Genomic DNA, 243,793 nt, shown 5'->3' on the forward strand with positions numbered 1-243,793 from the left:
AGCCGTAAGTAAAAGCTGTGAGAACAGTGATGCTGTTGAGCTTACAAGATAATGCGATGTAACTCCATTATGTGGGTGCTGTTGTAGTTGTAACTTGTTTTCTGAAGGGTTAAGTTAGGTTGTGGGAAAGCTGAAATGGGGGCTTGGGGTGAATTAAGTTTGTGTCTTCTATTCTTAGCTTCTTGACCACAACACTCAGGAACTAAAGGGAGAACTGACAAGGACATTAAGAAAGGATCTCCCTATTATATAGAATTTTCTGATTACAATATTAATACATCCTCAGTACAAAAAGTCAAACATTACAGAGGTCTGTGAGGTAGAAACTCACTGGAAATATATATAGGCATGCACAGATGTTCATTGTCACATAGTTTATATGGGCAAAAAACTCAGGAAGCCAGCTTGCCATCCACAGGGAGGCAGATGAACAACATATGTTATAGTTACAGGGAGGAATAATTCAATGCATGTGCTAGTTACAGGAATTAGCTAGAGCTGTATGAATAATGGGCCTGAAAAACAATGAATGTTTCAAGGGGGGGGGGGAATGAAACTAATTAAAACTACCCCAAACTTTACATTGAATGTGAATAGACCTATCTCCATATAAAATGTATAAAAATGTACAGGAAGGAAAAAGCTCATTGGTGTGAGGGCGGTGAGTGCCAGGGGTGAGGGGGTCGGGTGGTGGCGGGGAGGGGTGCCGCATAGGGAATTTGCTGGCAGGCAGTGACCGTAGGGAACTTTGGCTTTCTTTACATATTTTGTTTCTTTTTTTTTTTTTTTTTTTATTAAAAAAATTTTTTTTAACCTTTTATTTTTGAGACAGAGAGAGACAGAGCATGAATGGGGGAGGGGCAGAGAGAGAGGGAGACACAGAATCGGAAGCAGGCTCCAGGCTCTGAGCCATCAGCCCAGAGCCCGACGCAGGGCTGGAACCCACAGACCGCGAGATCGTAACCTGGGCTGAAGTCGGACGCTTAACCGACTGAGCCACCCAGGCGCCCCGCATATTTTGTTTCTTTAAAAGTAAGTAACCTGTAAGCAAACATAAAAAGAAAAAAGAAAGTGACAGGCCTCTGATTATCTCATACCTGCAGATAATCACTGCTAACAGGTAGAATATATACAGAATAGGAATTTGATTTTCCTTGTTTTCCTTGGGAGATTCTTACATAATGAGCTAAAACCTGTGTTGGGGTAGGCAGTGGTTTGAAGCGGCTTTTATGCTGAATGAATCAAGTGAAATATCTCCACAGTGATCATACTGGTTTTATTGCTTGTGTAGGAGTTTTACGATCTTTTGTAGAAATAATAGATTCAGGCAACCCAGAGAATTAGAGGATTTTACCAGACCTACCTAGATTCTTCTGCTTTTAACAACAGTTCTGTTATGAATGAATACAAATGCTTCTCATTACCTCCTGCCTCCCCAGAATCTGTGGGAACACACTGAGTTACAGGTGACTGGGCTCCAAGAAAGTTTATGGTATTGAGGTCAAGTTGAAAGGACAGGTATGTGTGTTGTGGACATGTGTACGTTTCCCCTGATTGAATAATCATGGTTACTGATCACTTAGGATCTTTCGGGCCCTGTGCTGAGGACACGTAACTACGTGTTCGCCTTTCATCCCTCTGGCAACTGTACGAACCAGGTATCGTAGTACCTCATCTTGCAGATGAGGAAACTGAGACTCAGGGAGGTCGTGTTCACATTAAGTAGTAAGTATGAAACCAAGGTCCAACTCTGACATGCATGCCCTTAGCCACATGCTGTGCTGCCTCGTGACCAGGCCCTGTGGTCAAACAAGGATGTAGATATTCACATCTTTGTAATATCTTGACTTGGAATATTTGAAATTAGGAGGGAGGTGCCGTGTTTGTGTTCACATGTGTATACCCAGCACCTAGCACCGAGATCAGAATATAATTGCTGCTCAGTAAATATTTATTGAAGGCATGAATGGTTGCCATTTATGAAACTGTGCTTATAATTTCGTGTTCCAGGAGCAAGGAATGGAAATGCGGTATTTCCACTTAGGAGGGGTATTTTCAGAGCATTTGGGAGTTAATGTGAATAAGAATGTGGAGACATGCAGGGAGTGCTAAAATTGTCCAACAAGGGAAGTGATTGCAGCAAGATAGGGGTTTGCCAAATCATAAGCCCAAAGAATATCAACAAGTTGAAACCATGCCTGCATGGCAGACAGTCCATAGTAGAACCAAGCCTCCCATTGTGGAAGTGGTGAAAAAAAATCCAGGAACGCATAAGGAAAGACCCTGGGAGGGGCGCCTGGGTGGCTCAGTCGGTTAAGCATCTGACTTCGGTTCAGGTCATGATCTCACGATTTGTGAGTTTGAGCCCCACATCAGGCTCTGTGTTGACAGCTCAGAGCCTGGAGCCTGATTCAGATTCTGTGTCTCCCTCTTTCTCTCTCCCTTCCTCACTCTCTCTCTGTCTCTCTCAAAAATAAACATTAAAAAAAAAATTAAAAAAAAAAAAGAAAGACCCTGGGAGTTGAGGAGGGGAGGAGAGGGCTGGGATCAGGAGCCAGAATGTCTCCAGCAAGTCTAAGGGAGGTCGCTGCCCTTGACCTTAATTCTAAATTGACCCTGAGGTTTCTAGAGGATTATGTGGAGAAACGTGAATGTGTGTGGCATTCAGTGTTTGTCTTGAACTTATTTTCTCAGGATCTTGTAATAGAAAAGATAGCATCTGCTCTCTATCGGACACGAGTTACCTAACTGCCACTGAAAAGCAAATGCCAGCACGAGTCTCCCCAAGACAGAGAACCACCCCATCTGCTCCCTCACCCTTGGGGAAAGTAACATATTCCAGGGATGCAGATTTCCCAGGTCACAGACCCCCAGTTCTTTCATCCATCAAAGCATCCTGTCTCCTTAAACTGGAGCTACTGAACACCATTTAACCTCTTGCCGGAGACTTTGGGCAGATTATGACTGTCCACTGCCATGGGGTGGAGGTGGCTTTGAAAGAGTGCTCTGTCTTCACCTTGGTTAAGCCTCTTCCCTGGGGTCCCACCTCTGCTGTCCCTGCCCCAACTTCTAGGCACTCACCACACCACCCAAGTTTCTGGATGCGGCCAAGGATCGTGTAATCCTCTAACTCAGCAGTTTTGGCGTCTGTACAGTAATCTGTCCCAAGTTCACAAAGGTACACGTCCAAGGATGTCTGCTGCAGCAGCATCGTTGGGAATAGTGGAAACTGGCCTGAAAGTGCACGCGTAGGAAATGGTTATGTAAACTGTGGAGGAATGCTGTGTTGCTTAAAATAATGGAGCCATCTGGTTGTGGAGTAATGTGAGAAAAGCAAGTTAAGAAATGGAGAGCCGATGATCTCCACACAGCATGGAGGCTCGCACGTGTGTCCTGTACTCTCTGCACCCCTAACACCAGCACAGCCGCCTGCACACGGCAGGGGTGGGATCCAGAGCCCCCTCTGCTGTCCTGCCCCCTCACTCTGCAGCCAGGGGGCCCTTTTGGTTCCTCCTATCCCCAAGCTCTTCCGTCAGGCGCCCCCCTCAGGTGCCATCTGACTTCCCGGTCCGTTCCTCACTGTCGCCCGTTTGTTTCTGCTTCTCGCTTTGTATGTGGGCTTGTAGATGGTGTCTCTCCTCCACAGGACTTTTTAGCTCAAGGAGCCAGGATGCTTTTTCACTCAGTGCTCAGCATGGTGATGGCACTCTGTCAAAACTTTCGACTGCGTGGGGCGCCTGGGTGGCTCAGTCCGTTGAGTGCCCGACTTTGGCTCAGGTCATGATCTCGCCGTTCCTGAGTTTGAGCCCGGCACCAGGCTCTGTGCTGACAGCTCAGAGCCTGGAACCTGTTTCAGATTCTATGTCTCCCTCTCTGTCTGTGCCCCTCCCCCACTCATGCTCTGTCTCTCTCCCTCAAAAAAAAAAAAAAAAAACATTAAAAAAAAAAAGTTAAAAAAAAAAAAGCCCGGATTCATCCGGTGCTCATCCTGACCCTGCTCTTGACCACAAGGTTGGGCCAGACCTCCCTGGAGCCTGCTGGTCCTGAAATCTCTGGCCCTGGCACGAACCAGACTCCACGCTTTGCTTAGTGGCCTGGTCTCGTTTGTGGTCCTGGACTGTGGCCCAGAGTAACTGGAGATGACTCCCCAGGGTCCTAAGCCAGGCCATTTTGGGATGCTGGGGCCAAGGAGAGCCCTTGAGGAAGGAAGGCACAGTGGCTTTGGACTGACGGTCACCCTGAGTGTGACATTTACGCAGTCCTGGGAAAGTGACAAAATACCCCCTCCCCTCACCAGACCAGTTTCCCCAGCCTGCAGGAGAACAACAGCTTGCTGGCAGATTTCTTCCCTTTTATCCCATGAAGCCATCAGCTGGCTCCTAGAAGCAGAGAGAAAATTCTGGCACTTAATTAAGCAGCTTTGGGCAAGGGTCCTTTCTCTGAGTGAATGGAGAGGCTTCCATCTCCCTGCCATTGACTTCATAAAACCATGTGGTCTTTCTCCACTTGGTTGCTGTTAGACCTCCCAACGGCGAAAACAGAAAACAGCGGTTGCTGCCAGGCTGCTGCCAGGTGCTGAACTGAGGGCTTCGCAGGACCCACACTCCTTCTCTGACCCCATCTCCTAGCACTTCTTCTTGGTTCGCCAGTAACTCTGGCCACTTTTGTTTTTTCTCAAAGGCACCAGACTTATTCTTACCCCAGGGCCTTTGCACTTGCAGTTCCTGCTGCCTGGACTGCTTATCCTCCCATTCTTCCTGCCGCTGCCTCCTTTTCATCAGTCAGGGCTCCAGTGAAATATCTGCTCCTTAGACCCACCCGACCATCCCAGCCGAAGTTCCCTATCTTCCCCGACTTCAGGACCCTCTCTGTATCCTCATTTTCTCCTGTGCACCTACCACTGCAATCTGAGGTTGCCTTGTGTATCTGATTGCTTCTCTACTGTCTGTGCCCACCAGAACACCAGCTCCCGTGAGAGAGAGGTCCTTACTGGGTTGGGTTTCCACTGTGTCCTCAGCCTTAGAGCAGGGCCCGTTGTTGGTGTTCACTAAATATTTACTGAATAACAGCCCTGTGCCGTAGTGTGGTAGAGGAAACATGGTTGCAAATGCTTTGCTGCTCCTCTCAAGGTGAAGGCTCCTTCCCCTCCCCAAGGTCCGGACTGGGCCTGTGACTCACACTGCCCAGTGGAGTTTGGTGGCAGAAACGAGGCCTTGTGAGCGCAGAGCCCTCCTGCACACCCAGTCCCGGGTACCTTTGCCCTGCAAGCCCCTATGTGAGCCCAGCTGAGCCCTGTGCAGCTGAGCTCAGTCAGTGGGCATGACTGTAAGAAAGTAACAAGTCGTGTGAGCCACTTGAGTTGTGAGATGTGACCCAACAATGGAGACAGATAACTGATAAGGTAGGAGTGCATTCCCTTCATTTCCCAGATCAGGGAAACCAAGGCCAAGAACTCACCCCAAGTCCCTTGGCAGAGTGGGCATTCCAACTTGGTGGTCCCCAAGGCTGGGCTTTAAACCTCACGCCACATCACTCTGAGAGGCTAATTCAGGTTTGTTCTGATGGTTTTGCTTTTTTAAAATTGCTGGTTCTCAGCACTGGGTTGAGAGCTGGTCCTGAGAACTTTCTTCCTTCTCTCTGTAGATCTTCATAAACAATGAGTGGCACGATGCTGTCAGCAGGAAAACATTCCCCACCGTCAATCCATCCACTGGAGAAGTCATCTGTCAGGTAGCTGAAGGAGACAAGGTGAGAATTGGTGACTTACCCTCAGGGCATGGGTGGGCAAGGATGGCTTATTATTTTTAAGTTAGACAGCAAGGAAACAGGGTCAAGGAGCAGAGGCAGAGAGAGAGAGAGAGAGAGAGAGAGAGAGAGAGAGAGTCTCAAGCAGGCTCCACACTCAGTGCAGAGCTCAACGCAGGGCTCAATCCCATAACCCTGGGATCATTACCCGAGCCAAAACCAAGAGCTGGACGCTCAACCAACTGAGCCACCCAGGCATCCCTAAGTATGTTTAATATTAATGAAAACCATGCTCCCAGCCTCCTGATATACATTTCCCTATATGAAAAATGCTAGCTGTGTTATTTTACAGCTTCCCCAAGAAGGGGGAAGCTGGTTAAACCTTCACTTGGGGAACATTGCAGTCATCTCAGAAGGGATGGTTATTGGCTGCGCTTGCTTTCTTTTTTTTTTCTTTTTTTTCAACGTTTTTTTTTTTTTTTTTTTTTTGGGACAGAGAGAGACAGAGCATGAACGGGGGAGGGGCAGAGAGAGCGGGAGACACAGAATCGGAAACAGGCTCCAGGCTCTGAGCCATCAGCCCAGAGCCCGACGCGGGGCTCGAACTCACGGACCGCGAGATCGTGACCTGGCTGAAGTCGGATGCTTAACCGACTGCGCCACCCAGGCGCCCCTGGCTGCACTTGCTTTCTTAGCAGGAGGGGGGAAATGATCAAATTCTAAGCACTGGCCCCTGAATGACTCTCTCCAGAACACTTTTGGGGACTCTGAAATGAAAATACAGAAACAGTTGGGATGCCTGGGTGGCTCAGTCAGTTAAGCATATGACTCTTGGTTTTGGCTCAAGTCACGATCTCACGGTTTGTGAGTTTGAGTCCCACATTGGGCTCTGTGCTGATAGCACGGAGCCTGCTTGGGATGCTCTCTCTCCCTCTCTCTCTGCCTTTCTCCCACTCTCAAGGTAAAAAACATTAAAAAAAATGAAGATGCAGATCTAAAATATTCATATACTCTCTTAAAAAAATAAAAAAAGAAAATACAGAAACGGAAACTGTCAGGGTCCTCATTTCCTCCATGACTCTGGAAGGGAGAGTCTGAAGCTTGTCAGGCAGAGAGCCCTCTGTGGTGGGGAGGGACTGTTTGGGGCAGGTTTCCACACAGGCATTGACTGAAGCCCCCTGGGTGTTGCTTGGCAGCAGGGCGCGTGGTAATTGGAGGCAGTTTTCACCGAGAAGGCCTGAGCTGCCCTGGTGGGTGTTTTCCAGGAAGATGTGGACAAGGCAGTAAAGGCTGCCCGGGACGCCTTCCAGTGGGGCTCACCCTGGCGCCGCATGGACGCATCCGATAGGGGCCGCCTGCTGAACCGCCTGGCTGATCTGATTGAGCGGGACCGGACCTACCTGGCAGTGAGTTCTCAGCTCCCTCCTCTCTCATCCCACATGGTGAATGGGCTTCTCACGGACAGCTGGGAAGGGGGTTGCATTGCTGACATGTAACTGGTCAGAATGGCATAGGCTGGACACCTTTGGGATACACCCCTGTACCACCCCTGTACCAACCAGCCTCTCAGTGTCTCCTATGATGGCTAAGAAAGGAGGAGACTGGGAGAGGGAGAGGGGAGCCACAGGGGAGCCTTCCCAGAGACCCCCAGGGATGGACACTGTTCTCACAGCCGCTCCGTATGGCAGGCCTTCTTTCTGGCTGCCAGAGCAGAAGAAACCAGGAGGCAACATCCTTGCCTCTCCCCAGTCCAATCTGCAAAGAGCAGCCAAAGTGAACCTTCTAGAAAGTAAATTATACCATGGTCTCAAGCCTTCCATGGCATCCTCTATATCCTTAGGATAAACTCCTGTTCTCTCAACATGGTCTACAAGGCCCTGCTGGGTCTGACTCCGTCTCCCAACTCATGCCGGACTATGGGCACCGCCACCCCCCCCCCCCCCCCCCCCCCCGCCCCGCACAGCTCAGCTCACCAGCCTGCCCTCAACTTCCCGACTGCTAGGCTTCTTTGAGGCATCAGGGCCTTTGCACATGCTGTTCCTTCTGCTTGGGGTGCTCTTCCCTTTGTCATCAGTTGTACCTTTCCCGTTGCCTAGTTACCTCCTACATGTCCTTCCAGTTTCACCCTAAAGGGTGCTTCTCAGACTGGGCTGGGCATCCTGATTTCCCCTTTCTAGCTCGTGATTGATGATTCGCACCATTACCCACTGGCACTTTGCTCTCTCCGCTCCCATGTGGGTCTCTTATTCCCAGCAAGGGCTCAGGTGTGGCTTACAGCAGAACCTGGAAACGTGTGCTTGTTGGTGCACCATTCCCTCCCCACCCCTCACTTTCCTGTCTTTGGAGAGGGAGAGGCGATGGGCCAGAAATGCCACGGCATTCCATGGCACAAAGCGGCCGTCAGCCCTGATCCATGCTGAGCTTCAGTGCCGGTCGTCCCCTACTGCGAGTGCTGTAAGGCAGTCCTGTGCCTGCAGTTCTGTGCTCATCGTTCTCTCTTCTCAGGCCTTGGAGACGCTGGATAACGGCAAGCCCTACGTCATCTCCTACCTGGTGGATTTGGACATGGTCCTTAAATGCCTCCGGTATGGGCTCCGGCTTCCTGTTCTTTGCTCTGGCTGTGCCCCAGGGGAGCAAGTCTTGTGGGGGGAGAAAAAATAGTAACGTGTAAAAGGATCACAGGAGTTGGAGAAACATGTTCTATGAGACTCTGTCTTATGAGAAAATCCCTCGATTTCAAAACTGTAATTTACTCATAAGCATTTTCTCTTCCTTCTTGAGGCAGTTTTGGTAATTTGTACGTTAGTTGGAATTTGCCCATTTTATGTAGGTTATCTTGTTTGTTGGCTACAATTGTTCACATTCTCTTACACATTCTCTTATCTTACGATGTCCCTGCTTTCATTTGTGATTTCAGTTGTTTGTGTCTTCTACCTTTTTTTCTTAGTCTAGCAAATGCTTTGTCAGTTTGGTGACTTCTGGAAAGAACCCACTTTTGGTTTTGTTGATTTCCTCTGTTGTTTTCCTGTTCTCGATTTCATCTGTCTCTGTTCTGGTCTTTATTATTTCCTTCTTGCTGGCTTTGGGTTTAGTTTAATCACACATCCTAATGACCAAGAAATGCAGGCTGAGGAATAAGAGCTTTGTGAGGGTCCTTTGGGTTGTAGCTTAACAAGTAGACTCAGCCTACCTTGGGCACTGTGGAGAGTTGGGGGTCTTGAATCCAGAAGGTCGCTGAGCATCACCACGGCGCATCTTGGCCCTCTTGCTTCATCCTTCTCTCGATTACCTCTCGCCTCCTTCAGGGCCAGTCTGTGTGCTGGAGGCCGGCTTTCCGCACCTGGGCTTGCTTCCGTATGCGTGATCCTACCAGACTACACTGCAATCCCTTAGTCCAAATGCCGAATTCCTGCCAAGTGCCAAAGTCTAATGCCAGACTCAGGGGCCAGATGCCACCCTGATTGGCTGGCCTTGAATCTGATCAGTTGTGGTCCGGGTGGACAGATCATTGTGCACGGGGGGACTACTCCCCCTATGACGCTGGGGACAAAGAGGGGAAGAAGCAGTGCCAGAAAAGTGGGGGTTGTACAACATGATGGGTTCTCAACCAGGGTAGTCACATCTCCCAGGTGACAGCTGGCAATGTCTGGAGACATTTTTGGTTGTCACAGCATGGGGGGAAGGGTGCTACTGGCATCTAGCGCGCAGCGGCCAGGGATGCTGCTAAAAATCCTACAGTGCACAGCACAGCCTGCACATCAAAGAATTTTCCAGTCCCAAATGACAGGAGTGGCAAGATTAGAACACTCTGCAAGGGTGTCCCAGAGAGAGCAGCCTGCTGAAGCTTGGGCAGAGTCCCATGCCTTCCTGATTTTAGGGATATGCCTTTGTGCTGATTAAGTAACCGTTCTGAGGCCTGAAAACCCATGTAATACAGGCTAGTGGGAAGGGAGCGGCCGTGCCTTCCCTTGTATAGATTGGTAACTCCCTGGCTGCGTTTCTCCCCAGGTTCACAGACCTGTGTTCAAAGCCAGGTCAGCCTGGGGCTCAGATTCTCCCTGGCAGTCACATTTATTTCAAAACTCTTCCTGTTACCGCACATTCCATCTTTCCCCTTCTCTCGTTTTTCCTACTGCCCTGAAAACTTAATCATTATGTACTGGAAACACACTGCTCCTTTCTCCCCCACTCTAATCTGCTGGGCTTTTCTGTCCCCTGTGTCCCTGTGCATCTAGGTGGTAAACTTTCCAAGAGGTTGGGCCAGTTGAGGATTTGTTTCTGGTGGCTGTTCCCCCAGCCTTAGTTTGGGGCTCTGCACACAGGAAGTACCAGCTGTTGGATAGGTTTGCACTTCTCTACCAGATTCAGTCCATGGCTCTCATGCTAATCTGTGGTGCTGGGCTGGTTTATTTCTTAAAAATACAGATTCCTGGGACTCCCCAGCACTCCAGATTGAGTAGGTTGGAAGTGGGTGCCGGGAATGTGGTGTTTTTTACAAGCAACCTAGGTGATTCTGAGGTTTAGAGGTTAGTTACCCAGAGTGGATTACTGTGCCCCTTGAAGCTATTTAAGTGTTTCTGGAAATAAGCCAAGAGTAAGAGCAATTACCAGAAAGACTTAATTGGGTCTGAATCTTCTCTTTCTGCCAGGGTTCACAGGGGTCCCTGACTGTCATTGATTAAGCTTGGATTTTTCTTTTTTTTTAAGTTATTATGCTGGCTGGGCTGATAAGTACCATGGGAAAACCATTCCCATCGATGGGGACTTCTTCAGTTATACCCGCCATGAACCTGTCGGGGTGTGCGGGCAGATCATTCCGGTGAGTGCCAGCTTCATAATAAACAAATGAAGGTTTATCAGGAATGCCTTGAGATGCAGCGATCCCAACAGGCTAATTACAAAGGCGGGGTGTCTGCGGGGTGATGTCAGAGGGTGGCCTGGGTGGTGGCTAAGAACACAGGCTTTAAAAAGCCAACCAGCACTGCCATCCGTGGCAAATCCTTTATCCCAAGACTCGGTTTCCTTACCTGAAAAGCGGAAGGGACACTGGGGACATGATACAACAACTCAGCACAGAGCCTAGTATGGAGAAAGCTCTAATGAGCATGAGTCACTGTGTTCTGGTCCACCTGCTGTGTCCATCCATCTGAAACTCACAGTTGGGTCGTGGGGGTAGCACCAGGGGCTCAGAGATGCCAGTGCTGCTTCCATGACCTGGGCTACCGCTTTCACGGGCGGCTGCAGCCCTCAGCTGAGGTTCCAGGAGCGGCTGTTTTTTCTTGCAGTGGAACTTCCCGCTCCTGATGCAAGCCTGGAAACTGGGCCCAGCCCTGGCGACCGGAAACGTGGTTGTGATGAAGGTGGCTGAGCAGACTCCACTCACCGCCCTCTACGTGGCCAACCTCATTAAGGAGGTGTGTGGTTTATGTCTGTCTTGACCTCTGAATGCCCTTGTACAGACTTGCTCCTGCGGGGGGAGCTTAGGAGGGCGGGTATTTGTAGAGCAGGGACCAAGCCCTCCCCAACCCCCACACCTCATCACAGATCAGCCAAAATGGCCCCTGTCACCTTATATCTATGGTACAGTTTCACTGCCAGACCCCTTTGAAGAATGAAAATTTTTCTAAGTGAATGCCACTGAGAAGAGGCAACAGCCACAGGGAACCCCCAATAGCAGGTTCTCTGCCGTGCCATTTGGAATTCCTGAGCAGTACCCCACAAGACTGGCATCTGCTTACTCGGGTACCAGGCAGGCTGCTTTAGTCTCTCTGGGAGGGGTGTGTGTCCTTCTGTCCAAACCCTTTGGAGCAGGAGAATGATTCCAAGTGTCCCTGGCTGTTTGCATACAGGCTGGCTTTCCCCCTGGTGTGGTCAATATTATCCCTGGATTTGGCCCCACAGCTGGGGCTGCCATCGCCTCCCATCAGGATGTGGACAAAGTAGCCTTCACGGGCTCCACTGAGGTAAGACATCACCAGGATCTCAAGCATGTGGTACATTTGGCCCAAGTTCCCACTGTCCTCAAGGATGCAGCATTGAAGATTAGCCTCTGGGTGATGCATGGTGGGGGGTCCCCCAAGACTGCCTCTGAGTAGCTTGAGCGAGGGCAGTGACTGTCAGAGTGGAGCCCTTCGTGGGTTGGTTGACGCTCTGGATGGTGTTTCAGGGCCAGCATCATGCATGGAATAAAGACACCGAGACCGTCTAGACTTCGTGACTGCCTGCCCAGCCCCTCAGCTGTGTCAGGCTCCTTGACCAGCACTGCCCTGACAGTTACAGAGCATGGGCTTCAGAAAGACAGGAGTTCCAATCCCAGCCTCACCATTGTGACATGGGGTGATTCACTGAATGTCTTTGGGGCTCCGTTTGTTGTCTTTAAAATGAGGATGGCAATATCTAGGCGGTAGAGGCGGTTTGTATGGTGTAGTGGGGAAGATAATGTGCTTCGGAGTCTTACTGTTCCAGTAGCACTTGCCAGCTGTGTGATCATCGGCAAGTCACTTAGTCTCCCACGGCCTCTGCCTCATCTGTAAAATGGGGGGGAGAATGGCACCCATCTCCTAGGATGGGAACCAGTAAGATGAACTTTATCAAGTGCTGGGCAAAGGTCTGGCTCAGAGCAAGTGCTCAATAAGTGAATGAATGAATGAATGAATGAGCAAGGGGATTATGCTGCTCTGTGCCAGGCCCTGGAGAAGCAGGGTGTCTGGGGATTCCCTACACATCGTCTCCTTCGAAGCAGGGACCGAATTCCTTCTAAAGAGGAACTTTTTCCTCTCCTTGAATTCTTGGGAGGGTTCAGTGCATGACTTCAGAGAAGGCACACTGAATAATGTAATGAACATGCTCTTCAGACAGTTCCCCCTGAGAAAAAGACACCTTCAAATATTCAATCTGTACGCAGTGATGGCAATGCCAGGAGGGCAGAAATGATGCCGAGGTAATATGGTCCCGGTTCTTTGTTTGCTTTGTTAGTGCCTACATTTATGCCTCAATCTTGAGAATCTTGCAGAGGGGACGGTTTCCTGACAGAGATGCATGTGTTCATTCAGATAGGTTCAGGGCGGCTTTGTGCCAGGCTCTGGGAATAAGGAGGTGAGAAGTATCCCACCCTTGCCCTCACCGAGTGTGCCATGGGCTGGGGGACCACCCTCGCAACACTGTGGGAAGGAGACAGGATAATGGTTCGAACTGGTGATGGATTCACGCTGCCCAAGTGTGAGTTCTAATGCCACTTTTACCACTTTGGGCAAGTGACTTGACCACTCTGAGCCGTAGCGCCCACATTTCTAAATCAAGGAAAAGAGTCCTGTCTATCTTTGAGGTCACTGCGAGGATTGAACTTACAAACACAAAGCACTCAGCACAGTGTCTGGTTTGTAGGCAGTGCTCAGCATGTAGAAGCCACACAGTAGTGACTCTGCTCATGCGGTCATAGTCACTGTCATCTTAGGAGCTCAGAGGCATGGGGCAGCAGGGGTAAGTGAATAGATTTGGTGAAATTCTCCTGGTCTCTTGTAATCCAGCTGCTCCCTCAAGTTGTGGGATCCTTCGGCCTGTGTCCAGGAGAGCATGTGGTTCTTTTTTTCCTGCTATCAAGAGCTTGTCTGGGTCTCTGCTTCCGCACAGGTTGGCCACCTGATCCAGATTGCTGCAGGGAGCAGTAACCTCAAGAGAGTGACCCTGGAGCTGGGGGGAAAGAGCCCCAATATCATTATGTCAGATGCAGACAGTAAGTCTTCTGGGAGGAGTAGGTGTGGGGTGAAGGCAGCCGCTGGCTGTCCATACTGTGGTTCCAGTCACTTCTATGAGCGTCAGCACCCACTGGACTCGGTTTCTGGCCCCCGGGCCTCAGAATCAAAGTCAGAGTCTACAGTGTGGCCCTCCAGCCCGCATGACCCGGTTTCTCCCTGGCTCCTCCCCTCTTTGCTCCGTCACCCAGCCGAGCTGGGCTGCTCCGTTTCCAACCCTACTGCACACTTTCTCTTGGGCCAGACTGCTCTTCCTCCATTTCCTCCCTTTTCCTGGTCCTGCCTGGTGCCCCGATTTGCCTTCCCCGAGTGCTGTAGGCTGGCTGGGTCAGTCCTCCCACCGCCCTCGTCTGTTACCACGGAGGGCTGTGACTGCCACTCTTTCTGTGACTGTGTGCTGGGTGTCCACACCCCAAGAAGGGAGAGATCAGGTCTGTCTTGTGGGCACAGGGTCCAATTGGTGGCATGAACGGGTTAAGGGGGTAGGCAGCCCCTGGGGCAAGGTTTGTCCTCTGTCTCTTCTCATGGTTGCCTTTCTGCCCCCCCAGTGAACTGGGCCGTGGAGCAGGCCCACTTTGCCCTGTTCTTCAACCAGGGCCAGTGCTGCTGTGCGGGCTCCCGGACCTTTGTGCAAGAAGATGTTTATGCTGAGTTTGTGGAGCGGAGTGTCGCCCGGGCCAAGTCTCGTGTAGTTGGGAACCCCTTTGACAGCCAGACGGAGCAGGGGCCACAGGTGAGCCCAGCTGCTACAGGTGGGTCAGGGTGTCCAGAGTTAGCATGGAGAAGCAGCAAAGGTCTCAAATTCAGAGGCAGGCAGCCCTGGCTTCAAGTCTCAGTTCTGCCATGTACCAGCTGTGTGTCCCTGGGAAGCCACATACCCTCTGAGCCACTGTTTGCTCATCCATAACGACCACCTTTCCTGACTCACAGGCTGGCTTTGAAGTGGAAATCAGTAATAGAAAGCAATATGTAAATTTCTTACACATAATAAGTACCAGAAATGTCTATGTAAAAAGGAATGCGTGTTGGGGTGCCTGGGTGGCTCAGTTGATTAGGCATCTTACTGTTTATTTCGGCTCAGGTCATGATCTCACGGGTTCATTAGATCGAGCCCCGCATCGGGCTCAGTGCTGACAGCATGGAGCCTGTTTGGGATTCTTAGTCTCCCTGTGTCTCTGTCCCTCCCCTGCTCTCATTTTCTCTCTCTCAAAAAAAGACCTTGGCCATCCATAAAAATGCATCTACTAAAAGGACACACAGGTATCTGTTAACCATGGTTATCTTTGGGGAGTGGGACAGAGGGCCATGGCATGGGTAGCAGAGGGACTTTATTTCACTTTATACTCTTCTGAGCTATTTGGTTTAAACAAACATGTGTATGTGTGTGTGTGTGTGTATATATATATATATTTTTTTTTTTTTTTAACCAGGAACATGTATTCATTTTAACCAATAAAACTATAGTCAATAATAATTACAACAAAAAAATTATAGTGCCTCTGCCCACCATTTCCTCTCATATCCTGGGCCTTTTTCCAGCATTATCCTTAGACCCAGCCTGTCCCGGGCTCTCTCTCCACAGGGTCATGCACTGGCCTCCCCCAGAAGTGAGGAGTCCACAGGGTCAGGGGTGCTCCTGGCTCCCACAGGTCCCTGCGCCCACTTCTGGGGTCCACGCGTGCCTTTCTGCAGGCCCCATCCCCCTGAAGGTGTGTGCTGCTGGTGTCCACTCACCAGGTTCCAGGGCTGGCCAAGGCAGTCTTTTTTTCCTCCTTTAATTAACAGACAATTTTTTAGAGCCATTTAGGGTTATAGAAACATGAGCAGAAAGTACGGCGTTCTCATATACCTCTTAACTCCCCCAGCCCACGCCCCTGGTTTCCCTGATTCTTGACCTTGACCTCTTGCACTCGTGTGGTACATTTGTTGTAGCTGATGAGCCAACGTGATATATTATTGTTAACTAAAGAACGTAGTTTACCTTTGGGTTCACTCTTGGTGTTGCATTCTGTGGGTGTGGACAAAGGTATAAAGACTGTATCCACCAGCCCAGTATCATACAGAATAGTTCCAATGCCCTAAAATTCCCCTGTGCTCCACCTATTCATACCTTCTGTACCCGCAACCCTAGGCAACTACCGATCTTTTTACTGTCTCTGTTTTGCCTTTTCCAGAATGTTCTACAGCTGGAATCATAAAGTATATAACCTTTACAGGTTGGCTTCTTTTACTTAACAGTGTGCATTTAGCTTTCCTCCATGTCTTTTTGTGACTTGATAGCTTATTCCCTTTTATGGCTGAATAATATACCATTGTATAGACATACCGCATTTTCTTTATCTAGTCATCTGCTGATGGGTACTTGGGTTGTTTCTACTTTTCAGCTATTGTGAATAGTGCTGCTATGAATCCCAACATCTCTTTTTGTTTCTCGTTTTTCTTTGTAGTTTGTGGCTATCTAATTAGTAGGGAGGGTAATACAAACTTGTATAGAAATTTTAATAAGTGTTTAAAGGAAAAAATAAGACCCCCGTGGCCCCCTTCCATGTCCTTTCCCCATAGATAACCCCCCTGTTACATTTTTGTATGTTTAACAAAAATAGGATTGTATTTATTGTTGATGTATTTATTGTTCCAGTTTTAGTCTACGTGCTGCCAAAGCAAGCACATGTATTTTTCTTACTATTCTAAATTCTTAGTAACCTCAGAGTTGGAAAATAAACGATGGGTTGGTTTGATATGCATTTCTTTGAGGGCTTAATGAGGCTGGTTGAACCTTTTCTTATGTTTTTTGGCCCTTTGTAGTTCCTCCCTGTGCCTTGCTTATTCCTAAGCTTGGCCCATTGTCCCACTGCCTGTGCACTTAGAAGCCTGAAGTAGGAGAGGTCTGGCCCTAGCGTCTCTGAAATTTGGGTCTTCTTCCCGCGCCCCCCCCCGCCCCCGCCCCTGCAGGTGGACAAAACTCAGTTTCAGAAGGTCCTCGGTTATATCAAATCTGGGAAGGAGGAGGGGGCGAAGCTGCTGTGTGGTGGAGGGGCGGCTGCTGACCGTGGCTACTTCATCCAGCCCACTGTGTTCGGAGATGTGCAAGACGGCATGACCATCGCCAAGGAGGAGGTTAGCATGGGGCCAGCACTCTGGGGAATGTTTTTAGGAGAAATAGACATTTAAGTCTGGTATCTTCATACCATGATCCTTCTGCTGGCTTTGGGCCAAATCCTGGCTCTGTGCCTAAGACAAATTATTTACAACTCCATCTGATCTGGTCACTCTCCTCTTCCACCTCCACCCACTGTTGGGGAGAACTTCCAAATTTCCTTGCATGGCCTCCAGGCCCTTTGTGTTCTGCTCCCTGTGAGCCAGGAGTCAAGGAATGATTTTGCTCAGCCCTTTTATGATCTTCATATAAGCAGGACAGTGGGCTAGACCAAAGGGCTGTGACTTCCTCACACGGCAAGATTCCCGATGATCTCCCCCTCGGCACTCATTTTGAGCACAGGGCAGCAGCTCTGTCTCATTCATTCATTCGCTTCACAAGTATTTATTGAATGCCTACTCTGTGCCAGGCTCTTTACAGACCCTGGAGATCCAGAGGTATTCCAAGACGTGTTCCCTGCCCTCATACGGTTCACACGTGCTCCGCTTCCCTCGGATTAAGCCTCTGAGCAGCTTTATGCAGGGAAAGTATTTCCCCTTTCATATATAATTCAAAATAAAATAATATTAAAATGCAAAATCAGGGTAAGAAAGTCCAACAGAGTTCTGCCTCTTTTTCCATCATGACTACTTTGATGCCTTTTCTGAAATCTCAAATATCAATTTTCCAGAAGGGTTGGGGGGTGCCTCTCCTTTGCCAGTTCCACGATGCCCCATCTCACAGCCCTGCTCCAACCATGATGAGCTCCTGGCACTCTTCTCCCACCCGTCTTGACACTCACCAGGCAGTCCTGGAATCAGCCATTTCTTCAAGAAGTCCTGCTTCCTATTGGAAAGTGGGATTTCACGAGGATGGGCGCTGGGTGTGCTTATGCCTGGAACTCCATTTCCCTCCTCCCTGCTCCCCACCTGCACGCTGGTTGGGCCAGTTTCTGTTCCTGTTGTATCACAGCTTGGCTGTCACTTCTGGGAAGCCTCCCCTGATACCCCTCCTCTGCACTCAGTCAGGCTGGGAGCTCCTGTGGGTTCCCATCACACTGCCGGTTAATGGTTGCCTTCAAACCATCGATTACATCAGGATCGCTTCTAGTCCCCTCCTTCCAGTGCCCTGCCCTGATAGGGCTGACAGTGGCCACACCTGGACAACAGCAAGCACACCTGGCCCCCATGTCTTGGTTTTTGAATCTCATTCTCCACTAAAGAGAACCGGGATTCCTTGAAGAAATGGTTTATGCCAGGAACAGGTCAGGGAAAGTACAAGATGAACCTGGATGTCTTGAGAGCACAGACACTGTTCTGTTCACAGTTACTTCTTCAGCTTCTGGCGTGTGCCTTGCTGAACAACTGATACAAATTCTTTGAAACTAAATCTACATATAACATGCCAGGAACCCCTGCCTTCCAGGATTGTTTAGAAATAAGATAGGCTATGTTAAGCACGTGGTGTATAGAAGGTAACCGATCCCCATTAGCTTTCCTACATTTGTGTTTCACTGAGCTTGGGAACTGTTGTCTCCCTGTGGAACTGTTGGGGTATCTCTGGGGGCTTGAGCAATCATCTGCTCAGCACTGGAAAGCTGCATAGCTGGTTTCCATGTCTGCCCTACCCTTCCGCTGTCCACTCTTGTACTACAGATCTTTGGGCCAGTGATGCAGATCCTGAAGTTCAAGACCATAGAGGAAGTCATTGGGAGAGCCAACAATTCCAAGTATGGGCTGGCTGCAGCTGTCTTCACCAAGGACTTGGACAAGGCCAATTATCTGTCCCAAGCCCTCCAGGCTGGCACTGTGTGGTAAGAGCCTCCTAGCAGCCCCTTACAGCCCAGGCAGGGATCCCCAAGCCAGAGTTTTTTGGAATTTAGTGCTCACATCCCAGAATTTGGGATGCTGGGCTCAGTTCCTCCTGGGTCGGGGTGTGGTATAGCAGACAGAGATTTCCCATCCCCTCTCCTCTAGGAGATTAAACTTCCCTCCAGTACATAGGCCCATGCAGCTTTGTTCTTGGGCAAGCAGATGGATGACTGGGGGCTCCTTACTAAGCTGAACAAGAGTAGGAGATCAGAGCTGAGTATCTACACCTATGTAATAGTGGTCTTAAGAGCTAAGCACCTACTTCACACCCACTAGGATGGCTGTTATTTAAAAAAAAAACAAAACAGTGTTAACGAGGATGTAGAGAAATTTGAACCTTCGCATATTGCTGGTGGGAATGTAAAATGTTGCCGCCATTATGGAAGACAGTCTGGCAGCTCCTCAGTGAGTTAGATGTAGAATTACCATAGGACCCAGCAATTCTACTCCTAGGCATATACCCAAGAGAAAGAAAAGCATACATCCACACAAGAAAGTGTATCCGAATGTTCATACCAAATTACTGACAATATCCAAAAGGTGGAAACAACCTAGATGTCCATCACCTGATGAGTGGATATATAAAATGTCTAGCCACACAATGAAGTATCATTGAGGCATAAAAAGGAATAAAGTGCTGATACTACCACCACTGATGAAGTGGTTCATCTATTCGATAAACATAGATGAACCTTGAAAATGTGATACTAAGTGAAAGAAGCCAGACACAAAAGGCCACATGTTGTGTGAATCCATTTATATGAAATGTCCAGAAGAGACACATCCATAGAGACAGAAAGTAGATTAGGACTTCCAGGGGCTGGAGAGCAGGGGAATGGGGAATAACTGCTCATTGGGTAAAGGGTTCTTTTTGGGGTGATAGAAGTGTTCTGGAATTAGATAGAGGTGATGGTTACACAACACTGAATCTGCTATAATCCACTGAATTGTGTAAAGTGGTGACTTTAAATTCAATTAAAATTTAATTTTTAAGAACTGCAAAAAGAGCTTAGCATCTAATTAGCAAAAATTACTCATTAAAATGGGAGGCTATCATGTGGTGCTCCCTGTTCCTGACATTCATCTGTGACCACATCACAAAGGATGACAACTTATGGCTTTATTTCATGTGGTTTGCTGTTGGCTCCTACACGGCTGGTTATTACTATGGTTCTACCCGTCCATTTTCCCTCAATAACATTTTAGGGAAATTCAGGAGGTCTGAGGGGTATGACACATATCTCCCAACAGTTACTTCTGAAATTCTGTTTCAAATTATAGGGTCAACTGCTATGATGTGTTTGGGGCCCAGTCACCGTTCGGAGGCTACAAGATGTCCGGGAATGGCCGGGAGCTAGGAGAGTATGGGCTGCAGGCATACACTGAAGTGAAAACGGTGAGTATGGGTGCCTTCTCAGCTCTCCCTCACGCTAGACTCCATCACTACTTGTTACTAGTTTCTGGTTTTAAGCCACAGAAGAGGGTGAAGACCCAGTGTTTGCTGTGTCTTGTGAGAAATAACTTGGGACTCGGCCACCACTACGCCTACATAGTCCTTTGCTAGGCTTTGTTATACGTCAAGTTCTGCAAGACTTGAAAGGAAGGAAAGATCCTGTGGTCCAAAGCAGTGGGGAAAGACTTCTAATGAGAATCAGGCTGTGAGGCATTAGACACCAAGGGCCATAAATATTACCAATATCCTTTGATTTCATAATGTCAATGATAGGAATAGAGCCGGAGGAGCTAATCAGAAGTACAAGGAAAGTATTAATCCTTAAATATTCATCACCGCATTAGCTCTCAAAGATGAAAAAGTCAGATGTGACTAAATGCCCAATAAATTATGGAACACCCAAATCATGGTGTACTAAGTAGCCGGTAAAAATATTTTTGTAGGATATCAGACATGGGAAATCATCATCCTTTAAAATGAAAAGGCAGGATACAAAGTAATACGTGCAATATAAGCCCAGTTTAAAGGCTATATATAATTTAAAGGTACTCGCGTACCTCTATTTACTATGGAAAAGACTGGAAAAAAAGGCACCAAAGTGAAAATAATTTTCTCTACGGTGGACATTAATTACAGTTTAACCAGGAAACAAACTCACAAGTAATATTTAAAGAAAAGAGAAATGGGCTGAGTAGGGCCTTCCCAGGATTGGGAAAGAGAAGGTTCAGGGCAAGCAAACCAGCCAGGGGGAGCAGAGTGAGAAGGGCAGACAGCGGTCTCAGTACTCAGTTTAGTAAGCCACAACTTGTGTTCTCAAAGCTCACTGGAATAAAATCAACACGTTTCCTTGTTTATTTAAAATTGTCCCATATACACAAGAGGTGAGACCCAGGTTTGAACCTACAGACGTTGGTCTATAACTGTTCCTCAAAATGATGATGGGATTATTTAGGTGTGGTGTAGGGGGTGCTAGGACTGAGACCCGGGAGCTGCAGTATCTAAGGACTGACTGGAGGTTGGGGGGAGAGCCCAAGAAGAGGCTTGAGTTGAGGTGGTTCATGCTGGAATCCAAGTGTAAGCCGCTGACACAGGAGGCCTAGGGCGCTGGGGTGTTGGAGAGAATGGGAAGTAGCAGGACTTGATGGCTGGAGGGTTAGCGGCTGCAGGTGAAGGCGGCAAAGCTGGTTCAGCCAGTGCCGGGCCCTAGCCTTTGTGCTCATGATAAAGATCCCTGTACTTTGAGCTTTGGGAACTCAAGCGATGCTCCTAACAAGATTAGGCTCAAAAACGTTTCAGAAGTCTGAGGTTGCCTGGGGGACTGCCAAGAAAATGTCTTCTTTTGAACTCGTATTTACTGAGTGATTACTTGGTGCCAGAATCTGCTAGACTTCCTTATGCACATTATCTCATTCAGTGCTCCCAACAACCCCATGAAAGAGAACCGATATCCCATCTTACAGATTAGGAAGCAGGGCACACAGAGGTGAAGTGCTTGCCCAGGAGGGGATAAAGCTGGGATTTGACCCCCAATCCATCTGAATCTGGAATCTTTCCACTTGACACATTGAGGCACCTGCGAGCTTCAGCATGTTATATTTTTCCTTACTTTGATTCTTTTTGAGGAAAACATGGATCTAGATCAAGGTCTCTCAACCCCAGCACTACCGACATTTGGGGTCGGGTCATTGTTTGTTGTGGGGCATCCTGTGCAGGGTAGGATGTTCATTGAGCATTCCTGACTTCCACCTACTAGATGCCACAGTAGCTCCACCCTCTTCTGCCCCACGACCATCAAAAATGAGTGGGTGAAGGGGAGGCAGGGAGTGATGTCACACAGAACATAGCCCTGGCTGTGTTCCTGGGACAGGCCAGTTGGCCATCAAGATGTCAGAGTGAAGAAAGCCCTTGTGCTCATCCTTGGCCACACCCTGCTGAGAGCGCCTATAGATCAGAGGGAAGCATGAAGATTTAACAGCTGCTCTGCACCCCTCTTACAGGTCACGATCAAAGTGCCTCAGAAGAACTCCTGAAGAACTGTGCCAACTTCCCCACTCGTCCAGCAGTGGAGAGATCAAGGACATCGGCAGCAAAACCAAGAAAATGACCTTGCACGCTAAAAGTCTCAAAAAAGAAATTCTCCCACAAAATCTCTTGACCAAGAAAGTCCCAGAATTTGAATTGATAAATGGGGTGGGTGTGAGGCAAAGAGTATGTGGGAAGCCCTTTAAACTGCAACAATACTGCTAGCTTTCAGGCTGATTTTTCCAAACTAGATTCGAGTGTCTCATCCTGGCCATCTGATACACTTCTGTAACTCGCCTTTAACGGGGGCACAAAAAGCCATTGTTGACACTTGTACTAACAAGTCAGAGCAACAGCTAGCATCTTGCTTTGCATTCTGGCCTCAAATTCATTAAAAACAATGCTGCTGTTCACTTTTTGGTTAGTTAGTTCTGTGTCCATCTCAGTAACCCAAGGAAATACTACCACATAGGGATGCTGTCCCCTCCTTGTGTGTGTCACACCGTATACGACTACCGCCCTTCCCTGACTGTGGGTAAATAGCTTTTGTTTCCATCCTGTCAGCCTGTGGCAGCCCCTGTGCTAGGCACTAGGGAAGTCACCTAAACAGGACTCCCAGCCCCTGTCCTCAGCGAGGGGACAGTAAACCAGGAAAGAGACACTTGACATCCAGGATTAGTTCTCTGTATTTTAAGTTAAAAAACTTGGTCACATTAAATGAGACAGATTCATGCTGACAAATTTCATGAGATTAATTTGGAAATGAGATGTCTATTTATTTATCTTAGGTGAAGTCTGTATGTCTGGTAACCGGACCCCGTGGATCTCCTGTCCAGAACACTGCCTTGCTTTATTCACGGGACCTGGCAAATTAGTAATTAGTAAATTAGGAATCTGAATATTTCCTGATGAACAATGGAGTGGGAGCAAAAAGCTGAATAAGTTGTAGTAGTTTGTGAAGTTTGTGATCATGGTTGGGGTCACAGATTACTTTAATAATCTGAGGAAAATCTGATTATCTCCTAAGGAAAAGACACCTTCTATATAATTTTTGCAGACCGTGTCAGGAATGGTGGAGCACACTGACTGACCCCTCTCTTATTTCACTCAGGCTAAGCCACATCTTAGGAAACGATCCCTATTCACTAAAGACTAAGTTGACTTATTTGAAGAGTGCTTCATCATTTTTATCATATATGCATACACCTGTATCATGTATGTTTTTCTTTAAACTGACTTTTATTTAGATAAAAACATTTAAACACCTTATTTCCAAAAAAAAAAAACACCTTATTTCCATACATAAAAAAAAAGCTGCTTTTAACTGCTGTGATTCAAAGGCATTATAAAAAAAGATGAAAGCAAAACAACGTCCCTAAATTGAAAATAAGAAAATACAAGTAAACTTACACACACACACACACACACACACACACACACACACACAAATCTAATTCCACAATTGTCCATACCTGAAATAAGTGTGCCATGAGGAGAAGACTTAAGATTTTATGACCGTCAGCAGTAACACTCCACTTCTTGGTGCTTCAAGATGACGTGGGGTTCACTGTCAATAAAATGATTCTGCATTTTAGCTTTGATGCTAACCAGCAACAACGGTGTCATGACACAGGAACCTAGAGGTGAAGGGCGAAGCTCGGACCCCTCCCCGTTCTCCCATCCTGCTCTTCGGCCTCCCAGGCTGAGGACTGCGTGCGGTGCGTCGGGATAGGCTGGTCAGCGGAAGCATCTGTCCCTGCCCTCACGGCACATGTGCTCCATCTACCCCGGGACGGTGGCATTAAACATAGGGACACGGTAGGAAGAGGGTGTTCTCAGAGTGTGAACAGGGGGATGGTTGGCCTACGCTGGGCCTGGTGGAGGAAAAGGTCCAGCCCCTTCACACTACACGTTTGTCCGTTATAAACATTTATCACGGACTGCTAACTGCTGCTGGTGACGCACACAGCACGGTGTGTGAGACACACTTCTACTTCCACGGGATCTGGTGACGAAAGACTCTGAAGAGATGATGAGAATACAGTACGGGTACCGGTGCAACCACCGTGATAAGGTAATGACTCGAGGAAGGACAGGAAGGGCCCCTGCTGACTGCAGGCAATGGAGAACGCTGCCTAGAGGCTGCTCACACTGTATTTTTTATGTGTATTCCAGGCTTCTTGCCAGAGATCCAGTTCCTGAAGGGTTGAGCCTGGGTTATTTCCCTGTCATTTACGTGCCTTCTTGAAGTGGGAGTACCACTCCCTTCTGATCAATATTTACCCTAAGCTATAATAAAGGCATGTGAAAGTCTGATTTTCAAAGGTGAAAACATGACTCCTGAACAAATATAAAATGAACACAGGTCAGAACTTTACTCATTAATTAGTGAGGGAACCAGTAAGATGAAGGAGGTTCAAAACTCACATTGAACTGGCTGTTGGTGGGCCTTTTAGTAAAGGGATATGAGAGCAAGGTTGCTGGGTTAGATACAAAACTGGGTCATGTTTTCCAGAGGAAGAAAGAAGTAAACATGAGCATTTTGTTTTGACCAGCTAGAAATCGTCCGCATAAATCTACAGGCCGCTTCATGGAGTGTGAGTTCTCAATTATTAAAGAGCAAGTTCAAAGAGTGCTATAATCTCCTAGGGCAGAGGTAGCAAGCTTTTTTTCTGTAAGAGGACCAGATAAACATATGCTAGACCTTGAAGGCTAGACCTATCTCTGTCACATATTCTTTTGGTGGTGGTGCTGTATTTCTGTTCTTCACGAGCCTTTAAAAATGGAAAAAAAACCCCACAACATTGTTACCTTGAGGGCAGGGGGCCATAAGGTCTGGATTTGGCCCCTGGCCATAGTTTGCTGACCTTTGTCCTAGAGAACAGAAGATCATCGGGTGGGGCTGTTAAACCTGGTTTTGGCAGGATGTTGAAAGGATATATTGATCTTCCTGCCAAATTTGCAAGTTTTGGATAATTTACAAGCATGTAATCATTAAAGTTTGCCCGTGTACCAACTGAAATCATCCTCGTAACACCACTGCTGGGCAAAGCTCATTTCGGGAAACAGGATTACTGCTCCCACCAGCTCCAAGGCTGTCCCTCCAGAAATTCAGATTGAACAAATTCCTAACCTTTGGTTCACTGCTTCTTAGGTATAACTAAAATAAGGTTTGAGAACTGCCTAAGCCAAGCTGGGCAAGTGCATGAGGAGCCTTGAGATTGCCATCCGCTTAACAGCAACACTTTCACAAAGTATGCTGGCTGGTGTGGGAACAAAGGCAGAAGGAAATGGCAGGTTTAGAATTAAATTTCATTATAACCTGCAGCCCATTGACAAATACTTGAGGCAGGCAGAGCAAAAGGTTTCTCCAGGAACTCTCTACTGTCTTACTGCTAATGCTTTGCTAGAGGGAAAAACAGCCTTAACTTGCCAATAGCTAGGCCTCCAGGATCCTGTGAGTCTAATTTAGCATATGAAAATCTCATTGGAAACTTCCCCTGGACTTTACCTCCCCCAACTCCATAGTATATAACCAGTCTCTCCTCACAGTCCTGGGGCAGCTCTTCCTGCCCACGGGTCCTGTTCCCGTGCTTTAATAAAATCACCTTTTTGCACCGAAGATGTCTCAAGAATTCTTTCTTGGCTATCGGCTCTGGACCCCACAAACCCCCCATCATCCTAAAATGTCATCACTGGCCATTTGTTAAAATCTTTTAAAGTTTACTTTTTTCCATTCATCCCTTCCTTGTTTTAGTAAGTCATTAGGAGCACGTTTCCTAGGCCAGGTAGTGTGCGAGGCAACTGCTTCTGCAGTGAGCAAGCTGGGCACGTTACCAGCCCCCAGTGCTTCCAGTCCAGTGATAATGAAATAAGTGAGTACAATAAAGTGAAGTGTCACAATAGGATGACAGACATCCCCAGATCATGGGATTATACTGTTGGGGCTTGCATTGCTCTCCACAGACTAAACACACTTTGAATGTTCGTTTTTACAGGTTAGAAGGAACAATGATTAGGAACTGTGGAAGCAAAGCTAAGGTTTATTTAGCTACTTTGGTGTCTCTTTCACTGAGTTACAAGGTTCTGACTCTTCTGAAACTCCTTGATTTGTTCCCAGTCCACATGTGGGTTAGGCAAAAATAGTTAAAACAAGGATAAAAGTTAATTTTTCCCTCGGGTAAGAAAAAGTCCAGAGGTAGGCAGTGAAGGGCTGGTAAAATGAACCCACAAAGTCTTTAAGGGACCTGGGCTCTTACTATTGTAATGTTCCATCATCCCTATGGTATGGTATGGTATGGCCCTCATCCTCAAGGATGAGGATGTGGCTGCTTACATTCCAGCCATCACATCAACATTCCAGGTAGCAGGATGGTTAAAAGGATAAAGAAAGGTGGTACCCTACTCCCTATAAGGAGACATCCCAGGGGTTGCACACAATACTTCCATGTATATCTCTTTGGACAAAATTTAGACACATGGCCACATCTAGCAGCAAAGAAGGATGAGGCACATTGTCTTTTAACTGGGTATTGGTGTGCCTAGCTAAAACTGAAGTTTTTAATTCTAAAGAAGAAAAGGAAAATGGATTTGGGGCAAATAGCAATCCCTACCATGATGTGAAACACAACCCTGTGATTTGACAGTCACCAAGACAATGCCTTCTTTTCAATATTCTCTAAGCTAAAGGAAATTCCTCTTTACTCAAGATTTAGAGTGATGCCTTTCCTGTGCCTAACCTTGGACCAGCCTACTCCAAATCTCATGATGTAGCGTGAGATTACTTCTGGGAAGGTTTTCTATACAATGTACCGGTTAACAATATTTTAGTTACAAGTGTCAGGAAACCAAATTCCAACCAGTGTGGAAAAAGATGGCTCCCATATTCCAAAATGCCGGTATCATGGTTTTGCCATGGCTTGATACAGAAGTTTGAAAAGTTTTCATCTCTTGGCTCTACCTCTGCCACATGGGCTTTATTTTCAGCCCATTCCTGTTTTAGTTCTGGTGAGTCTGGATCCTTAGAAGAGCCAAGTGCCCTCAAGAACTCTAGCCAGGCTCAAACCCACTGGCTAGGAGAAAGCCCCCTTTTGAAGGCCTCCTGCAAGGACCCTGAGGTTCATGCTGATCGGTTCCATTGATGTGACACCCCACACCTCCCCTGACCAATCACAGTAGCCAGAGGGGTGAAACGTGGTGATTCACTTAGACCTGAGTCATAATGGTCCACCCTTGTAGCCAGGAGTGGAACCTATCTAGTCCACCTGGGCTAAGAATGAGAGAGGAGTAGATCCCCAAAAGAAAACTGGGGAAGTCTCTTCCAGAGACTGGAAAGTTCTCTTGGAGTTATCATCAGTCTTTTAGTACTTCAAACAATGTTGCCAAGAACGGTTTGAAGAATGCATTGAAAAAAAAAGAGAGAAATACAAAGTTTCTTGCCCCTGGAGTCCTGTGAATCAAACTCACTGCAATTTTAAGAGAATCCTCTCTTTAAACCAATGAAAAACAAGGAAATGCTAGCTATGAAGACATGTCTATAATGTTGATGCTGACATCCTAGACACTTAATTATCTCTTTGTGTTTTTACTGACAGGAACCAATTAGAACCATAAGTAGATGTCTGAACAAAAAACAAAGTTCTCAGGTTAGAAACAACCTGATCTCTTTGGGTATTTGGATATGGATCAGTCACAGGAGTATTGGGTATAAAGCTGCTGCTCCTGCCTTTAGTCTTGCCAAGTGCCCAAGAGGAAATGCTCCACCTCTGGGTGAATAAAGTACATAAACTTGAACTTTTCCCATAGCCTGGAGAACTGGGCTGACGAGGTGGGTTTTTGTTTTTGTTTTTGTTTTTCTTAAGTACAGGCGCCACCTGGTGGGTAATAAGTACAACTACACTGCCATCCTCTCCAAGAGCTGACAGACCTACCTGCCAAGGTCCTTCAAAGAAGGTGTTACAACTGTACACGGCCTACATCTGGCAGGCAATGCAATGAGGGAATCAAGAGGCCAGGGTCACATACTCCAAATAATTGAAAACACGGACTCCAGCAAAAACTTATACATTAATGTTGACAAAGGTACTATTCATAGCAGCCAAAAGGTGGAAATGATGTAAATGCCCATCAACAGATAAAAGGATAAACAAAATGTGGTCTATACACGTAATGGAATGTATTCAATCATGAAAATAAACAAAGCACCGACACATGCTGCAATGTGGATGAACCTCAAAAACATGATGCTGACAGAAAGAAGCCAGACACTGAAGGCCACACAGTGGAAGATTCCATATACATGACATGCCCAGAATGGGCAAGTCCATAGAGAAAGAAAGTAGACTAGTGGATGCCGAGGGCTGGGAATTGGGGAATGACTACTTAATGGGTATGGGGCTTCCTTTTGGGGAGACAAAGATGGGAACTGGACAGTGATGATTGATAGCTGCACATCACTGTGAACATAAGAAACGCCACAGAATTGTTTACCTTAAAATGGCCCACTTTATGCTATGTGACTTTCGCTTCAATTAAGAAAATAAACCAGCCTAAATAAACAAATACATAAAGCAGCCAGAGTGTCAGAGCTGTTTGGGGTAACTCAGGCAAGCCACATACCCTCTGGGCCTCCACTTCTCATAACCCTGGTGGTTCCTTCCAGCCCTCGGGCAGCAATTCTGTGAGGGGTAAAAGGGAACTGATATTTACTTATTCACATTGATTTTCTTATCCTTTTTTGAAAAGGAAATACACATGGTAAAAAAAAATCAGTGAGGAGCTCCTGGGTGGCTCAGTCAATTAAGCGTCTGACCCTTGATTTCAGCTCAGGTCTTGATCTCAGGGTTGTGAGTTCAAGCCCCTTGTTGGCTCCACGCTGGGTGTGGCACCTACTTAAAAAACCAATCAATCAATCAATCAATCAGTGAAATATAAATCTGGCTCCCAATATTGTGGTCCCAAGAAGAAATATTTAAGTGCCAGGTGATGCTGATGCTGTTGGTCTGGGGGTCACACTTAATAAGAGAGGGACCAGAACTTCCTTCAGAAAGATTTGTGTTTGTTTGCTTTTTATTTTGAAGTTGTTTCAAACTTACAGAAGCTTTAGGAATAGTACAACAAGGGGCGCCTGGGTGGCTTAGGAAGTTGAGCGTCCGACTTCAGCTCAGGTCATGATCTCACGGTTCGTGGGTTCAAGCCCCGCATCTGGCTCTGTGGTGACAGCTCAGAGCCTGGAGCTTGCTTCAGTTTCTGTGCCTCCTTCTCTCTCTGCCCCTCCCCAACTCACGCACTGTCTCACTCTGTCTCTCCAAAACAAATGTAAAAAATAATAAATGTAAAAAAAATTGTTTTAATAAAAAATTTAAAAAATAGTACAACAAGCTCTCATATACTTAAAAAAATTTTTTTTAATGTTTACTTATTTTTGAGAGAGAGACAGACAGAGTGTGAGGAGGGAAGGGCAGAGTGAGAGGGAGACACAGGATCCAAAGTAGGTTCCAGGCCCTGAGCTGTCAGCATAGAGCGTGATGTGGGGCTCAAACTCAAAAACCACGAGTTCATGACCTCAGCCAAAGCAGACATTTAACCGACTGAGCCAGCCAGGCATGCGCCCCAGCTCCCATATATTTTTTTACCCAGATTCAACCACATTTAGCATTTTCCCCATTTGGCTGTCACTCCTCCCCCCACTTCTCACCTCCTATATAGATTTCCTTTGTGACTGGACCTTCTATGAGTAGGTTGCAGGCAGCATGCCCATTTGTCTCTTACTACTTTATTGCATTTGAATTTTTACCTTGCATATGGTCTTCCATAACCACGGTTCAGTTATGTACTATTTGGGAAATTCAATTGGATACACATTGATACAATGCTTGTGGGAGCTTTTGACAACACCGGCAACATCTGAGGGACAGGATTATCCTGGGGGAGGCGGGTGACATTTCCTGGACCTACTCTGCCTAATTGGAGACTCTCACACACTACTATGGAACAAGAGGGCCCTCACCCAACCATGATGGCCCCCTGATCTCAGACTTCCAGTCTCCAGAACCGAGAGAAATATATTTCCACTGTTTGTAAGCCACTTCGTCTGTGGCATTTTATTATTTTATTACAGCAGCCAGAACAGACCAAGACAGGACCAGACCTTTATTCATTTCTGATTCCTACTGACTCCTCTCTTCAGTGCCATTGCTAGGGGTGGGGGTAAGCATAGCAGTTCTGTTTATTACCTAGGGATGATATGATGATGATGATGATGATGATGATGACAAAAACGGAAAGCTTAACAGTTCATATACCTATAAGGGTCATATACCTCTACATTTGAGGCAATCCCTGTCTCATTTCTCAGCTGGAAAGTGGGAATCATAGCTGTCGAGGGAGATGCTACAATTCTTTAGGAAGTGTGCCTTATCAGAATCCCATTCAGAATTCCATTTGGGCTTCATACCAACTGAAGTTGCTGTTTAATGAGTGTAGTTTCCGTTTTGCAAGATGAAAAAGTTGTGGAGATGGACTCTACGGCAATGCAAATATACTTAAACGTACTAAGCTACACACTTAGAAATGGTTAAGATGGTAAATTTTATGTTAGACCTTTTTTTTACCACAGTAAGAAAATGGTTTTTTAAAATTTGTTTTAATGTTTATTTATTCTTGAGAGACAGACAGAGTTCGAGGTGGGGGAGGGACAGAGAGAGAGGGAGGCACAGAATCCAAAGCAGGCTCCGGGCTCTGAGCTGTCAGCACAGAGCCCGATGCAGGGCTCGAACCCACAAACCGTGAGATCATGACCTGAGCTGAGGTCAGACGCTCAACCGACTGAGCCACCCAGGCACCCCAGAAAATAGTTTTTTAAAAAGGCCACCAAGTGAGACATCTGAAAAGCTGTCCTAGGAGAGAGATGATGTTTCTGTGGCTCCCAAAGGAGAGCACGATGCCATCAGCAAACAGAGAAGGAGGCCAGTGGGAGTCCTCTCACAATGGGCACGAAGGACTGCACGAGGGACAGTTCAGGCTGGGTCAGGGGAAGTGTCCCAGCAAGGCCTGAGGAGCCCCAGCAGGGATGCTGTGGAAATGCAGGGCAGGACTGTGGGCACAGGGTTGGCCTTGATTGCTAGGGTCCCTTCCAACTCTGAGAGGCTGAAGGATTTCAGCTGAGTCAAGTTCAGCAAATGCTAGAATTTTCCATTCACAGACTGTAAAATTTTATTATGATGTATTTGAAGTTTAGGTAAACACACACACACACACACACACACACACACACACACACACACAAACCAGTGTGTGCTTTCACACTTGTAGGAGAATATAACTTGGTACGACCTTGTTGATAGAAATCCACTGCTAAAATGTATCAAGAATATAACTGGACAAGTGTGAAAAGCATGCTATTACTATTTGTAACAGCAGAAAACATCAAGCTTAAGTGTCCATTAAAAAAAAATAGTGTCTTGGGGGCATCTGGGTGGCTTAGTCGGTTAGGTCCCCATATTCGGCACAGGTCATGATCTCGCTGCCCAGTCTGAGCCCTGCATCCAGCTCTGCGCTGACAGCTCAGATCCTAGAGCCTCCTTCGGATTCTGTGTCTCCATCTCTCTCTGCCCCTCCCTAGCTTGTGTTCTCTCTCTCTCTCTCTCTCTCTCTCAAAAATAAGTAAACATTAAAAAAAAAATGATTCCAAAACCAGGCAAACACCCCACTAAACTACAGACCAATTTCCCTGATGAACATGGATGCAAAAATCCTCAACAAGATAATAGCCAACCAGATCCAGCAAAAGAATTAAAAGAATTATTCACCATGACCAAATGGGATTTATACCTGGGATGCAGAGCTGGTTCAATATCTGCAAAACAGTGTGATTCATCACATCAATAAAAGAAAGGACAAGGGCCACATGATCCTCTCAATAGATGCAGAGAAAGCATTTGACAAAATACAGCATCCTTTCTTGATAAAAACCTTCAAGAAATTAGGGATAGAAAGATATATCTTAAGACCATAAAAGCTATATATGAAAGACCCACCGCTAATATCATCCTCAATGGGGAAAAACAGAGCTTTCCTCCTAAGGACAGGAACATGACAGGGATTTCCACTCTCACCACTGTTATTCAACACAGTACTGGAAGTCCTAGCCTCAGCAATCAGACACAAAAAGGAATAAAAGGCATCCAAATCTGCCAGGAGGAAGTCAAACTTACACTCTTCTCAGGTGACTCTATATGGAAATACTCTATATGGAAAGCCCAAAAGAGTCTACCAAAAAACTGCTAGAACTGGTCCATGAATTCAGCAAAGTCGTAGGATATAAAATCAATGTACAGAAGTCGGTTGCATCTCTGTACACCAATAATGAAGCAACAGAAAGAGAAATTAAGGAATCGATCCCATTCATAATTGCACCAAAACCCATAAAATACCTAGGAATAAATCTAACCAAAGATTTGAAAATTTTATACATTGAAAACTATAGAAAGCTTATGAAAGAAATTGAAGACACCACAAAAAGGAAAAATATTCCATGCTCCTGGATAGGAAAACAAATATTGTTAAAATGTCAATACTGCCCAAAGCAATCTACATATTCAATGCAATCCCTATCAAAATAATACTAGCATTCTTCACAGAGCTATAACAAACAATCCTAAAATTTGTATGGAACCAGAAAAGAACCGAATAGCTAAAACAATCCTGGAAAAGAAAACCAAAGCTGGAGGCATCACAATCCCAGACTTTAAGATGTATTACAAAGCTAAAATCATCAAGACAGTATGGTACTGGCACAAAAACAGACATATAGATCAATGGAACAGAATAGAGAACCCAGAAATGGACCCATAAACGTATGGCCAGCTAATCTTTGACAAAGCAGGAAAGAATATCCAATGGAATAAAGACAGTCTCTTCAGCAAATGGTGCTGGGAAAACTGGACAGCGACATGCAGAAGAACGAACCTGGACCACTTTCTTACACCATACACAAAAATAAACTCAAAATGGATGAAAGACCTCAATGTAAGACAGGAAGCCATCAAAATCCTAGAAGAGAAAGCAGGCAAAAAGCTCTTTGACCTCAGTGCAGCAACTTCTTATTCAACACGTCTCCAGAGGTAAGGGAAACAAAAGCAAAATGAATTATTGGGACCTCATCAAGATAAAATGCTTCTGCACAGCAAAGGAAACAAAGAGCAAAACTAAAAGGCAACCGACGGAATGGGAGAAGATATTTGCAAACGACATATCAGATAAAGGGTTAGCATCCAAAATCTATAAAGAACTTATCAAACTCAACACCGAAAAAACACATAGTCCAGTGAAGAAATGGACAGAAGACATGAATAGAGCTTTTCCAAAGAAGACATCCAGCTGGCTAAGAGACACATGAAAAAATGCTCCACATCACTCATCATCAGGGAAATACAAATCAAAACCACAATGAGATACCACCCCACACCTGTCAGAATGGCTAAAATGAACAACCCAGGCAACAACAGATGTTGGTGAGGATGTGGAGAAAGAGAATCTCTTTTGCACTGCTGGTGGGAATGCAAACTGGTGCAGCCACTCTGGAAAACAATATGGAGTTTCCTCAAAAAGTTAAAAATAGAACTACCCTATGACCCAGCAATTGCACTACTAGGTATTTATCCAAGGGATACAGGTGTGTTGTTTTGAAGACACACATGCTCCCCAATGTTTATAGCAGCACTGTCGACAAGAGCCAAAGTGTGCAAAGAGCCCCAATGTCCATCGATGGATGGATGGAAAAAGAAGATGTGGCATACACCCCCCCCCCCCACACACACACACTGGAATATTACTCGGCAATCAAAAGGAATGAAATCTTGCCGTTTGCAACAACATGGATAGAACTAGATGGTATTATGCTAAGCGAAATTGGTCGGAGAAAGACAAATATATGACTCCACTCACACGTGGAATTTAAGATACAAAACAGATGAACGTACGAGAAGGGAAGCAAAAATAATATAAAATCAGGGAGGGGGACAAAACATAAGAGACTCTTAAATATAAAAAAACAACTGAGCGTTGCTGGAGGGGTTGTGGGTTGGGGAATGGGTTGTTAAGGGGCACTAAGGAAGACACTTGCTGGGATAAGCACTGGGTGTTTAACACAGGGGATGAATCGCTGGAATCTACTCCTGAAATCATTATTGCAGTATATGCTAACTAACTTGGATGTAAATTTAAAAAAATTAATAAACAAAACAAAACAGTGACTGAGCCTGGGTGGCTCAGTCAGTTGAATCTCCAACTCTTGATTTCGGCTCAAGTCATGATCCCTGGATCGTGGGATTGAGCCCGCATTTGGGCTTCCTCCTGAGCGTGGAGCCTGCTTACAAGTCAGTCAGTCAGTCTCTCTCTCTCTTTCCCCCTTTGCCCTTCTCCCCCACTCATGCTCTCTCTAAAAAACAAACCAACCAACAAACAAACAAAAACACAAACACCAGTGACCACTTGGTGGCATTCTGAGACACCACTCTAAGCAAAAGGGAGATGTTTGGGGAAGGATATGGGACAGGAAGTGTAGTGAGACAGGAATACTGCTCCTTTCTGCTTCTCTCCACAGTCGTCTCCTCTCTCTGCAGGCTGGCTTTCCCCACTTTAATATTGACAGACAATGTCTGAGACAGACAATGACTGCCTCAGACTGGACAACATAACCCATGACTGGCTTAACGTTCCAGTCTCAATTCCCAGGAGCCTCCGCTGGGCCCAATTTGGGTCAGATGTCCATTCCTGAGCCAGTTGGCTGTGGCCGGGGGATGGGGTCACATGGCACTCGCTTGTAGTTAGGTCCATCACTTAGGCAGGGGCTGTTGAGTGATGGGTGCCCTGGAGGTGTCTATACCCACTCATCAGTGAGATCTACAACCGGCTGGAAGCAACTGCATCACCAGGCAGCTTCTAAGCAATGCAGAATCCCAGGTTCCACCCCACACCTAATAAATCAGAATCTGTATTGTAACAAGGTCCTCAGTGGTCAGTATGTCCATTCAATTTGACAGACATTGGTTTATCACAAGAAAGGAAGGTTGGCTCCCATTTCCTTCCTTCCTTCCTTCCTTCCTTCCTTCCTTCCTTCCTTCCTTCCTTCCCTCCCTCCCTCCATCCCTCCCACCTTTCCTCCCTTCCTTATTGAAACAGTTTTATCACTGTATATCACACATACCATACAATTCACCTATTTAAAGTGCATACCTCACATTTGTTAGTATGTTCAGAGAACTGTGCATCTATCACCACAGCTGACTGTAGGACATTTTCATTGTCCTAAAAAGAAACCCATACCCCTTGGCTTTCATCTCCCAATCCCTTCCCACCACCCTCTTCCTCCCCAGCAATCACTAATCTACTTTGTCTCTAGAGATTTGCCTGTTCTGGGCATTTCATATAAATGGAGTCATATGGTATGGGGCCTCTTCTGTCTGACTTCTTTCACTTTAGTGTAATGTTTTCAAGATTTATGCACAGTGTAGCATGTGTCAGTACCTCAGGCCTTTGTATTGCTGAATACTATCCCAGCATAGGGACAGATCACATTTTGTTTATCCATTAACCTGCTGTGTCTACTTTTTGGCTATTATAAATCATGCTGCTAAGAACATTCATGCACAAGCTTTTGAGTGGATGTGTTTTCATTCTCTTGGGTTAGATTTCCATTTTTGTAGAAAAAAAATTGCATAACAAACTCAGATGTGGCTGGGCCATGCTGGGCAACTTCTGATATTGCCCAGCGCTAGTCTTGAAACAGGACTCAGAATTGCGTAGATCTTCTCCAAAGCAAATACATGCCTGCAAGCAAACTTTACTGAAGCTTTTTGGAGGCACAAGGAGGAGTGACACATCACACAGGGTTCGAACTATCAGTCCAGTCCTTTCCCACCCTCATCATGCATCCTCTCCTGGAGATCATCCCCTTTCCCTAGCCCAGGACTTTCCTTTTTTTCTCTTGTTCTTTTTTTTAAAATTTTTTTTCAATGTTTATTTATTTTTGGGACAGAGAGAGACACAGCATGAATGGGGGAGGGGCAGAGAGAGAGGGAGACACAGAATCGGAAACAGGCTCCAGGCTCTGAGCCATCAGCCCAGAGCCTGACGCGGGGCTCGAACTCACGGACCGCGAGATCGTGACCTGGCTGAAGTCGGACGCTTAACCGACTGCGCCACCCAGGCACCCCTTTTTTTTCTCTTGTTCTTAACCCTCCATGACCCCTCTCTCCCTCCCTCCCTGCACTCCGCTGCCTCATCCTTTTCTAACACACAGCAAAGCATCTGGGTACAATCTGCACCCTCTCACCCACCCTCCACCCTGGTCAGCAAATCAAGGACCTTCCTTGGAGAGCAGCGGTGGTTGTAAATGATAAGTCATCTTCCTGCCAAAAAATTGTAGCTCCTGCTGGTCTGCACGTGCCTGATCATCTCATAACAAACACACATTTACAAGTGCATATAAAAATATGCGAAGAACACAAAATTGTGTGTCAATGATAAACCTTTACTTTCTGTTATGCAATCCTTCATTAATTATTAATTAAGAGAAGAATTTCCTTTATCCGGAATGTGTGGTATCTTACTATTTTTTACTTGTTCTACTACAAGCATCTTTCATTTCAGTGCATATAACAGGCGTTTTGTTCTTTTCAACAGCTACACTATTACTTAAGATATATATATATATTTATATATATATATATATGCAATTGAATAAGCCTCTATTAATGGATATTCAGGTAATATTGCTTTTATAACCACTACACAAAATAGGGAGAATTTAATTTTGAGAATCATAGTTAAAAAAAGAAGACACCAGGGCGCCTGGGTGGCTCAGTGAGTTAGGCGTCAGCTTAGGTCGTGATCTCACGGTTTGTGGGTTCGAGCCCCATGTCAGGCGCTCTGCACATTCCATGTGTGCGCGTGCGCTCTCTCTCTCTCTCAAAAATAAACATTAAAAAATTATACACATATATATAATTATATATAAAACATATATATATATATATATATATATATATATATATATATATATATAATTATACATGTAAAAGACACCACCGCAACAGAAAACCAGTGTCCCCGTGGGTTTCTCCTGCCCATCATCAGTTTACTACAACTTTCATGTAACCTGGAGGAAGAGCCCCCCTGGAGTGTGAGGATTAGTAGGCCTCTGGGCATTAGTCATTTCCATAAAAGGGAGCAAAGCATTTGTGTTCTGATGATGAGTCGTCCACCAGTCTCTAACCGCCCAGAGGGATTTCATGACTTGTCCAAACTAGGGCAGAGCTTGATCACAGCGGAGGGCCGGCTATCCTGTGGATCGGATAACCCCACAACTCTCCTGAGCGCTCAATCCTGCAGCTTCTTGTTCATTTTACTTGCTCCAGCAAACATGTTGTCGGACCCGTTACTCACCACAATGTCTTGTATCATCAATGCTAGTCCCTAGCTCATGGCTCCTCTGGAATGGTACTCAGAGCTCATTTCCATCAGGACCCTGTTATTCTCCTCCTAGCCCCATGTGCACGGCTTCCTCCTTTTAACGACCTTGTACTTAGCCCAGACCTCTATATATTGCCTACATGACGCTGTACTTGATCTGTTTCCCTCTGTTTAGACTGTGAACCCTCCAATAGTAGAGACCAATGTATCTAGAATAGGTGCTCAATGAATGTGTGTTACACGGCCTGAAGTGACATATAACACATTGTATGGGGGTGCCACTGAAGGACTGCATTATTCTAAAGTCAGGAACATGGGCCTGGGACATGGAGACATGGAAAATGGCCTCTCAAGATTGAAGAGGGACATTCGAACCCTGCTAGTCAACGGTTGGGTCTTAAACCAGCAGCATCGACCTCATTCGGGTACTTGTTAGAAATACAGAATCTCAAGCCCCAGCTCAGCCAGAGTGAACTCGAATGTGCAGTTGAATAAGATCCCCAGGGGATTTGTCTGCACCTTAAGGTTTTAGAAGTACAGAACCAGAAGAGGTGCTGCCAGGCCTTCAGACCAACTGACTTATTCTCGTCCTGAGTAGGTGACGAGGCTCTTGAAGAAGGCACAGTAAGCAGCACACTGTAGCAACCCTTGCCTCAGCCATGTCAATAGGAGCTTGGGCGGGAAGTGGGGCTATGGACAGAATCGGGTTGGTCCTCAGTTCCAGGGATGAGCTGCCACTTCACCGGGTGGATGATCCAGCCCACTGCTGGGCACACAGTAGGTCCTCAAGAAATATTTTACGTATGAATTACTGAAGATGGATTAAGCCTAGTTAACCTCTCTTAGTCTGTTTCCTCATCAGTAAAATGGGAACGATAATAATCACCATGCCCACCTCTAAGGGCTGTTAGGAGGTTAAATGAGATAAGGTAGGTGAAGGTTACCATAAAGGTGTTAGTTCCTATCACAGAATAAAGTGTGGGTATCTGAAGAGTTTGGAAAGGAGGTAAGCTGTGTTTCACCCAATGCCAGGTGCCATTACAGGTGCCATGCTGGGGGCAGGTAAACACAAACTTGGTTTCAGAGAAGGGCAGCAGGAAAGAATTAACAAAGGCTTCCTCTGTTAGTGAGTTCGTAGGGAATTTCCACTTTCTGCATTAACCCCCAAACTGTTCAACTCTTAAAAACTAATGACATACACAGTGCTTCTGAAATGGGAAAATAAACTCCACTAGAGGGAAAAGATAGGGGAGAGGGAGAAAGGCTGTATGGTTTCCAACTACTTTTTGGTCTCAAATCTTCACAGGCTCCACTTGGAATGAGAGCTATACCAAGCCACCAGGGGAAAAGAAAGCAAACACACTTCCCTGGCAATTGCTCAAGCAGACTATCCAGTAAGTCAGATGACTATAAACCTTTCAGACTCAGAAGTCCACCACCCTTGTTCTAAGCACTTAGGAAATTCATGTAGCGGCCTGGGTCTGTTAATACTTTAAGTGGACTAAAAAAATTTTTTAATGTTTATTTTTGAGATAGAGACAGAGCATGAGTGGTGGAGGGGCAGAGAGAGAGAGAGAAAGAGAGAGAGAGAGAGAATCTGAGCTCTGAGGTGTCAGCTCAGAGCCTGATACAGGGCTCAAACTCACAGACCACAAGAGCATGACCTGAGCCGAAGATGGACATTTAGCTGACTGAGCCACCCAGGTGCCCCATAAGAGGACCTTTAAAAAAAAAGTTTTTAAAATTTAAGTGATCTCTATACCCGACGTGGGGCTTGAACTCATGACTCTGAGATCAAGAGTTGCATGCTCTTCTGACTGAGCCAGCTAGGCGCCCCTTTAAGTGGACTTCTAAGTGTGTTAAGAAATAATACAGTTTAGGGGCGCCTGGGTGGCTCAGTTGGTTGAGCTTCCGACTTCGGCTCAGGTCCTGATCTCCCAGTCGGTGAGTTCGAGCCCCGAGTCGGGCTCTGTGCTGACAGACAGCTCAGAGCCTGGAGCCTGCTTTGGATTCTGTGTCTCCCTCTCCTCTGACCCTCCCCCATTCATGCTCTGTCTCTCTCTGTCTCAAAAATAAATAAACATTAAAAAAATTAAAAAATAAATTAAAAAAAGAAATAATTCAGTTTAAAAAGGAAAGATCCTTTTGAGAGTAATGGGGTGGTTGTATTGTTTTTTGTTTTTGTTTTTTTTTAATAGGGTCAAATTTACATAACATAAAATTGACCACTGATCATTTTAAACTGCAATTTGGTGGCATTTAGCACATTCTCAATGCTGTGCAACCACCACCTCTATCTAATTTTAAAACATTTTCACTACCCCAAAAGGGAATTCTGTATCAAGGAAGCAGTTACTCTCAATTCCCTTCTCCACCCGGCCCCTGGCAACCACTGTCCACTTTTTGTCTCTATGTATTTGCCTATTCTGGAAATTTCATATGAATGAAATCACACAGAATGTGACTTTTTGTTCTGGCTTCTTTCATTCGGGATCACGTCTTCGAGGTTTACCCACACCGTAGCATGAATCAGTGCTTCATTCCTTTTTCTGACGGAATAATATTCATTATATAGATATATATCACATTTCGTTCATCCACTCATCTGTTAATGGACACCCGGATGTTTCCATCTTTGGCCACTGTGAATACCGTTGCTATGAACATTCATTTACAAAGATTTGTTTGCATACCTATTTTTGATTCTTTGGGGTATACATCTAGGAAAGAATTGCTGGAGCAGATGGTAATTCTATGTTTAGCTTTCGGAGGAGCGGCCGAACTGTTCTCCACAGTAGCTGTAAATCATCTTATGCTCTCGCCAGTATAAAATGTTTGAGAACATACAAGCGTTCCAGTTTTGCCACATCCCCACCAACCCTTGCCAAGCAGGGTTACTCTTCTGAAACTGCTGATTAAGGGCACTTGTGCATCAGAGAAAATGACATGTGGTGACAGGTTGACTGCAGGTTCTCATCCATCCACCCCTACATTTCAGTCATTGAGCCCCTACCAGTAAGTACCCTTTAACCCCTTTCCTCCCAGTGTGCTCAGTCCTAGTAAATCACCCCTGCCCCCTGGGTTGCTTGTGCCCTTGGATAACCTGGGTATTACCCTTTCCACTGCCTGCCCCTGCATCCCCCACATCCAATCCATCACTGACTCCTGCTGATTCCACATGGAAAATACATCTCAGATCTGTTCGCTTCTCCCTGCTGTCTGCTGTCATCATCCCAGTCCAGGCTACCATGACCTCTGACCTGCATGTCTCTTCTTTTTAACCACCTGTTATCAGTTACTTATTGCTACATAACAGATTACTACAAATGTAGAAGCTTAAAACAACCCATATTTTTTTAAAGTAATCTTTACACCTTAATGGGGAGCTCAGACTCAACCTCACAACAATCAAGGTGCTGGCTGGGGTTGTAGTTATCTCATGGTTCAACTGGGGGAGGATCCACTTCCCAGTTACTTATTCACATGGCTCTTGGCAGGGCTCAGGGCCTGTGGGCTGTGGGCTGTGGGCTGTTGGCCAGAGACATCAGCCAACATGGTTCTTTGCTATGTGGACTACTCTATAAGGTAGCACACAACACGGCAGCTGACTTCCTTCAGAGCAAATGAGCAAAAGAGTGAGAGGGAGTCCCAGACAGAAGGCACAGTGTCTTTGTAACCTAATCCTAGAAGGGATATTGCATCACTTTGCTATATTCTGTTAATGAAAAGCAATCACTGGTTCTAGGCCACCTTTAAGAGGTGGGGGCTGTTGCACAAAGGTATCACGAGGCCCCGTGTTAGAGGCTACCCACTACAAGCTGCCATCTGGAAGCCAGTGATTCATGTCCTTCCCACATGCAAAATGTACTCTCTCCCTTTGAAGGGTTTCAAAACCCTCATCCCACTACAGCATCAGCAGGAAGTCCACAATTTCAAAACTAAATCAAGTCTAGGTGACATCCCGTAAGTATAGTTTCTGAAGTACATTTCTTCAAGCACAGATCCTTTCGATCTGTCGACTTATGAAAATTAAGGAGACAAATTATTTGCCTCCCCTGCCCCCCCAACACTCAACATACTATGGTGGGACCAGGCTAGGACGACAGCGATGGACATTCTTGTTCAAGGGTGGGGAAGTGAGAGGCACAAAGGAGTCACTGGTCCATAGTACGTCTGAATCTAGCTGGGCAAATGTTGGAAACTCCCTGATGAGTTCTCAGAGCCTGAGAATAATTATCCATGGCTCTTGGCTCCACTCTGAGTCATCCTATTTCATAAGAAGTAGCACATATGTGGAGCTGAGCAGCTCTCTCAGTCTGCTTCCTGCCAGAATTCTGGAGGTCTGAAGGCCTCTTTTCATCCTGTACTGTTTCTCCTTCAGTCCAAGGGTCCAAATACAACTCATTCAAGAACTTGGTGGGATTCCTGGGAACCTTATAGGTAGTTCACACCATTAGACCACAGCCACACCCGCAAATCTCCCTGAAAAAAGTCCTCTACCTTCAACTCCTGCTGTGAGTGCTGCGGAACAATGACCTTAAGCTTCCTAGAGGCCTTAGGTTTGACTGAGAGGATCTGAGAGATGCATCCTGAATATCTATAAAGGATCTTTTCCAGAAGATTGAATAGGCTTCTGAGATACCATCTTTAATGGTCTGAGGTCTTAACAAATTATATAGTCACATCTCCTACTTTACCTTTAGGCCATGTTACGGTCCCTACCAAATTTATATGTTGAAGCTCCAACTCCCACTGCGATATTTGGAGGTGGGGCCTTTGGGTAGTTATTAGGTTTAGATGAGGTCAAGAGGGGGCACCTGGGTGGCTCAGTTGGTTAAGTGTCTGACTTTGGCTCAGGTCAAGATTTCATGGTTCATGAGTTCAAGCCCCACGTCCGGCTCTGTGCTGACAGCTCAGAGCCTGGTGCCTGCTTTGGATTCTGTGTCTCCCTCTCTCTCTGCCCCTCACCCACTCGTTCTCTCTCTCTCTCTCTCTCTCTCTCTCTTAAAAATAAACATTTAAGGGGCGCCTGGGTGGCGCAGTCGGTTAAGCGTCCGACTTCAGCCAGGTCACGATCTCGCGGTCTGTGAGTTCGAGCCCCGCGTCGGGCTCTGGGCTGATGGCTCAGAGCCTGGAGCCTGTTTCCGATTCTGTGTCTCCCTCTCTCTCTGCCCCTCCCCCATTCATGCTCTGTCTCTCTCTGTCCCAAAAATAAATAAAAAACGTTGAAAAAAATTTAAAAAAAAATTAAAAAATAAACATTTAAAAATGTTTTACAAATTAGATGAGGTCATGAAAAGGGGGTGCCATGATGGGATTAGTATCCTTATAAGAAAAGGAAGAGACTAGAGGTTCCTCTCTCTCTACCACACATCAAGAGGGTGGTCACCTGCAAGCCAGGAAGAGGGCCTCACCAGGAACTAAATCTGCCAGCACCTTGATCTTGGACTTCCTAGCCTCCAGAACTGTGAGGAATGTCTGTCTGTTTTTAAGATGCCCAGTCTACGGTATTTTGTTATAGCAGATTTTGGTACTGAGAAGTAAGGCTGCTGCTGTAACAAATCCCTAAAAACATGGAAGTGGCTTTGAAACTGGGTGGGTGGGTAATGGGTAGAAGCCAGAAGAGTTTGGGGGTACATGCTGGAGATGTGGGTGGAAAGGTCCATTTTGGTGGGGCATTAAAGGAAATGGGGAACATGTTGTTGGACAATGGAGAAAAAAAAAGGTGGTCCTTGTTGCAAAGTGGCAAAGAACGTGGCCAAACTATGTCCTAGTGCTTTTGGAAGACAGAACTCGTGAGCAATGAAACCGGATATTTAGCAGAAATTTCTAAGCAGCATTTGAAGAGCAGCTTGGTTCCTTCTGACTGCATATGATAAAATGTAAGAGGAAAAAGATGAACCTAAGAAGGAATTGTTAAACAAAAACGGACCAGAACTTTTTAAAAATTTGGAAAATTCTCAGCCTGTCCATATTGCAAAAATTTAGAAAGTGTGTTTGGAAGAGAACACTGAAGGATGTGGTTGGACTATCACGTGACAGACATTATTGGATTACAGGAGGAGAAACACTGCCTGCTTGAACTGAAGGGAACCGAGACAGGAAGAAACGAAGGAAGGCTTCTGGACTTCTTAGATTCTACCAAAGAGGGCAAAAGAGCTAACTTGCTGTGAATGTGCACTATTCTTCGAGAGGATGATTCCAGAGGTAATTCAGAAATCATCAGGGCCGATGGCTTGGTTCCAACAGGCTAGAGAGGCTTCATCTGGGGTTTGGTGGCAGGGCTACAACCCCAGTGGGTCCAGAGGAGAGTGTATCAAACCAAAGAAGATTATTTTCCAGCCTTAAAATCTACTGGTATTTGCGTTGTCAGGTTTTGGACCTGCTTGCGACCCAGCACCCCTTTCCTCCTTCTGATTTCTCCCTTTTGGAATGGGAACGGCTATCCTACACATGTGCTACCGCTGTATTTTGGAAGCACGTAACTAACTTATTTGATTTCACAGGTCCACAGCTAAAGAGGAATTTTGTTTCAAGATGCATCACACCTATAGTCTCATCCACATCTGATTTAGATATTTACATCCTTTGGACATTGGAGCTGATGTAGGAGGCTTAATTTTTGAGGCTGTTGAAATGGAATGAATGTATTTTGCCTGCAAGGAATTGAATTTGGTGGGGGCAGGTATTTTGTTACAGCAACCTGAACTAAGACAGACCACATTTTCCTTACAGTGCTCTGGATTTGATCCTTGCTTCACAGCCACTGCTAAATTTTAGCACTGGCTGCCATCTAGAGAGACTAAAAATTTCAAAACAAGCAAGTCCTGGCTCCTTCCTGTTTAATAATCTGCTTCTCTTCTCATGTTTTACTACAAGGAGCAAGAAGAAACCAGGCAGCATCTCCTGCTTGGAAACTGCCTTACGAGATCACCAACTTCATTGGGAACATTAGTTCTTTCCACACAATTGCCGATGGCAGTGTTGCCAAACCTTGTGCTACTTCAAAACCAGGATCCTCTTTCCTCCAGTTTCCAAAAACGTTCCTTACTTCCTTTTCAGCTCTCATTCATAGCATCTTCAAAGTTCAGATTTCAGATAGTTCATCTCGAAGTTCAGTTTGTTCAAGATAATTTAAGCTTTCTCTAACTCACTCCTCAAAATCCTTCCAGCCTCTGTGCACTGTCTGGTTCTCAGCGACTCCCACATTATAGGCAGTTGTCATGGCAGCCTCCCACTTCCAGGCACCAAAATCCGTATTAGTTATCTACGCTGCATGACAAATCACCCCCAAACTTAGTGCCCTAAAAACCTTTTTTATCTTAGTTTCTGTGGGTCAGGAATTTGGACACAGCTTAGCTGGGTGCCTCTTCCTGGCACAGAAGGCTGCAATCATCTCAAGGCTCAAATGAGGAAGGATCCATTCTAAGGTCATTTATGTGGTCTTTGGCAGGCCTTGCGTTCTCACTGGCAGTTGGCAAAAGACATTAGTTCCTGGATATGTAGACTCCTATACTGGGCAACTATCGTGGGCTGATTAGTATCCTCCCCTCCAAATTCATGTTTACATGGAACCTCAGAATCTTGACCTCTTTGTAGATGTAATTAAGATAAAAACTATACTGGATTAAGGTGGGCCCTAAATCCAATGACTAGTGTCCTCCTAAGAGGACAGGACACAGAGAAGAATATGTGAAGACAGAGGCAGATACTGGAGTAATACATTCCCTATTGGCCAAGGAATGTCAAGGACTGCCGGGAGCCACCAGAAGGTAGAAGAGGTAAAGGATTGAACCTTAGAGCCTTTAGAGGGGGCATGGTCCTCCCAACATATGGATTTCAGACATTTGGCATCTAGAATTGTGAGAAAATAAATGTGTTTGTTTTAGACCACCCAGTTTGTGGTAACTTATTATGAAAGCCCCAGGAAATGAATAAAGTAACTCACATTTGAGCTGGCATCCTTCAGAGCAAATGAAGAAGAGAGTAAGAGAGTGCCCAAGAGAGAAGCCAAAGTCTTTCTGTAACGTAATCTCGGACATGACATCCCATTATTAGAAGCAAGTCATTAGATCCTTCAAGCAGGGTGAGGGGATTACACAAGACCATGAATACCAAGGGGTAGGCATCACTGATGACTACCTTAGAGGCTTACTACCACAGCCATTTTCCCAGCAAAAAAATGGAGGAAACCTCTCCTTTGGGCTCTGCCTTCTCCATTCATCGATTCCTTCAGCAAATATTTATTAAATATCTGCAGTGGGCTGAGTATTGAGGATGTGGTCAATAATACAAATAAGATTCTGTTCCTTGAGATTATTTACAGTCTAGTTGGAGAGAGACCACTAAAGAATAAGAAACAATAAATATATAAATAAAAACTATGAGATAAGTATAAGGAAGTAAGTTATGAGACAATAGGAATATCTGATTTAGACTGGGGACAAGACTTAATCCTGTCTTCCTGATAAAGTGGTATTTAGCATGTGGTTGAAGAGGGGCACCTAGGTGGGTCAGTCGGTTAAACCAGCTGACTTTGGCCCAGGTCATGATCTCATGGTTCGTGAGTTTGAGCCACATGTTGGGCTTTGTGCTGACAGCTCAGAGCCTAGTTTGCTTCAGATCCTGTGTCTCTCTCTCTCTGTCTCTCTAAAATAAATAAACATTAAAAAAAAAAAGAAGAATGTGGTCGAAGAATATGTAAGAAAAAAAAAGAACTTGTACAAATTAGGCTCTGTGTGTGTGTGTGTGTGTGTGTGTGTGTGTGTGTGTTGGGAGGGGAGAGGGAAAGCACATGTAGGTAATGGTCAAGAAGTTAAGCTGCCAGACTCAGTGTTTGAGGCTACGGACCTCTCTTCTTCATCTCTGCATCTTTATTATGTAGCACAGTGCCTGGCACAGAGAGGCACCCGATAAATTACTACTCAATCAATGAATGAATAAAACCAAGGCATCTTTGATTTCCTGTTATGGATAATATCAATTCATTTAGAAATTTCCTCCCAATGTTCACTGATGGATCACCGTTCTTAATTGGATTACAGGCAGCACAGGCAAAGTTGCTATTACAAAAAGACTCGAATACATGAAAGCTCAAAACAATAAAGGTTTATTTCTGTTTCTCATAGAACAGTCCTGGGTGGACATATAGGTCAATGGGGGCAAATGTTCTCCACTTAGGAATCTTCCATCTTGAGGCTGTGCCTTCTCCAGAACCAGAATCGTCCAGCTGGCAGGGTAAGTAGGAGCACCTGTTGACGAAGTTTCTGGGCCAAGCCTGGAAACTGGGCACATCTCTTCTGTACACTTTCCGTTGGGGAGAGCACAGGCACGTGGCCACACCTACTTTAGGGGGCTGAGGAATGTACAGTAGGCATACGGCCAATAAAGATGACAACCAGGTCTGCACCACAACTTGACTTATCCTCTGGGATAGCGCACAAAACCCTCAAATTAACCTCGACAGAAAAAAACCTGTGGATTCCCCACCCTCAGCCTCATCAAACCTTTCATTCACTGAATGGCACCATCATCCATCTGGTTGCTGAAGACAGACTCCTGGAAGTTATTCTTGATTCATTTCTTATTCTTACTTTCTACGTTGAATCCTTCAGGAAATACCGGCAACTGTACTCCCAAAACATACCGTAAATCCATCTACCTGATCTTTGCTGCTACCTTCTTAGTTCGAGCATCAAATAATCTCTCATCTGGATTGTTCCAATCACCTCTTAATAGCTCTCCATGTCTCCACTCTTGCTTGCCCATAGTTCTCTATCTAGCAGAGTGATCTTTCGAAACATAACTTTGATCACATCACTCTTCAGTTTGAAATCTTCCAGTGACATAGAATAAAATTCAAAGTCATTACTATGAACCTCAAGGTGTATGATACAGCCCTGTCCACCTCTCCAGCCTCATCCTTTGTCGTTCTGTCCTTTTACTCCCTCTGCTCCAGCTACAACGAACTTTTTGCTGCTCCTCGAACATTATTTAGCTTATTTCCGCCTTAAGATTTTTGCACTTGCTGTTCCAAATGCCCAGAAATCTCCTCCTCAGATTTCCGACAGACAGCTCCTTCTCATTCCTCAGAGGTCTCAGCTTCAATGTTACCTCATGGGAGACCTTCCCTGATCATCTACTAGGAAAAGTCCCCACGACCAGTTATTCTCTTACCTCAGCATCCTGTTCACTTTCTTCTTAGCATCTACAAACTCAGTGCTGTCCCCTGTTCATTTGCTGCTTAGCTCTCCTGAAAGTGAGATCCACTGAGCAAGGACGGGCTCTTGATCCTATTGCTTCCCAAGTGTTGAGTAGGCCTGGTACAGATGCCGCTCACTATCTAAGTGAACGAATGAAGAACCACCAAGCGGTGATCAGCCAAAAGCTCCTACAAGGCCCTCCGGTAGGTTGCTGGTGTAGCGGAAGGAGCACAAACTTGGCGTCCAATTCTGACCTGACCACGTCTCAGCTATGCAAGTGAGTTCGGTTCTCTGAGACTTAGTTACCTAATCTGCAAACGGGGGATGAGAACATACTTACCTCGCAGCGTCAAATGCTTACTTCGTAAAGAAGAAAGAAACTGATGGAGAAAAAGAGCTTTACGTAAAGTTAACCCTCCGAATATACAACTCTTATTGCTGTTATTACACACAACTCTGTTCTCTTACCTCTGGACCTGCCGGGGACCTCTGTTTCCTCTTGCTCATCACGAGCCCAAACTCCCGGCTCCTTCGCGCGGGCCGTTACTGGCGGGACGAACCTTCTGGCCCGCGCCGGGAGCGGAGAGAGAGAACCCGAACGCCGCTCGAATCAGGTGGTGTACACCAATGGCCCCGCCCCGTCGGGGCCCCCGACCCATCACGTCATCAGCACGGCGCCAGCGTTGCGGAGGGCCCGGGGGCCTGTCCCGAGTGTGGCGCTGCTTGGGGAGGCCCTGGCGGACGCCTGCGAATCAGCTGCGTGGTTTGGGGGCGCTCGGAAACCCCAGCGGACGTCGGCGAGGGGTGCGTGGAGCCGTGGGGGCACGGAGTCGGGCGGCCGGAGGGGCGGCCCGGAGCTCAGGCGGGGCACAGCGCCGGCGAGCGGGCGGCCGGCGGGGCTGCCCGGCGCGGGTGTCCCGGCGATGTGTGGCGCTGAAGCGGCAGCGGCAGCGGGAGCGGCAGCGGCGGCGGCGGCGGCGGCGGCGGGCTCGGCCTTGGCTTCGCGGAGGTGCCGGCGGCGGAGACGGAGGCGCAGGTTCCTCATTAGGACCTGGCGAGCCCGGGCCTAATCGGCGGCCCCGCGAGGCCTCTGCGCAGCGCCCCGGACGGGGACTCTCCCCGCCTCGCCCTGCCCCGGGAGCCTGCCTCCCCGGCTGGGGATGAAGCCGGGAGGCGTCCGCGCGGGGCCCAGCACAAAGGCTTGTCCCCGGGGGCCGCCGCCGCCAGCCTAGAGCCGCCCGCCGAAGCCGAGCCGGCGCCAGGGCCCTCATCCCCTCCGGTCCCTGGGGGCGGCGGCTGCCGGTCTCCCCGAGGCCCAGGGGCCCTAGCGCCGAGCTCCTCGCACCCTCGGCTGCGGTGGGACCCGGCACTTGCGCAGCCTCCGCCGCTCCCGGCCGTAGAGACCCCACGGAGCATGTCCGAGGAGAACGACATGGAGAAAGCCATCAAGGTAAGGGGGAGATGCCCCCTTCCTCCCCGCTCTGTCCCTGTGGCATTCATCTGGGCTCAGCCTCAGAAAGCGGAGAGAACTTGAAGCGAGAGATTCCAGCGACTGTCGGGTTTCGATTTTCCCGGATTCCGTGGACTGCGTTTTACAGCCCTGGGGCGAATGGTTTGTGTATGTATAGGGAGGGATGTCCGATCCCTCTGACTTTTCTGGTTAAAGCAGGGATGTGATTTGTGCTCAGCTAAAACGGAAGGTGAGTGGCGTGGAGATACTTGATATGAGTGGGACGGAGGGGGCCCTACTACACTTTCGATCACCCCCCCAAGTGCCGCCAGTATTTGTTTCCGGATGATCTGCTACAGTACTTGGAGAGTTGGACTTTACCCATCGCTCTCGAATTGTTTGAAACCAGCCTCCTGGAAACCTGCAGGTTCAGAAGGAGGTGGTCCGCCTTCTTACAAAATCCGTCTTTTGGCAAATACTTGTTCTTTTGCGTTTGTTGCCTCTCTTTTTCCTCTTCCCTCTCCTCCTAGGCAGTGTTTAATTTATTGAAGAAGCGCTAATGGTGTCCCGTGACTTACTGCTCTGTTAACAACAACAACAAAACAAATATGTGTGTTCTAAAATGACCCAAATAAAATGAAAAGTTTTTTAAAAATCTGTTTTTTACTCTTTGTTTTTGTAAAAACCACAAAACAAACAGGCAAACTTAGAGGTACTAATAGTTAGAAAGTTATTATCTAGCTGTAGCTTGGAAATTAGTCTTGTGTAAGTTGAACACTGAAGCTTAAAGTTTGATATGCATTATTTATATTGCAGTATTAAGTCAGAGCATTTACGAGTTTTCATTTTCTGTGGTGCCTGGCTGGCTCAGTTGGAAGAGCGTGCAACTCTTGGTCTTGGGGTTGTGAGTTCACGCCCCACCTTGGGTGTAGAGATTACTAAAAAATAAACCTTAAAAAAAAAAAAAGAATTTCATTTTCCCTTGAAGGACAGGCATCCATTGGCAACTTGGGAGTTATTTTCCCCTTCAGAACACACTTATAAAGTTACACTTCTAACAGTTTTTGTTTTGTTTTGTTTGGTGTAGTAAAGTTTATAGAAATCAGTCATTCCAAAGAAACTTAACCTTTTAAAGGAGGCATGAAAATATACACATTAAGGAAGATCAAATTTTACCACAAAAAATGTTCTAAAACACTGCATTTTTGTGGGAGGGGGTTGGATTTTATTAGCACAGGGTCAGGAATGGTTACCTCAAGTTTTATGACTGCATATGTGGCAGATTTTTAAATTCAAGTCTTGTCTGTTTTGTGCCAGGTGCTGTCTTAGGCACTAGTGGTACAAAGCCAAACTTCTAAATGTCCCTGCCTCTCATGCAGTTTATAGTCTAGATGGTGGAGTTAGGTAAAAAAAACAAAAACAAAAACAAACAAAAAAACACAACACACTGCAGGTGGTTAGAATTAAGTATAAAAAGGGTGGGGAGTACTATATTAGGAAAAGTAGTCAGGAGAGGCCTCTCTGAGGAAGTGATATTTGTGTGGAGCTCTGAAAGCAATGAGGGAGCAAACCTCCACTGTCTTGGGGAAGAATATTCCAGGCAGTGGGAACAGCAGATAAAAAGGCTCTGAGGTACGTTCAAGTCTTGTGTGATCCAGGAAAAGCAAGGTGAATGCATTGGGTCAACATACATTATGTTTTATTTATTATTTTTTTAAATGTTTACTTATTTTTGAGATGGAGACAGGGGGGAGGGGCAGAAAGAGAGGGAGACACAGAATCTGAAACAGGCTCCAGGCTCTGAGCTGTCAGCGCAGAGCCAGATGCAGGGCTTGAACCTACGAACCGAACCGTGAGATCATGACCTGAGGCGAAGTTGAACGCTTAACTGACTGAGCCACCCAGGCACCCCAGCATAGATTACGTTTTAGAGAGGTGATGGGAAGCTAGAGCTCAGAGGGACTTGTAGACCATTGTAAGCACTTTGGCTTTGACCTTGAATAGAAGAGGACCTCTGTGGAGTTTCTAACAGAAGAGGGACTTCTAGTGGGTAAATATATAAATGGGAGGCAACGTTACATAGTGGTTACAATAGTTTATGTAGACTAATGGATTAAAACATCAGCCTTAGGTGCCTCCTTAGCACAGTAGGTAGCACGTCAGTCTTATAAAACCTCAGCCTTGCCATTCATTAGCTCTGTCCTTGAGTAAATCCTTTTACTTCTCTGTCCCTGAGTTTGCTCATTCCTAGAAATGAGATAAAAACACTCCATAGGGTTTGTGAGGATTTGATGAGCAAATATTTCTAAATGTGCTTAAAATAATAACTAACATTTAGTAAGAACTTGATGAATGTTGGCTCATAGCAACTAAACAGTCGTTTTAGAAAGTCACCATTTCTTGGTCACTATTGCCCAAGTTAATTTTCTTAAAATATTTTAGCTTTTCTTCATGTACTTGATAGGTCATTGATGAGTCTTCCTACTAATTTGTGTCCAACCAGTACAAATAAGTGGAGTTGAAAATATCTGATCTGACTTCCAGTACTGAGTAGGGTATACTCCCTTGGAAGCAAGCCAGCATCACAATAAATAAAACTTCTGGTCTGTAACATTGTGCTGTATTCATTATTTTGCTTTCTTGAGGATGTCCCTCATTGGTGAGGACTGAGACCTCTAGAGTTCAGCTGGAAAAGCTGTTGTCCCGGACTCTTAAACTTCTGCCTGACTACCTAAGAGCGGTCCAATTAGACTTTAACATCTCATCTTATTACTCTTCAGAATAATTAGGATATGGCCAAGGCAACAACCATAGCCTCTGTCTTCTCATTTCTGTCTCTTCTGCCATAGCCCTATGGCTTCACTATTCCTAAGGCACTTAACTAAACCTGGAGAGTGAGCATTTGGGGGTTAGATACTGTCTTGCATATATGTCTTTTATTGTATATGGAAGAGTTCTTAATATTTGGTGAACTAGTGAAAATTCATTTCCTTAGTTTTAAAAATGTTTTTTTTAATTTCAGTATAATTTACATACCATAAAATTAACTCAGTGTAAGTGTATACTTGAAGAATTGTTAATAAACTTACAGAGTTGTGCAACTGTCATCACAATCCAGTTTTAGAGTATTTCTATCCCCCCCTAGAAAGTTCTTTTTGCCTCTCTGTAGTCCTACTCTACTCCCACTTGCCACTCCAGATGATCATTGATCTGTTTTCTGTCACTTGTTTTGTCTTGAGAAATTCCAAATTAATGAAATTGTATATAATATGTAGTGTTATGTGTTTGGCTTCTTAAAATACTTGTCAGTTTCATCCATGTTAGTGCATGCGTTGAGTTTATTTCTTTTTACTTGTTGAGTAGTCTTTATTGTTTATTCATCCCCAGTTGATGGGCATTTAGGTTGTTTTTGAATTTTAGCTATTATGAACAAAATGATAAATACAACTTGCCCACGCAAGTTTTTGTGTAAACATTTGTTTTAATTCCTTCTGGGTAAATACCTTGGTATGGAATTACTAGGTAATTTTACATATGGTAAGTTTATGTTTAACTTTTTAAGAAATTGCAAAACTTTTCCAAAGTAGCTTTACCAATATTCATTCCCACCGGTAGTATTTGAGTGGTTTGGGCCGTTTTTGTTTGTTTTTACCCTCCTCACAAATATTTGGTATTGTCAGTCTTTCTTTTTTTTTTTTTTTTTTTTTAATTTTTTTTTAATTTTTTTTTCAACGTTTATTTATTTTTGGGACAGAGGGAGACAGAGCATGAACGGGGGAGGGGCAGAGAGACAGGGAGACACAGAATCGGAAACAGGCTCCAGGCTCTGAGCCATCAGCCCAGAGCCCGACGTGGGGCTCGAACTCATGGACCGCGAGATCGTGACCTGGCTGAAGTCGGACGCTTAACCGACTGCGCCACCCAGGCGCCCCGTCAGTCTTTCTATCTTAGCTATTCTAATGGTTGTGTAGTAGTATCTGATTGTGGTTTTAATGTGCATTTCCCTAATGACTCATATTGTTGAACAACTTTTCACGTGTTTATTTGCCATTTGTGTATCTTTTCTGGTGAAATGTCTATTCAAATCATTTGCCCATTTTTAAATTGGGTTATTTGTCTTATTATTGAGTTGCAAGGTTCTTCATATACTCTGAATAAAACCTAATTCTAATGCTGTTGAGTATCTTTTCACGTGTTTGCCATTCGTGTATTTTTTTTTCCTATTTAACTATTAAAATCTTTTGCCCATTTTTATTTTATTTTTAATTTTTTAAAATGTTTATTTTTGAGGGAGAGAGAGTGAGAGCACACAAGCAGGGGAGGAATAGAGGGAGGGAGACAGAGGATCTGAAGTGGGCTCTGTGCTGACAGCAGAGAGCCTGATGTGGGGCTTGAACTCATGGGCTGTGAGATCATGACCTGAGCTGAATTCAGATGCTTAACTTGAACCACCCAAGAGCCCCTTGCCCATTTTTAAATTGTCTTATTACTGAGTTGTAAGAGTTCTTTATAAACTCTGAATAAAAGTGATTTATCAGACATAGATCTGCAAATATTTTTTCCCAGTATATGTCTTGGCTTTTCACTTTTTAATGGTTTTAACTTTGATGAAGTCCAGTGTATCTTTTTTGTTTTTCTTTTTCTTTTCTTTGATGGATTGTGCTTATGGTGTCATAGCTAAGAAATCTTTGCCTAGTCTCAGGTTATAAGATTTTTTCAACTATATTTCCTTCTAGAAGTTTTATAGTTTTTAGTTAGTTATTTAGATCTGATATCCACTTGGAGTTAACTTTTGTCTTTGGTGTTACATAAGGGTCTAAGGTTTTGTTTGTTTGTCTTTAACATGGATATCCAGTTGTTCCAGGACAGTTTGTTCAAAACACTGTCTTTTGCTTATTGAATTACTTTGGTACTTTTTTTGAGAATCAGTTGATCATAGTGTGTGAGTTTTTTCTGGATTTTCTGTTTTGTTCTATTGATCAATATGACTGTCCTCATACCAGTATCATCTTTATTACTGAAACTTTATAGTAAATTTCCAAAATTGGGTAGTGTGAGAGCCAATTTGATTTTTCTTTTTCAAAATTAAGTTGGCTATTCAAATTCTTTGTATTTCCAAATAAATTTTAGAATCAGCTTGTTTATTTCTACAAAAACGTGTGCTGGGATTTTGATAGAGGTTCCACTGAATCTATAGGTCAATTTGGGGACAGTTGCTATCTTAACAATATTGTCTTCTAATCCATGAACATGGTATAGCTCTCCATTTCATTAGGGCTTCTCCCATTTTTCTTGGTGATGTATTTGTAGTTTTCAGTGTATAAATCGTACACTTTTTAACAAATTTATTCCTAAATATTTTATTCTTTATGATGCTGTTAAGAATTGTTAAATTTTATTTTTTGGATTGTTTGTCATTAGTGTAGAGAAAGGCAATTTATTTCTGTATTTTGATACTGTGTTTTGCATCTTTACCACATTTGCTAAGTTCTAGATTTTTTTTGTGTGTGTAGGTTCTTTAGGATTTTCCACATATAAAAATCATGTCTTCAGCAAATAAATACCATTTTACTTCTTCCTTTACAGGATGCATGCTCTTAATTTTGTTTTCTTGCCTTATTCTGTGGGTAGAACCTCAGGTACAGTGTTGAATGAAAGTGGCAAAAGTGGACATCTTGCCTTGTTCCTGATCTCAGGGGGAAAGCATTAAAGACTTATTGCTAAGTAAGTGGTTTTGTAGACATCCTTTGTCCAATTGAGTTTTCTTCTATTCCTTGTTTGCCGAGAATTTTTATCAGGATTAGGTGTTGAATTTTTGTTAAGTTCTTTTTCTTCACCTATTGAGTTGATTATATAGTTTTTGTTCTTTATTCTTACTATGGTGTATTAATTGAGTAACATTAATTGAGTTTCAGATATTAAACCAATTTTGCATTCTTGGTATAAACCTCACCTAGTCTGATGTAAAGTTATTCTTACATGTTTCTGTATTCACTTTGCTAATTTTGCTGAGGATTTTTGCATTTTTATTCATGAGAGATAAAGGCCTATAGTTTTCTTGTGATGCCTTTGTCTAGCTTTGGTATGAGGGAAATACTTGCTTCCGAATGAGTTTGGGAAGTTATATCCTCCTCTGTTTTCTGGAAGAGTTTGTGCAGAGGCTTGATATCATTTCATTAAGTAGGGGGGAGTTTTTGCCTCTTGTGAGGCATTTGGCAGTGTCTGGAGACATTACAGTTGTTCAGTGTGGGTAGGGGATGCTGGTAGTATCTAGCAGGTAGAGGCCAGGAATGCTCCTGAACATCTTAGCAATGCACAGGACAATCTCACAACAAAGAACTATTGGTTCATAATGTCAGTGATGCTGAGGTTGAGAAACCATGCTTTAAATGATTTGGTAGAATTTACCACTGAAGCTATGTGGGCCTAGCCTTTACTTTGTGGGAAGACTTTTTTGTTTTGTTTTGTTTTGTTTTGTTTTGTTTTTGTTTTGTTTTGTTTTGTTTTGTTATTAATTCAGTTTCTTGTTATAGTTTTATTCAGATTTTCTATCTCCTCTTGAGTAAGTTTTGGTAATTTATGTCTTTCTAGGAATTTGCCCATTTCATCTAGTGGTCTGATTTGCTGGCATAAAGTTGTTTATGGTGATCCTTTATAATGCTTTGATTCCTGTAAGGTTGATTGTGATGTCTCCTATTTCTTTTTTTTTTTTTTATTTTTAATATTTTTTTAAATGTTTATTTTTGAGAGAGATACAGAGCATGAGCAGGGGAGGGGCAGAGAGAGAGGGAGACACAGAATCCGAAGCAGGCTCTGAGCTGTCAGCACAGAGCCCGACGTGGGGATCGAACGCTCAACCCACTGAGCCACCCAGGCACCCCCTCCTCTTTCATTTCTAATATTAATCATTTGTGGGTTTTTTTTTTCTTCTCAGTCTAACTAAAGTTTTGTTAATTTTGATATCTTGAGGAATTAACTATTGGTTTTCATTGATTTTTCTCTATTTTCTGTCTTCTGTTTTATTGATTTCTGCTCTAATTTTTATTATTTCTTTCTGCTTGCTTTGACTATATATATAAGTTTATTTATTTTGAGAGAGGGTGAAAAAGTGTGTGTGTGGGGAGGGGCAGAGAGAGAAAGGAAGAAATGGAATCCCAAGCAGGCTCCACTCAGTGCAGAGCCCAACGGGGCTTGATTCCATGACTGTGAGATCACAACCTGAGCCTATATCGAGTCAGATGTTCAACAGACTGAGCCATCCAGGTACCCCAAGTATATATTTTTTTCCTGCTAGTTTTTCAAAATAGAAGCTTAGGTTATTGATTTGTGATCTTTCTTATGTAGAGATTTATAGCTATAAATTTCCATCTAAACACCACTTTAGCTGCACATAATAAATTTTAGCATACATACAGCCCCCTCACAGCCACGGTTTTGCTTTCCATAGTTTCAGTTATCTGTGGCCAACCATGGTCGGGAAGCAGACAATCCTTTTGAATCATCAGAAGGTCAGTAGTAGCCTAATGCTTTGTCACAATGCTTCCCGTCATTCATCTCACTTCATCTCATCATACAGGCACTTTATCATCTCACATCATCACAACAAGAGGAAGGGTGAGTATGGTAGAATATGATATTTTCTGAAAGAGAGAGAGAGAGAGAGCACGTTAACATGACTTTTATTACAGTATATTGTTATAATTGTTTTATTTGATTATTATTGTTAGTCTCTTACTGTGCCTAATTTATAAATTATAATGTATAATGTTAAGCTATATACATTATAACTAAATTATTAAATTTTATCATAGGTATGTAGAGGAAAAACATTAGGATTTGGTACTGTCCTGTGGTTTCAGGTATCCCCTGGGAGTCTTGGAATGTATCCTCCACAGACAAGGGAAGACTACTGTATTGTTTTTATTTTCATTCAGATCAAAATATTTTTAAAAAAATTTTTCTAATTTTTCTTGTTTCTTCTTTGACCCATTGATTATTTAGAAGTGTTATGTAAATTTTGAACTTTTTTGAATTTTGAATTTTTTTTTGAATTTTTGAAATTTCCCAAATTTCCTTGTTGATTTATAGCTTAATTCCATTGTGGTTGAAGAACTTTATATATTCAGTTTAAAAAAATTTATGGAGACTTATGATCTAGCATATGGTTTATCCTGAAGAATAGGATGCTGTGTTCTGTAGATGTCAGGTCAAATTGGTTGACAGTGTTATCTTCTACTACAAGTTTTTCTTGCTGATTTTCTGTCTAGCTTTTCGGTTATTGAGAGTGGCAGTATTAGAATCTCCAACTATTATTTTGAATTGTCTATTTTCCTCTTATATTCTGTCAAATTGTGCTTCATGTATTTTTGGATTCTACTGTTAGGTGCCTGCATATATGTTTATAATCATCCTATCTGAATTGACCTTTTCATCATTATAAAAAGTGCTTCTCTTTCTTTATTAACATCTTTTTATCTATCTATCTATCTATCTATCTAAATTAAAGTTGGTTAACATACAGAGTAGTATTGGTTTTAGGAGTAGAACCCAGTGATTCATCACTTACATATAACACCCAACAAGTGCCCTCCTTAATGCCCATTACCCATTTATCTCATCCCCCACCCACCATCCCTCTAACAACCCTCAGTTTGATCTCTGTACTTAAGAGTCTCTTATGGTTTGCCTCCTTCTCTGTTTTTATCTTATTTTTCCTCCCCTTCCCCTGTGTTTTATCTGTTGTGTTTCCTAAATTCCACATATGAGTGAAATCATGAGAATTTGTCTCTCTCTGCCTAACTTATTTCACTTAGCAAATGTATTCTAGTTCCAATCATACTGTCACAACATCTTTTGTTTTAAAGTCTATTTTGTCTATTGTCTGTATAGCTACTTCAGCTCTCCTGTAGTTACTCATGGTATATCTTTTTCCATCCTTTTACTTTTTTCCCCATTTAAAAAATTGTGATAAAATTAGACATAAAATTTACCATCTTAACCATTTTTAAGGTGCACTTCACTGGCATTAAATACAGTTCTAGGGGCGCCTGGGTGGCGCAGTCGGTTAAGCGTCCGACTTCAGCCAGGTCACGATCTCGCGGTCCGGGAGTTCGAGCCCCGCGTCAGGCTCTGGGCTGATGATGGCTCAGAGCCTGGAGCCTGTTTCCGATTCTGTGTCTCCCTCTCTCTCTGCCCCTCCCCCGTTCATGCTCTGTCTCTCTCTGTCCCAAAAATAAATAAACGTTGAAAAAAAAATTAAAAAAAAATACAGTTCTAATGTGCAGCTATCATCACCATCCATCCCCATAATTCTTTTGCTCTTGTAAAACTGAAACTGTCTCCTTCCCCCCCAGACTCTACCAACTATCCATCTACTTTCTGTCTATAATATTGACTACTCTGAGCACCTCAGAAAAATGGAATCATAAAGTATTTGTCTTTTTGTGACTGACTTATTTCTCTTAGCATAATATTTTCAAGGTTTATCATATTGTAGCATATTACTGACTTTCTTTTCTTTTACTTTTTAAGGCTGAATGATATTCCATTGTATGTATATGGACATTTAGGTCCCTTACATATTTTAGCTATTGTGACTAGTACTGTTATAAACATAGATGTACAAATACCTCTTGAAGATCTTGTTTTCATTTCTTTTGAGTATATACCCAGAAGTTGACTTGCTGGATCATATGGGAATTCTAGTTTTAATTTTTTTGAGGAGCTACCATACTGTTTTCCACAGTAGTTGTACCATTGTACATTCCCATCAGTAGTGCATAAGGGTTCCAGTTTCTCCATATCTTTGCCAATACTTGTTATTTTCTGTTTTTCTGTTTTGTTTTGTTTTTTGCCTTTTTTTTCTTTTTGATAGTAGCTATCCTAATGGGTGTGAGGTTGTATCTGATTGAATTTTGATTTGCGTTTTCTTCATGATTAGTGATGCTGAGCATCTTTTCATGTGTTTATTGGCTGTTTTTATATCTTTGGGAAAATGTCTATTCAAATTCTTTGCCCATTTTTTGAATCAGGTTGTTTGTTTTTTTTTGTTGAGTTTTAGGTGTTCTCTATATTCTGGATAGTAATCCCTTATCACACACTTGATCTGCAAATATTTTCTCCTATTATGTGGGTTGCCTTTTTACTCTATTAATAGTGTTTTTTGATACACAAAATTTTTCAATTTTCATAGTCATCTTGTCTAGTTTTTCTTTTGTTGCCTGTTCCTTTGATGTCCTATCCAAGGAATCATTGCCAAAGACAGTGTTACGAAACTCGTGTCCTAAGAGTTTTATTGTCTTAGGTCTTACATTAAGCTCTTTGATCTATTTTGAGTTTTGGTATAGGGGGTTAAGGGTCCAACTTTGTTCTTTTGCACGTGGATACCCAGTTTTCCCAGCACAATTTGTTGAAGAGCCTAAATGTCCCATCAACTGACGAATGGATAAAGAAGATGTGGTTTATATACACAATGGAATACTACTTGGCAATGAGAAAGAATGAAATCTGGCCATTTGCAGCAACGTGAATGGAACTGGAGGGTATTAGGCTAAGTGAAATAAGTCAGTCAGAGAAAGATAGATACCATATGTTTTCACTCATATATAGATCTTCAGAAACTTAACAGAAGACCATGAGGGAGGGGAAGGGGGAAAAAATTTACAGAGAGGGAGGGAGGCAAACCATAAGAGACTCTTGGATACTGAGAACAGAGGGTTGGTGGGGGCTGTGGGGAGAAGGGAAAGTGGGTGATGGGCATTGAGGAGGGCACTTGTTGGGATGAGTACTGGGTGTTGTATGGAAACCAGCTTGACAATAAATTATATTATAAAAAATTTAAAAAAATAAAAGTTTTACTTCACTAGTAATCAAAAAAAAAAAAAGTCTGAGCAGAAAAAAAAAAAAAAACGGCCGCAAAGACGTGTGGAGGTGATGGCTATTCTAATCTTATTTTATATGCTTGCATATTAATTGGGCAGAAGCTCTATTTTCATCTCTGAACTTAGCCTAATGTCTGGCACAGATCAACTGCTCAATGAATGTGTGTTACATGGACAGATATTCTGTTCCCATATACTGGGAATTGGGAGTCTGTTAGATTTTCATTGCAACAAAACAATTTGAATGTCTCATGAGTTTTAGCCCAATTTCTCAAGGTCTGAATTTGGTTTCCTTTTCTTCCCTTGGAACCCTAAAAAATGAATTTTAGCCTACCACAACTTTAATATGTGGCTTTCTTGCCTGAGCATATGGCAATAGAAGCTTAACATATAATGATTAGACAGGAATTCCATAAAAACTATAGAGGCTATGTCTGGAACCACTGAAAACTATTAAAAGTATAATAAAACAAGTGAAAACTATAAAAAAATATAGTTACCCAATGAATATGACAATATCTTTATATTCAAAATGATGCCATTGAAAATTAGATCAATTTACTACTCACTACTACCTTATTTGAACTTTTAAGTCTCAATTTATTCAATAGATAACAATTTACTGTTATTCCAACAATTTGACCAACTTGTTCAAGAGTATAGGCCACTGGTCATGGAAGCATATATCAGACCAGTCTTTCTGGAACCTCAGGAAAGGTACCTGACCATTTTAGCAAGTGATATTTAGTAGTGAAGTATTTTGAAAGAATGTCTTCCTTTCACACCCCCCCCAAAAAACATTGAGTATCTACTCAAATGGACCTTGTAGATGAGCTGAAGAATTTCTTCTCCTCCTAATGTGTTTGCTTTCTCTTTTGCTGGAAAACAGTGCCTAACTTAGTCATTTAGACAAAATACCTAATTATAAAACCAAAAGAATGCAAAGCTCTGCTTATCGGTTTCTCTTAGAAGGTGAGGTGTTGAGTGATAAGGTTTTCTGTTGTCCACCCTGCTTAATTTTCAGCTTTTTAATTGGAGAATCACTTTCTGCCCCCACCCTTTTCTATTTTAATAGGAAACCTCCATTTTAGAGGAATACAATATCAATTGGACTCAGAAGCTGGGAGCTGGAATTAGTGGTCCAGTTAGGTAAGAGACCCACATGCAAACTATGGCAAAGTTGCTCTGAAGAAGGCCATTTGACCTACATTGGCCATTAGAAACAGCAAGTGTGCCACATTTGTGAAATAACTTTAACAAGTGGAGGTATTTATGTTAGGCTTTTTCTCATCCATTTAGAAATCTAATTGAGCCACATGGTCTGTAATGTAGAATCATTTAAGATACTGAGGTTGCGGAGCTACTCTTGAGAGTCGCCTATAGCCAGCAGAGGCCATTATTCCTTCCTTGGCCATCCTCAGGCTGCTTTCACATGGCGTGGGAGCTGAGGCTTGTGCAGGGTGGGTGAGATGGCTTTTCTGCCTCTCCACCTGCTAGCCCTAGGGGCAAGTTTATTTGGATGCATCTGGATATATTCTTGATTAGAAGTACAATTCTAAGGGGGCACCCAAGTGGCTCAGTCAGTTAGGTGTCTGACTCTTGATTTCGGCTCAGGTCATGATCTTATGTTTTGTGAGATTGAGCCCTGTGTTGGGCTCTGTGCTGGCAGCGTGGAGCCTGCTTGGGATTCTCTTTCTCCCTCTCTCTCTGCCTGTCCCCTGCTCGTGCTCTCTTTCTCTCAAGATAAATAAGTAAACATTAAAAAAAAAAGTACAGTTCTAAAAGAACTTGTTAAATTAGTTTTCACTGTTAATAGATGATTTCTGATTGAATTTTTTTCCTCCAAATCTAGAGTCTGTGTGAAGAAATCTACTCAAGAACGGTTTGCACTGAAAATTCTTTTTGATCGTCCAAAAGCTAGAAATGAGGTATGGCCCTTTGTTGCCTTGATTTGCCTAAGTATTGGAAGTGCCTAAGAATTATTCTTTTTACAAGTAAGGCAGAGAATACAGAGATGCACAAAGAATTTTATATCCATATTTACCCCTTGTCCCTATTCATGTTATCATTTTAAAGTGGTCCCATATCTATCAGTGCCAAAGGCTGATAGAATCTTATTTCCTTTCAACTCCCTCTTGTTCTTTTTCAGTTAATGTAGTTCTTGTGCCCTGAACTGTTCAGGTTTACCTCAGCTTATACTTATTGGACAAGGTCCCTGAAGAGTGGAGAATGGTGAATAGTGTCTTGTAAGTGCTGTAGGAGTGCTGTGACGATGTGTTTCTAGTTTTAAAAAAAACACCTTTGTTTTAAATCACCCAGATGTTGTGATGACATGTTAGGAATATGTACAATGGAGGACATACTCTTTTGCTTAGAGATGTATGAATAATTTCTGAAACAAAATGAGTTATTTGCCAGATTTTTCATTTGCTAATAGATGGGGCAGCAGAAAGTAAATTTGTTGGTGAGGTGAATCTCTGTTCTCTTTAAGGTACGTCTGCACATGATGTGTGCCACACACCCAAATATAGTTCAAATTATTGAAGTGTTTGCTAACAGTGTACAGTTTCCTCATGAGTCCAGCCCCAGGTAAGACTACATAGGGGTCATCTCCTCATATCCACCTCTCCACATGTAGGCCAAGGTGTAGTGGGGTTTTCCTCTCTTTTGTGCTCTCTCTCCCCCTCCCCCTTTCTCTCCATCCCTCCTTCCTTCCTTCCTTCCTTCCTTCCTTCCTTCCTTCCCTCCCTCCCTCCTTCCCTCCTTCCCTCCCTCTTTCCTCCTTTTAGTTTGGAAAATTTCAAACATTTGTAAAAGCAGACAGAATTATTCAGTGAATCCCCAGGTACGCATCATGCAAACTCAACAGTTACCAACTCATTGCCCGTCTTGTTTTATCTATGCCCCACCTACTCTCTGGGGCCCCCTGATTATTGTGATTACTTTCTCTTTAAAAAAAAAAAAAAGTATGTAATGTGGAATTAAAACATTCTATTTCAAATTAGTGAAAGAGGACCAAATATTACTAGGCACTGTCTTTGAAGTTGATATGGCAAAAAGCCCTTATTGCTTAGTCTGACATTGCTTTTAAAGGAAGAAATCAACATTATTCTTTTAGCTGCCAAATATTTGGCAAGCCCATTGAGTGGCATTCCAGGTGTCTTCCAGGGAATTCAAAGTTAAATAAGGTATGGTTTCTACTGGGGGTACTGAGATGTAAACCTGTCATCATAGCAATGTGATAGGCACCAAGGAGAGGCATCCATAAAATACTTTGAGCTTATAAAGGAGAGGAGAGCTGCTAACTGTAGGCTAGGGAGACAAGGTGTCTCACACAGTGGTTATGTCGGGGCTAGGACTTGAAGAGGATGGGTAGGAGTCTTCTGGGTGGACAAAGAAGATGGATTTGTAAAAACAAATGGGAAATCAAATGATTGTTTCTTACAACTGTGCTCTGTTGGTGAAAGCATTTGGATGGAAACTGGAAGCATGTACATCAAAGAATGGTAACCAGAATTCTGATTTTTTTTCTTTTTGACACCATAAGAATTTTTGCTTTTTTTTTTTTAGTAGCTGTGTAGCCTTGTCCAGCTGTCCTGCTGGGTATGCTGTGGGTCACATGGAAAACTAGTGTAGTGGGGACAGGAGTGGAGAGAGAGAGACACGGATATAGATACAGACACAGACAGACACAGAATGAGAGTGAATTACCAGAGTGGCCCAACAGCAGCCAAGTGACTTGAAATTCATGTTCTACACAAAGTCATACTCTGTTTTCGATACATTTTCCATCTATCTGCCCTAAATATGATACAAAACATGTCACTTAATATATCACCCCCCCTTTAACATCTAGTAATAACAAGTACAGTATCTTCAAAAGGATCATTGTCTTCAAAACTTAATTATTTTACTCCCATTTTAGCTTAGAAAATTTTAGGTGTGGGCTATTTCTTATTCATAGTGTCTAGTTGGTAGTGACAAGGGTCCACGTAGAGGGGTGTGGGCGGGTCAGACTTAGGAAGCAGTTATTACACATTTGGTACATGAGGCATCTTTAGGTTAGCTACTTGATGTTTCAGGTTTTTTTTTTTTTTTTTTAACTTAACAAAATCAAATGCTTTCAAACAGGGCTCGACTCTTAATTGTAATGGAGATGATGGAAGGGGGAGAGCTATTTCACAGAATCAGCCAGCACCGGCACTTTACAGAGAAGCAAGCCAGCCAAGTAACAAAGCAGGCAAGTTAACCCCGGGTACCAATCAAACTGCCAACAATGTTGGTTAACAAGCACAATTTCATTGGGGGGAATAAAAGAAAGCTTGAAGAAAAGCTCTATTTGATCTCTCATTGCCTGCTTTGTTATGTAATCAGAAAAGATGCTTTGACAGGAGAAATGTGACCCCTTTTATGCTTTGGTGGGGAGCACTGTATTTTTAAGTGGTTGTCAATTGCTTGTCTATTATAAGATTTAAATACACTCTGGAAGGAAGGTAATTTTTTAATTCCTTTTTAGACTGTAGCTATTAAACATGTAGTGTCTAAGCACTATTGTTGGACTTGGAGATAAATTGCTACTGATAACACCTGAAAGATTGTATGGTATAAAAATATGTTCTAAGATGATTGTATACAAGACACTTTGCTTTTGAGTCACCTTATCAGATTTTCATAGAATTCTAAGGTCTTTCTAATTCTGGGTTATTCCTGATTATAGTCTATTTTGACATCATGTTTTATTGCTACAGAAATGATTTATGTCACAAACAATACTAGGAATCTAACTGAAATTACCTCTTGAAGAGGTGAAAAGCTAGACTCTCAAGGCTTATCTTCAGGCCAAGCAAGCAAGGCAAAAAGCAGGAAGCACAGCCTAATTGGTTCTTAATAAAAAAATTATTCCAAATTTTCCATGAGCCTCAAGCATTTTTTTTTTTTTCACTTGTAGCAAGAATTACTATCAAACTCTACTTACTGGGCCAGAGACCCTTGCGGTGTTAGCGGAAGACTTGACCCTCTTATAGCACACTACCTATGCTTGTGAGTGCAAACCACAGCCAGCAGCCTCAAATCCAAGCTCTACCAATGTGAAGGAGCCTCACGCATTATTAGAAGCCTCCTTTCTGGTAGGGAGGAACTGATATTTGGAATGCCAAGGACAATTCCATACTGAGAACTAAAAAACAGGTAGAATTTGTTCTCTCTATTTAATTTTAAAAAATATACCTCGTATTTTTCAAATATTTTAAATCTTAGGATGTGCTCTGATAATCTTCTGTAAAACAAAAACCCTTCAAACCCACTTAAATAGGTGACATTTCATTTCAACAAATGGGATGAGCAAATTGGAACATCTGGTGGAAAAATCCAGTTAGCTGCTTTCTATTTTTCTCGAAGGCAGAGCTTGGAGTTGAGCCCCCTGGAGAGTGCAGTTCCCTTCTGAGCCAGGTGTTAGTGGCCACTGCCCTGCTGGGCAACACCCAACCTTACGAAGGCTGCCTGGCACAGTGCTTACTCTGCAGCCCCGTTGCATCTCAGATGAGTGGAATTGGAAGCATTTCATTCTTCCCGTTTCATACAGGATTTAACCATCAGTTTACTTTGACAAAAGAAGTGTGTTACTGTTGTATTTTCCTCTTTGTTTAATAAAATACAGGTTGCACTTAAACTAAGTTTAATTCATTTCTATTCCTTGGTACCCAAAGTCTTACTTAATTTCTGCTTTAAAACTGAAAACTGACCGCAGTTGTAATTGACTTAATTAAGGATCTTTTTTTTTTTTTTTTTTTTTTAACATCCTGAGTTCTCTAAACCAGGAGCATTAAAGAGCTGTCTTTTCTAAGATGTGGTTGCTCCACTGTCCTTTTCCAGATAGCTTTGGCTCTACAGCACTGTCACCTGTTAAACATTGCTCACAGAGACCTCAAGCCTGAAAATCTGCTCTTCAAGGATAACTCTTTGGTGAGATGACTTGTTTTGCTGCATTTTAGTGCTGCCATGCTCAGCATAGTTCAGGAATGGGTGTGTAGGTGTGTATGTGTTTGGAGTGCTCTGAATCCATGGTGAGGAGGCTTTAAGCTGAAGTGCTTCAGGCAGCCTACTTTCCCCACTTGTTTCCTTGCTAGAGGCTCAGAGAAATTCTACTGTACCCCTGGCATTGATAATTTTGGATGGTACTGATAATGCATTTGTAAGACTTAAGATTTTGGATATTATTTGGAGGTACTTTGGGAAGGGGCAGTAATCTATATGCTGTTAAAAATTACCTTCAGGCGTAATGGTTATATTTGCTGTTAATTTTGATCAGGTGTTTTTTCCTCTCCCGTCTCACCCCTTGCCCTATGTACCATGTCCCACCAAATAAGTTGCTCTGGCTATCTTGAAGCTGATGGTAAAAGTGAAATCGCACCCTGGATCGAAAAGAGATGACGGGCCAGTAGATAGAGTCAGGGGGCACTTGGCTAAGATTTTTTTTTTTTCTTTTGGCTAAAATCTTGATTTTAGTACTGCAAATTACCAGTCATGAAACAAGGCCAACTGTGAGTGGGCAGAAATTCTTTACCTCTGTATTACTAAGAAAGATTCTTCAGTATGAATCATTGTCTTCAGATGTGAGGACATGCTATTCATAGGCTCAGGTGTTAGTCAGAAACCCATGAGTGAGAGCTCAAGGTAATATGTCTTCCACTTGGATTTTCCTTTAGTGTTTACTGAGAACTCTGGAGCAGTGACTTCCATTTGCTTTATTTTAGGATGCCCCAGTGAAGTTGTGTGACTTTGGGTTTGCCAAAATTGACCAAGGTGACTTGATGACACCCCAATTCACCCCTTATTATGTAGCACCTCAGGTAAGTGTTTGCTGTTTCTGCCACAGGATGTATCACCATGCTGTCTATAGACTCACATTTCTTCTCTTCTGCAGCACAAGTAGGTGTATATTACAAATGGTAAAGGGAGGGCTCAGCTTCAGAAACCTACAGTCTGCTTAATTAGGTGCAGGCATTTTATTCTCTTAAAATCAACTTCTTGGGGCGCCTGGGTGGCTCAGTTGGCTAAGTGTCTGACTTTGGCTCAGGTCATGATCTCATGGTTTGTGAGTTCAAACCCCACATCGGGCTCTGTGCTGACAGCTCGGAGCCTGGAGCCTGCTTTGGATTCTGTGTTTCCCTCTCTCTCTGCCCTTCCCCGACTCGTGCTCTGTCTCTCTCTCAAAAATAAATAAACATTAAAAACAATTTAAAAATTTTTTAAATTAAGAAATAAAATCAATAAAATTTTAAATTAAAAAATAAATTCAACTTCTTTTAAAATCATGGTTTGATGTACAATTAAAAAAACTCCTACTTTAAGTGTAGTTTGATGAGCTTTGACACAGATACTCCTGCATAATTACTACCACAATCAAGATATAAAATATTTCCATCACTTCAGAAGCTCTTGTGAACCTTTGTAGTCAGTCTGCTCCCAGCTTAACCCCTGGCTCCAGGAAAGCACTGATCTGCTTTCTGTCATCATGGGTTAGTTTTGCCGGTTATAGAAATTCATATGAATGGAACTCGTGTATCTGTTGTATTTCACTTCTTTTGCTTAGCGTGTGTTTGAAATTCATCCATGTTGCTGCACGTAGCATCAGTTCCTTTTTCTTGTTAAGTAGTATTCTATAATAGGACTAAGCCATGTTTTGTTTATCCATTCTCTGACTGATGGCTATTTTGGATTGTTTCCTTTTTGGACTATAATGAAGAAAGCTGCTGGGAACATTCATTTACAAATTTGGGGGGACATCTTTTCCAAAATGGTTGTACCATTTTACATATTCACCAGTTAAAGAGTTTCGGTTGCTTCATGTTCTTACCAACTTATGTTACACTTTATAATTTCAGTCTTTCTGGTAGGTCCACAGTATTATTTCATTATGAATTTGATTAAAGCATTTTCTTAATGGCTACTGTTGAGTGCTTTTTCATGTGTTGGACATTCTATTGTGAAATATGTGTACACCATTCTCTTGTAAAGTATGTGTACAAATCTCTTGCCCTTTTTTGGTTGTTGGTTTTATAATTGAGGTATAGAAAGTTCATACTATTTTCTGGATACAAGTTTTTTGTTGTATATGTATATTACTTTTTATTGCTACCATGACAAATTGCCACAAACTTAGTGGCTTGAAACAACACATTTATTATCTCAAAGTTTTGGAGGTTAGAAGTCTGAAATGGTTCATGGTGTTGGCAGGACTGTGTTCCTTCTGGAATCTCTAGGGGAGAATTCATTCCCTTGCCTTTTCCAGCTTTGTGAGGTGCCTTGCATTCTTTGGCTGGTAGCCTCTTCTTCCGTTTTCAAAGCCAGTAGTATGGCATCTTCCAGTTTCTCTGATTCTGACACTCTTGCTTCCCATTTATAATTGTGATTACATTAGACACACCCAAATAATCCAGGATAGTCTCCCATCTTAACATCCTTCATTTAAATATATATATTTTTTAACGTTTATTTATTTTTGAGACAGAGAAAGACAGAGCATGAACAGGGGAGGGTCAGAGAGAGGGAGACACAGAATCTGAAGCAGGCTCCAGGCTCTGAGCTGTCCGCACAGAGGCCAACGCGGGGCTCAAACTCACAGACCATGAGATCATGACCAGAGCTGAAGTCAGATGCTTAACTGACTGAGCCTCCCAGGCATCCCACAACATCCTTCATTTAATAAAATCTGCAAAGTCCCTTTGCTCTGTAGGGTAACATATTCACAGGCTTCAGGGATTAGGACATGGAAATCTTTGGGGAGCTATTATTCTGCCTACCACATATATATTATAAATATTTCTCTCAGACTGTGGCTTGCATTTCAGTTTTCTTAATGGTCTTTTGAAGAGCAGCAGTTTTTTGTTCTTATTTAAAAAATTTTTTAAATTTGTTGGGTGAAACCATTTCCACCTCTCCCACATGCATGCGTGCATATGCACACATGTGCACCACACTGTTCCACCCCAGTAAGCTAAGCAGCCACCTAGTGGAGAATGGAGCCATTACACTAAGTCCTGCCTAAGTGCGCCCTCCAAGCATATCCCCTAGAAAAACAGCATTAGGCATTCCACCTGCTTAGTGTATGGACTATGGAAGGCTTCATAGTTTCAGTTCTGGGGTAAACTGGATGTAACTTCATTCGGGTTTCATTCTGTTCGCTGGTTCATTTATTTGTTCATTTTATTTGCTTCTGTTTTTGCTTAAATGTTTCCTTTTTTCTTTTTCCTTTTCTTCCTCATTCTTGAATACAGAAAGAAAATTTTATTTTTTATTTTTATTCCTTTATTTTTTATTTAAAAAGTTTTTTTTATTTCTCTTTCATTTTATTTCATTTTATTTTATTTTATTACATTAAGTTTTTTTAATTTTTAAATTTTTTCTTATCTTTTTTTTCTTTTTTTTTTTTTTTTTAAATTTTTTTTTCAACGTTTATTTTTTGGGGGACAGAGAGAGACAGAGCATGAATGGGGGAGGGGCAGAGAGAGAGGGAGACACAGAATCGGAAACAGGCTCCAGGCTCTGAGCCATCAGCCCAGAGCCCGATGCGGGGCTCGAACTCACGGACCGCGAGATCGTGACCTGGCTGAAGTCGGACGCTTAACCGACTGCGCCACCCAGGCGCCCCTCTTTTTTTTCTTTTATCCTTTCCTTTTTTTTCTCTGTTCTATCAAGCTTCTGTCAACAAGCAGACCAAAACACACTTAGGATCTAGCTTCATTTATTTGATTTTTGTTTTGTTTTAAAATTTTTACTTTTCATCTTTTACTTTATTAATTTTTTTCTTCCTCCAAAATGACAAAACGAAGGAATTCACCCCAAAAGAAAGAAGAGGAAGAAATGACAGCCAGGGGCTTAATCAACACAGATATAAGCAAGATGTCTGAACTAGAATTTAGAACCACGATAATAAGAATACCAACTGGGGTTGAAAACGTCATAGAATCCTTTTCTGTGGATATAAAAAAATAAAATCTAGTCAGGAAGAAATTAAAATGTGATAACTGAGACGCAATCTTGAATGGATGCCATAACGGCAAGGATGGATGAAGTAGAGCAACGAATCAGCGATTTAGATGACCAGATTATAGACTAATGAAGCAGACCAGATTATAGACTAATGAAGCAGAAAAAAAGAGGGAAACAAAGGCAAAGGAGCATGATACAAGGCTTAGAGAACTCAGTGACTTATTAAAAAGGAATAACATCTAAATCATAGGAGTCCCAGAAGATGAAGAGAGAAAAAGGGGCAGGAGTTTTATGTGAGCAAATTATGGTGGAAGACTTTCCTAATCTGGGAAGGACACAGACATCAAAATCCAAGAAGCACAGGAACTCCCATTAGATTCAACAAAACCCGACCATCACCAAGGCGTATCATAATCAAATTCACAAAATACACAGACAAGAAAGAATTATGAAAGCAGCAAAGAAAAAAAAAGTCCTTAACTATAAGGGAAGACAAATCAGGTTTGCAGCAGACCTATCCACAGAAACTTGGCAGGCCAGAAAAGAGTGGCAGGTATATTCAATATGCTGATTTGGAAAAATATGTAGCCAAGATTTCTTTATCCAGCAAAGCTGTCATTTAGAATAGAAGGAGAGATAAAGTGTTTCCCAGACAAAAACTAAAGGAGTTTGTGACCACTAAACCAGCCCTGCAAGAAATTGTAAGGGGGACTTTTGTGTGGAGAAAAGACAAAACAGAAAAGACCAAAAGCAACAAAGACTAGAAAGGACTAGAGAGCATCATCAGAAATACCAACTCAATAGGCAACTTAACGGTGCTAAATTCGTATCTTTCAGTACACTAAATGCTCCAATCAAAAGATACAGGGTATCAGAATGAATAAGAAAACAAGACCCATCTGTATGCTGCTTATAAGAGACTCATTTTGGACCTAAAGACACCTGTAGATTGAAAGTAAGGGGATGGAGAATGATCTGTCATGCTAATGGTTCTCAAAAGAAAGCTGGTGTAGCCATACTTATATCAGACAAACTAGATTTTAAAATAAAGACTGTAGAAAGAGATGAAGAAGGGCATTATATCATAATTAAGAGATAGACATCCACCAAGAAGATCTAACAATGGTAAATACTTATACACCCAATATGGAAGCACCCAAATATATAAATCAATTAATCACAAACATAAACTCATTGATAATAATACCGTAACAGTAGGAGACTTCAACACTCCACTTACAGCAATGGGCAGATCATCTAAGCAGAAAATCAACAAGGAAACAATGGCACTGAATGACACACTGGACCAGATGGACTTAACAGATATATTCAGAACATTTCATCCTAAAGCAGCAGAATACAGGCATTCTTCTTGAGTGCACATGGAACATTCTCCAAATAGATCACACACTGGGTCACAAACCAGCCCTCAATAAGTACAAAAAGATAGAGATCATACCTTGCATATTTTCAGATCACAGCACTATGAAACTCGAAATCAACCACAAGAAAAAATTTGGAAAGAACACGAATACTTAGAGATTAAAGAACATCCTACTCAATAATGAATGCGTTAACCAAGAAATTAAAAATACATAGAAGCCAATGAAAATGAAAACACGACAACCCACAACCTCTGGGATGTAGCAAAGGCAGTCATAAGAGGGAGGTGTGTAGGAATCCAGGCCTTCCTAAAGGAGGAAGAAAGGTCTCAATTATACAACCTAACCATACACCTAAAAGAGCTGGAAAAAGAACAGCAAATAAAGCCCAAAACCAGCAGAAGAAGGGAAATAATAAAAATTAGGGTAGAAATAAGTTATATCAAAATCAGAAAAATGGTAGAACAGATCGATGAAACCAGGAGCTCTTTTTAAACAATTAACAAAATTGATAATCCCCTAGCCAGACTGGTTAAAAAGAAAAAGGAAAGGACCCAAATAAACAAAATCATGAATGAAAGAGGAGAGATCACAACCAACACTGCAGAAATACAAATGATAATAAGAATATTATGAGCAATCATATGCCAACAAATTGGGCAATTTGAAAGAAATGGACAAATTTCTAGAAACATATAAATGCCAAAACTGAAATAGGAAGAAATAGAAAATTTGAACAGACCCATAACCAGTAAAGAAATGGAATCAGTAATCAAAAATCTCTCAACAAACAAGAGTCCAGGGCCAGATGGCTTTCCAGGGGAATTCTACCAAACATTTAAAGAAGAGTTAACACCTATTCTTTTGAAGCTGTTCCAAAAAATAGAAATGGAAGGAAAACTTCCAAACTCATTCTGTGAGGCCAGCATTACCTTGATTCCAAAACCAGACAAAGACCCCAATTAAAGGAGATCTATAGACCAATTTCCCTGATGAACATGGATGTAAAAATTCTCAACAATATACTAGCCAACTGGATCCAACAATGCATTAAAGAATTATACTCACCATGATCAAGTGGGATTTATTCCTGGGATGCAGGAATAAATTTGTGCAATATCTACATATCAATCAATGTGATACATCATATTAATAAAAGAAAGGACAAAAACCACATGATCCTCTCCATAGATGCTGAAAAACATTTGACAAAATATGGCACTGTTTCTTGATAAAAACCCTCAAAAAGGTAGGGATAGACAGATCATACCTCCAGGTCATAAAGGCCACATACGAAAGACCCACTGCTAATATCATCCTCAATGAGATAAAACTGAGAGCGTTCCTCTAAGGACAGGAGCACGACAGGGATGTCCACTCTCACCACTGTAAATCAACATAGTGTTGGAAGTCCTAGCCTCAGCAATCAGACAACAGAAAGAAATAAAAGGCATAAATCGGCAAAGAGGAAGACAAACTTTCACTCTTTGCAGACAACACGATACTCTAAGTAGAAAGCCCAAAGGACTCCACCAAAAAAACTGCTAGAACTGATTCATGAGTTCATCAAAGTCGCAGGATATAAAATCAATGTACAGGTTGGTTGCATTTCTATACACCAATAATGAAGCAGCAGAAGGAGAAATCAAGGAATTGATCCTATTCACAGTTGTACCAAAAACCGTAAAATACCTTGGAATAAACCTAACCAAAAAGGTGAAAAATCTATACACTGAAAACTATAGAAAGCTTATGAAAGAAATTGAAGACGACACACAAGAAAATGGAAAAATATTCCACGCTCAATGAATTGGAAGAACAAATACTGTTAAAATGTCGATACTATGAAAGCAATCTACATATTCAATGCAATCCCTATCAGAATAACACCAGCATTCTTCACAGAGCTAGAACAAACAATCCTAAAATTTGTATGGAACAGAAAAGACCCTGAATAGCCAAAGCAATCCTGAGAAAGAAAACCAAAGCTGGAGGCATCACAATTCCGGACGTCAAGTTGTATTACAAAGCTGTAATCATCAGGACAGTATGGTACTGGCCCCCAAACACTCAGATCAATGGAACAGAATAGAGAACCCAGAAATAGACCCACAAATGTATGGCCAACTAATCTTTGACAAAGCAAGAAAGAATATCCAATGGAAAAAAAGACAGTCTCTTTGGCAAATGGTTTTGGGAAAACTGGACAGCGACATGCAGAAGAACGAACCTGGACCACTTTCTTACACCATACACAAAAATAAACCTAAAATGGATGAAAGACCTAAATGTAAGACAGGAAGCCATCAAAATCCTAGAAGAGAAAGCAGGCAAAAAGCTCTTTGACCTCGGCTGCAGCAACTTCTTACTCAACACATCTTCAGAGGCAAGGGAAACAAAAGCAAAAATGAACTATTGGGACCTCATCAAGATAAAAAGCTTCTGCACAGCGAAGGAAACAATCAGTAAAACTAAAAGACAACCAATGGAATGGGAGAAGATATTTGCAAATGACATATCAGATAAAGGATTAATATCCCAAACATATCAAGAACTTATCAAACTCAACACCCAAAAAAATAAATAATCCAGTGAAGAAATGGGCAAAAGACATGAATAGACACTTCTTCAAAGAAAACATCCAGATGGCCAACCAACACGTGAAAAAATGCTCAACATCTGTCATCATCAGGGAAGTACAAATCAAAACCACAATGAGATACCACCTCACACCTGTCAGAATGGCTAACATTAACAATTCAGGCAACGACAGATGTTGGCGAGGATGCAGAGAAAGAGGATCTCTTCTGCATCATTGGTGGCAATGCAAGCTGGTCCAGCCACTCTGGAAAACAGTATGGGGGTTCCTCAAAAAATTAAAAACAGAACTACCCTACGACCCAGCAATTGCACTACTAGGTATTTATCCAAGGGATGCAGGTATGCTGTTTTGAAGGGGCACATGCACCCCAATGTTTATATTGACAATAGCCAAAGTGTGGAAAGAGCCCAAATGTCCATTGATGGATGAATGGATAAAGATATATACACAACACATACATATATATAATGGAGTATTACTAGGCAATCAAAAAGAATGAAATCTTGCCATTTGCAGCTATGTGAATGGAACTAGAGGGTATTATGCTAAGCGAAATTAGTCAGTCAGAGGAAGACAAGTATCATATGACTTCAAGTATCATCAAACAGATGAACATAGGGGAAGGGAAGCAAAAATAATATAAAAACAGGGAGGGGGACAAAATGTAAGAGACTCTTAAATATAGAGAAAAAAACAGGGTTGCTGGAGGGGTTATGGGAGGGGGGATGGGCTAAATGGGTAAGGGGCATTAAGGAATCTACTCCTGAAATCATTGTTGCACTAACAATGCAACTAAATATGCTAACTAACTTGGATGTAAATTAAAAAATAAATAGGTAGATAGATACGTATTTTAGAGTTTTCATTGTAGAAAATGTTTAATGATTCAGTCAGTTTAAAAATACAGATCTATTTATTGAAGTTTTGTATATATTTTTAAATCTTTTAAAATGTTTATTTACTTTTGAGAGAGAGAAAGAATGCGAGCGGGGAGGGGCAGAGAGTAAGGGAGACACAGGATCTGAGGCAGGCTCCAGGCTTCGAGCTGTCAGCACAAAGCCTGATGCGGGGCTTGAACCCATGAACCTGAGCCAAAGTCAAACACTTAACCACTGCCACCCAGGCGCCTCATGTTTATTTATTTTTAATGTTACTTCTCCACCATTAGCTTTGGCCTTGCCTATGCACTGTGTGCCTCAGAGGGGCTCTCAATTCACAGTCTTCTCCTCTACCACTAGATTGTGCTTGCCAGCCTGGTGGAGGGTGTTGGCAGCAACAGGTATCTTTTTCTGAACCAGCCTCAGTCTTGTGCAGGTCCTGTTGAGTATCTGGTGGAAGTCTGTGCAGAAGCGTCTGTGAGTGGTGCAAACTCCCCTTGTTTCTATGGTTCCTACAGGGTCTTCTAGCCCTCATGCTAGCCCACACTTTGCCTTTAGCAATTTGCTAAAAATTTAGCTGAATTCTTTTTACTCATATGGCATGCTATAATGCTCCCTCCTGGCTTGTCATAGGTGAGCCAGTTTTCACATCTTGCTTCTTACTGGAAGGGCCTTTCTTTAGAATGCATAATATTTCATTGTCTTGAGACCTCTGATCTCTAATAGGTTCAAGAAAAGTGATGATTTTGTAGTTTAGCTTTTCCTTGCTGTTAGGATGGGAGTAACACTCCAGCTTTCTACTTCCTAGATCCTAATCAGGTCTCAGAAATTTGACTGTGGTGTAGGTGTTTGTTTGTTTGTTTGTTTCCTACTAGGGGTTTATTGAGTTCCTTGGATCCGTCAGTTTATGGTGTTTATCAGTTTAGGACAATTTTCAGACATTTCTTCAAATATTTTTCTGCTTGTCCTCTCTCTGCCTTTTTCCAAAGACTCCAGTTACATGTAGGTTAGATCACACACAGAGCATTAAAGGTTCTGTTTTGTTTTGTTTTTTTTTTAAGATTTTATTTTTAAGTAATCTCTACACCCAAGGTAGGGCTTGAATTCCCAACCCCGAGATCAAGAGTTTCATGGTCCATCCATCGACTGAGCCAGCCAGACACTCCGTGATCTTTTTGTTTTTTTTCATCTTTTTTTCTCTCTCTTTCACTTTGGCCAAATTCTGTTACTATGATTAGAATTTCACTACTCTTTTCTTCTGCATTGTCTAATCTGTGAATTTCTTCATTTCTGATTTACTTAATGTTTATTTATTTATTTTGAGAGAGAGTGAGTGAGCAGGGAAGGGGCAGAGAGAGCAAGAGTGAGAGAATCTCAAGCAGGCTCTACACTGCCAGTGCAGAGCTCAATGCAGGGCTCAAACCCACGAATGGTGAGATCATGAGCTGAGCCGAAACCAAAAGTTGGATGTAATAAACCAACTGAGCCACCCAGGTGCCCCACATTTCTGACTTACATCATCTGTTTCTTTTCTTATTTCATGTTTATGTTTACCTTTAAGTACCTCAACATACGTAATAAAATCTTTGCTGATTGCACCACCCTTGTCATTTCTGAATCTGCTTTTATGACTGACTTTTTTCCTTGGTTACAGATCACATTTCCTGGTTATGGATTACATTTTCCTGCTTCTTTGCATGTTGAAGAAATTTTTATTGGGTGCTGGATGTTATAATATTATGTTGGTGAATGTCTGGGTTTTGTTGTCATTTAAAAATATTTACAAACAGGGATGCCTGGATGGCTTAGATGGTTAAGCGTCTGACTTCGGCTCGGGTCATGATCTCACGGTTCATGAGTTTGAGCCCTGTGTCAGGCTCTGTGCTGACAGCTCAGAGCCTGGGGCCTGCTTCAGATTCTGTGTCTCCCTCTCCCTCTACTCCTCTCCCACTCGCATTCTGTGCCTCTTTCAAAAATAAACGTTAAAAAAATTTTTTTTTAAAAGAAAAGTATATAAAAAGATTGTTTTGGTGAGTGGTAAGTTACATGCAGGTCCACTTGGTTGTCTTGAAACTTGCTTTGCAATTCTTCCAGGGTGAGTCTAGATGAGGCTTTATTCTCGGGTTACCTCAGCCCTGCTACCTAGAGGAAAACTTCTGGTCCTCTGTTGATGCCCCAGATGATCAATAAGTCTCTTTACCTTGGCTAGTTGGACCTCAGGCATCTCCTAGACTTCTGCAACATCTGGGAATTATTCAGCTTATAGATCCCGAGTAGTTGTTCTAGTACCTCGTTGCTTCTCTCGTCTCACAGAGTCTTGCTGTACCATCCCAAAGATCAAAGGGATCCTCATGCAGGTTTTTGCGTACCTTCCCCACAGTTGGTAGTCTGCTCCACAAATTTTGGCCACACTACTGAACTCCTGTGAGCCCTCTGTACCCTGCTTAGGATCTCTCCCTGCACTGCATTCCAGAAAATGCTTCTTGACAGATCATATGGATTACCACATTTGCTTGCTATCTGTCAGGGTTTGCTGACCTGTGTTGTATATTATTCAGTGTCAGAAAACAGTTTTCTCTCATATCTTTTTTGTTAAGATAAGAAGGAATCTTTTAATTTTTTTATCTTTTCTTAGAGAGAGAGAGAGAGCGAGCATGAGCAGTGGGGAGAGGGACAAAGGGAGAGAGAGAATCTCAAGCAGGCTTCATGCCTTGACACAGGGCTCCATCCTATGACCCAGGGATCATGAGCTGAGCCAAAATCTACAGTTGGATGCTTAGCTGACTGAACCACCCAGATGCCCCACTTTCTCTTATATCTTGTCCAATGTTCAAGTTGTGTGTGGTGGGAAAGAAAGTTGTACTGGTTAATCCATCATGGTCAGAGTGTTGTATTTTTTTTACATAGCTGATACTTCTTCTTTTCAAGGTTTATTTTACCAAAGAAGCCCTCTTTAAGGGAAAAAAAAATTATTGAAATATAATTGATACATGATAAACTATACATATTTAAATTACATAATTTGTAAGTTTTAATATATATATTTATATAATCTCATTAAACCATCACCACAATCAAGGTAGTGAACATATCCATCACCCTCAAAAGTTTTAGTGTACTCCTTCGTAATCTTTCCCTGCCTCTCTTCTTGTCCTCTCATTCCCAGGCAACCAGTGATCTGCTTTCTGTCATTATAGATTATTTGCATTTTCTGCAGATTTATGTGTAAAGTAGCACATCATCCAGTATTTTCAGTTTTGGGTGTTTTCTTTCACTCAGTGTAATTACATGTTGTTACATGTATCAGTAAATAGTTTAGTTGTTTTTACTGCTAATAAGTATTCCATTATGTTGGTGTATCTTGATTTGTTTGTCCATTCATCTATTGGTGGATATGTGGTTGTTTCAGTTTTGGGCTATTACAAATAAAGCTCTTATAAACATTTGTGTACAAGTTTTTGTACAAAATTATTTCCTTTTCTCTTGGATAAATACCTAGAAGTGGAATAGCTAGATCATTATTTACAACCTGACTGTGTTCCAGAGTGGTTATACGATTTTACATCCACATCAGCAGTGTCTGAGAGTGTAAGGTGTCCACACTCTTACCAGCATTTGGTATGGGCAGTCTTTTATTATTATTTTTAAGTTAACTTATTTATTGAGGAGGTGGGGGAGAGGGCAACGAGAGAGGGAGAGAGAGAATCCCAAGCAGGCTCCACCCTCGAACCCATTAACCTGTGAAATTGTGATCTGAGCCAAAATCAAGAGTCAGATGCTTAATCAACTGAGCCAATCAGGCGCCCTGGGCAGTCTTTTTTAGTGGGCATGCAGTGGTATTTCATTGTGCTTTTAATTTGCATATACCTAGTGACTAAATGATGTTGAGCATCTTTTCATGGTGCGTCTTTGCCTTTTGTATATTTTCTTTGGTGAAGCATCTGTTCAAATCTTTTTCCCATTTTAATTTTAATTTAATTTAATTATTTTTATTTATTTATTTAATTTTGAGAGAGAGAGAGAGAGAGAGAGAGTGTGAGTGGGGAGGGGCAGAGAGAGGGGGAAGAGTGAGAATCCCAAACAGGCTCCACGCTGTCGGCACAGAACCCAACATGGTGGGGCTCAAACCCACAGACCATGAGATTATGACCTAAACTGAAATCAAGAGTTGGTCGCTCAACTAACTGAGCCACCCAGGTGCCCCACCCCATTTTTAAAATTGTGTTGTTTTCTTATTGCCGAATTTGAGAATTCTTTATGTATTCTGGATAAAAGTCCTTTATCAGATATATGCTTTGGAAAGATTTTCTTCCAGTCTGTGGCTTTTCATTCTCTTAACAGTGTCTTTTGAAGAGCAAAAGATTTTAATTTTGGTGAAAGCCAATTTATCAATTTTTAAAAATGTTTCATGGACTCAGCTTTTGGTCTCCTATGTAAGAAATCTTTGTCTAACCCAAGATCACCCAAGATCTCCTCATACAAGTTTTATAGTTTCAGGCTTTACATTTAGGTGTGTGATCCATTTTGATATAATTTTTGTGTAATGCATGAGTATGGATCCACATTAATTTTTTAGCATTTGTGTATCCAGTTCTGGTGCCATTTGTTGAAAAGGCTATCTTTTCTTCGTTGCCTTGCTTTTGAGCCTTTGTCAATGATCAGTTGAATGTACATGTGTGGGTTTAATTTTGGATTATCTGTTCTGTTCCAGTGATCTGCTTGTCTTTAACAAGTACTGTACTGTCTTGATTACTGTGACTTTATAATAATTATATAATTATTTTATAATAATATAAAATAAGGTAGTGTTAGCCAACTTTGTTCTTTGTCATAGTTGTTTTAGCTATTTTAATTTCTTTACATTTCCATATGAACTTAGAGTCAGCTGTTAAATTCTACAAAAAAGTATGTTGGAATTTTGACTAGGGTTCTTTTAGAAGTATGGTTCAATGTAGGGGCACTGACACCCAAACAATACCGAACCTTCCGATCCATAAGCAGGCTGTATTGCTCCATTTTTTTTTTTTTGCCTTTAGTTTTTCTTAACAACATTTGTGTAGTTTTCAGTGTATAGGTCTTTCCCATCTTTGTTAGATTTATCCTTACTGTTTTTTGTGCTATTATAAACAGTATTTTCTTTTTCAGGTTTAATTAATTCGCTTTATTTCTCTTGTGTAAGAACACTGTGTGGTGACCATAGCTGGAGCCTGAGTTCTCTGCATGGAGACTCTCTGATGTGGTCAAGATGGTCAGTGAATTCCTGACAGGGAGCCTTGGTGAACACAGTCTCTTTCCAGAGTGTCAGGGGGAAGGCAGCTATAGATCTTGGAGATGACATCGAAGATTGCTTTGGCCAAGTTGCCCCAGGTGACATTGCAGCCCCTGGCCAAGGTGTGGCAGCTGTCATCAACATCTGCCATCAGCAGCTTCATGGGCATGGGGGTCTGGGTGTGCAAGGGAAGCAGACCAGCACAGAGTTGCATCATCCTGTCACTTTCAAATAATCTGTGGGGTGTGCCAGTATTGTTCCCCCAGGGGTCTCCCTGCCCAGGACAATGGAGAGCTTGGCCAGGATGATGGCCCCATGGTTACCTCTTTGGAACACTTAACACCCAGACCTACATGACTGCTATAGTCCTTGATGGCAACAAGTACCTCAAACCTGATCCACTGGCCAGCGCTGGTCTGCTTTTATACAGGCATAAGGGAATGTCTGTGTCTCCAGGAAAAATACATGATCTCAGATGCCTTGATGGGCAGGAAGAAGAGTTCAGTCTCTTTTAAGGACTTGATCTTCATGTCCTTGACCTAGGCAAATACTGATAAATTGTCGGTTGTAAGAGGGGTAAAAGGTTTTTGACAGTTTGTGTTTTACAGAAGTTGTTGTTGTTGTTGTTGTTGTTGTTGTTGTTGTTGTTTTTAATTATTGACCGCCAGTGTCTACCCTCTTCAGCCTTCCAGCATTCTTTCTCAAGTTGTAGGTCGTTGCTGTGGTTTTCAATAAATTGTCCCCTTTGGTCTGACTCTGACAGGTACTGGAGGCGCAGAGAAGGCATCAGAAGGAGAAATCTGGCATCATACCTACCTCACCAACACCCTACACTTACAACAAGGTAGGGGAAGAGATACTTGCCTTCACCCCTCAGGTGTAGCCCCTCTTCTGTGAGGTGTTTGTGGCTCTTTGGGAATGTGGCTAATTCCATTCTTATCCCTTAATAATATTCCTGCCCAAAAAGCTGGCAGCACCCACACATGCAGAAGAGTACTTGGAATTCAAGTTTTTGTCTGATGAAATATGAAATAAGGTTCTTAGCAATTGAGGTTTTGCAGCAGGAACCAAGGGCGATGGTTGCCTGTAGGTTATTTATTTGGGTAACTGTATTGTCCACTGACCACATTTAAAAGACATGGTTGTCTTGCTTTTTTGAGGTGGAGGCTGTTTCTGAGGATGTTCTATGGCCATTCTTTCTTACCCCAAAATACTGAACTTAGAACAGTGTCTGTGACACACAGCATGTGTTCCTGGTACTATCACAGTTCTCAGTATGTAGTCTAGGCATCAGGATCTCTGCTCTAAAGCACAAGAATATTAGGGCCTTTTAAAACAGGTCCTGGAGTCACTGAGTAGATCAGAAAAAAAAATGATGCTGCTTGGGGACTCATGGCTGAATGTAGATGACAGAGAAGGACTTGGGTGTGGTAAAAAGGCAGTAGGCCAGCTCTTCTTGAGTCCCACACCTTAGAGGGTGCCACGTATTCCTATAGTGTCTGCACACATGTACACATAGACATACTTATGAAAGAACACACAGGGACCTCTGCCACTCATGACCCTGTGCTTCGCACTGTCACTGGCACAGTGTAACCAGAACCCTGAACATCTACTTTCATGATTAACACTCGTCAGTCCCCAAGTAATTACTGCTCCACATCTTGGTCTTACAGACTCAAAACCACAGGCAGCTCTGCTCTTATGGGGTGACGGTTTGAGGGCTGTGCTGATTACGGCATCAGACTCAGAAACTGCTTCCTGCTTCTTAATGCAGGCAGGAAGTGAGGGGTAGAAGCACTCAGATGACATTGATCCACTTGCTAAAATCTCGGCATGAATGCAGTGAATTCTTGTGTGATATATTATTTTCTGGTGCTATTTTTTTCTTCTTTTCCTGTTCCATTTTGTAAACCCTGTGGTGCTCATGAATTAGCATGGGATTCATAAAAATGATGCACTGTACATGAGTAGCATGTTGAAATAATAAACAGCTTTTGAATAATAGACATTGCTTTTGAACGTGTATATAAGTTCGTCTAGAGATAATCTTTATATTGGCAACTAAATGAACACTGAATGCTACATTTGCAAATAATATTTTCACAAAAATATATAATAAGATACAATTAAATTTTTAGAAGTTAAACATATCAACCTCAATTTTATTTTATTTTATTTTTTTTAACGTTTATTTATTTTTGAGACAGAGAGAGACAGAGCATGAACGGGGGTGGGGCAGAGAGAGAGGGAGACACAGAATGGGAAGCAGGCTCCAGGCTCTGAGCCATCAGCCCAGAGCCCGACGTGGTGCTCGAACTCACGGACCATGAGATCGTGACCTGAGCTGAAGTCGGACGCTTAACCAACTGAGCCACCCAGGCGCCCTATCAACCTCAATTTTAAAAAGTAGTATCAGTTTCCTCATGTGGAAAGGGAGGGATTTGAATTATTTTTAAGATTCCTTTCACTTCTATAATTTTTTAATTATGTTCTATAGCATGGGTCATGCCATCTACGAATACCCATTAGTATGATGCCAAAACATGGGTGGGAGTACCTGAGACACCCCATTTTCCAAGCTTTTCTCAGCAGGACGCAGCTGTGGTATGGCGAGAGCATGTGGCCTCAGTGGCAGGCTCCCTGGGCTGCCTCTCTCAGGCAGACACTGCTTTTGTCCTGCAATTCAAGACAGGCTTGAATTGGAGCCTCTGAGGAGCCAGGTTCTGAGGCAGGTAGAGCTGCATTTAACTAAATTAGGAGTGTTTTATTAATGATCATGTTGTGACTATTGCCCATGAAGGCACCTTAACACCTACAGACAAAGTAGTTCGTGGCAATTTTCTTTCTTTCCAAAGATCTTCCCCAAGAATGGTGTATGGTCTGGCGCATGGGTGCAATGAGTCATCAAAGGAATGCTTTTAGACCTCCTGTTCTTCCTCTACTGTCTCTTTCTGATCTGTGTCAAACTGCTTTGGGTTTTGATGAAATGACTTGTGCTATATTATATGGTCAACCTGCCTGTGTCCTAGCTACTTGGTTCCTGTACCCTCAACCTTGCCCAGGTTGACCTAGCACATGTTTCCCAACCAGCTGGTTTATATCTGTTACGTCTGTAGCTGGAGATGAAGTGTCGTACACCTGTACCCAAGGCTCAGCTAGTAGCTTGGGCCTGAGCAATGAGAATAAAATTGACTGTTTATTTCACCCTAGACTGGCCTTGTGTGCTGGTGTGTATATATGTAGCAGTGGTGGCATATAAAACATATGGAGAGAAAGGTTAGTTCCCTTAAGACTTCCTGAAACTTTTCCATTCTCTGTTAAGTGATTTTTGGAGATAGCAGCCTGTGTATTTTAGGGGCTGTCTCTGGGCTGGTCCTGGGGGCTTTATTTTGGGGCTGTACCTCTGCTCATAAGTGACTATTTTCTTTTTCCTTTCAGAGCTGTGACCTGTGGTCCCTAGGGGTGATTATCTACGTGATGTTATGTGGATACCCTCCTTTTTACTCCAAACACCACAGCCGGACTATCCCAAAGGATATGCGGAGAAAGATCATGACAGGCAGTTTTGAGTTCCCAGAAGAAGAGTGGAGCCAGATCTCGGAGATGGCCAAAGATGTTGTGAGGAAGTGAGTCCCCATGCTGCAGGGTGGGGAGGCCAAGGAGGCCTAAGGTGGTGGAGCACAAGGGAAAAGTCATTGGTTTCCCAGGCATGTTCCTTCCTGTTTGCACATCATAGAATTCTCATCCCTGCGGTCTGAGATGAGAGCTCTGCATTTCCACCTTGATGAAAATGGAGCTTTGCTCCCACCTGCTGCGTTCTTAGAATTTGTCCTCAGGGATGTGAATCCAGGTCCCTCGGTAGCTACTGTCTCTGTGAACATTAATTTAGGACCTTAAGTGGTAAGCCCTGTGGTGTGCCCTTCCTGCATGTTAGCCAGTCACGTGGAAAAGACGTGGCATCAGGAACTGAACTCAGGGGCTAAGATGACAATGACACTTTGGCTTTTCATTCTTTGGCTGCTGGGGGTATGCGGCTGATTGTGTAGGCCTCTAGACTCCCCACTGCTGAGATAGATTTAGAAGATTTAGTCCTAGTGAGTGGGTGAGGGAGAGTTGACAGAGTCCTTTGGTAGCTGAAGGACTAGGTAAGAAGTCAGACCTAAATTTGAGGTGTATTTGCCTTTCCTGCCCGCCTGTGTGGGAGGCCCAGTTGCCTGGGATTTGGGCACTCTTCCAGCATTCCTACTGCTTTGTGTTCACTGAGCAATTTTCCCTCTTTTGGTTTCAGTTTCTTCATCTGTAATGCGATGAAGATAGGCATTAACGGGGCAGTCCCCAGGAGCTGTCTCCTGACACCACAGCCATTTCTCTGTGGAGATTACTCCCTTTCAAAAGTGAGCTTATCCCACTGGTTAAGGATCTATGTATATAAAGAGGGACTAGTTTCTAAAATCTGTAAGTAAAACTTCTTAGGAGGGCGGAGGGCAGAGGCAATGTTTACAGCATCATTTGTCTTCCCATGCTGTTTCCACACTGTATTCTCAGCTCCTTAACCAAAACATCAGTATCCTCTAAGTGGTTCTTTGTCAGTTCTGTAGAATATATTTCCTGTCCCTAGAGTGACATTGATTATCTTCTTTCAGCTTCGGGATTCTTTTCTTCCTTTTTCTTTTCTTTTCTTTTCTTTTCTTTTCTTTTCTTTTCTTTTCTTTTCTTTTCTTTCTTTTCCCTATGTTTGTTTGTTTTTTTTTGAGGCGGGGGAAGGGGCGGAGTAAGGGGGAGAGAAAAATCCCTAGCAGGCTCCGCACTGTCAATGCAGAGCCTGATGCGGGGCTCACACCCACAAACCGTGAGATCATACATGACCTGAGCTGAAATTAAGAGTCGGATGCTTAACTGACTGAGCCACCCAGGTGCCCCTTGGATTCTTTTCTAAATAATCCTTTCTTTAGAATCTGAAGCTGTTTGTTCAGAATGACCCAGAGGTTGCAGAGAACCTGAAAGAGCAAGTGCACGTGTTGTCCTGACTCTGACATTTATAGTGGGAGGATATGTAGTTGGAAGGAGGGGCTGTAAAAAGCCTAGGACACATGCTGAAGTGAGCTAAGAATTGCATCAGCATGAACAGACAAGATGTAAAGAAGTACGATCAAAATGCAGATGGTACATAGCAATACATTCAGCTTAGGAGGAAATGCCTTCCCCTCTCAGAAACTCTAAATTTTTAGCTTTTGAATGTTTTTGGAATAAAGGGTTCATATGGTTACATCTGTCAGTTTTATCACAAGTAGCAACCTGGATTTTCATTACTGAATGACCCTCTTTGTAGCCACTATCAGCCAAAAGAGCACTTTGAGTCCCATTTGGAAATTGGAGCCTGCTGTCCTAAAAAACATGAACGTGGAGATTCAAGTCTCAGGAACTATAAGCTGTATGTGGGCTTATTGAACCTAGAACTCAGTCTGAAGTATCACTGGATTAAGCCTTTTCCTGTCTTTTTTATCTCACTCTGTCTAGTATAGAAAGGACTAGCAAAGGACAACAGTGTCCTCACAACTAGTGGCTAGGGACTAGAACCCCACCCCTTCCTGCAGATGGAAAGCCTAAGCTTGTAGGAGTTTGTAGAAAGTCAGAAGCTGGGGGCGCCTGGGTGGCTCAGTCAGTTAAGCGTCCGACTTCAGCTCAGGTCACGATCTCGCGGTCCGTGAGTTCGAGCCCCGCGTTGGGCTCTGGGCTGATGGCTCAGAGCCTGGAGCCTGCTTCCAATTCTGTGTCTCCCTCTCTCTCTGCCCCTCCCCCGTTCATGCTCTGTCTGTCTCTGTCTCTCTCTGTCTCAAAAAAAAAAAAAAAAAAAAAAAAGTCAGAAGCTGGAGCTGGTAAGAACCAGACCCAGGAACTTCCTGGCCTTCTGGAAGCAACTATGCACAGCACCCTGTTGGCCTTTTCTCCACAGGCTCTTAAAGGTCAAACCAGAGGAAAGACTCACCATCGAGGGCGTGTTGGACCACCCATGGCTCAACTCGACAGAGGCCTTGGATAATGTGCTACCCTCTGCTCAACTGATGATGGATAAGGTTTTGAATGATGCTTACTTTGTTCACCAAAAAGGCTTTGTTGAGAAGGAATGCTGGGACAAAGTTCAGCGAGGGCTCAAAGCAGAACAATACAGAGAACTCAGTCTTTACCAGAGAGGTGTCCCTGCTTTCCTCAAAGTCAGGATCTGAAATAAAAGCTTCTTTGCATAAAAGACCAGATCAGGGCCCAGTGAATACACACCAAAGGAAAACCCAAATCCTTCATATTTGTGCTGTGGGGTTGAGGGGCACATAGTACTGTGAGACACCCTCCCTTCCCCTGAGGGGTTTAAACAAGACTGGTTGGAAAGACCAATTTACCTGAAACAGGGAGGGAACATTTCAGACATCAGAGCTTTGCATGCTACATTTTCTGTGAATGCTGTGGGAATTCAGAAAAAGAGAACATCTTTGAAGGGGTGTAACTAGGGAAGAGTTCCCAAAGAGAAGGCAACCCTCCCATATTTTAATTACTGCATGGCAGTTTTTAACCGGTTCATGGGTTTAGCCATGAGCTGCCTCAAAGAATATGAGCAGATAGCATAAGTGCCCAAGTGTGGGGAACACCAGGAGCAAACAATTACAGACCGAAGTGCCTGAGTGGGAAAAATCACCTAGCTTATTAATGGGAAGTCCGGGAGACATCTGTGGGAGGGCCAGGCTTTGAAAGTACACAGAGGAGCTTAAGTCTTAGTAGCGCATAACTGAGGGGCCTTTGTAAATTTGGGGGAAGATATTTGCCACAGGGAAGGTATTTAGGGATGGTCAGCCAGACTTGCAGACTTGCCAACCTAAGACTTCTGCAGTCATCTGCAAGCTGAGGGGCAACTCTAGGAGCAGAGAAGTAGAGACATATGAATAGACTCAGTATTTTCTAAGACAAATTTCTATAGTTTTTGATGACTTAGTAGCTATTAAGGGGACAATGGATGTCATATCTAGTGATACCATTGACAAATAGAGGGAAATCAGGAACAAAGCTGGTTTAGGTCAAGGCAAGTCTCTTAGATTTTAGATACTGTTTAGACGGACATGTAAATGAATGAGATGTGTTGTGTGGGACTATAGTGTAGTTGAGAGGTAAAGGCAGTGATGCAGACGGGAGTTTTACCCACTTAGAAGGCACGGGGTTGAAGTATGAGAAAGGGTAAGGGAATAATAGGAAAAACATTTTCAGTCTTCCCTTAGTTTTGGTGGAGTATGGGAAAGAAAGGGCTGGAAAGAACAGAGTTCTTTGCCATATCTGATTTTGTGTCGTTGTCCTCCTGGTTTAAATATGCCCAGTAGTCCAGAATTGGTTTGATCAGTCCAAAATCCTGAGATAATTTAAATTGGCACATGGGGGTTATAGTGTGACTTTCCTCAAGATCTTGGGATTGAAGAAATAAGATTGCTTTCTGGAGTTACTTTAGACTTAGTGTATAATGAAGCCAAATACGGATATGCAGAATCTTCTTAATGAGAAAGAGTGGCCCCTAGGCCTCTAAGATGGAACTGCAAGGTGACAGACCATATATTCCCATTTTTGAAGAAATAATGGGGTCATGATGTAGGTTGGCTAACTCTGAAGTGCAGAAAAATGGCCACATATATAGATGTTGGATAGTGTCCATCTAAGCCCTGCCTAGGAGATGGAGTCTGAGCTGACAACCTTGAGCTATTCTCATCTTTTTGATTGGGCCATCACTGATAAGGGTGATGGGAGGATCCAGTGGAGTTTAGCCAAGGCCAGCTATTATAGTTCCCTTAAATGAGTTCAAACTCTGCCTGATATAATTGCATGCTTAACAGGGAACTACTTTTTAAAACTATCAAATTTTATTGTTGAAATTCAAATAGTAAATATAAAATAAAAAGCATAAATTCCTTTTCATTCCCCTGGCCTCAGTCTCACCCTTCAGAGATGAGGTAATCTATGGCTTAATGTATCCTTACTGATCTTATTTTGTGGAGACACGCACACACTCACAGTTTGGCCTGTTTAAAAATATAAACATGGGATCATCTTGTTCTTAGAAAGCTTTCTGCTGATTATTTATCTTCCTTAATTGGTCTGCCCATAGTAGGAGCCGGCACTGGTCACAAAGACACAGACTTCAAAAGTTCTAGACTCCATTGACAGTTATTTCTCATTGTAAACTAATTGACTGGCTTATAGATCAGTTTCTGATGATCTACCATGCTTATCGTATGAAGTAGTTGGGGTTCTGAGCCATCAGGGCTGAAATGATTGTCTACACTGTGGGGGCAGTGAATACATGCCACTACAGGAGACTTCTCAGGCAGCAGCTTACCAGCCTTTCCCCTGATGGCCACGAATGCCTCTCTTTACACTTGCTCTTGCCAGTGACTGTGACATAAGTCTTGTTAGCACTTCTTCCTTGCATTTCTGTCCACACGCAGGGAAGAAGAGCTAGCTGTTGTATGGCCCTTGGTTTGCCTGGTATTCCCTGGGCTTGCCAATCCGTGGGGAAGAATGCTCTGGCTTATCAAAATTTGTATCCTGCCAGCATAACAGTGAAACTACCTTCTTAGTTCTTTGAGCTTCTCCTTCCTACTCTCTTAGATTGGCTCTTTAGGTGCCCTGAAGTGAGTGTGAAAACTGATGACAGTGTTTACATTCAGGCGGTGGTTGCAGGAATCCAGCAGGCTCATGCAGAACAGTTGGCCAACATGAGAATCCAGGATCTGAAAGTCAGCCTCAAACCCCTGCACTCTGTGAACAACCCCATTCTGAGAAAAAGGAAATTACTCGGGTAACTAAGCTTATTTTGTGGATTCTCCATGGTTGGTGTGCCTGAGTGCAGGATTGGGAGAGGTCAGCCAGGGGTCTGCCCTTTTTCTACCTCTTAAGAGGGTGGAAAGGATGGCTTGTTAAATAGCATGCGGAGGTGGAGACACTCTATAGTTAATCATTTATCTGAAAAATGTGCTGCCTTATCTTTAGAGTAAACAGCTGTGGAGAGTTGGTTTTTGAGGTTTCACCTTGTTATTACCTCTCTCCCAAACTTTTAAAGCACCAAGCCAAAGGACGGTGTTTATATCCACGACCGTGAAAATGGAGCCGAGGATTCAAATGTTGCCTTGGAAAAGCTCCGAGATGTGATTGCTCAGTGTATTCTCCCCCAGGCTGGTAAAGGTCACGCCATTTACCAATGTTCCGTGTGTGTGAGTGTGAGTGTGTGTGTGTGCACGTGCTCACATGCACATGACAGAAGGAGTGGTTTAATTTGAGGCTGTCTGTTTCATCTTTGTGTTGTAAGAAAATAATTATATAAATTATTTAAATTATAAATTTATATAAATTATTATGTAATTTTATATATGTATAAATCTGTGCCCACTAAAAAGAGAAGGCAGTGGGAACTCAGAAAGGTGGTAAGTTTCGTCCCTCTTTTGGTTTTCTGTGAAACTGCTAGTTGACGTATAATTGCCCGCGTCTGGTGCAGCATGCAGTTTTGTGTGTTCTTAGTTTGTTAACGAGGGCACAGGATAGAAGATGGAGAACGGAAAATGGGGACAGGGTCAGGATCAGCTTGTGAAGGTCAGGAACGTTTCCGGAGCCTTTAGAGTACAAGGCCGTCATTAACTTGTGGATATAAAGAGAATACCTCCCAAGTTCAGAAGTGACCCCTGCTGCTACTTGTATCATGGGCAGAGTGTGACTCGTGCATGTCTCCTTTTGAGTGACAGCTTTCTTTTAATACACTCACTGGGGTGTCATGGACTCTCCTCAGCAGATGAATGAGAGGCTTCAAGTAGTAGACCAGAAAACCATCTAGATTTCTTGGGTTCTAAGAGAACTCCCAGGGTGTACCGCGGCTTCCAAAGTAAGAAATGAGCCTAGGACAAAGAGGTGGTCCCCTCAGCCTTGCTCTCCCTTCGTCGTTTGGTCTCTTAGGTTAACCAGGTATTCTTGCTCAGCAGCAGAGTCTGACTCTGCCTGTTTCCCATACCCCAGTGCTAAGACCCTGGGGCCACGAGAGGAGTTGTGTGAGGCTGTCAGAATAAGAGTTCAGAGCCCAGAAGTGGCCTCCATATGAGGTAGGGACTAGTAGTAACAACAGTGTCTGTGAAAGTTTGCCCCTTAACTTTAACTCACCACTTCTCAACAAGCTGGACATCATGTCCTTCCGTCTCTGACACTTCACATCCCGTGATGCCACAGGAAAACGCAACTTCTTCTTCATCTTTATTAATAGGAGAGAATGAAGATGAAAAGCTGAATGAAGTAATGCAGGAGGCTTGGAAGTATAACCGGGAATGCAAACTCCTAAGAGAGACTCTGCAAAGCTTCAGTTGGAATGGTAGGAAACTTACTTCTCCCTTTCTCCATGAACGCGGAGAAGTCATTACGTGTGAAACATGGAGGATGTCTGGGGGCTGAGCTGGGGCTGTTTTGAGGGGAAGTGAGGCTGGAAAGTGAGTGGAGTACTCTGGGATGGGGTTAGTCCTGCTTAACTGCAGGCATGGACGTCCAGCCCTCTCACTTGCTTTCCAGAGTTCAGATGAACTTTGTGCTGCAGATTCCACACTGCAGAGCCCCAGTCTCACACCCCTTGGGTACCTTACTGGATCCCTGTTAACAATCTCACTCCAAACATTTGGAGACTGACCTTTTTTTTTTTGTGCATTTCAGGTCGTGGATTCACAGATAAAGTGGATCGACTAAAACTGGCAGAAATTGTGAAGCAAGTGATAGAAGAACAAACCATGTCCCATGAATCCCAATAATGACGGCTTCAGACTTTTTTTTTTAACAATTTGAAAAATTATTCTTTAATGTATAAAGTAATTTTTATGTAAATTAATAAATCATAATTTCATTTCCACATTACTTAAAGACGCTGTATAGATTTAAATACAGAACTTACTCATAGTATAGTTCATTTGTTTGTAAGAAAAGCTCAGTTCCTAGAGATATACTATTACTCTAGGACTGTTTTCTCATATGTTTGTAAGATGATAGATGGTATTGTCAACAAGATTGTTTTATTTGTAATAAAGTATACAAAAACCACTTGTCAGTGATAGACAAAGGGCCGACGATACTGACCTGTCTGTTCAGTAAACATTTGAATCAAGTACTGTGGAATCTGGTCTCACTCACCCTGTGTATTTGCTTTCTGCACCATCGGTAGATTAGCTCTGGTGCCAAACAAATTTTTGTGGATCCATATTGCAGACTGCCTGCTGGAACCCACAGGATGCCAACTCCCATGATAGAAGAGGCAAGGAGCTGAGGCCTCATTTCTCTTGTCCCTAATTCCTTAGAGAAAAGTGGTAACATTTCTCTCTTTTTGGGGGTCAGGTCTTTTCAAAGGTATGGGAGGTTTCTTACGTCTAACAAGATTTCGAGTTTATTCTTTTCATGTAGAACCAGAGCTTCATTCTGGTCCTGCTCAGTCCTCTTCCCTTCCCCACAGGCCTCACCAAGCTCTGTTGCTGCTGCTTCCGTTTTTCTGTTCTCCTGGCCCTTTTTATCAGATAATTTTTCTGAGAAAGTTACATATCATGTAAACTAGACTACTGGATTAGCATCTAAAATGGTCCAGTTTTTTCTTCTAAAGCTGCCCTTTTACTCTCTGATATTTCAGCCTGCGCTTCGTGTTGGCATCCCCAGGCTACGTCTTATTTCGTTCAAGTGCCCTTCATTTTCAGGAAGGGTGGTTTTCGGCCAGAGATCAACTGTTTGAATGGAAAACAAGGCTGGATGCTTTTTTAGTTTTCTGTTGTGCACACGAGCTTCCATAACAAACCGTTATTTGTTTGTGTGTTTGGCAGTTTTTGGCGGGTGCCTGTGTTGGTAAATAGAAGGGCTAACAGGCAAACTCCAATTCATAGAGCAGAGGAAGATGGTCGCAGGTGCAATTCTTCACTTATGTCCTGTCACATTCTCTTTGATCAAAATTGACCTCACAGAGCTCACTTCTTTTCTTATGATTTGTCCACTTTGCTGAGCATGTCCTCAGGATGACATTTGGTTAGTATGCATCACATGTATGGGACTGACTGGAAATACATGATAAAAACACAAAGCATCTTATAAGGATTACCTTGTCATATTGGGTAATAGATACTTTTAACGGTAAGGCTCCCTAATCTTAGGTGACTAATAACTGTTGTAAATGGATACCCTGTAAGGAGAATTCAGTGCTTTTAAATACGGCAAGATCGAAGAGTTAGCAGAGAAAAACAAAATGTTTTCTTATTTATTGACCAGAAGATTTAGCTGAGAGTTGAATGAAGGGTTGAATTAAGTTACTGTTTTTTTAGTGAAATGCAGTCTTACAAATCGCTTACTGCAATCAGGAAAAATGCTGCACTTACTTCTAGAAGAACAGAATGAATGTTCACCTGTTGTTTTTCTCAGGGCAGAGGTATTGGTTGGAGGAAGGATGGCCATAGTTAACTTTGTTACTCTTTTTTTTCAGAGTAAATACTGGTATGCCCAGTCTACCATTAATTTCTCGATTTGTTATTAGGGTACCTTCCAAAGGCTCTGGATGATTTTTTTTTTCCTTTAGCATGTGGTGAATTTTAGGCATGATCTAAAAGGACATCCACAATAGTGCTTCCTTTTACTCTAAGTAACAGTTGCCCACATTTTAGTCACACCGGGCCGAATTAATCTGGCCCCCAAAAGAAGCGCTGCGTCCACATATGCCCACATGAGAGCGCTCCATGCTGGAAGCTGGTGAATACCCTGGAGGACAGTCTAGCTGTTGTAATGCAAAAGTGGGTCTTATTTTGGACTCCTGACAGAACAGTAGTTCCCAAAGGACGCAGCACTGTTTGTGGTCTTCAAAGTGGAATTTCGTTTGTGGGGTTTGTAGGCCAGTAACAAATTCTGTTTTGGTATATGCCAGTCAGATTTCCTAATAAAGCAAATTTCACATGTAACTGGATGTGAAACAAAATCAGCTTCGTCTCTTCCTACCTCTAAATGCCTCTACCTGCAGGCAGTTCACATTGTAAGAACAGTTCTTGTAGGCAGGAGGTTAGAGTCTCCAGTTGTCCCACATGATTTGCTAACCCTCTGTTTAACCAAAACCATTACTTACCACTCAAATGCCTATAGACTTTAACATAGTTATAAATCTGCTTGATGTAAAACAATTTGTGTTATCTTTCCAGTTAAGTGTATAAGCATAGGAAAATACCTGTCAGATACCTGTCTGAAACATAGGAGGATAGCTTTTTAGCTTTTTAAAGCTAGAAATAGGTACGCTTTTTAGGGGCACCTGGCTGGCTCATCAGTGGAGTGTGCCACTCTTGATCTTGTGTGATGAGTTCAAGCCCCACATTGGGCATAGAGCCTACTTAACAAGTGAAAAAAATTTTTTCTCTAGATAACTTTTTAAGAAGAGTTTGTTGTATTCATGTGAGAAAGAACAAATTGAAGGGATTATTGGTTAAAGAACTCAAATGATCTAAATCAGACCTTGTTTGTGAACACGTATATGTGTATGTATTAAAGAAAATGTGTTTCAATTTAAAAACTGAAAACTTGGATACAGTTAGCTCTAATTATATTTCTATTTAAAAAGTAGTAGTGTTCTTTTATTATTAATTTGGTTCTTTTATCCCACAAAATGACTCAATTTGTCCTACATGTTTGGTTAAAATACAGGGAAATACCTTAAGTTTGTATTAATTTCCAAATTATATAATTTGAAGAGGCTTTCTTCTCTTATATAAAATAAAAGAAGAAATCTAGCTAAAAATCATCTTACCTTATTTGCTATAAATTTCTTAATATTTGCTAGATGCTAATGATGCCAGATGCTAATGATAAATTTTATCATCTGTATTAGGAATTAAATACAATTGAGGTGACCTGCTCTCCTGCTCACATCTGAGATCTTGTGGTACCGAACCATTCCTTTTTGAACTAGATAGGGCATATCTCCATTGTTGAGTGTTAGTTGTAGTCATAACCCTTACTTCAAAGGTTTTATATTGTAAACGTTTGACTTGATATAAAATTATTTCTATGCAAGATAAAATATGTATGGTCTTATTTTAGTTCATCTTAGAATGCACAGGAGAATAACTATGCAAAGAATGTGGATAGATAGTGCTTTTTCTCCCTTTTGATTTTGTACTGCAAAATACCCCAGGAAATGGACACAAAACCAAATCCAAAGACTTACACAGACAGTACAGTTCAATTTTAGTGAAAAGAGTGAAGAAATCTTCAAAAAAATTCTTACAGACTCCAGTTTTTATTGGTGAAATGGTAACTAGATACCTACTTAGTTTCTTTTTGTGTTGGGTCTGTTGGGAGGAACTGAATGTTGATCCTCCTCACTTACATATTTCCATGGTAAAACTGAGTTCATTTCATTTGTCACTTAATATGTGCATTAGGAAAACTTCATAGCAGAAAAAATATGTTTATATGCAGATATAAAATGTCTAAACTGAATGTGTAATGAACAAAGGCTGACAAAGGAGGCTTGGGCTGCGAAACAGTATCCTGAATGCTACAGAAATGGGGACGGGAGGCATGGGCAACAGAGAACTTTGTCCTGTTCAGAGATCCCCAAAGGATCCCTGTCCCCTCCCCCCAACCTCCTGCCAGAATGTTGGATTTCAAAGAATGAACAGATTAACGGATATCAGGAGTAGTGTGGCCTGGGTTGAGAATAAGGATAATTTGCCTGAGTTATAGTACTGGCTGGATCATTACAGTCTGCTCACATGGCATCTCTCTGTGAGGACAAAGGGAACTTACCCAAGGAACATTAAAGCTACTGCTGTTGGAAGGAAGTCATATGGTAAGGGAACTAGAAAAGGCCAAGAGCAAGTAGAAATACAGTCCCTAAGTCTGTAACCCAAGAGCTGGACAGCAGCCATCCCTAAGGGAGCCAGCCCAGATCTGGGGCTGATACTTGAGTCTCTGAGGCTCAACATGCTAGGCAGAGCTGCTGCTGTAGGACGGAAGCCCTGCAGTGCCAACTGATTCACAATGGCTGTTTCAGTGGCAGCCTCTTTGAGACATCCTGCCTCTATACTGTCATCATGGAAAAACCAAGGAGCCTCGAAAGAGGGTAAGGTAAAGTTTCAGATTTGGGCTCAGCAGAAGAGGAAATTGAGGCTGGGGCAAGTGCCAGAACCCTCGTGTGTCAGATTGGGGATTGTGCTGCTGTTGGTGATTTTCCTGCCAAGCATGTACTGTGACCTGGGATCTGTATATTACACGTCCTACAAAATAGTCATCCCCAGGCAGCTGACTGTTCAGGAAAGGAACACCCCAGTGAAAGACACATCCTATATGCTCTTAATGCAGGGCCAGAAATGGATGATTCACCTGAAGGCGAAGAGAGACTGTTTTGTGAAGGACTTCCCAGTCTTCAGCTACCACGGTGGCATCCTGGGGCAAGAAATGCCTTTCATCTCACATGACTGTCACTATGAAGGCTACATAGAAGGAGTCCCGGGTTCTTTTGTTTCTCTCAACACCTGTTCAGGCCTCAGGGGCATCCTGATTAAGGAGGGGAAACCCTATGGCATTAAGCCCAAGGACACTTCGAAACGCTCTGAACATGTGTTGTACACGATGGCACACCAAGCTCGAGTCTCCTGTGGGGTCACTTCCAAAGGCAGCCAAGTGGCGCCTGCCAGCCGGCAGCAGGGGAGCAGGAAGCCTCACAGTCCACAGGCACCGTCCTCCTTTTGGTCACACACCAAGTACGTGGAGATGTTTGTCGTGGTCAACAACCAGCGGTTCCAAATGTGGGGCAGTGACGTCAGTGAGACAGTCCAGAGGGTCATGGACATCACCGCTCTGGCCAACAGCTTCACCAGGGGGATAAACACAGAGGTGGTGCTGGCGGGAATGGAGATTTGGACTGAGGGGGACCTCATAGAAGTCCCGGCGGACTTGCAAGTTACACTCGGGAATTTCAACAGCTGGAGACAGGAGAAGCTCTCCCGTCGTGTGAAGCACGATGTTGCCCACATGATCGTCGGACATCGTCCTGAAGGAGACGTGGGACAGGCATTTCTCAGTGGTGCCTGTTCAAGTGGCTTTGCGGCAGCCGTTGAGTCCTTCCATCATGAAGACGTCCTCCTGTTTGCAGCGCTCATGGCCCATGAGCTTGGGCACAACTTGGGTATTCGGCACGACCACTCGGCCTGCGCTTGTAGAGATAAACGCTTGTGCCTCATGCGTGAAAATATCACCAAAGAAGGTGGCTTCAGCAACTGCAGCTCTGATTACTTCTACCAGTTCCTCCGGGAACACAAAGGGGGCTGCCTATTTAACAAGCCTCGGCCCCAACATCGCCTGCGTAGGAATGCAGAGTGTGGCAATGGTGTGTTGGAGGACAATGAGGAGTGTGACTGCGGACCTGACTGTGGTGATCACCGGTGCTGTGACCAAACATGTAGGCTGAAGGAGCATGCACAGTGTAGTGATGGACTATGCTGTTCTGAATGCCAGTTGAGACGTAAGGGATTCATGTGTCGTCCTGCTCTTGGAGAGTGTGACCTCCCTGAATATTGTGGTGGTACCTCCGGAGAATGCCCCATAGACCGCTATAAGCAAGATGGCACATTGTGTGACAGAATTCACTATTGTTTTGGCGGCCGGTGTAAGAACCCTGATAATCAATGTGTGGATATATATGGGTCCCCTGCAAGGTCTGCCCCAGAACACTGTTATATCTCCATGAACACCAAAGGAGACCGGTTCGGGAACTGTGGCTTGTGGGCCTCGTCTAGGACAAAGTATGTTAGTTGCTCTGATGATCATATATTTTGTGGGAAACTTATATGTACAAATATTAGACGGATACCAGCAATCAAACCCCACCATACTCTGATCCAGGTACCTCACAAAGATGACTGGTGCTGGAGCATGGATGCCTATAACATGACTGACATCCCCGATGATGGAGAGGTGCACAACGGCACTCTTTGTGCCCCACACAAAGTCTGCATGAATTACTCCTGCATTGATCATGCCGTGCTCCATTACGACTGTGAACCTAATGAAATGTGTAATGGGAGAGGAGTCTGCAACAATTTAAGGCACTGTCATTGTGAGGCTGGCTATGCACCCCCTGACTGCAAAGCTGCAGGAAATGGGGGTAGCGTGGACAGTGGTCCCCCCGGACAATCCACTGATGAAAATCTAAGTGCAGGAGGAAGTGGCAGTCCTACTAAACGTAAGACTCAAATGAGGGCTCTTGGCAGCATAATTTTCATACTCCCCGGATTTCTTCTAGTATTACTGTTCATTTTAATACTTTTCATTACCCTTAGGGCTAGAACTGAGTCACTAGAGATGACAGGAGGCTCCTCAGAGGAGATCTCAGAGATCACAGAGACTACTGTGGACAAAGAGATAACACAGCCCTTACAAAAGCAACCCACAAATACTGAAGAGAAGGGTCCAGAGGAGGCTCCACGGGAAGACCCCCCACTAGAGAAGGCTTCCCCACCAGAGGAGACCCCCCAACCACAGGAAGTCCCACCGCCAGAGGCCCCACATCCGGAGCTTCCACCACCAGAAGCCCCAGGAGAGCCTGCACCATAAGAGGTAGCAGGTGAAGGACAGGAATAACCAAAGGCAGAATAGTGGAGGAAGAAGTCAAATACATCAAATACCTCAAGCACTGAGTGGGAATGAGAGGCTCAGAGAGACAAAGATGAAGTGAGAATTGAGAGCTCCAGTGGCTCTAACTGGACTACAGGGTCTAGAGAAACAGTAACCTGGGAGGAGGGAACCCAGATTTCAATACTGCTTGTAGTACTTTGGTTACACGTTGATATAAGAACTCATATACAAAATATCCTGCAGTTTTGCTTCTTCTCATTTCACGAAACAATTTTACTTAAGCTCTTCTCATGGATCATTGGTATCAATGTCATGTATTGTGTTTGGGTCAATATCTGAACTAAAGTTATTTCTCAGGGCAATACCATCTTCCATCTACATTGTTTGACACAGTGTATTATCAGTACCTATGTCATGACTGTCCCTGGATTATTCACCCAGTCACATCAATGCATTATTTAGGAACATTATCTTTTGAGTACTCTTATTGCCATGAAGTTTCTATTCATGAAATAGAGGTAATTTAAAATAAATAAATGGCAATTTTTGGATGAAGCATCGCTTCAGACTCCATGCACCCTAGTAATGGGCTTTTTTATATTAAGGCTCTCTGGTGGGGCTGCATCTGATTCAAGGGTCTGGGTGAATGGGGCAGGAATAGGCAACTGAGGCCAGGGGACATGTGCACAGTGGTGTGGAATTCACATTTGAATATTTGTTAATATTCCGGATTTATTAATTTCTATAAGGCTGATATTTTATCTACAAATCTTCAAAATACCTGTAACAACACATTAATTTGGTAGATATTTGTAGAGAGAGCACAAAGCACATAACAATAATACTACTGTGCGAGACACTGTGTGAAACACTTAACATTCGTTGCCTTAATTTTATCTTCCCATCTACACTCTGAGACCTCCATCTGCTACATGAGGACACAAACATCAAAGAGTTCAGGTGGAACCTGTGTCCTGCCTCAGGTACGACGGAATCTACATTCCCCCCTGCTTCGTGAACCTTTCCTTCAGTAAAAAAAGTGACCAGAACAACAATCGGTATGTCCTCAATTGCCCAGAACATGGCTTCTTCCTCAGTGACTCTAACGAAACAAAACCTTTACGGGATGGATGCTGATTGCTGTCACGAACCTACCACGTTGTGTAGTCATTACTGATGAAAAGTGCCTTTACCCCATTACATCCTGACCTCCTGGAGTGGCAGGTTCATATCCTACTCAGCTGTGAGGTCTCAGCTCATTGTAGGTGCTCAGTAAATGTTGACCAAGTGAAGGACTTAGCCAGAACCAACCTTAAAATAGGAGGGTAACTTCTATGGATGGCACTGGCCAAAACCTTGCTCAGGTGCAGTGTTGCTGCTACAGGTCTAGCGTTCTGAGCCTCAGGGAAGTTCCTGAGCATCAGTCCCTGCCGACACTTTTGCTGAGTCCCTCTTCTAACTGCTTGACCTACGTGAGCGGGAAAGAGCAGACAAAGGAAGGATAAGACCTGATTTCTGCTTTTTAGAAGCTTACATTAATTACTTTTGGTGGAACAAAACTAAATGTCAGGGGGAAATTCAAAATCACGACTTCAGGTATGTAAGATTCCAGGTCATGAGATTTGCTGGTAACCGAATCTCAGAATGTTTTATGACAGATCAGGATTTGTGGTGAAAACGTACCATTAATTAGTAGTGAGCTGAGAGCTTTGGGAACAAGGGCAGACTGGGTAAATGAAGGCCCCCACATGTAAACTTGTGGTTAGAGACTTTTGAAAAAGATGTGGAGGATTTCTGCTGAAAAGCACTTCAGTGGAGAACAGGAGGGATGACATTCCTAACTGCACATGTGATGGGGACTATGATAAAAGGTAAAAAGCATCACATATTTTTGCTAGCTTCTCAAGTATACAAACAGAGGGACTGGCCTCAGAGCATGGACAATTTATCCACTACAGTAGGAGGAAAATCTAGGTACAGGTGGGCTCGCCTGGCTTCTACATGTGGAAGTTCCCTTTCGATTGCTTCCATTTTCTCAGTGAAATGTGAGGCAAGAAGAAATTAGGGTGACCTGACCGGTGAAATGTAGGAAGAGGTACACATTGAGATCACAAATGTGCCATTAGTCAGCATGGTTGTGAGTTTTCCTGAAGACACTTTCAGCCATTCAGGGCAGGTGTTCAGCAAGTACAAACGAATAACATGCAACAGATGAGACCTCAATCACAGCACCCATACCTGGGAGTCATTTATTCACTCACTAAATAATTTCTTGTTCATCTACTCTTGCACAAGCACTCTTCTAGACCTGAGGGTATAAAGGTGAACAAACAGAAGTGGTCACTGGACATGTAGAGGCCACATTCTAACACGGGAGACTTTTACGATACCTAGTTCACAGCGGGTATAACCTTAGCATCATGCCATATGTCAGGGCCATCCTGAGAAGGGTGTGGGCCTGGACTCACCCACTGACATGCCCATGATACTCACACTTGCACATAAGAGGAGGCTGCTCTGTTGGCCTCTCCCATACACACTTTTGGACAGTGTCATAAACAGAACTTGAGGAACCGAGCTTTGAAGATGTTAAAACATAGGCGTATTGACCCGTGCCCCATGGGTCACCAGCCCACTTGGGTCTATCCTGCGGCACAGGCCCACCACTCCATTTGCCTTAGCGAACAGACTGGCCTGGGAGATGTGCACGTCACTATAATGCCTCACTGAGGGATAAAGGACACTCTGAGTTATCATGTCCATGTGTTACAGAGCAAGAGGTTTAGAAGAGGGGAAGTGAGCAACAGAGGGTGCCCACCAAAGATGTCTAAGGCCCCTGGTCTGGAACACTTGGAGTTAGTCAAGCAACGGACAACAGGAGGGGTGGGGGCGGGGCGTTCCGTGTGGCACAGTTGAAGGAGGCATGCAGGTTTTGTTTCCACTCTCAAGGGATGGTCTTGCGTTTTAGAGTTCACAGCCCTTCGTGATTACATCACTCCACGGTGTCAAAAGGACCGTAGCCACGGAGCACCGAAGCTGATGCTGTGGAAGGAAGTCACAGAGAAAGGACACTATCTGAAGGATTACAGAGAGATCAGAGAGACGGGAAAGGACACAGCCAGAGGCTGTGCCTCTCAGAAGTAGGCAGCAGCCAGCCACCCTTCCTACAGTCAGCATAGATCTGGAGCTAATGCCTTGACTCCATAATGCCAGACTCCCATGTGAGGGTCGGCGTGTCAGGGAGAGCTGCTGCTAATGGACACAGGCCGCACACCATCAACCGATTCACAATGGCCATGCCAGTGGCAGCCTCTGTGAGACACTCTGCCTCCTCCTTGTCTTCTCTACAGAAATACCAAGTGGTTACACATGAGGCTGGCAGAGCGCTTCTGACTCGGGCTCCCCAAATGAAGGGCTCGAGGTGGGCACTAGTGGTGCCGGGACCTCCGTGTGTCAGGTTGGGGATCATGCTAGTGTTGGCGCTGATTTTCCTGCCAACCTTGTACTGTGACCTGGGATCTGTATATTACTCTTCTTATGAAACAGTCATCCCCAAGAGCCTGACAGTCAAGGGAAGGGAAGACCCAGTGGAAAAGGCATCCTATATGCTCTTAATGCAGGGCCAGAAATGGATGATTCACCTGAAGGCGAAGAGAGACTGTTTTGTGAAGGACTTTCCAGTCTTCAGCTACCACGGTGGCGTCCTGGGGCAAGAAATGCCTTTCATCTCACATGACTGTCACTATGAAGGCTACATAGAAGGAGTCCCGGGTTCTTTTGTTTCTCTCAACACCTGTTCAGGCCTCAGGGGAATCCTGATTAAGGAGGGGAAACCTTATGGCATTAAGCCCAAGGACACTTCGAAACGCTCTGAACATGTGTTGTACACGATGGCACACCAAGCTCGAGTCTCCTGTGGGGTCACTTCCAAAGGCAGCCAAGTGGCGCCTGCCAGCCGGCAGCAGGGGAGCAGGAAGCCTCACAGTCCACAGGCACCGTCCTCCTTTTGGTCACACACCAAGTACGTGGAGATGTTTGTCGTGGTCAACAACCAGCGGTTCCAAATGTGGGGCAGTGACGTCAGTGAGACAGTCCAGAGGGTCATGGACATCACCGCTCTGGCCAACAGCTTCACCAGGGGGATAAACACAGAGGTGGTGCTGGCGGGAATGGAGATTTGGACCGAGGGGGACCTCATAGAAGTCCCGGCGGACTTGCAAGTTACACTCGGGAATTTCAACAGCTGGAGACAGGAGAAGCTCTCCCGTCGTGTGAAGCACGATGTTGCCCACATGATCGTCGGACATCGTCCTGAAGGAGACGTGGGACAGGCATTTCTCAGTGGTGCCTGTTCAAGTGGCTTTGCGGCAGCCGTTGAGTCCTTCCATCATGAAGACGTCCTCCTGTTTGCAGCGCTCATGGCCCATGAGCTTGGGCACAACTTGGGTATTCGGCACGACCACTCGGCCTGCGCTTGTAGAGATAAACGCTTGTGCCTCATGCGTGAAAATATCACCAAAGAAGGTGGCTTCAGCAACTGCAGCTCTGATTACTTCTACCAGTTCCTCCGGGAACACAAAGGGGGCTGCCTATTTAACAAGCCTCGGCCCCAACATCGCCTGCGTAGGAATGCAGAGTGTGGCAATGGTGTGTTGGAGGACAATGAGGAGTGTGACTGCGGACCTGACTGTGGTGATCACCGGTGCTGTGACCAAACATGTAGGCTGAAGGAGCATGCACAGTGTAGTGATGGACTATGCTGTTCTGAATGCCAGTTGAGACGTAAGGGATTCATGTGTCGTCCTGCTCTTGGAGAGTGTGACCTCCCTGAATATTGTGGTGGTACCTCCGGAGAATGCCCCATAGACCGCTATAAGCAAGATGGCACATTGTGTGACAGAATTCACTATTGTTTTGGCGGCCGGTGTAAGAACCCTGATAATCAATGTGTGGATATATATGGGTCCCCTGCAAGGTCTGCCCCAGAACACTGTTATATCTCCATGAACACCAAAGGAGACCGGTTCGGGAACTGTGGCTTGTGGGCCTCGTCTAGGACAAAGTATGTTAGTTGCTCTGATGATCATATATTTTGTGGGAAACTTATATGTACAAATATTAGACGGATACCAGCAATCAAACCCCACCATACTCTGATCCAGGTACCTCACAAAGATGACTGGTGCTGGAGCATGGATGCCTATAACATGACTGACATCCCCGATGATGGAGAGGTGCACAACGGCACTCTTTGTGCCCCACACAAAGTCTGCATGAATTACTCCTGCATTGATCATGCCGTGCTCCATTACGACTGTGAACCTAATGAAATGTGTAATGGGAGAGGAGTCTGCAACAATTTAAGGCACTGTCATTGTGAGGCTGGCTATGCACCCCCTGACTGCAAAGCTGCAGGAAATGGGGGTAGTGTGGACAGTGGCCCTCCTGGAAAGCCACATGATGGAAATCTAAGTGAAGATGAAAGCAGAAGTCACAGTGTTTCTCGTAGTAATTCTGGCAGAGGTTGTGAGAATGAAGATGAAAGCAAAGGCCTTTCCAGGATGGTGTACTTATTCGCCTTATTTCTTTTAATAGTATTTTTAAGTCTGATTATTGGTGCCATTATTGGGGCTGGAAAGGAGAGATCACAGTGCCAACAAAAGGTTCTAGAAGAAACTCAAGAAACTGTACCAGAAACAGAAGTAGGCAGATTAGAGGAAGAACCAGGGGGAAAAATGAGTAGTGACAGGAAGAAGGCCAATATAGCAAATAGCTGAATCATTAGGTGGAATAGAGGCTCAGTGGAGCAAGCATGAAGTTTACACTGACGGCTGCAGGCCCTGACAGGAAGTCTACAGCCTGTGGAAAGGTAAACTGTGCGAGGAGGACTTTTCTTCTTCAACTTCGTCACTGGTTATCTATGCATATGTAAAATCACTTACAAAAATAATTCAAATTTTCATTTTCACATTTTATGAAGGATTTAAATTAAACTTTTCTCATGAAATATTCAGATATATTGCCTTAGTAGGTCCAGTTTCTGAGTAATCTGTCTTTTATGGATATAATCTTCCACCTATTTTACTGGGTGTACAGCATTATTTATGCTTATACATATTGCAGTCCCAGGCTTTTTCACCCCACTTAAAACTACACATTATGTTAGAAAGTTGTTTATATGTTCATTGTTCTAATTTGCCCTGTGAAGTTTATTCATGAAATGAAACGATTTTAAATTAGTAAGTAAGTAAATATATGTGTCCAAACAACACATCACTTTAGGCTTTATATGGCCTATAACCTGGATGTCCTTTAGTTTTGCAGTTTCTTGAAAGAGCTCCATTAATTCAGGATGGTATGATTACTCTGGTTGGGGTAAATGGGCCAGAGGCGGGCAACCTAGCCAAGAAGCAATCTTGACCAGTGCTCAGTTAAAATACCCGTTTTACCTTTTTCTATTTTCTGCTTTATTAAAAATATTTGTTTCTCAATTCCTTTATTAAGTTAATACCTGTTGAGTGAGTGTAGAAAGGAACAGAGCTTTAAGTGGTACTTCATTGTAAAGACAGCACAAACACATTTAATAACTACATAATCCAATAGCACAAGACACTGTGTAAAACACTTTGCATTCCTTGCCTTAATTTTATCTTCCCATCTACACTCTGAGACCTCCATCTGCTACATGAGGAAACAGACATCACAGAGTTCGGGTGGAACCTGTGTCCTGCCTCAGGTACGACGGAATCTACATTCCCCCCTGCTTCATGAGCCTGGCCTTCAGTAAAAAAAAGTGACCAGAACAACCATCGGTATGTCCTCAATTGCCCAGAACATGGCTTCTTCCTCAGTGACTCTAACGAAACAAAACCTTTACGGGATGGATGCTGATTGCTGTCACGAACCTACCACGTTGTGTAGTCATTACTGATGAAAAGTGCCTTTACCCCATTACATCCTGACCTCCTGGAGTGGCAGGTTCATATCCTACTCAGCTCTGAGGTCTCAGCTCATTGTAGGTGCTCAGTAAATGTTGACCAAGTGAAGGACTTAGCCAGAACCAACCTTAAAATAGGAGGGTAACTTCTATGGATGGCACTGGCCAAAACCTTGCTCAGGTGCAGTGTTGCTGCTACAGGTCTAGCGTTCTGAGCCTCAGGGAAGTTCCTGAGCATCAGTCCCTGCCGACACTTTTGCTGAGTCCCTCTTCTAACTGCTTGACCTACGTGAGCGGGAAAGAGCAGACAAAGGAAGGATAAGACCTGATTTCTGCTTTTTAGAAGCTTACATTAATTACTTTTGGTGGAACAAAACTAAATGTCAGGGGGAAATTCAAAATCACGACTTCAGGTATGTAAGATTCCAGGTCATGAGATTTGCTGGTAACCGAATCTCAGAATGTTTTATGACAGATCAGGATTTGTGGTGAAAACGTACCATTAATTAGTAGTGAGCTGAGAGCTTTGGGAACAAGGGCAGACTGGGTAAATGAAGGCCCCCACATGTAAACTTGTGGTTAGAGACTTTTGAAAAAGATGTGGAGGATTTCTGCTGAAAAGCACTTCAGTGGAGAACAGGAGGGATGACATTCCTAACTGCACATGTGATGGGGACTATGATAAAAGGTAAAAAGCATCACATATTTTTGCTAGCTTCTCAAGTATAAGGGAGTCATGATCTACGTATGGGGTGATTACGCTTAGCTAATTAAATGGTATTCTTAAAAGACCAAAAGTCAGATGGAAAATCGAGAATCAATCAATAAAACCTATTTAAAACTTCACAATGTTTGACAACAAAATGTAAAAAAAATTAGCAGTATGGAAGTGGCAGGTAGAATAGGCTATTTTTAGTTGCTGTCCTTATGATTGCAAGACAAGGTTGAAGGCAGGGAACAAAGGTTAGGACAGGCTATTCGAATGAACTTCCTCTGAAAAACTGATAGAAAATGGGACATGTTTCTAACTGCCAGGTAGATCTTAAGAAGTGTGGAACCCCCAAATTCCAGGGATTAAAGGTTGGGGTTCTTTAGGATCTGCTGTAGAAGGGAGGTGACCAATTTTAAGAGAGGAGGTAGGGGCACTCTGGTTTGAGGTTCAGCGTTCTGCATTTTGTGTGATTCTTTCTACAAAGCCCACTCTTTCACCGGATTCCCTCCCCCAGCATGTTTGGGAGATTCTGAGGAAGGCTTGATTACATGTTCCAGTGATCTCTGTTGGTAGTCACTCATGACCCAGCCAGCTGCAGCCCCAAGAGATTCTGACAGTGACTCCTTGCCGTCCTTCACCTGCCTTCCCTGGGTGGCTATTGTCCTCTCTGTGCTCCCTAAGACTGGTGGAGACCAAGACCCTTCCCTTAGTTTCCCAAAGCACAGCTAAGTCCAGGCTCTAGATTTTTATCCAGACTTAGAGGGAGCAAAAGGAAACTTAATATGGAAAAGAACGCACTCGGATGTGGCATTAATGTTCGTGGAGTCCAGAGGTCATGTCTCTTCCTCCCTGGGTGACTTGGATAGGTGCTCTCTTTCTTTGGATGCCCCCAACCTGACATCTTTCTTTGTCCATGCAGGAGTACTCTGGGGAATATCCTCATAACTTGGACTCAAACACCAACCTCTCCTCTGGGGCTCAGCTGAAGGAAAAATAAAAGATTTACCTTCAACACAGGTGACATTATCAACTTCACAGGGATGCAGTTCTGCACTAAGTAACGTTTTGCCCTGGTTTGCAATGTTTCTTGACACCGTATTAAAAATGGAAATAAAAACTTCCAGTGTTTACAAACTTAATTTCAGAACAGAATGTTGCTGTTTCCTTTGGGCAAATATGCTCATTGAAATGTTTTCTCAAAACCAAGGTAGACTTCTTCCAAGAATGTTTGCAAAATGCTGACTTTTGAAATTAATACTCCCCTTGCTTCTGGGCATTTATCTTTAAAAAGTTTTGGACTAGGAAAGGAAAGGAAAAAAGGTCCATACCACTTCTGCTATTTAATAAAATTATGCAAGTTTTACGTGAGGAGGTTATGCTGCAAGGAAATGCATGAGGGTAAGCAAGGTGTTGGGTTAGTATGTGAATGACAAAGCCATGGGGACTCGTCTCACAGTTAGAAAACTATATTTAACATATCTATAAAAGAAACAGCAGAGATGGAATCATGGCTGACCAAGTGTTTACAAGCACCTGCCCGTTTTACTGCTGTAAACTACTTAACCAGGTTTCTTAAGGCCTTCCTAAGCTTCTACAGACACTGATCTTGTCACCACAGTCTGGAGTTCAGGAACTTCCACTGCTCTCTCGTTTTCTAGAGCAGAAGATGTAAACCTGGTGTGGCATTAAAGGGCCGTGACAATTGGGTCCTCCTGTCCTTTGTCTCCTATGACTTTTGAAAACATGCATGCCCTCCTTCCTCACCTCAGTATGTCTGACAGGAAGGACCCGTGTCCTCACTGCATGCCATGGCCACTTCCCACTCTGGGCTTTTGATTCCACCAAATGACCTTACTCTTCCCCACCCCTGCTTGGTTCAATCATCACAGCTCCGGACAGGTCTTGAAACTGCTCCAGCAAACCTTTCTCTACTTTTCTGAAGAAAACATGGGTTCTCTTTGAGGATACTCACGGAAAGAACTAAGAGGGGAGTCGGTATGAAACAGACCATCAAGTGATGGTTTTCTACAGAACAGCAGTACCCATCCTTGTCCTTCCTTGAGTGAAATCTCCGATGAGTACTTTGAGCACAAGAAATGTGTTTACTCAGGTGACATGTTCTCAGAATCTCAAATTCTGGAGGTATTCATGCATTAGTAGAGAAACGGAAAAAAAGCCGTGTGAGACACAAAAGGAGTGAGCTTCGAAGCCGCGACATTTCTTCTAGTAACGCGTTTCCAGTGGCTGAATAATCACAAGCAGGGTGTCAGTGCAGACAATTTCGCATGAAAAAGGTGCAGGAGAGAAGGCCCTCCCTCATGCCATCCACTGACCCCTTTTCCACCCAAAGCCTTCCTTTATGGTCCATAGGTAAGCTAGGCCAGTAGAAAAATACAGCTATGCAATTAAGTATGTGAAATAAAGCAAAGGCTACCAATTCAGTGCTTTGTAAAAATAAGAATAGACCCCAACTTGGAGGTAACTGATGTGTCAGGATTTAAGAAAAGCCCACAGACAGGAATCTATAAAACTTTTGCAACAAAATGATACCAGTACATCAGATCCCCCAACTATTCAGAGTCTCTCCTGAAGTATTTACATTTTCTATCACAATATGAACCTAGAAAAAGAAACCATTAGTTTTATTCATGATTTTTTCCAAAACAGATACAATTTTAAAAAATGTTTGTTTATTTTTGAGAGAGAGAAAGAGACAGAGTGAGAGCAGGGGAGGGGCACAGAGAGAGGGAGACACAGAATCTGAAGCGGGCTCCAGGCTCCGCGCTGTCAGCACAGAGCCTGATGTGGGGCTCCATCTCACAAACTGTGAGGTTGTGACCTGAGCCAACGTCGGACACTTAACCGAATGAGCCACTCGGGCGCCCCCAAAACAGATGCAATTTTTAATCATCTTTCTTGTCATGTTCGCCATTTTGATGACCAATGTAAATGTCTAGTAGTGTTTTACAAAACAATTCAAGCATAAGAGAAAACAATAGGCTACCTTTCCTAAGCACTGTGAGAGTTCTCTTCTCCTCCTTGGATGCTAAGAGCATGAGTGACGTGTAAGCATTGAGTCCTGTGTTCTCCTAGCCTAATAAATCCAACCAGGAAGAACTTTCTGAGGGTAAACAGTAACTTTTTTTAAAAAAGAAGAAAGTCGGGGCACCTGGTTGGCTCAGTGGCTTAACTAAGCATCTGACTTCGGCTCAGGTCATGATCTCACGGTCCGTGAGTTTGAGCCCCTTGTTGGGCTCTGTGCTGACCGCTCAGAGTCTGGAGCATGCTTCCGTTTCTGCATCTCTGTCTCTCTCTGCCCCTTCCCCGCTTACTCTCTGTCTCTGTCTCTCTCAAAAATAAATAAACATTAAAAATTTTTTTAAATAAATAAATAAAAGAAGAAAGTCACCTTTCTTCTTATCGAGGGGGCTTTCACATTCCGTGTCCCTAAATCCTAAGCGTTACATTCTAGCTCACTGGTCTTGAACAGGAAACCTCACTTCCTTGGGCCTGGGTTTCTGCCTCAGTATGATGACCCACAAAGGCTACCTCTCACAGAACGGTTGAGAGATTAAGTTCGGTAATGTGTGTGTGTGCTGGTATCCAGTGCAGTGCTCGGCATACAGCGGGTGCTCGAATAAACACCGAAAAGATCTAACATCAACTGTGACAATGGCTGTAAGACTGTATTAATTGTACGTTGTTCCACAACGGTAAGTAAGGTCTGTCCACTCCTGAGTCATAATACTGAATTTCCTTTATACCTATGGCATTCTGACCTACCCTATATATGGTCATTTGCAAACATATTTTACTTCCTCTACTAAACTGAAAATCTCTGGGGATGAGGAGGAATAAGATTTGGCTAATGTGGCAATCACTGCCTTGGGCCCAGTCCTTACCCACGTAAGACTGGTAAGGACTTTATTCTTTTCCTTAGACCCCTCTCAAGACCATAGTGGCATTAAAACAGTCTTGCTTCTTGGATCCTAAGTCACGGATTCTAGCCTTCTCCTTCTTCTGACTGTATCCTCAATCCTTCAAGTGCAAATGGCTCGGGATGGACCAAATTGGCACATTTGAGCCTTGCTGTCCAAGCCCAAGGCTTTTTATAGAACTCTAATTTTACTATGAAACTGACACGTGTCACTTCTCCCCATCCATCCATTCATTCATTCATTGTCTCACTCGTTCATTCGTTCCACCACTAGTGAGTCTTTACCTATGAACTGTACTACCAGTACAACAGACATGGTAGTAAATAAGACAAAGCCCCAGATCCCATGGAAATTTAAAAAAATTGTGAACCCAGCACAAACAAAAGGATAACAACATGATGTGCCAGGTTATAATCTGTGTGATGGAACAAAATGAAGCAGGGCAAGGGGAAGTAGAGTGATGTCAGGGTGGACTGTTATATGAAGGCAGTGGTCAGAGAAGACCTGTGTGAGAAGGTGACATTTGAGGAGAGACAGGTAGAAAGTAAGGGCAAGGGCGCCTGGGTGGCTCAGTCGGTTAAGCATCCGACTTCAGCTCAAGTCATCATCTTATAGTCTGTGCGTTCAAGCCCCCTGCCGGGCTCTGTGCTGACAGCTCGGAGCCTGGAGCCTGCTTCGGATTCTGTGTCTCCCTCTCTCTGCCCCTCCCCTGCTTGCTCTCAGTCTCTCTCTCTCAAAAATGAACACAACTTTTTCAAAAAAGAAGGTGACAGCAGAAGCTCAGCAGGTATCAGGGGAAGAACAAACCTGGCAGAGGGAAGTCTAGGTGGAAAGGTCCTGAGATGGCAGCATGCTTGGCATGTTTGAAGAACAGCAGGGAGGTCAGCATTATCTGGACACAATGAGCATGGTGGAGAGTAGCAGTTGAGGGCTGTGGGTGGAGACAGATCACATGAAGACTTGGTAAGCATTGGTAAGGAGTTATGTTTTCTATTCAGTGGAGATGGGAAGCATGGAGGGGCTTCAGCAAAGGAGTGACCAGAGCGGAGAAGTACTGAAGGATCACTCCATATGCTACATGATCAAGGAACAGGCAGGGGTAGGGCGATGAGCCACTGCGTGAGCAGAGAATCCTTACAGACCTTGGGATTTGCCAAGTGGGAGATATCAGAGGCTTTGAGGATGGTGGTTGAAGTGTCAGTGGTGAGAAGAGGCTAGAGTCTGGGAGGATTATGAAGTAGAGCTCAAAGGATTTGCCGTGGGAGCAGATGTAGAGTGTGAGACAAAGGCGGGAAGGACAACCCCAGTGGCTCCGCCCTGAGCAACTGCAAGAACAGAGTTGCCATTTACTGAGGGGCAGAGGAGTGTAGAAAGAGCAGCCGTTGCACATATTTAGTTTGAGATGCCTATTACACACCTAAGCGGGTATGCCAGGCCGGCAGCGAGAGGACTGAGTCTAGAAGTCAGGAGGGAAGTCAGCTACAGATATATATTTGAGAGTTGTCAGTATGGAGATGATATCCAAGCTAGGGACAGGCTGACACTGTCCTGAGAGTGCTCTAGGGAGACAGCAGCTAGAGAAAGGAACAGATCTGAGGACTGGGTGAGGACTTAGCTCCAGGACATTCCATGTGTAGGTGTTGATAAGATGAGGATTCAGGAAAGAAGTGGGAGAAGTGGCTGGTATGGTAGGGCTACCACCAGGAGAGAGCACTGTCCTGAAAACCAAGCAAGAACGTGTTTCTGGGAGAGTTTTACACTTCAAACCCAGTCCACCCGCAAATTCTCTTGGCTCTATCATCAACATATATCCAGAATGTGACCTCTTATCACCACCGCCCCCACCCCACTCTCCAGTGCACTGCAAGCCATCATCTACTCCCTCTTGGCCAACTGTAGAGTCTCTAGCTGGTCTCTCTGCTTCCACCCTGGTTCCCCTCAATAGCCTACTTTCCACCCAGCGGGCAGAGTGATTGTTTTAAAAGGCAAGGCAGAACATACCCATCATCGTTTAAATGCTGTCAATAGGCTCGTAAGGTGAGGACGGAGTGGTGATCGTTTGATTTGACAACGGAGAGTTACCCATTGGTATCCGGGAGCAGAGCAGTTTGGATGGATGGGTGGGAATGAAAGCTCATTCTACTGGAGTCAAGATGTAAAGGATGAGTCAAACAAACATCCGTGGAAGTGTTCAATGTCATCAGTATTCAGAGAAATACAGATTAGATAGCCACAAAGAGATATCACCACACACCCAAGACTGACTATATAAAACTGAAAACTCCAAGTATTGCCGCAGAACAGTGGAAACACTCATAAACTGCTTCAGAAATGTACACAGCCGTGCCACTTTTAAATAGCACTTTTTATTGTCTAGTTACATTCATTGTCTCAAGTACCCTGTAACTTAGCTATTTTACTCCTAGGCAAATACCCTAGAACTTGCTGCTTATTTGCATCATGTTACTGGACAAAAATGGTCATAGAAGCACTCTTCATAGTATTCCCAAAGAAAAGAACCCTGTGTTCACAGATAATACAGTGAATGTTGTGACTGATCCACACAGAGAAATGCAAGTGTAGAACAACGTGGAAAGGAATGAGCTATGGCGGCACCCAAAAAGAGTAAGTGTAAACTCAAATACCATGTGGAGCAAAAGAGGCCGGCCACACTGCATTCCTATGAATACACAGGAAGTTAAGAGGTAAAACGGGAAGACTTCCAAAAGGTTAAAGCAGGGTCCCCCCCCAAGTCCCCTCCTCCATAAAGGTAGTCACAACACAGGCAAAAACAGTCAAAATCAATTTTCCGCCAGTATGAAAATTAATCCAAGACAGAACCATGTGAAGCCGGTTTGTTCAAAAACAGAAACAGTAAAGCAGCCGAATCTTGGTTAGAGCAGTGAACTCTGTGAAGTTTTAATTGCCCTAGTCCCATATCCCCCGTCTCCCTCAGGTCCCCACTAGCCTTAAAAAACCACATCCTATCAACAGCAGTAGCTGTGAAAACAGGCGGCCTAGCACCCAGGGTAAGGGGCAGAACAGTTTGGAGCTTCCTCAAAGGCCCCATGGCCATAGAACTGTTACTAACTTACATATCTGGCACTTCCCCAGAAAATCCCCATTCACAGGACCTGTCTTGCTATCAACTCTTAAAAGAAAACAGAAGGCAAAAGTTTCACGGCACCGGATTTGGCAAAGATTTCTCCAACTAATGACACCAAAGGCACAGAAAACAACAACAAAAAAAGACAAAATGGACTTCACGAAAATTTTTAGATCTTGTGCATCAAAAAACACTATTAACACAGTAAAAAGGCTACTCACAGAATGGAAGGAAATATTTGCAAGTCAAGTATCTGAGAAGGGATTAACATCCAGAATATACAGAGAAGCTCCTAAAACTCAACAGCTATAAAATCAACAACCTGATTCAAAGAATGGGCCAAGGACTCGAAAAGATATGTCTGCAAAGAAGATACACCAATGGCCTACATCGCCAATCTTTAGGGAAATGCAAATCAAAAGTCCACTGAGGTACCACCTCATACCCATGAGGATGGCTACTGTCAAAAAACCCAGAAAAGAGCAAGTGCTGGAGAGGATGTGGAGCAAATTGGAACCCACGTGTGCTATCGGTGACAACGTAAAATGATACAGCCACTGCGGAACACAGTGTCGAGGTTCCTCAAAAGATCGGAAATAGAATTGCTGTACGATCCGGCAATTCCACTTCTGGGCATATACCCAAAAGAGCTGAAAGCAGGGTCTGGAAGAGATATTTGTATGTCATGTGCTTAGCAGCACTATTCACAGTGGCTAAAACACGGAAGCAACTTAAGTGTCCACCGACGGGCGACGAACGGATAAGCAAAATGTGGTATACACATATACAATGTAACACCCTTAGAAAGAAAAAATATTTCTACTCACCATTAGAAAGAAAAAATATTCTGACGCATGCTACAACACAGATGGACCTTGGGGACGTTACGCTAAGTGCAATAAGCCAGTCCCCCAAACACAAATACTGTTATGATTCCACTCACAGGAATTACTCAGAGTAGTCACAATCACAGACACAGAAAGTAGAATGGTGGTTGCGAGGGGATGGAGGCAAGGAGACCCTGGGGATGTATAGTTTATTGACTATGGAGTTTCAGTCAAAAGACGAAAAGAGTCCCGGAGATCGATAGTGGTGGTGGCAGCACAACATTATGGATGCATTTAAAACCAGTGAAGTGTGTCCTTAAAACCGGTAAAATTCATGTTCTCTGTGTTTTAACGCATTAGGAAAAAAAGAAGAAGAAAAATGAAATAGCCGTCCGCTCGGAGAGAAACACAGCACTGAGGAAGTGAAAAGACAGCCCACGGGATGGGAGAGAATACTTGCAGATCATCTACGTGATAGGGACTAATGCCCAGACAATATTAAGAACTCTCACAAGTCAAGGAGAAAGACACCCAATTTTAAAAGGGCATGGGATGTGAAGAGACATTTCTCCAAAGAAGAAATAAATGACCAATAAGAATACGAAGGGGGCGGGGCGCCTGGGTGGCGCAGTCGGTTAAGCGTCAGACTTCAGCCAGGTCACGATCTCTCGGTCCGTGAGTTTGAGCCCCGCGTCGGGCTCTGGGCTGATGGCTCAGAGCCTGGAGCCTGTTTCCGATTCTGTGTCTCCCTCTCTCTCTGCCCCTCCCCCGTTCATGCTCTGTTTCTCTCTGTCCCAAAAATAAATAAATGTTGAAAAAAAAAATTAAAAAAAAAAAAAAGAATACGAAGGGGGCTGTGCAATATTACTAATTATCAGAAAAGTGCAAATCAAAACTACAACGAGATACCAGTTTACATCCACTAGGATGGCTAAAATCAAAAGGACAGGCAGGAATGAATGTCAGAGGATGTGGAGAAACTGGAATCCTCACTTACTGCTGCCAGGAATGTAAAATTGTGTAGCTGCTTTAGAAAACAGTTGGGCCATTCCTCAAAAGGCTAAACACAGACTTAACATATGACCGAGCACTTCCACTCCCAAGAACCTACCCAAGGCAAATGAAAACATTTGTCCATGCAAAAACTTGTACTCAAATGACCACAGCAGCAGGATTATTCACAATAGCCAAAAAGTGGACACAATCAAAATGGTCATCGACTGATGGGTCAAAAAATAAAATGCGGTATACTCACTCAAAAAGCATGCATCATTTGGCCAAAACGCAATGAGGTACGGACACATATTACAACATGGCTCATCCTTGACAAGATGCGAGGTGAAACAAGGGGGTCACAGAAAACCACACGGGTAGAAAGTCCATTGCTATGAAATGCCCAGAACAGACAGTCATAGAGCTGGAAAGTACACTAGTGGTGGCCAGGGGCTCAGGGGAAGGGAGAGTGGGGAGGGACTGATAATGAATACAAGAGCTTTCCTTGGAGGGTGAGGAAAATGTTCCAAACTTGACTGTGGTGATGCCTGCATAATTTTCTGAACATACTACAAACCACTGAATTGTACTCTTTAAACTATGTGAGTTGTAGCTCAATAAAGGTGTCACTAAAAGACAAGTAAACTAAAATCACACAATTCTGGGATACCTATTTAGGAAGCAAAACAATTTTTTAAGAAGTGAGAAAGGAGTTACCAAAAGAGAGAGGATCATGGTTCTCTCTGGAGCAGGAGGGTTTGTGATTGGCAATGAATGGTAAATGGGTGACTTCTGTGGAGCTAAAACTGTTGATTACTTCAGTGGAGTTGTGCACACACAGCTATTTCTCTCCCTGAGTGAAATATATGTAACATCAACCATCTTAACTGTTTTTCAGTGTACAGTTTGGTGGCATTAAATACATTCACACTGTTGGACAACTGTCACCACCACCCATTTACAGAACTTTTCATCATCCCAAGCTGCAACTCTGCACCCATTAAACAAGAACTCCCCTATTACTCTTTTCCCCAGCTCCCGGTCACCTCTATTCTACTTTCCGTCTCTTGAACTTGACTCTTTGAGGAACCTCATATAAATGTAATCATAACATAGTTGTCCTTTTGTATCTGGCTCAGCTGTTCTCTTTTTAGTAACTCACAGTAAAATACATTCATGTTTCATGCACGTGTAGTGTTTGTGCTGTAATTCAAAGGAAAACATTTCGGAAAAGAAAACTAGTGATGCAAGTTGGAACAGAATGTTTACACACCCTTTCAAAAAAGTTTCCTTGTGAAACAGAGAGGAGAACCTGGATGTGACTGGGCAGTGATATGAACTGAGAAGGATGGTTTCATAAAAGTGAGATATTACAGCACATAATGAGATAGGATACAAAGGACAAACAGATGTTTAAGGTGTAAAAGAGAGAAGGGACCACTGGAAAAGTGAAGCCCATGAGAAACAGAATGCGAAGGTGACTCTAGATACAAACAGAGGGACTGGCCTCAGAGCATGGACAATTTATCCACTATAGTAGGAGGAAAATCTAGGTACAGGTGGGCTCGCCTGGCTTCTACATGTGGAAGTTCCCTTTCGATTGCTTCCATTTTCTCAGTGAAATGTGAGGCAAGAAGAAATTAGGGTGACCTGACCGGTGAAATGTAGGAAGAGGTACACATTGAGATCACAAATGTGCCATTAGTCAGCATGGTTGTGAGTTTTCCTGAAGACACTTTCAGCCATTCAGGGCAGGTGTTCAGCAAGTACAAACGAGTAACATGCAACAGATGAGACCTCAATCACAGCACCCATACCTGGGAGTCATTTATTCACTCAGTAAATAATTCTTGTTCATCTACTCTTGGACAAGCACTCTTCTAGACCTGAGGGTATAAAGGTGAACAAACAGAAGTGGTCACTGGACATGTAGAGGCCACATTCTAACACAGGGGAGACTTTTAGGATACCTAGTTCACAGCGGGCATAACCTTAGCATCATGCCATATGTCAGGGCCATCCTGAGAAGGGTGTGGGCCTGGACTCACCCACTGACATGCCCATGATACTCACACTCGCACATAAGAGGAGGCTGCTCTGTTGGCCTCTCCCATACACACTTTTGGACAGTGTCATAAACAGAACTTGAGGAACCGAGCTTTGAAGATGTTAAAACATAGGCGTATTTACCCGTGCCCCATGGGTCACCAGCCCACTTGGGTCTATCCTGCGGCACAGGGCCACCACTCCATTTGCCTTAGCGAACAGACTGGCCTGGGAGATGTGCATGTCACTATAATGCCTCACTGAGGGATAAAGGACACTCTGAGTTATCATGTCCATGTGTTACAGAGCAAGAGGTTTAGAAGAGGGGAAGTGAGCAACAGAGGGTGCCCACCAAAGATGTCTAAGGCCCCTGGTCTGGAACACTTGGAGTTAGTCAAGCAACGGACAACAGGAGGGGTGGGGGCGGGGCGTTCCGTGTGGCACAGTTGAAGGAGGCATGCAGGTTTTGTTTCCACTCTCAAGGGATGGTCTTGCATTTTAGAGTTCACAGCCCTTCGTGATTACATCACTCCACGGTGTCAAAAGGACCGTAGCCACGGAGCACCGAAGCTGATGCTGTGGAAGGAAGTCACAGAGAAAGGACACTATCTGAAGGATTACAGAGAGATCAGAGAGACTGGAAAGGACACAGCCAGAGGCTGTGCCTCTCAGAAGTAGGCAGCAGCCAGCCACCCTTCCTACAGCCAGCATAGATCTGGAGCTAATGCCTTGACTCCATAATGCCAGACTCCCATGTGAGGGTCGGCGTGTCAGGGAGAGCTGCTGCTAATGGACACAGGCCGCACACCATCAACCGATTCACAATGGCCATGCCAGTGGCAGCCTCTGTGAGACACTCTGCCTCCTCCTTGTCTTCTCTACAGAAATACCAAGTGGTTACACATGAGGCTGGCAGAGCGCTTCTGACTCGGGCTCCCCAAATGAAGGGCTCGAGGTGGGCACTAGTGGTGCCGGGACCTCCGTGTGTCAGGTTGGGGATCATGCTAGTGTTGGCGCTGATTTTCCTGCCAACCTTGTACTGTGACCTGGGATCTGTATATTACTCTTCTTATGAAACAGTCATCCCCAAGAGCCTGACAGTCAAGGGAAGGGAAGACCCAGTGGAAAAGGCATCCTATATGCTCTTAATGCAGGGCCAGAAATGGATGATTCACCTGAAGGCGAAGAGAGACTGTTTTGTGAAGGACTTTCCAGTCTTCAGCTACCACGGTGGCGTCCTGGGGCAAGAAATGCCTTTCATCTCACATGACTGTCACTATGAAGGCTACATAGAAGGAGTCCCGGGTTCTTTTGTTTCTCTCAACACCTGTTCAGGCCTCAGGGGAATCCTGATTAAGGAGGGGAAACCTTATGGCATTAAGCCCAAGGACACTTCGAAACGCTCTGAACATGTGTTGTACACGATGGCACACCAAGCTCGAGTCTCCTGTGGGGTCACTTCCAAAGGCAGCCAAGTGGCGCCTGCCAGCCGGCAGCAGGGGAGCAGGAAGCCTCACAGTCCACAGGCACCGTCCTCCTTTTGGTCACACACCAAGTACGTGGAGATGTTTGTCGTGGTCAACAACCAGCGGTTCCAAATGTGGGGCAGTGACGTCAGTGAGACAGTCCAGAGGGTCATGGACATCACCGCTCTGGCCAACAGCTTCACCAGGGGGATAAACACAGAGGTGGTGCTGGCGGGAATGGAGATTTGGACCGAGGGGGACCTCATAGAAGTCCCGGCGGACTTGCAAGTTACACTCGGGAATTTCAACAGCTGGAGACAGGAGAAGCTCTCCCGTCGCGTGAAGCACGATGTTGCCCACATGATCGTCGGACATCGTCCTGAAGGAGACGTGGGACAGGCATTTCTCAGTGGTGCCTGTTCAAGTGGCTTTGCGGCAGCCGTTGAGTCCTTCCATCATGAAGACGTCCTCCTGTTTGCAGCGCTCATGGCCCATGAGCTTGGGCACAACTTGGGTATTCGGCACGACCACTCGGCCTGCGCTTGTAGAGATAAACGCTTGTGCCTCATGCGTGAAAATATCACCAAAGAAGGTGGCTTCAGCAACTGCAGCTCTGATTACTTCTACCAGTTCCTCCGGGAACACAAAGGGGGCTGCCTATTTAACAAGCCTCGGCCCCAACATCGCCTGCGTAGGAATGCAGAGTGTGGAAATGGTGTGTTGGAGGACAATGAGGAGTGTGACTGCGGACCTGACTGTGGTGATCACCGGTGCTGTGACCAAACATGTAGGCTGAAGGAAAATGCAAAGTGTAGTCCTGGACCCTGCTGTAATGAAACATGTGGATTTGCAGAAAAGGGATTCATATGTCGTCCTGCTCTTGGAGAGTGTGACCTTCCTGAATATTGTGATGGTACGACTGCAATATGCCCCCACGACACATACAAGCAAGATGGTACAACTTGTGAAAGAGTTCACTATTGTGTTCAGGGTGTGTGCAGGACCCCAGATATTCAATGTCTACATGTTTTTGGGTACCCTGCAAGGTCTGCCCCAGAAGACTGTTACATTTCCATGAACACCAAAGGAGACCGATTTGGAAACTGTGGCTTTCCCACATCACCTAGGTCAGAATACATTAAATGTGAGGATGAAAACATATATTGTGGGAAAATCATATGTACAAATATTAAACATGTACCAGAAATCAAACCTAATCAAACAATGATTCAGGTCCCTCATAAAGATGATTTCTGCTGGAGCATGGATGTCTATGACATTACTGATATCCCTGATAATGGATATGTGCACATTGGCACTCTTTGTGCCCCAGAGAAAATCTGTATGAATCGCTCCTGCACTGATCATGCTGTGCTCAACTACGACTGTGAACCGAAAGAAATGTGTAATGGGAGAGGAGTTTGCAACAATTTAAAGCACTGCCATTGTGAGGCTGGCTATGCACCCCCCAACTGCAAAACTGCAGGAAATGGGGGTAGTGTGGACAGTGGCTCTCCTAGTGCACCACACCCAGGTGAAACTCAAAACACTACCACTGTTCACAAAGATAAAGAAAATTTCTCAGACTATTTGCTCATATTACTCCTGATACTTTTGGGCACAGTATTGATAACTGTTTGTGTCATCATCCTTTGTAAATGTACAAAAGAAGCTCATCCAGAACCCACAGAAAAGGGTCCAGAAAAGGCTGTGGTAAAGCCCCAAGAGCCTGAAATACCTGCAGCAGAAGAGGCAGCTGAAGAACCTCCATCAGAAGAGAAAGAGAAAGAGAAAGAGAAAGAGAAAGAGAAAGAGGAAGAGAAAGAGAAAGAGGAAGAGGAGGAAGAGGAAGAGGAGGAAGAGGAAGAGGAAGAGGAAGAGGAAGAGGAAGAGGAGGAATCAGAGCCATAAGAGGGAGGAAGAAGTCAAATATATTAAACATCTCAAGCACTGAGTGGGAATGAAAGGCTCAGGGATGTATAGGTGAAGTGGGAATTGATAGCTCCAGTGGCTCTAACTAGAATTATTCAGTCCGTAAAAATATACTAATGTAGGAGCAGGGATTCATCTGCTTTTATTATTAATTTTAGTAACTGAGGTTTTATTTATTTAATATAGTAAATGTTTTACTACTTCTTACTTTTCCACGTTTCATTTGAACTCTTCATATGCATCTATAGACATCGTTGTCTGCCTTGGGCCATTTTTTTCCATTCACCAGGAACTTTTTAGGACACGTCATCTTTCATGTAAGCTGTTTGACATACATTACCACATGTACCTGCATTTATTATTTTCACTTGTTTTTTCATTGCAATACCACTACATATTACAAGGACGGTTTTTAATGTGAGCAATTTGCCCTATAAATGTGCATTCAGAAAACGAGGAGTGTTTAAATCCAAAAATAAATAAAACTTTATTCAGATTATACATCTCTTCAGATTCCACTTGGCATAGTTATTGAGTCTACTTTGTTCTGGGACTCTGTGGGATGTACTATACCTGGTAAACCAGAAGACCCTGATTGTCAAGAGGCAAGTGTTGAAGTCATGTACCTTATCAAATCTGGCAGATGTTTAATATGACATACGTATATACAATTTATTACTTCCTGGTATTTCCAAGACCTTCCTATAGCCATCCTCACTCTTTATCAAAAAGGTTTCATTTCTTTTTCTTTTAGAGAAGCTTTCATAGCATTTCCTCTGTACTAATCTTCATGGGATGAATTTCAGATCTCCAAATATCTCATGTCTGATGAACATCATGTAGACTTCGCAAACTCTATTTATACTAATTTTATAATAGTATAGAGGCCCCTACCACAGTGCTAAGTATATGTACAAAACTAAAATTTTGTCTATTTTTAAAATTTATTGAAACTAATAACTTGTTGACTGACATCTGAAGCAATCTCTCCAATTACAGGTAATGGAGCTTAGAGGTGGTAGATATTACTTGGTGAAGACAGCACAAAGCAAGTGTAATATTAATGCTATTCATTCTGTGCTAGGAACTGTATTAAATACTTTGCATTCATTGTCTCAACTTAATCCTCCCAACTTCCCTATGAAACCTCCATCTTGTTCATGAGGAAGCAAAGAAAATTTGCTCTAGATCTGGTTAAGTAGTAGAACCTGTATCTTTCCTCAGGTATGACTCAGTCTCCATTTTCCATTTCTTCATGAGCTTTTTCCTGTGGTAAAAAGTGATGGGGAAGACACTCAATAGGTATATGCCCCTAATTGACCTCTACTATGAATTCCAAAATTGTGTAATCATTATTGATGAAAATGTCTTTTCTCCTATTACATCCTGACATCATGGAATGGTCATCTTATTTAGTGTTGATTGTAGATGCTTAATAAATGTTTACCCAGTGAATAATTAAGTGGTGCTAACCATAAAATATAGGGCCAGATTCATTCCCTGGGCAGAAGGTCTCTTGCTACTCCTTAACACAAGTGAAATCTAGATGCAATATCGATTGCTAAACATTTATAAATTGTCAAGTAATCAAAAGTTTATAAAATCTCAAATTCCAGCAAATGAAGTTTGAACCAGATTATGATAGTCTATGGTAGGGCAGGTGGCCAGTTTTAATGTGAGCAGGAGAAAGCAGATGTAACTTGGGCTATGAAATCTCCGTGTTCCAAGGGTCCGAGTTTCTCGTAAAGCTCAGGTGACAATTCCGCATTGTGTGTACTCTAGAAAGCACACCTTTTCACCTGACTCCCCTCCCCATCTGAGGGATTCTGACGAATACTTGTAGCACTATCCAATAATCTGTGTCAGTAGTCAACAGACAGCTGCTTTCTTAAAACTTCTGATGGTGACCCGCTTCTATATTTTGCCCATCTTTCCCGGGCAACTACTGTCCTTTCTGTGCTGCCTTAGGCGAGCGGAGACCCAGGCCCTTCCCTTAGTTCCTCAAAGCACAGCCCCATCCAGGTTCTACATTTTTATCTACATTTGTGGTTGAAGGGAACAAAGAGAAATTATAATATGGAAAAGAAAAACATTTGGATGCTGCAGATATGTATTAATGTTTCTAAGAGTCCAGGGGTCATGCCCAACTGGTGACCTGGATAGGCCATCTCTCTCCTTTTTGACCTGACCTAACATCCTTTATGGTTCCTGTAGGAGTGCTCGTGATAATATCCTCATTACTTGGAATCAGATGCCACCACATTCTCTGGGGCCCAGTGAGAAGGGGAAAAATTTTAAAAAAAAAAAAATTTTTTTTCCAACGTTTATTTATTTTCGGGACAGAGAGAGACAGAGCATGAACGGGGGAGGGGCAGAGAGAGAGGGAGACACAGAATCGGAAACAGGCTCCAGGCTCTGAGCCATCAGCCCAGAGCCTGACGCGGGGCTCGAACTCACGGACCGCGAGATCGTGACCTGGCTGAAGTCGGACGCTCAACCGACTGCGCCACCCAGGCGCCCCCCAAATTTTTTTTTTAATGACAACTGAAAACCTAGATCACGTCATCATAACCTCACATGAACACACAACAGAGACAAAGCATGAAATTAGTTTGACAAAAATTTAGCTTTTTTATATGTTCAAACTTCATTTCTTAAGCTTTTTATTTTTATTGATATATAATTGACATAACATTAGTTTCAGGTGTACAACACAGTAATTTGTATTTGGATGTATTTCGAAATGATTATCACAATAATCTAACATACATCACCACACATAATTTTTTTTCTTATGAGAACCTGTAAGTTCTACAGTATTAATTAGTCATCATACTGTATATTATATCCCCAGGACTTATTTATTCTATGATTGAAAAGTCTGTATCTCTTGACTGCCTTCACCCATTTCACCAATCCCTTCATCCCCTGCCTCTGGAAACTTTTCATTTGTTCTTTGTATCTATGAGGTATTTCTGGTTTTTGTTTGTTTTTAGATTCCACATGTATTTGAGAATATATGATATTGGTCTTTCTCTATGGACTTATTTCAAATTCTGTCAAGGTCCATCCATGTTGTTACACATGGCAAATTTCCTTTTTTTCTTGTTGAATGAATATATATATATATATATATATATATACACACACACACACACACACCTATATATAAAATACTCCTTTATATATAGTAGATAAACATACATATATATTTTCACATTTTCTTTATCCATTCATCCACTGATAACACTTAGGTAGCTTCCATGTCTTGGCTATTGTCAATAATGCTGCAGTGAACATGAAGGTACAGGTATCTTTTCAAGTTAGTGTTTTGTTTCCTTTGGATAGCCAATAGTGGAATTACTAAATCATATAGTAGTTCTATTTTTAACTTTTTTTGAGAAAACGCCAGTGTTTTCCATAGTGGATGCACCAATTTACATTCCCACCAATAGCGCACAAGGGGTCCCTTTTGTCCACATCCTCACCAACACTTGTTAGTTCATGCATTTTTGATAATAACCATTCTAACAGGTGTAGGGTGATATCTCAGTGTAGCTTTGATTTTCATTTCCCTGATGATGAGTGATACTGAGCTCCTTTTCATGAACCTGTTGGCCATCTGTATGACCTTTAAAAAAATTTTAACGTTTATTCATTTTTGAAAGAGGGAGAAAGAACATGAGTGGGAGAGTGGCAGAGAAAAGGAGACAGACACAGAATCCAAAGCAGGCCCCAGGCTCCAAGCTGTCAGCACAGAGCTGGAAGCAGGGCTCTAAATCAAGAGCCAGGAGACCATGACCTGAGCCAAAGCCGGACGCTTAACCGACTGACCCACCCAGGTGCTCCTATGTTTTTATATATATTAACATATATATACAAATACATATACAAATATACATACATATATAGAGAGAGCGTGTGTGCACGTGCACCTGCATGCACACGAGCAGGGGAGGGGCAGAGAGAATGGGAGAGAGAATTCAAAGCAGGCACCACACAGTCAGCACAGAGCCCCAATTCCACAAACATGGAGATCATGACCTGAGCAAAATCAAGAGTCAGATGCTTAACCAACTAAGTCACCCAGATGTCCCCTGGTAGGTCTTCTTTGGAAAAATGTCTATTCAGATCCTCTTCCCATTTTTTGATTGGGTTGTTTTACTGCTTTTTAGTCGTATGAGTTCTTTACATGTTTTGGATATTAACTCCTTATTAAATACATGATTTGCAAGTATTTTCTCCCATTCAGTAGTTGATGATTTCATTCTGTTGATTATTTCCTTTGCTATGGAAACTTTTAGTTTGATGTAGTTTCAGTTGCTTATTTTTGCTTTTGTTGCCTTTGCTTTTGGTGTCAGATCCAAAAAAGCACTACCAAGACCAATGTCAAGAAGCTTATTGCCTATGTTTTCTTCTAGGAGTTGTATGGTTTCAGGTCTTATGTTCAAATCTTTAATCAATTTTGAGTTAATTTTTGTGTATGGGTATGATAGTGGTCCAGCTTCATTCTTTTGCATGTGGCTGTACAGTTGTCCCAACATCATTTAAGAGACTGTCCTTTCCCCATTGCCTATTTGTGGCTTTACTGTCCTAAATTAATTGCCTATATGTGTGAGTTTATTTCTGGGCTTTCTATTCTGTTCCATTGACCTATGTGTCTGTTTTTATGCCCATGCCATACTGTTTTGATTACTAAGCTTTTGTAATATAGTTTGAAATCAGAAAGTGTGATGCTTCCAACTTTGTTCTTCTTTCTTAATATTGTTTTGGTTACTTTTGTGGTTCCACACAAATTTTAGGGTATTTATTCTATTTCTACATAAAAATACTGTGAAATTTTTGTAGGAACTGAACTGAATCTGCAGATTGCTTTGGATAGTATGGGCATTTTAACAATATTAATTCTTGGGGTGCTTGGGTGGCTCAGTCAGTTAAGCATCCAACTTCTGCTCAGGTCATGATCTCGTGGCTCATGGGTTTGAGCCCTGTGTCAGGCTCTGTGCTGACAGCTCGGAGCCTGGAGCCTGCTTCAGATTCTGTGTCTCCCTCTCTCTCTGCCTGTTCTGTTTCTCTCAAAAATAAACATTAAAAAAATAAACAATATGAATCTTCCAACCCATAAGCATGAAGTATCTTTCCATTTCTTTGTGTCTTCCTCAATGTCTTCCATCAGCGTCTTACAGTTTTCAATTACAGGTCTTTCACCTCCTTGGTTAAATTTATTCCTAGGTATTTTATTCTTTTTGAGGAAATTGTAAATGGGGCTCTTAATTTTTCTGATAGTTCATTATTAGTGTATAGAAACACAACTGATTTTGTATATTGATTTTGCATCCTGCAACTTGACTGAATTCACTTACTAGTTCTAAATTTTCTGTTGGAGTCTTTATTACTTATTATTAATAATGTTTAAACTTTACAGCCAACATGGGACTTGAACTCACAACCCTGAGATCAAGAGTCTCATGCTCTACTGACTGAGCCAGGCAGGCACCCTAGTGGAGTCTTTATATGTCACCTGCAAGTAGTGAGGCTTTACTTCTTCCTCTCTGGATGCCTTTTATTTTTCTTGCCCAATTTCTCTGGCTAGGATTTCCAATACTATGTTGAATAAAAGTGGTTAGAGTCAGTATCCTTGTCTTGTTCCTGATCTTAGAGGAAAAGCGTTCAGATTTTTATCACTGTGTATGATGTTATTAGCTGTGGGCTGAAACTACATTCCTGAGTAGAATTTTGTCATTTAGGGTGGGGTATTGATCAAAAGTCTCACTAAAATGTTTTCATAAAGTGAAATTTAAAAAAAGCAATCTTCCTCCACCAATGAAAATGCTTAACAACTTTAAAATAAGTTTTCACCCTGCTTCTAGACATACAGCTATCAAAATTTTTAAACTTAAAAAAAATTTTTAATGTTTACTTATTTTTGAGAGAGAGACAGAGTGTGAGTGGGGGAGGGGAAGAGAGAGAGAGGGAGGCACAGAATCTGAGACAGGCTCCAGGCTCTGAGCTGCCCGCACAGAGCCTGACACAGGGCTCAAACTCAGGAACGGCAAGATCATGACCTAGGCCAAAGTTGGATGCTTAACCGACTGAGCCATCCAGGCACCCCTGAGCTTCTTTATCAATCCCTTCATTATATATGTCTTATGGCTCTAGGTGATTACTCTGTAATGGGAAAATGAATCTTCCATTACCTTTCCCCATAAATATGCACAATCTACCACCTTATGTCCTGTTATGAAAAAATCATTCTATTCCAGAGACTGCTGGGGAGAGAAGCTAAACAGTTTGACCTTGATCTTACCTCTGAAATAGATCCTGTATCTTTGAAACCTATGACATAACTGTAATTATAGACATTTCAAATTATCAGTTTTTGTTTAATCAGAGGGGGATGCAAAATTTGCCTTTGTAGGAGAACCTTTTAGTGAGGTTTTATTTTAAAGGTCAAACTCAAGGCCTGTTCTTCATTAGAGTGGTTGAGATAAGACTGATTATACAGCTTGACTAAACTTATAAATGAGTGGTCTTCAATGCAGGCAAAGTTACATTCTTATAGAATTCATTGTAATGTTGATCATTGAGAAGGAAGGATTTTGTGAGAGAAAAGTTGGAAGTTGGGGACTTGGGCTTTGTATAAAAGGGTGCAGGTAAAAGACTGAGGCATGAGAATGTCTGAAGGTACCCCCAACCCCCACCCCGGAGGGGTAGCCTCTGTGAAGTCTTGAAGCATTGATGTCAAGCATCCATTATCCCCTGATTTCTGAACTGTAATCCCTGCTATTTTCAGAAAGCTTAGACCAAATACTTTTACAAAATGAAACCATATCCTATACGCTCCTTTTATTTTGGACTCCCTCCCTTTAATAAGATGCTCTCTTAATTTATTTCACTTACCATATTCTCTTTTCACCCCCTTGACTGACTGCAGTTCTCCCCACTTTATTCTTAGAAATCACTGCTAACCTGGTGTACAACTTTCCACATTCTTTTCCATAGTCATATAATTAGATATAAATGTTTTAGGGGTAATCTTTTTAAAATGACCTCATGTTATCTACATTCCTTTGAATCTTGCTTTTATCTGCATAGTGGCAGGGTCACCAAGTCATTCTGTGCATTTCTAAACCACTCTTTGTCATGATTGCACAGTATTCCATGGTATGTTGCTAATGATATTCTATAGTTAACACAATCGTTTAAAACATTTTTTTTACATTTATTTATTTTTGAGACAGAGAGAGACAGAGCATGAGCAGGGGAGAGGCAGAGAGAGAGGGAGACATAGAATCAGAAGCAGGCTCCAGGCTCCGAGCTGTCAGTACAGAGCCCAACACGGGGCTCGAGCCCACAAACTGTGAAATCATGACCTGAGCCAAAGTTGGACACTTAACTGACTGAGCCACCCAGGTACCCCTCAACCATTTTTAATAGACAGACATGAATTTTGTACCCAGGGTTGTTGTTTTTAGCCATTATAAGTAACACTGCCAACAAAATCCATCCAGGATTTTCTTCTGGGTCCTATTCTTTACCTGTGCTGTCTTCCCATTATTCCTTTCTCTTTTCCACCACTCTTATTGGCAGAATTCTTCTCTCAGTAACAACTGACAGGCTAGTTCTGGAAACTTAGACCAAGTGAGAAGCACCTCCCAGTATCCTGCTTCAGGCAAGCCTGTTGCTTGCTTGAGTTAATTCAAACTTTGGCTGCTTGGATCCCACTTGGTTCAGAGAAACAGCAACTCCACAGCTAGAATTCATTGTTAGCAGTGGATGAGGCAGAGGAGATTTATGGGAACCTGTCCCTCTCCTATATGGCCTTGCAGAGGTAGCCTCAGAAGACATCTCTCAATGAAAAAAAAAAATCAATGTTTTTTCCCAGATATGACATTACAGGTTTAGGAATAGTCTGTTGGGGCTTTGGATCTTCTGCCCCAAGCCTACTGCCCCTTGAATTCACTAAAATGAATCTAAACTTCATATACAGAGATAGCACTTCCCATACCACTGTCCAACTCTAGGTCTAATTAGAGAGGTTGGCCAAAGCACTTGGCACTTTGAAGTCATAGAAATGTGGGTTTGAATCTCTACTCATCTTTCTTAGCTTTGAGTTTGGATAACGTTTTTACCCTATGAACGTCAGGTTTTTTTCAACCATAAATTGAATACATCATACATACCTTGCAGGGTTACCATGAGGATTGCTAGTATGTAAAACTTTTAGACTACTGTTCAGAACAAAATATGCAATAGATATTTGTTCAGGTTACCATTGTTTTCCTTTGTTACATCTCATATTAGCAAATTAGGCCATTGTACGGTAAATCCTTCTCATCCCACATCCCCTCAATGTCTATAAGTTATAAACCCCAGAAATTCCTATTCAGGATATACCTCTGAAATGAGGACCCAGCTTATGCTTTACAAAGATTCACCTAAATTTAACTAGTTTAAAGTGTCTTCTTCTGTGTAATACTTATTTTCTTAAATAAATATATCATGAAAAAAAACTTGTCAGGAAGAAGAGGGAACTGGTAGAGTGGGCAGGATAAGAATCTTCAAAGAGGAAAGTGAGGAACTGTGTTAGCATCAGGCAATGTGGTTCTGCCTAGAGCTTGGTGGTAAATAAAATGTGCTATCACCATACAATGTACCATTACTTAGTAATAAAAAGGAAAGTCATAGTGATACATACTATATAGTACAGGAGACCTTGAAAAACACTGTGCTAAATGAAAAAAGCCAGTCACAGAAGGTCACATATTACATGATTTCATCTATATTTACCTCTAGAATAGGCAAATCCATAAAGAAAGGAAGAAGCTGATGGAAGAGAATGAGGAGTGACTGCTACTGAGCACAGGTTTCTTTCTAGAGTGATAAAAATGTTCTAAAATGAGATTATGATGATGGCTGCACAATCTGTAAATAAGCTTTAAATGGGTGAATTTTATAGTATATTAATTATACATCAGTAAAGCTATTTAAAAATTTTTTAAATGTTTGAGAGCGAGAGAGACAGACAGAGCATGAGCAGGGAAGGGGCAGAGAGAGAGGGAGACAAAGAATCTGAAGCAAGCAAGCTCCAAGCTCTGAGCTGTCAGCACAGAGCCCAAAGTGGAGCTCGAACCCATGAACCACGAGATCATGACCTGAGCCGAAGTTGGACGCTTAAATTACTGAGCCACCCACGTGCCCCTAAAGCTATTTTTTAAAGTTTAAAACATTAAATATAGGGCTAAATCCCTGTTCATCACTACTTCTGATCTTCCCAGTCCTCCCTATTGGGAACAATTATTATCAGTATGGTCTATTTTTAGGTAGAAAACATAAGGTTTTATGTACATAAATGTATGTGTAATAGTATTATGCTTTAAAAATTCATTTTGGGGGTGCCTGGGTAGCTCAGTCAGTTGAGTGTCTGACTCTTGATTTCGGCTTTGGTCTTGATCCCAGGGTTGTGGGATCGAGCCTCTCATTGGGCTCTCCACTGAGCGTGCAGCCTGCTCGAGGTTCTCTCTCTCTTTGTCTCTCTCTCTCTCCCACCCTCCCTCCGTCCTCTTCCCTGCTTGCGCTCTATAAGAAACAAACAAACAAACAAACAACTCGTTTTGTTTTGGAGATGGGTCCATGAGCTCTTCAAAGGAAATGCTTTGGTGGGATCTTGGGCATTTTAATGCTTACTATATTTGATGTGATTCAAATAAAGCAGCATCAAGGTATTTGAAGAAAGACACTATCATTTCTGCAAAGGATTTCACGTCTGGCTAATTCACTGGGCCTCTATAATGGGTCAAATATTCTTGATTACATAGTAAGAATTTTGCTATACTCTCCTGCAATTTAAAAAAAAAACTTTTTGTAAAAAAACATGCATGGGAAAGGGGAAACCCTAGGAAAGTTCTCAGTTAAGGCAAACTGAAGAAGTAATGATATTTTGTATTTGCATTGATTGTGCTTTTTACTTTGCAAAGCATTTCTAGAAATGCTGTTGAATAATCAACAAAACTCAGATACTGTTATTTCCACACTACAAAAAAGAAGCTGATGCTCAGATTAAATGACAAAAACAACAATTTGCAAATAACCAAACCGGGACTTGAATTCAAGTTTTCTAGGTTTAAAAAAAAAAGACAACTTTTTGAGCAAGGCTCCATATCACAGTCCATGGAAAAAATTATTTACCATACGATGTAACATTCTATTTTTTAATGATTAGGAAACAAATTTACATATGACAAAAGAAGGGAGATTTGCACAAAGTGGCAGCAGCACTTCAGTTTTTCACAGTCTCCTCAAATTACCACATAAAAAATGCCAAAGCACTAGGATGGTAAAATCAAAACCTACAAACAACAGCAACAAAAGGTGATAAGGCATCGACAAACCCCCAAGTATGGGTAGATGAGGACAAACTATTGACAGCTGTTAAGACCCAAGTGGTATTAGTATCTGTCAGAGAGAAAGCAGAGAAGAGTAATGAGATGTCTACTGGGCCCCACAAAAGGAAATACCCTAACTACCAAACAGATATTCTGGGAAGCAGAGTGAGCCAATTTGCAGAAAAAGCACCTGAAACTGGAAAGGGTTTCTGACACCTCAATTTTGGGGAGAATGCAAGAGGTCAACTGTAAGGTGGGGACATACCAGAGAAGTCTAAGGACTACGAGTTTTTAAAATTAAACTTCCAGGACAAAGTCTCACACTGGGGAGAATCTACTGGAAGTAATTCAAACGGACTAGGACAAAAAGGCAAAGAAAATAGATTGTAAGTGGAAATACCTTCCCTATTTCAATGATTAAAATGCTATTTGCAATTAAAAATAGACCTACCCTATGACCCAGCAATAGCACTGCTAGGAATTTACCCAAGGGATACAGGAGTGCTGATGCATAGGGACACCTGTACCCCAATGTTTATAGCAGCACTTTCAACAGTAGCCAGATTATGGAAAGAGCCTAAATGTCCATCAACTGACGAATGGATAAAGATATTGTGGTTTATATACACAATGGAATACTACGTGGCAATGAGAAAGAATGAAATATGGCCTTTTGTAGCAACGTGGATGGAACTGGAGAGTGTTACACTAAGTGAAATAAGTCATACAGAGAACGACAGATACCATATGTTTTCACTCTTAGGTGGATCCTGAGAAACTTAACAGAAGACCATGGGGGAGCAGAGGGAAAAAAAAAAAAGAGGTTAGAGAGGGAGAGAGCCAAAGCATAAGAGACCCTTAAAAACTGAGAACAAACTGAGGGTAGATGGGGGGTGGGAGGGAGGGGAAGGTGGGTGATGGGTATTGAGGAGGGCACCTTTTGGGATAAGCACTGGGTGTTTTATGGAAACCAATTTGACAATAAATTTGATATTTAAAAAAAGCTATTTGCTATTAGATTTTGGTAAACAGTCTTTACTATGTTTATGTAGTATCTTTGTATTCCATGAAGTTGTTTAAAACTAATTTTATTTATTTATTTGGAGAGAGAGGGAAAGAGAGAGAGTGAAAGGCAGAGAGGGAGGAGCAAGAGAGAATCCTAAGCAGGCTCCAAGCTTAGCGCTGGAGCCCAATGCGGGGCTCACGGTCTGTGAGATCATGACCTGAACTGAGATCAAGAGCCAGACACCCAACTGACTGAGCCACCCAGGCATCCCTCCCATGAAAATTTTAAAAATAGGAATAGTTGGTGAATTTTAACAAAATTTTTGGTAGATACTCTTAGGTTCATTTTTTTCTCCTTTAAGCTTTTGTGTCATGGATTATGATGATGCATTTATTAAAAAGTGAATATGCTTATGTTTCTAGCCCTATGCTTATGCCCTATGCTTATGTTTCTAGCATAAATTCTTTTTAAATTTAAATTCAAGTCAGTTAACATATAGTGCAGTATTTGTTTCAAGAGTAGAATTCAGTGATTCATCACTTACATATAATACCGAGTGCTCATCCCAACAAGTGACCTCCCTTAATGCCCATCACCCATTTAGCCCATCCCTCCCCTCATCCCCTCCAGTCACCCTGAGTTCTCTGTATTTAAGAGTCTTTTATGGTTTGTCCCCTTTTCTGTTTTTATCTTATTTTTCCTTCCCTTTCCTTATACTCATGTTTTGTTTCTTGAATTCCACATATGAATGAAATCATATTTGTGCTTCTCTTACTTATTTTGCCTAGCATAATACATTCTAGCTCCATCCACATTGTTGTAAATGGCAAGATTTCATGTTTTTTGATCATCAAATTATATAATAATATATAATATTCCATTATACATACACACACACACACACATACACACACCCCACATCTTCTTTATCCATTCATCAGTCAATGCACATTTGGGCTCTTTCCATAATTTGGCTAGTTGATAGCACTGCTATAGGCATGGCAGTGCATGTGCCCCTCAGCATTTTTGTATCCTTTCTATAACTTCCTAGTAGTGTAACTGCTGGGTCGCAGGGTAGTTCTATTTTTAACTTTTTGAGAAACCTCTATACTATTTTCTGGAGTGGCTGCACCAGTTTGCATTCCCAGCAAGTATACAAAAGGGTTCCCCTTTCTCTGCATCCTTGCCAATGTCTGTTGTTTCCTGAGCTGTTAATTTTAGCCATTCTGACAGCTGTGAGGTGGTATCTCATTGTAGTTTTGATTTGTATTTCCCTGATGATGAATGATGTTGGCATCTTTTCATGTGTCTGTTAGCCATCTGGATGTCTTCTTTGGAAAAGTGTCTATTCATGTCTTCTGTCCATTTCTTCACTGGATTATTTGTTTTTTGGGTGTTGAGTTTGGTACGTTCTTTATAGATTTTAGATACTAACCCTTTATCTGATATGTCATTTGCAAATGTCTTCTCCCACTCCGTTGGTTGCCTTTTTATTTTGATGACAGTTTCCTTCACTGTGCAGAAGCTTTTTATCTTGATGAGGTCCCAATAGTGCATTTTTGCTTTTGTTTCCTTGCCTCCAGATGTGTTGAGTAAGAAGTTGCTGTGGCCAAGGTCAAAGAGGTTGCTGCCTATTTTCTCCTCTAAGACTTTGATGGTTTCCTGTTTTACATTTAGGTCTTTCATCTATTTTGAATTTATTTTTGTGTATGGTGTTAAGGAAGTGCTGTCCAGGTTCATTCTTCTGCATGTCGCTAGCCAGTTTTCCCACACCATTTGCTGTAGAGACGGTCTTTTTTCCATTGGATATTCCTTCCTGTTTAGTCGAAGATTAGTTGGCCAGACATTTGTGGGTCTACTTCTGCATTTTCTATTCTGTTCCGTTGATCTATGTGTCTGTTTTCGTGACATAAATTCTTTTTGAGCATGGTATTTTCCTCCAATATACAAGATTCTATTTTTGATATATCTTTTTGCTTGTGTCTACATTCAGAATAAGTGAGATTATCTCTGCCTTTAAAAAATGCCATCTTTATCAAGTTGGGGTATTATGATTACATTAATTCCATACAGAACCTTCCATATTTTCCTTTAGATTTTCAAATTTAGTGAAAACAAATTTGCACAAATATATTTGTAGTTTCAAATCTCTTCTGTACCCATATCATAAATTCCTAAATTATTCATTTTTTTATTGTGGTAACAACACATGAAATCTACCTTTTTAATAAAATTTTAAGTACTTTACATTATTGTTGACTATAGATATAATGTTGTACAGATTTCCAGAACTTATTCACCCTGCTTAACTGAAACTTTATTAATAAATCCCCATTCCCCAGCCTGTGACAATCACCATTCTACTTTTTTGATTCTATGCATTTGGCTTAGATACCTCGTATAAGTGGAATTATGCAGTATCTTTCTGTGATTCCCCTATTTTATTTGGCATAATGTCCTCAAGGTTCATCTATGTTTTCACATATTGCAGGGCTTCCTTACTTTTTAAGATTGAATAGTATTCTGTGGTACATACATGCAGATTTTATCTGTTCAACATTGTTTCTACATCTTGGCTATGGTAAACTTGGCTACAATGAACATGGGAATGCTAGTGTCTCTTTGTGATCCTTATTTCAATTGTTTAAATAAGTGCTATAAATGGGATTGCTGGATTGTAAAATAGTTCCTTTTTAGTTGTTTTGAGGAATCTCGATATTGTTTTTTATAGCGGTCACACTGTTTTCCATTCCCACCAACAGTGTGCAAGGCAGCTAATTTTAACAAATCCTAACACTGTTTTTTTGATAATAGCCATCCCAACAGCTATGAGGGGATATCTCACTGTAGTTCTGATTTACGTTTCCCTGATAATTATAATGTTGAACATTTTTTCATACATTTGTTGGCCATCTGTATGTCTTCTTTGAAGTATGTCTATCCAAGTCCTTAGCCCATTTTATAATTGGGATATTAATTTTGCTACTGAGTTGTAGGAGTTCCTTATATATTTTGGAGATGAACTCCTTAACAGGTATCAGGTTTGCAAATAATCTCTCCCACTCTGAAACTTGACTTTTCATTCTGTTGATTGTTTGCTGTACAGAAGCTTTTTAGCTTGATGTAGTCCCACTAATTTTTATTTTTGTTGTTTGTGCTTTTGATAGCATATCCATGAAATCATTTCAATGTCATGAAGCTTTTTCTAGGAGGTGTACAGTTTCAGGTATTAGATTTAAGTCTTTAATTCATTTTGAGTTGATTTTTGTGTATGGTCCACTTGAGAAGAATGTATATTCTGCCCCCCCATTAGGTTCAATGCTCTGATATGTCTATTAGGTCCATTTGGTCTATATTAAGTCCTCTGTTTCTTTATTGATACTCTACCTGGATGTCCTACCCATTATTGAAAGTGGAATATAATGGGGCGCCTGGGTGGCTCAGTTGGTTAAACGTCTAAGTTAGGCTTAGGTCGTGACCTCACAATTCATGAGTTCGAGCCCCACATCGGGCTCTGTGCTGACAGCTCAGAGCCTGGAGCCTGCTTCAGATTCTGTGTCTCCCTCTCTCCCTGGCCCTCCCTTGTTCACACACACACACACACACACACACACACACACACACACTCTCTCTCTCTCTCTCTGTCTCTCTCAAAAATAAATAAACATTAAAAAAAAAAGAGAGTGAGATATTGAAGTCCCCTATTATTAGTACAGTAAAACCTTGGTTTGCAAGCAAAATTCATTCTGGAAGCATGCTTGTAATCCAAAGCACTTGTATATCAAGGCAAATTTCCCCTAAGAAATAATGGAAACTGAGATGATTCATTCCACAACCCCAAAATATTCATATAAAAATGATTACAATTCTGTAATATAATACAAAATGATAAAGAAAATATAAAATGTAAGGAAAAATAAACAGATTAACCTGCACTTACCTTTGAAAACCTTCTTGGCTAGTGTGAGGGAGACAAGAGAGAGTAGGGTTATTGTGTAGTATGACTTTCACTACCACTAATGGATATTGACTACAGTACAGTATTAATAAACTTGTCATATACTGTATTTAATGTAAGTGGCAATAAGGCAGCATAGGAAAGGGTCAATAACTGCAGGCAGCCTGACCTACAATGAAGCCAAGCATTCCTAAGCTTACTCTTGTATGGAAAAGCAAAGGAATGTCTATAGGTGCTTTGAAGTGACAAAAAAAAAATACACTAATGTTGGTTGTGGGCACCTTCCAATGTTCTGAAAAATCATTGATTTCTGCCAAACACCATGGCTTGAGACCAAGCATCTGAGCATGGGAGACAATCTCGCACAATCCCTCAGCAAATGAGAGAGACAGAGAGACAGAGAGAATAACCTTTGGCTCAGTGGTGATCATGTCACATGTGGCGTTACGTACTACTTGTATTGCAAGACATCACTCGGTTATCAAGTTAAAATTTATTAGAAATGTTTGCTCATCTTGTGGGACACTCACTGAACAAGTTCATTGCAATCCAAGGTTTTACTGTATATTGTTATCTACTCCATTCAGTTCTGCCCATATTTTCTTTATATATTTAGGGGCTATTAGATTTTGGTAAACAGTCTTTACTATGTTTTTGTAGTATCTTTGTATTCCCATGAAATGTCAGGTGCATATAGAATTGTTCTCTCTTCCTGGTGGATTACTCCTTTTATCATTATATAATGTCCTTGTCTCTTGTGGCTATCCTGACTTAAAGTCGATTTTGTCTGACCTAAGTATAGTCACCTTTGTTCTCTTTGAATTATCATTTGCATAGAATCTTTTCCCATCCCTTCACTTTCAGCCTATGTGTGTCCATAAATCTGAAGTGAGTTTCTTACAGAGTCTTGTTTTTTTAATCCATCCAGCCACTTTACATCTTCTGGTTGGGAAATTTAATCTATTTACATTTAAAGTAATTATTGATAGGGAAGGATTTAGTATTGCCATTTTGCTGTTTTCTGGTAGTTTTATGGTTACTTCGTCTGCCTTTTTCCTTTCTTGTCTTCCTTTCCATTTTATTGATTTTTTTGGTATTGATATGCTTTAACTACTTTCTTTTTTCTTTTGTAACTTCTATTGGTAATTTTTGTGGTTACCTGGGGGCTCACACAAAATATAGTTATAAGGGTCTATTTTAAGCTGATAACAACTTAAGCTTAATCACATTAAAAAAATCAACATTTTAACTTCTACCCCACTTGCTACTTTGTTATTATTGTCATAATTAGCATCTATTCATATTGTGTATTTTGTAATATATTTTGTTACTTTCAATACTTTTGTCTTTCTTTTTTTTTTTTAAATTTTTTTTTTCTTCAACGTTTTTATTTATTTTTGGGACAGAGAGAGAGACAGAGCATGAACGGGGGAGGGGCAGAGAGAGAGGGAGACACAGAGTTGGAAACAGGTTCCAGGCTCTGAGCCATCAGCCCAGAGCCTGACGCGGGGCTCGAACTCACGGACCGCAAGATCGTGACCTGGCTGAAGTCGGACGCTTAACCGACTGTGCCACCCAGGCGCCCAATACTTTTGTCTTTCAATTTTTATGCTAGAATTAAAAGCAATTTATTTACCACCATTAAAGTAATACAGTATTCTGTATTTGTCTATATATTTGCCTTTACCAATGAGTTTCATATTTTCTTAAGCCATTGTGTTGATTTTTAGCATCATTTCAACTTGAAGAACTCCCTTTATCATTTCTTTCAAGGCAGTTATAGTAGTGATTAACTCCTTCAACCTTTGTTTAGAAAATTCTTTATCTCTTCATTTTGGGGGGATAATTTTGCCAGGTAAAGTAGCCTTGGTTGGCAGGGGTTTTTTTCTTTCAGTTTGAATATATCATGCAATTCTGTTCTAGCCTACAAACTTTCTGCTGAAAAAAGCCAATGAGAGGCATAAATGTTCCCTCTTATGTGACAAGTTGCTTTTCTCTGATTTCAAAATTTTCTGTCTTTGGCTTTTGACAATTTGATTATAACATGTCTCAGTGTGGCTGTTTTTGGAGTCCTCCTGTTTGGTGTTCTCTAGAGTCTTCACGGATCTGTACACATCCATTTCCTTCCCCAGATCTGTGAATTTTCCAGCCTCTATTTCTTTGAGTAAGCTTTCTAGTCCTTTTATTTACTTTTTTTTTTTCTGTCCTTCTGGGACTCCTATAATGTGTATATTGCTCTGCTTTATGATATCCTTTAAACCCCTGAACTTTCCTTTTCTTTTCGCTCCTCTGACTGAATTATTTCCAATGATTTCTTTTTGAGTTCACTTGTCTGCTTGATCTCAGGTCATGATCTCACAGTTCATGAGTTTGAGTTGCACATCAGGTGAGCTCAAGCCCCACTTCAGGTGAGCTTGTGCCCTGCTTTGGGGGAGCACAAGCCCCGCTTCTGGTGAGCATGAACCCCACGAACCTCACTTCGGGTGAGCACAAGCCCCACTTAAGGTAAGACACAAGCCCCGGGTGAGCCCCACCTCCTCTTTCTCTCTCTCTCTCTCTGCCTCTTGCTCACTTGAGCCCTCTTTCTAAAAAAAATTGTTTTAATAAATAAAACTTCCTCTTAAATTATGTTTTTATCAGCTGTTTGTTACAGTTCTTTTTTAATTTTTGTTTTTATTTTAGAGACACAGAGTGTGCACGTGAGCAGGGGTGGGGAAGACAGGGGGTGGGGAGAGGGAGAGAAAGGGAGTGAGAGAGAGAGAGAGAGGAAGAAGAAGAGAGAGAATCCCAAGAAGACTCCTCACTCAGCATGGAGCTTGTTGTGGGACTCAATTCCACAACCCTCAGATCATGACCTGAGCCAAAATCAAGAGTCAGACGCTTAACCTACTGAGCCACTCAGGCGTCCCTCCTTATATTTCTAATAGTTTAAATGTGTTTGGCAGTCATGTTGGTATTAAAAAAAAAAGTATTGAAATAATTCATAGGAAATTGCAAATATAACATAAAAAGGTCATATATACTTTTCACTGAGTTTCTCCCCTTTGATACAGAAGATTGTCACAACCGGGACATCGACACTGAAACAATGTGAAGAGTTCTATGCCATTTTATCATGTGTAGATTGCTGTAACCACCACCACAATCAAGATAGAGGACTATGCTATCACCACAAAGATCTCATTCATACCACCCCTCTATATAGTCACTCCACCATTCCTAACCCCTGGCAACCACTAATATCTTTTCCATCTCTAATACTGTCATTTCAAAAATGTTACACAAACAGAATCATATGGTCTCTAACCTTTTGATATTGCTTTTTTCACTCACCTTAATGTCCTTGAGATCCTGCTAAGTTGTTTTGTGGCTCAATGTTTTGTCCCTTTTTGATGCTAATACATAATATGGACTTAACACAGTTTAACCTTTCACCTATTGAGGAACACTTTGGTTGCTTCCAGTTTTTGGCTAGTGGAAATAAAGCTTCTGTAATTATTTATGTACAGATTTTTATGCAGACATACATTTTCATTTCTCTGGGATAAATATCCAGAACCATAATTGCTAAGTCATGCCATTTGCTTAGTTTTTTAAAGAAACTACTTGTTTTCCAGAGTTGCTATACAATTTTACACTCCTATCAGAAATGTATGAAAGATCTAGTTTCTCTGTGTCCTCATCAACATTTGGCATGGTCCCTATTTTTCAAATTTTAGCTGTTCTGATAGGTCTGTAATGATCTCTTGGGGGTCTTAATTTGCATTCCTCTAATGCCTACTAATGTTAAACATCTTTTCATGGGCTTATCTGCTATTCATATATCCTGTTGAGTGAAATGTCTCTTCATCTTTTGCCCATTCTCTAACTAGATTGTTGAGTAATTAGAGTTCTTTATATATTCTAGATGAGTCTTTTATCAGATATACGGTCTATAAATATTTTCTCCCAGTTTATAGCATGTCTTTTCATGCTCTTAACAGAATCTTTTCTAAATTAAGAATTTTTTTTTTTTAGCTTTGATGAGGTCCAATTTATGGATTTCTTTTATGGATCACACTTTTGGTATCACGTTTAAGAATTCCTCCCCAAGTCCTAAAGATGTTCTATATTTTCTCCTAAAAATTTTCATAGTTTTATATTTTATATTTAAGTCTATGACCCATTTAGGAGTGATTTTTGTATAAAATGTGAAGTTTAGCTTGAGGTCATTTTTTTGTCTATGTATGTCTAATTTTCCAGCATCATATGTTGAAAAGACTGTGTCTTTCCTCTGTGCAATTGCTTTTGCCTGTCAAAAATTAGTTGGCCATACATGTGTGAGTTCTCTTTTCTGTTTGATTGATCTGTGTATCTGTCTCATCACCAATACCACACAGTCTTCAAATTGAATATACTGGTTCCTTTCATGTTATTCTCCAAAATTATATTAAAAAAATTTTTTTTTAATTTATTTAGTTTTAGATAGAGAGCATGAGTGGGAGAGGGGCAGAGAGAAGGGACAGAAAATCCCAAGCAGGCTCTGTGCCATCAACTCAGAGCCTGATGAGGGGCTCAAACTCACGAACCGTGAGATCATGACCTAAGCTAAAATCAAGAGTTGAATGCTTAACCGAATGAACCACCCAGGCGCCACTTCTTGGAAATTATTTTAACTCTTCTAGCTCCTTTGCCTTTTAGAAAATTTATATTTACATAAATATATTTAATATATATTTTATACATATATACATAAGTCAGCATGTTGTACAGTTTAATATATATGTGATTTTATTCATGAATTATACCTTAATAAAGCTGGGGAAAAAGGTTAGGGAGAAAAAAGACCAAAAGCTTGATAGAAAAAGGGGGAAGGACATGAAGAGATAACTATTAAAAGACATAAAAACGGCCTTAAACATATTCAAACATGTTCAAATTCATTCAAAATTAGAAAAATACAACTTAAACAACAGTTAAGATGCCACTTCTTACCTATTTGGTGAAAATTAAAATTTATGAAATGGTAACATAACTCTGTTACTTACAATGTGGGAAAATAGGCACTCTAATTCATTGCTAGTGGGAATGCAACTGGCAAAACCCTTCCGAAGGGGACTTTGGCAAACAGTCCCGAAGGGGACTGTATCAAACAAAGCTACATATACAGTTAGCTTTGGGCACTGCCTTCCCATTTTGGAGGAACTTGCCTCCACAAAAATACATATGTGTAAGATGATTTGTTGTATTGGTGTAATTTCAAAATAATGTAAACAACTGAAAAGCCCACACATAGGAGAGTGATTAAATAAATTACATCCACAATATGGATACTATGCACCAGTAAAAGACAGAGAGAATGAGGAAGATTTCATTGACCTGCTATGGAAATAATTTATAGGATGTAACTTTAAAAAGGAAAGTGGAAAATGTTATGCTACCTTTACATAATAAAGAAGAGGCTATAAGAAAATATACATGTATCTGTTAATTTGTGCAGGAAGAAATACAGGAAAAATAAACTTGAGTAGTATTAAGATTGGTGGTTGGTAACTGGATGGAAAGAAGTAGGATACAGGAACAGATTAAAGGCTCAAGGAGGTACACTTTTGGGTACATTTTTGGGATAGTACTGAGTTTTAGAATCACGGTAATATTTCACATGTCCCCCAAATACTCATCATCATCCAAAATGTGAGGGCAAACCCAAAGTGAAATACAAATAGTAACATATAAACTTAACTGTATCCAAAAGGAATAATATCATCAGACAGGATAGGTCTAGATACAGAAGTACTAACTGAAATAATTTTGTAAAACATTATTTTGACCTCATACCATTCTCCAGTTCATATATCTGTTTTTCTTTTCTTTTTAAAAAAAATTTTTTTTAACATTTATTTATTATTGAGAGAGACAGAGAGACAGAGCATGAACATGGGAGGGGAAGAGGAGACACAGAATACGAAGCAGGCTCCAGGCTCTGAGCTGTCAGCACAGAACCCGACATGGGGCTTGAACCCACAAACCGCGAGATCATGACCTGAGTTGAAGTTGGACGCTCAACTGACTGAGCCACCCAGGCACCCCCATATACCTGCTTTTCAGAGAGGCATGGATTAGTTATTCTAAAAACACTTTTCATGTATTCTAGGAAGAAACCAATAAACATATCATGAGAAAGAAAGACAGAAAGACAGAGAAAGAGAAAGAAAGAAAGAAAGAAAGAAAGAAAGAAAGAAAGAAAGAAAGAAAGAAAGAGAGAGAAAGAAAAGGACTGAGGGTTTGAAAAGGGCTGTAGAGTACAGAGTAGGGAATGATGCAAAATGCATTCAACAGCAGAGGCCTGTGACCTACCCGGAGATCCACAAACCCCTGCTCCTGAAACCTTTGGTTTCAATGACTCAAAAGAACAATGAATGACAGGAGGGGAAGACTGTCCCATGAGGACTACGACTAGGACTAAAGGAAGAAGGTTGTATCTTTTTCTTTCCTTGGGGCTTGATGCTGAGTAACAGTATTGGCAGGACCTCTGAAAGTTTCCTCTCCTTGGTATACTCCTCTATAAAGACAGCAGGAGTTCAGCTAAGCAGCACAATTGTTGTGCTTTGATGAGGATTACAAAGTAAGGACACTACTGAGAAGACAGAGCAAAGCAAGAGTAGGAGGAGGCACAATCAAATAGCAGATGTCATCATGTAATGTTCAGGCTTGGGGCAGCTATCCTTCTGACAGGCAGCAAAGCTTTGAGCTTTGGCCAAACAACTGTGTCGTGGACAAAGATCTGGATCTTGGGGAACGCAACTGAGACAGAAGTGCAGGATCATTAGTTGCTCCAACTGGGCCATGACAATGACAACCCTAGTTATTTTGCCTCCCTTCTGCCCTTTCCTCTATGAAATCAAATCGTCATTGATAAGGTTTAGGGATATTTGTCAAGAACTTCTCTGTTTATAAACATCAAAATGAAAAACTAAGCTTGGATCATGCCTTTTATTCAGGACGACTGGGTATTCAGAGGGTGACCTGCATTCTCTTGTTATTATCAGCACTTGCTGGGCTATAAAGGGAATCCTGACCTTACATTGTCTTACATGACATTGTCTTTGGCATCAAACCTATATACACTTCAAAGAATTTTGGGCATATGGTTTTCAGCATATCTTTAAAATCAGGTTAGTCTTATGTAGTCAGTGGAGATGAACAGGAGGAGCTCTTAACCACTTCACAATTTCACAGCAAAATAGAACCCTCCTCGTTTCCAATGTCCTAAATGTAGTCACTTCCCAAGTATGCAGAAATGTTTACTATGGTTGACAACAAGCAGTTCCAAATGTGGAATAATGTTACCAAGACAACACAGATGGTAATGGATGTTCATGCTATGGTTAACTGGTACATGAAGGAAGTAAACGTGACAGTATTACTTACTGGGTTAAAGATATGGACACAGAGAAACCAGAAAATCTCCCTGAATTTGTAAGAAACACTTCACATTTTTAACTGCTAGACAGACTGGCATCTTTTGAGAAGGGTGAAGCATAATGTTACTCATATGATCATTAAGCCAAAGTCTTGGGAACTACGAGGACCATGCATTTCTTAATGTTATCTGCAGTGCTGAGAATGCAACCAGTACTGAATCCTTATCTCATGAAAATATACCACATTTCACAGCTTTTGTGGCTCATGAGCTTGGCCAAAACTTGGGAATGAAGCATGGCCATGTGGCCTGCAAGTGTCATAGCCAGAACCTCTGCCCTATGCATGAATTTCTTACTGTAGATATGGGCTTCAGCAACTGCAGCTTTGACAACTTCCACCAGCTGTTGTACAAGCACTGAGGGAACTGTCTGTTTAATAAACCTGAGCTCTAAAGCTCCTTTGGAAAGCCATATTGTAAAAAAAAAAAAAAAAAAAAAAAGACAATAAAGGAAAAGAATGTGATTGTGGCAGTGATTGTTAAAAGGATCATTGTTGTCTGCCCTCATGCCAGCTGAAGAAAGGTTTCAGACTGCACACTTGGATCCTTCTCCAAAACCTGCATATTTCTAAAGGTAGAAAGTGCTGCCTCAGTGTAGATGAGTGTGACCTCCCAGAACACAGTAATGGCACCTCAAGGTGGTGCCAGACAGATATCTACCAGCAAGACAGCACACCTTAAAAAGAACGAGGTTACTGTTAGCAGGACTGGTGTTAAAGCACAGAGAATCAGTGTGTTAAAATCTTTGGAAAGGACACAAAGGTTGCCTAGAAAGTTGATATCATTACCCGAATACCAAGAGTAGCAGGTTTAGAAACTGTGGCAGTGAATCTAAAGGGATGGTTAAGATCTTCATTAACTGCAAGGCCAAAGATGCAAAATGTGAAAAGCTGTTGACTGAACTGAAAAACATCAAACACCCAGTTCCCCATGTGGGACATGTGGTATTGGAATGCACAGTTTTTTGAAGCCACAGACAGAATTGATGACAGGGAGATGAAGGATGGTACCCAAAGTGGTCCACAGAAAATCTGTATTAATCAAACCTGCTTAGATAAAACCACTATACTCCATTATGACTACAGCCTGGACAAGTGTCATGGAGGGGTATTTGCAACAATTTTAAGAACTGCCACTATATCTGTCTATACCCTTCCTACATGTGAATCTGAAGGTTATGGGGACAGTTTGAATAGTGGCCCAGTTCTACGTGTCCCCTCTGATTCTCAGTATGATAAAAAGCTGATGATACTAATCTGGATCTTGCCTAGCCTTTTACAATTCCTCATTCCTACTATCTATTTATTTGCTTACATCTATAGAAGATGTAAGACCAGTGTCAATTTAAAAATTCATCAGAGAAGCAAGATGAACAAACTTGACAAACATTTGATAATTACCCTCTTTCTGGTAATAAAGCCAAATATGAAGTGACACTAAAAGGACTTTTTAACAATTGGACTCTGTAGTTCTGGTGTCCCTCAAGGTCTATAGAAATAGGAATTCTTTCTTTTTTCCATCTGTCTCTTCAAATGTCAAATACTTATTCATTTTTAAATTAAAAGAGGTTAAAGCAGCTCCCTTGGTGAAGCAATCTTTCCTGTTCTGTGCTATCCAGAAATCAGGTCTCCAGAGCTCTGGGGCAATGAGAGGCCTCAAGACGTGATTTTTTTTTTTTAATGTTTAAGCTGTTACTGTGAGCTCCCTAACATTTCTGTAGAGAGTTCCTTTGGAACGATCTCTGGAACTTACGTTTCAGAGCATCCTGTCTAATCCCCCACTGTAATCTACTCTGTAAATTTTCTCTAATCTTAAGGATTTTTCCTTGGACAAACCAAAGGAGTATATCAGGTGAGAAGCATCTGATTATTAACTCTAGGTGTTGTAGTTGATTCTCATTCCAGCCACTTTGTCCACTTGGCTTTCCTCTTTCTTTGGGCATCATAGTATATGATGCCCTGGCCTCAGACTTGTTCATGACTCAACTGGAGAGACCAAACATCACTTGTATAGTTAAAGAAACGGATTAGACATTCCTACTATGAATGTGACTCTGCAGGCTGGAAATCTTTTCTTTCCCAAAAGGTTCAAATTCTCCTTACTAGCCATTCATTCACTTGTTCGTTCATTTTTTTTCTATAAACATACATTTAGCACTTAGCAGTAGGTCGAACCATGTAAAATTGATATTAGGCCTTCTTCACCTATAAAAATGGCAAGTTCACATGGTTCAACCTAATTCTATGTTCAGGCACTATGAAACCTATCTTTGGACTTCTGCTTGTAAATGGAGTTGAGAGTTTTTGATATCTAAAGTTTCTTTTAATCCTGATTTCTCTTAAATCTTATTATCCTCTGTAACTTCGTAAGATTGGCCTTAATTTTCTAGAGCAGATGGTCCCTACTGTTGAGACTTGAAACAGCACTGAGCAAATAACAGAGTAGGATGTGCCTGAGGATCCCACGGTCACTTTTTTGGTAGTTATTGTCTTTGTTTCTTCTGAGTCTCAGAAACCTTCAAAGAACAGAAACCCAGGATTTTCTTTGTCTGGTCTTAGAGTAACAATACTGGCAAAATCTGAGCAAGTTGTTGTATGTCACCCCACTTCCCCCACAATCACAGAGTAGAGAGCCTGGAAAGGGCACATATAAATAATAACCTAGAATTTATCTACAAGAGATTTAAACAAATCTAATATTCACTGAGGTAATAGGAGTCTATTTCATAGGACAGTGGCTTCACCTCTCTGAATAAGACTTTGAGAATCACAAGTGAATCTGAGAATACTGGAGAGATCCTGCCCAATTCAATGAGAAAAGCCACTAACCACGCACTACATCCTCTTTCCCTTCCATAGTTCAAGGCATGGTTGGAAAAGACTGGAGATGGTCCCCAACACTCTTCCCAATCCATTAGTGTGGAATAACTCCGGTTCCTGGATGTTCCAGTATTACAGTTTCAAAGAATGGTGGAGGGCTGGTAGCAAAAGCAAGGGTAGACTCCACTGTATCTAGGCCCCTGCTATAGAATCTCTTCTGTGAGCATAATAATGGTGTTTGGGTGTCTGCATCACGCCGAGCCTCTTGCTTTAGTTGGTAGAACTTGTACTGTGTCCAGCCATATACTCCACAGTTGAGCAGACCCTGGGATGATGCTGTTAGAGCCTGGAGGAGATGAAGGGGTGATGGAGCCCATCCTTCAGGTTTTCAGAGATCCAGGGAGTAGTCCCCATTCCCCTTATTTATAAAGCATTGTTACATTTCCTCTATCTCAAACATCAAGATCTGGTGTCAGTTTTTTATATTTTTCTAGCTCTTCCTAATAAACTCACTCTTCACACCGTATCTCATCATGGATGACAGAGTTGGTCAGATTTCTTGGCATAAACATAAGGAAAATGAACTGGTTTCAATGCCCTTCCTTGTTACTTCCATTTCCCAGGTTAGGCTTGAGAAAACTGCCCTATCAGTATAGTCAGATAGCCCAAAAAGCCTTCTTAAATCTGATAAAAGAGGAAAAGAAAGAATCATTCTATTTCTGCATTCGTCTTTCCCCATTTACCTAGAATAGCTAATTTACCCCATTCAGTTCACTCTGGATGAGACAGAATCATGTCACTATCAGTGTTTCACAAAAACATTATCTAGTAGATCTTGTTTTTTTGTTACGTATCCATTAAAAACTATCAATAAAATGAAGCTGACCAGAGATACATATGCTCTGAAATGCATGGCAGCACTTTCACCAAAGTATCTACCTCAGCTGTGAGGAAAATTTCACATTCTTCATAAATATAAAGAATACATTTTCTCTTTTGCAACGTTGAAATAAATATGCTAAGGCAAAAAAAAATTGTGCTTACTGAGTAATGGCAGTGTAAGAGAACAGAGTAAGAGGGTATAAAAACAGATGTGGAAGGTGTTACCTGGAGAACACAGAGGGCCATGTGAAGCTTCGTGTTCTGTGGCTTAGTCAACTTCATGATTATCAGAATGACGGCTGTGAAAACACAAAGTATGAATCTTGTTGACAACCCTGCCCTCTAAGCATAAAATTGTCCAGTATACATGCCTAAGCACTGTGAGAAATAAAGCCATAGGCATAATGAAGACTAGGACTGAGATTAACCAGTTCCATAAACCACTGGGCCTCCAGTCTCCACCTTCTATTCCTCATTGACTAACCTTTGCAGGTTATTAGTGTAGCAATGATGGTTAGGCACATTACAGGAAGATAAGTTACACTTCTTAGCATTTCAGAATTTACCAAGCTTTTTTATAAACATTATCCAATCTGATCCTCACTACACTTTGTGTAGTAGGAAGGGCAGGTGTTAAGATCTCTGAGCTCTGTCAGGACATTTTCTCTCTTACTGGATTGCATCTCATGTCTAATTACCATAATTTCTAAAACATAAGAAGAAAAACAAGAAAGTTGGGGAAACTTGATATATGAGTGGGACAAACATAAGTTCTACAGTTGGACAGGAATTTTACAAGTTGCAGTCACCCTTACTGGTAAGACCACTTTGCTTGATCAGAACCCAAGAGCTGCCCTCTTCATTACCCAGCTTTTTCCATTAAGATACCCACCTGGGCCCCAGCAGCAAAAGAAGGCCACTGGATAGAAGCGCACTCGCTGTTCCATGATGTGAATCACTGCCCACTGTTCAGTCCCCAGAAAGCCAGTGGATTTCACAAACTTCTTATATAGGGTCTGGGTTTGGATGAGTAAGACCTAAACATGGGTACAGCAGTTGAGTAGCTTTGCCTGAGGCTTGGTAAAACTTCCCAGGTGTGGCCTCCTATCATTGTAGAGGGATCACTTCTCTTGGGATCTGACAGCAAGAAAACTCATTCTCCTGTCTTTACCATTAGAGACCTGTCTTAGAGACCTGGCTTCTACTGAGAGAAAATTATCTTCAGAGTGAACTTCTGCTTGGCCAGGAAATGGACAAATAAACCTGTGTTTATCATATTCCATATATAAACATTACATCAACACTCAGGCTTTTTTTTTTTTCCTGACTGAGGCTAATCACCATATATGCATGGGAAGTTAAAGTTAAGATCTACCCAGACCCTCTTAAAACACTTTACTAGAGATTATGTTAGAAAGCATTCTGTACTTAATACCCTTAAAATAAATACTTGAGCACTGTGGCTGGGCTTACATTCTCAACTCTAAGAAAAAAAAAATTTAGGAAGTCTTATTGTCCTTAGATGGAAAATACCATTTCCCCCTTCTTTTGGGGGGTTATCTGAATAAGGTTAAGCTCATGGAATACAGATCAGTTTAGATTTCCAAAGTGCTTTTTGTGGGGAGTAAATTAAGTAATAATCTTGGTAAGAAATCTGACCAAATCTAAAATTTTCCCAAATAATCCAGACCCTCTCTCTAAGTGAACAAGTCAATTATTTAATTAAGTTTAGCCATGTAGTTTCCTTTTCCCACAGACACTGGAATCAAAAGGCGGCTTTTACTTATTTAGGAATATTTTCATCTACTAGAATCAGTTCTGATTCTGAATGCCCTCTGAAGCTTAGGCTATTCTAAAGAAGCAAGATTCTCCAGGATGCCAGGCTCTGGGATACCTGACTCTCTTGTCAATTAGTTCTGAATGTAGATTATCAAAACCATCTTAATATAAAGTAACCATTTCGCCCTCTTTACATAGTTGCTGATTTGAACTAAGCTATCCCCCTAACTTATTTTTAAATTGTCAAAGGAAATTCTCTGCAATTATATTTGGTTCACATGTTCCAGCTGTGCTAGCAAAATAAAACATCTCTGTAGGATAAATTTGGTCTGCAGGCAGATAGTTTGTAATCCTTGAATTAGCATATGAAGAAAGGAAAAAATGATACTGAAAAGTAGATATGGCAAATAAAAAGGCATGTTCACTTGTGTACTGATTTTATACTAGGCAGTTACGTGTAAATAACATATTGTCCCATAGCTAATTATTTTAATTGTACATCATTCTGGTGATGTCAAATGAGTATTTAGTAACTGCTTAAGCCACTTAGCACTTTAACCCCAGTCAGACACAGCATATATGCATTTACACCCAATAAATAATTGAGAAAAGAAAACTCCTTTGTTATTTGGAAAATTATCAAATTAAATCAAAGCATATTTGCAATTTCTGGAGTGTTATCCTGTATAAAGGATATACTTGACACATACTAATCTTCTGGTTTGGTTTTCCATGAGGATCCACAGGAACATATATTAGTTCTAGGGTGAGCATAATTATCACATAATTAATACAGGCTCTTTCCCCATTAATCATTTAATCTTGAGAAATCCAAAAATTGAGGTAGTAATTAAGGTATCAATATCTCTTAGCTACTTTCTTAGATCTAGAACTTTAGGAAATGCCTCTCCATCCCATTTTTCCCAGTCCCTAGGAATACTGCTGCATCCCTCCCAATCTTCCCTTTCTGTCCATAAAGGCAGGTAGCACCGTACCACAATAGCAAGGAGGCTGAGGAGAAAGCTGGTCAGGAAAATGGTGATCCCATAAAAATAAAGAGTGGTACAGACTGATGTGTTGACAGAAGGCAGTTCAGCCATGGCTGACGGTGGTGAATACATCAGAATACACCTAGGAAGAGAATCAATGGACAGGAACACTGCTAAAGATACAGAGAGATACCCACATTTGGTGCAACAAAATTTACTAAGTATGCAATTTTACTTATCATTTTGCTAACCCTTTCCCATAACCCCTTATTCTTTCTGATAGACACATTATCTTCTAGTATCTTTGTGTTATATTTCTACTTATGTATTTTTTGCCTTGACTATACCTTGCTCTATAGACTACACCAAGGTACCATAGAACCTTGTTCCAAATACAAACAACTTGGCCAGAGTATACGCAGAAAGTCTTTTCCATCTCTATATATGGAAAAGAAAAGGTGTAGTCTACCATGAAAATGATAGATCTGGTCCTTGCTTACCTGTGGCTCTGACTGAAGTTGCGGAAACATTCACTGACATTGCCCAGACAGAATACAGGTATCATCAACAGCAGAGGTATCAGGCTGGGAGGAAAAAAAAAACTTATCACCCTAATATTCAGACATTTTTATTCCCTTTCCCCTTTGCAAAATACTCTGTTCTTCTCCTAACTCTATCACTCCACCACTCTCCACAAGTATGTGTGTGTATATATATATATATGTGTATATATATATGTATACACACACACACACACACACACACATATATATAAATTCTTCAAGAAAAATACCTCAAAAGCCTTACAAATACTCCTTAACCAATTGCTAAGTGGAGTGGAGAATGCATTTCATACCTAAATTAATGAAATCTAACATTGTCAGAGAGTCTCTGGGAATGGGTCAAAGTGAAAGGAAAAATCTAACAAGGAGTTCTGTGCTCACTTTCTATGACAACCAGGAATAACTTCATTCTCATCAGCCTCTTCCTGGGAGCTTTTTGAAAGCATACATTTAAATAACCAATTACCTATCCAGCTAATTATAGCCAGCTCTCTGTAAGAGGAAAAGACCCAAAAATAAAAGTTAAAAATTCTAACATCAACTCTGATATGACCACTGTTTTAGGTAAAATCCAGACCTTTCCTGGGGTTAATAGTTGTAAGACTCTCACCCAATGTTATAAAGGTGGGTAAGATTTTGACAGCCTTCTATTACAACTCTTTATGATATAAAAAGGAATTAGAAGTCTAAAGACTTAAAGGCAAGTATTTGTTGACAGTCACATAGAGTTGATGGCAAAACTGAGGCTAAAATTCAAAACTATAACTTCAAACTGCTCGCCTATTCTATCTGGGAATATGGTACCAATGATAATATATTTGTTGCTTCCAAGTCAATAAAGTTCTATGAGGACCTGGGAGTTATACAGTCAATGGAAATAAAGGGCACTGTCCTCCTATTTGCTCCAACCTGGACCACAGAATAATGAGAGTCTATACCTAGCCAGAAAGTAAAGCAAAAACCTTACCTTGACAAAATGATGGCTATTTGACCAACATGACAAGTATAATCTACAACCTGTGAAAAGAATAAATGTGAGTAAAGTCTTAGAATATTGCCAATCATGGGGCACTGGGTGGCTCAGTCGGTTGAGCCTCTGACTTCAGCTCAGGTCATGTTCTCACAGCTCGTGAGTTCAAGCCCCGCATCGGGCTCTGTGCTGACAGCTCAGAGCCTGGAGCCTACTTCTGCTTCTGTCTCTCTCTCTCTCTCTCTGCCCCTAACCCACTTGCATTCTGTCTCTGTCTCTCTCAAAAATAAATAAACATTAAAAAAAAAGAATATTGTTGATCATAATATACTAAATATCAGGTCATCACTTACCACTTGATAGAGCAAAAATTCCCAAGAGCTACCTTGGTTGTGTCAAGCAATATTTGCTACAAAATTCAATTAAATAGATAGTTCCTTAGCATTGGCAATAAGAGAATTGTGTTTGTATTACTATATTCTAAAAAGTATAACAACAATAGCCACAAAGAGAGCCTGAGGGAAGTAGCTTGATATAAGACTTGGATACAACAAATTCTCTTAAGAAGAAAGGTAAATAAGAAATCACACAGTACTCCTCCATCTTCTAATAATAGTTCAATCCTCTTCTCTTTAGATCCAGGGAGGTGTGGACTTTTCAGACCTTATGGGTGGAGCAGAAATCCGTGTATAAGATCACCAGCAGAAAACTTAATAAGCCATGATTAGCATAATAGAGGGGGGTCAAATAAGCCCTTTAGATATAACACCTGTCACACTCTAAAAGAAAGAGCATTTCAAAAACCCCCAGTTGTGTTAGACACTGAAAAATAACTTAACAGAAGAATGGTATCTACCCACTAGAAGTTTATAGTAGAAGACTTTGAACAGATCACCTTAAAGTGAGCCCAGAATAGAAAACAAGCTTTTTTCTGTTCTGAGGTAAGAGATCATATTATCTTCTAGAATGGCATTGTTAGGGATCAATAAACATTAAATGAGCAATTAATCAGTAATCAGAGATGGGTAATTGATGTACCCTAAAAACTACAGATCAGGAACAGCAAATGATTTCAAGTAAGACAGCCAATGCTGACTTTAAGTAAAAGGAGAAATAAGTAAAATTAGTCTTTGGTGACCTTTTCCACCCATGTCCCTTCTCTTTTTATTCTATCCTCTATCAATCAGACTAACCTGTGTTTAATTCTTGTTCTTATATTTCTGTTAATGAATCTCTGATAAAAAACTTACTGATATGGGGTACGTGGGTGGCTCAGTCAGTTGAGTATCCAACTCTTGATCTCAGCTTGGGGCTCCATCTCATGAAGGTTAAGTATCTGATTCTTGATTCTGGCTCAGGTCATGATCTCACAGTGTGTAAGATCAAACTCCGCAGGGCTCTGTGCTGACAGCGCTGAACTTGCTTTGGATTCTCTCCCTTCCTCTCTGTCCCTCCCCTGCTCATGTGCACACACAAACACACACACACACACACTCTCTCTCTCTCTCTCTCACTCAAAATAAATATACATTAAAAAAAAACCTTACTGATAACAGTTTAGGGCACAAGTCTTGCTAGGATATTTAAAAGAGAATTCAAAATGAAAAAAACATTTTCAAGGCTCCTGATATAAAGCTATGACAGAATAAAAGGCAGTGGGGTTAAAATTTGGGGCTAGGGTTTGTCTTCTCATGCCATGGCATGAGTTATACAGTATGTGCATTTCCATGGACAAAAAACGGTAGAATGCTATATATATATAACAGCTAATTTTATGTCTCTCCCTCCCTTTCTTTCAAAGATTAATTTGTTTTCCTGACAGGAACCCAAGCCTCAGAAAAATATCTCTCCTTGTTCCCATTCTCGGCTTCTGGTCTCATTATGGTAACTTTTTTACAGAATTCCTCTTTAGCCAAATAACTTTTCCCAAATTGCAGTCTCTTAGCTTGTGAGTGAATGAACCTCACATACCAAACTTGAAATACTACCCATATAAGGCTGTAGAACTTTTTAGACATTCATGTGCTTGAGGGAGAGAAATGAATTATTTTTTTGCAGTATCCTCCAGCTCTAGGATTCTAGGATTATGTAGACAAACATGTAAAAGGACATATATCCATAGCCATTACTAAATTGTAGGGAGCTGAGAAACTATACAAGTTTAAAATACAGAAGATCAATTATAAGCATTGACTTACCAGATGTAAACAAGAGAAAAAAAACACCAGAACAGAGTACTGTGTTACACAATATGGTAAACACTAACCACATGTGGTTAAAATTAAAATTAAATTAAATAATTCAGTTCCTCAATCACACCAGCCACATTTCAAGTGCTCAACAGCCACTGGTTAATGGCTACTGAACTGGACAGTGCATGAAATATTTTGATCACTGCAGAAAGTTCTATTGAACAGGGCTTGGATAGACTATAATATCTTGTTCAGGATGCTAACTAAGGTCTCTTCACATGAAGTTTTCAATGATTTCCTCACTGCCCATTCTTCCAGCAAAAAAGAAAAAAGAGAAAAGTTTTCAAAGCACTCTATGCTCTCAATCTTCTCCAACAACATATATCTAGGACAAGGCTAGAAAAATGCAAGAAACATATCTTCTTTAGAAACCAGTCAGATGAGGATTTAGAGTATCACAGCATTTTGGAGCTATAAGTGACATTAAAGATCACAGAGACCAACGCTTCATTTTATGGAAAACTGAGACCCAAGAAAAGGAGATGATGTGCTCAAGATCAGAAAGGAGATAAATGATAGAACTGCATCTAGAAGACAGATTTCCTGATTCACCCTCAAATCTCTTTTGACAATGGAATAGTACCATTTACTCATTCAACAAGTTTTTATTGAGTTTCATCATGTGCATGACAGTATACCAACTTTCATTTAGTCTACAACTGATCTGTAGGAGCTAGAGAAAGGTATGTAGGGAGGTTTTCCAGATTCAATTACTCCATGATGCTCTAAAACAAAAATTCCTCTTCAAAAAAAAAAAAAAAAACCACAACAGGGGCACCCATCTGTCTCATTGGTGGAGTGTGAGACTCTTAACCTTGGGGTTGTAGGTTCAAGCACCATGCTGGGTGTAGAGATTACCAAAAAATAAAGTCTTAAAAAAAAAAACACAGCATAATGGATACTGTAAGAAATAAGAAAACTGGAATACTTAGTAAGATTTGTATAGGAAGATTAAAATGTATAATGACAGTCAAAGAAATGAAAATGGCTAGGGCGCCTGGGTGGTTCAGTCAGTTAAGGGTCCAACTCTTGATTTTGGCTCAAGTTATCATCTCACAGTTGTGAGACTGAGTCTTGTGATGGACTCCAAGCTGAGCGTGGAGCCTGCTTAAGATTCTCTCTCTCCCTCTCCCTCTTCCCTTCCCCTGCTCTTTCTCAAAAGAAAAAAAAATGAAATGAAAATGGCTAACATCATAAAAATGTCTTCTAAGATCACTTAGTGATATACTGATAGAATCAGAAATAAGAAACTGAGTGTACTATACAATGGAATACTATTCAACACTTTAAAAAGAATGAATTACTTATGTATGCTATGATGGGTAAACTTCAAAAGTATGCTAAGTGAAATAAACCAGATACAACAGACTATATATTGGATGATTCTACCTATATGAAATGTCCAGAAAAGGAAAATGTATAGAGTCAGAAAGTACATTAACTGTTGTCTAGTGCAGGGGGCGGGCAGGAAATTAACAATAAATGGTCATGAAGAATTTGGGGTGAAGAAAATATTCTAGAACTTATTTATGATCACTATTATACAAGCTGGTAAGTCTGCTTTAAAAGTCATTGGATTGTACACTTGAAATAATAAATTATCTGATAGGTAAAAATATGCATGCATACACGCGCACACACACACACACACAAAATCCAGATGCACTGACTTAGAGTTCTCCTCTCTTTTGTAAGTGTAATACTAGACAATGCCCCAAACTCTCTCTGAACCAAAGGAGTAAAACTATTCCCTGGATCTACCTTGTTTTCTGATGGCTACACATTAACTCCTCTGCCCTTCTGCAAACTGTATCTGTTATCCACACATACTGAAGCAATACAGCCAAGCAGAACACTCTCCCTTTCCAGTACCTGTAGCCCAAATCCCATGTCAGCAAACTAAGCACTTTCCCTGACTCTACCTAAGATCTTATTCTCTACTCTAACAACAATGATGAATTAGCATACAGCCAATAAGGATTTCCCTTACTTGATGGAACCAGGCAATAATGACAGTACTGTAAATAATGTTTCCTATAATCAAAACCTTTTTATTTTTTTGGTAGCAAGAGAGAAGAAAAAAATCTTGTCAACAGAATGGAAACTCTGTGAGAACATGATTTTTCTTATATTAACCTCCATGAATTCACCTAGCCAGTGCAGATTGCTTACACTGTTTATCAAGGATATATAGGTTTATTTTAGCATATTGTTAACTGTTAGCTCTGAATAAAACTCACCAGTGCAAATGTGTTCTGTCCACTCTGGTTGTGTCTCATCCTCAGCTCTTTGTACAGATACCAGATGTAATTGACGGTGTAAAAAGATGAGGAAATGTAGAATATCTAGGTGGAAATCAAAACAACTCATCATAACTGTCCCACTCTGATTTCTTTCAGTTTATTACATTATTTTATACTATAAAAATCCTACCTTAATGGTCTATTAGTAACTTACCATCTAATATCCATTACATGCAAAACTGGGCCATGTCTGGGAATTCTACCCAGGCCTGCCTAGTATATGTCCCAGATTCCTTATTTTATCCTTTTGACTGTTTAGAGGAACCACAGCATTATCCACACCCTCTCACCCAACTGTTCCACTTTTATGAAGATATCTTAGAATACTTTTTCTATTTTATTCTTTAATTGGAAAGACCATACTGATTTCCATTTCTAATAATGATAGCCTAGGCTATTTGAACCAAATTTCCCATTAAAAACTTTAAACATGCTGGATAAAAGAGTTTTTAAATCCTTAAAAGCATCAAAGAACTGGGAAGATATAGCAAGGAATCAACAGGACAAAATCCAAGAGTAAAAATTTCTGCTCCCATCTCTGATGAAGTAACAGAATTTTCCTTGCATCCTAAAAACTAAAAGTTGGGAAAAATATATGAAACACTTGGTTTTCAAACATTAGGTAATAATCAGTACAGAAGTGTAATCCCTGAAAGAAGAAAAACAAACAAGTGCCCCAGCTCACTGGCAAGGTAGGGGGTGGTGGTGAGGGGAACACGTGCAATGAGGGGGAATCCAAATGGATGGGCTGTCTTGGTGAGTGAAGAGACAGTTCAGAGTTGGACAGGCCTAGGCAGCTATAGTACATGAAGCAGATTATCAGAGAAGAGGTACCCACAGAGAGATACAGTGCTCTGGAAATTTGCAGAGGTACCCTCAAGTCCTTGATTAAGTATTTATATACGCATGTGAGATCGAAAACCATGAAGATCAGGAACAAAACCACCAAAGAGCAGGGTGCCTGGGTGGCTCAGCCTGTTAGGTATCTGACTTTTGATCTCAGCTCAGGTCATGATCTCAGGGTTGTAAGTTCAAGCCCTGCGTTGGGCTGTGCGCTGGGTGTGGAGCCTACTAAAAACAAAAACAAAAACCCACCATAGAGAAATAGGTGGAACAGTCTTCAAAGGAGTAAGTTTGTGTTTTCATCAGCCAGAGTAGAAAGACTTCCTAAGACATAAGCAGAAAATGAAAGTACTATAGAATAAGGTAGAATCATAAGATGAGTATTTCCTGGGGCACTTGGGTGGCTCAGTCAGTAAGTGTCTGACTCTTGATTTTGGCTCAAGTCATGATCTCACGATTCGTGAGTTCAAGCCCTGCACTGGGCTGTGGAGAGCCTGTTTGGGACTGTCTCTCTCCCTTTTTCTCTGCCCTTCCCCTGCTCTTTCTCTCTGAATAAATAAACTTCAAAGAAGAAGAAGAAGAAGAAGAAGAAGAAGAAGAAGAAGAAGAAGAGGAGGAGGAGGAGGATTGCCTCACTAATGGCACCAAATTAGTTGTACATGAGAGACTGCTCTAATGAAAGTTTAAAGGAAGCCTTACAAAAATAATCCTTGAAAGGATCCCACAGATTCAGAGTTAGCTACATCCAAGAACAAAACCAAATTTAAAGGAATATATATATATATATATATATATATATATATATATATATGTATCTAATAATCAACAATGTAAAATCTGTAATGTCTAACATCTAATAAAATATTATAAATCATGGTTGGCTTGTGAGCTCCACTGAAGAGCCTGAGGTTGGGCCACTGCTGCCTGCCGTCAGCTCCTGGTCCTGGCTCCTCAGTGGTGGGCAATGTTTAGTCGGCCCATGGAGATCGCACCAGCACTGCTGAGCCCTGGTTCCCTGAGGTGGCAGCATGCCTGGCCCTCTGCCTGGCTCCACATAAGATCAGATTATGCAAGAATATGGGACAAAGCCAACAAGCTAGGTGTCATGAAGCTTTCTTGCATATCTAGGTACCAGGTTTGACCTGAAGAGATGGCTGCTGTATATTTTGCAGCTGGTTTTATATCACATTTCAGCTCCAACTTTGCATCCTAAGAACACTTAAACATTTCTGCAGGTCTATTTTATAGAACTTGAAAGACCTTAAAACTTTCTGGTTGCCATAAGTGTATCTTTCTTTTCTCCTCATCAGTAAACATCTGTGACCTACTGTGATAGATTTTCCAAACAAAACGTTTAGCAGTTTAGCAAAGTAGGCCCTCCGTGGCACTCAACAAATGGAGTTTCCCCAAGCACAATTCTGTAAGAAGTATGTGTGTGTTTGTGTAAGTGTGTATTTTAAATTATTATTTAATATTGTGAAAAAATTTTTGATATCAGGGATTCTGGCTGTGAACTTGATGCACAATAACTGTGGTCAAAAATACTTGCTGGTCTACAGAAAATCACTAATGTTTTGTGACCATATAAGTTGTAACGGTGGGTTGTTCTATGTGTAGGTATTATTGTTAAATAGAGGGACTGTTTCCAGGCACAGAATACGAATCATAAGTTAGGATGGATATTAGATACGATTATAATCACACAGCAAAGGTCTGTGGTCCTAATTCTACAAATGCATGGTCAGGAATTAGGACAAACTGGATGGAGATGGACCATTTAACACATGGACTCTGCCTAGTTGTGTTGAAAAATACTTTGCCTCCATGCCTTAAAATACCCATGTGGAATCTGTGCTCCTCTCATTCACACAAAGAGCTCCCTGAACACTGAACCTCTAAAAACAAAAGGTCTCAGGGCGCTTGGGTGGCTCAGTCGGTTAAGCATCTGACTTTGGCTCAGGTCATGATCTCATGGCTGGTGAGTTCGAGACCCACGTGTGCTGACAGCTCAGAGCCTGGAGCCTGTTTCAGATTCTGTGTCCTCCCCTCTCTCTGCCCCTCCCTCGCTTGCACTCTCTCTCTTTCCCTCTCAAAAACAAATAATAAACATTAAAAATTTTTCAAAATAAAAAAAAGGAAGAAAAAGTCTCCCTTAGGTCTGGGCCAACCACTCCCACCCACCACCCTCCCCTCTTCCTGCACTGCTGCTTGGGAGAAGCCACTTCACCTCTGTATCTGTCATTAAAAACAGAATTTGGATTTTCTGGTCAAGTTTTCCCAAATTCTTTTTAAGAGGTGCAATGTTCCACTGCTTGAGCTTTGTTTTAGCAAATCCCTGCCCAAACTTGCTTGCAGACTATTCTTCACCTTGTTTCCAAGGTTGAGGAAAAGAAAGCAGTCTCTGTTTTGAGAAGGTGGAAGTATACGTTTTTTATTTGTTCAGGACCAAATTTTGTAAAATGTGGTCGCTTTGTCCTTTATTATTGTTTCTGGAAAATAAGTTTAATAAAATTGTTTGTCTGAATATAGAATAGTTTTATTAATTAGGGCTTATTTTGAAAAATTCTGAGTTCAATTCAGATGTATGCCAGTACCTTTCAAAGTAAGGTAATACTCAGAGACAGCTGTTCTGACCATATGGTTTAGAGAAATTTCTGGACTATTCATATTCTAAGATTCTTTATTAATGAATGTCTAACTTAAATCTAACCAAAAACTTCACCATTATTCTTTGTACATTTTCATTATATAATGTTAATGAGCTTACTTTCAAACAAATAAAATACTTAAGCTATTTGTTTACCTTGCCTTCTTAAAAAATATTATAAATGATGCAATGAAGCAGGAAAATATGGCCCACAACCAAGAGAAAAATTAATCAATGGAAACGGACACAGAAATGACAGATTATGAAAATAAGTAGATAAAAAATGTTAATGATATACTTTATATGTCCAAAAAGAAAGTGTGAGCATGACAAGTAGAGAAATAGAAGAGATAAAAAAGACCCAATTTGAAATTCCAGAGATGAAAAATATATGAAGTTTAATTATGACAAAGTAGAAACTGCAAAAGAAAAGATTAGCAAACTTAAAGATACAGAAATAGAAAATATCTAAAATGAAACACTGAGAGAAAAACACACTTAAAAAAATGAACAAACCCTCAGTTTGCTGTGAGACAATATCAAGAAGGCTAATTAATACACATAGAACTGGAATTCCAGGAGTAGAGAGGCAAGGAGAAACAAAATATGTTTGAATAAATAACCATTTTTTTCAAATTTAATGAAAATATAAAGCATAAGAAACATGGAAAAAAACATACCAAGATACATTATCATCAAATTAACGAAAATCCGCGATAAACAGAAAACAACAAAAGCATTCAGGGTAAAAAGCCATATTATGTACACAGGACCAAAGATAATAATGACATCACACTTCTTATAAGAAATAATACAATCCAGAAAACACAGGCATATCTTTAAGGTAACTTTAGTAAGAAAAAAAATGTCAACCTCGAATTCTATACATGTCAAAAACACCTTTAAAAACCAAGGACATGGGAATGTAAGCTGGTGCAGCCACTCTGGAAAACAGCATGGAGGTTCCTCAAAAAACTAAAAATAGAACTACCCTACCACCCAGCAATTGCACCACTAGGCATTTATCCACAGGATACAGGTGTGCTGTTTTGAAGGGACACATGCACCCCCATGTTTATAGCAGCACTATCAACAATAGCCAACGTATGGAAAGAGCCCAAATGTCCATCGATGGATGAGTGGATAAAGAAAATGTGGTATATATATACAGTGGAGTATTACCAATCAAAAAGAATGAAATCTTGCCATTTGCAACTACGCAGATGGAACTGGAGGGTATTATGCTAAGTGAAATTAGTCAGAGAAAGACAAAAATCATATGACTTCACTCATATGAGGACTTTAAGAGACAAAACAGATGAACATAAGGGAGGGGAAACAAAAATCATATAAAAACAGGGAGGGGGACAAAACAGAAGAGACTCATGAATATGGAGAACAAACGGAGGGTTACTGGAGTAGTTGTGGGAGTGGGGATGGGCTAAATGGGTAAGAGGCACTAAGGAATCTACTCCTGAAATCATTGTAGCACTATATGCTAACTAATTTGGATGTAAATTTTAAAAAATAAAAAAATAAAAAATAAATTTAAATAAATTAAAAAAAAAAACACGGACAAAAGTTAAGGGCTTCTGCAGACAGACAAAACCTGAGAGAATACACTGAAGCAGAGCATTACTATAAGAAGTGTTAAAGGAAGTCATTCCGGAAAAAACGTGATAACAGAAATTTGAATCTATACAAAGAAATTAAGAATACCAAAAATGGGAATAGTTTGGTGCTTCCTTAAATAATTAAGCAAAATTACCATACAATTCAGCAATTTCATTCGTAGGTACACAATTCAAAGAACTGAAAACAAATAAACAACTACATGTATACCTGTGATCATAAAAGCACTGAGAATAATAGCCAAAAAGTGGAAATAGCCCAAATGTCCATAAACATATGAATGGATAAATAAACTGTGATATATCCATACAATGAAATACTATTCCGCCATAAAAAGGAGTGAAAGACTGATACATGCTGCATGGATGACCCTTCAAAACATTATGCTAAGTGAATAAAACCAGACAAAAGGTCACATTTTGTTTTTTTAAAAATTTTTTTTAACATTTATTTATTTTTGAGACAGAGAGAGACAGAGCATGAACAGGGGAGGGTCAGAGAGAGGGAGACACAGAATCTGAAACAGGCTCCCAGCTCCGAGCTGTCAGCACAGAGCCCGATGCGGGGCTCGAACTCACGGACCGCGAGATCATGACCTGAGCCGAAGTCGGCCACTTAACCGACTGAGCCACCCAGGCGCCCCAAAAGGTCACATTTTGAATGATTCTATTAATACAAAGCATCCAGAATAGATATACCCATAGAGACTAAACTCAGATTGGTGGTTTCCAGATAGGCAAAATGGGGAGAAATTGCTTAACGAGAAATTGCTTAACGAGAAATTTTACACTGGAATGACAGAAATGTTTTGGAACTATATAAAGATGGGGGTTTCACCACATTGTTGAATGTACTATTACCACTGAACTGTTCACTTTAAAATGGTCAATTTTAGGGGCACCTGGGTGGCTCAGTCGGTTAAGCATTCGACTTCGGCTCAGGTCATGATCTTTTACCTCCATGGGTTCAAGCCCTGCATTGGGCTCTGTGCTGACAGCTCAGAATCTGGAGCCTGCTTTGGAATCTGTGTCTCCCTCTCTCTCTCTGTCTCTCCCCCACTGATGCTCTGTCTCCCTCTCAAAAATAGACATTAAAATTAATTAATTAATTAATTAATTTTAAAAAATGGTCAATTTTATCTTACATGAACTGCATCTCAATAAATTGCTTAAAAATTTTTTGGGGCATGAGAGGATCCTGATGAAGATGGTAGAATAGGAGGATCCTGAGCTCCCCTCTCACTGACACACCAAAGCTACTCTACAAACAAAGCAACTGTCTGAGAACAATCTGAAGATTAGTAGAACAGTTCTTCCATACCTGAAGATATAAAGAAAAAGCCATATCAATAAAAGTTGGAGGGGAAGAGACACGGACTGGTCAGGACTCACACCCTCAGCATAGTGACCCACAGTAGGAAGGATGTCACAGGTATGGAGGTCCTCCCTGAGGAGCAAGGGGTTTATTTATTTATTTTTTATTTATATGAAATTTATTGACCAACTGGTTTCCATACAACACCCAGTGCTCATCCCAAAAGGTGCCCTCCTCAATACCCATCACCCACCCTCCCCTCCCTCCTACCCCCCATCAACCCTCAGTTTGTTCTCAGTTTTTAACAGTCTCTTATGCTTTGGCTCTCTCCCACTCTAACCTCTTTTTTTTTTTTTCCCTTCCCCTCCCCCATGGATTCCTGTTAAGTTTCTCAGGATCCACATAAGAGTGAAACCATATGGTATCTGTCTTTCTCTGTATGGCTTATTTCACTTAGCATCACACTCTCCAGTTCCATCCACGTTGCTACAAAAGGCCATATTTCATTTTTTCTCATTGCCATGTAATATTCCATTGGGTATATAAACCACAATTTCTTTATCCATTCATCAGTTGATGGACATTTAGGCTCTTTTCATAATTTGGCTATTGTTGAGAGTGCTGCTATGAACATTGGGGTACAAGTGCCCCTATGCATCAGCACTCCTGTATCCCTTGGATAAATTCCTAGCAGTGCTATTGCTGGGTCATAGGGTAGGTCTATTTTTAATTTTCTGAGGAACCTCCACACTGCTTTCCAGAGCGGCTGCACCAATTTGCATTCCCACCAACAGTGCAAGAGGGTTCCCGTTTCTCCACATCCTCTCCAGCATCTATAGTCTCCTGATTTGTTCATTTTGGCCACTCTGACTGGCATGAGGTGATATCTGAGTGTGGTTTTGATTTGTATTTCCCTGATAAGGAGCGACGCTGAACATCTTTTCATGTGCCTGTTGGCCATCTGGATGTCTTCTTTAGAGAAGTGTCTATTCATGTTTTCTGCCCATTTCTTCACTGGGTTATTTGTTTTTCGGGTGTGGAGTTTGGTGAGCTCTTTATAGATTTTAGATACTAGCCCTTTGTCCGATATGTCATTTGCAAATATCTTTTCCCATTCCATTGGTTGCCTTTTAGTTTTGTTGGTTGTTTCCTTTGCTGTGCAGAAGCTTTTTATCTTCGTAAGGTCCCAGTAATTCACTTTTGCTTTTAATTCCCTTGCCTTTGGGGATGTGTCGAGTAAGAGATTGCTACGGCTGAGGTCAGAGAGGTCTTTTCCTGCTTTCTCCTCTAAGGTTTTGATGGTTTCCTGTCTCACATTCAGGTCCTTTATCCATTTTGAGTTTATTTTTGTGAATGGTGTGAGAAAGTGGTCTAGTTTCAACCTTCTGCATGTTGCTGTCCAGTTCTCCCAGCACCATTTGTTAAAGAGACTGTCTTTTTTCCATTGGATGTTCTTTCCTGCTTTGTCAAAGATGAGTTGGCCATACGTTTGTGGGTCTAGTTCTGGGGTTTCTATTCTATTCCATTGGTCTATGTGTCTGTTTTTGTGCCAATACCATGCTGTCTTGATGATTACAGCTTTGTAGTAGAGGCTAAAGTCTGGGATTGTGATGCCTCCTGCTTTGGTCTTCTTCTTCAAAATTACTTTGGCTATTCGGGGCCTTTTGTGGTTCCATATGAATTTTAGGATAGCTTGTTCTAGTTTCGAGAAGAATGCTGGTGCAATTTTGATTGGGATTGCATTGAATGTGTAGATAGCTTTGGGTAGTATTGACATTTTGACAATATTTATTTTTCCAATCCATGAGCAGGGAATGTCTTTCCATTTCTTTAAATCTTCTTCAATTACCTTCATAAGCTTTCTATAGTTTTCAGCATACAGATCCTTTACATCTTTGGTTAGATTTATTCCTAGGTATTTTATGCTTCTTGGTGCAATTGTGAATGGGATCAGTTTCTTTATTTGTCTTTCTGTTGCTTCATTGTTAGTGTATAAGAATGCAACTGATTTCTGTACATTGATTTTGTATCCTGCAACTTTGCTGAATTCATGTATCAGTTCTAGCAGACTTTTGGTGGAGTCTATCGGATTTTCCATGTATAATATCATGTCATCTGCAAAAAGCGAAAGCTTGACTTCATCTTTGCCAATTTTGATGCCTTTGATTTCCTTTTGTTGTCTGATTGCTGATGCTAGAACTTCCAGCACTATGTTAAACAACAGCGGTGAGAGTGGGCATCCCTGTCGTGTTCCTGATCTCAGGGAAAAAGCTCTCAGTTTTTCCCCGTTGAGGATGATGTTAGCTGTGGGCTTTTCATAAATGGCTTTTATGATTTTTAAGTATGTTCCTTCTATCCCGACTTTCTCAAGGGTTTTTATTAAGAAAGGGTGCTGGATTTTGTCAAAGGCCTTTTCTGCATCGATTGACAGGATCATATGGTTTTTCTTTTTTTTTGTTAATGTGATGTATCACGTTGATTGATTTGCGAATGTTGAACCAGCCCTGCATCCCAGGAATGAATCCCACTTGATCATGGTGAATAATTCTTTTTATATGCTGTTGAATTCGATTTGCTAGTATCTTATTGAGAATTTTTGCATCCATATTCATCAGGGATATTGGCCTGTAGTTCTCTTTTTTTACTGGTTCTCTGTCTGGTTTAGGAATCAAAGTAATACTGGCTTCATAGAATGAGTCTGGAAGTTTTCCTTCCCTTTCTATTTCTTGGAATAGCTTGAGAAGGATAGGTATTATCTCTGCTTTAAATGTCTGGTAGAACTCCCCTGGGAAGCCATCTGGTCCTGGACTCTTATTTGTTGGGAGATTTTTGATAACCGATTCAATTTCTTCGCTGGTTATGGGTCTGTTCAAGCTTTCTATTTCCTCCTGATTGAGTTTTGGAAGAGTGTGGGTGTTCAGGAATTTGTCCATTTCTTCCAGGTTGTCCAATTTGTTGGCATATAATTTTTCATAGTATTCCCTGATAATTGTTTGTATCTCTGAGGGATTGGTTGTAATAATTCCATTTTCATTCATGATTTTATCTATTTGGGTCATCTCCCTTTTCTTTTTGAGAAGCCTGGCTAGAGGTTTGTCAATTTTGTTTATTTTTTCAAAAAACCAACTCTTGGTTTCGTTGATCTGCTCTACAGTTTTTTTAGATTCTATATTGTTTATTTCTGCTCTGATCTTTATTATTTCTCTTCTTCTGCTGGGTTTAGGCTGCCTTTGCTGTTCTGCTTCTATTTCCTTTAGGTGTGCTGTTAGATTTTGTATTTGGGATTTTTCTTGTTTCTTGAGATAGGCCTGGATGGCAATGTATTTTCCTCTCAGGACTGCCTTCACTGCGTCCCAAAGCGTTTGGATTGTTGTATTTTCATTTTCGTTTGTTTCCATATATTTTTTAATTTCTTCTCTAATTGCCTGGTTGACCCACTCATTCGTTAGTAGGGTGTTCTTTAACCTCCATGCTTTTGGAGGTTTTCCAGACTTTTTTCTGTGGTTGATTTCAAGCTTCATAGCATTGTGGTCTGAAAGTATGCATGGTATAATTTCAATTCTTGTAAACTTATGAAGGGCTGTTTTGTGACCCAGTATATGATCTATCTTGGAGAATGTTCCATGTGCACTCGAGAAGAAAGTATATTCTGTTGCTTTGGGATGCAGAGTTCTAAATATATCTGTCAAGTCCATCTGATCCAATGTCGCATTCAGGGCCCTTGTTTCTTTATTGACCGTGTGTCTAGATGATCTATCCATTTCTGTAAGTGGGGTGCTAAAGTCCCCTGCAATTACCACATTCTTATCAATAAGGTTGCTTGTGTTTATGAGTAATTGTTTTATATATTTGGGGGCTCCGGTATTCGGCGCATAGACATTTATAATTGTTAGCTCTTCCTGATGGATAGACCCTGTAACTATTATATAATGTCCTTCTTCATCTCTTGTTACAGCCTTTAATTTAAAGTCTAGTTTGTCTGATATAAGTATGGCTACTCCAGCTTTCTTTTGGCTTCCAGTAGCATGGTAAATAGTTCTCCATCCCCTCACTCTCAATCTAAAGGTGTCCTCAGGTCTAAAATGAGTCTCTTGTAGACAGCAAATAGATGGGTCTTGTTTTTTTATCCATTCTGATACCCTATGTCTTTTGGTTGGCGCATTTAATCCATTTACATTCAGTGTTATTATAGAAAGATACGGGTTTAGAGTCATTGTGATGTCTGTATGTTTTATGCTTGTAGTGATGTCTCTGGTACTTTGTCTCACAGGGTCCCCCTTAGGATCTCTTGTAGGGCTGGTTTAGTGGTGACAAATTCCTTCAGTTTTTGTTTGTTTGGGAAGACCTTTATCTCTCCTTCTATTCTAAATGACAGACTTGCTGGATAAAGGATTCTCGGCTGCATATTTTTTCTGTCTAGCACACTGAAAATCTCATGCCAATTCTTTCTGGCCTGCCAAGTTTCAAAAGAGAGATCAGTCACGAGTCTTATAGGTCTCCCTTTATATGTGAGGGCACGTTTACCGCTTGCTGCTTTCAGAATTTTCTCTTTATCCTTGTATTTTGCCAGTTTCACTATGATATGTCGTGCAGAAGATCGATTCAAGTTACGTCTGAAGGGAGTTCTCTGTGCCTCTTGGATTTCAATGCCTTTTTCCTTCCCCAGTTCAGGGAAGTTCTCAGCTATTATTTCTTCAAGTACCCCTTCAGCACCTTTCCGAGCTCTCTCTTCCTCCTCTGGGATACCAATTATGCGTATATTATTTCATTTTAGTGTATCACTTAGTTCTCTAATTTTCCCCTCATACTCCTGGATTTTTTTATCTCTCTTTTTCTCAGCTTCCTCTTTTTCCATAACTTTATCTTCTAGTTCACCTATTCTCTCCTCTGCCTCTTCAAGCCGAGCTGTGGTGGTTTCCATTTTGTTTTGCATTTCATTTAAAGCGTTTTTCAGCTCCTCATGACTGTTCCTTAGTCCCTTGATCTCTGTAGCAAGAGATTCTCTGCTGTCCTGTATACTGTTTTCAAGCCCAGCGATTAATTTTATGACTATTATTCTAAATTCACTTTCTGTTATATTATTTAAATCCTTTTTGATCAGCTCATTAGCTGTTGTTATTTCCTGGAGATTCTTCTGAGGGGAATTCTTCCGCTTGGTCATTTTGGATAGTCCCTGGTGTGGTGAGGACCTGCAGGGCACTTCCCCTGTGCTGTGGTGTATAACTGGAGTTGGTGGGCAGGGCCGCAGTCCGACCTGATGTCTGCCCCCAGCCCACCGCTGGGGCCACAGTCAGACTGGTGTGTGCCTTCTCTTCCCCTCTCCTAGGGGCGGGATTCACTGTGGGGTGGCGTGGCCCATCTGGGCTACTTGCACACTGCCAGGCTTGTGATGCTGGGGATCTGGCGTATTAGCTGGGGTGGGTAGGCAAGGTGCACGGGGGCAGGAGGGGCGGGCTTAGCTCGCTTCTCCTTAGGTGATCCACTTCAGGAGGGGCCCTGTGGCAGCAGGAGGGAGTCAGATCCGCTGCCGGAGGTTTGGCTCCGCAGAAGCACAGAGTTGGGTGTTTGCGCGGAGCGAGCAATTTCCCCGGCAGGAACCGGTTCCTTTTGGGATTTTGGCTGGGGGATGGGCGGGGGAGATGGCGCTGGCGAGCACCTTTGTTCCCCACCAAACTGAGCTCTGTCGTCCGGGGGCTCAGAAGCTCTCCCTCCCTCTGTCCTCCAGCCTTCCCGCTTTCTGAGCAGAGCTGTTAACTTATGACCTCCCAGACGCTAAGTCGCGCTTGCTGTCGGAACACAGTCCGTCAGGCCCCTCCGCTTTTGCCAGCCAGACTCGGGGACTCTGCTTGGCCGGCGAGCCGCCCCTCCGCCCCGGCGAAGAGCAAGGGATTTAAACACCACATTGGGCACTGCCTGCCCTGGGGACCAGCACCAGGAAGACAAGCCCCCAGTGCAGAGCCCAAAGCTAGGCATGAACTCAACGGCCCTGAGATCAAGACCTGAGCTGAGATCAAGAATCAGATGCTTAGGAGCACCTGGGTGGCTCAGTCAGTTGAGCATCTGACTCTTGATTTTGGCTTAGGTCATGATCCCAGTATTGTGGGATGGAGCCCTGTGTCAGGCTCTGTTCTGAGCAAGGAGCCTGCTTAGGATTCCCTCTCTCTGCTCCTCCCCCCAACCTTGCACTCATGCTCTCTCAAATAAAGAGAGAGAGAGAGAGAGACTCAGACACTTAACTGACTGAGCCACCCAAGCACCCCAGGGCTGCAGTTTTAAAAGAACCTGGGCCATATATGAAGATTTACTGACTAATTTTAGGGCAGGTGATGGAAGGATGGAATCTATAGGAACTTTCTCTAGGAATGGAAATGCTGGTAAATGTCATTATTCTTGCCCTCCTTTGATCTAGCTAGCCCAACTCGAGTGGGCACCTGTTCTGACACTCTCCACCTACCTTGCAAGCACTGCTCAACCAACCTCAACATTCCCCTGTGGACATGCCCCACCCAACCCACCTGCCATAGCAGGTGCCCCCTCCAAAGCAGCTCCTGCCAGGGATGGGACTGGCTCCACCTACCAGTTACTCACAACAGTTGTGGCTGGGCCCTGCATGCAGCTACACCTGGGGCTGGCCTCAACCACCAGCATACCCACAGCAGCCACAGCCAGGCCTTTAAGCCAGTTGTGCCAGGGACCAATCCTACATACCATGCACCCATAGCAGTAATGGGCCAGCTACAACAGAAGGGCACATACAGCCTATACAAAAGACATCCCTGGAGCACCTGGTTCTGGTGACCAGAGAGGAATGTGTTTCTGGGCCCCAAAGGATGCCCTCTACATAAGGCCACTGCATCAAGACCAGGAGGCACAGCAGGTCTACATAATACAGAGAAACAAACACTGAGAACCAGGTAAAATGAGGAGACAGAAGAATATGTTCTAAATGAAAGAACAAGACAAAACCTCAGCAAAACAACTAAATGAAATGGAAATAAGCACTCCACATGATAAAAAGTTCAAAGTAATGGTCATTAAGATGCTCACTGAACTTGGGAGAATAAACACAGTGATAATTTATAGAAAATATTAAAAAAACAATCAAAGATGAAGAATACAATAACTGAAATGAAAACTAGAGGGAATCAACAGCAGATAAGAACATGCAGAATGTATCAACAATCTGTTAGAGGGTAGCAGAAATCATCCTAGCTGAACAAAAAGAAAAAGAAAAATGAGGATAGTTTAAGGGACCTCTGGGTAACACTGAGTATACTAACATTCACATTATAGTGGTCTCAGAAAAATAGAGAAAGAAGCAGAAAACTTAAAGACTTCCCTCACCTGAGGAAGGAAACAAACATCCAAGTCCAGGAAGCAAAGAGCACCCCAAGCAAAATGAATCCAAAGAAGTCCACATCAAGACACATAATAATTTAAACAGAGAATTAAGCAGAATCTTAAAAGCAGTAAGAAAAAACCAACTAGTTAGTTACATAAAAGGGACCACTCATAAGACTATTAGCTGACTTTTCAAGCAATAACTTTGTAGGCCAGAAGAGAGTGACATGATATGTATATTCAAAGTGCTAAAAGGAAAAAAAAAAAAAACTACAACCAAGAATACTCCATCTAGCAAGATTATCATTCAGAATTGAAAAATAAAGAATTTCACAAAAAAAGTAGTTCATCACCATTAAACCAACCTTTCAAAGAAATGTTATAGGACCTTCTTTAAGGGGAAAAGAAAAGGCCATTAACTGGAAGGAAATTATGAAAGAAAAAAATCTTATTGCTAAAAGCAAACATAGTCAAGGTAGTGGATCAATCACTTATAAACCTAATATGAAGGTTAAAACACTAAAGCAGTAAAATCAACTATATCTAAAATAGTTAAGGGATACACAAAATAAAAAGATATAAAATGTGACATATCAAATACATAAAACAGGGAGGCAAGTAAAAACGTAGTGCTTTTAGAATGTGTTTGAACTTAAGTGATCATTAACTTAAAATAAACTGCTATATACATAGGATATTATATATGAATCTTAAGGTAACCACAAACCAAACCCTAGAATAGACACACAGAAAATATAGAGAAAGGAATCCAAACCTAACACTAAAGAAAAACATCAAATCACAAAGGAAGAAAGCAAGAGATGAAGAAAGGAATGAAGAACTACCAAAATATATTGAGGAATGCCTAAATATACAAAGCAATTATTAAAAGATCTTAAAGGAGAAATAAGGACCAATACAATAATAAAGGGGACTCCAATACCCCACTTTCAACAATGGAGAGATAATACAAACAGAGGATCAATGAGGAAACACTGGACTTGAATTACACTTTAGTCCAAATGGACCTAACAGACATATACAGAACATTCCATCCAACAGTAGCAGAATATACATCCTTTTCAAGTGCACTTGGAATATTCTCCAGAATGGATCAAATATTAGGTCACAAAACAAGTCTTAACAAATTTAAGAAGACTGAAATCATATCAAGTATCTTTTCCAATCACAATGATATGAAACTAGAAATCAGTAACAAGAGGGAAACCGTAAAATTCCCAAATACGTGGAAACTAAACAACACACTACTGCACAACCAATGCAGCAAAGAAAACGTCAAAAGAAAAATTTAAAAATATCTTGAGACCAATGCAAAAAGAAACACAACATATCAAAACTTATGGGATACAGTAAAAACAGTTCTAAGAAGTTTAGAGCAATAAATGCCTACATAAAGAAAAATGAATATCTCAACCTAAGTTTACACCTCAAGAAACTAGAAAAAGAACAAACCAAGCCCAAAAGTAGAAGGAAGGAAATAACAAGATTTGAGCAGAAATAAATTAAATAGAGGATGAGGGGCGCCTGGGTGGCTCAGTCGGTTGAGCGTCCGACTTTAGCTCAGGTCACGATCTTGCGGTCCGTGAGTTCGAGCCCCGCATCGGGCTCTGGGCTGATGGCCCAGAGCCTGGAGCCTGCTTCCAATTCTGTGTCTCCCTCTCTCTCTGCCCCTCCCCCTTTCATGCTCTGTCTCTCTCTGTCTCAAAAATAAATAAATGTTAAAAAATAAATAAATAAATAAATAAATAGAGGATGAAAAACAATAAAAATATCAACAAAACTGAGCTTTTTATGAATCTAAACAAAATGGACAAACTTTTACCTAGACTAAGACAAAAGGAGAAAAGATTCAAGTAAATAAAATCTGAAACTTAAGAGGAGACATTACACAAGAATAAAAGGCATGGTACAAGAAATACAGTCAATGATATTGTAACAGCATTGTATGGTGACAGATAGTAGCTATACTTACAGTAAGCACAGCATAATGTATAGAGATGTTGAGTCACTATGATGTATACCTGAATCCAATGTAACACTGTGTGTCAACTACAGTCAAAAACATTTTCTTCAGTGATTTTGATCAGCTTTATTGGAAAATACTATGGAAGTTTTGGCAACTGTACATTATTTGATAAAAATATTATTAACATGGAGTGCCTCGGTGGCTCAGCTGGTTGGGTGTCCAACTCTTGACTTCAGCTAGGGTCCCAAGGTTGTGGGATCAAGCCCCATATCAGGCTCTGCACTGAGTGTGGAGACTGCTTGAGATTCTCTCTTTTTCCCTGCCTCTGCCCATCTCCCCAAATCATGCTAGCTTTCTCGCCCTCTCTCTTTAAAATTAAAAAAAAATTAGGGGTGCCTGGATGGCTCAGTTGGTTAAGCATCCACCTTTGGCTCAGGTCATGATATCACAGTTCGTGAGTTCAAGCCCCACATGTGCTCTGTGCTGACAGCTCAGAGCCTGGAGCCTGTTTCAGATTCTGTCTCTTTCTCTCTCTCAAAAATAAACATTAAAAAATTTTTCTTTCAATTTTTTAATGTTACTAACAGATAATGAACTGGGTAATAGGACAAAAGGATCACTGGTCCAATAACATTTAATTACCATTTTTTTACTGTCAAAGAAAGAAAAAGAAAGGAAAGAGATTACAACCAATACCACAGAAATACAAAAGATCCTAAAAGGCTATTATAAACAATTATACACCTACAAATTGAATAGCATAGAAGAAATGGATAAATTCCTAGAAATATACAAATTATCATGACTGAACCTGAACAGAACAGTAATGAGTAAGACACAGAATCCGTAACTATCAACCTCCCAACAAAGAAAAGTTCAAGACCATTCAGTTTCACTGTTGAATTCTACCAAACATTTGAAAATAAAATAATGTGAAATCTTCTCAAACTCTTCCAAAAAATTTCAAGAGGATGGAATACTTTTAGGAGGCCAATATTATCCTGTTGAAAGCCAGACAAAAACACTACTAGACAAGAAAATCCCAGGCCAATATCCCTGATGAACAGAGATGCAAAAATCTTCAACAAAATACCAGCAAACAAAATTCAACAGAACATTAAATCATATCATATCATATCATAAAGCAGATCATATGCCATTACCATGTGGGATTTATTCCTGGAATGCAAGGATGTTTCAACATATGCAAATCAATAAATGTGATACACCACTGCTGAGAGCTTACCTAAGCTACTCCATGGCACTGCTGCCTTGGCCTCATTTTGTTGAACCAATGCATCTGCAATATCCTTAAACTGACACTAGCCCCCTCAGGTGAGTGCATGTCCTTGACAGTAGTCCACAGAATAACAGTAAATGTAAGTTCCTGATATGATCTCCCCAGTAGTCCTTGTTACCAACAGTATCCCCTGCCTCCCAGCACCAGTGTGCTTTATGTGCTTCTTGGATAATACCTCCATGGGCTTATGAAAATTCTGTTCCTTTGGTTTGAATTGGTTGATCTGGACCTAACCTAGGCACCCCAAAGCATTCCACCCACAGACCCAGATCCTGCCTCTCTGTCTACAGTCAGTCCTTGACCTTGCCATGTGGCCCTTTAAAGAGGGATGTACACTTCCACTGTGCTCCACTTAACAAATTTAACAAAGTTATAACAAGTACATAAACAGAACAAAGTAATCACATGATCGCCTCAACTACATTAAAAACATTTAACAGAATTCAGCATCCTTTCATAATAAAAACTCTCAACAAATTAGATATAAAAGAAATGTACTTCAAAACAATAAAAACCATATATGACAAGCCCACAGCTAACATCATTACTTAGCAGTGAAAATCTGAAAGCTTTTCTTCTAAAATCGGAATAAGACAAGGATGTTGCCTCTTGCCACTCCTATTCAACACTGCACTGGAAGTCCTAGCCAGAGCAGTTAGGCAAGAAAAAGAAATAAAAGACATACAAATTGGAAAGGAAGAAGTAAAATTGTTTCTGTTTGCAGATGACATGATCTCTTACATGGAAAATGTCAAGAACTCCATAAAAAACTTTTAGAATAAACAAATTCAGTAAAGCTACAGGATACAAAACCAACCTACAAAAATCAGCTGTGTTTCTAAATACAAACAACAAACTATACGAAAAGAAGTTTAAAAAACAACCTAATTTACAATAGCATCAAAAATAATAAAATAGTTAGGGGCACCTGGGTGGCTCATTTGGTTAAGCATCCGACTTTGGTTCCAGTCATGATCTATTTGTGAGTTCGAGCCCCATGCTGGACTCTGCTATCAGCCTAAAGCCTGCTTCAGATCCTTTGTCTCCCACTCTCTCTCTCAAAATTAAAAGAAACATTAAAAAAAGAAAGAAATTGCTATTAAAATAATAATAATAATAATAATAATAATAATAATAATAAAGGAATAAATTTACCCAAGGAGATGAAAGATCTGTGCCCCAAAAACTTCAAAACATTGATTAAATAAACTGAAGACACACATAAATGGAAAGATATCCTGTGTTCATGGATTGGAAGAATTAAGGTTGTTCAAATGTCCATACTACCCAAAACAAACTACAGGTCCAATCCCTATCAAAATTCCAATGGCATTTTTTTTTTTTTTTTTAGAGAGAGAGCACAAGCTGGGAAGAGGGGCAGAAGGAGAGAGATTGAGAAAAAGAGAGAGAGAGACAGACAGAGGGAGAGAGAATCTTAAGCAGACTCTGTGCTCAGTGCAGAGTCTAATGCAGAGCTCGATCCCATGACCTTGGGATCATGACCTGAGTCGAAATCCAGAGTTTTGGATACTAAACCGATTAAGCCACCCAGGTGCCCTTCCAATGGCATTTTTTTTTGAGAAAAATGGAAACACAAAAGTCCTTGAATAGCAACAGCAATCTCAAGCAAGAACAAAAATGGATGCATCACATTTCTTGATTTCATATTATGTCACAAAGCTATAGTAGGCAAAATAATATGGTATGGTAAGCAAAATAATTCTTATTGCAATTGCTATAGTATGGTATAGTAAGCAAAATAATATGGAATAAAAACAGACATATAAGGGGGATCTAGGTGGCTCAGTTGGTTAAGCAACCGACTTCAGCTCAGGTCATGATCTCGCAGTTTGTGCGTTCGAGCCCCGCGTCGAGCTCTGTGCTGACAGCTCAGAGCCTGGAGCCTACTTCAGATTCTATGTCTCCCCCTCTCTCTGCCCCTCCCCTGCTCATGCTCTGTGTCTCTCTGTCTCTCAATAATAAATAAATGTTAAAAAAAAAAAAACCAGACATATAAGACAAAAAAACCAGAATTGAGAATCCAGAAATAAACTTAACCATACATAGTCAACTAATCTTTGACAAAGGAAGCAATGGAGAAAAGATAATCTCTTCAATATAGGGTGATGGCAAAACGAGATATCCACATTAAAAAAAAAAAAGAGGGGCGCCTGGGTGGCTCAGTCGGTTGGGCGGCCAACTTCGGCTCAGGTCATGATCTCACGGTGAGTTCGGGCCCGGGTCGGGCTCTGTGCTGACAGCTTGGAGCCTGGAGCCTGTTTCAGATTCTGTGTCTCCCTCTCTCTGACCCTCCCCCGTTCATGCTCTGTCTCTCTCTGTCTCAAAAATAAATAAACGTTAAAAAAATTTTTTTTTAATAAAAAAAAAAATTGTATCCTTATACTATACACAAAAGTCAACTCAAAATGGATTAAAGACTTAAATGTATGACCTAAAATTCTAAGCTCCCAGAAGAAAACACAAGGGAAAATGTTTGAGATTAGTTTTGGCAATGAATTTTGCATATGACACTAGAAGCACAGGCAATAAAACAAAGATAAACAAGTGAGACTACATCAAACTAAAAAGCTTCTGCACAACAAAGGAAACCAACAAAATAAAAAAGCAACCTACATAATGGAATTAAATATTTGCAAAACCTGTATCTAATAAGGGGTTAACATCCAAAATATGTAAGAACTCATACAACACAACAGCAATAACATAACATAACATAACATAACATAACATAACATAACATAACAACATAACATAACCTGATTTAAAAATGGGCAAAGGACCTGAACAGACATTTTTCCAAAGCAGGCATACAAATGGCTACCAGGTGTATGAAAAAGTACTCAACCTCACTAATCATCATGGAAATGCAAATAAAACCACAGACATCACCTCATACCTGTTAGAATGGCTACTATAAAAAAGTCAAAGAAGGGCTCCTGGGTGGCTCTGTCAGTTAAGCGTCTGACTTTGGCTCAGGTCACGATCTCACGGTTCGTGAGTTCAAGCCCCACATTGGGCTCTGTGCTGACAGCTCAGAGCCTGGAGCCTGCTTCGGATTCTGTGTCTCCCTCTCTCTCTGCTCCTCCCCCACTCATGCTCTCTCTCTCTCCTTCAAAAAAAAAAAATCAAAGATAACAAGTATTGGCAAGGATGTGGAGAAAAGGGAATCCTTATATATACTATTGGAGGAAATGTACAGCCACTATGAATAACGACATGGAGAGTTACCATACGATCAGCAATCTCACTTCTGGGAATATATGCAAAGGAAAGAAAACAATGATCCCAAAGAGATACTGGCACTGTAGTACTATTCCCAATAGCCAAGATATGGAAACAACTTAAATATGTGTCAGTGGATAAAAAAAGAAAATGTGATTACACACACACGACTGTTGATTAAAGGTGACAAAAAAAGAGAGAGAAAAATAGAGACCTGACAGAAATCAACTGAACCAAGTGATCAAAATTAACAATACCAGCAATGAGATGTATTCATAAAACATGCCTCCTGAGATGATGTCCTGAGAAGCATGTGATGCTACTTCTGTGATATTCTATGATATTCTTGCTAAAATGTATAAACTGAATTTAAACATGAGCAAGTTAGACAAACCAAACTGAATGACACTATAGAGTAACCTGCTAGTACTCTTCAAAAAACATCAATATTAGGGGCGCTGGGTGGTTCAGTCAGCTGAGCATCTGACTTCAGCTCAGGTCATGATCTCATGGTTCATGAGTTCAAGCCCCACGTTGGGCTCTGTGATGACAGCTCAGAGTCTGGAGCCTGCCTCAGATTCTGTGTCACGCTCATTCTCTGCCCCTACCCCACTCACACTCTGTGTGTATCTCTCTCAAAAATAAAATAAACACCAAAAATATTTTTTTAAAAAACATCAATGTTAAGAAGAAAAACTGAGGAACTGTCCCAGATTAAATGAGATTAAGGAAATATGAAAACTAAACGTAATGTGAGGTTCTGGATGGGATCCTGGACCAAAAAAGACATTAATGGGGGGGGGGTGGTGGTAATCAGGAGACAATGAATAAAATCTGTAGGTTAAATAACATTACATAATCAGATTACACATTCTTCTCAAGTATACATGGAACACTTTACAAGATGGATCACATAACAGGCCACAAAACAATTCTCAATGAATTTAGGATTAAAATTTTATAATTTATGTTCTCTGAGAACAATAAAATTATGTTACAAATTAGTAACAAAAATAAATCTGGAAAATCAACAAATATTTGGAGGCTACAAACACTCTTCTAAATAACCCATGGATGAAAGAGGAAATTATAAGATAAATCAGAAAATATGTTGAGTTGAATAAAAATGAAAGTACTGGACACCAAAATTTGTGAGATGCAGCTATCATAATGTTTACAGGGAAAATTGTAACTTTAAATGTTTACATAAAAAATTTTAAAGGGTTTAAAATCAATATTCTAAGTTTCCACCTTAAGAAGCTAAAATAAAAGAACCCAAATTAAGTAGAAAGAAAATAACAGAGTAGGAATCAATAAAATAGAAAATAAACAAACAACTGAAATAATCGGTGAAACCAAAACATGGTTCTTTAGAAATATCAGTAAAACTGGTAATCATTTAAACTAAGATCAAGAAAGAAATACAGTAGAATTGGATTACCAATATTAAGAATGATAAAGAAGCTACCACCACAGATCCTAAAGACATTAAAATTTTGTAATGTTATTAATAAGTTTATGCCAGTAAATTCTACATTGTAAATGAAACTGGAAAATATCTTAAATAAAACAAATTACAAAAAATTACACAGGAGGAAATAATACACTTTTCATAAGTAAACATCTTTCCACAAAGAAAGGCCCAGGTGCAGATAGCTTCACTGGTAAACTATAGCAAACATTTAAGGAAGAAATTACAAAGTATTGCATAAATGCTTTCAGAAGAAAAAAAGAGGAGGCAACACTACACAGCTTATCTTCATGAACAGAGAATTATCCTGATTACAAAACCTAACAGAGATAGTATCAAAGACAAAGAAAGAAAACTACAGAGCAATATGAACATAGATACAAAGCACTACCAACTGAACACATCAATAAATAAAAAGGAATACATAAGGAACAAGTTAGTCTGAGTAATGAAGGATAAATTGAAATTCAAAGTCAATCAATGAAATAACAGTAAGTTACTACTCACACCTACTAAAATGGGTATAATCAGAAAGATATAATAACAAGAGTTGGCAAGGATGGAGTCATTGGAACTCTCATACACTACTGATCAGGATATAAGACAATTGGTCACTTTGGAAAATTGGCAGTTCCTCAAAAGGTTCAACACAGAGTTACCATATGACCTTGCAAATGCACTCTTAGGTATATATCCAAGAGAAATGAAAACATGTCCACACAAAAACTTATACACATTCAGAGCAGCACTGTTTATAACAACCAAAAAGTGCAAACAACTCAAAAGTCCATCACCATTCAAGGGAATATCCAGCAATAAAAAGGAATTAAGTATTAATACGTGCCACAACACACATTACGAACTTTGAATATTGAAATATTATGAACCTTGAGGATGTTATTCTCAGTGAAAGAAGTCAGTCACAAAGGACCACATATTGTAGGACTTCATTTATATGAAATGTATGATTCCATTTACATGAAATGTCCAGGATAGGCAAAATTTTAAAGACAGGAAGTATAGTAGTGGTTACCTACTGCTGGAAGAACAAGGGGACTGAATGGTGATGAATAAGAAGTGTGGGGTTTTGAGGTAATAAAAATATTCAAAAATTAATTGTGATGATAGTTTCACAACTCTGTGAATATACTAAAAGCCACTGAATTGCACACATTAAATGTGTAAGTTACAGATCAATAAGTTGTTTTATCAATAAGATTGATAAACTTTATCCAGATTGCTCAAGAAAAGGCAGAAGGAAAACAGATTACCAATATCAAAAGTGAGAGAGCTGGTATCAGTACATATCTTACAGCTATTTTTTTTTCAACGTTTATTTATTTTTGGGACAGAGAGAGACAGAGCATGAATGGGGGAGGGGCAGAGAGAGAGGGAGACACAGAATTGGAAACAGGCTCCAGGCTCCGAGCCATCAGTCCAGAGCCTGACGCGGGGCTCGAACTCACAGACCGTGAGATCGTGACCTGGCTGAAGTCGGACGCTTAACCGACTGCGCCACCCAGGCGCCCCTCTTACAGCTATTTTTAACAATTATAGGGAGGGGTGCCTGGGGGGCTCAGCCAGTTAATCAACCAACTCTTGATTGTGGCTCAGGTCATGATCTCACAGTTCGTGAGATCCAGCCCCACACTGGACTCTGTCCTGACAGCGCGGAGCCTGCTTGGGATTCTCTCTTTCTGCCCTTCTCTCTCCCTCTCTATCTCAGAATAAAGAAATAAATTTTTTAAAAATGAGGGGCGCCTGGGTGGCGCAGTCGGTTAAGCGTCCAACTTCAGCCAGGTCACGATCTCGTGGTCTGTGAGTTCCAGCCCCGCGTCAGGCTCTGGGCTGATGGCTCAGAGCCTGGAGCCTGTTTCCGATTCTGTGTCTCCCTCTCTCTCTGCCCCTCCCCCGTTCATGCTCTGTCTCTCTCTGTCCCAAAAATAAATAAACGTTGAAAAAAAAAATTTAAAGATGATACGGGAATGTAATTAACAACTTTATGCTAATAAATTCTACAACTCAGATGAAATAGAAGTTCATTGAAAGAACTTGCAATTCCTTGAAAGATGCAAACTACCAAATTTTAATCAAGAAGAAATAGAAAACTAAGAATAGCTCTATATTTAATATAGAAATTAAATTCTTGGTATAAAATTCCCACAAAATAAACTCAAGTTCCAGATGGCTTCACTAGTGAATTCTACCAAATATTTAAGGAAGAAAGAAATAATAACAATCCTATTCAAACACTTCCAGAAAATTGAAGAGAAAGAAATGCTTCCAAACTCATTCTAAAAGGCCACAAATACACTGATAAGAAAACCAAAGACTTGTCAAACAAGGAAAACTAGACTAATATTTATCATGAATACTGATGTAAAAAATTCTTTATAAAATTTTAGCAACTCACATGCAACAACATAAAAAAAGAACAAAACGTCAAGATCAAGTAGGGTTTATCCCAGGAATACAAGGTTGATTTAACATTTGAAAATCAATCAGTCTAATTAATCATATTAACGAAGTGAAAAAGAAAAACTAATTAAAAAAACAACAACACAAATGTCCATCCTAAGTAGAATGCACAAATAACTTATGATAGAGAGTCAGACTAAGGAATATAACAATGGAAATTAGTAATAAAACTAGAGCTACAAACAACATGAATTACACAAATATGATGCTGCATATAACAGAATCAAGACAAAAGAATACAAATAGTATAATTCCATTTATATTAAGCTTAAAAATAGACAAAATTAAACTATATATTTTAGAGATGCAAACACAGAAGGTAAAACCACAAAGAAAGTAAGGATATCATCACATCAGGGTAGTGGGTTTGGGTTACTTCTGGAAAGAGGGAACCATCTGTCCCTGGTTTGTTACTTGGCTCCTTTGTGCAAAGGAGCACAAAGAAAGCTTTCGACGTGTAGTCAATGTTATATTTCTTGACCTGTATGGCAGCTACATAAATACTATTTCACAATTATCAGTTAACTCGTACTCTAAGTGTTATGCACTTTCTTATGTATATTTCAAAGTTTCAAAGTTGTAAGGCAAAGAAACATTATTAAATAAAGCTTCCCCCTGCACAACTCCCTGTATCCAAATCTTAAACTCCTAAGTAAACTATGTTCTTTTTCATCTTATTTTCCAATCCTTGTCCACATGCATACACATTTTTAGTGTATGTGCTACTGAAGCGAGTGCTCAATGCATACACATTTTTAAATAATTGCCATCCTAGGGAGGATTCAGAGAAGATGGTGGAATAGGAAGCACCAGGAATCTGTCATCCCACCTAAACAATAATTGCACTGGCAGAATCTGTCGGATACAACTATTTTGAAACACTGGAACCTACTGAAGGCTTGCCGCTTTCCAGGGAAGGCATGGATGGCAAATTGTGGTTTGTTTCCATCATTTTCAGCTCCTACCACAATAACAGCAATCCATCCACCAACCTCAGCCCTGTGTGAAAGCAGCAGACAGGTGTGAAAGTGTTCCTGGAGCAGGCTGCATATAGCTTGCAGGAACCAGGTGGGCAAAAAAGACCTTGTATGTACTTCAAATCCCAGAGATCTGTGCTCTGAGCACTGATAGCACTATTATAATCACAGAGGTGCAGATAAAGAGGTGGGTGGTCATTGTTTCCACACCTCTCCCATTGTTGCAAGCCCCCCACCTCCAGCTGAAGTGATATGCAGGGGACTAAACAGTCTGAACCTTCTAATTCTCCCTTCATTTTTCTGTTTTTTCCCCATTGAAGGGATAGAGAATAAAGACCAGGACATCCAAAAGCACCTAGCATATATAGAGAAAATTAGAAAGTGACCACACACTCTCTCTCTCTCAAAAATAAATAAACATTAAAACATAAATAAAGTGACCACACATACCTGAGGAAATGTGGAGGCTCAAAAAAGACCTGAAAAAAACCTTAAGTTTACACCTCAGGCTGATTCCTGATACAGAAACAGCCTACAATAAAAACAAAAACAATAACTAAAACCAGAATTACCATATTATCCAGCATGTGGTTTGTTTCCATCAGTTTCAGCTCCTACCACAATAACAGCAATCTACCCACCAACCTCAGCCCTGTGGGCAGGCAGGTGTGAAAGTGTTCCTGGATACATACGCAATTCCATTTCTGGATATATACAGAAAAGTATTGAAAGCAGTGACTCAAAGAGGTATCTGTACACTCACATTCAGAGCAGCATTATTCACAAGAACTAAAACATGGAAGCAACCCAAGTGTCCATCAATGGATGAATACATAAGCAAAATGTGGTACACACACACACACACACACACACACACACACAATGGAATATTATTCAGCCTTAAAAAGGAAGGAAATTCTGTAATATGCTACATCATGGATGAGCCTCGGAGATATTAGACTAAGTGAAATAAGCCAGTCACAAAAAGACAAATACTACATGATTCCACTTATATGAGGTATGCAGAGTATTCACAATCACAGAGACAGAAAGTAGAATAGTAGTGGCTGCCAGAGGCTGAAGAAAGGAAAATGCAGAGTTAATGCTTAATGGGTACACAGTTTCAGTTTTACAAGATGAAAAAAGATGAAGAGAGTTATGGAGATGGGTGGTGATGGTGGTTGTACAACATTATTAATGTATTTGACACCACTGAACTGTACACTTCAAAATGGTTGTGGTGGTAAATTTTACGTAGTTTTCTACAATAAAAAATACGGGGGGAAATGCCATCACACTGCATATGACAGTTAATAGTCTCCTTTTTCATATCTAATATTTAAAAAATAGGAAGTTATCCATTCTAAAATGGACTTTGGGTTTTCTGTGTGGGTTTTTTGTCTGCCAAATACCATTTCCCCTTTCTTCCAATAACAGCATGTCAATTTCATTATGTGGAATTATGTCACCTAGATTATGTGTAGTCTTGGTGAGCCTGTCACCAAGCCTGTCCCTTAGTTCCCTAAGTCAAGGATGGACTCAAAACCTAAACAGACCAATTAGAGGGGCACCTGGGTGGCTCAGTTGGTTAAGCATCTAACTTGGGCTCAGGTCATGGTCTTATGGTTCGTGAGTCCGAGCCCTGCACTGGGCTCTGTGCTGACAGCTTGGAGCCTGGAGCCTGCTTCAGATTCTGTGTCTCCCTCTCTCTCTGCCCCTCCCTTGCTCACACTCTGTCTCTCTCTCTCAAAAATAAATAAACATTTAAATAAACAACCAAACAAACTGGAATCTTTCTCCTAGGACTTCTCAATCTTGAGGAGCATGGGCACAGGCAATGCCCATTTATTTCAGCTAGGGTAACCTGAAGAAACTGTGAATTAATTTAGGCTACCTACATCCCTGAAACTAACCTGTTTCTGCCCCTCCTGTGCCAGGTTCTATAGTGTTCCTTAGGTTCTGTATTCTAATTTGCATCTTTCCAGTAAATTCTCTCTTTAAGATAGCCAGAGTCTCTTTCTCTTTGTTACAACGAGTAACCCTAATACATAATCCTATGCTTCCAACCGGGAGGGAATTGGTCCTAAAACCCTTTGGACAAATAGTTTCCTATTTCCTCAAAAGGAAAAATAACTGTCAGAATATCCTCCTTTTATTGAACTAAGACACAAGTAAATTCTAACCACTGGACTTAATTATATGCATGAATGTAAGATGAGCCTTCAAATATTTGAAGTTAATTACTGTAAAACTGTTACATCTTCTCTGTTGTATCACATTGAACATCTTTTTATGTGCTTATCAGCCATCTTATTTTCTTCAGAGAAATGTCTCTATCAAATCATTTGCCCATTTAAAAAAATTTTTTTTCAATGTTTATTTATTTTTGGGACAGAGAGAGACAGAGCATGAACGGGGGAGGGGCAGAGACAGAGGGAGACACAGAATCGGAAACAGGCTCCAGGCTCTGAGCCATCAGCCCAGGGCCTGACGCGGGGCTCGAACTCACGGACCGCGAGATCGTGACCTGGCTGAAGTTGGACGCTTAACCGACTGCGCCACCCAGGCGCCCCGCATTTGCCCATTTTAAAAATTTGGTTTTTTTTAATTGAATTACAAGAATTCTTTATATATTGTATATACAAGTCCCTTATCACACATACAATTTGCAAATATCTTCTCTTGGTTTGTGAGCTGACTTTTCATTCATTTCTTAATCATGTTATTTGAAGCACAAAGGCTTTGATTTTTATAAAGTCCAACTTATCAGCCTTCTTTTATTGTGTTTTTAGTATAATATCTAAGAAATCATGGCCTAATCCAAGACCACAAAAATTTACTTCTATGTTTTCTCTAAGAGTTTTATTGTTTTAGCTCCTACATTTTAGGCCTGTAATCCACTTTGAGTTAATTCTTCTGTATACTCTAAGGTAAATTCAATCTTTTGCATGTAGATATCCAGTTGACTAAACACAACTTAATAAAAGGGCTATGGTTCCCCATTGAATTGTTTTAGCCACTTTGTCAAAAATCAATTGTTCCAAAGTGTTAAGGTTTATTTCTGGACTCTCAGCTCTATTCCACTGACATATATGTCAATCTTTATACCAGTACTACACTGTCTTAATAAAACTTTGTAGTTTTTTTTAATGTTTATTTATTTTTGAGAGAGAGAGAGGAATAGAGCAAGGGAGAGAGAGAATCCCAAGCATGCCCCATGCTGTCAGCACAGAGCCCAACACAGGCAAGAGAAACTAGTTTTTTTTAATAATTATTTTAATTTTAGAGTGTGTGTGCGAGTGGGGTAAAGGGGCAAGGGAGAGAGAATCTTTTTTTTTTTTTACTATTTTTTTACTTTATTATATTTGGCAATAGTACAAAGGATAGGGTGGGAATAAGGCTATACTGCAGTAAGAAAATTTTAATAGGTGGTAACTTAAATCATATGAATAAACAGAACCGCAAATGGTAAGAAGGTTAATAAACGGAACCGAAATGGTAGAAGGTTAATATAACTCTAGAAATGTTTGTTTCCCCGTTTCTTCTCTTAGCTTTCATTAAGACATTACAGAAACATTAATTGTAACAGTGCATTGTTAGGTTCTAATATATAGAGAATATATAGAGATGTAGTATGTGTAAAAAATAGCACAAAAAGGAAAAGGAGAGTGGGTGGAACTATATAGGACTAATCTCACTGGAATTAAGTTAGTATAAATGTTGCATCTGAGGCAGAACCTTTGCTCTATTATTAGTGGCTGAGTAGGAAAAAGAAACCTCTGTTCTCTTAGCTGCACTTGTCTGAAACAGAGCACTGGACTGGAAAGGATGAAAGATGTTGGCAGTCTTCCCATGCCCCTCCTGGAGAGAAACTGTAGCCCCACACCAGGAGCTGGGTGGGAAGCAAGTTTCCACCTTCTTGGCCACACCCACTCACAATAAAACACCTAGAGTAGAGCTTTCATCACACAAATCTGAGAGGAGGATAGAAACAAGTCATGTGTCAAATGCCAATGACTCACTGCTCTTATTAAGACTTAGTAAATTTTCTTGAATATTTGTCTATTTGTTATATGTCCATAGGACAATTTCCAGGGACTTTATATGGTTGTTTTTTAATAATTTTCAGACTTAAATAGCTGTTTCACTGGGCAGAGGGTGTTTCAACTTCACCTTTCCAGAAGTCCTGCCTTTGCAATATACGTATTTTTAAATCTCTCTCTTTTTAAAATTCATTTATTTATTTTGAGAGAGAGACAGAGCAGAGCACAAGCAGGGGAGGGTCAGAGAGAGAGGGAGAGAATCCCAAGCAGGCTCCGCACTGTCAGCACAGAGCCAGATGCAAGACTCAAACTCACGAACCGGGAGATTGTGATCTGAACCAAAATCAAGATCTGGACATTTAAACAACTGAGCCATCCAGGTGCCCCTTAAATCTCTTTTAACTGTCAGTTTCCCCTTCCATCTTTTTGGATTTTTTTAATTATTTATTTACGGAAGTCATATTTTTTTAATCTCATAATCTTCCACATTCTGGATTTTTCTGATTCCATCTGTATGGTACAGTTTATCATATATTTCTGTCTCTGTATTTCCTGTATATTGATGGTTAGATATATATCACCACCTCATTAGATCAAACTCAGGTTTTGTCTTTTTTGTTTTGTTCTGGCCAGTAATACTTCATAGTTTTTGGTCTGTTCTTCCTTCAAGGAACACATAGTATCAAACAGCTTTCCTGCATATAATATAAACAGCTCTCAATGTTCAATACTTATACCCTTGGGGATCATTACTTTGAAAGAATGGATACTTTCCCACTATTTGCATGCACCATTATTTATTTAATTATTCCTTAACTGGCAGATATTTGAGTTCCAACTTTCTGCTATTAAAAAAAATTATATATGAACATCCTTGCAATTCTTTGCCCAGATGTGCACATATTTCTGTAGAACAGATTCCTGGAAGTAAAACCGCTACAAGATATGAAAACTTATTATTTTTTTAAAAAATGCTTATTTATTTTTGAGAGTGTACAAGTACAGGAGGGGCAGAGACAGGGAGACAGAGGATTCGAAGTTGGCTCTTTGCTGAGAGCAGTGAGCCGGAGGTGGGGCTTGAGCTCATGAACTTCAAGATCATGACCTGAGCCAAAGTCGGATGCTCAACTGACTGAGCCAGCCAGGTGCCCCCAAAATTTATCATTTTGAGAGATACTGCCAAATTGCCTACCAAAATTTTTTGCCAGTTGATATTACCAGCAACTATGCCTGTTTTTTTCACATTGTCAACAACTCGCATTAGCTTTTAAATTTTTGCCATCTTATTATTTTAATTTATACTTTAATTATTAGGGGAATTGAGCATATGTTCATTTATTGGCCTTTGTATTTCTTCTGGAAATTTCCCATTTACTTATTTTGTGGATCAAATTACTTGATCTCTTGCAAAGCCCACCAAGCTCAACCAATCAAACTCACATGATTACTGTAAGCCATGTTTTGCACTGAAAGGGTACAGACCAGGAGACAGTGTACCAACAGGGCAGCATCAGGCATTTCTCTCCATTAAAAGTTCCTGCACTTCAAGAACTAGTCACAGACTTCTCAAAAGTAACAGCTTAAGTATGCGGGGACATGATTACATTGTCATTATCAAAATGTGACAGCCACCTTGGCTTATGTCCCAGCAGGAACAAATACAGTCCATTAATTTAGCTTCCATTATCTCTATTAGGAACATGCCTAATTCTGAGATTCACCATATCCAGAGAAGCATAAAAGTATAACTTCCAAAAAAGTATTTACACTTCATTTACACTCTTCCTAGTTTAGGTATATTTCATCTATCAAAGGTCATTTTTTACTATAAGCAGTGTTGCCTGGTAACACAACTGATGTTCCATCTTACTGGGTTTCCATAAGAATAGAGTAGAAAGTTAATCCAAAGTCAAATTTGACTCCAGAGACAGAGAAAGGAATTTTTCTTAACACTTTACCCACACATCTCTAAGCCTCAGTTTCCTCATATATAAAACAAAAATGAATATTTCTACCTTTACAGAATTACTATAAAAATTACATTAAATAATACATATAAAGTACTTTTTGTAGTCCACAGCACATAGTTTAAGCATTCAAAAAATAGTCATTATTTACAGGAGTTTGCAAAGCCCTACAGTAGCATTTAAATAATACTAACAGAGAAGCTATTTTTAAAAATAACAGAGAAGGCAACAGACATCAGTGAGTCACAAAAATTTGGGATGTAGTCTCAGTGTTATAAAACAGATCAGTGGCAAGAATTTGGGTGACTGATGTAAGAGTTCACATAAAAACAACCTGCACAGGATCACAGTAAAATGCCAGGTCCCCATCTTTCAGTGGCTAACCATAAAGTCATTATCTAGATTTGCACTGTCCAACAGAAGAGTTACTGTATGCATGTGGCTATTTAGATATAAAGTAATAAATATTAAATATAATTAAAAATATAGGTATACATCATTTTATTGTGCTTTAGTTTACAGCTCTTTACAAATATTGCATCTTTTAAAAATTGAAGGTGGGGCGCCTGGGTGGCGCAGTCGGTTAAGCGTCCGACTTCAGCCAGGTCACGATCTCGCGGTCCGTGAGTTCGAGCCCCGCGTCAGGCTCTGGGCTGATGGCTCAGAGCCTGGAGCCTGTTTCCGATTCTGTGTCTCCCTCTCTCTCTGCCCCTCCCCCATTCATGCTCTGTCTCTCTCTGTCCCAAAATAAATAAAAAACGTTGAAAAAAATAAAAAAAAAAAAAAAAATTGAAGGTTTGTGGAAACCCTGTGTCAAGCAAGTCTATTGACACCATTTTTCCAGTATCATTTGTGTACTTCATGTGTCTCCATTACATTCTGGTAATTCTCTCAAGATATCAAACTTGTTCATTATTACCATATTTGTTATGGTGATCTATGATTTTTGATGTTACTACTGCAATTGTTTTGGGGCCCCAAAAAACATACCCATATAAGATAGTGAACTTAACTGATAAACTCTGTATGCTGACTGCTGTAGCAACTGGCAATTCCCTGGTCTCTCTCCCTTTCCTTAGTCCTCCCTATTCTCTGAGACACAAAAATTTTGAAATTAGGCCCATCAATAACCCTACAATGGCCTCTAAGTGTTCAACTGAAAGAAAGAGTAGTATGTCTCTCACTTTAAACCAAAAGCTAGAAATGATTAAGCTTAGTGAGGAAGGCATGGCGAAAGCCAAGACAGGCCAAAAGCTAGGCCTCTCATACCAATTAGCCAAGTTGTGAATGAAAAGGAAAAAATCTTGAAGGAAATTAGAAGTGCTATACCAGTGAACACACAAATGATAAGAAAGTGAAACAATCTTATTGCTAATACAGAAAGAGTTTCAGTGATCTAGACAGAAGATTAAACCAACCACAACAATGCCGTATGATAAAACCTAATCTGCAGCAAGGCCCTAACTCTCTTCAATTCTATGAAGGCTGAGAGAGGTGAAGAAGCTATAGCAGAAAACTTTAAAGCCAGCAAAAGAAGCCACCTCCAGAACATAAAAGTGCAAGGTGAAACAGTAAGTGCTGATTATAAGCTGTAGCATGTTATCCATAAGATCCAGCTAGGATAATTAATAAATACGGCTATACTAAATTACAAATTTTCAATATAGATGAAATAGCCTTATATTGGAAGAAGATGCCATCTAGGACTTTCATAGAGAGAAGAAGTCAATCCCTAGCTTTAAAGCTTCGAAGGACAGGTTAACTTTCTTGTTAAGGGCTAAAGCAGCTGGTGACTTTAAGTTGAAGCCAACGCTTATTTATCATTCAGAAAAAATCCTACGACCCTGAAGAATCATGCTAAATCTACTCTGCTTGTGCTCTAGAAATGGAAAAACAGAGCCTGGATGACAGCACATCTGTTTACAACATGGTTTGCTGCATATTTTTGGCCCACTGCTGAGGCTGAGACCTCCTGCTCAGAAAAAATAAGACTCCTTTCAAAATATTACTGCTCATTGACAATGTACTGGGTCACTCAAGAGTTCTGATAGGAATGTACGATGAAACTAACACTGTTTTCATGCCTGGTAACACAATATCCATTCTGCAGCCTATGAATCAAGGAGAAACTTAGACTTTTAAGTTTTATTATTTAAGAAATATATTTCATAAAGTTATAGCTGCTACAGTTGGTGACTTCTCTGTCAGATCTGGGCAAAGTACAATGAAACCCTTGGGAAAGGATCCACCATTCTAGATAACATTAAAAACATCTGTGATGCATGGGAAGAGGTCAAAATATCAAGTTAACAGGAGTTTGGAAGAAGCTGATTCCAACCCTCATGCACAGCTTTGAGGTGTTTAAGACTGCAGCGGAGGAAGTACTGCAGATGTGTACTGCAAAAGAACCAGAAGCGGAGCCTGAAGATGTGACTGAATTTCTGGATTCTCATGATCAAACTTTAAAGGATGCGTGCTCCAGATTATAGTATAATGACTGGCACATCATAAATACTCAAAAAGTTTTCATCTAATAACTGAGTTCCTTCCAAGGCCATAGATACATGCAGGTTTATTTTTTAGAAAAAATCTGTAGAGGGGCACCTGTATGGCTCAGGCAGCTAAACGTCCAACTTTGGCTCCTCAGGTCATGATCTCGTGGTTCAGGAGTTCGAGCCCCATATCAGGCTCTGTCTGACAGGCTCAGAGCCTGGGGTCTGCTTCGGATTCTGTGTGTCTCTCTCTCTGCCCCTCCCCTGCTTGCGCTCTCTCTCTCTCTCTCTCTCTCTCAAAAATAAATAAACAGTAAAAAAAATTTTTTTTAAATCTGTAGAGAAAAATCCCCAGAACTTTCCCACCATTACTAAGGTGAACATGTGAGAGAAGTGGTGGTCTATAGTAGGGAGTAGTATCCTCTAATTACATGGCTCTCCAACATTGGCAGTAAAATTTGAAACGCGATCTGATTCCCTTGTCTTCTCTCTCCTCTTGTTGCCACTTAAAGAGACTGACAATTCCATGCCAAGGAAACAAGGTTTAAGAAGCAATAGGTATCCATTATATACAATGGAACCATAAAAAAAAAAAAAAACGAAATCTTGCTATTTGTAATGACATGGATGAATCTAGAGACTACTATGCTAAGTGAAATAAGTCAGTCAGAGAAAGACAAATACCATATGAGATCAAAACAAAAAGGCAAAGACGGGGAGAGGGAAAGGGAAAGGAAAGAGAAAGGGAAAGGGAGAGGGGGGGAAGGAGGGAAAGGGAGAGAGAGAGAGAGAGAGAAACTAAGAAATAGACTTTTTTTTTCAATATATGAAATTTATTGTCAAAATGGTTTCCATACAACACCCAGTGCTCATCCCAAAAGGTGCCCTCCTCAATACCCATCACCCACCCTCCCCTCCCTCCCACCCCCCATCAACCCTCAGTTTGTTCTCAGTTTTTAAGAGTCTATTATGCTTTGGCTCTCTCCCACTCTAACCTCTTTTTTCTTCCTTCCCCTCCCCCATGAGTTTCTGTTAAGTTTCTCAGGATCCACATAAGAGTGAAAACATATGGTATCTGTCTTTCTCTGTATGGCTTATTTCACTTAGCATCACACTCTCCAGTTCCATCCACGTTGCTACAAAGGGCCATATTTCGTTCTTTCTCATTGCCTTGTAGTACTCCATTGTGTATATAAACCACAATTTCTTTATCCATTCATCAGGTGATGGACATTTAGGCTCTTTCCATAATTTGGCTATTGTTGAGAGTGCTGCTATAAACATTGGGGTACAAGTGCCCCTATGCATCAGCACTCCTGTATCCCTTGGATAAATTCCTAGCAGTGCTATTGCTGGGTCATAGGGTAGGTCTATTTTTAATTTTCTGAGGAACCTCCACACTGTTTTCCAGAGTGGCTGCACCAATTTGCATTCCCACCAACAGTGCAAGAGGGTTCCCATTTCTCTACTTCCTCTCCAGCATCTATAGTCTCCTGATTTGTTCATTTGGGCCACTCTGACTGGAGTGAGGTGGTATCTGAGTGTGGTTTTGATTTGTATTTCCCTGATAAGGAGCAACGTTGAGCATCTTTTCATGTGCCTGTTGGCCATCCGGATGTCTTCTTTAGAGAAGTGTCTATTCATGTTTTCTGCCCATTTCTTCACTGGGTTATTTGTTTTTCGGGTGTGGAGTTTGGTGAGCTCTTTATAGATTTTGGATACTAGCCCTTTGTCCGATATGTCATTTGCAAATATCTTTTCCCATTCCGTTGGTTGCCTTTTAGTTTTGTTGGTTGTTTCCTTTGCTGTGCAGAAGCTTTTTATCTTCATAAGGTCCCAGTAATTCATTTTTGCTTTTAATTCCCTTGCCTCTGGGGATGTGTCGAGTAAGAGATTGCTACGGCTGAGGTCAGAGAGGTCTTTTCCTGCTTTCTCCTCTAGGGTTTTGATGGTTTCCTGTCTCACATTTAGGTCCTTTATCCATTTTGAGTTTATTTTTGTGAATGGTGTGAGAAAGTGGTCTAGTTTCAACCTTCTGCATGTTGCTGTCCAGTTCTCCCAGTACCATTTGTTAAAGAGACTGTCTTTTTCCCATTGGATATTCTTCCCTGCTTTGTCAAAGATTAGTTGGCCAGAAATAGACTCTTTAAACTATAGAGAATAAACTGATGGTTGGTTACCAGAGGGGAGGGGGTAAAAGGAGGGATGAAGTAAGTGATGAGGATTAAGGAGTGCACTTGTGATGGATGAGCACAGAGTGATGTATGGAAGCGCTGAATCACTACGTTGTATACCTGAAACTAATATAACACTGTATGTTAACTAACTTAAAATAAAAACTCAAAAACAAAAAAAGAAGGAACAGGTAATTTCATTCATGTCGTTATATCTGACAGACTCCTCCACCCTCACACTAGATATGTAAACATTCTAAATTAGACCTTTCTTGGAGCTCTCAGATTTAAAAATTTGCTAAAGCCTGAGAGTATTGCTGTGAATAACCTTGTCAATTATGACTAATGTTAACATTATTCAATATCAAACAGAGGTGACTATAAATTTATCATTTTAACTACTTTGTATTCTTTTGAGAAACTTGCAACTCATCAAATCCATCATCTTTATTCTCCTAAAATCTCAGTCAGGCAAACAGTTATTGAATGACTACCATGGTACCATGTTACCATATCTGTAACAGGAAAGACAACTAATAACCTTCTACTCAATCTTATATTTGTAGAATACTTTATAACTAAAAGAACTTTCACATATATACTGACATTTCATCCTATATTTGTGATGAAAAAAACAAAACTAGTATTTTAATTTCTTTTAATGTTTATTTATTTTTGAGACAGAGAGAGACAGAGTGTGAGCAGGGGAGGAGCAAAGAGAGAGAGGGAGACACAGAATCTGAAACAGGGGCCAAGCCCTGAGCTGTCAGCACAGAGCTTGACACAGGGCTCAAACCTCTGAACCACAAGATCATGACCTGAGCCAAAGTCAGATGCTTAACCGACTGAGCCACCCAGGCGCCCCCAAAACTAGTATTTTAACGTGACTTATTTATAGTCTGTTAAGTGTCAGAAACCATTTGCTTCTATTATTAAATTAGTAAAAAATTAACGTAAGAAATTATTTGCCCGAAAAATCCTATACACCAGCCGAAACAGATCCAAAAGGTAACTCCAAAGTCTTGGTTTTCAACCAGACTGACTTCCTTCCTTCCTTCATTTCTTTATTAAAGTTTTATTTATTTCCGAAGGAGAGAGAGACAGAGCATGAGCGGAGGAGGGGCAGAGAGAGAGACACACACATAGAATCTGAAGCAGGCTCCAGGCTCTGAGCTGTCAGCACAGAGACCGACATGGGGCTCAAACTCACAAACTGCAAGATAATGACCTGAGCTGAAGTCGGACGCTCAACTGACTGAGATACCCAGGCGCCCCTTATTTATTTTTGTTGAATCCTGAGACTACATGATCTCAATAACTTATTAGTTCACTCTTATACAAAATGAGGATGCCTAAATCTCAAATGTGGTTTTCTACTTCTTTGTAAAATTGTCTTGAAAAGATGGCAGCTCAAGCTTACCATAGAAACAGAAACAGAGTACAATCTAGTATAAAAATACTCTCAGATGGGGCACGTGGGTGGCTCAGTTGGTTGAGCATCTGACTTCGGCTCAGGTCATGATCTTGGGGTTCATGAGTTCGAGTCCCATGTCAGGCTCTGTGCTGACAGCTCAGAGCCTGGAGCCTGCTTTGGATTCTGGGTATCCCTCTCTCTTGGTCCCTCCCCTGCTTGCACTCTGTCTCTCCCTCTCAAAAATAAATATACATTAAAAATTTTTTTTAATACTCTCAGATGACATTTTTTGAACAAACTCATTCTTGCCTCTATGTAGACAGAATCCATTTTCTGAGCAGCAGAAAATAAGATGAGAGAACTCCACTCTAAAGTAGAGTCAAGACGTCCTAAAACACTTAAAACGACTGATAAAGCTATTTCTATTCCATGCAGCTGGGGTACAAGGGATTTTTGCTATTGTTGTTACGAATACTTACCTTGGGGTCCTGGGTAGCTCAGTCGGCTAACCATCTGTCTGACTTTGGCTCAGGTCATGATCTCACAGCTCGTGAATTCAAGCGCTGCTTCGGGCTCTGTGCTTACAGCTCAGAGCCTGCAGCCTGCTTCAGATTCTGTCTCCGGCTCTCTCTACCCTCCCCCTGCTCAGGCTCTGTCACTCTCTCTCTAATATAAATAAACATTTAAAAAATTAAAAAAAAAAAAAAGAATACTTACCCCTAACAAAGGGGATGTGTCATGACACAAATCTGCCCTGTCACAGATCAGACATGGTGCCATGGCATTAATCAGATGTTGGTTAGTACACCACGGCTAAAAGAGGTAAATGCTAGCCAAAGTGGGCTAGCATCAGAAGTCTACCCACGGAGGGGCGCCTGGGTGGCGCAGTTGGTTAAGCGTCCGACTTCAGCCAGGTCACGATCTTGCTGTCCGTGAGTTCGAGCCCCCCGTCGGGCTCTGGGCTGATGGCTCAGAGCCTGGAGCCTGTTTCCGATTCTGTGTCTCCCTCTCTCTCTGCCCCTCCCCCGTTCATGCTCTGTCTCTCTCTGTCCCAAAAATAAATAAACGTTGAAAAAAAAATTTAAAAAAAAAAAAAAAAAGAAGTCTACCCATGGAGAAGGCCTTAGTGCCTCTAAGCATAGAATTAAATCCAGGGAGGTCAGCTATCAATTAGCAAAAGTTTATTTGAGCTCCTTTTATATTTAAACCAATAAAAGACCCTAAAAATCACAATTATAATGTTATATAAAAGCCCAACCACTGTACAATTTAGGTCTTGGAGTTAGGCAAGCTAAGTCCAAAAGGTCAGAAAGGCAGTGAGAATATATTAACAAGCAAATACCATGAAGTCTAATCTTAGATAAAAGAATTTGTTTCATAGACTGCTTCCTACCAGACAAATTCAGAAAGTAATAGATCAGTAAGTGTGGGGTGGAAACACAAGGACTGCAAGTAAATTCTGTTCTTAAGGAGATAAGGAGATATCCTGTTTTACCTCCAAAGATAATGACAATAAGAACAGTAATATTCTATGGGCAAGAACTTTGCATCTGTTACTTAATTTAATCTTCATGACAACCCTGATAATCCTATCCTTATTCCTACCTTACATGAGAAAACGAAGACTTAGAAAAGTTAACTTGCTGGGGTGCCTGGGTGGCTCTGTCGGTTAAGCTCAGGTCATGATCTTGAGATTTGTGAGTTCAAGGCCCATATCAGGCTTTGTGCTGACAGCTCAGAGCCTGGAGCCTGTTTTGCATACTGTGTCTCCCTCTCTCTCTGCCCCTCCCCTGCTCGTGCTCTGTCTCTCTCTCTCTCTCAAAAATAAACAAACATTAAAAAAATTTTTAAAAAGAAAAGAGAAGTTAACTTGCTTAAAAATCACACAGTTAACAGGTACCAGAGCTGGGATTTAAACCCAGATATTTTTGACTCCAAGCTTTATGTTTTAACTCCAAGCCACAAACTTCATGTCATTTGCAATCCAAACTGGTATAAAGTCCCTGACTAGCATATTCTTCTAGGAAATGAAACTTGGTTCATTCACTGGGAAATGATGACTGCTGACCCTTCAACCTGTGCCAAAATAAACACTAGGATAGCCAAGAGTAAATAGGGAAGCAGACTGGGGCAGTGTCTGGCATTGTCATTTTTCCCTTATTTCTCCAAAGCAGTTATCTCTGATAAACTGTACAGAGATACTCTGTACAGCAATACTCCTAGACCCTTCTGGAAAAAGCATGGAATTTGTTCCTGATCCCAGGATTGATCTGGAGGACAATCATACACAACCAAATTAATCCTTTTGGTAAATATCTAATCATCTAACAGAATTAAAAATTCTCAGCATCTTGGGCTACAGATCAAATTCCATCTTTCAGAGCCAGATGCTGTAGGCTAGACAAAGCCTTCTGATTCCAATGTTGTTCTGGCACTCTGATATCTATCTATTGGCTGGCAGAGTTCACACACACACACACACACACACACACACACACAGCATTTGGAAAGTCCCATATCTCAATTTATTAATCAAAGAATGAAATACATTTCTGATGGCCTAATTCTCAAACTCACTTTGCTTCTCAGGTAAGTTCCAGAACAAATGACTAGCTCTTGGTAAATGATTGATTTCTTCTGTTCCAGTTCACTGAAGACACATAAATGTGCCAGAGCTTTACTGAGCCAGTTCTCACCCCTGATCAGCTCTGGGTCTCCTACTCTTTTCATTATCTAAATCAGGCAGGAACTCAGTAACTGCAGGAACATAATCAAGTAATGTTCTAAGAGATGAATATTGACTCTAGCATGCATTCCACACCCACCCCAGTAGAGAAGAAAAAGCTCAAAACAAAACAAAAAATCCTCGTGTCCTTAAAGCTTTAACATCCTAAACCTGGAAAGGACTTTGAAATCCTATATAGTACAATAATTTCCAAATGCTAGTTTAGAAATTAATGCTGATCCCTGACAAAATAGTCATTGGCCTAAGAAATATTGAGAAAAACACAGGTGATATAAATCTTTTCATATGGCTAAATCTACTAATTTAAAGAGTTCGTCCTCTAGTTGGAGATAATATTTTGCCTAGTTTTTTTAGTATGAATTGTTATTTCTTTTACAAAATTAAGTAGTAGTAGTTGTTTTAAAGTATTCTTAATTTAGCAAAAATAGAAGGTTGGCAACAGTATGACAACTCACACATCTCTCTTTAGTTTTACTCATCTGTAAAATCCTTAAGTCTAAAGCCACTGAACCACTTATCTCGTCTATCACCTGGCCTTCGTAAAAAGTAGCAAATCCTTTTCACACAGATGAAAATTTTACCACATTTGATGGGGAAACACCAAACTGATCCTAATGATTTATTCCTGAATAATTATCCTTAAGGTTTCTACCCAAACTAAATTTTTTTCCTACTACTGCCCAAGTCCATCTTCTTTCATTCTGCTTCCATGGAAATAACTACTATGTTCTAAAAATCTTGGCATCAGTTTTCATAAGGATTTTTTCTAAAAGCGTCTCCCTGCTCAAAGAATGAAACTGGAAATCTAGATTCAGGAAGTTGTATATCTTATTTATTTAGATCAGGTGACTAATCCTTTCCTTACTATGACTCTTGGAAAATCTAGGACCTCTTCATCTGTTCGTGCAAATAAGGAGTGCCCCACCTTCTCCCACTCCCAATTTTTTTTCTCAAGAACCAGCTAGAGGAGAATTTGGAAAAGTAGAGATATTTAACCTGAAGTGGAAGAACTGTGAAAATCAGGGGTAGAAAAGAGAGGTAAACTTTTACTTTTCACTTGTATACCCTATGTATACAAAAAACATGTATTTTAATTTTTATTAAGGACATGTATTGATTTTATAAATTATAAAAAATTTTAATGTAGAAAAACTAAAAAATGAAAATGTTCCATTTTTAAGGAAAGTATGTATTTCTGTCTTAGTCTCCAGGTCCCTAAAAAGTATTAAACTAGGTACCAAGATGCGCTAGTAACATGGAGAGAGAAAGAAAAAAAAGAGTCAAGTTTGGGTTTGTTCTTGTGACATAATAAATACATGTTTGGTATCTGCCCCCCGGTTCCTGACACAGAGCTCCCAAAACCCTTGGAATTTCCTGAGTGATGGCAGTGATAGAAGAAGCATCTTAAACAGAGCTCTTAAATCCCTTGAAATTTCCTGGGTCATAGGAGCATCTTTTGTTCTAATAAGGTGATTCTTAGTGAGCTCTTGGATAGCTTTAGGATAGAGACTGGTTGCCAGGGAGATCAAACCATGACTTGAGGCTTACAAGTTTTAGCCCTACCCACCTCCATCCCCTAGGGTGAGGAGAGGGGCTAAAGGTCCAATTAATAATTGATCATGCGAGGGTTGCCTGGGTGGTTCAGTCGGTTAAGCATCCAACTTCAGGTCAGGTCATGATCTCATGGTTGGTAGGATCGAACCCTGCATAAGGCTCTGCGCTGACAGCTCAGAGCCTGGAGCCTACTTCAAATTCTGTGTCTCCCTCTCTCTCTGTCCCTCCCCCACTTGTGCTCTCTCTCTCTCTCTCAAAAATAAATAAATAAATAAACATTTAAAAAAATGGTCATGCCTACAGGATGAAGCCTCCATAAAAACTACAGGACTCAGCTTCTGGGCTGATGAATATATTCATGTACTAGGATGGTGGCACACCCCAACTCCACAGGGACAGAAGCTCTTGCACTCAGGACCCTTTTGGACTTATGTATTTCTTTATCTGGCTGATCTGGCTATTCATCTGTATCCTTAATTATATCCTTTATAATAAACTGGTAAATGTAAGCATTTCACTGAGTTCTGAGCTGTTATAGCAAATTATCAAACCTGAGGAGGAGGTCATGGGAACTCCCACTGATGGCCAAGCCAGACAGAAGTGTGGGTAATGTGGGGACCCAATACTTACAGTTCGTTTCTGAAGTGGTGGGTAGTCTTGTGGAACTGAGCACTTAACCTATGGGATCTGTGCTAACTTCAGGTGGTGTCAGAATTAAATCATAGGACACCTAGTTGGTGTCTAGGAAGTTGGGGAATTCGCTGGTGTCAGAACAATACATTTGGTGTCAGAGTATTATGAGTAAAGAAACAATTTTCCTTAATCTTTTCAGTAAAATAATAGAATAATCAATTATGACATCTCATTCCCAGCTCTAAAGCAAGAGAAAATAGAAAATAATTCTTACTAACTCAATAAGGGAAAAGGGAAAGGTCGGCCCTGAAGATCTATTTAAAAATGTTCTCATCTTAATTTGTCTAAAAAGAAATTTAGTTTATGGTACCAGACTGAAAGTGATCTCTTCAGGGACTTAGAAACTAACTCTAGGAACCTTTGATTCTATAAAACTGATGCCTGGATGTGCTGTCAAGTTAAAGAGATCAACAGAAATGGATTATCAGAAGATCAATACAGGGGCGCCTGGGTGGCGCAGTCGGTTAAGCATCCGACTTCAGCCAGGTCACGATCTCGCGGTCCGTGAGTTCGAGCCCCGCATCAGGCTCTGAGCTGATGGCTCGGAGCCTGGAGCCTGTTTCCGATTCTGTGTCTCCCTCTCTCTCTGCCCCTCCCCCGTTCATGCTCTGTCTCTCTCTGTCCCAAAAAAATAAATAAAAACGTTGAAAAAAAAAATTAAAAAAAAAAAAAAAGATCAATACAGGCTATATTTTAAAATGGCTCTGCATATTTATCTAGGGCTAATGAAAAACTGTATTTAAGCAAGACTTAAAAAGTTTCAGGCAGGGGCACCTGGGTGGCGCAGTCGGTTAAGCGTCCAACTTCAGCCAGGTCACGATCTCGCGGTCCGTGAGTTCGAGCCCCGCGTCAGGCTCTGGGCTGATGGCTCAGAGCCTGGAGCCTGTTTCCGATTCTGTGTCTCCCTCTCTCTCTGCCCCTCCCCCGTTCATGCTCTGTCTCTCTCTGTCCCCAAAATAAATAAACGTTGAAAAAAAAAATTAAAAAAAAAAAGTTTCAGGCTTTGGTATTAGTCTTAAAACGGAGAATTCAGAGACAAGAGTCTTGCTGTATGCTTAGCACCTTAACTCTTAGAAGAGGTGTTGAACTACATAAAATGCAGTTCTAGTTTGGCATTGGCTAAGATCACCTAATCTCTAGTTCAGGGTAATTTCTACAATTTTTATTTTTATTTTTAAAGTTTGTTTATTTTGAGAGGGAAAGAGAGAGAGAGAGACAGACAGACAGACAGACAATGAGCCAGAGAGGGGAAGGAAGAGAAAAAGAGAGAGAGAGAGAGAGGGAGGGAGGGAGGGAGGGAGGGAAAGAGAATATGAATGAATCCTAAGCAGGCTTCATGCTGTCAGCATGGAGCCAGATGTGGGGCTCGAACTCACAAACCATGAGATTATGACCTGAGCTGAAATGAAAAACTGGACGCTTAACTGACTGAGCCACCTAGGTGCCCTTAACCTGGTTCTTTTCTTTATTTTGACTGCTTCTACAGTTAGAGCATATTTTTTCTTCTCATAACCTATCTTGGGCCTATGAGATTTTTTTTTAAAGTTTATTTATTTATTTATTTATTTTTTTTTTTTTTTCTTTTTTTTTTATTTTTGAGACAGAGAGAGACAGAGCATGAACGGGGGAGGGGCAGAGAAAGAGGGAGACACAGAATCGGAAACAGGCTCCAGGCTCTGAGCCATCAGCCCAGAGCCCGACGCGGGGCTCGAACTCACGGACCGCGAGATCGTGACCTGGCTGAAGTCGGACGCTTAACCGACTGCGCCACCCAGGCGCCCCAAAGTTTATTTATTTATTTTGAGAGAGAGAGAGAGGGAACAAGCACAAGCAGGGAAGGGGCAGAAAGGTAAAGACAGAATCCCAAGCACCATCAGCACAGAGCCCAGTGTGGGGCTCAAACTCACAAACTGTAAGATCTTGACATGAGCTGAGACCAACAGTCAGAGGTTTAATTGACTGCGCCACCCAGGCGCCCCAGGGCCTATGAGCTTTTAATAAATGACTGATTCCTTCTGTTCCAGTTCAGTGAAATGACATAAAGGTGCTGCAGCTGTACTGAGCCAATTCTCCTTCCTAACCAGCTCTGAGTACCCTGCATCTAGCCAAAACATCTAGAGTATCTTGGCTATTTCCAAACCAATTTTGGGAGAAGGAGGCTCTAATGTATTAGCAGATCAGCACAGTCAACCAATCTGGTCAGACAGAAGTTTCAAAAATTTCTCTCCCTAAGAAACTATCCAAAAACGAGATTTTTGAAACCTTTCCAAACTGAGTAATAATAAATTGAATCTGATTTCAGGACTGGGAAGAAGCAACCACTCTTGATACAGTACTTAGTTTAATGATCTTAATTCCCTTGCTCAAACAGAAAAATTCATAAAACCAGCATACATTCATACAGAACTTTTAATTTTACTTAAATATGTACACCTTATTTAATACTTCAAAAACTTCTATGAAATAGATTCAATTAGCAAAAATGATGGTCATTTTACAGAAACAAAACAAAACAAAACAAGGATACTAACCAAAGGACTTCCTCAAAGTCATATGGATTCTCAACAGCAAAATGAAAAATCAGGTCTCCTAACTTTGGGTCTACAGGTTTAACCTGGTACCCAAAGTACAGTGTTCCTATGAAAACTTTTGTAAGCTGAAATAGTGTAAAGTGAAGAAATAATTACCGTTAATTTATATGGAAAAAATTTTTAGTGTTCCCAGGCACACTTAAGATCTTCCGATACCCTTGCTAATGAACATATCTTGCTAATGGATGTACAAAATAAACTGAGATTAAAGCACAAATGCTTACACACACAGTTCAAAGTTAGGGCAGCTTGATGCTGACCTGCTGAATGTATTCCCAGGGAAAGAGCTTGGTGGTGTCACTCTCTCTGGTTGGAGTACACACAGCCTCTATAATGGCTTGCTGCAAAACAACACTGAATGCTATTTTCACTTTTTGCCTTTTTTCACAAAAGCAAAATTCCTCCTTTGGATTTCCTTTATTTCTTTTGGTTATCAAAAACAGGTATTCATGTAGATCTTTCGTAAAAGCAAAACGGTTTAACACAAATTTTTGAGAAGTGGGGGATACTTGTATTTCATTCTCTCCTAAAGCTGAATAAAAGGACCAATTGAAATATTTCATCTGAATTGTGGCCCTCAATTTAAAGAAAAGACCCAAGTTAGGGGCACCTGAGTGGCTCAGTGAGTTAAGTGTCCAACTTTTGATTTCAGCTCAGGTCATAATCTCATGGTTCATGAATTCTACCCCCACCTTGAACTCCACACTGACTGACAGTGCAGAGATTTTGGATTTTCTCTCTCCCTCTCTCTCTGCCCTTCCCCTTCTCTCTCTCTCTCTCTCTCAAAATAAAATAAATAAACATGGGGCTTGAACTCATGAACTGTGAGGTCATGACCCAAGCCAAAATTAAGAATCATCTGATTCATGGTGTGCCTGGCTGGCTCAGTCAGTTGAGCCTTTGACTTTGGTTCAGGTCATGATGATGTGCTGACAGCTTAGAGCCTGGAGTCTGCTTCAGATTCTGTGTCTCCCTCTTTCTGTGTCCTACCCCTGCTCGTGCTCTCTTCTCTCCTCTCTCTCAAAAATAAACATTAAAACAACAACAAAAAAAGAGTCATCTAACTCTTAACTGACTGAGCCACCCAGGTGCCTCCCCCTTTTATTAGAGTCTTTTTTTTATTTTGAGAGAGAGAGAGAGAGAGAGAGAGAGAGAGAGAGAGAGAGAGCGCACACACATGCACGCGCATGGCGGAGGGACACAGAGAGAGGAACAGGAGAGAGAATCCCAAGCCGGCTTCACACCGCCAACGCAGAGCCCCACACGGGGTTCGATCTCATGACTGTGAGATCATGACCTGAACCAAAATCAAGAGTCAGACGCTTAACCAACTGAGCCACCCAGGTGCCTGTATTCCATATTTTTAATAAGTAGAAACATGAAAGATATTTTTTAAAAGACCTAATTTGAGATGCCAAAGATAAAAACTATAATGGATGAAACTTAAAAATATACAGATTAAACACTGCAGAAGAAATGACTAATGAATTTTAAGGCGTAACAGTAGAAAATACCCAAAATGAAAAAAAAGCAAAAAAAGAATCCAAAAATTAAAAAAAGCATCAATGAACTGTGGGAAAGCTTTAAGCAGCTTAATACATAGGTAATAGGACGCCTGAAAAGTAATGGAAGTGGTGGGCAAAAGGGAAAAAAAAAGTGGTGGGCAAAAACAGAAAACATACTTGAAGGTAATGGACAAAAGCTTTCCAAATTTGACAAAGACCATAAACTCATAGATTCAAAACTTAATTAATCCCAGGAAAAAAGAAATATGATGAAAATGATGCCAAGACCCGTAATGATCAAATTGTTCATTTTTAATAGAAAATCTTAAAAGCAACCAAAGAAAAAAAGATGCACAGAGAAACAAAGATAATAATAGTATCATATTTCTTAAAGGAAACAAAGGCAAAACAGACACATTCAAACATACAAAAGCAGACTCACAACACAAGAAATGTTAAAGAGTTTGCTTCAGGCAGAAGAAAAATGGTATCACACAAAAATCTGAATCTAGACAAAAGAATGAAGAATACTGGAAATAAAACGCAGAAAAGATTTTTTTCTTACTACTTAAATCTCTAATGATAATTAACTGAGCAAATATAATAATTTATATTATAATTATAATTGTGGGCTTTATAATATACATATAAAAAAATACGAGACAATAGCATAAAGGCCAGAAGAGGAGAAATGAAAGTATTCTAGTGTAAGATTCTCACCCAATATGTGAGAAGATATAGCACTTGAAGTTAAACTATGGTAAGTTAAAATGTGTACTATGAACCCTGTAACATAACCACTAAAGTAACACAACAAAAAGTTTTAGCTAATAGGCCAATAAAGGAGATAAAAGGTAATAATAAAATATAGTATATTAATCGAAAAAAGGCAGAAAAAGAAAGAAAAGGGAACAAAGAACAGAAAACAAACAGAAAAATGATAGCTTCAAACACAACAGTATAAATCAAATTAAATGTAAGTGGCCTAAAAAACACAAATAAAAGGTAGACACTGTTGAACTGGATAAAACAGTAAGAACTAAATATATGCTGTCTATAAAAAGTGTATGTTAAATATAAATACATAAATAATTATAATTTACAAGGAAGAAGATACACCATACTAATGATAATTGAAAAGAAAAGTGAAATGACTACATACGTATCAGAAAAAAAGTAGATTTCATAGCAAAGAATATTACCAAGGATAAAGGTCATTTTATCATGACATCTGGTTCATTTAATTAAGAGAGCATAAAAATCTTAAATTTTTATGCCTCTATAAGAGAACTTCAAAATACATGAAGCAAAAACTAACAGAACTGGAATGAGAAATAGACAAACCCACAATTATTATCAGAAATATCACTATCACTCAGTAATGAATACAATAAGTAGAAAGAAAATCACTAAGAATTTAGTGGACTCAACAACATTATCAACCAACCTGACATAATCAACATGTATAGAACATTGCACTGAACAGTAGAATACATCCTAAAATCCGTATGTAAATTCCAGGGGCCCTGAGATTGTTTTAGCTAAAACAATCGTTAACATTTTTTTCTTTGAAAAAAAAATTTTTTTTAATGTTTATTTATTTTTGAGACAGAGAGAGAGCATGAACGGGGGAGGGTGAGAGAGATAGGGAGACACAGAATCTGAAGCAGGCTCCAGGCTCTGAGCTGTCAGCACAGAGCCCGACGCGGGGCTCAAACTCACGGACCATGAGATCATGACCTGAGCCGAAGTCAGATGCTCAACCGACTGAGCCACCCAGGCGCCCCTTTTTTTTCTTTAAGAGAGAGAGAGAGTATGTGTGCGTGTGAGTGGGGGAGAGGGAGAGAGAGAGAATTTTGAGCAGCCTCATGACCATGAGATCATGACCTGAGCTGAAATAAAGAATCGGACACTTAACTAAGTCACCCAAGAACCCCAAGAACAAAGTTGGTAGACTAACACTTCCTAATTTCAAAACTTAGTATAAAATGACAGTAATCAGAACAATGTGGGACTGGCTTAAAGACAAACATATAGGGGTGCCTGGGTGGCTCAGTCAGTTAAGCATCCAACTCTTGGTTTTGGCTCAGCTCATGATCTCATGGCTTTGTGAGTTCAAGCCCCACACTGGGCTCTGTGCCAACAGTGTCAGCACTGAATCCCGCTTGGGATTCTTTCTCTCCCTCTCTCTATCCCTCCCCAACTCATGCTCTGTCTCTCTCAAAATAAATAAACTTAAAAAAAAAAAAAGACATACAGAATTAATGAATCTGAATAGAGAGCCTGGAATAAACTGTCACGTGTAAGTCAAAAGATTTTAAAGCAGAGTGGCAAGATGATTTAATGTGGAAAGGACAGTCATTTCCACATGCACACGAATGAAGACGTACCCTCATCTTACCATATAAGAAGATGTATTCAAAATAGATCAAAGACCTAAACCTACGAGGTAAAACTATAAAACTCCCAGAAGAAGACATAGGGCAAAAGCTTCCTGACGCTGGGCTTGGCAATGATTTCTTGAATAAAACATCAAAAGCACAGGAACCAAAGAAATAATAAATTGGATTACATCAAAATTAAACTTTTATGCGCATGAAAAGATACAATCTACAGAGTGAAAAGGCAACCTATGAGAGAATGGGAGAAAATATTTGCAAATCATACATTTGATAAAGAGTTAATACTCATTATATATAAAGAACTCCTATAATTCAACAACAACAAAAAAAACACCCATTTTAAAAATGGACACAGAGGGGCGCCTGGGTGGCGCAGTCGGTTAAGCGTCCGACTTCAGCCAGGTCACGATCTTGCGGTCTGGGAGTTCGAGCCCCGCGTCAGGCTCTGGGCTGATGGCTCAGAGCCTGGAGCCTGTTTCAGATTCTGTGTCTCCCTCTCTCTCTGCCCCTCCCCCGTTCATGCTCTGTCTCTCTCTGTCCCAAAAATAAATAAACGTTGAAAAAAAAATTAAAAAAAAAAATAAAAATGGACACAGAACTTAAACAGACATTTCTCCAAAGAAGATATATAAATGGCCAATAAGCACATGACAAGATATTTAACATCATTAATATCACTAATCTTCAAATACACACCAAAACCAAAATGATATGCCACTTTACTCTCATTAGGATGGCTATTAAAGAAAGAAAGAAAGAAAGAAAGAAAGAAAGAAAGAAAGACCAGAAAACAAGTGTTAATGTGGATGTGGAGAAATTAGGACAGTTATGCAGTGGAACTATAAAATGATGACACCATAATACAGTGGTTCTTCAAAAAATTAAACATAGAATTACCATTTGATCCAGCAATTCTACTTCACATACTCAAAAGAAGAGCAAAGACTGAAACATGTATTTGTATACCCATGTTCACAGGAACATTACGTAGAATAGCCAAAAGATGGAAGCAACTCAAGGTTCCACTGATGGATGAATAAATAAATAAAATGTGGTACATTCATGCAACAGCATATTATTCAGCCTTACAAAGTAATGGAATTCTGACACATGCTACAACATGGATGAGCACTGAAGACATTAAGCTAAGTGACATAAGCTAGACACAAAAGGACAAATATTGTATGATTTCACTGATATGAGGTAACTAGAATGGTCAAATTACTAGAGAAAGTAAAATGGTTGGGACTTGGTGAGAGAAGTGGAAACACTAGAAAGAGAGTTTCAGTTTGGAATGACAAAAATTTCAGGAGATGGATGGAGGTGATATTACACAACAATGTGAATGTACCACTGAACTGTACATTTTTAAATGTTCAGGATGGTAAATTTTATGCTGTGTTTTTTACCACAATTTTTAAAAAAATTAATGATCAAAATGATAAGTTTTATGTTATGCATATTTTATCACAATAGCTAGTGTGTTTTAGCCCTCTACAGCCCATCCCTCCCATTGATTACAAACAAAAACTCTGGGAAAATTATAAAAATCAACTTCTGGAAGACTCTGAAAAGTAAACAAAATCAAACATGGGAGTCATACATGGAGAAGTAAACTTCACAAAAGTGAGATTTCCAAATTTTTTTTCTCTTGCTCTCTTATAGCTTTTCCTCAAGTGTGCACCCCAATCATGATGCTTCTCAATGAAGAAACCTAAAACTCTAATAGAAACCTATCTTTTAGGCCACCAGAGAAGGTCCCCCTTCAGGCAGGAAAGTGTGGGGGGAATCCCAAAAGTGACAGAGCCAGAAAAGCAGATGTCCTAATTCTGTGTATGATGCCATATAAGTCTCAACTTAACCCCTACAATGTGCATGCACATGACAGCCCAAAACCAGCATAGTTAAAGTTTACAGAACTAGACTAAGATTTGAACCACAAGAGCCTATGCTAAATAGCATTCACAATGTCCAAGATGAAATCCTAAATTACTTGACATACGACAAATTTGTCACCCATTATCATGCGAGAAGACAATCAATAAACACCAACTCAGAAATGAGCCAGATACTGGAAATACCCAACAAGCATTTTAAAAAGCAACTATTATTATTATTCGTATGCTCCATGAGGTAAAGGAAAATACACTTGAAATGATTTTGGGGGATGATGGAAATAGAAATGTTTGTTACCTTGATTATGGTAATGAATTGACAGGGGTATACATAAAAAAGATCAAATTGTACACTTTAAATATATGTTGTTCAGAAGCAGCTGGGTGGCTTAGTTGGTTGAGTGGCTGACTCTTGATTTCGGCTCAGGTCATGAATTCTATGCAGATTTTTTTTACTTCCAAAACTATATCATTTCCTTATCTGAGGAAACAATACAATGTTACTCTATTTATGATGTATTAGGAGGATTGAATAAAGTATGTTTCTATGACACTGAAATTCATATGAGATAGTTAACATATATTAGTACCTGGATTTCATACCACCAATTACATGTTATTTCCTACTAAATTGAAAGAAATTTTCCCTCTAGTTACAAATCCTAAAGGGAATACCTAGCAAAGAGTACAGACTTTTTAACCTCTACTTTTTCATATAGCAAGTCTGAGAAATACAGAAGAAACATTATATATACAGATGGTACTGCGTGGGTTAATCCACTGATAAAATCTGTGAAAGATCTATAACCCAAACATCATGATCTGTAATATTTCCCAAAGCCAATGTTTACTCTATTCCTTTAATAAAAAAACATGCATTAATCTCAAAAGATGCTGTTAAAGAATGTTTCATTACATGGAAATACATTCACAATATGTTGGATAACAAAAGCAAATTACAGAAAGTATTAATGTCTTCTTTTGTTTTAAAATGCATATACCTACAGAGAAAAAGATTGGAAAGATCTATACTAAAATATTAAAGAGTGATTATGTCTGGGTGATTTTAATTACCTTTTTGCTTCTCTGAATTTTCCACATTTTCTATGATAAGTAGTGGGTTTTTTTTTTATACGGAAAACAATAAGAGCTATTGTTTCAAAGTCTAACAATAAACAGAGGGGTCCTACTTCCCAAGATGGACTATCTTTGCTTTTTATTTAGGTATGAGTATTCTTGTCTTACAAGATACAATCACAGTGTAGTACCACTCACCTGTCCAACTGCTTGCAGGTTATAGCAAACAATGTCCTTATTGGCTGCTGAAGTTCCATAGAGAAGTGCCTCAATGAGCCGGCATATCCCCAGGAGGAGGTCAGAAAAGCTCATATAAAAGAGTGGCCTTACCTGTCAGAGCAACAAGAGCTTCGTTTCATAAATGATGTAGCCAAGAGCATGTAACAATCAATTATTTTTGTGTTACACCTTTCTAGTAGAAACGTGGGCATCATTTATCTGGGGCCTCTGCCCATTGGCTGACTGTGGAGAGTGTAAAGGAATACTCCAGGCAGGAAGGAATCTGTAATTGCAACTATCCCAAATGCCCTGGAATCAGAGTACTCATGGATAGATTAGCATGGGAACTTCTTCCTCACAAGGAATACATATTCCTTCCTCAGATTTAGGGTCAAAGGAAAGAATGGACAGATGAAAAATTCTGCAATGGAGACACACCACAAATAGAAAATTAAAAGTGCTCTAGTTGCATAGCCAACATCTTCTAACAGTAGGAAATGAGATCATCAGCTGAGTGTCTAGGGATATTGTTGAGGACTTAAAGAAAATAAAAACAGGGTTTTTTAAATCTTAAGTTTAATTTACATTTGTTTTATTCTTTACTGAAAAATTGTAAGATACTTAAAGCATGCAGTGTGATTTTTGTTCATATATGTGTACATTGTGAAAGCATTTCCCCAAGTTAACATCTCCATCACCACACATATTTCCTTTTTTTTTTTTTTTTTGGTGAGAACATTTAAGTTCTATTCTCTTAGCAAATTTCAATTATATAACAATGATAGTCACCACACTACACATTAGATCTTCAGGCCTTATTCACCTTATTCCATCAATGAAAACTCAGAGTGGAAAAAAATACCAGTATGAATTGTGTATGCTGTCTCTCAATTTCTGTCCCCCTCAGTGAAGTCTGTCTTTGTCACTTTTTTTTTAAATGTTTTATCTATTTATTTTTGAGAAAGAGAGAGAGAACATACATGGAGGGGGCAGAGAGAAAGAGGAAGACACAGAATCTGAAGCAGGCTACAGGCTCTGAGCTGTCAGTGCAGAGCCTGATGTGGGGCTCAAACCCACAAACCAGAGATCATGACCTTAGCTGAAGTCGGATGCTTAACCAACAAAGCCACCCAGGTGTCCCTCTTTGTCACTTTCTAGTATCCTTTCCCTTTTCGCCTCCCTACTCCCACTTTTCTAAAAAAACATTTGGCTCTCCTACAGATAAAATTGTAAAATGTTCATTGAGAGACACCAAAGAAGATCTACAACAGTGAAGAAATATACCATGCTCATGGATTTTAAGATGGAAAATTACAAAAATGTTGGTTCTCCCTAAATTGATATACAGATTAAATGCAATCTCAGTTGTACCTCAACATATCTTCTCATGGAACTTGACAAGTTGGCTCTACATCTGATACAGAAATACAAACTATCAAGATAACTATGACATTCTTTTTTTAAAATTTTTTTTTTCAACGTTTATTTATTTATTTTTTTTGGGACAGAGAGAGACAGAGCATGAACGGGGGAGGGGCAGAGAGAGAGGGAGACACAGAATCAGAAACAGGCTCCAGGCTCTGAGCCATCAGCCCAGAGCCCGACGCGGGGCTCGAACTCACAGACCGCGAGATCGTGACCTGGCTGAAGTCGGACGCTCAACCGACTGCGCCACCCAGGCGCCCCAACTATGACATTCTTGACGAAAAAGGAGAAAGACGACTTGTCCTACACGTCAAAATTTAATATAAATCTAGAGTGCAGATACTGTGGCACTAGCACAAGGATAGACAAATAGACAAATGGAACAGAATACAGAACTCAAACAAATCTAAGCATATATGCAGATTTTTGATACATGATGGAGATAGCTTTTTTAAAACACTTTTATATCATTATTATTATTATTATTATTATTATTATTATTATTATTTTAGTAATCTCTACACCCAATGGTGTAGAGACTTGAACTCATAACCCTGAGATCAAGAGTCACAAAGTCTACCAACTGAGCCAGCCATACACCCCATGAGATGGTTTTTGGGTCAATGGAGAAAGGATAGTGTTTTCAAAATATGATGTTGGAACAACTGAGAATCTATATAGATAAAAATAAAACTGGACCCCTACTTTCTTTTTTTTTAATGTATTTATTCTTGAGAAAGAGAAAGAGTGAGCACATGAGCAGGGGAGGGGCAGAGACAGAAAAGGAAAGAGAGAATCCCAAGCAGGCTCCACATTGACAGCATAGAGCCCGACATAGGGCTTGAACTCATGAACCATGAGATCATGACCTAAGCTGAAATCAAGAGTTGGACACTTAACTGACTGAGCCACCCAGGTGCCCCAAACCCCTACTTTCTATCTCACATACTCAAAAAGTAAGTTCCAACTGGATTAAACACCTAAATATGAAAGGCAAAAACCATAAAAAAACTTTTTTTAGATAACAGAGGAGAATGTCTTTAATTTCTGGCCAGAAAGTTTTCCTACACAAAACAAAAAGGCTCTAAAGGATAAAAATCCAACCGGCTAAAAAGAAAAATGTATCGGGGCGCCTGGGTGGCTCAGTCGGTTGAGTGTCCAACTTCGGCTCAGGTCATGATCTCACGGTTCGTGGGTTCGAGCCCCGCGTCGGACTCTGTGCTGACAGCTCAGAGCCTGGAGCCTGTTTCAGATTCTGTGTCTCCCTCTATCTCTGACCCTACGCTGTTCATGCTCTCGCTCTGTCTCAAAAATAAATAAATGTTAAAAAAAAATTATTAAAAAATTTTTAAAAAAGATGAATGTATCAAAGGACACTATAAAGAAAGTAAAAAGAGGGGTGCCTAGTGTGGAGCCTACTTAAGAAAAAGAAAGTATGGGGCACCTGGGTGGCGCAGTCGGTTAAGCGTCCGACTTCAGCCAGGTCACGATCTCGCGGTCCGTGAGTTCGAGCCCCGCGTCGGGCTCCGGGCTGATGGCTCAGAGCCTGGAGCCTGTTTCCGATTCTGTGTCTCCCTCTCTCTCTGCCCCTCCCCCGTTCATGCTCTGTCTCTCTCTGTCCCAAAAATAAATAAACGTTGAAAAAAAAAATTTAAAAAAAAAAAAAAAAAAAAAAAGAAAAAGAAAGTGAAAAGACATGACACAAAATGGGAGAAAATATTTGCAACACATAAAACTGACAAAGGACCAGCATCAAAACAATATGAAAAACAAAAACAAAACCTCTTAGAAAGCAATAAAAAATATATACATAGAAAAAAATGGGCAAAAGATTTGGACAGGTGCTTAACAGGAAGTCCAAATGGCCATAAATATATGAAAATATGCCTAACCTCATTAGTAATCAAGGAAATGAAAATTAAATTCACAGTAAGAAAAAAATTATATATTCATGGCAAAAATCTTTTAGGTCTGACAATGTTAAGTATTAATGGAAACATGAAGCAACCGGGTAAAGACCCTTCTAGCAGAACCATTTGGAAAAAGTTTGGTTTATCTAGAAGACATGCATCTCCTATAACAATTCCATTATTAGGTAAATACACTAGAGAAATGTGTGCATGTATGCACCAGAAGACATATACAAGATTGTTTATAGCAGCCTAGATACATAAATTGTGGTAAATTCATAATACAAAATGCTAAACACCAATGAAAATGAAATGAACCAGAACTATACATAACATGGGTAAATCTCACAAATGATACTGACAAAAAACAGCAAATCACAAAACAATATATATATTAAAAAACATATACAGTATTAATCCATTTATAAGAAGTTCAAAAACAAGCTGAACTAAATTGTTTAGAAATACATACATTACTGACAAAACTGTAAATAAAAACAAAGAAATTAAGATCCCAAAAGTCTGGATAGTGGTTACCTCCAGAGGTGAGGAAGAAAATTGTAACCAGTAAGGTGCACAGCTTTGTTTTGGGGTATAGGCAATTTCTATTTCTTCTCCTTAGTGGTTAAAATCATTCTTTAAACAATACATACATGTTTTATGCATTCTAATTTACATCTGATATATATAAAAATAAAAAGTAAATTAAAAATTTTTTAAAGTTATCATCATATACTACTCAATATAAAAACCAATCTCAGCTGTACAAAAGGGAATTTTTCTCATAACCCTCTTCCAAACGAGAGGAAAGCTAAGATACTAATATGCCGGAAAGAGAGGTAAATGGTCAAGTTGCTTTGGCAAACAGTAACAAAAATAAGTGAAATAACATTTTAAATTATATTTAATAAATATCAGATGTGATTATTATTTTAACCATATATAGCCTTTGCTCTGGGTAAGCCTGCTAAAATTGTATCCAGATGGCACATTCATAGATTCTACTGGCCCATGACCTCCCACAAGCTTATAACTGTTAATGGGTAAAAAATTAAAACTGAACACAAACTCTGGAAGAGAAAAGCAGCCAACAGGCTTTTGTGAGCAAGAATGTAATTTTATTTATGGTTATTGATGCAATAAATAGCCTTATATAGAGAGAACTGTTTGCCATTAAAGCATACCTCAAGTCTTTGGCAGGGAAATGGATAAAAAGAGGTTTATATATTTTCACTCATGATTACAAAACCACGAGTTCTAGTAACAGGAGATAAAATCAGTCACAAACAACAAAAATTAACTGAGTACCCATTGTTGAAATCAAGAAAAATTTCACCCTGCCTGTGTTTCATGTCAAAGGTAATACAAAGAAACTACGGTGTAACCCATGGTTTAAGGAAAAGTACAATCAGCAAATGTGTGGTAATACAGAAGACACAAAAAAGCATAAGACATAGTCCTAAATATGAAAGCAAAAACTCTTTTAAGAAAACATGCCTAATTTGAACCTAATTAAATCAAGAGCAGGATAAGAGGTGAAGAGGGGAGGAAATGCTCTGTATGAAAGGCTTTCCCTGGTGAGATCAAAGACTTAAAACAGTTCTTATTAACACTCTTCTAAAACTGCTTCCCAATATTTCTATTCAAGTGAAATCAACAGAATATCAAAAGTGATCCTTAGGGGTGCCTGGGTGGCTCAGTCAGTTAAGCGTCTGACTCTAGATTTTGGCTTGGGTCATGATCTCATGGTTAGCGGATTCGAGGCCTGCATTGGGCTCCTCACTGGGCCTGTGTGGACGCCTAACCAACTCAGCCACCCTGGAGCCCCTTGAGTGTTTTTTAACATTGGCTGGCCTGGGCCACTTTCTTCTCTCTTCAGGTTGCCTCTCTGAGTCACTGTTTTATCAGCTAGTTCCCTCAAAGATTCCCCATGGATTTTTCCAGTTTACTATATTTGTTTTTAATTTAATAGACTATTTTTGTCTTTTTCATATTAGCCTTTCATTTTATGCTGTTAAAAATGTTCTTTGGTGAAGAATAAAGGAATACAGTGGAAGATGACTAACATTCTTAACCTGGAAAAATTGGAATGTTTCCTACACCAAGAAAACAGAATGTGTGGGAACCAGTGAACTAGTGATTGCTAAAGTCCTTTAGGCTCAGGTTGTGTGAAAGGTGTAAGAACTAAAGCCAGAGAAACTAAAGGTCACATCCTAGGCCAAACTACAGGTCGTATCTTTATAAAGATCCAACCCACTATCATGTGAGAGGTCACCTTTAGAGCAGTGGTTCTCAGCCAGGAGCTATTGTGCCTCCTCCAGGAGACATCTGGCAATATTTGAAGATATTTTGGTTTTTACAATCCCAGGGGTGGAGGGAGGAGATTAGCTTCTAGCTAGTGGGTAAAGTTTGGTAAACATCCTAATTTGCAGAACAACCTCCCATAAAAAATATTCATCCAGCCAAACAGATCAATAATGCAGAGACTGAGAATCTCTGTTTAGCTCTCTCTACTATGTAATACGTTATTGATTTAAACACATATCAATTCAAATTTCAGCAAAGGAGACAAACATTAGGGAAATCTGAATCATGGGAAGATGTGTGGCCTAAAATTACTTTGGCAGGCAATGACAATATAGTATCAAGACTTCCATTTTCTAGTTTTACTTACAGAGTCACATTCTACATCTGAAATTTAAAACTCTATCTTCATTAGGTATCATACTTCAGTGGTTTAAAAAGTATATATGGGGAAAGGCTTTGGAAGAAGGCAATCCTGTACTCAAATTCTGGCTTTAACAACTTCCTGGCTATAAGACCTTAGTAAAGTCCCTCAACCTTACTAGGATTCCATTTCCTCACTATAAAATCAGATTAATAATATGTACCTCACAAAGTTGTTTTAAGGATTGAATGGAAAATGTATTTAAAATTGCCTATCTGTCTAGAATATAATAAATAATAAACATAATGTTTACTTTGAAGGGGGACTGTAGTTAAGAGTTGGGCTTCTGAGGGGCACCTGGGTGGCTCAGCTGGTTGAGCATCCAACTTTGGCTCAGGTCATGATATCATGGTTCATGAGTTCAAACCCTGCATTGGGCTTGCAGCCCGCTTTGGATTCTCTGTCCCCCTCTCTCTGTGCCCCTCCCCCACTCATGCTCTCTCAAAAATAAACAAACATTTAAAAAAAAAGTTGGGACTTTTGAAAATCTCTGTTCTGCTACTTACTGTGAAACATGAACAAATTATTTCATAACTTTGAGCCTCAATTCCTTCATCGGTAAAATGGAGCTATTACCATTATTCTCATGGGAGAGTGGTGAGGGCCAATAAGATAAAGTTTGTGAAGCACCCAGCTTACAACTCAGAAAGTGTTCAACATACAAAGCTATTTTGATTATTAAAGTGGACCAATAAAACCTGACATTTTCCACATACAAAAGCTCTCCCATATATGTCCTGAACTATATTTTGTCTAATTTTCTGCCATTTGGCCTGGGTAGAGAAACAGTATTCACATTTCTCTTAAAATCTTTTTTTTTTACCGTTTATTTTTATTTTTGAGACAGAGAAAGACAGAGCATGGATGGGGGAGGGTCAGAGAGAGAGGGAGACAGAATCTGAAATAGGCTCCAGGCTCTGAGCTGTCAGCACAGAGTCTGACGCGGGGCTCGAACTCACGAACCGTGAGATCATGACCTGAGCTGAAGTCAGACACTTAACCGACTGAGCCACCCAGGCGCCCCTCTTAAAATCTTTTTGTAGCTAGGAAATACATCACTCTTCCTAGTCCTCTCTCAATCAGGAAGGTTTTTTGTTTGTCAGTTGTACGTCAATAACAGGAAGATTTTTTACTTGATCTTTTTGGTATAAATAATTTTACATAAGATGTATCGTAATTTCCTAGAAGGCCTGAACAGCAAAACTAGTATCTTTTGTACAACAAAGTCTCTGAACTATTTCCTAGCTCCATTAACAATTTTACCAAGATATCAACATCAGAAAACTCACCTCTTGGCAGGACCCTACTGTGCTTAGAGTTAATATAGGCTTCAAACAGCACTCTGTTTCCTTAACTTTAATACTCAATGCATAGCAAAGAAAAAAAAATGCACATTTAGTAGGCAATCTCTCCACAGTCAGTTACAGTTAAAAACAATTACTTAGAAGAAAAGGGAAAACTATTGACTGTGCCTAAAATATCAATGGGTGGCTCAGGCGGTTGAGCGTGTAACTCCTGATTTTGGCTCAGGTCATGATCTCAGTTTGTGAATTTGGGGGCTGTGTTCATGCTGACAGTGCAGAACCTGCTTGGGATTCTCTCTTTCTCTCCCTCTCTCTCTGCCCTTCCCCAACTTGCACGTGCAGGGGGCTCTCTCTCTCTCTCTCAAAATAAATAAATCTTTTTTAAAAAGTAAAATATCTCAATGTGTCATAATGATACAAGTAATTTACAAGTAATTCATAGAATCATTCCATTACTTACAGGTGACATTTCTCTTATTTATTTTAAAGTCTTAACTCCCGGAGCGCCTTGATGGCTCAGTCCGTTAAGCGTCAGACTTCAGCTCAGGTCATGATCTTGTGGTCTGTGAGTTCCAGCTCCGCATCAGGCTCTGTGCTGACAGCTCAGAGCCTGGAGTCCGCCTCAGGTTCTGTGTCTCCCTCTTTCTCTGCCCGTCCCCAACTCACACTCTGTCTCTCTTTCTCTCTCAAAAAAACAAACGAACATCAAAGGCTAAGTCACTAAAAGTTCAAATCCACCACAAAAAGAGACTGCTCACCTCAGGAGATTTCTGTATATTCTGGAATACAGCAGAGGCAATAAGTGAACTTGAACCTATAACACTGACAGATAGAAGGTGATCATTAAAACAGGACTACTGGGGCACCTTCATTTTTGCTAATAATTTTTTACAGCTTTATTGATATATAATAGGTGCAAAATAAGCTGCACATTTTTCTAAAATATGAAACGCTTCATGAATTTGTGTGTCATCCTTGTGTAGGGGCCATGCTACTCTCTTCTGTTTCATTCTAATTCTTAGTATATGTGCTGCCAAAGCAAGCACTTTGCTACTGACTTTGCAAATCAATCCTAAGTCCTTTGACTTTCAGATGTTCTCTCTCAATCTGTTTTTGTTGTTGTTGATGCTACATCTTATGAATCAGAAAATGTCAACATGGTGGGGCACCTGTGGGGCTCAGTTGGTTGAGCATCCAACTTTGGCTCAGATTGTGATCTCACAGTTCATGAGTTCAAGCCCAGTGTCAGTCTCTCTGCTGTCAGCGTAGGCCCACTTTGGACCCTCTGTCCCACTCTCTCTCTGCCCCTCCCCTGCATGCACACATATGCACGCTCTCTCTCATAAAAAGTAAATACATAAAACATTAAGAAAATGTCAACATGGTAAAGAACAGCATTTCTCTCTTAAGAGTATAAACAAATACCTAGGGGAAAAAAGTAGAAAACTTCAGAATTCTACAGTTTTGCTTACAATAAAGTTATAGTACATGAGATTAAATAAACCTACCTCAGAGTAGCCATAACAAATTGTATCCACTGTACTGCAGAGAAAACCTAAATAAAAACAAAGTGAGAATAAAATTAAGCCTTTTACATTTAAGATTCAACCTCACTCCATTTTCACTGTTTATTAAATATCTGTGCAGAGCAAACTCTTCAGTGCCTATCAAAATACCCTACGGGTCTGAGAATGAGTAGAAAGGCCCCTGGAAAGGCAGGGTGGCTCCTTATTTACACTCTTATTGCTCCATCTCTGGGAACCAGTAAGATAAAAAGAATAGAGAGGTGGATACAAAATGACTAAATGTAAAGAGAACTGGATGAGAAAATCTACAAAGGAAAGAACAAAATGGAGAAGAGGTAGATAAGGTTAAATTTTGAGAGAGAAGAGATAGATGTGCGAAAAGAATGGGTAATAGGAAAAGCAAACAAATACTAAATAGAGTTGATGGACAGCTACACAGAGAGAAAATAGAATGGTAAGCAATAAAAAATGGGAAGAAAAAAGTTAATAGTCAAGAGATACTGTGAGTGAGAAATACAAAACAAGGAGGAAGAAACGGGAAGCCAAAAAAGGAAAGGGACAACTTCTAGGCTTACCAAGTCCCAACTGTCCTCCAGAATGCTAGCCTCCAGCCGGAAGGCCATAGGGACTTCAGCCCCAGCTATGCTTAACGAGCGTGATCCTTCTCAGGTTCTGAGTCCCTAAACACTGAACTGGTGGCTCCACCCCTAGCCCAGCTGGGCTCCTCCCTACCCAATCCAGCCCTGTATCTTGAGGACAAGGAGAGAAGGTGGCAACAAGTGGAGGAGAAAGCCAAGCAGAAAGAACAAAAATAGAAAGAGCAGGTGACAAGGAAACAAAGTTCTAAAAAGCATTAGGAATTGTAAGAAGGGGCAAGAGGCAGGAATGATAAAAAATAGAATGAGTCATAATGAAAAGATAAATAGAGCTGCAAGAGAGAAATGGAACAGAACAAAGAGACAGAAAAATAAGGAAGAAGAGAGATCTGCTTAAAACTTGCTATGTTTAGGGACAAAAGCCTGTGGCAGAAAAGGGAGACAGTATATTGAAGCGACCAATAAATTTTTAGTGGTACCAAGAAAAGCTGTGAAGAGAAGTTGTTGTTAATATCTCATAGTTAATAGTAACATCTTAAATATTCTATACCAAAAATTCCCACCGGAAGTACATTAAATTACATGATTCATTTAATATACTTATATTTACATATCAACTCTGTGCAAAACATTATGCTACAGAAGCTATAAAGACAAGAGACAGACCAAGACTTCCAGGAGCTTATAATACAGTAGGAAAAATGGCCTTTATACCAATATCTCAAATTATCTGATAAAAAAATACACTGTTGTTTGAACCAATTTGGAAGAACTGGTGAAATTTGGACAAAGACTAGAGTACGGAGAAAGCAGAGAAGGAAGACCATTTCATTTATGTAACCATTTACATTTCATCTAACCATATTTTCATACATTCTACAAATATTAACTGATAACATAAATTGGATCATTTGCATGGGTTCAGTAATTTAAACGTGATTCTTTTATTCAAGTGAGGTTAAGAATCTAGTGTGGAGTAGAAGAAGGGATATCATTAAATAGGTTCTGATGGGAAACTGTTAAGTGGAGGTATGCTCTAACCACTTTGCTTAAATTATTAGATAAACAAATAAAAAAAAAATACAAGTAAATTTCTGGATCAAAAATCCCTACCATAAGGTCTCAGAGAGTGTTCTGAGGCCTCTAATCATACATCTACCTAATAAGGGTGAGGGAACTAATGACAGTCTCACCAAGTGATAAGAGAATGCTTTTAGACAAAGGACTCTTGTCTCAATCAAGAACAAATCTCAAATTGTTTGGGAAACAGCCATGCCAAATCAGTCTGCTGCTCTTGACATAACAATTTTTCTCTTTTGGAATTTCTTCTAAAATGTCTTATGCCACTGACCAAATTCCCATTCAGGGATTCACTTTTCCATTTTTCTCTCTAAATTAGCCCCCTGCTTTTTGTATATTAAACAGTGTCCCCCCTTGAAATGTCTTTGGAAATATAATCTTCCCATCTTCCTTTTCTGCAAGGGCTGATCCATGCACAAATCAAGTGGGTGGTACTTATTTTTAGTTTTCTCTTTTTACTTAGTTCCTTAGTAAGTTCAAATATATCACAGCTCAGGGAGCCTGGGTGGCTCAGTCAGTTAAGCTTCCAACTCTTGATTTTGGCTCAGGTCATAATCTCACAGTTCATGGGACTGAGCCCAGTGTTGGAGCCTGCTTCGGATTCTCTCTCTACCCCTACCCTGATTGCACGTGTGCACACCTTCATGCACTCTCTCAAAATAAATAAGCATTTTTTAAAAAAATACATCACAGCTCACTTAATGTAATGGGCTGCTACATTTTATAAATCAAATTAACAGATATTCATTAAACCTCTACCATGAGCAAGTTACTAGTGTGGATACAAAGTCAAGAAAAACACTTACCTAGTAAAATATTTTTATTTTAAATATAGTTTAAAAAACTGTATTTAAAGATTTCTAGTATTAATAGCTACCAATTATCAAGTACTTTCTATGGGTAAGGCTCTATGCTAAGCATTTTATTTTTTTTTCAAATGTTTATTTTTTAGAGAGAGAGAGAGAAGGAGGGGCAGAAAGAGAGGAGGACAGATGATTCAAAGCGGGCTTTGCACTGAGAGCAGAGAGCATGATGCGGGCCTTGAACCCACGAACCGTAAGATCATGACTTGAGCCGAAATTGAACATTCAACCAACTGAGCCACCCAGGCGCCCCTCTATGCTAAGCATTTTAATCCTCAACACAACCTTTGAGGTAAGTAATAGTCCCATGAAAAAAAATTTTTTTAGTAGGCTCTACTCCCAATGTGGGGCTTGAACTTACAACAGTAAGATCAAGACTCACAAGCTCTACCAAATGAGCTAGCCAGGCACCCGAGTAATATTCCCATTTTTTCAGATGAAGAAACTGAGGCTTAAAGAAGTCACTTCCCTTTGGGGGTGCCTGGGTGGCTCAGTCAGTTGTGTGTCTGACTCTTGATTTTGGCTTAGGTCATCATCTCAAGTTTCATGGGATCAAGCCCCACATTCGGCTCTGCCCTGACAGTGCAGACCCTGCTTGTGATTCAGTCTCTCCTTCTTTCTATACCCCTCCCCCCAACAAAATAAACTTAAAAAAAAAAAAAGGTTGACAATAGTCTGTGCTTTGCTATCCTGCCTGCCACTTCCTTGCAGTGTATTCAATGAACTTTTATCTCCTAAAAAAAAAAAAAAAAAAAAGAAGTCACTTCCCAATGGTTACAAAGTTATCATGTGGTAATACCAATATTCAAATTCAGTTATTCTGACTTCATAGTTCTCACATAACCCATACAATATTCTAACGGAGACCTGGTTAATAAGAAGGCAGGAAAAGATAATTTCAAAAAATTATTGTGACATTGAGGAAGCTCTTTTATTAGGCAATTGCTTCTTAGATATGACTACAAATGCATAAGGAACAAAAGAAATAATACATTGGTCTTTTGGTCTTTATTAAAATTGCTTAAAAATGTTTGTGCTTCAAAGGATACCATCAAGAAAGTGAAAAGACAATCCACAGGAAAAAAAAATATTTATAAAGCACGTATCTGATAAGGGACTTACACTCAGAATATAAAAAACAACTCCTACAATTCAATAATAAAAATACAACCCAATTTAAAAAAGGGCAAAGGTTTTAAATAGACATTTCTCCCCCAAAATAAAAAAATGACTAAAATCACATGAAAAGATGATTAACACCATAAACCATCAGGGAAATACAAATTAAGAGGCACCTGGGTGGCTCAGTCGGTAAGCATCTGACTTTGACTCAGGTCACAATCTCATGGTTCGTGGGTTTGAGCCCCACATCAGCCTCTGTGCTGACAGCTCAGAGCCTGGAACCTGCTTCAGATTCTGTCTCTCTCTCTCTCAAAAATAAATAAACATTAAAAAGAACTTTAAAAAAAAAAGAAGTAAAAATTAAAATCACAATGAGATGCTGGGGTGCCTGGGTGGCTCAGCTGGTTAAACGTCTGACTCCTGATCTCAGCTCAGGTCTTGATCTCAGGGTCATGAGTTCAAGTCTTTGTTGGGCTCCACGCAGGGAGTGAAGCCTACTTGAAAAAAAAAAAAATCACAATGAGATGCTATTTCACACCTACCAGGATAGCTATAATAAAAAAGATAGAGAATAGCAAATGTTGAAGAAAATGTGGAGGAAGAGAAACCCTTATACACTGCTGGAGAGAATGTAAAGTACTGCAGCCACTTTGGCTGTTCCTCAAAAGGTTAAACATATACTATATTACTCAGCTCCTAAGTATAAACTCAGTTCTACGTCTAGGTATACACCCAAGAGAAATTAAACACATGTCACACAAAAACTTGGACACAAATATTCATAACAGTGTTATTCATAAAAGACAAAAGGCAGAAACAACACAAATGTTCCATCAACTGGTAAATGGATAAAATATAGTATATCCATATAATGAAACGTTAGTCAGCAATTAAAAGAAATACTGATGCATTCTACAACATGATGAACCTTGAAAACATTATGCTAAATGAAAGAAGCTAATCACAAAAGACCACAAATTGTATGATTCCATTCATATGAAATGTCCAAAATAAGCAAATTTACAGACACAAAGTATATTAGTAGTTGCCTAGGGCTAAGAAGGTAATTTGAGAGAAAATGGGAAGCGACTGCTGATGGGCACGAGACTTTTTAGGGTGACAAAAATATTCTAAAATTAAGATAGTGGTGATGGTTGCACACTTTATGAATATACTAAAACCCAGTGAATTGTACACTTTAAAGTTTATTTATCTTGAGAGGGAGAGAGAGAGAGCGCGCACGCGCGCACATGAGTGGGGGTGGGGCAGAGAAAGAGAGAGGAAGAGAGAGAATCCCAAGAAGGCTCTGCACTGACAGTGCAGAGCCTGACATGGGGTTCAAACCCACAAACTGTGAGATCAAGACCTGAGTCAAAATCAAGAGTTGGACGCTCAACTGACTGAGCCACCCAGACACCCCTGAATTGTATACTTTAAAAGGATGAATTGTAAATAGGCGAATTTTAGAGGGACACAGTAAACATCCCATTGCTGAAATTCATTGTGTAATGATTAACGGATAACATGTTTCTGTCTTTCCTACTGAAAAGAAAAATATTTAGAACAAAAAGTGTAAAACAAACATTGTAAGAGGGAACTGACGATAAAGATTATAAGAGAGCACCTGACTACTCTACATGAATCCACCACTCCTGGTTTGAACAAATTATACTCCAGGACTCTGATAAAACTTGCTGGTTAAATGGAAAAAAAAAAGCAGTCTCTTCAGCAAATGGTGCTGGGAAAACTGGCCAATGGCATGCAGAAGAATGGAGCTGGACCACTTTCTTACACCATACACAAAAATAAATTCAAAATTGATGAAAGACCTAAACATAAGACAGGAAACCATCAAAATCCTGTAGGAGAAAACAGGTAGCAACCGCTTTGAACTGGCCACAGAAACTTCCTACTAGATGTGTCTCTTGAGACAAGGGAAACAAAAGCAAAAATGAACTACTGGGACCTCATCAAGATAAAAAGCTTCTGCCCAATGAAGGAAACAATCAACAAAACTAAAAGGCAACAGATGGAATGAAAGAAGATATTTGCAAATGACATATTGGATAAAGTGTTAGTATCCAAAATTTATAAAGAATTTGTCGAACTCAACACCCAAAAAACAAATAATCCTGTGAAGAAATGAGCAGAAGACATGAATAGACATGTTTCCAAAGAAGATATCCAGATGGATAACACACACATGAAAAGATGCTCAACGTCACTCATCTTCAGGGAAATACAAATCAAAACTACAATGAGATACCACCTCACACCTGTCAGAATAGCTAAAATTAACAACTCATGCAACAACAGATATTGGTGAGGATGTGGAGAAAGGGGAGCCCTTTTGCACTGTTGGTGGGAATGCAAACTGGTGCAGCCACTTTGGAAAACAGTATGAAGATTCCTCAAAAAAATAAATAAAAATAGAACTACCCCACAACTCAGCAATTGCACTACTAAGTATTTACCCAAAGGATACAAAAATGCTGATTCGAAGGGGTACATGCATCCTAATGTTTACAGCAGCACAATCAACAATAGCCAAATTATGGAAAAGAGCCCAAACATCCACTGATCAATGGATAAAGAAGATGTGCTATATAAACACAAAGGAATATTATTCAGCAATCAAAAAGAATGAAATCTTGCCATTTGCAACAACATGGATGGGAACTAGAGTGTATTATGCTAAACTAGATAAGTCAGAGAAACACAAGCATCATATGATTTCACTCATATGTGGAATTTAAGAAACAAAACAGATGCACATACAGAAAGGAAAAGAAAAATAAAGTACAATAAAAAAACAGAGACAGAGGCAAGCCATAAGAGATTCTTAAATACAGAGAACAAACAGGATTGCTGGAGATGAGGTGGGGGGGGGGGATGGACTAAATGGGTGTTGGACATTAAGGAGGTCACTTGTTGGGATGAGCACTGGGTATTATACGTAAAAGATGAATCACTAAATTCTACCCTTGAAACCAATACTACACTATATGCTAGCTAACTTGAATTTAAATTAACAACAACAAAAACCCTGGGGTGCCTGGGTGGCTCAGTCGGTTGAGTATCCAACTTCGGCTCAGGTCATAATCTTTCAGTCTGTGAGTTCCAGCCCCACATCAGGCTTGCTGCTGTCAGTGCAGAGCCTATTTTGGATCCTCTATCCCCCCACCTCTGCCCCTTCCCCACTTGTGCTCCCTCTCTCTCAAAAATAAATAAACCTTGAATAAAGAAACTTTCAGGTTAACCCAATAAACCACTGAATGAAATCTGAGTTTGCATAAAAATGGGGAAATTGCTAGGAATTGTAGAAAACTGGTGATAACTCAATTTTTAATTTTTACAAGGAGAAAGGATGGTGGAATCTGGAAACCCTAAGTCAAAGATCTCAGCATTGGGGCGCCTGAGTGACTCCGTTAGTTAAGTGTCTGACTCTTGGTTTCAGCTCAGGTCATGATCTCACAGTTCATGAGCTCGAGCCCCACATCAGGCTCTAACAGCACAGAGCCTGTTTGGGATTCTCTCTCCCCCTGTCTCTGCCCCTCCCCTGCTCGCTTGCTCTCTCCCTCAAAATAAATAAACTTAAAAAAAAAAAAAGATCTCAGTACTGAACCCAAGTAAGATTCTAGAATGAACTATTCAAAATGTGTGCTTTTTAAACATTTTTTTAAAAAAGTAACCACTAGGGGCGCCTGGGTGGCGCAGTCGGTTAAGCGTCCGACTTCAGCCAGGTCACGATCTCGCGGTCCGTGAGTTCGAGCCCCGCGTCGGGCTCTGGGCTGATGGCTCAGAGCCTGGAGCCTGTTTCCGTTTCTGTGTCTCCCTCTGTCTCTGCCCCTCGCCCATTCATGCTCTGTCTCTCTCTGTCCCAGAAATGAATAAACATTGAAAAAAAAATTTAAAAAAAAAAATAAAAAGTAACCACTAAAACAGAATGGATTTATAAAAAAAATCATGCCAGACTCACCCTATCCCCTTTGGATACAATAACCATAGTATATATGGGATTTTGACAAAGCTTTTGATGAAAAAATTTCATGATACAAAAATAAGGAAATACAGATAAAATGGAAGCATAATTAATGGCATTTGTTGCACAAATAAGCCTCAGGGAGTGTTAACTAGATCAATATCAACTTAGAAATGACTTCTGGCAGACACATAGACCAATGGAATAGAATAGAAACCCCAGAACTAGACCCACAAACGTATGGCCAACTCATCTTTGACAAAGCAGGAAAGAACATCCAATGGAAAAAAGACAGCCTCTTTAACAAATGGTGCTGGGAGAACTGGACAGCAACATGCAGAAGGTTGAAACTAGACCACTTTCTCACACCATTCACAAAAATAAACTCAAAATGGATAAAGGACCTAAATGTGAGACAGGAAACCATCAAAACCTTAGAGGAGAAAGCAGGAAAAGACCTCTCTGACCTCAGCCGTAGCAATCTCTTACTCGACACATCCCCAAAGGCAAGGGAATTAAAAGCAAAAGTGAATTACTGGGACCTTACGAAGATAAAAAGCTTCTGCACAGCAAAGGAAACAACCAACAAAACTAAAAGGCAACCAACGGAATGGGAAAAGATATTCGCAAATGACATATCGGACAAAGGGCTAGTATCCAAAATCTATAAAGAGCTCACCAAACTCCACACCCGAAAAACAAATAACCCAGTGAAGAAATGGGCAGAAAACATGAATAGACACTTCTCTAAAGAAGACATCCGGATGGCCAACAGGCACATGAAAAGATGTTCAGCGTCGCTCCTTATCAGGGAAATACAAATCAAAACCACACTCAGGTATCACCTCACGCCAGTCAGAGTGGCCAAAATGAACAAATCAGGAGACTATAGATGCTGGAGAGGATGTGGAGAAACGGGAACCCTCTTGCACTGTTGGTGGGAATGCAAATTGGTGCAGCCGCTCTGGAAAGCAGTGTGGAGGTTCCTCAGAAAATTAAAAATAGACCTACCCTATGACCCAGCAATAGCACTGCTAGGAATTTATCCAAGGGATACAGGAGTGCTGATGCATAGGGGCACTTGTACCCCAATGTTCATAGCAGCACTCTCAACAATAGCCAAATTATGGAAAGAGCCTAAATGTCCATCAACTGATGAATGGATAAAGAAATTGTGGTTTATATACACAATGGAATATTACGTGGCAATGAGAAAAAATGAAATATGGCCTTTTGTAGCAACGTGGATGGAACTGGAGAGTGTGATGCTAAGTGAAATAAGCCATACAGAGAAAGACAGATACCATATGGTTTCACTCTTATGTGGATCCTGAGAAACTTAACAGAAACCCATGGGGGAGGGGAAGGAAAAAAAAAAAAAAGAGGTTAGAATGGGAGAGAGCCAAAGCATAAGAGACTCTTAAAAACTGAGAACAAACTGAGGGTTGATGGCGGGTGGGAGGGAGGAGGGGGTGGGTGATGGGTATTGAGGAGGGAACCTTTTGGGATGAGCACTGGGTGTTGTACGGAAACCAATTTGTCAATAAATTTCATAAAAAAAAAAAAAAGAAATGACTTCTGGGGCTCTTGGGTGGTCAGTTGGTTTAAGTGTCCAACTCTTGATTTTGGCTCAGGTTCCGGAGATTGAGCCCTGCATCAGGCAGTGTGCTGACAGCACGGAGTCTGCTTGGGATTCTCTCTCTCCCCTCCCCCTCTCTGCTCCTTCCCCATTCATGCTCTCTCTCTCTAAAAAAAAAAAAAAAAAAGACTTCTAGTGGAGTGAATCAGCATTCTGACTTGGCACAGTTCTGTAAAACACTTTCATCAATAACTTCAAAGAAAATATAGCGGGCATATTTATCAAGTTGTGTGGGTGTGTTATTCACTGTTGCATAACAAATTTCCACAAAATTAGTGGCTTAAAGCACACATTTATCATCTCATAGCTTCTGTAGGTCAGGAGTCCAAGTATAGCTTAGTTGGGTCCTCTGTTTCAGTATCTGTCACAAGGCTGTAATCAAGATATCAACCAGGGCTGGGTCTCATCTGAAGGCTCAAATGGGGAAGGATCTGTTTTCAAGTTTACAAAGTTGGTCTAATTCAGTTTCTTGAGGGTTGTTGGTCTAAGGGCTTAAATTCCAAACTAATTGTTGTTGGCTAAATGCTTCACTCAGTTCTTTGCCATGTGGATTTCTGCAAGATGCCCTCCCAGCAAGATGGAAGTCAGAACTTTCTGTAATGAAGTCACTGAAGTGACATTCCATCACCTTTCCTATAGTCTACTGACCACAGATCTTGCCAACAGTCAAGAGAAAGGATTAGATGAGAGTGTGAATACCAAAAGGCAGGGACTATTGGAGTCTATCTTAGGGTTTGCCACATGTATCCATCCAATATGTCTAGTACTTTTCCAATTCAGATCATTTGTAATAGCTATTCCCCCTGTCTGAAATGTTCTTTCCCTAGATAATCACATGACTGGCTCCTTCTCATCCTTCAAGTATCAGCTTAAATGTCATTACCTCAGAGATGTAATATTTATCAAATTCCACAATATCTTGTTTACTTGTGCTGTTTCACCCTAGCAGACTATGTCTTTGGGCACAGGCAACTGATGTTGTCTCATTCACCCCAATATCTCACATACCTAAAAGAGTGCCTTCAACAGGCACTCAGTATTTATTAAATGAATGTACTCAAGTTGTGAGAGATAGATGACAGATTTAAGATCTAATAAGATCTGAATACTTTAAAATAATGAGTTTTATTTAATAAAAGTTAATAGAAATAAATTTAAGTATACTGTCCTTGCATCTAAAACACCAACTGGACAAAGATCAGGATGAAAAGGTAGCAAAACATTTTGCTTTAAAAATCTTGAGTGGTTCTATCTAGTAAAAATATAAGTCATATATGTGATTTAAAAGTTTCTAGAGACCACATTAAAAAAACAAAAGGAGATGAAATTAATTTTAATAAATTTTACTTAACTTAAATATCCAAATTTCACCATTTCGACCTGCAATCCATATAAAAAAAATCACTGAGATAGTTTACATTCATAACTTTGTACTTTGAAATTCAGTGTGTATTTTACTCTCAAAACAACATCTCAATTCAGAGTAGCCACATTTCAAGAGCTTAGTAGCTACATGTGATATTATAAATGGCATTTTTATTTAGACTCTTTGATTTAGAACTAGATTTTGCAGGCTCTTGGATTTGGATTTTATCCTACAGAAATGCCACTATAAGCTTCCATGATCAAGCAAATTTCCAAGAAAAAAATATGATATAATAACTATTAGTAGCTACTCTTTAAGTAAATATATACCTTATAGCAGGTACCATTGTAAATGCTTTACATGTACTAACTAATTTTATCCACTCCTAATCCTATGAAGTATTATTATTATCATTCTTATTTTACATGCTAATATTGTTAAGTAATAACATGTTGGCAGTGTGTGGGAAATATTAAAAAGGGGAAGAAACTGGCAAGAGCTAGGATACCTTTATTTACTTATTTATATCCCACTTTGACACAGAGAACATTTCAGGTGGCTTACAGGAGTACATAAAACAAAATAACATGAATTCAAAGTGGGACAAAAGAACAAACATCTTTTTTGAAATGATGTGATCCATGGATGTTAAAATCTCTATGATTTTTTTAATGTTACTTCATTGAAAAAAACAGTATTAAAATAATAGAAATCCAAAATAAAGTTTCCTACAATCTCCTTTAAGTCCTTGTCCCTATATTCAATTTCTACATATTAGTAGTAATTCTACAGCTAGTATTTTATATTCTACGTTTTTCTGAACATTATTCCATAGTAATTTTTTTCCTTTTGTCTTATTTTCTTTCCATTCCATTGGGACTATGACAAATGCTAAAAGCCTAAAATATTTCTCTACATTTTTCTCTATACTTGTTAAAATGTATCCAAACAGGGAAAAGGGAGGTAGCAGCTCTTTGGGTCACTGGAAGCATGCACCAAGGAAAGGTAAATGAAATCCAAAACCACCCCTCAGGTGACAGCAACTTCCCTGATAAGACCTCTCACCAGTCTGAAACCCCCACATCATTTGAGCTAAACCCGATGGACTATGGAGTGACCCACATTTGCCTTTACCTCATTATAGTACTAAAATCTCTGCCCAAAAAGGTGCCTCAGCCTTATTTACATAACATACAATATATGTACAGGCATTTTTCATTAAGGTGTATGCACCATTTTATGCCCACCTCTACAAATTATGATAAGGTTTCCCTATTTATTCATCCTGGGGTGCCTGGCTGGCTCAGTTGGAAGAGTATGTGGCTCTTGATCTTGGGTTCATGAGTTCAAGCCCCGTGTTGAGTGTACAGATTACTAAAAAAAATAAAAACCAAATAAATAAATAATAAACAAAAAAACCAAACAAACAAAATATACATACAAACATCCTAACCCTAAACAAAAGGTACCCATTTATGGGAATGCAAACTGGTGCAGCCACTCTGGAAAACAGTATGGAGGTTCCTCAAAAAACTAAAACCAGAACTACCCTACCACCCAGCAATTGCACTACTAGGCATTTATCCATGAGACACAGGTGTGCATGCACCCCCATGTTTACAGCAACACTATGAACAATAGCCAAAGTATGGAAAGAGCCCAAATGTCCATCGATGGATGAATGGATAAAGATGGGACACACACACACACACACACACACACACACACACAAAATGGAGTGTTACTCCGCTCTCAAAAAGAATGAAATCTTGCCATTTGCAACTATGTAACTGGAACTGGAGGGTATTATGCTAAGTGAAATTAGTCAGAGAAAGACAAAAATCATATGACTTTATAGGAGGACTTTAAGAGACAAAACAGATGAACATGAGGGAGGGGAAACAAAAATAATATAAAAACAGGGAGGGGGACAAAACAGAAGAGACTCAAATATGGAGAACAAACTGAGGGTTATTGGAGGGGTTGTGGGAGGGGGGATGGGCTAAATGGGTAAGGGGCATTAAAGAATCTACTCCTGAAATGACTGTTTCACTATATGCTAACTAATTTGGAGGTAAATTTTAAAAAATAAAAAATAAAATTAAAATAAATAAATTGCAAATACTTTCTAAATCAGGAAAAGAAAAAAAAAAGGTACCCATTTACCCTGTCTTAGGAAGTCACAGCTTTGAAAGCTATTTCCATGATCTCCTTATTTGCTGCAAATAAGATTACTTTGTGCAAAAACAAAAGAAACAAAACCATACCCAAATACATACATACATGTGTGTATACATATATATATATGTATAGGGCTGTTGTTATGGTTGTAGGGTTTTAAAAATGGGATGATATATTTCTGTATACATTTCTTTTCTCATCTAGTATCTCAAAGAAATAGTTCTAACTCATTCTGATAGCTGTGTAATATTCTACATAAGATCATTTACCCAGGGGCTCCTAGCTGACTCAGTCAGCAGAGCATGGGACTCTGGATCTTGGGGTCTTGGGTTCAGGCCCCACGTTGGGCAGGGAGCCTACTTAAAAAAGATCATTTATTCAACACTTCCTGTCATAGACATGCCAGTTGTTTTCTTCTTCTTCTTCCTCCTCCTCCTCCCCCTCCCCCTCCCTTTCCTCCTCTTCTTCTTCTTCTTTGCTTCTGCAAACAATGCTGCAATAAATATTCCTAACCTCTGTATGTATCACCTCCTTCTCTGCTGATTTTGTTACTATGGGATAGGTTCCAGAGTAGAATTCTTTTAGTTCTCAAATATTTTAAGTTCTTTCTCACCCTAGAACCTTTGCACATGCTGTTTTCTTTTCCTAAAATGTTTCCTAACACACAATCTGCAGTTTCATATTTATTCATAATTATTTACGGTCTTTCTTATCACACAAGTTTAAGTTCCTTGACAGCTGAATCCTATCCATCCTTTAGGTCTTTTTTTTTCCATCCTTTAGGTCTTAGCTCACATGTACTTGATTGTAGAGGTTTTCCACGAACTCCAATTCCAATTGATCCCCCATCATATTTTCTCTTAGGCCCTCAACTTTTCTTTCTAGAGTTATCACAATTTGTAATTATATATTTATTTGTGTGATTATTTAATGTTGGTCTCCCCAACTAGGTCTGCAGGGAGCACATCTATCTTGTTCACCAGTGTAACCCTGATCCTCAAAAGAGTGTATGGCACATGAAAGCTGTAAACAGTTGTTTAATACTGAAAGAATTCTTTTTTTTTAATATTTAAATAATTCTTTTTAAAAATATTTTTAACGTATTTTTTAAAAATGTATTATTTTGAGAGAGACAGTGCAAGTAGGGGGAAGTACAGAGAGGGAGGGACAGAGAGAATCCCAAGCAGGCTCCGACTGCCAGCGCAGAGCCCAACACGGGGCTCAAACTCATGAACCACGAGATCATGACCTGAGCCAAAGTTGGATGCTCCTAAATATTGAAAGAATTCTTCTTTTTTATTTTTTTTAAATTTTTTTTTCAACGTTTATTTATTTTGGGGACAGAGAGAGACAGAGCATGAACGGGGGAGGGGCAGAGAGAGAGGGAGACACAGAATCGGAAACAGGCTTCAGGCTCTGAGCCATCAGCCCAGAGCCTGACGCGGGGCTCGAACTCCCGGACCGCGAGATCGTGACCTGGCTGAAGTCGGACACTTAACCGACTGCGCCACCCAGGCGCCCCGAAAGAATTCTTCTTAAAAAAAATTTTTTTTACTGATGAATGGATAAAGAAATTGTGGTTTATATACACAATGGAATACTACGTGGCAATGAGAAAGAATGAAATATGGCCTTTTGTAGCAACGTGGATGGAACTGGAAAGTGTTATGCTAAGTGAAATATGTCATACAGAGAAGGACAGATACCATATGTTTGCACTCTTATGTGGATCCTGAGAAACTTAACAGAAGACCACGGGGAGGGGAAGAAAAAAAAAAAAGAGGTTAGAGAGGGAGGGAGCCAAAACATAAGAGACTCTTAAAAACTGAGAACAAATTGAGGGTTAATGGGGGGTGGGAGGGAGGGGAGGGTGGGTGATGGGTATTGAGGAGGGCACCTGTTGGGATGAGCACTGGGTGTTGTATGGAAACCAATCTGACAACAAATTTCATATTTAAAAAAAAATAAAAAATAAAAACAATAAAAAAAAAAAACACAAGAAGCAATGTACCGAAAAGAATAACTGATTTGCCACCAAACGATTGTTTATGGAAATGTGGTGGAGAGATGGTGTTTGGTGGAAAACTCCATCAGACCTTGATACCTGCTATGCCCACAGACCTCATCTCATGATGTGAGTACAAGCAGTTCTGTCTTCATATATATGCCATGTCTGAGCCACAGAATTCCCTACTCTAGCCCCAAATGATTAGTCCTTGAGCAAGGGGAAGTCCAGTCAGGTGCCTAGGAAATGGTGTGGTGTGAAACTGCCCAATGGGGTGCTCCATATTGAATGGTGACAAGCTGAGCCTATCAAACGTAAGATGCCCACAGAGAAGAGAGGAGTAGCAAGATGGTCCATTCTAGAGTAACACAAGATGCCTGGGACAACAGGAGTTACCATTGTGTCTCAAGCAATTGGAAGTGTCCAGGTTTCAGTTCCTTGAGGCTGTTCTACATTCTCATGTTGGTGATCTAAAGGACTGTATGCCTGTTCACATAGTTCCATGAACTATCTTCCTGAATTCCATGTGTATTGTTAGAGTAAGTCCATAATGGCTAAGGAGATCTCGGCACACCTCCTCTTTGCAACCTGAAAGAAACAGACTATTACAGACTTTAGCTGGGTAAATGGGTATTATACGTGTAACTGCTGGGTAAAACGGGGGGGACATATCCATGCTAATGAACCAACTTTTAAAATTATTAATATTGCCCCTGCAAACCTGCTTTGTGGATTATCTCTTCTCTATACCTTGGATAAAATCTAGAACAGAATACATAATTTTTCTGATCATTCTTAAGAAGTCTTCCATCATTTCCATCAAAAAAAATTTTTTTAAGGTTTATTCATTTCTCAGAGACAGGGAGACAGGGCGTGAGCAGGGGAGGGGCAGAGAGAGAGAGAGACACAGAATGTGAAACAGGCTCCAGGCTCTGAGCTGTCCACATAGAGCCTGATGCAGGGCTCGAACTCATGGACCACGAGATCATGACCTGAGCTGAAGTTGGATGCTTAACCAACTGAGCCATCCAGGTGCCCCAATACTGAAAGAATTCTTAAAGGAGGACAGGGCTTGAAGAAAATCATTCCTTCAATAACAATTTTTAACAGATGAAATCTGCTTTGTGTTCACTAGACAATTATAGTGTCCATCTATGTCAAAGGAACTAGTGTTAACACCAACAAAAATTCACAAGAGCAGAACAATTACCTCTAAGGAATGGCATATCTCTGAAGAACAGTATGAGGTCTAAGGAAATAACATAGTAAAGGCCAATGGAATTTTGAGAGATAACCATGGAATAGTTTCTCTCTCATTGATTGATTTATTCACTGAACAATTATTTACTGAGCGCCCACCTATGCCAGACAGGGGGCTGTAGTAGCTAACCTAAACAGTCAAAAACATAAAGACAAACCCAGCCCTCATGGGAAGCAGATAAGAAAAATAAGCAAATTATATTGTATACTAGTAAGCTAAAAAGTGCTATGGAGAAAAAAGACAGAAGGGAGACAGAAAGCAAGGAGGAGCATGGAGCAAGGAGGAAAGGAGGAAAGAAAGGAGGAAGGAGCAATTTCTTAAAGGATGGTCAGGGTAGATCTTAGGAAGTTTGAGCCAAGACTTAGGGAAGTTAAGGACTCAGCCATGTGAATATCTTAAAGAAAAGTGTTTTAGAGGGAGAAAGCTAGTACAAAGGCCCTGAGGCAGGAATATGCCTTGTGTATATAAGGAATAGCAAATAAATCAATGAGACTGGGGACTCTGGCTTGATGATGTAGAAAAAAGATTGATATTTATTAGTTGCCTTTAGCAGATGGTACTTTTTTCCTTACTCCAGGTGCTACACTGAGTCACATGACACTCATTTAACATGAGTTAATGAGGGCACACTCATTTAACATGACTTGTTTCTTCCTCCCTACCTCTCTACAATACCCAGGGTGAGCCTCTTGATTTTCCACATCAGTTTCAACTGTGGGATTTTATAACTTCCCAAATACGTACAATTATACCTGGCTTATTTGTGTAGTTTGTTGTCAGGGTCCTGAAGCTAAGAATATAATCAAATTTTAAAATAATTGGGACCAGGGCACTACTAAAAGGAAGCATTGAGACAATTATTGCATTGCACGGAATTATTACAATTCATAGCAAAGGACTGATACTTCCCTCTCCAACCAATCCTCTTCCGTCACTTTTTCCAAAACCTACTTCAAAACTATGACTATAAAGTCATTCCTGATTAATCATACTAACTAGGTGTACCCAAAGCTTTTACATATTCAGAAGTGAATAATTTAAAAAGCCTAAATGTCTTATAAAGGGTCATAAAAAACTCTTAACGGCTCCTTATTGAGTACAGGACAAAACAGAAAATTCTTAAGTTTGATTTGCAAGACTCTCCCCTACCTGGGCTTAAAACTGTCTTACTAAGTAGTGTTTTGAGAACTCCCTCCAACCAAGATGGTTTTCAGTCTCCCCAAACTGTCATGAATTGTTCCCACTTCTGTTTCATTTGTTCTCCACCTAAAATGTTCTTTCTCCCAGGGTGTCTGGGTGGCTCAGTCAGTTTAAGCATCCAACTCTTGATTTCAGCTCAGGTCATGATCTCACAATTGTGAGACTGAGCCCAGAATCAAGCTCCATGCTCAGCATGGGGCCTGCCTGGGATTCTCTCTCCCTCTCTCTGCCCCTCCCCCGCTTGTTCTTTCTCTCAAAATGAATAAACTCTAAAAAAAGTGTTCTTTCTTCCACAGCTTAACTGGTTCCACTTCCTACATGAAGCCTTCTTTAACCAGCTCATAATTTTCCCCTCCTCTTCAATCATTTGTCTATGTAGCTCATTTTTTTTTTGAAAGAGAGCAAGCACACATGTCCTTGTGCAAGGGGGGGTGGGGACTGAGGTTAGAAGGAGAGAGAGAATCGTAAGCAGGTTCCACGGGGGTCGATCTCACCACCATAAATAAGATCATGACCTGAGCCAAAATCAAGAGTCAGATACTTGGGGTGCCTGGATGGCTCAGTCGGTTGAGCATGGACTCTCATTTTAGGCTTAGGTGTTAATATCATGGTTCCTGAGTTCTAGCCCCACACTGGGCTCTGTCCTGATGGCGTGGAACCTGCTTGGGATTTTCTCTGCCCCTCCCCCACTCACACTTTCTCCCTCTCTCAATATAAACTTAAAAAAAAGTCGAACGTTTAACCAACTGAGACACCAGGTGCCCCTATGTAGCTCATTTTAACTTACTAGGGCAAATTCAAAATAAATTTTTCCAAACCTCCCCCAAACACCCCCCACACACATTCGACTTTCTTTCAAAATTTCTATGCAAACTGGTTGCCCATGATTGGATCCTATGATTTTTGATGACCATTTTATACATATACATTTATTGAACACATACAGTGGTTAACATGGTGCTAAGTCCCTCACAACGCATTATGTAATTTATTCTCATTTCACATCCATTTGTTCACCAAGTCTTGTGAATTCCAACCTTTCTTCTAATTTTGTCCTATTTCTGAACCTTAACCTATCCCACCTCCACTATTGCAAATGACCCTTAACTAGTCTCTCTGCCTTCAACCTTCTCCCTTCCCACCCATTCCCTTCACTCCTAAATGACAGCAAATCTGACTTCACTCTCCTGGTTAACACCTGCGGTGGCACCAAACCCTTTAGTTTGATGAGACCCTTTGCAACATTGGCCAGTTTACCTTTACAGATTCATGTTTTTCCTCTTTCTAGAAATATCCTTTGGTGTCTGCCTTGTAAACGCCCACTCTTCTTTCACGATCCAGTACAAAAGTCATTTCCTGTCTGCAACTTATCCCGACATTCCTGAGCAGGACTAAGTGAACAAGGTAACGGTTATGTAACTATTGTTCGGTCTCCTCCTCCCCAACACTGTGAACTCGTTCAGACCAGAGCTGTCTCGTTCATCTCTATTTTGTATTCCCACAACCCAAACCAGAAGCTGGTGTAAACCATGCCCTGAACAAGTATCTATTGAATAGAATCATTAGGACTTCTTTTTGTTTGTTTTTAATTCTCAGGAGGCTGGGATATGCATAGCTGGGCAGTACTCAACTTTCAGTAAAGCCTATTTTTATAGGAGCCTGGGCCTCTCCGCTGAGGCAGGCGGTCACCAGAGTAGGCACCTGGGCAAGGCTCAGGACTGGCTCTGACGGCCATGCTGACGCACAGCCTCGTCTGCTTGGCCTACTCGGGTCCTGGTTGAGGGAGGTGGCAGAGCATGACCAACCGCCTGAGGGTGGTAGCACAAACTGACATACCAACCTAAAGTACTGGCGGGTCCCAACTGACTGCCCAACGCGCCACAATCAGGAAGAAACGATGGCCGGCCTCCTCATCCTCGAAGAAGAGTAAAGAGAGAGAACTACGAGCAGCAGCAAGACGCTAAGCACGCGCTTCGTGCCTCTCCTCACGCCAAGGACGACGGGAAAAAGGCTGGCTGGCTGCGAGCCTCGCCGAGTACGCGTGCGCGGTAGCCTCTTTTTCCACCACCCACGCTCTCCACGGCCCCCTCGGCCAGTCACACGCGGCCCCGCCCCTTCGCCCTCGGCCTGCTCGAGCTTCGCCGATTGCGCGCGCGCGCGCGCGGCAGCCCCATCTCCCCGCCCCTCACGTGGCCCCTCCCTCTCACCCTAGGCCGGCTGGAGCCTCTCGGGCTGTCCACGTGCGCGCTTCCGAGCCGGCCCTGCAAGTCACGTGACTCCCGACTCTGCGTTTTCTCCACTACAGCCTTCCCAGCTCCTACTGCCAGAATTCGGCGTTATGGCTGCAGGCCTGCCCCGCGCCGCTTCTCTCTCCCCACTGTTTCCTCTCCTCCTGTTCCTCCTGCTCCTCTCCGCCCCGCATGGCGGTAGCGGCCTGCACACCAAGGGCGCCCTTCCCCTGGATACAATCACTTTCTACAAGGTAACGGGGGCGGAGGAATCGCGCGCAGGTGCAGCCTCAGCTAGTAATGGAGCGCACCTCCGTGGGGAAGGAGACAGGGCTGGCGGAGGGTGGTCTGTAGGGACGATCCATCAACGTAAAGGGATGGTGGACTTTGGGCCGGGGCCGTATCACGACCATGGGGTCCAGGGTCCCCGCACACCCTTGCCTTTGCAGTATTTGTACTTCCTCTTTTGCAAAAGAGCTAAGGAGATGCAGTCACGGGAACAAGCTGCCCCTTCCCCTCACCTAGGGGGAGAGGGCGGTGCCGGGCGAGATCCAATCCTCGAGACCCAAGTGGGAGGCCGGGAGGGCGGTGCGAGGCGGACGCCACCCGGCTCTGGGTTGTCGGGGGGGGGGGGGGGGGGGGGAGTGGCGGTGGTTGAAAACTCCGCGTGTTACCTGGCTTTTCTGTGCCCCTCCTCTCTTGGTGTGGCGTGCAGCCTGTTTTGCAGTATGCAAACAGTGTCCGGATGTCCTGTGTCTTGAAGAGCGCAAGCGTTAAGAATAAGGGAACTCTGGGGCCGCCTGGGTGGCTCAGTGAAGCTCAGGTCATGATCCCATGGTTCACCAGTTTCAGCCCCACTCGTGCTTCCAGCTCAGAGCCTGGAGCCTGCCTCAGGGTCTGTGTCTCCCTCTCTCCCTCTCTGCCCCTCCCCACCCGTACTCTATCTCTGTCTCAAAGATAAATAAAACATTTTTAAAAATTAAAGAAAAAATTAGAATAAGGGAACTCTAGGGCCTGGGGACATAGTAAAATAGGGTCAAGATGTGGAAGGATTAGCCTGGGTAAATGGATGTTGGAGGCTGAATGTATTCCCAACTCCCTCTTGCACCCATCTTCACACTCTGGCACCTTTCAACTTCACCTACGAGACGGGCATACTAAGCATTGAGAGAGAAGCCATTCATTTTATTTTCTTAATTTGTACCCGTTGCTGGGAAGGGAAACCATTTTTGGTTTCTACTTTTGTAGAGTTCTAAATCTGTCGCAAGTGGTTGAACTCTTTCTATTCTCAGAAGAGTTCCTTGTCCTGGATTTGGCACCTGTGGCTTATTCAAGAACTTAAAAGTGTAGGTATGGCTGGTTGATTGTAAGGCACACCCCACAGCACCTCATGCTTTGGGGTTCTTTATTGGCAAAGTTATACCCCACTCCCCAAATGCGGGAATGGGGTAATATCACAGACCAAGTGTGACTCAGAGGGAAATTTTGCGCTGTGAAGTTAACAATATTTCCTAATCAGTCGGTGCCTCTATGTCTTTATTGCTACCACCCTGGTCTCAGCTGTCATTACAGAAGTCTTCTGGCTGGTCTCCGTCTTTAGCCTCTACTCTCATCTCCTAACCATTCTCCTTTTTGTCCCCTCTGCTTCCAGCCATACATGCCTTCTGTCCTTTGAATATTCCTAGCCCATTACTGATGTAGGCCCTTTGCCCTGGCAGTTTCTTCTGACTAGAACATTCTTTGCCCAATCTTTGAAAGGTTGGTTGCTCCTCATCATTCAGGCTTAGGTTAAATATTACCTTCTCAGAGTCCTGCCTTGAGTTCCCCTCACCCCATCCAAAGTGCCAGTCACGTTAGTTTGATTTCTCTGTAGAGCTCTCATCATTGACTTCCCGCCCCCCCCCCCCCGGCTATTTTGTCATCTCCTGCACCAGAATGTTATATGTTTATGAAGAACTGCATTGTCTGTTTTTTCACGGATCATCTGTACAACCTAGCAGGTTACCTGTCACATGGAAGATAATTGTTGAATGAATGAACAAATGTGTTCTCCAGTCCCTTTCTAGATCTCTCTTCCATCACTGAACAGAAGAGGCGCTTCCTGGTAATACATCCAAGGGCCTTGTTCTGTGCTTTGTCTTTCAGCAGTTTCCAGTGTCGTCTTTTGTTTCTTGCCCTTCACCATCATTAGAGATAAGAAACCCTCCATGCTTTTTTTTACTGCTCTGTTCACTATCACGTGATAGGCCCTTGGTACCTTTTTATTCAATGAATGAATGAATGATGAATTCTTCTGTACCTTAAAGAACCAAGTTGCCTAAATAAAGGGTATGGTGGAGTCAGTTCTTCAAGGATGAAGAAAGGACACAGATTTCTAAAGCAATTAAGAGATACAGCATGACTAACGAAAAGGAAAAAAATACACTGTGCAAATGTATGCCATTCAAAACCATTGTGCCTATGGCTAAAAATGGTAAAAGATGGAGACCTTTCAATTATGTTTCAGTGTTAGACCACTGTACACTTATTAATATTATTCCATAATACAAATGTAGGCCCCTTGAAGGTAGGGATCCTGTGCCATGCTTTTTAAATATTTTTCCCCCGGACATATGTAGCATCTGCTACCGTAGCCTTCTCTAGTTGTGTTCATTTATCAGATATTTTCAGAGCATCTGCCACAGTCCAGGCACTCTTGGGCACTAGGGATATAACAGAGAACAAGTCAGATAAGGTCCTTATTCTCATAAATGTACATTCTAGTGGAGAGAACAGACAACAAACATGCAGGTAAGAATTTTAGAGGGTGATTAATGCAGTGAAGAAAGAGCAGGGTAACATGGTAGTATGGGGAAAATGAAGCAGTGCTAGATGGTATGAGCAGAGGAGGCCCCTCCATTAGGGGGGACGTCTGAACTGAGCTTTGAATGATAGACATCCTGGAAGGAATTGGAGAAAGGGTATTCCGGCTAGTGGAGACAGCACCTAAAAAGGCCCTAAGTGGGAATTAGTTTGTTGTGTTGAAGTGAAATAAGGCCAGTTGGGCCAGAGGGATGTGATCTGATTTATATTTTAAGGCTTCGCTGCTTTTAGGCCCTCAAAGCTCACATTTTGGGGGTCAATGACCACTTAAAAGATGAGCTGTTCTAATAGCTTCTCCCTCCTTTCCTTGGGTCCCTGGGCAGTGTTAAATATTTTTTAAAAGCTAAAACCAAATGGATATCAACACACAAAGAGGAATAAGGACTAATAAAATTTGGAATGATGCCAGCTTGACTTAATTATGACAGCAATAGCCTGTGATGAAAAAGACCTGAAGTGATCACTTTGATTAGAAAAAAGTTGGAGAAGGCAGTTTGTTAGATAAAATCTGTGCATTGGGAGAAACCATCAAAAGAAAGATTTTGAGGAGTCCTCTAAAACTTAAATGTAGAATTACTATATATGACCATCATTTCCACTCCTAGGTATATACCCAAAAGAAATGAAAACAGGCATTCAATACACATTTGTACATGAATGTTTATAACACCACTATTCACAAATAGCCAAAAGGTGGAAACAACCCAATGTCCATCACCTGATGAATAAATAAAATGTGGCACATCCATACAATGGAATATTATTTGCCCACAAAAAGGAATGAAATACCAATCGATGCTACAACATGGATGAACCTTGAAAACATTATGCTGAGTGAAAGAAGCCAGGCACACAAGGCTACATGTTGTATGATTCCATCAGAGTAGACATCATAGAGGAAAAAAGGCAGATAAGTGGTTGCTGTGTCTTAGAGGGAAGGAGGGATGGGAAATGACTGCTTCAAATGTGCGGGTATGTGATTCTTTTCAGGTGATGAAAATGTTCTGGAATAGATACTAGCACGCTGTTGTTAGTGGACTGAATCCCACTAAATTGTACACTTTAAAATGATGAGTTTTGGTGATGGGAATTTTGCCACAATTAAAGATCTTGACCCTGACAGTTTAGGACCTGGTGATCTAGCCAAAGGGAACTGTGATCTATGGAGGGGACATTGTCCTAAGCCTGGCCTCTCAGCAACTTCCTGTGAGCCCTGACATTGCAGAGTTCAGACTCAGAGCTCCCTAGCTGAAGCACCTCTGTGGTGCCAAGCCCTTTACAGATGGTTGTTGGTTTTTATCAGATTTCTGGTTCATTGTTTACTGAAAAAGGCTGTTTGGGATGATGGGCATGACAGGGAACCACATAGTGTTTTCTAAGGGTTTCCTTAACCTTACCAAAAAGGCCACTGGAAGAGAAGGCCTTAATACATCTACAGCTTTGTTTATTCCTTTTTTTTTAATGTTTATTTATTTTGAGGGGGGAGGGGCAGAGAGAGTGGAAGGGAGAGAATCCCACAGTGCAGAGCCCAAAGTGGGGCTCAGTCTCACAGACTGTGAGATCATGACCTGAATGGAAATCAAGAGTCAGACACTTAACCGACTGAGCCACCCAGGCACCTGTACAGCTTTGTTTATTCTAAGCTGGGTTGTATATGTCTTTGATTACTGTGAACCAGTACCTAGTGGGGTACCCAAAACCAGTAAATTGTTAAATGAATCAATGGGTGGGTGAATAAATCAATCAATTGGGTGGGTGAATGAATGAATGAATATAAGTGTGCAAGTCCTGGTCTCCCTTGCAGGCTTGGTTTCCACTTTGTTTCTTAAACAGAGGTCCCTTGAGAAAGGGTATTAGCCCCAAAGGTCCCTGGAATCCCGAACTTGCTCAGCTCTCTATGCCCTCAGGTCATTCCCAAAAGCAAGTTCGTCTTGGTGAAGTTCGACACCCAGTACCCCTATGGTGAGAAGCAGGATGAGTTCAAGCGTCTGGCTGAAAACTCGGCCTCCAGCGATGATCTCTTGGTGGCGGAAGTGGGGATCTCAGGTATGGACAAGTTCAGCATGACTGTGGAGGGCAGAAGGGGAGGAAGCTGGGAATTACTTCCCTCCACGTAGGTGGAATATCTAACACTTTTCTGTCTGAGCCACACATGAGTGTAAGTGGGGTCATGGCCCTCAAGAATCTGGTACCCATGGCAGGCTTAGCTTGAACAGATTCTGACACCACAGAACCTCAGTTCATCCTTGCAGGTGCCCAAGGTTAGAGAATCCCTCATCCTTCACCCTCCACCCCACACTGACTTTAAATTGCATCTGAGAACTTGGAGTTCTCCTTGCAGGGGACTGTGGTCAGGGGGGTGCCAGTCTTCCTAGGGTCTGCATAGTAACTTCTTCCATCTTCTTTTCAGTTCTTTTTTTATCAGAACTATTGAGTTTTGGCCTTAGCTGAAATCCATCAGAGCTACCGCTAAATCAAGGACAGCTCCCAACCACAGTGACTACTCTAACAGTTGCCAGCATGTAGTGGTTTACAGTTTGTAAAGGTGTGCACAGACAATGCATTAAAAAATATATTTTTTTAATGTTTATTTTTGAGAGAGTGAGCGCGTGCAAGTGGGGTAGAGGCAGAAAGAGAAGGAGACACAGAATCCGAAGCGGGCTCCAGGCTCTAAGCTGTTGGCACAGAGGCTGACACGGGGCTTGAACCCACAAACCTTGAGATCATGACCTGAGCTGAAGTCGGATGCCCAACCGACTAAGCCACCCAAGCGCCCCCAGACAGTGCATTTTTAATCTTCACTTGAACCCTGCCTAAAAAATGAGACACATTTCCTGTTTTTATACTTGAGGAAAACTGAAGCTCAAGGAACTCCACCTAAGTATCTATTCCCAAGTGTGGAGGGTTCTCCCCTCTCTCCACTTCCTTCCAGGTGGGATGCCTCTGTTCCCTAATAAGCTTGAGAGTCTGGTCCTAGGTAGAGATTGTTAGCACACTTTTCCAGGGCAGTCAGTCAATTCTTTTTTTTCTTTTTTTTCTTTTTTTTTCTGTCAGATTGGTTTCCATACAACACCCAGTGCTCATCCCACCAAGTGTCAATTCTGACTCAGCTGCAATTCCACTCCTTTGGGACTTTTACCAGGAGAAGAATAGCAGCTGACATTTATCAAACATTTACTGTGTGCCAGGCCACTAAGTGTTTTATGTGTATCTCATCCTTGTGACAACTCTATGACAAAAGTACCGTGACTCCTATTCTTCATGCTTTGAGTACCTTGCTCAAGACTGTAGAGTTTGAAGTGCTAGAACAAGGACTGGAACCCTACACTTCCTGTACTGCTGCCCAGTAATAAGCAGCCTTGACCATTTCTTTCTGGCATCAGCCTTTGGGACTGCCACTGCCTGTTAGGAAGGACATAGCAAATACTAACAGCTACCACGTATTGCACACTCTGTCAGGTTAAGTGCACGTTTCCCCTCGTTGGGTCTTCCCAGAACCTCTCGTGTTGGGGACTCTGTCTGTTATCTACTACACGTTCCCCTTTTGGACTAAGCTCCAGCCAGAATGGCCTTTGCAATCCTTCAGTATACCCAGCTCATTCCTGCCTCAGAGCTTTGCAGCTGCAGCACTTCCTACCTGAGACGTTTTCCCTGGATCATCATGTGTCTGCCTCCTTGAAACTTTGGTCCTTCAGCTCATATCATGTCCACAGAAAGGCCTTCCAAGACCACCCAAAGTAGGTCTCCTTACCTACTTTCACATCATCCCATTTTATCATGGCCCTGATCACGTTTATCATCTCTCTTCTCACTCTTAAGAGAACATAAGCTCTTGGGGCGCCTGGGTGGCGCAGTCGGTTAAGCGTCCGACTTCAGCCAGGTCACAATCTCACGGTCTGTGAGTTCGAGCCCCGCGTCAGGCTCTGGGCTGATGGCTCGGAGCCTGGAGCCTGTTTCCGATTCTGTGTCTCCCTCTCTCTCTGCCCCTCCCCCGTTCATGCTCTGTCTCTCTCTGTCCCAAAAATAAAAAATTAAAAAAAAAAAAGTTGAAAAAAAAAATTTTTTTAAGAAAAGAGAACATAAGCTCTTTGCGATCACAGAGCTTATTACTCTTAGCCACAACCAGATCTGTAGCACTTAGAACAGGACATGGCACGTAGTGGGCATAGAATAAGTATTCAGAAGGATTCCCATATTTCAGGTGAGGAAAGTGAAATTCAGAGAGGCTAAATGACTTGATTAATGCCATATGGCTAGAAGTAGCCAAGGAGGAATTTAAACACAACCAGGGTCCTTCTTGCTGTCAACTCAGATGGGCCTCATAGCAGTTTCCTGCCCTGTATTCCTCATGGTCTTGCTCCTCATATCTGGTTTCTGTTCACAGATTATGGTGATAAGCTAAATATGGAGCTGAGTGAGAAATACAAGCTGGACAAAGAGAACTACCCGGTCTTCTACCTCTTCCGTGATGGGGACTTTGAGAACCCAGTCCTGTATAATGGGGCGGTTAAGGTTGGAGCTATCCAGCGCTGGCTAAAGGGTCAAGGAGTCTACCTAGGTATGCCTGGTTGCCTGCCTGTATATGATGCCCTTGCCGGGGAGTTCATCAGGGCCTCAGGTGTGGAGGCCCGCCAGGCCCTCTTGAAGCAGGGACAGGACAGTCTCGCAAATGTGAAAGAGACTGAGAAGAAGTGGGCCGAGCAGTATCTGAAGATCATGGGGAAAGTCTTAGACCAAGGTGAGGACTTTCCAGTGTCAGAAATGAGCCGGATCACCAAGCTGATTGAGAAGAACAAGATGAGTGATGGGAAGAAGGAAGAGCTCCAGAAGAGCTTAAACATCTTGACTGCTTTCCAGAAGAAGGGGGCTGAAAAGGAGGAGCTGTAAAAAGGCACTCCAGGTTTTCCAGGGTTTGGTGGGGGTGGGGAGGGGAGTTATTTGCTGGCCATGAGACTGTCCTGGGATATAAGAGAGTGGTGGGGAAAGTGGCACCAAGCCAGAAATCTGAGCATACTCAGACATTGATGCTGATGTGACCATGCTTGGGATATCCCTACAGCCAGTCTGTGTACACCTGGAACACTTAGCAGATAGGATTATTAAATTACCCCTCAGAAGGAATGGGTGCTGTAAAGAAGAGTGTACGGTCCAGGTCCTTGACAGGTGTAATTCTGACCCAATTAAAGTTTCTGTGTTTTGGTTAAGTGGACCTAAAGCCATTCAGTTTTCTTTCACAAATTGTACTTTGGCCTGTGACCTGCTTTCTCCTTTAAATTTATTTTTTAATCTAAGCTGGTATGGACTCCACTCTACCAGGATAACAGACTATCCTGGTAACACTGGAAACCGGTGGAAACTGGCTCAAGGCCTACCTTTATTACTTTCCACTGGCGTTCAAACTCAGGTGCACCAATTGTGGGTGGCAAAATGCATT

The 243,793-nt window shown here is 41.2% G+C and overlaps 5 protein-coding genes, 1 long non-coding RNA gene and 2 other non-coding genes across 19 annotated transcripts in view; 3 read left to right on the plus strand and 5 right to left on the minus strand.

The window, feature by feature from the left end:
* The window catches only part of ALDH2 (aldehyde dehydrogenase 2 family member), a 26,519-nt gene extending 4,128 nt beyond the window's left edge, over positions 1–22,391 (plus strand). The window contains exons 2-13 of the mRNA XM_043557625.1: positions 5,644–5,748; positions 7,011–7,151; positions 8,251–8,330; positions 10,453–10,564; positions 11,031–11,159; positions 11,595–11,708; positions 13,375–13,477; positions 14,045–14,229; positions 16,449–16,613; positions 18,288–18,445; positions 19,785–19,899; positions 21,954–22,391. Of these exons, the coding sequence (XP_043413560.1) occupies positions 5,644–5,748; positions 7,011–7,151; positions 8,251–8,330; positions 10,453–10,564; positions 11,031–11,159; positions 11,595–11,708; positions 13,375–13,477; positions 14,045–14,229; positions 16,449–16,613; positions 18,288–18,445; positions 19,785–19,899; positions 21,954–21,986 (1,440 nt within the window). The 3' untranslated portion in view covers positions 21,987–22,391. The remainder of the gene's footprint in view (positions 1–5,643; positions 5,749–7,010; positions 7,152–8,250; positions 8,331–10,452; positions 10,565–11,030; positions 11,160–11,594; positions 11,709–13,374; positions 13,478–14,044; positions 14,230–16,448; positions 16,614–18,287; positions 18,446–19,784; positions 19,900–21,953) is intronic.
* A 24,154-nt stretch (positions 22,392–46,545) lies between these two features.
* LOC122470233 lies at positions 46,546–48,424 on the minus strand. The gene is made up of 2 exons (XR_006293871.1): positions 48,123–48,424; positions 46,546–47,965 (listed from the first exon to the last, which is right to left on the minus strand). It is a non-coding gene; the product is annotated as an uncharacterized LOC122470233 (long non-coding RNA).
* A 274-nt stretch (positions 48,425–48,698) lies between these two features.
* On the minus strand, positions 48,699–49,070 carry LOC122470916 (putative uncharacterized protein encoded by MAPKAPK5-AS1). The gene has a single exon (XM_043559164.1). It carries the CDS (start codon positions 49,068–49,070, stop codon positions 48,699–48,701), a length of 372 nt encoding a protein of 123 aa, XP_043415099.1.
* Positions 48,962–91,202, plus strand: MAPKAPK5 (MAPK activated protein kinase 5). 7 transcript variants are annotated; one of them, XM_043557627.1, is made up of 14 exons: positions 48,962–49,104; positions 61,060–61,133; positions 61,837–61,912; positions 62,476–62,573; positions 64,116–64,224; positions 65,856–65,945; positions 66,737–66,832; positions 80,869–80,949; positions 83,547–83,734; positions 86,062–86,182; positions 88,808–88,938; positions 89,200–89,321; positions 90,385–90,489; positions 90,822–91,202. In XM_043557627.1, the coding sequence occupies exons 1-14, from the start codon at positions 49,069–49,071 to the stop codon at positions 90,914–90,916; spliced, it is 1,422 nt and encodes a 473-aa protein (XP_043413562.1). In that variant the 5' UTR covers positions 48,962–49,068; the 3' UTR covers positions 90,917–91,202. The 7 variants fall into 7 exon arrangements, with proteins under 7 accessions (XP_043413562.1, XP_043413563.1, XP_043413568.1 ...); XM_043557628.1 differs by having other exon boundaries at positions 89,200–89,315; XM_043557633.1 differs by lacking the exon at positions 62,476–62,573 and having other exon boundaries at positions 65,860–65,945.
* TMEM116 (transmembrane protein 116) lies at positions 53,852–235,317 on the minus strand. Of its 6 annotated transcripts, none has more exons than XM_043557639.1 (11): positions 216,550–216,668; positions 215,957–216,003; positions 215,207–215,270; positions 207,061–207,192; positions 155,014–155,118; positions 150,519–150,568; positions 149,489–149,572; positions 148,995–149,130; positions 147,113–147,257; positions 146,446–146,519; positions 53,852–56,744 (listed from the first exon to the last, which is right to left on the minus strand). In XM_043557639.1, exons 1-11 carry the CDS (start codon positions 216,595–216,597, stop codon positions 56,694–56,696), a joined length of 936 nt encoding a protein of 311 aa, XP_043413574.1. In that variant the 5' UTR covers positions 216,598–216,668; the 3' UTR covers positions 53,852–56,693. The 6 variants fall into 6 exon arrangements, with proteins under 6 accessions (XP_043413574.1, XP_043413571.1, XP_043413570.1 ...); XM_043557636.1 differs by lacking the exon at positions 53,852–56,744 and adding an exon at positions 116,559–116,886; XM_043557635.1 differs by lacking the exons at positions 53,852–56,744; positions 216,550–216,668 and adding exons at positions 141,917–145,684; positions 235,110–235,317.
* LOC122471070 lies at positions 64,925–65,078 on the minus strand. The gene has a single exon (XR_006294089.1). It is a non-coding gene; the product is annotated as a small nucleolar RNA SNORA62/SNORA6 family (small nucleolar RNA).
* On the minus strand, positions 215,387–215,494 carry LOC122471124. Its single transcript, XR_006294131.1, has one exon. It is a non-coding gene; the product is annotated as a U6 spliceosomal RNA (small nuclear RNA).
* Positions 235,318–235,462: 145 nt separating the features above from the next.
* ERP29 (endoplasmic reticulum protein 29) lies at positions 235,463–243,568 on the plus strand. Its single transcript, XM_043557640.1, has 3 exons — positions 235,463–235,751; positions 240,267–240,405; positions 242,744–243,568. The coding sequence occupies exons 1-3, from the start codon at positions 235,608–235,610 to the stop codon at positions 243,244–243,246; spliced, it is 786 nt and encodes a 261-aa protein (XP_043413575.1). The 5' UTR covers positions 235,463–235,607; the 3' UTR covers positions 243,247–243,568.
* Positions 243,569–243,793: the final 225 nt, after the last annotated feature.

The sequence above is a fragment of the Prionailurus bengalensis genome, chromosome D3 (genome assembly GCF_016509475.1).
Source record: "Prionailurus bengalensis isolate Pbe53 chromosome D3, Fcat_Pben_1.1_paternal_pri, whole genome shotgun sequence".
NCBI lineage: Eukaryota > Metazoa > Chordata > Mammalia > Carnivora > Felidae > Prionailurus > Prionailurus bengalensis.

Excerpts from the sequence above, each read along its gene's own strand:
- TMEM116 (XM_043557634.1), bottom strand. The coding sequence starts at position 216,597 with ATGGCCTTCCGGCTGGAGGCTAGCATTCTGGAGGACAGTTGGGACTTG. Across the intron at positions 149,573-150,518 it reads ATAGCCATCATTTTGTCAAG|CCTGATACCTCTGCTGTTGA; the intron begins GTAAGGTTTTTG and ends TTTTCCTCCCAG. Across the intron at positions 147,258-148,994 it reads TCAGCCTCCTTGCTATTGTG|GTCTTACTCATCCAAACCCA; the intron begins GTACGGTGCTAC and ends ACCCATGTTTAG.
- ERP29 (XM_043557640.1), top strand. The coding sequence starts at position 235,608 with ATGGCTGCAGGCCTGCCCCGCGCCGCTTCTCTCTCCCCACTGTTTCCT. Across the intron at positions 235,752-240,266 it reads ATACAATCACTTTCTACAAG|GTCATTCCCAAAAGCAAGTT; the intron begins GTAACGGGGGCG and ends CTATGCCCTCAG. Across the intron at positions 240,406-242,743 it reads GGCGGAAGTGGGGATCTCAG|ATTATGGTGATAAGCTAAAT; the intron begins GTATGGACAAGT and ends TTCTGTTCACAG.
- LOC122470916 (XM_043559164.1), bottom strand. The coding sequence starts at position 49,070 with ATGCTCCGTGGGGTCTCTACGGCCGGGAGCGGCGGAGGCTGCGCAAGT.
- MAPKAPK5 (XM_043557627.1), top strand. The coding sequence starts at position 49,069 with ATGTCCGAGGAGAACGACATGGAGAAAGCCATCAAG. Across the intron at positions 64,225-65,855 it reads CCAGCCAAGTAACAAAGCAG|ATAGCTTTGGCTCTACAGCA; the intron begins GCAAGTTAACCC and ends GTCCTTTTCCAG. Across the intron at positions 66,833-80,868 it reads CTTATTATGTAGCACCTCAG|GTACTGGAGGCGCAGAGAAG; the intron begins GTAAGTGTTTGC and ends TGACTCTGACAG.